Below are 288,358 nucleotides of genomic sequence, written 5' to 3' on the forward strand. Positions count from 1 at the left end.
AAAATTTTGTTTTCATTTGATCTTTGAAAAAAAGTCTTGAATAGTTTTAAAGACTTTCTACAGTGATAATTCACAAAAAAAGGACATTTTTGTTGGCTCTTCTCAAATGCGTTTTTAAGACTGTTCTCAGGGACTACTAGAAATTATTTTCTTAGAAAAGACTTGTGAATGTTACCAAAATAATGGGTCCTGAATCTCACCGTGTATTCAATTTTTAATGGGAGCTCCTTAAAATCATAGGCTCTGGCTCCCCAACTCCAAAACCCTGATGGGCAAGGGCTGATCTCCTGTGTCTTACATGGCCTCCAGGTGACTGTGACCAGCAGGCGGTGACCTCAAGGAGAGATGTCCTACATCCCCAGCTCTCCATCTGGACCCAGCAGCACAAAGCGACCTTTCCCTCTTAAACCCCCAAAGGTTACTTCCCCCCTCAGAGAACAGATCAGAGTGATGCTTCTCCAACAGCTGCCTCCAAGACCCACAGCAAAAGCAGCACCTGGGACTTTGTTCAGCAATGCAAAGTCTCGCGTCCCACCCCAGAACTACTAAATCCAGAAATCTGGGGATGAGGCAAACACAGTCATTGGTTTCAAAAGCCCTCCAGCTGATTCCGACGCACCCTAAAGTCTGAGAACCACTGGATTAGAGACTCTTGCGATTCCAAGACAGGTAACGAAGAAAGACATAACTCCGTGTAAGGAAGAACCAGTTTATTAATGACAGCCTTAATTACAACCACTCTCAAGTGTAAAAAATAAAGGGTGATTAATTAAAATTTAAAACTCACTTGGACTTGCCGATTGGCCTTTCACTGGATGTGCCAAAGGGAGGGCATCTTGCCCGATTCTGAATCAACTGGTCAGATGGAGTTCACTGGAGAATGAGGTAATAAAAAGAGACAGGAGTGCCAACCGCGGGGCTCAAGTCTTCTCCAGGTTGCAATGACACTACAGAATGACAACTGCGTGGAGGCCGAGATGACACAGAATCATCTTCCAGCCAGGATATGGAATGAACATCTCTAACTGTACAGAGACACAAAAACACACATGCAGTCGTACACCCACCCACACTCCGGACACAATTTTCAAAGAACCTTTGTCCTTCCTCTGAGGAGATTTAACATGTTCATCAGCCACCGTGATGCAACATGGGGCTAAAACAGAAAACCTTGCTAAGTTTCCATAAAGCCTACTCGCTGGACGCCCAGTTTTGTGTTGGCAAGTGGGTCATCACTGCAAAAGACACCTGTGGTTTTCCCAGCATTCCACAGGATATGATCTTCTCCCCGGGAGAGGGATCTCTGGCAGAAACCAGCTGGGTTCAAATCGGAGGGCAAAATTCATCCCTCCCCAGGCCGGTGGGGACAGGTGAGTGGCAGCACCTGGAAGTGGCTTCCCACCTTGGGTCACAGAACACTTGCCCCATCAATGCACTGCCTTCCTAAGTATTTGTGCTTTGTTACCATCCTGACAGTCTGCACTATGAGAACAGAAGGAGCGCTGGCCATGCACTGTTTCTTTTAATAAAAGCAAACTGAAACCAGAATAAAAAGAAAAAAATATTAGGATATTTCTGATTGTGTCAATACTGTTTCAGAATTAGATTCAATTCCATCCAAAGGGGGGGGGGCTGCAGACAGGGCCGCGAAGACTGATAGGGTAAAGGGATCGTGGAGTCCACAGAAGCACTTGCAATAGCCCAGCCGGTGGGACCCTCCCTGGCCACGGAGGACACGCCACACCGCTCAGGGTGGTGAACTTATGAAATAAATGCTGACCAAATAACATTTATAAATGTTTGTAGGAAAGATGGCAGGAAGAGGAGCTGGTAGAGTCAGATTCACAGATCATGCAGGGAGAGTACACCAAAAAAATTAATATTCAAGCTGAGTAAGAAAATGCTTTAAGAGAAACTGTATCCTAGCTCTTTCACTTTTGGGAGACAAAAACAAAAACACACACAAAAAAGCAGAACAAAATGTAGAATATTCCAGTTTCCAAAGAATTCAACAACTAATTTGGTGGGCTGGACTGAGGGGTATTAGTTAATGCCTCTCCATTAACCTCATTTTCTCCTTGAAGTTCATAGAAAATACAGCTCAGGCCTACTGAGAACAACAATCTGTCCAGTTAAAATTCAGCATCATTAAGTGTTCCAAAGCCCTTACTCCATATACATGAAACACACAAGTCCCCTTGAAAGAGACACTCCGGGAGGGACCGGGAGGGACCAGGCGTGCCCACCCACATGACTTGTTCAAATGTGATCACAACATCTGAACCAAAGACAAGCTGTTTTCTTCTTGGGGTGATAGTTTTAACAGGTCCCTGAAATGTACGGTGAAGGGATGCAAAAACAAAAACAAAAAAACAAAACAAAAAACCCACCGCCCTCCCAGGTTAGGGGTTGAGTTTTAGAAAAGATGCACTTCTTTAGGCCATGACCAGAAAGTTCCTTCAAGGTCTGACGAAGAGCAAAAACCGCCTGTCCCAGCCCTCCAACCACTGAAGGAGAGAACAAGACTGTGTGTTCCACAAATTCAAGTACAGCTGGGTCCCTCACCCTCCCTTTTTTTCTTTTTTGGTAAGCATCCAACCATCCATAAATTCATGGATACAGCAGAGATGCACGGCGCAACGACTTTCATACTGGTTATCTTTTTAATTCGGTCAGTGAGCAGCATCTCCCAGTTGTACCCGCCCCAAACCAAGTTCTCGGCAGTTCCATCCTGCAGGATTGCAACGTGGATGTGGCTGGGCACGCTGGAGGGTCAGGAAGGCTGGGTCCGTCCAGTGTCATACAGCAGTGAGGCAGGGCTCTACCAGCTGGCCCTGACAGCTTCGATATCGCTAACCAAATTCTGAGCCAGGCAGATCCCAAAAATCTGACAAAGGAAGGAAAAGAGTCAAACAGTGAAACTCCACTTCAGCAGGCTTCTCCCTGGCCAATGACTCTCCTTTTCCTTATCTTTGCTTTTTTAAATTGACAAATAATTCATATACTATAAAATATATCCTTTTAGAGTCTTTACTTCAGTGAAGTCTAGTATGCTTGCAATGGGGTGCAGCTGTCACTGCCGTCTAATTCCACGACATTTCGTGACACTGAAGAGACACTCTACCCAGTAGCAGGCATCCCCACTCCCCCCATCCTTGGAAACCACGCATCTACTTTCAGTCCCTGGATTTGCCTACTTTGGACATTTCATATAAATAGAATCAGAGAGTATATAGTCTTTTGGGTTCACACAGTGGAATGTTTTCAAGGTTTAGTCATACAGTAGCATGTACCAGTAGTTCAATCCTTCTGATGGCTTGAGTAATATTCACAAGATGGATAAACCACATTTTGTATATCCTTCATCAGCTGATGGACATTTACACTATTTCTACTTTTTGGCTGTTGTGAATGGTGCTCATGTGAATGTCCCTGTCCAGCTTTCTGGTAAGCAGGTTTGCAATTCTTTTGGGAGTAGAACTGCTGGGTCTTATGTGAACTCCACTTAAGTCTGAGGAAGTGCCAAATTCTTTTCCACAGTGACTACAATTCTCATTCCCTTTAGCAATGTACAAGGGTTTCCATATCTCCACATTCTTGCCAACATTTGTTATCTTCCTTTTTAATTACATCCATCCTAGTATGTGTGAAGCGCTATGTCACTATGGTTTCAATTTGAAATTCTCTAACATCTAATTATTAGCATCTTTTCATGTGTTTATTGGCTATTTGTACTTTCTCTGGAGATATATCTGATTTGAATCCTTTGGTTGGAGCCCCTGGGTGGCTCAGTTGGTTAAGTGACTCCTTTTGGCTTAGGTCATGATCCTGGAGTCCAGAAATCGAGTCCCGCATGGGGCTCCCAGTTCCACAGGGAGTCTGCTTCTCCCTCTGACCTTCTCCCTTCTCATGCTCTCTCTCTAATAAAAAAAAAAAAAAAAATCTTTAAAAAAGTTCCTTTGGTCATCTTTAAATTGGGCTTGTCTTTTTATTCTTTAGTTGTTTTTTATATATTCTAGACACTAGAACCCAATGAGACATAATGATTTGCAAATATTTTCTCTCATTTTGTGGACTGTCTTTTCTCTTAATAGTATCCTTTTAGCACATAAGTTTAAATTTTGATGAAGTCCAACTTACCTACTCACTTTGGTTGCTTGTGCTTTTGGTATCCTATGTAAGATAATGCTGCCTAATCTAAGGTCACAAAGATTTCCACTTACACTATCTTCTAAGAGGTTGTTTTTTTTTTTTTTTAAATAGCTTTAGCTCTTAAGTTTAGGTCTTTGATCTATTTGGAGTTAGTTTTCATATATGGTGTGAGGTAGGGGTCCAAATTCATTCTTTAGCCTACAGACATCCAGTTGGTCCAACACTGTTTGTTGAAAAGACTATTCTTTCTCCCTTGACTGGTCTTAGTTCCCTTGTCAAAAATCAACTGACCATAGGGGCAGAGCTTATTTCTGACTTTCAATTCTATTCCACTGATCTGTATGTTCAACCTTATGTACCACCTTGATCACTGTAGCTTTGTAGTAAGCCTGTGATTAGAAAGTGAGTTCTCCAACTTTGCTCTTTTTCAAGTTTGTTTTGCTACTCTGGGTCTGTTGCACTTCCACCTGAATTTTAGGATGGACCTTGTCCACTTCTGCAAAAAAGGCAGCTGTAATTTTGATAGGAATTGCACTGAACCTGTAGATCAATTTGAGGAGTACTGCCACCTTAACAATATTGTCTTCCAACATGAATACAGAATGGCTTTCCATTCATTTAGGTCTTCTTTAATTTCTTCCAACCACTGTGCCCCATTTGTGACCCTTTAAGAAAAATATTCTATCTCCACAAGATTAAAAACCCCCGCTCTTGGGGCTGCTTAGGAGGAAAAGTGCATGCTTCTTTCCCTCACTAACACTTTGACAAGATGGTACAGAGAGAGAAAGGGACAAAGGATGTCTGTAAAACTCTTTAAAAAGTCTTAATCTTGTCACTGGGATCTACTTCCAACCATCCCTGCCTGCCTGACCTGTCACAAGGCAGTGGCTACTTTGCCCATGGAAACACTAGAATGCCAGTAGGCAACTGCCGACCCAATCAATTCATCTTGAAAAGGAAAAAAAGATTTCCTAAGGTATTTCAGGATGGTAGCATCTAAAATCAGAGCTTTAAATAAAATACAAACCAGATAGTTCAGGTCTGTTCCCCAGCCCTCCGATGTGTCTTAAAAACTGTGACACGAAGGTGATTCAGCAGAGCTCCAGTCACGGCGAGGGCTCTCCCAGGGCATCATTTCCCTGTGACATCCACCACGGAGATTTGTCTTACCTGTAGCAATGCAATCCCTATGAAAATACCAGCCACGATGGTTAAATTGTCCTGCAACCACTTCTCAAACTGGGGCACACAGCCTTTCGTGTAGATTACAATCTGCTGGTCAACTTCCTTCACAAGGGAAGAGGAGAGCACAGCGTCACCATGCAAGTTCAAAAGCTCCTCCAACACCCTCTGTGCTAAGTGACAAGATGAGATTCCACTTACTGGTTTTTGCCTGGCATCATAGCCACACTGAGTGTTGATGACATCTTCCTGGTAGAGAAAGAAAACAGAAAGGTGAAATTCACTCAACAGATGCAAACCCCCCTACGACTTAGCAGAAGATCCCTGTTAAGTGTAGTTAATTGAATGCATACTTGGGCATGAAGATGTCCTAGGCATCAGGTTAAATAAACATTTTGATACATTATCCCAAGTAATTATTAAAACAATCCTCAGAAGTAGGAGGGGTGCCTGGGTGGCTCAGTTGCTAAACAACTGCCTCGGCTTGGGTCATGATCCCAGGGTCCTGGGATCGAGTCCTGCATCAGGCTCCCTGCTTGCTTGGCAAAGCCTGCTTCTCCTTCTCCCACCCCTGCTTGTGTTCCCTCTCTTGCTCTCCCTGTCAAGTAAATAAATAAAATCTTTACCAAAAAAAAAAAAAAAAAAAAAAAAAAGTAGGTGTTAAAATATGCCCTCTATTCCAGAAGAATAAAACTGAGGCTCAGGAAATACAAGGGTAGCAAGTGCGTTACTGACAACCTTAGGAAGCTTATACAAGGGTTAGAAAATGGATACATAGTTAAAACCATGGGAAAAGAACACAATGACTACCTTCATTTATGTTCTTCTGGGGGAACTTCTACATTTTAATCTATAAACTTCTGCATCACTTAAATGGTTTTTCAATGAGAATGCATTACTTTAATAATTAAAAAACAAAACAATGTCCCAACAACGTATCACACTGACAGATACCTGACTTCTCACAGGTCCAATCGGAAACATGGGTTCTCCTGTTTTAGGTTTGTTTATTTTTCCCCTCTGCAGGGTATGGGTGGATTTTATTAGCTAGGCATTTGTGGAATGAGAAATCTCTACCCAGAGTATCTGTAGTTGAAAGGGGAGGCATAATGCCTTCTGACACTCTTCATAATTCTTCTGATGGAATGTTAACCCAGGAGCCGGAGACAGAACAGTTTGTACCTGCTGGTTGGCACAAGGCCACCTGAGTGGACACCCAGGGCTCTGTCCTGGGCACTCTCCTGTCTGCCAGCCCTCCTCACAGGAAATCAAGACATGAGCCAGTGGGAGAGGTGGGCTTCCCGGTAAGGTCTCAGAGCAGGGGAGCAAGCACAGTCCTTTTGGATTCTCAGTCTCTTTCAGACCAACAGCCCAGAGACTGCTCTGAAGCTCTCCGAGAACCGCTGTTCCACACCAAGACCATGCCGCCTTTTGAGGAGCCCCACACGCTCCACCTCGCGTGGGGAAATGGCCACTGATCCACTAGCACCCACAGGGCTCTGCTTGATTTCAAGAAGGGCGGTCTGGGGGAGACTACCGAAGGCCCGGGAGACCGAAGAATGTGGAACAGACACGTGCAGAAGCAAATTCTCCCCCTTGTTTCAGTGCTCACTCCTGAGCACTGAACTTCCAACAAGGCACTTGGCATTTTAAGTCATCTCACATGCCAGTATGACCCAACACCCAGCCAAACCCACGGTGAAAAGGTTAAGAACAGGTTCAACATTTTTTCTTTTCTTAAGTAAAACACTAACTGTAGGTCTCATCATTAAAAATGAGAGCCCAGGCAGCTGTGGTCTTCCTCCCTGGAAGACTAGCCCTATCTCACCTCAGACTTTTCCCCGATTTCTGACACTGCCCCCCAGAACCAAGTCAGGAAGCAGAGGGTCACTGCCCCCCAGCCAATGCAGAGAGCTCGCACCTAAGCGGGTCCCTCTCCTCAGGAAGGAATGAGAGGCACTCTAGGCAGGCTTCCTGGGCCTAAAGCTCAGCTCCATCACTTGCTAGCAGTGTGAGCTTGGGAAAGCTGCTTAAGCTCCAAGGGCCTTTGTTTCAGATCATCATCATCAGATGATGATGATGACACGGCCAGCAGGAACATTCTAATTTTTATTGAGCCAACTCCCAAGAAGGCTGAGAATAAGAACCCGTGTGTGGGGGTGCCTGGTGGCTCAGTGGGTTAAAGCCTCTGCTTTCAGCTCAGGTCATGGTCTCAGGGTCCTGGGATTGAGCCGCGCATTGGGATCTTTGCTCAGGAGGAAGCCTGTTTCCCCCCCACGCCCTGTCTGCTTCTCTGCCTACTTGTGATCTCTCTCTCTCTCTCTCTGTGTGTGTGTGTCAAATAAATAAATAAAATCTTTAAAAAACAAACAAACAAAAAAGAACCCGCGCATGCTGCTGAATTAATAATGTCGGATACAATTACTCCTATCGGGAAGATGCAAGCGCTACGCCCCCTTTAGGGGCTAAAATGAGGAATGAGCAGGTAAGAACAGGTTTCTAGAAAACAGTCACTCTGCTCATCCCTGCTGCCCCTCCCCCGGCCCCATTTCTTGGTGGGACGCGCAGAGCTGGCCGGCAGTCCGCGGGCCTTCACTCACCGCGGGATCTTTAGTGCAGCAGGAGAATGGCACACCGCATCGTTCTCGACTTGCGTTGGAATCTGTGCAATTGAAGTAAATATTTAGGTTCCAATCATCAGCTCCAAAAGCCCCACAGCACTGCCACTAGAGCAAACAGGAGAGAATTAGAACATCTCGACTTGGAGACGACCAGGTGCCCATGCTCAAGACCGCCAGACGACCACCACCCAGCTTCCGCCAGCGCTAACCTTCTCTTCTGCCTAGAATTTACTTTTCAACCAAACTAAACCGAAAGGGGCCCTATAAAAGCTTCCAAAATGACTCAGTCTCAAGATCTGTAAGGATGTGCTAGCTAGCATGTGATTTAAATGGCCGGTGAGACCCACAGGGTTAGGTGTTGGAAGGGTAGACAAGGCCAGAGTTGCAGAGCAGATTCGGTCCGAACAAGATCTGCCTGGCGAGGGTGCATGGAGGAACATTCTAGGATAAACAACACACCTAACTTTGGCAGTGTCTGAAGGAGGCAAGTGGGCCTGGCGGGGGAAGAGTTAGAGGCTGACCTTTTAAAAACGTGGTCTCTGCAGCCTTAATGGTTTTGTAAAAATCCTTTTTATTGAGGTATAATTGACATACAATAAACCGCACATATTTAAAGGGCACAATCTTGTAAGATCTGACATATGTATCACTGTAAAACCATCACCACAATCGAAACAGAGAACATACTCATTACTGCCCCAAGTTTTCAAGGCTTACTTTTCATTATATACCTGTTACTATTCTGAACTTTTTTTTAAGAACATGAATTTACATTTTAACTTAAAAAATTCCATCATCCAGGACGCCTGGGTGGCTCAGTGGGTTAAAGCCTCTGCCTTTGGCTCAAGTAATGATCCCAGGGTTCTGGGATCCAGTCCCACACTGGGCCCTCTGCTTAGCAGGGAAACTGCTTCCTCCTCTCTCTCTGCCTGCCTCTCTGCCTACTTGTGATCTCTGTCAAATAAATAAATAAAATCTTTAAAAAACAGTATTCCAGGGGCACCTGGGTGGCTTACTGGGTTAAGCCTCTGCCTTCAGCCCAGGTCATGATCTCAGGGTCTTGGATCAAGCGCCACCATTGGGCTCTCTGCTTGGAGAGGAGCCTGCTTTCCCCCCTTCCCTCTGCCTGCCTCTCTGCCTATTTGTGATGTCTCTCTCTCTCTCTGTCAAATAAATAAATAAAATCTTTTAAAAAAATAAAAAATAAAAAACAGTATTCCATCCTCTAATTAAAATATGTATAAAATGAGTTGCTGAAGTCAGTGAGTCTCAAAAGGGCTTGGTACAGGGACTGGTTGCTCCAGAGGGCCCTGTGTCACTCCCCTTCTGGATTAGCTCTACCCTCTCTGAGTTAAGTAAACATCAAGCCTTGACCATTTTCTCGCTTTCAGGCCCAAGAGCTACTTCAACACATTACACTCCACGATAGAAAAATAAAATCACATGAAATAACAGTATTTCCATATAAAGCAGACAGCAGGGCAAGAGAATGTGTATACGCATGTTCTTCCAGCTCATCTGGCCCTCCGAGGGCTGGGCTTGCACATCTCCAGGTCCACCTGCAAAGCTTCATCAGATTTTTCATGCAAACTACTCAGCAACAATACTTGGCAAGGTGTGCGCCTGCATCTATTATGACATAACAAGTCAGGGAGGTCCGCCAAGGACATGAACCAGGGCTTAACTTCACACCCGAGCTGCAGCTCACTCCAGGTCAGCAACACAGCCCCAGTCACTGCTGAGTACCTAACGAAGGAGCACGGCTCCCACAGGGCAAGTGCCAATGCAAGATGCAACCATCTCCTCTCTTTATCAAAGGGAACACCTGCCCAGCTCCCCCTGCAAAGCTGTCCAACAGAAAGACAACCACTCGTCCCCTGGGCTTCTGTTTGCCCCCCAAGTCCTGCCACAAACATTAAGGTCACAGACACCCCTGTCCAATTTCTCAGGGCACACAAATAAAGACCTCAACACCCGTGGACAGTTAACACCTTCAGCCTCTTAGAAAACCACACATATCTTATTAGAGTGTCCTAATACTCGCCTGAGTTAAACAGTAGCTGTTACTATTTCTACTGTACAACCAGGGAAGTAGGTCAAGGTTCCGTTAGCCCGAGGTCACTTAGCTAATTAGAGTTTGGCACTAGATCTGTATTTCTGACCTCCTGTTTATACTGTTTTCCATTCTGAGTCAAAGGAGGCATCTGCAACGTCATTTGCATGCCAGGGGAAGTCACCTAGTAACGTTCTGGAAGGCGGGGTGGGGGGGGCAGATTCTTCACTTGCTAGAGGTCACGGGGGCTTAGAAGTTGCTCAACTTTTGGTTGTGCAGAACTGGGTGTGCTCTAAGGTTTGGATAGGCATGTTTTAGGAGCTCTAGGGACAAATATTCTATTGCTGAGTGTCTTATTAGGAGCTATGAAGTGTAGAGGATGGCCAAAAAGGGGGCAAGGAGCAAGAAAGAATCCCCCTGAGACACCACATAACATGTTACACTAAGAGCAAAACAATACTCCACAGAGGGCGTGGAAACAGCACGTGTGCTTATAATCTCATTCAAGAGGCTCTCTTTGTCGCTCGTACTTGGTAGAAATGGAGATTAAACAAAAATAGGACATTTTCACTAGGGTATAAATCACGGAAGTCAGAAAGGAGGTTAGAAAATAATGAATATACAAGTAAAGCAACAACAATAAAAAAAACCCATGTGGCAAAAATCAGAGGTAGGTTCCAGCCGGCATGGCCAGAAGCCAGGAGCAACGTTCATTCCCCGACAAGGCTTTCAACTTAAAAATAGACCAAATTTAAACTTACATATTCCTGCGTGAAGTCTATGAGGTTCTGCAAATCAATGTCATCTCTGTACGCTCTGATGTTGTTGTTTATAAAGAAATACAGCTGGTCTTTGATCCAGTCTTTGAAAACAAACGCCAGAACCCCAGCAGTGAGCTCCAGGAAGAAAATAATTCCCAGGAACACAGAAAACTAAGACAAAAGACACACAGTTTAAAGGGCTATTTTAGTCATATGTCATTAAATGGTCCCTTCCAAAAAGGTGTGTAATTACACTGGGCTGTTACACGTGTCTAAAGCAGATACTCTTCAGTTTCTTAAGATTGGCAAATAGCCCATTACACTCCAAGAAAGGATTTTTAAGAATTGTTCATAATCACGTTTTAGAGGTTCTGTTGGTCCATTTAGTAATTAAACAACAAAGCCAATAAGCAAACATGGATAAGAGGCATCTCTCATTAGACCCACATTGTGACCTAATGAGCTTCTCCGGCTTCATGAACCGCCCCACTCCTGAAGAATGACCTGCCCTCACCTCCAGTAAGCCTCGTCACCATGAAAGATAAACTATCCCAGTATCTGAAGATCGACTGTCATCTGTCACTATGGCCGTCATGCTGTACGCAATACATTCCTTTCTTTTGGATTTAGACAAATTTAGACACTGCTTTAAATCCTCTTTGCACCTACGTTATGGGGTAAAATAGCAGATGTGTCCGTCTTTGATGACGAGGTCAAAGAGGAAGCTGGGGAGGGGGGCCTGGAGGTGGTGACTAGGACATGAAAATCATTTCCCATTAAGAAAACTGGATTGAAAGTTTTCTAGGGAACACTATCTGTGCTCACCCTTCTTTGTAAATACCAGTCTCAGAAGATTTTAAGTAACATCAACCCGCAGCCAAAGGCAGACTTCTGGCTGATGTGGCCAATAAGAATTTACTCAGGAAGGCTGGGGCCACAGGTAAGGCGGTGACTGCCCATGCACCTGGAGACATTTCCCCTTCATCTCCAAGACTCTGAAGAGCCCCACCTCAGTCATAGCAACATCCTGTTCATGCCCACGGTTCTTTCCACTTCCTATCACTCCCACACTCTTACTCTTTCCCAACTTTTTTGCTGAAACAGATTATGAGAAATGAGGCTGTGAAGGACCAGGCAAGCTTCTGGTGACAAGGACAGAGAGAGGGACACTGGGGCCAGAGCTGCTCAGCAGACCCCACAGAGCCTCCAGGACACGAGTGGCTGAGGGGGCAGAGAGGTGAGGGGGCTAAAGCTGTCTGCTGTTTCTCTGCCATGCACGAAGTTAATTTGATTTTTGTTCTCACCACCACAGAGGTTAGGCAAGTTCATTTTCCAGTTACCCTGGTAAAGTTTCTCTTACTGCTACATGATATAGAGATCAAAAACTGAGTTTGAATTAAATTCTTATCAAGTATTTGGCAGAAACCTCTCCGCCCTGGCCCTGTGACCTCATTTCCCCTAGTTCCAAAGGTGCAGAAACTGACTCGCAGGCTTCGTCTTAGGGCCTCAGTTGACCAGGAAGCTCCATTTCCATTTCCCATGATCTTACCTCCCAGATTTTCCCTCAGCAATTCTCCTAGCCCTGTAGCATCAGATCCCTGGGGCTGTTAAAGGCATGTTTGCATTCGCTTCCTACTTATTTCATAGCTCCTGCTCAAAGAATATTCTGGGCCTGTTCTGACTGTTTGTCCTAAACAGAAAGCCATTTTAAATATTATCTGTGATTTCCAAAAGCCAAGAAATGATACAATTTTCTTCATTTCCAACATGGGGCTTGATAAATTATGTTGATTTTGGAGAAGCCGATCAGTTTCTGCTATTAACCCTCGTACCTTCAAACACAAATACAGTAAGTTATTATCAAAGGGACTCCTCTTATAAACTGAACTATATTCAAATAAATCACATTAAAGGGGATCCCATATTTGGGGGCATGAAGGCTAAAACTGATAAAACAGTGGCAAATGGTTAAATATTATCTGGGGTCTGATGAGGCTCTAGAAAGTGGAGTGAGGTGAGCCCACACATTTAGAAGGATCTCTTGCCAAGACGACTGGCAGGTTGGCAGGTGAGGGTCAGGGGCAAATCTCTCCTGGTCTCCCAGTCTTTGATTAGGTGGGCACTGACGGAATTCTGTGTGTGTGTGTGTTTAAAAGGGGGAACTGGGAGATAAGGCATAAGGCCAGTGGAGTGTTGGGAAACCAGGTGCTCCCACCACAGACAAGTGTATACAGAACAGAGAACCAGCTGCTCGTTCAATCGTAGCGAGCACCAGTGTCCCTCGTTTCCCAGCAGAGTCATGTAAACTTCAGCTTAAACATACGACCTTTCAGGTCTGATTTGCCAAAACCTCATCTGTACCAGGGCTGCCCAAATTCCAAAGCAGGCTACCCTGGCTGGGGTACGGTTGAGGGCATTGCACTCTTTAAGGGCATTCAAGAAAAATGCCAGAGGATGACGTGGCAGAAATCCTGGGGAAGAGCAGCATGTCCCACATGGCTGTGGGGACCGGGGCTAGCATGTGCTCTGGTCTTAAATGAAAATGTCTCTGGACGATGTTGAGCAGGATTCTAGGAACATGTGGTATGATACTAACACTGTTGCCTAGAAATCTCACCATCTTTCCTCATGACAGGAAGGTGGATTTTTTTGTTTTCCATCCTTTCCCTGTTTTTGGAAAGGGGAGTGGACACTGCTGCACAGAGAACATCGACACAGATGCCCTCCACCACGCCACACTCCAGACTGACCGGCATGTTCAGCAAACTGTCAGCTGCACTTAACAAGCCTGTTTTGGATACATACATGGAAGCACAGGTCCTTCCATCCTCCTTTGGAAGGAATCTCCAAAAGAAAGGCTTTCACTAAGGAAGCACGGAGGGTGATCTAGAGAGTTCTGAAAGGAAAGCGTCAACTGGGCCGTATTTTCACTGGGTCTTTGGAAGAGCCACCTTGCCTAGAGATAGGGTGTCCTCCTGCAGGAGGACGGGAGATCGGGCCTCCGCCAGTGCACAGAACGGGATACTCACAAACTTCAGAAGGAACGTGTTTTCCCGTAGCGCTCCAATGCACCCTGCGAATCCCAAAATGAACATCACTCCTCCCACCACGAGGAAGAGCCAGACCGGGTCAAAGCCGCCGAGATCGGTGATGGAAGAGATATTGGACAGAACTCCCTGGGGGCAGAGAAGCAAACAACAATGGGTCACCAGGATGTGGGGGCAGTTTTTCAACATGGAAAGATTATTACAGTTGCCTTGTCCCCCTCGCAAAGAAACACTTGAGAGGTGATCTGATGATGAGGTGTGACTGATACTCAAGAAACACTGCAAATTAATTAAAAACAGTGTGCGAGAAAAACATACTTCCCAACACCCAGGAAGAGGGGTCACTCTTCCGCAGCCAGGACAAGCAGGTGTCAGACAAGTGTCTGCCCGAAGCCAAGGGAACAAGGAATGAGCCAGGTGCCGAAGGCTGAGACAGGGCCAGTCCCAGGCACAAGCCGCTGGAATTTTTCCAGGGAAAAACCGAGCCTCGGGATCTGCCCTTGAGCTTCACAGGAGATCCCATCAGGCTCAGATCCCCAAAGCCCACTTGGGTTTGTGCTGGTGACTGTTTCACACTGACTTACTGGGGGTATTTCCTCACCACGATTTTTTTTAAGAACTGATATTTAAATGATTCGCAAATCCAGAGTTACTCCTTGGCTTTCCACCCTTTTTATTCTCCTGCCAAAGGAACCCAGAGTTCTTTCATTTCTCTATGAACTTTTTTTTTTTTTTAACAAAAATTTCTCCCTCAACCATGATACCATATCCAATACCACCCAGAACCTATGTTAGAAATTACAAGATTTTTTTTTCTCTCTAAAATGCAAGGTACATATTTGCTCTACATTCCTACAGACCACTGTTACTTTGAAACCATGAATGTACAGGAGTCTTAAATAGCCAATATCATCAATATTTTATTTTTTTTCTTATCTTACTAGTTTTGAACTCTCAAAATATTCCAGAGTATCATTGTATAGCTTGCTGTGAAGGCTTAAATCATTTGTTTTAAAACACTCCTAACAACCTGAAAGAATGCAAAGTATTTATCTGATTTTATACTTCAAGAAAAATGGAGCCCAGAGAGGCTTCGTGACTTGCCAGAGGTCACACAGCTGTTTATTGATTTTTTTTTTTTTTCAATTAGCAATAATCGCACCTCGGATAAACCTCATTGGCTACGATACTGCCACTGGCCAAAGCTGATTTTTTTTTTTTTTTTGAACAAGAACAAAAGATCTACTTCATGTTCTTTCCTCAACCAGTGGAAGCCATGTATTTGCTTCCCAGCACTTCCAGTCAGCAGAAGCCTTCTCTCATCCATCGCCAGAGACCTGGGGCTATCAGAAAGCCCAAGTTTAAGGGTTTTAAGTTTTAGTCCATTTTAAGGTTGCAGGATCACTTGGACAAAAACATCTTTTGTTTGTTGGGTTTTTGTTTCTTTTGGGGGGGGTGGAGGCATGGACTTAAAAAACAATAATAGGATATTAATAATAGAACACATATGAGAAATGAAGAACTCTTAAAATGCACAATTTAAACCTTACAGGAAAGGTCAAAGGTTTAAGTCAAGTCACAGATGAAGGGTTGAGAGATGAGGAAAGCAGTTAGGAATGTAGGGTGTATTCACAAAACTTCTGAGGGGACGTCACATGCAACCACACCCTTCATGAGACAGCTTGGTCCAATGGTTTGATCCAGTCTTGTGTTTCTTAGATTTCCAAGCTCTGAATGAGGAGTACTCCAGGGAGGGGTGTGTGTGGGTGGGGAGGGGAAACACAGGAATACTGTTACCAATTCTCCACCTACACAGATGATAGGAAGAAAAAAACTCTGCCAGAGAAGTCACACAAAATCCAGACAACAGTACTGAGGGTCCCGTGTTAGAAGGAAATCAACCTCTCCCCCTCGAATGCCTGGGAACACAGGTGTTCATGCTTAAGGCCTTAATGTTCTGTACATGCTCAGCCAGGGGGAAAGAAAGACAACATTGGAGGGTGCGTGATAACATTCTTAAAAGTTAATTTAATTCTGAGAGAAGGAGACTGCATTTCCTTGGCACCCAAACAAGGCAGCAGAGGGCGAAGTGACAGGAAGAGATGTCAGCTCCATCACAAAGAGGCCTTTCTGATAACAGTAGGTCTCCCTCAAAGGATGAGAGAAGGCTTTGGCTCATGCAAGAGCCAAAGCGGTGAGCCTCTGTCAGTTCTGCAGTAGGAGGGATTCCCAAATTGGATGTGACATTGGGACTTAATGACCTTTAGGTTCCTTCCAACTTTAAGACCATTCGATGATCCCACCCACTTTTAATGGGCTTTTGTGACTCACACTCAAGTCTGAGCAAAGATCAGATTGTTCCCAGTCTTCCATGAGCTACAGCTGGACACAAAGAGGTCATGGATAAAAGAGACAATTATCGGGGCAACTCTGGCAAAGCAAGTCAGCCAACCCATGTGCACACCTGTGTTTCAAACACTGAGCTACACCCTCAAAAGGCCAAAATATATGATCTCTGGGATGCCTGGGTGGCTCAGCTGGTTGAGCATTTGCCTTTGGCTTAGGTCAGGATCCCAGGTCCTGGGATCGAGTTCTGTATCGGGCTCCTTGCTTGGCAGGAAGCCTGCTTCTTCTTCTGCCTGTGCCTTCCCCCTGCTTGTGCTCTCTCACTCTCTCTTTTTCCAACAAATAAATAAAATCATTAAAACAACAACAAAAACAAAACCAAAACAAAACCATGATCTCAACTGTCAGTAGTTTCCTGGAGCATCTGTCCTCTCTGGGTTTAATTTGGAGGATGAGTATTTGGCTTTGCAGACAAACTTATTTTCATACTTTTACTCTGTCCAGCCTACAGGGGCAGCTTTAATTGAGGGGCTTCCTACTGTTACCATGGAAACAACAATCATCTGGGGGTCTAGCTGGCCTGCAGATTCTACTTTTAATCCTAAACTCTGGCAATAGGCAGGACTGGAGACAGATACTGAGTGCTTTGGGGAAATAATATTCTACAAAGCCTGAAAAAGACGACCAAGAACTTAATTTATAATGGATGCAGAATATACCCAGGTTATTATCAATTGGAAACTAACTCAACTGGTCAAACCTCAAGTTTCTGCCTTTTCCTCGGGATTAGGATTACTTACCCAGATGGAGATGAACAACAAAAGACAGCACTCCTTCACCTGCGCCATGTTTCCCAAGAGCCCCTGAAAAGCAGTCTTACTGATTCAGACTACACAGAGAGATTACAGCCATGCTGAACCCAATCCTGGCAGCCGAGATTCCAGATTACAGAAATGATGGGGAGCTGACAGCTCGGCCTTCTGCTGTCTCAGAGATGGGGTCTTCTCAATGGACTTTTTAATTGTGTTAAGCTCAATGAGACAAATCAGTAAGAACTGCTAGAACACGCCTGCTGAAGAATAATTATCATTAAGGCTTGTAGCTGACAAGAAGCAGGAAGAAAAAAAATACAAACTCTAAGATTACAGTTAAGTCTGCCAAGTGATTTAAAATAGATGCTCCCATCCCCGGTAAATCCTCAGGAATGCACTAGAACAACAGCAGCAGACACCTAGTCTTCTGGGAACCTGTGGGCACCACCCTCATCTTTGGGCAAGAGCACTTCCCCATCTTGTAAGGCTTCCTGCCCACCCCCTCAAATGCACTCCCTGTGCCCCTCAGAGCAGCCAAATTCTCTCATGACTCCCCCTTCCCTCATGACAGCTGAGAAGTGTGAATCCCTTTCCTCGAACACCAAGGTTTGGAATAAGCATCTCCCTCTTGTGGCTGAAGTTATAAAAGGCCCAAATCAGCAGCCACATTTTGTTTTTCACCATGTGGATCAAGTCTCCACAGTGAGAACTGGAAAGCCAGGCACAGGAAGAAACAAAGAATAAGGGCTGGGACGGAAAATCCTGTCGGCGTGATAATCCCTGACCTGATGAGGAGTTCTGCAAATCACTCCAAAATCCTTGTAATACATGCCCTTGATGGCACAAGGCAGTTCTGTCTGGGTCTGTCTGCATCTGAGGAGTCCTGCACAACCTGATAACAGCTGTCAATCAACTAGGCTTTCAGTGCTGCACGTGGGCATATACACAGGTGCATAACTATATGCACACACACACTCAGCCAACACTGGAAGTTCACACCTTATGCTGAGAAGAAAGTTCTGGGGGTCCAACAGGGAGCAGGAAAGGGGCAGAGCTAAGTGTTGGACTTAATACTACCCCTTTACTCAGCTGGCTGCTACTTCCAGTCAACCGAGCCCTTAAGCCCAGGTAAAGTCTTCTTTGTTGACTCGCTATCAACTCAGCACCGTTAATGAAATGAGTTCTGGATGGAACTCTTAGGTGTTTTGTCTCCATCACTGACAAAAAATACATGATGTAAGCTCCAATTCTTGATGTAAACGTGATTCTTCAGCCCTTTGGCTTCAATATCAACTTCTTAGAAACTCAAACTTGTCGGAAAAAAAAAAAAGTACAAAAAGGCAATTGGCTACTCTCCTCTGTACCCAGAACTGCTGCTCAAGCGAGAAGCACACAGACACGCAGCCCAGTATCTGCATCCCGGGGGTACGGGCTTGTGCTCCTCCTCTAAGGATCCTGCAGGCAGAGCCCAGGGAGCTGAAAGGGTTAAGGGGTTTGGACGTCGTGCATAAAGTCAGAAAATACCATCCTGCGAAGCAGCGCCTAACTAGAATGAAGATAAACGCAGGAGAAGCAGAGCAATCAGCCACGTGCACTTCTTCCTTTATCCGTTTGTTTGGGCTGACATGAAAATGGTCTTCTGAACAGCAGCAGCAGAGAACAGTCAGCAGAAGAGAGCCAGAGACCGAGATCGCGGGTTACAAAAAAATAGATTCCAGTACTACAGACCTGAGAATATGGTGGGGGGCGGGGAGATTCACTACACAGATGGTCCTTGTTATTGTGTAAGCGTTCTTTGCAGTCACACTCTATATACGCCTGTATCTACAGTCTGAGGCCCCTCAGCCAGCTCCCCGGGGTCTATGGCTAGTGCTGCAGGAGATACACAAACATACACTTACTGCACCATAAAGGGTGGCTTCGAAGACAAGATGAAGACCAGCCAATTAAAAAGTTAAAAAACAACAAATATATTCAGCAAATTAGCCATTCCAGAAATTGGCTTTTGGACAGCTAGCTCTTGGCATATCAATCCAGAGCCTTTAAGAGATGATCCTCCAGTGAAATAGGACATTTCCGTTATCTACTAGGGACTAGACAGTATCTCTCAGAACTTAGCAAGGAGACCCATGTGTGTCTAAAAAGAAATCAGACATGCTCATGGAACGTGTCTGAAGCAACAGCAGACAGAAGCTTAGAGAGCCAACAAACAAAAGGTATCAGTGTGCATCCACTGTAGTAAAAGGGAGACTGATATTCCAGTCACTTGGACAAGGCTGCCCTTGAATGCAGCAGGGAGCATACATCCTGCACTGTACTCAAGCCCACCGGGTTCACCTACAGTTTCCCCTGGAATCCTGAAACACAGAAAGAGGGTCGCCTGGACAGTGCTAGCTGTGGGGCAAAGACACAGGACGTGATCATACAGATAACTCGTCCTGAATCCCAGTTCCGTGACCTACTACCCGTGTGATTCTGGGCAAGTTATCAAACCCGCCTAAGACTCAATTTCCACATCAGCAAAATGGTACCCCACATCATAAGGATGAAGGAAATAATTCAAGTACATCCAAACACTATGCTAAGTGCATGGCGCAAAGTTAAGAATTCAGTGAAAATTTATCCCCATCCTCACTACCGTCACTACCCTATTAGACCAAAAGAAACACAAAGGTACACTGAAGCACACAGGAGGAGCCTCTAACTCAACCGCACTAGAGGGGAATCCATCTTGCTCTGGTACTTGTTCTGCCTGACCCTTTTAAGGAAAGCCATGACTGTATCTGACGATCACACCTAATGAAGGTGGCAGTAACTGACCTGCCAGCCAGATCGTCTTTGTTTGGAAATGCAAGATCACCTAAAGACACTCCAAGTAGAGGCAGAAGAGAGAAGCCGTAAGTAAGCACAAGCCATGAGTAGAAAGACGCCATGAGTGGGTAGAAGCTAAGAGTGCACTGAAGTGGTGCCGTGGAGAAAAGAGCAATGAGAAGTGAGTCAACAGTGGTGAGCACACTGGGCAGTCAGCAGCCATGTTGTCAAGATGGCAGCACCCTGAACAGGGAAAACGGGCCTCTGCTGCCAAGGAGCCAACTGGTGCACTGGTCATCGAAGATGTGCTGCTCTGGAGGGACCTTCCAGATACTTCACAATGTCCTCCTCCCTGTGGAATCTCATCGTTCTGTGGTTTGGTGAACACTATACACCTTGGCAAGAATGTGGAAAACTGGCCCACCTTCCCACCAACCTCCTCCTCCTCAGCATCTCATTCATTCACCTATCCCTGAAACTGAAGCAGCTTCTCACCCATGCTTCTGCAATAAAGGACTATGCTCTGAGCAGAACTGTTTTTTCTTGGAAAAGGCTTTTACGCACGTGTAGAAATGAAAAGGCAAACAGAGCTGCGGAAGGGTTTCAAACCAATAAACCTCAGGAGTGTCTGTGGTTTTTTCCACCACCAGCTCAGAGAGTCCTCTGTGTGCCACCTGGCAAGCTTCAGTTTCTTCTCTCTCAACCCACACAGAAAAGAAATGCAAAAATAGCATTAATACGCCCCTAAGGTCTGGGGCTCTTCTGCTTTGGCATATACAAACACATTCCTTCCAACTGCTGGATGAGAAACAAAGAGACAGGCATATGGAACGTGCACCCAGAGACAGGCCAGATGGACCCCTCTGAGATTTATGGGACTGGGTCCTGATTCACCCATCCCCCATAAACCAGACCCTACTGGGGTGGAACTGGCAGCAGCTTTCCTAGAGTACAAAGAAGGGAAGAGTTCCTGACTTGGGAGAAGATGACAAGACAGAACATTCTAAAGAAAATGAGCTCCAGGAGTGGGGGTGGGGGTGTGGTTCTAGAGAGTCGGAGATGCAGCTTTCAACAGGAAGACCTGTCCACAGGAAGACCACACTACAACAGACCTGCTCCCTCAACACTCATCAGAGATTCCCCAAAGAACATTACAAAGCAAGGCCACTCTGCAAACCCCAAGACATCCAGTTGCCTGAGGAATCGTGGCAGAGTCCAGAAGGAGGACTTGAAAGGTGAAGAACCAGGAGCTCACTGGGACCCATAGTCCAGCGGGTTGTACAGTTGTGGGGACAGCAGGACTCAGGGCCTGGAGAAGTGACGCAAGGTTAAAGGAAGGCCAGCTGCCTTAAAGGCATGTGGTCGTCTAGTTTTTTTCTGTTAAAAAAAAAAAAAAAATCATCGGTGAGATGAAGTAATCCCTTCTTACAGCTTAAAAATAGCCATGACCACGGGGCACCTGGACGGCTCGGTCAGTTGACTGTCCAATTCTTTTTTTTTTTTTTAAGATTTTATTTATTTATTTGACAGAGAAAGATCACAAGTAGACAGAGGGGCAGGCAGAGAGAGAGAGGGAAGCAGGCTCCCCGCCGAGCAGAGAGCCCGATGCGGGACTCGATCCCAGGACCCCGAGATCATGACCTGAGCCGAAGGCAGCAACTTAACCCACTGAGCCACCCAGGCGCCCGACTGTCCAATTCTTGATTTCAGCTCAGGTCATGCTCTCAGCATCATGAGGCTGAGACTGACCGGGCTCTGCGCTCAGCATGGAGTCTGCTGGAGATCCTGTCTCTCTCCCTGTGCCTCTCCCCCACCCAACTCGCTCTCTTGCTCGCTCTCAAAATAAATAAAGAAAATCTTTTTAAAAAATGGCCATGACCTGGTGTGGGGAGAGGAAGAGGAGAGACACCATCCTCTAGGCCTCCATGAAATTCTGCAATCAAGCAGTTGGTGCCGCGGCCAGCTGTGCCAAGTCCTACCCACAGTCCTTCCAGAGGGAAGGACTGCCTCTCTGAATAAGGAAACAAATCCACAGGCAAAAGTGTCACTTTTCAGAAATCCAGCCTGTTCCCAGGCCACTCGCCAGATGCCTTTACATGTGTGTCCTCATGATGGAATACATACCCAGGAATGGTCCTAAGTATAATGTTTAAACCCAAATATGTAATAGAGGCTCTGATCACAGTGTGCTCCCTGCCCAAACTAAAGCGGAAAAACAAAAAAAAAAAAAAAAAAAAAGAAAAGAAAAGAAAAGAAAAACGAAAAGAAAAAGCAAACAGCCTAGTAGTAGGTGATCACTGTGCTTTAGGGCCCGAGACAGAAGTCACTCAGTTACTAAGCAAAGTCAGGATCACCCAAGAGCTGACGGGCAACTAACTGTATGTGTCATGGGTATTCAGAGTGAAGGCACAGTGACACCCTCAGGTGGTCATCTGGCGGGAGACAGGTGAGCAGGGTGCTGGGCAGAAGCAGCAGCAGGGTGAGTGCTGTGGGAACACAGAGAGGAAGGGGAGAAGGTGAGGTCAGCAAGTGCAGAGACAAAGTGACAGGCTCTGGTTCTGAAGGGTCTATGTGTGAGCTTGACGGGCGGTGAGGGCAGGCTAATAGGTAGACGGGCTGGCACTGGGTTTGAATGAGGGCGTTCTGAGCAGTGGAAAGCCCGGTCATTTGTGTACTTAGCTCACAACCTGGGCAGCAGGTGGACGTCATGGAAGCAGCTGGCCGGCTCTGGGGTGATCCAGGTGGGCTAGAAAAGGGCTACGCTACTGAGCACACGATATGGCTGGCACTGGGCTACCTAGCTTAAGTCACCCTCACCACAAGCCTACCAGGCAGGACAGCTGTCCACGGCAGGAAACAGACTCAGAGATGGGCAGCTGCCAGCTCGCCAGGGTGAGAAAGTGACATAGCAGAGTTTCCAGCCCAGGCCAGCAGATCCCAGAGTGGTCTACTGATGACCTACCCCACCTCCATGATGCTCTCCTGTCTGAAAAAAGCAAGCAGCAGTGGGTATGAAGGTTCTCATTTTCAAAAGAACATTGTGTATCTGTGTCTAAAATTTTAAGTATGTAACATGTTAAAATGATATTTTTGGCCCTGGACTTCCCTGATCACCCTCTGAAAACCCAAGTAAGTAGGAGAGACAAAGGCCTCTCCCCACCGCTGCCACCTGCCACCCCCCACAGGCCAAGAGGCACTTCTCTCTCCCCGCACACCTCAGCAAAATCAAGCGGACAGAAAGTGACGTAGGGGAGAAAATAGAGAGAATTTCCTTTCTCTAGAGAAAGTGGCTGCCGTGCTGTGCACCACCACTCCCCGGCAGCTTGCTTTTCACCTTAAACCTGGTGAGGACTTTCAAGGGGCCTACTGGGGGAGCTCTGAGACAACAGTGACTTAGGTCAGCCTGCCCAAGAAGGAAAGAGGAGGGCTCCAGGGCAGGCGAGGGCTATTCTTGGTGGCATGGGCCTCACCCCCACATGAGTGTGCCCAGGAAGAGGCAGCTGGGGTAAGAACAGGAAACCTCAGAAGGCAGAGTGCAGACGAGTGCAGGCTGAGGAAGACGGCCGGGTCTGAGCTGGGGAACAGCCACTTGGAGCAGACACAGCCACCAAACTCAAGGGAACCACCAGACAGAGGGACCCAGCAGGGAAGCTTCAAAAAGACCAAGACATCATCCCCTCCACCCTCTGCCTGGTCCCAGGAGCCCAGCCCCACTCGCACTTCAGCTCCAGCAGGAAGTGGGCAGAGGAACATCTGGTAAGTGGGGAGGGGTGACAGGAGGAAGCAGGGGGCAAAGGCCTCTCACCCTGCTTCCCTCTTCAGGGACCCAAGGCAGATGGAGCTGAGTGAGGGAGAACATTGGAACCCAACATCATCAGGGTTGGAGTTCTGATCACCATCCAACTCATCCGGGCCTGAACTTGTGCCTCAGAATGAAAGTAGGACTATGGTATCTGAGAGGGAACAACAAAGTCATGGAACTTTCGACCCACCTCAATTTCATTCCTGAGAAACCCCTCTGAAAAAGGTTTATGCAGACACACCAAAAGAAAAAGTACTGGTTACAACGGATTAACTTTCGTGCTAACTTTGCAGGTACTGAGCAAGAGCTGCTCTGTTTTCAGATTTTGGACTACAACAGGAAACTCAAGAGAGTGACTTGGGTAAGAGAGAGAGATGTGGACTAACTCACTGTATTTCTGCCAATGGGATGCTATCTTCAAAGAAGGATTTTCGGCATCTCAGAAGCGGCTCCTTAAGAGTAGTTTCCAAGCCAAACATGTAGTGCTCTGTTCCAGATATCGGGGGAACCCCCTACCCCTACAGCCTCTCTCTGGCTATGGAAACTCGACAGCCACCACCATGAATGGCCTGAAGCACTGGATCTCATGGTCTCCGATTTTCCTTCCTGGGAAAATTGGGGCAGTTTTTCCAAGGTGAGTCTTGGAAAACAATCTTGTCAATGACGGTGACAAAAAGCAACTGGAAGGTTCTGAAATGAGACTCACAGCAAGACAGTGGTCAGGGCAAAGCCTCCAGGAGAAAGATCTTCCTTATCCATCCCCAGGAAAGCCCCAGAGAAAAGCAGTACAGACCAGAGCTCTTCTAATTCCCATTCCCCTTTGGGCTCAGAACAGCCAGACTTTCCCTCTAGCCCGCTCCCCACGGGAGCCAGAGCAGGGTGAGCAAAAAGGTGGGCAGGGGAGGGCTGGGGCCCAGCCTATGGGGAGGGGCCAGACTTCCCGTGTAACCCCTCTGGGCCTCAGTTTCCCCACCTCCAACAGAATAGGTTATCATTCTCCTAAAGTTTAACCCTAAAGATCCACAGAGACAGAAGTGAAAACGAAACCCTTCAGGAAGAGCCACCTTTTCCTGTGCCGTCTTTAGGGCATATAGAGCTCCTCTGCATGGTCTCCCTCATTGGCTCCGACATCTTCTCAGCCCCAGCAGTGCAGGCAACACGCAGACAGAACTGAGCGGAAAAGGGCGCAGGACCCCTGCCTGCAAGGTGTTTTCAGGCCCCCTAAAGCCAGCTGGATGCATCCTTGGCACAGACAGCTAGGGGCTGGATTGGGAGGGCAGGAGGGAACATGGGTCCCGGCCAGTGACGGACGCTCTTCCTACTCGGAAAAGTGGAGGCTCCTCCTGGCCCTCGCTGACGCGGCAGGCAGCACCCCAACCTGCGACTGCTGGCAAAGGAGCCCTGTGCCTCTCACCCTCACTCAAATGCTAAGGAACCAGCACACGTGCTGGGCAAAATGGAGAAGGAAAGCCCTCCCCCCTCATTTTCCCACCAAACAGAACAATCGCATATTGATTCCCATTTTTATGCCAGAAATAAAGGAGTATTTTCTTCCCCAACATCCCAAATTAGGGGCCGTGTTACTGTTTTAACACTGTCCCGCTATCGATCAGACATCACAGCCACATGTAACTAACTCTGCTCACTCTCAGGCAGGCAGATCTGTCTCCACTGCCCGCCAACAGGAGATCTGAGGCAACTTCACGCCTCTCGAACTGAACGCCACAGGCCACAAAATCGCCCCAGTTTAAGAGAATGCTTTCATCATTCGTTTGGTCATTCACTGTTTCAGAAGCAGTGTTTTTTGAACAGCGACTCTGTGCTGAGGCTGTAGGTACTGGAGGGGAGCAGTAAACAAAAGTCTTTGCCCTCACAGAGCTGCTTTTTTTAGTGGCGTGCGAGAGCAATGCCCTGGCTGGTGTGGAAGTGCTCGATTCTATGAAAACACGTAGGAGAAAAACACAGGGAAGCAGGGAAAGAGGGAAGGGGCATGGGGTGACAGCAGTGACTTGAAATAGGCCAGGAAGACCTGTGGAAGGAGGTGACATTTGATCAGAGATCAGAAAGTGAAGAAAAATGCCAAAGTGGATCTCTGGGGGACAGCATCCCCGGTAGGGGAGGAGCAAGGACAAAGGGCCCAGGCGGGGGACAGCGGTGGGGGGAGTTGAGATTTTGGACAAACAGCACTGTGGTCCGTGGGGGCTACAGCAACAGGAAAGGGCAAGGTGGAAAGTGAGGTTAGTAACGGGATGACATCTATGGGATGGAGTGAGACAGTAAGGTCACTGAGCTCACTGGAAGGTTTGGAGCAGAGAAGCGATAAGACTTTTTTTTTTTTTAAGGTATAGATTACATTAAATTTGGTATTAGTTTCAGGTATACAACACAGGGATTCATCATTTATACACATTATAAAATGATCACCAAAAAAAGTCTAGTTACCATCTGTTATCACACAAAGTGATTACAATATTATTGACAATATTCCCCAGGCTGTACTTTTCATCCCTGTGACTTATAACTGCAAGTTGGTGTCTCTACTGCCCGTCTCCTATCTCACTCATTCCCCGACTCCTACCCTTCTAACCACTGATTTGTTCTATCTAGGATCTGTTTTATTTTCTTAGATTCCACATATAAATCATACACTATTTGTCTTTCTCTCTCTGGCTTTTCTTTTCTTTTTATTTATTTATTTGACAGAGAGAGAAAGAGAGAGAGAGCACAGACAAGCAAGGGGAGCTGGAGAGGGAAAGGAAGAAGCAAGCTCCCTGCTGAGCAGGGAGCCCGATGCAGGGCTTGAGCCCAAGACCCTGGGATCAAGACCTGAGCCAAAGGCAGATACTTAACCAACTGAACCACCAGGCGTCTCTCTCTCTCACTTACTTGAATTAGCAGAATACTCTCTAGTTCATCCATGTCACAAATGGTTAAGATTTCATCCTTATTTACAGTTGAGTAAAGTTCCATTATATAACACATACACCAAATCCTTACCCTTTCACCTGTCAGTGGGCACTGGGGTTGCTTCCAGAATCTTGATACTGTAAATAATGCTGCAATGAACATGCTGCATGTATCTTTTCTGTTTTCTTAGATCAATACCCAGCAGTGGAATTGCTACGTCATCTAGTATTTCCATTTTTAATTTTTTGTGGACGCTCCACACTGTCTCCACAGTGGCCGCACCAATCTACATTCCCACCAATAAGGCACAAAGGTTCCGTTTTCTCCACATCCTCACCAATATTTGTTACTTCTTGTTTCTTTGATACTAGCCACGCTATCTTATATTTTGAGAGGATCACTCTGGCGGCTTTGTGGAGACGTGCCTGGGTTAGGAGCAGGGGAATAAGCGTCGAGGCAGGGAAACAACTGAAGGCTTCTGCACGCATGTAGGCAAGATGTGGAAGCAGCTACGATCAGGGTGTAACAGTGGAGGTGATGAGAAGAAATGAGATTCCCCACCTTTTCTCAAGGCAGAGTGGACTGAACGTGGTCTGAGAAGGAAAGAAGGGAAAGTGTCAAGAAAACCCGAGCAAGTACGAGAAGGGAGTTGTCATTTACTACCATTTGGGAAGAACAGCTTTGAGGAGGTAATCAGGAGTGCTGTTTTGGATTTTCAGAAGCCACTGGACATTTAAGCGGAGATGCTAGGGAAGGTACCAGCTACCCAAGTCTGGAGATAGTAAGGTCTCAATCGAAGATCTGAATTGGGAAGTCATCCGTGACAGATGGCGTTTGAAGCCCCAAGCTGGGATGAGATTGCCTAGGGCCTGAGTGAAGACAGAGAAGAGGTCTCAGAGCCAAGCCTCAGGCAAAGGAGTATGAGAAGGCACTGCCTGAGAGGCAGGGAAACTGGGAATGTGGGCTATCTCGGAAGCCAAGTGAAGAAAGCATTTCTAGAAGGGGGAGATGATAAACTGTACCTTAGTCCTTGCTTTACTGACAGGGTTTCTGAGTTCTCAGATGAAAAAGTGATGTGCTCCAGGTTCAGTAAGAAAGGACCAGGTTTATCAAGTTCCTAGGCTGGTAATTAGAGGAAAAGTGAAGGATATAGTCTGTCTACAAGAATAAGAAGCAGATAAACAGTCTGATATAATGACAAATAGATGGATTAGAAACTGCTTGACTGATGACACCCAAGGGCACATATAAGTGAATGAGTGTCAGTCTCCAAGGAAATTTCCAGGGACATGTCACTGGGCTCCGTTCTTAGCCTACTCAACATACCAATGGCTTTTATCAGTGATAACTAAAACAGACTGCAATCAGAACAATCCAGAAGGCTTTTGAAAATAAAGCATCCCAGTGTCCACCCCAGACCTACTGAATCAGAAAATCCCCAGACAGCACGGGTGGGGGCGGGGTGGGGGGCAAGGAGCTAAAGGAGGCATGAGTTAGAAGAAAGAATTGAGGGAGAAGCTTGATCCAAATGTACGGCTAAAACCAAGCTCAGCAGAATGGGAAATGTGCTGGGTAACAGCTGGGTACGTGGAACCTTAAGTCTGATTCTGAAAAAGCAGCCAGACGCAAGGTGGAAAGGGTACACTTAGCTGGATCTGAGACCAATTTGTGAGTGTCCATGATCAACAAAGGGATCTTAAGCTACATGGACAATAGGCCAGAGGAGAAGGGACATAACCCAGCCATACCCACCCTGGCCCCAAAGCACCCTCTCAACGGTAGGGGGGACACACTAGATAAAGGTGAGAGGAGCGAGACCAAGATGATAAAGGGACAACTCCCCCACCCCCCAATTCCTAAAGAGAAGCAGATGTTTAGCCAGGAAACTCAAGAAACCAGGCCTCAACCCCGAATACCTTAAGGGCCAACATGCAGAAGGACTTGCTCTGTAGGATCCGATAGGGTTGATCTAAAATCCATAAATAAAAACTAGTAGGACAGGATTCTACTTTGGTAGAAGGAAGGTCTTTTAAACACTAAGAGGAACCCAAAGAGAAAAAATGGTGAGTATTTTGCCACAGAAATTGCTAAACTTACATATACCCCCAAATTAGCATTTATTATGATGTACTAGTTTATGTGTGTATATATATACACACACACATACATATGTACAAGGGTAGTGTTTCCTACACTGTAAATTCCCTGAAGAATTACATCCCCAGAGTCCAGCACAAGCCCTGTCCTGTGCTATGTGCTCAATAAATGCTATTATGGCTGGATGCTGCCAAGCCTGTTATAGAGGTGATTCATGCTAAAATCGTTAATGTTCCTTCTAGAACAGCAGGTCCTATGATCTCTGAAAAACCACACATAAACCAGTCATCCTTTGCATCTGCACAGTCAATTCAGAATTTAGATGAAATGGGTTGTTTAATTGTTATGTCTAAAATTCAATAGTAGATAGAGGCTCCTGGGTCACTCCATGGGTTAAGCGTCTGCCTTCGGCTCACACCATGATCCCAGGGTCCTGGGATGGAGCCCAGCATCGGGCTCCCTGCTCGGTGGGGAGTCTGCATCTCCCTCTCTCTGTACTTGATGGTCCCATTGCTCTCTCTGTCAAATAAATAAAATCCTTAAAAAAAAAAAAATAAGCCAATGATAATATTAGCCCTAGGTTTAAGGCTCAGTCTGCTATTAAGTATGCACATGATGGGGGGGTCATAATTTTTGTCTTGAATGTTTCTGTATTCCACATCAAAACGTGTAAAGCTTTGTCCACTAAGGAAATCTGATCCTTCCAGCTGTGACCCAGTTTGGAGATAATCCACCTCTAGGTGTTCCTTCAAGTAAATGTCACCACACCCCTATAGGGTGGTTACTGATTTACTGATTCACAGGCTGGTGTTAGCAGCCCAGGAGGACCATGGTGCCCACTACCCTTGGCCAAATTCCGGTTCACCTCAGAATTTCACCCCCTCTGAGGCCGGTTCCAGCTGAGAAGTAGTTAACCCATAGGGTTTCGACAGAGTTGCCTTTGCAGTCAGTCACCAAGGGGATCGCTGCAGATCGGGTTCCATGGCCCCACATTATGGGTGCCAGTCCTGCAGGGATGGGAGTAGTGCAGGGGCCTACTCAGTGCCTACTCTCTGCCCAGTGTCCTGAGGTACCCCAGAAATAGGGGTGTGAAGGCCAAGGGGAAGGAGAGAGCCTGCAGACTGCCATGGGGAAGACTGCTGCCTTTCCCTGTCTCTCCATCCTGCTGGCCTGCTGCGCCCACCCCCCGCCCCCGCCGCCCCCCGCCCAGTGCGTTTCTTCACTGTGTGCCATCCAACCTCACTGCCCCTTCTCTGGGACCCTGATTTACTGTTCATCCCTCTTCTTGAATTCACTTCTTGGAAAATACATTTCTCCAGAGTCTGTCTGTGTCAGGCAGGGTTCAAGATGCTGAGGACATGCCATGAAAGGTATGATGATGGGAAACAGGCAGCATGTCACAGGGACCTGTGTGTGAGGAAGCAGATCCAAAGTGGAGAGGAGGGTAGTCATGCAGGTTCCACGGGAAGGTCATTTGAACCAGACTTAGAGGAGAAGGAGCAAAGCCTAGTGACAGCCAGGCAAAGAGCGCTCAGAGCAGAAGGGAGGCAAACGTCCCTTGAGACTCCTGAGGGGACCGTGGTTAGAGCAGGGCCAGTGAGGGCAGAGGCACAGATACCACTGAGGCAGGAGAAAAAAAAAAAAAAAAAAGTGTTGGGGCAAGGGCCCAAAGGGGGCTGTTATCAACTTTATGCTTCACAGGGAGCTGTGAAAATCAGCTGACTGGAGTAGAGGAGTGAAGTCATCGGACAGACATCCTAAAGATGTCCCCCAGTGTGAGTCCATCGCAGTTAGACTAGCAGCCAGTATCTAAGTGGCAGCATCCAAGGTTGCAGAAAGAAGTCCTCAGCTAGTGAACTGCCTACTGTCAGGGCCCCAGAGGCGCAGGAACTCTGCATGATTCACTGCTGTGTCCCATGCGGGGGACGGGGAGGTTAGAGGGTGTGGAGATGTGGCCAATGTGCACCAGATTAGGTTCCTCCATGTCCTTTTACCCTCTGCTACTTCCACTTGGTCCCGGCTCAGAGTTCTGCTCCACAGTAGCTGGGTAACTGGCCAAGTAACTTCAGCTCTCCAGTGAAACTTTCCATTTATTGGCAGTGGCCTTGACAAAGAGGGGTCTGCTGTTTCTGCCCCCAACACAGGGACCACAGTAACCCCTTGCTCTGATATTTGGTGACCCTTCCAGCTTTAGAATTTTGTGATTTTATCACAGAAGAGACCTTTGGGGCAACTGATGAAACAAGAAGGTAATTATATTTCACAAAGAGAAAAAAAAAAAAAAAAAACCTTCAAAATTACCAATGGTCTGTTTATTGCTACAATAGACAATTAGTTCATTTAATGCCTTCCAACATCTTTTCAAATCAGATAGAAATGGACTCTTATTAAAGGAGGATTATAAAAAGCTGCGTTATCCATCATTAACCAATCAGAAGGCTTCTAAAAGTAACATTTCTGAGATTCCACCAATACAAATCTATGAGCCAAAAAGGGGACTGATTCACTTTTCCAAAAGATGAGGAGTCTTCAACATAAAAGTTTCTAGAGATCAAATTATGTCTGTTTGGGAAACTTATTTCCCTTCATCACTGCCCTGCTTCAGAATGTTGCGGACAGGTGGTTGGTTTTTTGTAAAACACTTTACGTTCTGTATGTAGGTATTTTGTAAATAAACAGAGGGTGGTTCACTTTCAAAACTTGGGATTTACTCTGAGTTTTATCTGATGCAATCTGAACATTTTTTTCTTGTAGAAATTCCTACTCGTATCTGAGGGGGTTTTTGTTTGTTAAACATTCTTACTTTTGCTCTCCTGGTACACAGAACATCTCACAGAAACTCTTGGCTTCAGGCCACGGTCAAGGTCAAAGGAAGAAATACCGAAGGGATAATAGACAGGTCTTCTGGAAAACTGAAGCTAAGCTCTGTGTCTGTGAGTTTTCACCCATCCACCTGCTTCCTCATTCCTTCAAGGTGGGAGATAAAATGCTGTCAAGGATTCCACCCCCAAAGAAGGAAGAAAAAAGGAGTTCATGTTAATTTTTGAAGTCCAGAGCCCGGTCTCAGTAGAACTTGTCAAAAAACAATTAAAAGGTACAGAGGGGAAGTAAGGCAGAGAAGTGGACACAGCGGGGTGGGGGGAGGGGGGAGGTCATGAGCGTGTTGTGTGGAGCATCAGCTGTCCAGAACATTGTCTTCACCATAGCCTAGAATATGCTCCTCCGTATATCCAGACTATTTCCTAGGAAATATTGAGGAAATAATTCCTAGGAAATACTGTATTTGCTCATAAAGACATAAATATTACAATCATTAATACTGTATGTTGGATTTGCTCATAAATTCTGAACATTCCTGAATACTTTCAATCAGTAAACAAAAAGTCACATTCTTTAGTATTAACGTGAAGCTTATCTGATTTTCAAACAGGAATTATATCTACCTTCTTTCATACGACATGCTAATAGCTCATTATATAATGCTCGAACAGAAAAGAAAAATAATCTTTATGGCCTGAGTAATCTTTTAAAGGGTTAAAAGAGAGAGAGAAAGAGAGAGAAGGCTGCAGGTGGTTTGGTGATATTTATAAGCATTACTGAAATTCTTGTGCCAGAGTGAGGAAATGTTCCACAATAATAGGTTACTTCCAGCTAACTGACACAATTTCAACACACGATCTCTGTTATGCACATGTATTGTTACTTTTGTAATTATTTTGATATAATGACTGATTTAGTCTTTATTCCTAAGGAGCCTTAGAACTATGACATTATCTTCCAAGAACACTTTCTTTCATGAAAGAACCATGTTTCTTTATAGTCTGCAGATGTCAGAGGAAAAGGAAACAAAGTGTAGTGTAATGTGCAACCTCTAGCAACCAAAATGGATGCATCAACTTACTTTTTCATTCCACGCCCACAGTCCAATTCCAAGAAATGCTATTCCCAAAAACTGAAAGAAAGAAAAAAAAAAAAAAGGTGTTAAGTGTAAGGATAAATGCTATGTTTTTACTAATACAAATACAAATAAAGTTCTCAACCAACTCTTTTGTCACTTTACCAGGCTGAGAAATACTCTTATCTAAAATGTGAGTGACAGCCTTTGACAGAAAAATAAATACCATAATCACCTTGATTAAAATTAAGCATGAAGAAGAACTGAGTAAAGAAAAGGTGGTATAGGAATCAACCTTAGAAAAGAAGGAAATTCTGTCATTTGCAACAACACGGATGAACCCGGAGGGCCTTATGCAAAGTAAAATAAGCCAGACAGAGGAGATACATACCGCATGGTATCATTTACATGCGGAATCCAAATAAATAAATCGAACTCACAGAAACAGAGTAAAAACGTGGTTGCCAGGGGCGGGGGTAAATACTGAAAGGTTAGCAAAAGGGTACAAGTTGTAAGATGAGTAAGGTCGGAGGATGTAATGTAAACACCATGACTACAGTTGGTAACACTGTCTTGTAAAACTAACTTCCTCTAAAGGAACGGAAATGATGTCACACACCGAAAGGTAACCGTAAGGTCATGGATGTGTTACCTCAAGGGTGGGGAACCCCTTCACAACATATATACATATCTAATCACCACGATGTACTCTTTAAATATCTTACAATCTTATCTGTCAATTCTATCTCAATAAAGCTAGAAAAACAAAAAATTTAAGTTATTTAAAAAGAAGGGTTGGAATACGCAGGTGCTTCGAAGTCACTGATATTATGAAGGATAATAATTAGGTAGAACCTTGAGTAAAACCGAAGTTATTAATAATGTCTAAGACTGCCTTTCAGTGTAGGAGAGGACATAGTTCTGCCCCTATAAATCCAAGCCCGGAGTTCACTAGAAATGGAGTATGAGGGACACGAACAGAAAAAAGCCGGTGAGCCTCTCTACACCATCATGCCGCTGGGAACGGGCCAGGAAGAAGGCAGGCAGAGCACCGCACTCTTTACACAACTTCTTCCAAAGGTAACATGAATCTTACAAAGTCCAACGTGACCCAAAGAAAAGTCCTGCATTCTTCCATTTTTCAGAAACTTAAATTTAGACTTCTATCATCCTTGAGAAGGGCTTCTACAGCTCCGCCTGGTCTCACCTCCATGCCGTAATTTCGTGTATACCCGGGAGCACACGAACACTGCAGTGAGATAAAGGGGCACCCAGCACAGAGCTGTCTCCTCTCCCCAACCACAACCCCACAGTGCTGCCCCTGAGCTGTGCTTGGGGGCGGGGGAGCAAGCAAGCAGTACCCAGCAGGGGGGGGGGGGGACTCCCTACTGTACTTAGTTGTCACTGTATTCTATCTGCTCAGGGATACACATTTCCGTACACGTTTTAACACGTCTGAAATCAGGACAGGTCTTACAATCGATGGTATCTCAGTCTTTTCCCCTTGACTTTACCTAAAATAATAGCAGGTCTTGTAATCAGGGTGTCCCATCTTTGATGACACATTGCACAGGGCTGTCCACCCCCTGAGAGCCCAGTGGTCAGGACCGGGTGTAATTGGCCATGAGCAAAGACACATCTTATTCCTCATCCTCATTACCAAGAGCAACTCGGAATTTCCTTCCCAAACACTGAAGTGAAAGGAGAGGCGCAGGTTAACGAGCAGTTTCAATCTGACGGCAGCAGCGCACCCTGTTTATTTTACTAACATCTTGATTAAGTTAAATGTCAGGGAAGCTGTGCACTGAGAGGGCCGCACAGAGAAGACGGGCGTGCGAGTGGTTCTTCTCTGCCGTTCTGGGGAAATCTGAGAGCTGTCCACCTGGCGAGGTCTTCATTCGCAGCAGGGGGAGCTGACACGTGGGCATCAGCTCATCAATCCGAGGGAGGCTGGTGGGGGAAACACCAAGAGCAGAGGGGAAAGGAGGGACTGGGGAAAACAAAACAAAACAAAACAAAACAAAAAGAAGAAGGCTGACTGCCCTGAAAATCTGGTTGTGTTTTTAGAGGCACAATTTCCCAAATCTCCTGCCAATTATCAGACTCTGTAATGAACGACATCCAACACCTTGGGAACCCCTAGATGCAGAAGCTACAGCACACCCTTGATTTGACAAAAACAGAAGACCCCTTTCTTCCTGCTCTTGCTCTGAGAGGTTTGGAAAGGGTTTAGAAAGAGTCGTTGTGAATGTCCCGACAGAAAACTATGGCTGGCCCCTCTACAGCCCCGGTCAAAGTGTCCCTTTATGTTTCTGATGGAAAACAACAAATACACCAGTCCCCCAAATGACTCCAAGATACTTGGGACTCTAGTACAAAAGCAGAGCAATTCAGCGTGTTACTTTCATATGTAGAGGTCCTAGGCTCAATATGGTAACAAGCCAGAAGGGCAGACACAGCAACCCATCAGACCTCGAAATCACAGAGTGCTTGACTTCACACCTACTGATGTGAAACTCATCCCAGTGAAAAGCCTCGCCTTCTCTAAACAGAAGCTCTTCACAGACACCAGTCAACCACCTTCCCTGATGCAGTCCTCCAACACCGTCAACCTCAGTCAGCTCAGTTCCTCCCGGGGGGACAGGTTCCCACAGAAGGCTCCTGTCTAATCGCTAACATTTATTTCTTATTACTGGACAGGCACTGTGCCCATTAGTGCTTTGTCTGCACTCTTTTAAGCTTTACCACAATTTTATTGTGGAACAGACACTGTCATTAACCCCATTTTAAGAAAGGGAAGAATGAAGCATACAGGGTTTCAACCACTACTGAATGATGCAGCAGAGATGGGAACCAAGAGGAGACGGACATCAAACTACGCATTCTTACCAGTCCCAAAAATTTCCCATTTGCCCCCATGGGGTAGAAAGTAGAGGCATTTAGATTAGAATTATACATGATAGGATGAGGACATCATATATTCCTCCCCCCAGAAGGCAAAGTGGACTTGAAGAGGTAAGACAATGAGAACCTTGCCTTCACACAAGGACTGGCTGTAGAACAGAAATCCCCTGTGCAGGTCAGACACAGAGTAACCCAGAAGAACAGAGAAATTCAATGGTGAGCCAACTTTGTCCTCTTTGTATGAAGCTCTCCTCTCTTCTGGGCACTTGGAAAACCCCTTTTCCTTCACAAATCATATAAACAGACTGGAAACCAGTGATTTTCCACCAAGAGGAGAGGGAGAAAGAATCAGAATTTCAAGAATTCTGATTCGAACAATTTCCTCTACAAATTGCTCTAAGACTTCCTGCTTTAACTGTGACTCTCCAAACACGGTTTAAGAATTTGAAGACGAAACACAGTGAAGTGAAGGAAAGCACTCGATACCTAAGCAAGCGGCCCAAGCGGCCCGGGGCTGGGGCCTCAACTGCATACCTTTGCTGCTACATCACTAGCAAATGTCCTCCCAATTACTCTCAGCCCATATGTTTTGTTTTAAAATTGAGTTGTTCCAGCTTCAAGTAATTAAACAGAAAAGAGCCAAAAAACAGAGACAGGCACGCAGCACTGGAGGCTCACTGAGTTTTCCCTTTCCCACCTCTAGAAGAAAAGTTGACCGTAAACCACCAAACTGACCTCATTCTGATACCTTGAGGCCAACTTCCAGGCAACGGGGAAGAACACTTAAAAAGTCAACTCTTCACTCCTTTGAAAAGGGGTGTGTGTGTGTGTGTGTGTGTGTGTGTGTGTATGTAAAAAACCACAGCAGATCTGAGGCTTCTCCCCATGTGGCAGTATATGCAAACATGCAATACTAATATCTGACCACCCAATTTTTGATGTTTTAAATGAGTAACAATAATTTTGCCAACATCTGTTCAGTGCTAAGTAGGAACTAGGCACTGTGTTTTATACAAATTCACTAATTCCTGCCTAATACAGGAGCTGCTAGCTACTGAGCATTCCAAGCATGGCCAGTGCACACTGAAATGTGCTAATAAGTGTAAGACACACACTGGATTTTATTTTATATTTTTAAAAGATTTTATTTATTTATTCATGAGAGACAGAGAGAGAGAGAGAGGCAGAGGGAGAAGCAGGCTCCCCGCTGAGCAGGGAGCCTGATGCGGGACTTGATCCCAGGACCCTGGAATCATGACCTGAGCCGAAGGCTGACACTTAACCATCTGAGCCACGCAGGTGTCCTACATTGGATTTTAAAGACTTAATTTAAACTAAAAGAATGGAAAATCCTCAGTAGTTATTTTATTACTGATCATATGTTGAAACTGCAAACTTTGGCTATTTCAAATAAAATAGAATATATTACTAAAGTTAATTATTATCCCCATTTTATAGGTAAGGAAACTTTATCTCAGAAACTTGAAGTTGTGTTGCTCAGGAGATCGGAGTCCTCAGTCAAGCTCGAAACTGTTTTAGTACTTTCCTAAGACTCTTGTCTTAAGCCTCAAAATCACCCCTTTAGTTTCCAGGCACTCAAGGCAAAGGGCTGTATTCCTAACTGGAATGGAGAATGGACTGGAATGGAGAATAGCCGTAAGCGGACACAGAGGGGCACGCTGCCGGAAGCCTGCTCGGTGCAACAGAACAAAAGCCAGCAGAGCGGACACTCAGGAAAAGCTAGAGAGGAAAATGGCCCCAGGATGTGAGCAGGGCAACTGGGCATCTCTGCCAAGAGGGATACATCTGCCCCATTTTGGGGACTGTGAACAGAAGATCTCTTTCTCTATCTGTTGCTTCAGTCCAAGCAGAGCCTCCAACACCTTGGAAGTAGAACAGTGTCCATTCGAACTAGTACAATTGATGACTTAAGAAGCCACTCATCCATCCACATACCACTGTGCATATTTTGACTTCTTACTTCGTGCTAGGTACTACTTTTCTCTTGTGATAAATACAGGTACAATCCTTGTCTCCAGTGAGCATACAGTCCAGTGAGAGAGAGATTTTAAGCAAATAAAGCATAAAAGACAAAACTGCTCTGGATGGAGCTATTACAGAGAAGAAACTAAGGTCAATACAGACAAAAGAGGAAGACCTGACCCAGAGCGCAGTCCAGGAGGGTTTCCCTATGTCAGGGAGGTAGGAATTGGGGTCTGAAAGATGAGAATGTGACTTGGCATGAATACATGAAGAGTATTTCAGAAAGTCAGAAGAGAATGTGCAAAGGCCCCGTGGTGAGAGGAACATAGCAAGTAAAAAGGTCTAAAAGGTGATTGGTGTGACTGGTGTGTGAAGAATGGGGGGAAAGTGGGAGGTCTGTCATTAGTGACATGAGTACAGCGGACCATGTCACGCAGGGCCCCATAAGGCACATTAAGGAGTTCAGTCATTATGCTAAGAGTAACAGGAAGCCTTCTAAATGCCATCTGTGTGTAGTGGACTGTGATCAGGCAAGGACACAGGCCTTTATCAGATTTGGGCTGCAGAAAAGATGAGAGAGAGTCCAAAATGAACACACAGGGACTGGAGGGAGGCAGCTTTAATCACCCAGACAATACCTGACTGTATCCAGGATGGAAATGTGAAGAAAAAGATGGAATTGAGCCTATTTGGAAGTAAAACTGATATTTTCAGTAATGGCTTGATATGGTGAAGGGGGGGCAAGGGTGAAGGAGAGAGAGGGAGGTGTTAGGGTTAATTCCTATTACTGGTGTCTTCCACACGGAGACAGCAGCCCTTCAATATCCATCTTATGTCCTGACAGAAATAAATCTCAGGTGCCAATTTCTTAACTAGCCTAAGATCTAGTGGCATTTCTGGAGGACAGCTTTCTTTTACAGTATTTTGCCTGCTATCTGAATTCTCTTTTAAAGGAGCATATTTCAGCTTGTATACTTTAAAAAATAAGTTATTTAAAGTCTATACGCACATCTACCTCTCCCCACTTTTATTCGTAAAAGGAAGCAGTTATGTACAGGTGTACATTAAAGGTCACAGGCAACTCTGAAATAGACATTTTCAATCCTCTTTGCTTAAAAAAAACAACAATTACGTCAATGGCATCTGCCCAGCATCCCGTGAACAGACTCAAAATAACAATGCAGCAAGGTAAACATGACAGAGGAAAATCAAGATCAGGTCAATCTGTTCAGCTAAATTAGAGCCTCAGAAATATTATCCAAAATAACAATGGAAGGAACTCTTCTTACTTTGACATTCTGATCAAGTTTTTTTTAAAAAAAACCTCTATGCTCTGCCTGAATAAACAGGAGAGATTCATTGAAAACATTTGGCACAGAAGAAAGGAAAGAGTATCTTTAGAGAAAAAAAAAAAAGTATTTTCCTTAAACTACAACACAGGTATTATTTTTCACTAGATATTTGCTGACACTTTTGTGACCAACACTTCAGTTCTCAGAGGGATGAGGTGGGGGGTCATGCAGGGTGGGGGGTGGGTGGGGGTTACGAATAGTCCACACAAGTGTGCCAAATATTTATGCCCTAGAAAGACATGGTGTCTTTCTAGGGCAAGGGCTGATATTAGGAATAAAAAGCCTCTGGGCATAATTCCTGCTTTGTCAGAGGAGTCAGCCTGTGCTGGCAGAAAATTCAATACCCAGAAAGTCAATCCCCATTTTGCCACTGGGTCCCTGTGTCCCAGCTGGTGCACTCAAACTGTCCGGAATCCTCATGACAAGATGGCATGACCGATAAAGCTCAAACCTGTAAACAGGACATTCCCCATCTGAGGCGGGGTCACCCTCTCCCACGTCACTCGGCTCCCACAGTCTCCATGTAGTCTGAACACCTGAACACACACCGCCCACGGAGCCCCGCTGCCAGGGCTCGGAGCCTGTGTGATCTCGGGAAAGGCTCCTCGTTCATTAACACGTATCTGAGCCTCTCCTATGAGCCAGGCAGCGCTCGGGGGAGTTGGGATAAATCAGGAAATAAAACAGACCAAAGTGCCTGCTCTTATGGGGCTGACCTTCTAGCTGGGCTGGACTGGGAGGGAAAGGCGATTACAAACAGAAATGAGTAGATTATACAGAATTTGAAAAGGTAAGACCCACGGTGGGGAAGGGAGAGCAGCACAAAGGGACTGAATGTGCCTCAAGGTGGATGGAGCGGCTGCAATATTAAAATGCAGCAGCCAAGGCAAACCTCCATGAAGCAAGCTAGGCATAAGGAAAAAACACGAAGATGGACAGTGGCCTGGTAGATACGGGGCGGGGGGTGGGGGATGTTGCAAAGAAGCAGCCCGGCAGGGCCCCATGGCAGACGCAACAGGAGTCAGATGGGGTGGGGCTCTGAAGCCCCAGTGATGACTGGGATCTCTTCTGGGAGGTAAAGCAGCACTGGAAGGGTTCCTGACTTCCTAGAGCCCCCTAGAGACAACAAGGCCACCTAAGGAAACGCACCAAATGACCGCCGGGGTCCATGTGATCGTGTGGGACTGGGTGGCAAGCCAGGAGCCTGTGACGCCCCCGATGAGTCAGGACTCTGTGCGTATTAGCGCCCTCCCCTTTCTCACGCGGTTCTCTGCCTGCCTCCTCTAAGTAGGAGAAAACCTCCTCGTTCACAGTGATCCGAAGCCTCCCTCTTCTGCACTTCTGTACCCCCTGCCACTTGGACCCTTGCTGACATTCACCCACCTGGGGGGATCGTGAAGGGGTGACACAATCTGGGCTCAGACTGCAGAAGTGACTTGGGCTGTGTGACCCAGAGCACCTGGGCCAGTCAAGGGGGCGGAAGCACTGCCCTCCGATTAATCATCTCTTCCCCTGATATCGGTTGGGGCATCCCTCCCAGAACAGTGTATACAGGCATGCCTGTGCGTTTAAAAGAAACTAATAAACTCTAGTCAGAATACTGAGATCATGTTTAATTTAAGATCTTTTCTATTTATCTTAGCAATCTGACTCAGGAATTTGGGGTATGCACAGACCCAGATTTTAAATACCTACTAATTTTGAAATCCCACGTTAAAGTAAGTTTCTTCCCACTGGGGCTTCCTGATGCATCGTCCCTCTCCCTAACTTCAGCCCTCCTTGTTTTTGTGTTATCTCCTTTGTAAATGCGTTTTGGTTTCATTGTGCCCTCTTATAAAAAGAGAATTCTTCTACAAGAACGTGGGATATAAATTATAACCAAATTGAGGTTGGGGTAGCTTCTCAATCTATACCCTTGCTTTTTGAAAACCGCCCCCCCACCCACCCACAAGGATGGGCCCCTGCATCCCTGCTTGTGAAGGAGAGCCACTCCCCACCCCCCTCTCTAGACTGATGAGTTGACAAGGTGGGACATGTGTCTCAGGAAGAGTTGTTCCAGCAAATACTAGGCTGAGACAAGAGTCTCTCTTCCCCATAAATCAGGTACTGGACACAGTGATTTTTGCCAGCCCCGGTCTCCCTGATGCTAGAACAGACCAGTGTGCAGTGGAGAAAGCACCAGATGGAGAAAGTAGGAGGCATGCCAAGAGCAACTTCCAATCCTGACCACTCTCTGCTCCTTATCCCCAGGATCCAAGGCTACACTTCCCGATCCTGGGTTCGAAGCAGTGCCCTGGGTGCTTGGGATACGCCTCCCCCCTCCCATCTTAGCTGAAGCTACTTTCGGGGCTTTCTGTTACTGACAACCAAGAGAGTCCTAAGATAATAAATAAGAGACCGTATTAATTTCCTTCGGGCTTAGTTCCTGTTAACAGTAAAGCGTGTAGAACAGACGCAAGCGCGATGGTGCTCTGGGGACTGACGAAGACGTGGCAGAGGGTGGCAGGTGCTCCTTTCCAAATAATCGACTAGGATCTCTAGTGGTTCTGAACTACTCAGTAAAGCTGTGGTCACCTGGTAGAAGAAGGAACACATCATTCAGCCGCATGACTTCATGAAAGAAAAGAGTGAGCTGCCCTCTGCTTGCTTGTTGAATTCTGGAAGCAGGACAGTCAGAGCCCAAGAAATGGTTCCCAAAGCAAGAGCCTGGAGGAAAGGGAAAAGGGAGCAGGGAGGAGCCTTTTGCATGGTTCCTGTGTTCTCACCTCCCGTTTTCCCAGAAAGGGCACAAGGGCTCTCTGTCTCTGACCTTGTACCACACCAAGAGAAGGCCAAAGCGCCCCCTTGAAGACATGTCTACAGCCCAGGTGCAATCTTGCTTGGAAACTCCTTTGTCCAAGATTGGAACTTCACTTCCTGGCAAGAACTAGTAACGTGAGCTGGAAAGGGGGAGAAAAGGGGAGGGCTCTGCGGGCAATAAAACCTATACTCTTCTTGGAAATTCCGCAGGCAATGCAGGCACAGAGAAAGGAACGTGAGGGATTAAGCGATGCAAGTCTGGATGCAGAGAGGGAGGCTGCAAATTACAGCCCACTAATCTTCGTCTCGGGAAAAGCCAGGCTTACACTGCCTGGGCTCTTCCATCTGTAACCCCCTGATTAGATCAAGCCAAGGCTAAGAACAGACCAGACACAGGTTCTAAGGGTTGAGGAGGATGGAGTGATATCTCAAGTATTTCAAACGACAGGCATGAGAAGTTACATGAGAAGTTACGTTATCTATAGGCAAACATCAGCCTTGGTGGGAATGAGCTTCTGCTGTTGTATGAAAAGAGCCAAGCTGGGCGGCTCCAGCTAATGGGCGCCTCCAACGTCTAAGACGCTCAGATGTGCACCGCGTAGTGCTGAGACATCTTCAGGTTTTAGAAAACATCTCGGGCAAGATTTAAAGGTTAAGGCAAATGAAACTTGAAACAGGATTACTCTTTTTTAAAGCACAAGTAGGATTACATGATTCAGTTCATTTGCTAAGTCTCTCCAATAGGCACTGGGCACTCTGCTAGGGGCGGGCGATAGAAAGGTGAAAAATCTAACTGACGATCTCCTTTCCCAAGGAGGTAACTGGCGGGGGAGGCGGAGTGGGTAGGAAACAAACAAGGGAAACCACAGTAGGCTCAGGGAGTGGAGCCTTCCCAGACACAAGTTGCCACAGAAACACAGGGACAGCCAGGGGATCCCCGGGGGTCAGAGGAAGCTTCCTAGGAAGGGACATCTGAACCGTGTTCTAGAGGAAAGGAGACAGGAAGAGCACCTCCATCCAGCAGACGGTCTGGAGCCTGAAAGAGCATGTCCCTCAGAGTGGGCAAGTGCTTCTGGAGCTGAAGCAGAGATCATCAGCCCAAGCCCTGGCAAGCAGGGCTCCTCCACGTGTGGCATCACCCAGGAACGTGCTAGAAATGCAATTCTCGGGTGGCCTCAGACCTACTGCACCAGGAACTCTGGCGGTACAGCCCAGCAAGCCCATTCTAACAAGACCTCCAGGTAACGGTGATACCTGGTGAAGTCTGAGAACCTCTGGGCTGGAGGTTGCTAAGCAGGGGCCTAGTCCCTGCAGGTATTTGTGTCTTGGGGAAACCAAGGCACCACCAAGCTAGGTGAAGCCAACCAAGTGTTTTAGCGAAAACGGTGACAGGATCAGACTTCTTTTTAGAAAAATCATTCCAGTACAGCATGGAGAATGAACCAAAGGGAGGTAAGACTGCAGGCAGTGAGTGACTCAAGTTGGGAGGTTACTGCAGTAATCTTAGTAATGAGGACACCAGCCCCAAAGGCAGTGGCAGTGGCAAGAAGATGAAGACAGAAGAGATTAAGGGGAAGACCCTATGGGACATTGTGTGACAGCAAGCTAAGGCTAAGACCATGTGGTTCCTTGAATCAGAATGCCTGGGTTTGAAACCTAAACATGTGACCCTGGGCAAGTCACTTACCCTCCCTAGTGTTCAATGTCCAGATCTAGAAAAGGGAGATACTCATTTCCATGAAAACAAGCCCCATGGGAGCAAGGAGTTTAATCTGTTTAGTTCATTCTACAACTCCCCCAAACTTAGCACAATGTGTGCTTCACAGCAAATCTTAAATGTCTGTCAAATGCATTAGGGAACTGTTTGCGGGAGGCAGGGAAGAGAAAAGAATCTAAGAAAACGTCCAGGTTCTTAACTTTAAGCAACTGGGCAGGCTGCAGCATCAAGCCTGGAGTCAGGAATACTGGTAAGGGAGCAAGACCAATGTCAGAGCTCACTTTCAAGCACTCAAGTGAAAATGTCCAGGCACAGACACGTGAGGACCGAGAGGCTGGTCAGCAAGGTCGCTCCCGATGCAAACTTAGGTTAGATTTGGACAACGAACCTCTCGGTTCTCTGTTTCTTCCTCAATAAAATCCAGAGAATCACAGTATCCATCTGTAGGACAGAATGAGATACACACCCAAGGAGCTGTGCACAGTGCCTAGCACACAAAACATGCTCGCTAAATGTTCTTGTGGTTATTGCTGAGGCCACATAAAGACTTTGTGCAGAAGACAGCCAACCATTGTCCTAGAGAACACTGAGATTTGTGGGGCAGTACACAGAAGGGAACTTGAAGGAGAGACTGCAAAGGAGGAGACAGAGGGGTGGTGAGAATTACAAAACAGAGGTGTCACCAAAGCCCAAAGAAGGAAAATCCATCACCTCTACTTATATGTGAAGTCTGGCAGAGAAAGGGGCCGAAACAGCAGAGACTGCTCATGTTCATTCAAATGGAAAATGAAACTTAGAACAACAAGAAAACATTACAGAAAGTAACTTCCCTTCTTTCAAACTAGTTTCCTGATTCTGAACACCACTGGCACCATCACCAGACAATCCCAGTGCCTGCTGTGGCTGGGCAAGACCCCAAGATTGGCTGGGAGGTACGGCACCGACCAAAAAAGGAAATTGGGACTGGTCTGGGGTCACCTCTCTAGTGGCCGGTAACATCCTTCACCTTGCATAGGAGTCCAAAGGGAAACAGTTATGCAATGTGCTTCAAGACCAACAGACTGGGTGTCGGGAGTGCCAACCAGGATGATAACTAGCTGGGTGAATCTGGCCCAGTAACGGAACAACAGTTTCCTGGAGCATAAAGGGAGAAGACTACTCCCGGTCCCAGCTCCCCAGGACTGCGGTGATCCAATACAAAGGAAGACATTTTGAAAAGGCTAGGCTATGTACATAGTTGATGTGATTAAAGTATCACATCTTATCCATCTGGTAAAACAACGGGGTGAGTCGCACACTGTAGCCTCTGGCCATGTCATGTGGCCCACACACAGCCCTTAAGAATCCATGCACACTAATCGTTCATGGAAAATACCAGAGTATTTTGTGTTAGGAGCTCATTTCCTCAAGTTTTTGCTCTTCTTATGGGGGAGGAATTGATTGGAATTACAAGTGAGTCGTTTGTTTCAGACTGCCTTCGAGGAAATGTGTATAGCAGACAGCCTGGGAAGACAGACCATGTTTCCTTACAGAGATCCTGCAAAGGATCAGGCAGGCTTACTGCCAAGTATAAAAGTTTTGGGTTCCCTAAATTCAGGGACCTGTAACACGGCTTGTTTTATACAGAGTGATCAACTGGCCTTCTCCGCATCACCCTCTGGAAACTGGAGCTCAGGAAAAGAGTATGAAAAATACTGCTACTCTGGCTACGAGTAAGGTGTGATTGATAAAGTCCTAGGTCTTGGACTCTGGAGTCTGGTGCCTCTGTCAGCAGCCATGACAGTGGGGCAAGGTAACATGTTAGCTGGCAGGTAGGGCAGGTAGGGCAAAATCTCAGACCTCTCACAGTGTTCTTGTTTTACAGAAGAGCAGCTGGTGTTTCCCTCTCACCCAACAGACTGGTCTCTAGCACCCACGTCTCGCTCTGCTCTACCTTACTGGAAATCAGCTCCGAGAAGGCAGAGGTGGGGATACTATTTTTCTCCTCCTACTTACTTAATGCAAAATACTCTGTGTCCACGTTATCTATAGGTTTTTAAAATTTTGTATTTTCTTCTGTCTTGCCAATATAATCCACATTCTTTTCTAAGAAATATAATGACGTCTATTCATTTTCTGGAGGAAAAGTGACTGTTACTAAACAGATGTCTTTAGTCAATGCAGAATTCTTTTATTTAAGTATTCCGATTTGACTATAATTATTGCACTCCTAAGAAATAACTGCATATTTCAGGTAAATTTTGGTTAATACTGAATCTTAGTTGGAAATACTTGTTAAAGTACACCAGGAGAACGTGACTGCAGTTCTTATGACATTATATAGAATGAGCAGAATAATAATGCCTAACCTGTCTGTCCCCAGGGTGTGCGGAAGCACGAGCTCATGCACACGCGTGCACACACACACACACACACACTCTCTCTCTCTCCCCCCCCCCATTTAGGCAAAGTCACTAGAAGAGACTATATTCAGAGTACTGTACTATATTCAGAGACTCCTCGTTAGAATTCAGAATGTTTCCTTAAAATCTTATTGATAACATTTGTAACATAGGCATCTAAGAAATAATCTTTGAGGACCTCAAGTTCATGTTAAAATGAAAACTGAATTTTCTCCCAGTGGGCCTTTTGAAATGCTAAAATTTGAGAAACATGCTTCATCCTAGAAATGTCATGTGGCCTTCTGAATAGCTATCAGAGAAGTCGCAATTCTGACCAAATCGAGCAAGAACATTTTTACATCTCCACACTCGTGCTTAAAATCCCCTTAATATTTTTACTGGGTTAGTGTCATCTTTTTGATGCTTTATATTCAATCAAAACCTAAAACATCTTGAGAGACGGATGCGAAATACACGGAGCACACACAGGAGATCCAAATCCATTGATTATCATGTGAAAGAAGGCCTAGAGGCAATTAGTCCTTTGTTGTGGATGACAAATAAACCTCCACATATAAATGTTCTATACCCAGAGGCATCTTTGATCAGTCTTACTGGCTCAATGGCTCACAAAGGATGGGGAGGAGGAATGCCTGAAAACAAAAGGGCAGACTGAAGGCACCATTTAGTTATTTATTCTGTATGTTCAGCTCAGTTTTTCCTCTTTCCAACTTTTCATGACACTATAAAAAGAAACGGAATGGGTTCTTTTCAACAGAGAACATCAGCACTGCATACTAAGAAGAAAAGTATTGGCTTAACACAGGACCCATATAAACCCCTAAATATCAACCTGTTCTCCCTAGTTAGGTATTTTTAACAAGGGAAATGGGTTTTGACAAATCACTCTTTTATGTAAGAGTTTATTACACAAACTCTTGGAAATTAATTTACATAGAAGACAGGCGGCAGCCAAACCATTCACAGCTTCAGGATGGAAGGCAGGTTCTCGACAGGCACTGCCTTGGAAGTGACCCATGTATGTGCTCTCTGGAATTTTCCTCTTCTATTACAATTGTCTGGAAGTGTCTCAAGATGAACAACAGCGTGAGTGATTTATGAATAAGCTGCGCCTATCTCCTCCGGTTTGAAGATCCCCACCACTTTCTGTTCTCCTAACAAAGATGCATATTAAAATGATCTGAAGGCATAAAACAACATCCTAAAGATCAACGTGCTTTTAAAATGTTAATTCAGATGTGTGTTAAAAATCCAGTACAGGAACAGGAATGGTATCTTTATTTAAAGACCAGGGCCACTGATATCAAGCTAAAAGGAGAGTATAAAGGCACTGAAATACAGTCAAAGGAACACGGCCTGTGACCACAAACCACAGTTCCACTCTGGGCTGCAGCGATTATCAGATGTGACCCGAGACAGGCTAACAGGCTCTCAATTTTCTTACCTGTAAATGAAGGCAGTAACAGCATCGGCACAGGAGAGACGTGAGAACTAACGCATTAAGTCCTGTGTTTTGTACACAGCATGCGCTCAATAAACACACTATTACTGCAATTACAAATGTCAGGAAAAAGTCTTTATGCATCCTATAGGCTTGCTCTTCAGACAACAAAAGGTAATTACCACATCATCTGTGCATTATTCAATTCATCCCACAGATTTTTATCAGAACCAAAAAGTATGGGAAGAAAGATTATGAAAAGGATTCTAAATCACCCTTCCCCCACCCAACTTTGCAAGGAACTTCTTTTCATTCTCCATATATTTCACCGGAAAGGGTTACCACAGGAAAGTAAACCACTGACAGCATATATATTAACATAGTGGTACCATAATGCTTATGGAAAATCAGCTGGCTGGAAGCCCACGGTTTGCCCTTGAGCCTCAGCCAGCAGGGAAGTTTCATGCCATGTGATTAGTGAATGAGGAGACCCTGGGTGATTAATTAGTGCTCCAAGCCAATCCTATCAGATGGGCGTTCAGCCAGCGACACAAAATCAGCCACCTGATTTTAACTTCCTCCTCTCAGAACGGACTTCCACGCGAACATGACTCTGTCAAGCACTTTAAATATTGAAGGAAGTTTTTCTCCGAATCTCCTTTAAGACAAATCCTGCTTCCTTGGACACACATTTGAGCTCTGCGAAATAGCAGACTGGATGGGAGAGAGCCTAAATAAGGAAGCATGTCTGCAAATTCTCTGAGCACCGAATTAAGCTGAACTCACTTCATAAGTCCCCAGAAGTGTTTGATACTCAAAAGAGAAAAAAATTGCCTATGCATGAACAGATTTTCTATAGAAACCCAAAGGTCCATCAGTCTCTTTAAAAAGAAAGTCATTATAAAGACCGTGCATCAGTAACTTTAAGTGGATTTTATTATGCCGTCATCAGTGTGTTTCCTTAACGTCTAATGAAGCAAGCAGTGATGAGTAATTTGTTTTTAAGTCTGGAATGTATTTTATCCATGTATTGTCCCAAGACTGACGTTGCTGTGTCTAGGTTTGTTCATTTACATTACTGCAAAGATAGTTCTTTGGTATCTTTACTATTTCAGTCAAGCTTCCAAAATAAGATTTAAAAGAGAAAGAAATAACTTTCTTAAATTGAATCTGTTCCTTTAAAGAGATCGACTTTTGGGTAAATAATTTGTGTAAACATAAAATGTTTACATGTTTAGATGTCTCTAAATCCCATCATTAGTCAGGATCTCCAAACTGGGCTCCAGGTGTGAGAGAGTAGGTTTAGTTAAGATACCAACATTCTCTCTTGGCCTATGTAGTATTTTTTTTTCCTTGCAGAAGAAAGGCTCTGCATGAGCAATACTGTATACGATTCCCCTCACACACAGGGTCTACAGAGCAGCAAACACACACGAAAGCCCATCTCCAACTGTCTGGTAGGATAAAATCGAGGTCTCCTGGGCTAAAATCATCCTGGGTTCCACGGCACAAAGGCTCAAGGGTTCCAGATCCAGGCTGCGCTTCGGTAGGAAGGCGGTGGTTGCTCATCTTGGCTCACATACCACTGGAGCTGAAAGAAGGCTCTGAGATCCAGTCATGTCAGGAAAAGGGAAATGGGGACTCTCTATTTAGAAGCTGGAATCACAACCCCAACCTGATAGCACTCTTTCCCACATACACAAGGAATCTGAGACAGCCCAACGGATGAAATGGCCAATCTAGGCAGCAGTCATGGCAAGAAGCTCCCCACCCCCCCACAACAGCCCTCCACACGTGCTGATTTTATGACTTTCAAAGGTCAGTGTAAGGGGTAGTGAAGCAGCCAAGACACTACATGATTTCTTAACAAACCCCTCAGAGGGCTTCAGTAGGGGGAAGGGGGGGAACGACCCCCTCCCCCACCTGCACAGGCTGATAAATGACCACAGGACCAAGCCCAATGGCACTTGCCATCTAGTCACAGAAATAAGTTATAAATCAATAGTTAACATAAAAGCCAATTTGCAGTAAATGCCATCAATGAGACTGAGAAAAATGCTTAGTTCAGAGAAGGTCACAGGATGCCAAGATGAGGGAAGATTTCACAGGAGGGTATGGGTCTCGAGGGAAGGGTAGAATTTCAAGAAATTGAGGGGAAGAGCCTTTCTAGATTCGTGTCTTTCAACCAGATCTGAAAACCTGCTGATAGCAGTTTAATGGATCAAAACCAGAATTTCCTTCTTCAGTGAAACAGAAGAGAATGTATTTGATGAGGTATGATGAAGGACTGCTTCATGAAACTCATCTCGTATGTAAAATATATGTCCCAGTGCCGAGGTGGCTCAGTTGGTTAAGTGTCAGCCTTCCGCTCAGATCACGATATCAAGAGTCCTGGGACCCAGCCCTGCATCAGCCTCCCTGCTCAGCGGAGAGCCTGCTTCTCCCCCAGCCTGCCTCTCCCCCTGCTTATGCTCTCTCTCTGATAAATAATTAAAATCTTTAAAAAATAAAGTAAAACGTATGTCATACTGAGGGTCTTGGTCAAAACACTTGAAAACCACTGATTTTATGGAAAAGACAGAGTTAAGTTGTCTATTTGTCTGGAAAGGAACACCTCAGTTACTAGGTTATTTTAGCCCAGACCATGGAGCGTCTAGAAGGAGGTATCCAAGAATCTGGATATGGGAGTATCTGGCTGGCTCAGTCAGTAAAAGCCTGTAACTCTTGATCTCAGGATCGTGAGTTCAAGCGCCATGCTGGGTGTGGAGTCTACTCACAATTTTACAAAAAATTAAAATTCTGGATTTTATATGGTAGAGACAGAGGTCCTTACAAGTTTTCAGCTTCTGACTTTTTTATTTTTAGTTTTATTGACACCTACTGTGCTTAGCATCCCACACATGATCTCACTTAATTGTAACAACCACCCTTTGAAGTGAGGATTATTATTTCCACTAGAGAGGAGGAAGTAAGAATCAGACAGATTATATAACTGGCCCATAAAATGAAGCCAGGCCTTTTGACTTCAAAGCTCATGTTTAAAAAGAAACAAAACAAAATTCTGAAATGATCAGAGCTGAGCTTTAGGAATATTAATCTTGCACCTTCAGACAGCTAAACTGAAGAGACTCTAGACAACTTCGTTATTCAAGGGGTTTCTTTTGATCACTAAGTTTCAGAAATTAGAGCAATTTAAAGGCACTCCAAGTCCTAGGCAAAAATCACACCAGAACCAACAGTTAAAACTGCTTTCTTAATGATCCCAAAAAGATTTGAGTGAAGGTTCTTATTTCTCAACAGCTACATTAGTATCCCTTTTACTTCATTCTGTGGCAATGAAGTTAATGACTGGTATCACTTGCAAATGCTTTGAAGAAAAAAATGAAAATAGGTGCACTTGCTGAAGTCTGCCTAAAGCAGAAATGCTAACATAAAAGGAATAACCCACTGCTTTCCTCAGACACTCCCCCTCCAGCCCTCCCATTCCCACACCCAGATGCTCTGTCTGATCCTACTTACCTCCAGGAGCCACTGTGAGGACTAATGGTGTGATCTGTGAAGAGCCCAGAGCTCCCAGAGAAAGCAAGCCTGGAGAAAGCTCAGTTAGCTCAGATATTATCCCTGAGGGGCTGAGAACATGCCAACAGTACACTTCGTAATATAAAAATGAAAAAGAAACAACGGGAAGATAGAACAATGGTGTGCCTAATTTAAAGGGGAAAAAAAATAAGAACTTGCGAGTGGCTACATCTGATGAACAGAAGGTGGAAGACAGAAACTAGCGAGCAATGAAAAAGAGAAATTCTCTCCCTTTCTGCTAAAAGCACACGAAAATCAAAAGAAGCTCCTCCGTGTAGCCAGAATGATCCAACCACCAAACACTCATAGGAACCAGGAGGGTAAAAGTGCAACTTTAGATGGAGAAACGTGTGCTGAGCACAGGATTCCTCTCTGTACACACAGAACGACCTAGTCTGGGCTCCTCAACGGATCCATGAAGCCTCTTTAAAATAAAATACTTGCAGACTCTGAATGTTGACATATAGTTATTAAAATAGTCTTTAATCATGCGCAAACAGAAAGCCAGTATGAGATCCCAAAGACATTTACAAATCAACTACCAACACGATCAAACCAACAAAACTCAGACTAACCACAATAATTAAATGTAACAGATGATGTTTTTTGCTGCCACGCAAACACTGATGTGGCATCCAGCCTGGTTCTATATTTAATCTGTTTTGGTATTTTGACTTTCATAAATGTTTACACAGAGAACATTTGTTTACGTAAGTATGTGCTACCAAACAGCAAAGAAACCTAGAGGCCAGATTGGGATGATCAGACTTCATACTTAACCCAAAGTCAGCCCATCATGATGAGCTGTCACATGAGAACTCTACAAAGCTCTCTGAATCGCTTCAGAGGTCATAGTGCAGCAGCCCTGAAATCTGCATTTTTCCCAGCTTCATGGAGGTATCATTAACAGATAAAAACTGTACATACTTAATGTGTACAGCATGACGTTGTCAATATACCATACATTGAAATGACTACCACAATCAAGCTAATTAACATATCCATCACGCTGCAGGCTTAGCGTTGTGGATGCATTGAGAGGATTTCGGGTCCACTCTTAGCAAATTTCAAGTACGCCATAAGGTATTATTAAGTCACCATGCTGTATATTTGATGCCCAGGACTCATTCGTCCTGCATAACTGAACCTTTGTACCCGTTGAACAACATCTCCCCCTTCTCCTCATCGCCTTCATACCCCTAGCCCCTGGCAACCACCATTCTACTCTCTGCTTTTAGGAGTTCAACTTTTCTTAGATTCTGTGTATAAATGAGATCATGCATTAAATCGGTGACTAATCCAATCACTGCTCAATGAGAAACAGACTTTTCCTCATTGTGCATTTTTACCAGCCATGCCTACTCCCAGTGAGCTACCAGGCAAAGTACACAGACAAGCGCCAGACGTCCCACCATCCCGCTGGGAATGGGAGCACGGTAGCGACTGCTCCCAGCTGAGTATGACCACACTGCAAATTGCTTCTCACTGATCTCATTCAGCCTTCAGTGACCCTAGAGGAAAATGCAGTTTACCCACATTTGGCAGATGAGAAAACAGCTGGGTTAAGGGACTCACCCAAGGTCATACAAATTGATAGTGGTGAAGCCCCAGGATGCAAAACCAGGAAACCATCCTCCAGACCTCAAGGTCTAAACCACAGATGCCTCCTGACCACTGTAGCCGCCATGAGGCTCACATCCGTGCCCTGAGAACACACACGGAGGCAGGTGCTGCCCTTACATCCCAGCACTCACTCATAATGCGGCTGATGACATGATCCGGAAGATGCTCATATTTTTAACTGCCCACCTCCACTTAGTTATTCTGCATTCAACTAAGACAGGTGCAATCAGAGATCAAAGACATCAAAGACTTCTCCTGCAAACCTACTTTAGAATTTGGAAAAGATTACAATTACTGGGCGCCTGGGTGGCTCCGTCACTTAAGTGACCGCTCAGGTCGAGATCTCAGGGTCATGAGATTGAGCCCAGCATTGGCCTCCCCACCAACTGCGGGGGCTGCCTGAGACTCTCTCCTTCTGTCCCTGCCCACCGCGCTCGAACGTACTCACACACACTCTCTCTCATAAATAAATCTTTTTTAAAAAAACGATTACGATTACTTCTAAAGAGTAAAGAATTGCCAGATATGAGCAGTGAGTTTAAAAAGTGAATAGATATGCCTGTTTTAAGTAAAAAACAAGGGCTGACATTTATTTGAGTCTTTAAAACAGACACGGTGCAGTCAGGCACTTTACTTGTAGTGAATTTCACAGAGGTCTCGCAACAAGCCTCAGAGGTAAACGCCACTACTCCATCCCTTTGCAAGTATAGAAACTGAGCTTAAAAGCCGTAAGTGACCTGGCCCGGAGCGGGCACCCAGGCATCCAACTCCAGAACCCCAAGCCGCATCTGCCAGCAATATCCTTGCCACTTCACGCCTCCTCAGAACTTAGGACTTCAGCAACCAGTTCAATCCAAAACCTACGTGTCCTGTTTGGTTGGCTGAGAGATCTCACTCTTTCAGAAAAACCTAGATCTGTAATAACTCAGAACACTCTGGCTTTGAGACCAAGAACTACTGTGACCTTCAGAAGAATCACAGTGAACGATTATTGTGATTTTCAGTATGTTCCAGCGAAGAGAGCCACCCTACTACTCTCGGAACACAAAACCCAGCTTTGGTCAGAAGGCCAGACCAATGTCTGTTCAGCCTCTACCCTACATCATGAGTTTCTCAAGGCGAGAGTCATACCTCACGTGCGGAGGCTAACTGGCAGAATTGCTGAAAGGCTACGCGGGCCTCAGGCACGGCCCCCTCCAGGGCTCTTCACCCAGCCAACTCCTCACTCATTAAGGCAACATGATGGATGAGTGCTGCCCGGAGGCGACAAGGCCACTGGGACCAAGGCAGAAGACAGTTCCCAGGCAGACAGGGCTCAAGAGCCGGAGAATGAAAGCTTCCCCCCCCTCACCCCGCCCGCCATGCTGAGAGACAGTGACCAGAGATACTCCATTCTGGTCACCAGCTGGGGCCAGGAACTACAGGTGCCTTCCGTCTAGGAGGAATTCTCATCATCCTGTGCAGCAGACAATGCTATTCCCTTCAAACAAATGTGGAAACAGGCTCAGGGGCAACACAGCTCCTGGAAGCAGGCTGAGGCCAGAGCCTCCTGGACCCGCAGCAGTTTCCACCCTGCCAGAGGGACTCTACTCCATCAGTGCTCAGGCTATAGAAGCGGGGAACAGGGAGACAGGATGGGCCCTGGACTTGGGAAGAAAGGGATGGGCGCTCCTTGGAGGAGGGGGTACTTAGAATCAACAAAGATTTTAGAGACCATTGGGTCTTTTCATTTACAGATTAAACTAGAGAGATTAGATTTACACGGGACTACGCAGCATTCAGATTTTACCTAGAATTACTAAACCCTTACTGTGTACCAGAAATGGTCCTAGTACCTAAAAACATATTATCTAATTTAACCCTCACCACAATCCCATTAGGCAGGTCCCCCATTTCACAGGTGAGGAAGCCAAGGCATAAAGAGATATGCAGCTGACCAAAAGTCTTTTGGCAGCCAAACTCTGTGCTCCCCGCAAACTCCTTGCTGTCCCCCTCCCCTGCCCAGTGAACTCCTCAACAAGTCAATGTTCAGGTCTCCAGTTCTATCTCTCCCTCCTAGGAGGTGGCAAGAACCCCACATGGAGGTCTGCAACAAGCCTAGCTGTGGCTTCTGCAGTCTGCTGTCCTGGTTTCGCTCCATTTTCTCGGAGGCCCCGCTGGCCCTGGAGAGAGGTCTAGGCTTCCCTTCTCCTGTGCACTGAGCTTGTGTCGGCTGGATTCCAGCAGACAGCAAGACTAAGGGGACTGTGTAGCCACTGATAAGGGGTTCAGCTCAATGCCCTGAAATCGTGTCTCTGTTTGGCACAATCTTTTCTAAAACAGCAGCAGCAATGAGGGAAACGTGCTTATGGGAAGGCTCAGTTTCTTCACACTCTTAGAGGGGGCCACATCTGGACCCAGCAGAGGAAACCGACTGTTCCCCAAGATCACAGACCTCAAGGCCATAAAGGAAAGACGTAGAAAGGGCTCTGGAGTCAACTGTTGGTTATGTAGTTGCTCCCTATTCAAAACAAAGACTTGGGACACTTCGCTTCTCTGAGTCCAACCAAGGAGGAGGACTGACTGCTCTCCACACGTAACCACCAAGCCATCTGGCTTGGGATGAAGAAATCCGTGCACCTCATCTGGTTGAGAGGCCACACCAGCTCACTGCATTCATGCTTTCGTCTGCCAGAGCCCTCCCCCACAAGATGGGGAGGGGACCGAGGACCACTCAGCTGACCAGAAGCCAAATGTGGGCTATTCCTGACATCTAAGGTTCACCTCCGTGTGATCGCTGCAACCTAGAGCTCCAAACCAGCATAAAACACCAGCTTTGAGCCACTGTGGGAACACAATCAGTTTTTCTCCCCTGTTGCTCGGCATGCACAAATTACCATTCAATGAAATATTCGCTTTTACTGAACGCATGACATAGGAACTCCTTCAAAAATAGTATTTTATGTTATACTTTGTATCGGTTCATGTTGAAACATTTATCAACATGTCTTATGACTGCCTTTGCAGGAATTTATTCAAATTTATTCCATTTTGTTGTTTGTTTTGTGCCAGTTTTTACTGATAAATTTCTTTTGGCTGTATGTATGATAAAAGAATTCATTCAAATTTGATTATTACACTTTGCTTTTCCATTACCATTATTCACCAAAATACTATACAGGTATGTGCTTTTTCTTTTTTTTCCTTAAGCTTTGCACATGTGATATAGAACTCTTACTTGTTCATAAATGTATTCCCATGTACCCATGAGTTTTTTATATTATCTGTATGACTTAATAGCTGAGAAGCAGCTGTAGAAGATTATTGCTTAATCCGCATGTCAGGATTTCCTGTACTTTCCTGTACCTGTATTTTCAGTGTACTGTTTTTGCATTAACAAAATTCTCTACCCCCCCCAAAAAAACTTTAAATCCCTTTTGATACATTTATGACTGAAGTATTTATATCTTCCTCATCAAATAACTACTTGTAAAAATTGTAATCTCTCTTCTAAACTTCTGCTTTATGCTGCCTTGGAAATAGCAGAGTCAATGGGTCCAGGAACCATGTGCCTTCTCCTAAATTACAGCCTGGACTGAATCCTAAACTCCTCAACCCATCTCGTGTTCCCATCATTGCAAATAACAAGACCAAGGAACATCCAATTTCCATCCACTCTTTTGCCATCACTCCCCTCTTCCCCAAACCATGCACATGTTGATATGACAGACTTGGAATAAGATCACAAAGTTCTTCTGGGATCGGAGAAGGGATAACAGTTTACTAGGCATTCATCCCTGAATATTATGTTCCCTTCAATTTTTTTTTTCCTGGTGATCTTTTGTATCTTATATTTGTATTTGTATCAGTATTTGTATTTATAAACTTCAGTGGGTGGCGGGGAGGAATATTGGGTAAAAACTCATGTAATTCATCCTAACAAAATTCTAACGTACAGTTCAGTGACCCCCACGTCCCAGCATTCACATGCTTGTGCAGTCCCCTCCCACAGTATTATACTGGGGCTGGCTATGTGACCAGAAGGACTCAACAGGAGTGACAGAATGCCACTTCTCAGACTAGCTTAAAAAAGTTTCCAGCTTCTATCCTGACAGCTCTCTAGTGTGAGTGTTCTCAGACCAATATGGCATTTTGTAAGCGGCCCTATGGAGAGGCTCCTATGGCAAGAACTGAAACCTCCTACCTACATCCACATGATCAAGTTTAAAAGCAGACCCTCTGGCCCCGTATTTCCAAATGACTACAGCCTCAACTCACAGTCTGACCTCACGAGTCATGAGAGGACTACCCAAGCTAGGCCACTCTCAGATTCCAGACTCTCAAAGCACATGAGATAATAAAACTTTGTTGCATTAAGCTGCTAAGCTTTGGGGGTTAATTTGTTACACAGCTATAGGTAACTAATACAGACTTTCACATTCTTACATGAGCTTTTTACAGTTATTCAAGTTTCTATTATATACATGAATTAGTTTTCAGAAATGGAAGAAAAATCTTAAAAAGTAATGTTTTAAGAGTCTTCATCTTGTTAAAGATGATATATAAGGGGGTGTCTGGGTGGCTCAGTGGGTTAAAGCCTCTGCCTTCGGCTCAGGTCATGATCTCCAGGGCTCTGGGATCGAGCCCCGCATTGGGCTCTCTGCTCAAGCAGGGAGCCTGCTTCCTCCTCTCTCTCTCTGCCTGCCTCTCTGCCTACTTATGATCTCTGTCTTAAAAATCTTAAAAAAAAAAAAAAGATGATATGTAAGTGTGACCTCCCAGCCAAAGATGAAATGGGCTGACAAACATGGAGAGTCCCCGAGGTCTTGCAGCCCTTATCCCTGGGCTGAGAAGCATCCGGCACAGGCTGAAGATGCCACACGGCTGGTCTGAACATAAATAATGGCAAGTTGAAAGAGATTCCTCCTACCCTGAGACTCTACCGATGCTCGAAACACCCCCAGTCTGACTTGTCTCCCCTCGGGTAGGCTTAAAAATATCCAAGATACAGTTTCATTCACAAAATGTCAAGATTATCCAAAATGCTATGATCAATAGTTTCTGTTGCTGAGGACTGCAGAAGGATATAGACTGAAACTAAAGAGACATTTAGGATTAGCTGTAGGATGGAATTAGCCAAATAAACAACAACAAAAAAAAAAAAAACGGTTGTTAAGCCCCTAGAAAAGGGGGAAAGGGGCACCTGGGTGGCTCAGGGTTAAGCCTCTGCCTTTGGCAGGTCATGATCTCAGGGTCCTGGGATCGAGCCTCACATCGGGCTCTCTGCTCAGCAGGGAGCCTGCTTCCTCCTCTCTGCCTGCCTCTCTGCCTACTTGTGATCTCTCTCTGTCAGATAAATAAATAAAATCTTAAAAACAAAAACAAAAACAAAAAACAACAACAACAAAAAAACACCTCTTATTAACCAGTTGTGCAGAGTGAACAATCAGCCTATCCTGTGGGGTGGTGGCATGAGGTAGCACAAAGACTATGGGCTTCAGCAAGACTAAGTTCACACCCAGGTTTTATTTCTTTCTGAGTATGTGATTTTGGATAAATTACTTGACCTCGCTGAAGCTCAGCTTCCTCCTCTGTAAAATAGTATGGCTATCATCACCTACCTTGTATGTGCTCAGCTGGTCTCATTCCTTCCTTCTCTGGATGGATCAAGCCATATCACTAGACCCTTTCCAGCCCTAAGAATCTCTGGACCAGGTCTTGTACTGGCTTGAGAAAGATGTGGATTCAAGAACACTGAGGTGTTCACATCTACCAACCATCCCTCTCTCTTGGCAATCTCTAAGAGAATCTCATTTCCTGGATACTGTTCAGGAACATTATATCCTGGTGGTGCATTATTTTCTCCTGGAAGGAAATGGTGTAAGCAAGGAAACTAAATCTTACAAAGAATATGCCATTAACTAGTTGGGTGCTTATTGTAAAGCAAATCACCTCAGCCTTCTGGGCCTTGGTTATCCTGTCAGGATAGGTTATGGAGATCATTTCTACCTCTAAAAACCTAGATTCTAATTTCAGGGCCCTATGGAGAAGCTTTCAGAAGTCTTTTATGTGTTAGATGGGGTTTCCATTTAAGGACTAGACAGCTCTACACAGCTGCACTCTCTCCCTGCTTGTGATTTACTTCCATGTAAAATGCTCTCATTCCCTTTGCAAAATACAATGAGTGAAGCCTAAGAAGGCTGAATGCTGGCAGCTGGCAGGCTACTCTTAGGCAAATCTCTCTGAGCATCATTCTCCTTGTCTGGGAAAAAGAAATAAAAGTACCTTACCTGATCGGGTACCGTGGAGATTATGTGAGTCGATGCATGTAAAGAGCTTAGAAGCAAGTCCCACCTAAGTGTCAGCCTGTGGCGGTCACTGTGCCAACACACCTGCTCACATTTGTTTCCACCAACGGAGCTGTGTGCTTGCGCCAGGTGAGCCGTATTTCCTTTCAAACATTTTTGTGCCAATTGCATTTACTTTGCATTTATACTATCTATGCACCATGTAAAAGCAATCAGATATGAATGCCAAAAAAAGGGGCCATTTCTGTAAACACAAAGTTGAAAGCCTTGTAAAGCCTCAGTGAAGGCTAATAGTGAAAAAAGCCTGTTGTTGAATTAGGTGTGGGAGAGATCCTGAACACAGATTACTCCACAAGTAAATTACTCCACATCTAGATCCACCTTAAAGAAAAGTAAATGTCGGTTGCAGCCAATAAATTGTGGCTGATGTTTAAATAAGAGACTTCAGTCAGAGGCTCCTTCCTCAAAGAAAAGGGCCTGGGCCAACATCAAAACATTTTCGGTACGCAAAATTTTACAAGTGACAGAACTCTGGCAGAAGACTGTCAGGGTCGCCAGGCACGGTGGCGCGCGCCTGTAGTCCCAGCTACTCAGGAGGCTGAGGCAGGAGGATCACTTGAGCCCAGGAGTTCTGGGCTGTAGTGCGCTATGCGGATTGGGTGTCCGCACTAAGTTCAGCATCAATATGGTGACCTCCCGGGAGCGGGGGACCACCAGGTTGCCTAAGGAGGGGTGAACCGGCCCAGGTCGGAAACGGAGCAGGTCAAAACTCCCGTGCTGATCAGTAGTGGGATCGCGCCTGTGAATAGCCACTACACTCCAGCCTGGGCACCATAGCGAGACCCCGTCTCTTATAAAATAAAAAAAATAATAATAAAAAAAAAGACTATCAGGGTCTCCATATGTACAGCCAGGAAAAAAAATGCTAATCAGTATGTTACTTAAAAATTAAGTTTTCATTTGAAATTAAATGTCTAAAGCATGTGTGATTTTTCAGGTATCCTCATGTTAGCTGACTCATCAAGTTAACTGGTTATTCGTCCCAACTGAGTGTGACAATAGGGCTTCAGCTCTATGTGCTCAAGTATTCTCACTTTGTAGATGTGCTAGCTGGGGATGCAAAGCTCCCGTTAGATAATGTACGTGAATCACATCTGTTCTTAGCCTGGTATTTTATATACTTATGTAACAAATGTATACATACAGATAAGAATTTGCCGGTAAGAACAGACTTTAAAGAATTTTTACATTGTCTTCAGGGAATTTCCCAATTTGCCCCCAAAATAATACACACTTTGGGAAGAACTAAATCCATACCTTTGTCTAGAACTCCCATTTGCCGTATCAATCCTATACAGCTGTAAAATAGAAGAGCACAATACTGGGCTTCAAAATAAAGGAGTACAAAAAATGGGCAAAGGGCTTAAATACAGGTTTCTCCAAAGAAGATCTATGAATAGTCAATAAAAGATGCTCAGCATCAATAATCCTTAGGGAAATGCAAATCAAACTACAATAAGATAGCACCTCATACCCACGAGGAGGTCTACTATCAAAAAATCAGAAAGAAAGCACTGGCCAGGATGTGGAGAAATTGGAATGCTTCTGTGCTGCTGTTAAGAATGTGAAATGGTGCAGCTGCTGTGAAAACAGTGTGGAGGTTCCTCAAAAAGTTAAAAATAAGATCACCATATGACCCAGCAATTTCACTTCTGGGTATATACTCAAAAGAACTGAAAGTTGAGTCTCAAAGAGATATTTATCCACTCGTATTTAACGAAGCACTATTTATAATAGCTAAAACATGGATGCAAGCTAAGGGTCCAATGATGTTGAATGGATAAGCAAAATACAGTATATTTCACACCGTGGAATATCACGCAGCTTTAAAAGGAAGGAAAGTTCTGTCACATGCTGCAACATGGATGAACCCTGACAACACTGTGCTAAAGGAAGTTAGTCACAAAAAGAAAAACATGGTATGACTCCACTTAGATGAGGTACCTGAAATACTCAGGATCATAAAGACAGAAAGTATAATGGTGGTGGCCAGGGGCTGCGGGGAGGGGAGAAGGGGAAGTTGTTGTCTAATGACGACAGGGTGTCACTTTTACAAGATGAAATGAATCATGGGAGTGGATGGTACTGATGACTACACAAGAATGTAAATATCTTTAATACCCCTGAACTGTGTACTTAAAAATTAGTTAAGATGATAAACCCTATGTGTATTTCAATACAATAAAAAAAAATAAAGGAGTGCTTACCTTGTTACTAATTAGTGGGTTGAAAATATCTTACACACTGCAGACAAAAGGCTCCAGAGTATGCCCTCAACTCTGCTGGCTCCAGACCCACAATTCTCTTAAACACCCTGACAGACACAATTCAACATGTGGTGCCCCTACTGAACCCCGAGTGCCCACTGTCTCTTTTCCCATCTGTGTGTGCGTGCAAAAGCACATGTACAGAGAAAGTCCTAGGCTGTCCTATAAAGATACCCAGGCTCCTGGAGTCTGACCCTCATTTACAGGCAGAGGATAAGAAAACTGCTGCCTAATGCAGTTATGACCTCCAGACTGGCCAGATTGCAAAATGAAAGGGAGTGATCACTGAGGAGATGGGGTGTCCCATCTTTGTATCTTATTGTTTAGAATGAAACCAACAGGTGCTAAAAGCTTGGGAAAGCAGATCAGAGAAGGTGGCATAAAATAAGAAATACTTTTTTTTTTTTTTTAAGTTTTATTGAGAGAAAGACACAGCACATGAGGGGTGGGGAGCAGAGGGACAGGGACAAGCAGGCTCCCCACTGAGTGCGGAGACTGACACAGCACTGGACCTCACAACCCTGAGATCATGACCTGAGCTGAAATCAAGAGCTGGATGCTTAACTGACTGAGCTATTCAGATGTCCCAAGAGAAGGACGTTTCAATGGCAACAAAAAGATGGGGTGACTGAAAATCTTTTTCTTAGCAGTGATCAGAAAAGAATGTATGGTAGATCTTTGAACATGGCCATACCGTAAGAGTGAAAGTGAGATGCAGTTTGGAATTTAAAGTATCTAAGTGTTAACACTCTTACATTGGATTATTCAAAGACCGTATCTTGTGTAGCAAGCCCTACGTTCTGAGAGGGAATGGTGGAGCAGCATGGTGGATACTGGCTACGACCAATGTCCCCAAGGAGGGACTTCCCCTACTCCCCTCGGGGGGTCTGACTGGGGCTGAGCCCACAGGCTAGGGGACTCCTGCCTCCTTTGGCTCAGCAACTGAGGTGGCAGAGGGTCAGGAACCCATCAGAGTCAATGTTCCTCAGATGCAGGACCAAGTTCGAACTACCAAAGAGGCTTTTTCTCTTTCTGCTACTGGGACATGAAACTAGAGCAGCTGGTGGCTGTTTCTGCCACTGCTTGGAGCAAGCTTGCCTGAAAATAAGCCAACAGGGAAAGGCAGAGCAAGAAATGAAGAGACAGACAACTGTTGATATCGTCAGAGCAGCTGGATATGGCCAATGCCTCACGCAACACCCGTAGACTTTTTTCCATTTTGTGAATCAATAATTTCCTGTTTTTGCTTAAGCCAGCCTGATTGGGGTTTCTGTCACTTGTAACTGAAATCAGTCCTGACTAATTCAAAGTGTATGTTGGCAAGGCTGCCAACATAATGTGTCCATTTAACCACATTACTTACAATCCACGTCTGGAACATAGAGTTCATCCCCACACTTAAGCCAATACTCTTAATGGGTTCAATATAAATTATTCCAAGGGCAGAAGGAAAATGCAATCCAACTGGAGATACATGGAAATATTAAGCTACAATAGTAACATTAACAGCCAATGATGTTCCTTAAAACGTTACTATGTGCTTAATGCTAAATACTTTATAGGACTCAACCCTCACAACATTCTAAGTAGTCTTACGATCTCTATTTTAAAATGGGGAGAAACTAACTCAGAGAGGTTAAGAAACTCACCCAGCACCAGAGACAAATCGTGGTAACACAGAGTCAGGAAGGAACCAGACACTCTAACTGGAACATTGGCTCGTAATGGCCATGTCCTTCTGCCTCTGAAAGACCACAGTGCTACTAACCCAACACAGCTTCATTCCATTGTGTCACATAACAAGGCTCAGCCATTCTGGGGCACCCTGAGCCATCCCTCACCACATTGGTACAAAAGACACTATTTCCAGGACACAGTACTTCCGGGAGAGGTGACTTTCCCACTGCAAGCAGCAATCCATTAGCAGGTCATGAAAACTGACTTAATGAGTGCAGACCAGCAGCATTTCCCCCCAAGGAACAGAAAATATAGGATCAAATTCTGCAGTCTAGGTTGTAAAGGTAAATATTGCTTTGTGCAACCTTTCTAGTTACGTCTACAAACGCACTGGGACACATATATACTGGGTCATGATGTCAAAAACACCTCACTTTTTTAAGGCCACTAATAAGAGCCAAGAACTCTGCGCATGCTGGCTATGAAAGCCCCGAAACCAGGAATCACAAGGGCAGGGGTGGAGAGAGGCAGACGTGTTACCACCAAATGGCCTCAAGGGTTGGGGGACATGAAAACTGACCCACCCAACCCATTTCCATGAGGTGATCCTTTAAACCCATCTATTTGACTCCCTAAGAGAACCCTTTTTTTCCTAAATTAAATACCAGGGACTACAAATCCTTTTCACCAAACCCACAATATCTGAGGTTTATGTGGTAATCCAAAACGAAACAGGAAAGCCAGTGACGTGGCCATAGAACGTGGGCATCTGAGGCTCACGCAGCCAGAGCTCCAGGCAGCACCCAAGGCGAAGGCTGACGGGCTGAAGCTGGAACTCACTGGAACAAGCGGGGCGGGGGGACGGAGGGTCAGAACGGACAAGTGTAACAGCAGCCCTGATGGGACTGAAAGAAACCTCAGGCTCACTCTCCATCTCCACTCTTCTCTGGGAGCTCCCGGCGTAAAGTAGCACAGAGATGCCAAGGGGCTTCGCTGCGTACTAAACCTCCCTAAAGGCTTGCTGGCTTCCCCTCCCTCGGCTCAGAAAAGAATACTTTCCAAACTTTTATTAAACTGTTGTCATAAATTGCTTCTGAGAGCCCAGTAACATATTTTATTACTTGCCCTTTATTTCCAAATGGCAAGAGGTGAGCCTGTGCCTGCTTCAAAGCACGGAGCCAAAATCAGCTGGCAGCACATTTCCAGTCATTAACCACCGACGGGCAACGCGGTGGAAACCCATTTTATTATCGACTCATCCATAACAGATTTTGTTTGATGCTTGTCCAGACTGAATTCGTTAGCCTGAGTTACCAATTCATCGTAAAGCCTAAATGCTTTTGTGTCTCTCCAAAGGGGCATCACTCCTCCTTTTGCTTCTCTGGAACACAAGACGTTGCTTCACCTCATAAAGGCAGCAACCGTTTCTTGTCAGTAGAAGGTATTCTCATCAGTGCTTCTGAACTGAAAGGGTTCAGGGTCTCCCTTTGAGCATCTCATGGAAGATGGGCCCCCTCTCACGAAACATGTGTACAGCCTTATAGATGTGTGAGCACATAGGCTCACACACACAATTCTGCTAGAATTCTAGTGGGTTCACAGGCATCGAGAAAGTCCTTCATGGTCTCTTAGTGTATGAAACCCAGGTTAATATTCTCAGCCCTAAACTATCACCTTTTATGGTATTCAACATATTTATAGCAAAAAATTAATTAATTTTTAATTAATTAATTAATTAAAATAAAAGTCTGCTTATGGAGTTAAGTGTTTTCTCATAAGTACATACCAAAAACCAAAATAAAATTATGAGGTCAACATTTCCTACTTAATTCTATGACACTTCACAAATGGCCAATCAGTTAAGTATTTAGAGGTCAGTGATTTAGGATCATACCTAGTGCTAAAAGGGATATTAAAGAAAAAAAGTGTTAGGCTCAGGTCCCTCATGTTAACAAAACTAATATATTGAAGCCATGGTAGGAACTGAAGTCCATACACAGTTACATGCTAAATCCTATGGCCCAGCTAAAGGCATAATGAGAATTAGACTTGAATCTTCATTGATCTTCATAGTGGATATCCATGGGTTTTTCTGCACGTTCAGCGTCTGTTTCCCTTCTTCTAGTTACATCATCTTGATCTTCATTGGGGCGACAGGATGGTGAGGTAGATGGGATGTGACCCAACCCAGTAAGCATGGCTTTCCACCTACCACAATGACTGCCGTAGAAATAACAGATGGTCAAAGCAAATCCGAGACCCAATAACGTGACTGCTACTTGGGTAATTGAAAAGAGAAATTCTCATTTGCTAGTAATTAAAAAGAGGGCAGGAACTGCTGAGGGTCATCGGTTTTTTGTTTTTTTTTTAAAAATATTTTATTTATTTATTTGAGAGAGAGAGAGAGAGAATGAAAGAGAGAGAGCATGAGAGGAGAGAGGTCAGTCGGAGAAGCAGACTTCCCGCCGAGCAGGGGGCCCGATGCGGGACTCGATCCCCAGATTCAAGGATTGTAACTTAAGCCAAAGGCAGTCGCTCAACCAACTGAGCCACCCAGGTGTCCTGCTGGGGGACATCTTAAAACCATATGGGGATCCCCTGAGAATGAAGTCAACCCAAGAAAAAGAAAAGTCAAGAAATGGACAGATCCCTTATGATATGATCTGATCACTGCATATAGCTGTGGTTGAATGAAGCTCTTTTCAAGTATCTGAGTTAATAAACCCCAGCTTCACAGACTGCATTGATTACCACAGTAAGTCTGGGTTCCTTACTTTTCCATCCTTTCCTAGTAATACATTCACCTCCCAAGGAGTACCTGGAATTTACTAGGTTGTCATACAAGGTGAAAGACTGAAAATGATGAATGACCCACTTACTGTTACTTTACTCGATGCCACTATAACAGTGTCACAGTTAGCAAAACACTGGCCATTATTTAAAGGCATAGATTTTCAACATTTTATTTAATGTGTATTTATATTTAAAATTTTCTTGTCAGCTAATATCTTAAAATGGAACAGTAAGCAAAACACTGCTAGATAACATCACTAATGCAAAATTATTTGATTTGTTGTCCAAATGTATTGGAGTAAATTAAAGCTAAACCAGTAGGATAGCCTTTTAGAACCAACCTAAATCTCCAAGAGTGGGGGGGGGGGGATTAAAGTCCAGGCTAAAACACTAAAATGCATCTTACAGGAAGTGAAAACAATACATTAAGTACTAGACAGTTTAAAAATTATTATCCCTAGGTGGCGGTATTACAGAAAATTAGAAGGAAAAGAATCATTAACCATTCCCAAATTGTCCATCCAGATTGTATTATCTTGGTAATGGGGAAAAGAACGAGTTTTTAAAAAGATAACCGGATACAGATTGAAAATAATATGCTTCTCTTTCAAAATGTTGTAAGAAGGGATTCATTTCATTAGGAAGTTATTCATGTGCTGTCAGTGAAAGAAATTTTAAATGGTGAAATCGCCATTTATATAATTTTGAGTATGTTTCCAGAAAGTTTCTTGAGATCAGCAGATCAGAGGGTCAAAACGACTAACCACCAGTTTTGGGAAGACCACACCAAACCAAATTTCAGATTTCAGCTAGTTCTTCTCCAAAAGTCTCCCAAGAAAATGTCAAAAGCATTTCTGGTGAGGTGTTAAATGCTAACAAGTAACAAGGTCTTACAATCAACAAGTTTTTCTCAAAGTGTAAGTTCAGTCCTATTTTATACGTGATCCCTTCAAAAGTAAAGTTTTCTACACATTATAAAAAGAAACATCTCATCCCAACACCCCAAAAGGATATAAAATATCTGGTTATGTAATGGCCTCTCAACTTTTTAGCTGTGTTTTTAGAAAATCTGAAACTCATCTTAATTTGAAACATGAGCCTGATTCCAAAAGCCCTGCTATGATTTAGTGAAGTTCAGTGTCATACTTTGTGTGTTCACAGCATGAACCACTATGGAGAAAGCTTATTAAAAAGTTCTCATTTCACATTACAAATCAATAATCTAATGTACTAATTATATTTGTTCAGTTACTGCACATTCATAAATGCCATTGTACACAATAATCATTAAAATTCACTGTGGAATAATAACTCTAAAATCTCATCTTGAACACAAAGCTATTTGAAATTACTATATTATCTTTAATTTCTAGCTTAAATTTATTTCTAGCTTAAATTTGGTTAAATGGCCCTGCAGGCTTTTTGTAAGAGAAGCTGACTTATAATGAGGCAACAAACCCTAAAATATTCCATTACCACAGAATATACAAACTCTATTAACAGGCATAAATTCTAAATGAAAACAGAAGTTTCAGCTTGGACCTAAAGGACAGATCCATATATATTATGACAAAGAATTCTCCAAAAGGACAACTATTGCTTCCTAAAGAAAAGATTTTTGGAAAACAGATATGTGTCCTATTTACTAAATAATCCCATATATACGTTCATGGTGAGAACTGGAGATGGGGGAAGACACAAATTTTGAAATCTCAGAGAAAAATACCATGTGTGTTGCTGGGTGGTTGTAAAAGACACCGCCTCTAAAAACCACAAGCTTCCCCAAAGCAAGACCCTAAAATGCGATTATGCCATATACACAAGGGACTAACAATGGGGGTTACCTCTAGCTTCCAGCAGCTCCAAAGCACTGCTTCCCAAAGGTACTAGAGAGGTTCAGGTTTTTGTTTTGTCTTTAATCTGGACACTGGTTACCAGGTATGTTCAATTTGCGAAAATACAACCACATGAGCAACTTTCCTGTAGAAACCTCGTGCTCCATGACCCATAGGAGTCTCCACGTTCTCCTTCCTACCACCTCTTCAATTTCACTTCCAATCATTCCCTTCAGTCATCCAAGCCTACTTTCTCCTCTGACCACACCAAGCCATTTCCCACCTCAACTTTCATGCTCACTGAATTTCTTCCTTCTCCTCTGTGAGAGGTGGGCTGTTCTCATCACCCAGGGCTCACTTCAGATGACCCACCCTCACAGAAGTCTTTTCTGCCCTCCTGGCTAGCCTTTACTGCATCACCTGAACATCTCCCTCTTCACCTCACCACATCCTGAAATTCTCTCTTAATTCTACCCGTAGTTGTTTCTCAACTGTTTCCCTTACTAGAATGTAGGCTTCGTGAGAGGGGAGACCATGTACATCTTATCCACCGATGTTCCCCCAGGGCAGCACCTAGCACTTAGTAGGTGTTCAGAAGCAAACCGGCTGAATGAACATATAACACCTCGCCTCAAAAATTTTTTCCCAAGTACTACGCTACATGGGTTTAAAACAAGTAGTTAAAACTTGGGAAGTTGTTTGAACAGAGACAGAATTAAAACGCCATTGTCAGACTGCTTTCATGTACCTTGCTTGACTTGCTGCCACCACCAGCAACATCACAATTTTGATGACAAAACAATAAACCAACAGCTTCTCAGTAATCTCACCTACTCTTCTGAAGGAAAAAGAGCTACCACACTGTTGGATGTTATTAAGGATAAAAGCAATCTTATTAATTTTTTTTTCTTCCTGTGAAAACACTGGAGAATCACTTCAGGCATTTGTGCCCGAGTCCGCACCTGCGCACAAACCCTCCCCTCCCTCCTCCCTCCTCGAGCCCTCTCTTCTGCCCTCCCTCTCGAGCAGCAACAGCTCTCCAGCGCTGGACGGGTATCTCCACCGACAACCCAGCCCACTGGGGACTTCATGACCCTCACACACAGCCTTGGCCTGAGACGCAGAGAAACTTCCTGCCAAATTTGTGGGTGGGAAAGTCAATTCTATCCTTCCTGCAGAAGGATATACAGGCAATTATTACACAACTTTAGGATGACCCATGCCTTCCTGTCTCAGGAAGCTCCTAGCGGCTCCCTAATTGCCTCTTATTCATCAGTGCAGTGGGTTTTGGACTTGCTCAGATGATGAAGCACCTGGAAGCCATGCTGTCCATTGAGGAATAACACGAAATTCGGAAATGCTTCCTAGGAGCCAGGGACAACTTTCCTGGCAGAAAGGGCAGTATATGAATGTCATGTAAAACCACGGGCTAAACGTATGTGTCCAGCACAATCATATCAAGATAGTTTTTGACCTAATCGGTTGTAGGAGTTCTTCTGTTAACAGTCTTGGGCTACTCACTCATTCACTCATGTCTGCTAATCCTCACCAGCAGGCATGTGGGAGCTGGTACCGAGAGCTTCTGAAAAGTTGACAGGAGAAAAACTTGAAACTGAAAAATTATTTCCATTAACCCATTTTTTTCTTCTGTGGCTAGGGACAAGCCATTATTCATGTTTAGCAATAAAACTGCTGGGCTGAAGGAGTGTGAATCACTGCCTTAAGGGACGTCTTCTCCTAAAGTCCAATTATTATCTCTCTCCGCCAAAGATAAGGAAAATATATCTTTTCATCTTTTTATGTATATATAAAATCTTTAAAAATATTTCTAACCCTTTAAAATCTATATGTATAAAAATACACACGCGCACACACACACACACACACATACATGCAAGAAATTTCTAATTCTTACCAAGTTGATATAAACCACAGACTCATAGTCATGGCAAACAAACTGAGGATCGCTTGATGGGAGGAATGTGGGGAGATGAGCTAAGTGGGTGACGGGCATTAAGAAGGCCAGTGATGTGGGCACCTGGGTGGCTCAGCTGGTTAAGCAACTGCCTTCGGCTCAGGCCATGATCCGGGAATCCTAGAATCAAGTCCCACATCAGGCTCCCAGCTCCATGGGGAGTCTCCTTCTCCCTCTGACCTCCCCTCTCATGCTCTCTCTCTCTCTCTCTCTCTCTCTCAAATAAATAAATAAATAAATAAAGTCTAAAAAAAAAAAAAAAAAAGCCCACTGATGTAATGAGCACTTGGTGTTACATAAGACACAAATCACCAACCTATACCTCTGAAGCCAGTAATACATTATGTTACTTAACTGAATTAAAATTATTAAAATGAAAACAAAAAATAACTCAAATGGCTATTTAGATAATAAATTTGTTTAAAATTATACCAGTATTCTGAAAGAACCAAAAAGTAGGACAATCCCTACAACCATACAATGTATTATAATGTGCACAAATATTAATTATTAAGTAACCTGAAAGCTGACTACATGGAAAATCTTTAATTATATACTCTTGTTGGGGGTGACAAAGTCAAAAGCAATCAACAGACATGGAAAGAATGTCTTTGACAGTAATGCCCTTAAAATACACAAAGATGTTAAAAACAGTTTTATCATAATAGCACTTTTCCAAAGAGGGTACACACCCAATAGTAACCTGAACAGTTAGAAACATGTCTGCAGTCTCCAAAAAGGACATGACTGCATCTGTAGCAGGGAAAAAAAAAGGCAGGGGGCACAAACAGGATTAAATCTTGACACAGAAAAAGGAGAGGGCAGCATCTGGAACTCCTGGCATGCTACTAAGAACAAACACTGGCAGGGGTACAAATTCTACAGTCTGATCAAGGCCGGGTGGCTTTAATTTGGGAAGCTTACTTTTCTTTCTCACTTAGAATAAAATGTTCATCAGATCTAGTCTGTAGGTAACTACAATGAATATGACGATAACTGGTCTACCATCCAAGTAGTTTTTAAAGTTACACACTTAGCAATATGTCTGAGCATTCCAAATAATATACTCTCCCCTTGATGGGAGAAGGGGCATAACTCCCCGTTCCTTAACTTTGGGCTGTGCATGGTGACCACCTTCCAAAGACCACAGTGTGGAAAAGCAGGATGGGCAGTGACTTTGCAGTGGAGAAACCAGACAGACCCTCCACCAGCTGGGTGGACAGACACACCCAACATCAACAGTGTAAGTCACATCAATAAGAGTAGGTACCCTTGATATAATGAAAATGGCACTTTACTTCCATGGTCTTCCCCAAAAAAACAGTAACCCTAATATCATGAGAAAAATATCAGGCAAATCCTAACTGAGAAGCTTTGTATTAAATACTTGAATATTACTCCTCCAAACTACCACGGTCATCAAAAATAAAGTCTAAGAAATGTCACAGACAAGAGAAACCTAGAAATCTTTGTGATTAAATATAAGGCAGTATCCTGGATGAGAACATGGAATAGACATTAGGATATTAGGGAAAGAACATTAGGGGAAAATAAAGATATCTGAATAAAGTATGGACTGGAGTTAACAATGTATTGATATCAATTCATTAGTTGGCACAAAAGTACCGTATCAACACAGAAGATGTTAAGAACGGGAAACTGGGTGTGTGATAAAAAGGAACTCTGTACTATCTTTGCAACTTTTTTTGCAAATCTAAAACTCTAAAGAAAAAGATATTTTAATAACTGTGATTGAGGTTGATATGTTTTTATATACCCACAGAGGAGGTAAAAATGTGTTGACAAAAGTTCTGTCCATTGTTAAAATGAGTTTTCATTAAACAAATAATAAAATTTGTTTTCATCGATGCTCAGATGGTTGATGTTCTCAGTTGAATTAATACAAGAGATTCTACTAATATTCAAAAAAGAAGTCTAAGATGAACTCATTCTTGTTTACACCCCTCTTGGGTAGCAAAAGTACCTCTTATGCTAATAAATTTGGCCAGCATCACCTTACTTCTTGTACAGGGTAAATTCAGAACCCCTAGGAGAACTCCCCAAAGTGTTTTCTGTTGACTGCCGGGTTCCATGGAGTTTTTACAAAAAACAGTCAGTCAGGAGCGTGGGGGTGGCTGTTGAGCTAGCTCTGTGCCACAATCTCCTGGTCAATTTAGGAAGGCCAATGTCAAACAGGCTGCTATATGGCTGAAATTCCTATGGTCCTCAAATGTGCATAGTGCAGAAAATATTTTACATCATTTTCCAAATTTCTCTGACCAGAAGTCTCTTACGGGTGGTGGGTGGGTGGGTGGGAGTGTGTGTGTGTGTGTGTGTGTGTGTGTGTGTTTAGGGGGTATATCTCCAGGGATAGGTTTCATGGCACGATTTTGGAAAACCCAGCTCTAAAGGCATTGGTCACGCTTCCGTAAGTCGGGAATGTGCCCATTCCCACAAAAGCCTTCTTCGGCAACCCCTGCCCTCTTCCCTGCAGCAGTCAGGACTCCTAGCTTCTGTGACACTGTGAGTCTATTTCATCCCAGAGTGTTCACCATTACATGTTATGTTAGTTACAGAAGCAGATTTCTATCTTTACGTTTTTCTATCTAAGCTTACAATTAAAAGGGGTGGGGGGGGGTGTTAGAACATGTGCTTTCACCTGGGAGGAAGAGAAGTTTCCACAGTACATTTTCTCATTGCTATGCAGCCCCTGCAGATACCATTACAGACTTTAATTGGAAAGGAAGAGTTATAGTACTTTGGAGATATTTCTTCAGAAATTATGAGTCAGTCGCAGCAGATAAGAACAGAATCTTTCTCAGCAGGCAATCAGGACCCATAGTTCCCGTCTAAGCTGATCCTCTGATGACTTCATAAAAACAGATGAAGAGGTGTGAACAGTGATATATGGAGAAAACTAAAATTTTTCTATTTAAGCTTATTCTTGTCTTTATTTCTTTACTAAAAAAAAATGATTTTATGTTTTTCAAGATTTTATTGGAGAGAGAGAGAGACAAAAAAAGAGAGAGAGCACATAAGCAGGGGGGAGCTGTAGAGGGAAAGAGAGAAGCAGACTCCCCCCACTGAGCAGGGAGCCAGACGACATGGGCTCCATCGGATCACAACCTGAGCGGAAGGCAGACGCTCAACTGGCTGAGCCACCCAGGTGCCCCTAAACAGAATGATTTTGTTTTTTAAAAAATGAAGTATATTCACATGAGGTTTGCATGGCACTCCAAAATATTAGATTTAATTTAATAAATGCTGAAAGGAGTCACTTCCCTTCCCAGGAGACCCACCATAGTCATGTAAGTCGAAGGTTATACTGTAATGTAGAAGTCATCCCACATGGCTGAAGAAGTAAGAATTTTATTTACCAAACTTTTCAGTCAGCTATGGCCCTTGAGCCGGACACAGGAACCCACCTGAAAATCTTCTTTCGGGTTGGGGGCTCTTTTATTGAACACTCAAATACCAGCTTTAAAACACAGCAGTTTGAAAGAAGGCTAACAAAAAATAAAAGGCGTGTTTGTCTCAAAAAACTGAGCATAAGAAATCTTAAAAAAAAAAAAAAAAAAAGGATGGGGGGGCACCTAGGTGGCTCATTCAGTTCAGTGCCCTACTTTGATTTTACCTCAGGTCATGATCGTAGGGTTGTGAGACTGAGCCCCAAGTTGGGCTCTACCCTGGGTGTGGAGCCTGCTTAAGGTTTTCTCTCCCTCCTTCTCTAAAAAATAAAATAAAATAGATTTTTTTCTCTAAACTTTCATGCTGGTAGAATATTATACATGGAAAAAATTGAAAGCATTTCAAACTCGACTGGAACATAAGAATAGAAAACTAAAAAGCTTAAAAAAAAAAAAAGGCTTAAAAGTAATCTTCAATGAAATTAGCAATTAAAACCTATTTTACATTGCCCCTGGATCTCAATCTCCTTGCTGGCAAAGTCAGTCCAGACTGAATGCCGAACTGAGATTAAATGGAAAGCTTTAAAAGCCACGGAGAAGTGAGGGTAAGTGGCCTGTGCACTGGCAGGGCGGGGAGGGTGGGGGAGGGTTCCCAACCATTCCCTCTGCCCAGGCTCCTGATTAACATATGTGGAGTGATTCAAAGTGTCTTTAAAGGTTTGGTGGGGTTTTCTGTTGTTTTTGTTTTCATCATCCAAACACTCCAGAAGGCAGTTTCTGAATTCTGATATTTAGTGTTAGCTTTTCCTAGCTTCACTTTAGCCTTCCCTGTTGCTGATCCCTGTTCACACACATACAGAGCCTCAAGAGTCAACGGAAACCCAATGTGGGCACACGGATTGGGCTGTAAACAGGCCAGCCTCTGAGAAAGAGCTAGGGCTTTCAGGCTGTCATTCAAACACAAATGAAAACTTTCAATCCTTGTCCTCAGCAGCAGGGCATAAGCAGTGACAAGAGTCCCCACCTACCCTGTGCTGGGCCTCCCTATGCTTTCTCCTTTAATCTCCCAGCACCCTGTGGGGCAGGTCCTGTACACGTCCTCACTTGGATACAGATGACACAGAATCCACAATGAGAAACAACTCCTTCCAAGAGCAGCAGAGCAGAATTCTAACCCAAGCCTTTTCGTTCTAAACCTGGTCTCTTTCTGGCTTTCATGTTCCCTTTCCTGAACACAATATACAGCAACACACAGATGGAAGCAAGCCCTTCGAGAATTCCAACAGCATCAGCAGACAGTAAGACAATGTCCCTCCTACACTGGCTACAGCAAAAAGGCCTCACTGTTTTGGTACAATTTCTACCAGGCTAGGATCTCCCTTCTCAATAGGTCAAATCTGGAAATCATAAAGAATAACCTTAAACAGGGCGCCTGGGTGGCTCAGTGGGTTAAGCCGCTGCCTTCGGCTCGGGTCATGATCTCAGGGTCCTGAGATCGAGTCCCGAATTGGGCTTTCTGCTCAGCGGGGAGCCTGCTTCCTCCTCTCTCTCTCTCTCCCTGCCTCTCTGCCTACTTGTAATCTCTCTCTCTGTCATATAAATAAAAATAAAATCTTAAAAAAAAAAAAAAAAAGAATAACCTTAAACAGAATTATACACAAATGGCAAAACAGGACCAGATAGTCAAGATGAATGTTGCTATAATTAACAGCCTAAGCGTGACGTTATAATGTGAGGAGGGGTGTAATATCTGCCCTTATTTATCCCTGTCCTTAACCAGAAAGGAAGAATAATTTATAAATGGGAGTAAAAACAGGATGATAAAGAATAGATGAGTAGCAGTTCGCAAGAGAGTTCAGACATTTATATATGCTAAATTATTACATATACACCACTTTCTTGAACACTTTAAGCTTTTTTTTTTTTTAACCATCATTAGATACTGATTTTACTTGAATTACTTTAATAATCACTGGTGAGAAATACTTTAAACATAAGAAGGACCATGTTTGGTACCAAAAGCTTCCAAATGCTTTTCTGTATTTGCAAAAACTGTACCTACAGACGAGCCTTAGCTACCTTCTTTAACCCCCGAATCTTCAAACAGAACCTGAACATTCAGCTGCTCTTCAAATTAAGGTTAAATTTTCACAATTGGTAGAAAGTAGAAACTTGAGCCAACCAACTGCTAGAGGCTACGAAAATCCAACAAGCAGTCGGGGTTATTCTTTTCTCAATGTAGAATGAGCTGGCGGACTATACTGAGCTGTTTTTGTCCCCCCCCCCACCCCCCCCCACGCCCTGGGATGTCCTCTCCCTGAAGAATTTCCACCAGCACGCAACCAAGCCCTTCAAAGACAAGCAGTCCCTTAAAATTAATTTTAATCTTTTCCTACTCCAAAACATCTTAAGGTAGAAAAAAAAGCAATTTTTCTAAACAGAAACATACTTCATTTGTCTCCAAGTAGAATCTAAATTCTAATCAGATTTAGTCCAAATGGCACTTAATGACTACATATTCCAACCCAGATAAGAAGACATGCTGCTAACTTACCATTTGGTGACAAATGCCTCTTTATTCCAGTGTCCCCCCAACTGGCAGTATTATTAGCCATGAAGAGTGTAACTTAGAGGCAGACTTTGTCAAAGGCTGAAGCAAAGCAGGGTAATTTTTTGTCCGAGTTTCTCTCATCGTCTACAAAATCTTTCACATTAATTATCATGATCTCCTAAAACTGAATAACATATATTCTACAGGAAGATTTTCTAAGTATGTTGTTAATGAACTTTTCCCTCCACAAACATGTATTTAAATGAATAAATGACGTTGAAAGAGGTACTGAGACAATGTCTGCTCCAGGAAGGCAGGAGCCCATGTCTTGTTCAGCAAGGGTCTCCCCGGCCTGTGCAGCAAAAGGCCCTGCTCACCAAATATTCACTGAAACATGAAAGACAGACCCTCGCCTTCAAGGAGTTCATAATCCTTGAAGTGCCAGGCACTATTCTAGGCTCTGCAGACAGAGCAGTAAGCAAAACCAACCTCGTGTCCTCATGGCACTCATGCTGGGAGTGGGGAGAGAGAGATGAAAAGGCGAGATCTGGGGACAAATGGAAGCCACGTGGGAGTCACAGGGGTGCTTAAGGGGGGAAAGCAGTGTAATATGGAGAAGGGGAGCTCTTCTAGATGGGGCGGCCTTAGGACTTGGAAGACTTTCAGAGGAGACTGATTTAAATGAAAAGAGGGAATAAGTCGTGGTATAAGCATTTTAGGTGAAAGGTATTCTTAACAAAGAGAACTAATATGTAGGCGACCAAAAATAAGACAATTTGCAACCATGATCATGAGGAATATCAGCTAGGCTTGCCAGCCATGTCCCAGAAGTACGCTTCTTCCTGGGCACCCAGCAAGACCACATGGGTTGCTGCCCCTGCAATCTGGGGTGGCCTTGTGACTTATCTTTATCAGCGGAAAGTCAAAGGCATGGTATATGTCACTCCTGATGCACGGCTTTCAGAAGCAGGCGTGTCTACCCCAGGCTCTTTTTTTTCTCCCTTCCACATAAAGTAAAGCACCATGAAGTCAGCAGAGCCACACAGGTGGGGCCTGGGTCCCCTGAACCCTGCAGGGGAGCGGGGAGGGCAGCTGTCCACTGACCAAGTATCCAGCAAGGCAGGAACAAAACGCTCCCCATTTTCACATCCCTAAAGCCTGGTACAACTCCTGGCTAACAGGAGGTACTCAGTATTAATCGAATATTAATTGAGTAGATGCTACCAAAATAGTGAAGAAAGCTATTAGATCTGTTAAAAGGTAATCAAGGAAATGAATTAGCAAGCATTTATAAGAACAGAGTGGCTCAAAGGGATGGTGGGGGAGGGGTTGATATTACTGGCAGAGGAAAGAACATGAGGAAAGAGAGGAATATTAGCTAGAGTCAAGAGACATGATCCAAAAAAGTGTCCACACTTGCTTACCTTTCATTCAGTAAATGTTTATTAAGTAACTACTATGTGCTGGGCTCCACTGATGGTATCGAGGCACAAAGCCTAAAAAGTCCAGGCCCTGCTCGAACTGAAGTTCAGGATGCAAAGAGGACATCAAAAGGAGAGTGGTAACTCCACTGGGGATCGTGACCCTGTTCCTGAGTACTGAAATTCCAGCAGACATGGTCCAGGCAGATTAGCCATGGGTGGGAATCCCAGAGGAAGGGAGTGAGCAAAGGCTTAAATAGCTTAATGTTCTGGAGAGGAAGCTCCAGGAGGGCAAGGACTTGGTTTCATTCATTGCTGAATCTCCAGGGTCCGGAACAGGGCAATGCCGAAGATTTGGAGTGGGGGAAGAGGATAAGGTTAGGAAAAAGGCCACAGTGGAGGCAGGAAAGAGAAAGAAGAAGGTATCCGAGAGCCCTGATGGGCACAACATCAGATTTCCACTGTACAAGAGCGCTCTAGTTAAAAAGTGCGTGCAGGAGCGTGCGCGCAGAGAAGGGGCATCTTAAGAGATGCGTGCAAGGGGCCCAGGCCCCAGATGACAGAAGACCAACACCGAAGTAAGAGGGGAGTGGGGGTAAATCACGGGACTCAGGAACTACATGGGGAGGACTCAGAGGCTTGTGACTTTCCGTATCTAGAAAGCAGAGTCTAAGAAGATTCCTAAATACAAAGAAAAGCAGGTTTGGAGAAAACAACAGTAATCCAATTATGCACATGTTACACTGGGATGCGTGAGGGTTTCCCAGGAAGAGATGTCCAAAAGGCAGTTGGACATGCAGGTATGATGCTCCAGAAAAAGTTCTGGTCTAGAGTCAAAAATGGAAGAACGAGCAGCATTCAGGAGACAGCCAATGTCACAGGAATAAAGGAAGTTGCCCCAACAGGGCCACCATGTTGTGCACTGCACACGTCCCAGAGCTCCAGGGCTCAGGATCACAGCAGTTTTAGATACAAACACTACAGCATTTCTCTGGCAAATAACTGCAATGAATCCATAGGGGAGGGAATCTTTTTCTTTTTTCTTAAAGATTTTATATGCTTCTTCTTGACAGAGAGAGAGCACAAGCAGACAGTATAGCCAGCAGAGGGAGAGGGAGAAGCAGTCTCAAAGCTGAATTAGGAGCCCCATGCGGGGCTCGATCCCAGGACCCAGCTAAAGGCAGATGCTCAACCAACTGAGCCACCCAGACACCCAAAGGCATCTTTTTCTGATTCCTCAAAGTCATGGTACAGATGGGCAACAGGTTTGCCCCAAATGCTCCTTCAAAACAAGCAGAGGCGAGAGGAAGGAAAGAGAAGACAAAAGAGGAGACACATGAGGGAGAAAAGGGACAAAACAAAGCTCTTTCTGTTTAGGCATCATTTCAAAGCTCATCTACAGAGATCTCTGTACCGCCTAGAGTAAAGGTCACAACAGTTTTATCAACCCCTCCATCTTTCCAGGTCTCAACAATTCCTCTGCTACAGGGAATACCAGGACCGTCCAGCAAACAGTCCTCCCCCTGATGGAAGGGGCCTGCCCTTCATCAGCCTCACGTTCCAGGGCCCCGTCTTCTCTGTAAAATGCTGCCGGGGAGGACGGAAACACCCCGACACCTGCACATTCCCCTGGACACAGCCAACAGTCCTCCCCAGGCCTCCAAGCCTTAGAAGACTAGGAGAAACATCACTTCAGGACATTTTCAAATGGCTTCTCCAAACCCAGAAACACACTTAAAAACTAGACCCCATAATGGCACAGGATGCTGAGCTTCTGCCTCAAGCTGCAGCACGTCAATCCAGTGGTTCTGAACAGGGCTCACTGCACTTCTCCCCCAGAGGACGTCTGATGGTGTGAGAGGACATTTCTGGTGGTCACAACAGGGGGACGGAGAGTTCCACTGGCATCCAGGGGGTAGATGCCGGGGAAGCTGCCGAACACTTTCCAGGACACAGGACAGCCCCGTTACAGAGAATGAGGTGGCGTTCAGAAGATTCTGCTGGTGTCGAGGCTGAGGAAACTAGTATCAAACTAGCAACTTTTTGAGGCTTAGGACCAATAAGTACTTCTTGCCCCCAAGCAGATGCTCAAAAATGTTTATGACAAAATTAAAAGGAAGACCCTTATCACGCCACACTGAAGCAACAGGCAACAATTTCACTTGTTTTTGTTTCCTTCTGCGATCACTGCCTCCCTTCTAACAGGCTTCTCAAACAGCCAAAAAGTCAAGAAGTGTTAGAAGCTGGAGGTGCCTAGGTGGCTCAGTGGGTTGAGGGACCGACTCTTGATTTCAGCTCAGGTATATGATCTCGTGGTTTGGGGATCGGGTAGCATTGGCCTTCTGCTCAGTGCAGGGTCTGCTCCACACCCCTCCCACACCCCATGTGTTCTCTCAAATAAACAGAATCTTTTTAAAAAGTGTCTTGGGCGCCTGGGTGGAAAGCCTCTGCCTTTGGCTCAGGTCATGATCTCAGGGTCTTGGGATCAAGCCCCGCATCAGGCTTTCAGCTCAGCAGGGAGGAGCCTGCTTCTGCCTCTCTCTCTGCCTGCCTCTCTGCCTACTTGCTATCTCTGTCAAGTAAATGAATAAAATCTTTAAAAAAAAAAAAAGTGGCTTAACTGCTTTTTGAGAAAGCAAATGCTAGCATTTCTATCAAATCCTTCATTTCTGCCCCCCAAAATAAAATCTTTGAAAAGAATTATCCCCTCCTATGTAAAATTTCATTATTATTTTCTAAGAGTCACACATATAAGAATAATAATGGTTTCCCATGAAACACACAAATGCCTCTTGACCACTGTTCTCCATACTGAGAAATGCAATGCTGGCAGTTTAGATTAATGAAAAAATTCAAACAGAATGAAACAAAAGCAGAAGCTAAATATAGGTCATCTCAGTTAATCTCACTCTGAGTCCTTTTATCCATTACTAATTACTACTTCTCACACCTAACCTCAAAAGCCAGCCATTCATTTCTTTTCTCAACTAAAGGAGAGTAAAAAACATTCACATGTTTTGCAAAGGGGCATCTGACTGAACTTCCACCGTTTTGCTGAGATCTGGACACTAAAACTGACTGTGTTCCTAATTTTTGATTTCCACTCTAACCAGATGAGAAAGCACAGAAGTGTTTTCTTTTAAAAACCCTAGACAAACATGTTCCTGCCCTTCCTGGAAAGGGAGACAGGGTATGGCTATCCCCAACCAACACCCTTCAGTAACTGAAGCCTTTGTGTCCCCCAACGGTAAGACAATGGCTCCCTTAAGCGTCAGATGCTCTGGGACTGCCACAACCGCTGAAAGCATTTTCATGGAACATAAATCACTTTCCCACTACCTGCCACTTGCAAACCTGCTTCTCATGAACCTTGGACCCTGCACAATATGGCTCGTCATGTCCTCCGTGACAGCTAGGAATAAGGGACTGTTTGCATAAGTAGATAAAGGGCATTTTTCCCTTGGACTCTTGGGTTTTTCCTCCCCTTGGGCAATGATTTTTTTTTTTTAATTAAAATCACAGGAACAACCAATTCCCACATGCCAATTAAATTTTAAAAATACTTCCATATTTGCATGTTTCTAATAACTGTCGAGCATTTTAATAGGATTTTAGAAACAGTTATCTGATCATTTCCTGATATAATCTCCATGTAGATCAGTTCTCTTGCTCTTATACTTTTGCATGAGAACTTGTCGGCAACTTTTTGTCCCATTTTGGGGGTCTTCGAGGATGGAGGAGGAGAAAGATACACAGTATACACTTCATATACTGGTTGAGGACTTTTCCCCATGTGTGCCTTTCCTAAACTCCCCTGATCCTCTCGGAACAGAGCTATTGAAAAGAACAATAGTTACATACTGTTGTTGAGGGGACAACATTCAAATATACCTCGAACCCCACTGCTCTGTGCTACATTCAGGTGCTTTAAGGTAGGAAAGTTACACACTTCTTACAGGAGTTGAAGAGGCCTGCTTTTTTGCGGCCCTTACGGTAAGCAGCTGAGGAGAGCCCAGGGGCTTTTTGAAAAGTCACACAAGCACCATCTCTGCTGAGTAAATCATAGCAGCAAACGGTCAGCCTGGCTGCTTGTGTTTTCTCCTTTTCTACCCGCCCAGAAGACACGCCTCACCTGTGCGCCCAACTCAGACAGGAACAGATGCTATAGTTTAGTGGTCCCATCACAAAAAAACCAACACTTCTGCGAGCCAGGTCATACCAGAGACTCTCTAGAAGTGAACTCATGAGGTCATGTAACACAAACGTGGACAAAAAGCCAAGTGAGCAATTTAGAAGCCGATGGGAGACACACGGGAAAGTCCTCTGGCTGTAGCGAGAAGAGAAAGAGGCGTAGAGCATCGCGGACGTGTTTGGATGGGAATGAGAGGAGAGGTGGGGCAACAGCTGGCTGCGAGGTCTGTTTTACGGACACAGTGGGAAAAGTCTCCCTTCCTCTGGCTCCCGAGATTATGAGTGCTCCCAATCCAGCCTAATAATTCTAAACTCTTTCAAGAATCAGGAGAAGCAAGTGACACTGGGCAGAACTGAAGCAGAACAAGAGTTATTGTGTGTGCCGATTGTGCAGAAAACAAAGTGAAGCCCAGCATTTTTCTGGAAGGCGCTGGAAATCAGTCTTTGACTTGGCACATAAAACCTTGAGGGGGAAAAGCATCTGCCTAAACAAGTCTCATAGGGAAAAAAAAAATCTATTAATGAAAAGACCTCTGCATCAGAAAAAAGATGGCAGTAGGGATGTATGCTGACAATCTTGAGAATAATGCCAAAGGCCAGAGCCAAAACATGTGATTCCAACGTCAAGGCCAGTGCCCAGCTGGAGCAGCCATGGGAAAGAAAGATACCATACAGTGGAGAAGCTGAGGGCCAGCGCCAAGTGAAGTGGGTGACAGATTGGTGCTATGGCACCACAAGCGGCAGGCTTGTTTCCTCCCGCACCCGGATGTGAGCTGTAAGAGGCTTTTACCCTGTTAGCCTGGATGCCGGGGAGCCAGGCGGGCAGCAGAGACCCAGCCCTGCTGGGACACCGGTCACGGCCAGCACGGCAGGGAAAACACGACCCCAAAAGAGAGGCTGGCCTTTGGAACAGGTGGGTGCGTGGCCCAGGGCAGAGGCAGAGCCCATGGGACAGGAGATTCAAAATCCAACACAGCACATCCCCCAGGCCAACAAACGTGCAAACGTGCAAACGTGCCTTGGCTGGGAGAGAAGGAATCAAACACTGTGGCCGATTGTCGCAGAAAACAGCTGTGTGGCAGCCGAAGCGGCCAAGTGTGGGGAGCCCGGCACGAGGTCCTCAAGAGGGTGCAGGCTCCTGAGCGCGGCAGAGACAAAGCTGGGGGTGGGGGGGTGGTCTCTCGGGCCAATGCTTGCAAAGGAGCACTAGATAAATGAGTGTAGAGCTGGCTTCACTCGTCCCCTCCTGCCCCCACATGAAAATCCATCAACCAGAACTGACTTGAATTTCTTGCAACCTGTTAGGCCAGGCAGGATGTTGAAGGATGAAATACCCTCTCTGCCCTCAAGAGGCTTACTGTTATCCGAGCTGAATGGTTTTTTTCCAAACTGTGTATAGCCTTTCATAGTGGATAGTCAAAATCAACTAAATGGGTCAAAATCAGCACATTTTAAATGTATTTATCATTTGGGAGAGCACAAGAGAAAGCAGAGAGCACAAGTGGGGAGAAGGGGGGAACAGAGGGGCAGAAGGAGAGGAAGAGGCAGGCTCCCCAAGGAGCAGGGAGCCCAATGTGGGACTCGATCTCAGGATCCTGGGATCATGACCTGAGCTGAAGGCAGTCACTTAACTGACTGAGCCATCCAGGCGTTCCAAATCAGCATTGTTGTTTTGTTTTGTTTTTAAAGATTTTTTTATTTGACAGAGAGAGAGAGAGAGATCGCAAGCAGGCAGAGAGAAGGGGGGAAGCAGGCTCCCTGCCGAGCAGAGAGCCCGATGCAGGCCTCGATCCCAGGACCCTGAGACAATGACCTAAGCCAAAGGCAGAGGCTTAACCCACCGAGCCACCCAGGCACCCCAAATCAGCATTGTTTTTAACACAGAGAGAGACAGGAGAATAGGAGAGAAAGTTCTTCTGGAACTTCTGATCAAACATGTACATTCCTTATTGTGGGTCCAAGTAAAAAGAAGTCTGAAAGTTGCTGGTTTATTGAGGAAAACAGGAACATGCTACCATCTACAAAGAACTTTCACACATGCTATTTTATGGAATCATCAAGAAACACCATGAGACAGTAATCATCATGAGGCCCATTTTTTCCAGCAGAGAGGTTAACTGACTTGTTTAAAGCCACACAGCACAGCCTGAACATAACTTCAGATGGGTCTGACTGTGGTACATCCTTGAGTACCATGGTAGTTCAGGGACACTGATGAGCAGAGAGGGCTGCTGGGGAAAAGGAGAGAGGAGAGGAGAAGGGGTACAACCTGAAAGGGGCCTGGAAAGGGAGGCCACTCATGGCTGGGATAAAAGGACAGACATGCAGAAATGAGCTGGGCTACTCTGGCGGCGAGTGGAGAATCCAGTGTGATGTAGCAGAGAACACTGGAAGCTGAGAGCCAATTAGGGGTGGGCAGACTCGGAGGCAGCCTTCAACAGACCTGAGACTTTGGGCACAAACACTCACCTCTTGGAACTTTACTCTCCTCATCTCTAAGATGGGAATAGTAACAGTATCTACTTCAAAGCAGACCAAGTGAAATAATTCAAGTAAAGAAAGTGATTGTGCTCCACATGGGATAGCTTACAAGAAGTCACCTCACTCACGCACAATCCCACACCAATAAATACATGAAAACCCATCTCTTATTGGGGGCCCTGACGACCATCCTTAAGATAGACCACACCATTTCAGGGCTCAGTAAAACCCAGCAGAGACCAAAGAGGACTTAACACTGGGGCTTCGGCTCTGGGCTGTTTACTTGACGACACAGGTAGAAAGTGAGGCTGGACAGCCCAGGCAGGCTGACCTTGAAGACTAGGCAGAAGAAAGAGGACCTTGAAGAGGACCTTGGAGACTAGGCAGAGCAATTTAGACTTCCATCAGTAAGAGTCAGGCAGCATAAAAGGTTTCTGAAGAAAAGAGCTCTGGGGTGGGGAGGCAGTGGGGTGGGGTGAACGAACAGTAGGGCTCTGAAATTGGGAAAATCATACTGTGATCAGCAATAAATTTTTCAAGTCAAGATGTGCAGAGGCATCCCAGAGAAAGTGCTCTAAGACTTACAAAATTGAAAGTGTTGCATCTAGGGGCAAGGATGTCTGTCAGACGGGGCCTAGGGAGACCTGAGAATAGAAAAAAGCTGCAATTTTAAGAAAGCCATGGTGGGCTGGCCATGGAATGCAGCAGGGAGAAGGGAGCTGCAGGCAACAAACATCCCCGGCTCTCCTGGCAAGGTCAGCCCTGCTGCGGGGCAGGAGGGAGGCAGCCTACGTCGGCGCCCTTTGGGTGTTCCTGCTGGCAAGCGTCCTGATGGCAAAAATGGACGCCTTGGACTTAACCTGGTGCCATTTGACACTGAACTTCTCTTTGTTTTTATTCCACACGGGCCCACTAAGCATCTGACAATGATTTGGCTCTCCAGGCCCGCCTGGCTACAGGAAGAGATGCGCGCTGGTTGTTCCCACACCAGAATCCCAGGCCATGAAATTGAAATAGAAACAGTCCCATTCTCAGTGTAAGGCAGGAGCCCGGCAATCCGGCTTTCTATCTGCACTTCCTGAACCCGGCCAACGTGACACAGACATGCACGCGCTGTGCTCCCCGCAATCCGCGGCTGAACCTGTCCCCTGGAATCCAATCAGCTGCTCCCTCAAACCTCCAGGAACACCCGCTCTACCATCTGCAAAGGGGCTGAGAACGCAAGGGGGACTCCTGTCAGCAAAAGCAAAGCTCGCTTAAATGCCACAGAGGTTAGGGAACCAAAAAAGAGAAACCAGCCAAGAGGCAAGACGAATGCGGATGAGGGGGAATTTTAAAAAAGCGGGGGCGGGGGGGTGGTGGAGGGAATGACAAGAGAAACATAAAGGGGACAAAAAGACGCAAAGAGGACTGAGATTTTCGATTTCGGGAACTCCCCATCTCAACAACACAGGGAAGAGGTTTGCAGAACCTGATTTTGGCTTAAGATGTTCATCTGAGAGGACAGAGTAACTACGGGCAGGCCACTGACTGGGACCAGCAAGGTATTCATTATACTGCTGGGCACCTTGTTCTCCTCACAGGAGTTTACTCGAGTATGGACAGTACACCAGGTACTCCACCAATCACGGGGAGCCCTGTCTTCAGAGCGCTCAGTCTAGTGGGGCAGGTTAATTGGCTCTTTTAGTAAACAGAGGTGGTACAATGGGGACGCACACAGAGGACAATGGGGACATCTAAATTAATGAACACCATGGGGCAGAGAACCAAACTTTTTCAGTCAAAAGAGCTAAATCATTTTTAACAAGAAGCAGCAATGCTATTTTTTTTATCTTGTTGATTTTAAATCAAATATCAACTCGTTTTTTTTTTTAAGATTTTATTTATTTGTCAGAGCAAACAAGAGCAGTAGGAGCAGCAGGCAGAGGAAGAAGCAGACTCCCCACTGAGCAGGGAGCCTGATGGGGGCTCCATCCCAGGACCCTGAGGTCATGACCGAAGCCGAAAGCGGATGCTTAACTGACTGAGCCACCCAGGTGTCCCACTTTGTATCATTCTCTAAGTGGTGAAAATAAATAGCAAGAGGACTAGAAAATGTGCTCTTTGCTGAGAGATTGCAGCAACATGTGTAGAAAACTCCCAATAATAAAATAAAGGCAGATGCCAGATCTATGACAGCCCATGAAAAGGCAAACATCTACTTTTCAGGCCAAATACCAAACCCTTACGTAACACAATGCCTGCCTACGTAAAGACCACACACTCATCTAGTTTCATCATCTGGTACAGAATTCCCAAACTGTAACTCATATTAATTTAATTTTCCACTCACTGAAAATTTAAAAGATCACAAAATCTCAGAGCTGATAAGGCAAAATTAGGAAGCAATACAATTCCAGGATACTGTTAACTTGCAACCCAAAAGACTTTCCAGAGGAGTAATAATCTCAAGTGTATAAACCAAAGAAAATATTTTAGGGCCACTCAAAATTAGAAATCTTGGAAAGACAGAGGATCTTCCTCAATTACCACGACAGGGTCAACAGAGGTGCACTGGAAAACACAGAGACAAGAGCATGAATGACTGACCTAAAAGAAATACAGAGATATCAAAAGCAGAGACAGAGACAGCCTTGGTTAGAGCTCACACCTCCTACCTACATTTTTTCTCCCTCATCCCCACCTTCCACCCTTGCCTGAGTATTACTAGCTGTGTCTGCAGAAGAGTAAGACTGAAAAACTGGGAACAAACACTTCCATTACTCCTTGCATAGAATAGGTCTTCAAAACTATGTCTGTCCCTGGTCTTACAGAGAGGCTTTTGGTTGTTCCACTAGCCAGCACTGAGGAACATTATAGAAAGCTGCCCTAAAAATTCTTATTTACTTTAAGGACTTCACTAGGTTCTAGGACTTCTCTAAGCGATAGTATGTATTTGGTAACATAAGGCTGACTGTGTTTCCCTTTTTGCACTGGCTGATAGGAGGCTCAGAAAACATCTGCAGCTAACTTTCAGAAGTTCAACTGCCTACCACTGTTTTAAAAGCATTACCTTTTTTTTTTTTTAAACATATAATGTATTATTTGTTTCAGGGATACAGGTCTGTGATTCATCACTCTTACACTATTCAGAGCACTCCCCATAGCACATACCCTCCCCAATGTCCATCACCCAGCCACCCCATCCCTCCCACCCCCCCCCCAACAACCCTCAGTTTGTTTTCTGAGATTAAGAGTCTCTTATTGTTTGTCTCCCTCTCTGGCTTCATCTTATTTCATTTTTCCCTCATAAAAGCATTACTTTTATCCCTTATTTTCCCTTCACACATTCTCCTCGTTAGAAATAAAAAAGGCAAAAAAGTATACTGTCAATAACAAATATTAAGTGTTTATTAGATATTCCAATGCCACTGCCTATCTATATATCCTCTACCTTGCATTATGACTCCTTAAACCATGTGTTTTTAAATATATATTAAATTGTATATATTTAAATACATTAAATTTTGGTTTGGGAAAAATTAGGGTACCAAGATATGGGCAGATGGATGAGGAAACTGATAGATAGGCGGAGAAAAAAAAAGCAACATCTCATTTCTGTGGAGGCTTTTCAACCTTATCCTGGAGAAGGGGTACAGACAATGGCAAATGGCTGGAGATACACTAGGTGGGACTTGGTTACTCTGGGCTGCCGTCCAGAGACCCCCACATGAAAGCAATTTTAGCTATGGTCTGCGATAAAGCAGCACAACAAAAACTAAAATTCCCCCACTGAAGACAGGCAAGAATCTGCTGGAGCAACTTGTTTGTACCCCTAATCTGCCTGTGGAGCAGCACACAGAAATCCCAAATGCAAAACTCGCCCTTTACAGGGTCAGAAGGAAAAAACACATGGATGAAGAAACACAATACAGTGTCTGAACCAGCTGAGAGCCAGGGTAGCTTAGCAGAGGGAGGGACACAGTGAGAAAAATGCAGCCAGGGAAGGCGGGACACAGCCACGGAGGAAGGAACACGGACAGAGGGAGAGGGTCTTGAGGAAGCATGGACATGATGCGGACTTTCCCTCTGTTCACCCTTCCCCAGGTCAAAGCATTTTCATCTGCCTCTGCATTTCCTCCTCTCTACCCACCCCTCTAAGTCCATAACCATCTTCCCACAGAACCAAGCAAAACTGGCTAGTACATGCAAGTACCTGGGTGACGGCTGTCAGTACCTCAGAAGAACCAAGAATCAGGCCTCCCGGGGCCTACAGCCAACCACAATGGACCGAACCCCAGTAGTAGGAGTTCCTGCAGCTCACTCGGAGCCCACCTGCCCACTTTCCCCAGTCCCGAGAATTCCAGCAGGCTACATCACCTGACTTTCAAACCACAGATGTAGGAGAAAGCAACAAATTAGAAGTGAAGAGAGGGGCTGGCCCCAGGCTACAGGGACAAAGTGAGAGCCAACAGCTGAGGACACATCACATTCCTGAAGAGCATGGGAAAAATGGACCCACCCAGAAGTCTGTGGCTATGACAGAGGGGAGGCAGCGGGTGGGCCAATGTGGTGACAGGTGGGCACAGGGCTGCCGGAGGTGGGGGTGGGGGGAACGACAATATCTCCAAAGGGCCAGCAAGCTCCCGGGAGCACCAAGAACGGCCACACACAAGGCTTCCTATAGAGTGGAGCAACTATTTTTCAAGTTTATAATGTCAGTATAATTAAAACATTAATAAAAGTACTATTACACTTCCAAATATTGTATAATAAAATTCCATTCTATCAGATAAACAAAAATATAGACACTATAATGATGGATAGGTGTCATTCTACATTTGTCCAAACCCACAGAATAGACAAGACCCAGTGAACCCTAAGGTAAACTACAGACTCTGGGCATCATAACGTGTCCGTGTAGGTTCATCCCTGCCATTCTGGGGAGTAATGTTGCTATGGGGGAGGTCACGCGTGTGTGAGAGCAGGGGTACGTGCGAAATCTCCATTCCAGCCTCCCAATTTTACCGTAAACCTAACATGGCTCCAAATAAAGTAAAATAAAATCTTTAAAGATAAGAAATTTTTAAAAATTAAAATACATCGTGTGAGGTTTGGGAAATTTGACAACAGAAAAGAGGTCCTTGTACTTAAAAAGGTTAGGAACTAGGGCACACGGGTGGCTCAGTCATTCAACATCTGCCTTCAGCTCAGGTCATGATCCCAGACCTGGGATGGAGCCCCGCATTGGGCTCCCTGCTTGGTGGGAAGCCTGCTTTTCCCTCTTCCTCTGTCTGCTTGCATTCCCTCTCTGACTATCTCTCTCTCTGTCAAATAAATAAACAAAAAGTCTTTCAAAAGAAAAAAAAGGTTAGGAACTATCAATATATCAGAGCTATGCCTTCAAGTCAGACAAGTCAGACATGTGGATTTAAATCATGGCTGCCTCTCCCAGTTGAGTGTCTAAAATGGGTATGAAACCCTCCACTACACAGCACAGCAGTCTGAAGAAAAGATGAAGAAAAGAGCTCAGGGCAGTGACTCTTTCCCTTGGTTGAATTAGTTTGTTTATACATTTAATAAACAAGTACCATCAAACATCACCAGGCACTATGGGCACAATGGTGAACCACCAAGATTTCTGCCATTACGGATGTCTGCTGGGAAGCAGGGGACACAGAGAAGACATCAATACCACAGTGGGCTAAACACGAGAACTGGGAGCCCAGCAGCAATTTGGACAGCCGACCAGAATACAACCAAGACAGAGCAAAGCCTAGGAGTTTTAACTCATAGGTGATTTCCTTCGGCAAGTATCTAAGTAGTGCCACATGCCCACACTGTTCCAGGGGTTGAGGTCACAGCAGAGGACCGACCAAAGCCCCTGCCCTTGTGAAGTTTACATCTGGGGAAGGAGATGTAATATCATAAAAAAACAGATGAGTAAAAATTATGTCAGTGTGGGGAAGGAAGCTCTAGTCAGGGAGAAAGAGCAGGGAGGCAGTCTTCATGAGCTGGGTGACCAGAATCCCGGGCGTTCCAGGAGGACTGAAAGCCTTGCGGGAAAGCTCTGAGGTGGAAACTGGCTGGCCCATTCATCTCAATAGCTTTATGTTCTCGATGTTACATTTCCAGAGGGCAAGGAGGACTTCAGAAAGAGGTCTACTCAAAGCAATGAAAAGAAAAATAGTGATGTTTAACAGCCCTCCAGAAGGTTGGCCGCCCCAAGTCACGCCACCGTCACAGAAGCTACGGCTTGTGGTACTGCCTCTTTGAGCGCCTTGCCTCCCTTTTTTGCCTGTAGCTCCTAAAATGAATACGGAGAGGAAAAGAAGCTGTACATATACTTCCCTCGTGTAGCACCTTTTCTCCATTCACCTGGAACATGTTACCTCATGTGACAATAAATAGTCCAGATTGTCTAACTCCTGAGACAGAGCCATGTCACAATCACAGTGATTTGTTTAAAGAATCTTGCCCACTGCATAATTATCCCATAGGTCACCATCTGTCTCTAAGTCCTCATAAAACTAACCATATGTTGTTTTCATCAAGGACTGCACTGAAGTAACATACACTCTGCCCCTAGAAAAATGCTACAAACCCATTTTTCCAAAGGTGGAGGGGCTGTGGGCTGTTGGCAACACATACTTCCTTCTCCATCACCACATTTAAAAAAAAAAAAAATTTTCCCCACGACCACGGTTTATTATGAAGGTAAACCCTGATCCTCATGATGGGCTGATAGGTAGCATTTCTGGTAGCAAGCATGGGCACCAAGACCTCCAAACTTTTGGGGATTTGCAGTGATGGGGCTCAGGTACCAGAGCAGGGTCCAGTCATACTGGATGAGGACATCGTTGCTCTCCTTGGAAGCCTCATCCATGTTATTTCTGGTCCTAGGCCACCTGGACTTCAGAGCCTAACTGCATACATCTGGGCCATATGACCACCACCCTCCATGAAGATTCAGATGTCCACCCTGGCAAACCGTTCCTTACCCAAAGCAGAACAGGTTCCAGGAGCTCATCACGCAGCACACAAGGCTCAACATTCTCAGGGGCAGCCTGTTCACCTCCATGAGGCCGCCGTCCTGTGTGTGGCCACATTCTCGCACCCGAAGACCTGACCATGGAACCCATGGCTGCAGGTGTAGACAAGAGTTCCTTACTGCACAGAACCACAACCAGAAAAGCACATTTTTTTCTTAATTTCAACAATTTTTATTTGGTTTTGTTCATGCTTTGTGCGTGTCTACCAAAGCAAGTAAATCATTTCTAGAAATGTCTGAAGAGGTTCTTCAGAAGACATTGGGTAAACAGGCTCAGAGGCCCAGAATTTTAGTTCTTTTCTATCATTTGACCTAGTGATACAAACACACACACACAAGCAAATATATCTTCTAAACGATTCCTCCTCTCTATTGCCTACGGCATTTTGTAACTCGAAGTCATCAAACACCAACTTTTCAGTCAGACTGACTCTGCTTTAAAGTAGATAAATGAATCATGTTTTGAAACCATACAAAAACAGTCATCTGGGGCGCCTGGGTGACGCAGTCGGTTAAGCACCCAACTCTTGGTTTCCGCTCAGGTCATGATCTCAGGGTGGCTGAGATCAAGCGTCCGAGCTGGACTCCACACGGGGCATGGAGTTGGTTTCAGATTCCCTCCCTCTGCCTCTGCTCCTCCCCCAGCTTGCTTGCGCACTCTAATAAATAAAATCTTTTTTTAAAAAGTCATCAAATACTATTCTGACTTGAAAGCAAGAATCCTCAAACTGTTGAGTTCTGTTCCTCTCCTCCTGTCACCCACCAATGACTAAACAATTGGAATAAGCAGCACAAGATGTTCTAGATTTTAGGTCTGATTTCATTTATCTTTTAAGCAAAATAGGAATAAAAATTATCCCAAAAATGTGCCTACATGTAGTTTAAAATTACATGGCAAGGAACACTAAAGCCTTCAGACAACTCAAGAACCTTGGAATCTCCTGGTGGAAGTGGGTCATTAACACTGCTAAAAAGCAGAGAAACCAGCTCTTCATCAACTTGCTTCCCTTAGGGCATTGTAAAATTAATCTGACCCACGGTTTACAGAGTCAAGAATAAACTATATTTACAAAACTGGCCACAATTTCATCATTTAAAGAAAGGCCAAGAATTTCCTACAAAGCGATTAATTCCATGTGGCCTGGGAAAGTATTCGTTGAACAAAAACTGGTACAAAGAGAAATTCTAACTTTCTAGATCACTTGACTCATTAATCCTTAAATTAACCCTTGTCACCAAAATCACCAAGCTCTCAAATATCTAAAGGTTTAGCACCTATGGAACTGGAGTTGTAAACTTACCAACTATTAATGATTGGCAGGGTTCCTCCTTTACGGATCAGAAATTCTGTTAAAAGCTATCTTCTGTTCTCCATCCAGAGCATTTACTTTACATACATCCATGGAACAGAAGATGAATTCTCTTGAGATTTTAAAGTTATTCCTCAGATATCTCGAGAGCATTCTGCCAGAGACTTAATGGATTTTAAGACTAGGTCCTAGAGTGGACTGAGTTTTCCTCAACTTACAATGGGGTTACATCTCAATAAACCCACTGTAAGTTGAAAATATCCTCCGTTGAAAATGTATTTAATACACCTAGCCTACCAAACATCGTAGCTTAGCCTAGCTATATCAAACATACTCTGATTGCTTACATCAGCCTATACATTGTCAAAATCATGTAATAGAAAGCCTGTTCCATTATAAAGTGTGGACGATCTCATGTAATTTATTGAATACTGTACTGAAAGTGAAAAACAAAGTGGCTGGAATTATATGAGTTATTTATCCTTGGGATTGCACGGCTGCCTGGGAGGTACAGCAGCTGCCACTGCCCAGCTTCACGAGACAGTATCTGGTCTAACTTCAAAATCTGAAGTATGGGTTCAACTGAATGTGTACTGCTTTTGTACCATTGTAAAGCCAGAAAATCATAAACAATCCTGAATCCAGGGACCATCTGTATTTGCAGTCTCACAGGGACACGGTAGTCCTTAGCACAAGCTGTGCTGGTTCATCATGTGCCTGATCAAGAGTTCCCCCCCACTTCCATGGCAATGGCCTAGTGAGTCACCATGAAAAGAAACGGTAGTGTGATCGAAGGACGCACAGATAGACGCAGCTTCCCATCCTGGCTCTGCCTCGTACCTTACTCTCACAGCCTTGGTTTCATCTTTCCTAAAATGAGAAAGCCACCTCCAAGCCAGGGTTAAGTATGAGTATTATACAAGAGCATGAAGGGTCCTTCACAAGGGGTCAGACCCACAACAGACACACAATAAATGAGAACCATACTAAACAGGTCAGAGATGGTTCTGCCCAACCAAGCCTACTTCTTGTAATCCAGTATTAACAATCTTTTATTATTATGTTGTTGTTGTTGTTGTGTTAGTCACCATACAGTCCATCATTAGTTTTTGATGGAGTGTTCCATGATTCATTGTTTGCATATAACACCCACTGCTCCACGGAATATATCCCCCCCCCCACTTTCCGCTCTATTTAAATCCATCTAAAAAACAAGAGTACAAAGAAGACTAAGAGTTAGCTGGCTGAAGCCAGTGGGAGCTGGAGGCAGAGAGGAACTGAGAGGGGCAAACAGAGCAGACACTGGGACACTGAGCGCCAAGTGGCAATGGACAAATCCACTCTCCAAAGCCACAGGATGCAGAGCTTACAAGTCCCCTTTTCACGGGGCATCTGGGTAGTTCAGACAGTTCAGCGACTGCCTTCGGCTCAGTACATGATCTTGGAGTCCCAAGATTGAGTCCCGCATCGGGCTCCCCACTCAGCAGGGAGTCCGCTTCTCCCTCTGCACCCCCCACCCCATGCACACACACACTCTCTCTCTCTCTCTCTTTTTCAAATAAAATCTTAAAAAAAAAAAAAAGTCTCCTTTTCAAAGAATATCTAGTGACACAGAGGAAAGCTCACTAAGGAGTGGTAAATTGGAAAAAAAGAAGCACAAATAGAAGTATAATATATATATATATATACACACACACACACACACACACAAGAATTGGGGGAAAACGTAAAATTTCTTTAAGATATATAAATTAGCACAGACAAGCACTACAGACACATACTCCTCTCTCTTGTGCTCACAGTTATATACAGGTTCTCCGAATTTGGGGGGATGATTTGAACAGTTTATCTATGATGGGGGTGGCGGTTAAAAAGAAGGGCAAGCCCATGCTGTCAGTTTCTTTTCCAATGAGACAACAAAAATACTCATCTTTCCCCTCTAAGCTCTTCAACATACCTTATTACCTCAACAGTCTGCAACCTCCCAGCAACCACTGTTCCCCAGCTCCTTGGACTTATTCTCTCCTCTATCTGCCAGGTATCTGTGATTACTGATTGGGTGACCACCAGCCAGAGCCATGGGCTGCTTTTCTTCAGAATGAAAAGGAGGGTCAAGAAATATTACCCAAGCTTTTACATATCTCAATTACTGGGGGGAGGGGGGACCCTACGGTCTAAAATCTTTTCTAAATAATCAGGACCTCACACAATATTTTATGAACGTTTCCCTCTTTCATTAGAAACCACAGTACAATATCCTGAGTAGTGTATCCAAAGTCATGCCCACCCAACTTCTTTAAAAGAAAAAAAAGTGATTTCCTTTCTCTGGAGGCCTAGAGTAGTCTCTCACCTTCTAGATTTCACATGATTTGTAAGAAGCTAAACAGTATTTTTTTAATCTCCCTCAGTTTATGGGCACACACTTACTTTTCTATCTTATTAATTAATAGCTTCCAATTACTTAACTCCAAAATCTCTCTGTAATACCACAAATCTTAAAGTTATACTGCCAAGTCCACAATATCCATATATTTTTGCCTTTAAAAAAAAAGGGGGGGGGGGGACACCTGGGTGGCTCAGTGGGTTAAGCCTCTGCCTTCAGCTCAGGTCATGATCCCAGGGTCCTGGGATCGAGCCCCGTATTGGGCTCCCTGCTCAGCGGGGAGCCTGCTGCTCCCTCCTGCTTGTGTGCTCTCTCTCTCTCTGAGACAAATAAAATCTTAAAAATAAATAAATAATTTTTAAGAATTTGAAAAGGAAAAAACAATTGTACACCCACCAGATTAGAGTATCTGAATATTTTGATTATCTTTGATTACCTAGACATTTTTGATTCAAAAGAGGTCATGACTGATAAAGATTTTCTTCCAGCATAAACTTAGCTATTGCTTTTCATTTAGTCCTCTACCCTGATATTCATGGAGATTAAAAACTGGTTTTATGCTCCACTTTAAGATAAAAACCAAAGTTGAAAACTGAATTATAAAACAATTCCCCTTATTTATCTTTTATTTCTATGACCAGAAAGGCAGCAGCATCAGCCCTGCCCATCAGCCACAATGCTCACACTCGGTACTGAAGGGCTGGCCCTTCTCCTCCAGAATCAATGAAGTACTGAATTTAAAAGGTTTATTGCTCTTAAAATTTTCCAACAGGCATGCCAACAAGAATCCTTCATTTTCCACTCAAACTCCAAGTGTCTCGACATCTGGCCTCTCCTACCCAAGCACGTCTGCTGATGTAAAATACACACCTTTCCCTCACCATATTGCTCCAAAATCGACTTCCAAACGCACCGAGTTGATCAGGACTGATCATCAAGCAAATGATGGGCTTGGCCAGGGTCTTTAACCCAGGTTGGTATGGCATTTGAGTCCATTTCTTTCAGACTGGTCCTGTGGCCACTCACACCAGTTTGCATCTAACAAGAGTCTCCGGAGAACAGAGCACAGAAGTCAGGAGGCGCCAAGGAAAATAGGATGGCCCCAGAGAAAGGGAAGCAGCAAGGCCACCCAGCCCTTGGGAGCACTGGCTCCGGGGCCCAGCTGTTCCGCCTCCCATCCAACTGTGCTATTTACTGGCTGTGTCAATGCTGAGTGACTTCACCTCTCTGTGAACCAGTTCCCACAGCTAGAAATGGAGATACTCACAGAGCTCATTCCTAGGGGGTCTGTTAGGATAAAAAGATAATCAAAGGAATAACCAGATGAAGTCCTCAGTTCAGTGCCTGGCGCATGGTCAACAACAAATATTAGCTATTTTCAGAAACCTGTTTACCAATTCGAGAACTAAGAATGCCAAGAGAGATTCAAGATCATTAATTACACCTTCCAGAGGAGCTGCCCAGATCACAAGGTTGTAAGATTCAACACACATCCTGTTTTCTGGCACTTACTAATTCTGGAGAGCTAAATAGAAAATGAAATTTATATTAAGAAAGAAATGCAAACATCTATGCGGAATTAATCAATTATGCAAGGCTGTGTGGTCAGGAGGCAGTCCCAAGCATCAGTGACCTTCCCCGCTAGGGCATGAACTTGAAACAGGAGCTGAAAACCCCATCATCGCTGAAGAGCCAACCTACTGTGAAAAAGTTCACTCACCATGCCTCTAAACGCTTACCCCTGAAAAGAAAATAATGCTAGAAATAAATTCGATTTACCTACTCAAGAGATGAATTTCCCTCCCAGCCCTTTCCCACACAATAACCCCTCGATTTTTCCTTTCTTTCCACCAGTATTTATTAGCATTTATAATATGCCAAACCCTGTGCTGGGCTTGGGGGACAGGATGCAAACAAAACAGTCACAGTCTCTTCCCTTTCTGAAAGCTGAGAATAGTCTGCCCTTTATTTAGAAAAATCACGCCCTCTGAATTGGAGACTTGGGAAATTCACCACAGAGGAATGTGAAGTTCCGTAGAATAGACAGGACCTCCGAGCTCTAGGAAGAAACGAGCATTGAGAAAGGTCCTCCCAGCACACAGCATCTGAAAGTGGGAACAAACAACGTACCTGCCCACACCTGAACATTCTTCCAGTTCTTGCCTTTGTCCCATTCGACTAGGGAAGAAATAGCAAGTCACTCTGGTCCCACTCTCTCCGGGACAGGGCCACCTCCTTCCTTCCTGGTCCAGCACAGCTTTCTGCTCCTCCTCCAGAGGCCTCCTCTGGCCATCCCAGGAGTCTCTTCCTCTCAGCAGAGCAGGGCTCTGACCCAAGGCACACTTCCCCACGACATGCCAGCTGAATGCTTCTAGAGAGAGGAAGGATGGGTCTGTCTTTCACCTGCATACACCCCATCACACTGATTATAAACATCAAGGACAGAGGGAGATGTGCTGGGTGAAGAAGTGGGGCAGAGGGCAGCTTTCCTTCACACAGAGCTGCTCACGTGGAACCGCCGCCACCACCGCGTCCTCAGAGAGGGCAAGGTCAGCTGCCACAAACCCTGTGTACCGAGGGAGCCCCCACCTGCCCTGCTCCCTCCAAGCCCCCAGTTCCTCCTGGCATTCTCCGGCATCCCCATGCTTGTCGCTCTTCCCGGAGCAGAACCACCACAACCTCAGCTGGTCGGAGGAAGGAAAAAAACTCTCAACCTCCATAAACCTTTGCCCCATTTCACACGTAAGCCAGGAGCCCCCTGAAGTCTCTGGAGCCCTAAACCAGCGAACCACCAGAGAAAGACTTAGCAGCATGACCCATGCAACTCTGCAGAAAGGATTCTGTTTTAAGAGAAAGCAAGGGAGCCCAAGAGCACAAGCAGAGTCAATGAATGCTTAACCAAAGGCCAGAGCTCCATTTTCTGTGAAATTTGATTATTTTTTTTAACGCTTCTTTGAAAGAACATCGTGATTCATTTTCCCAGTAAAACTGTAAGATAACAACAAAGACAGGAAAACTGCATTATGAGAATGCACTCTGACATCAAGGCTGCCTCATGCAGCTATCACTCTCCATCACCCATGTCACTTCTCAAGACTTTCTCTAACCCCAGCCACCTCGTGCAGCATCAAGAGGGCATCTGGGCTTATCTGTGGAAACCAAAAGCTCCCAGATTATGTTTATTCAAGTCAGATCTCCATAAACAATTGAAGGACAGACACGAACATTTTTTTAAAAAAATTATTTCCATGCAATTACGGGAAATTTTATGAAAGAGTATATGTGAAATTTTTCACACACTTGTATTTATATGCCACATTAGATTTTTTTAAAAATCTTTTAGATCCAAAGGGATATTTAAATCATCCTTAAAGAGAATGTATATGCATATATGATGACTGGCTAAGAGATCTGCTCTGTGACATTTTCATTTTACACAACAGCATTTTTTTTTCCCATTAGTGATTCTCTCCTGGTTTCATCTAGGGAAAAACAAAAAACTTTCATACCTATTTGCCTAGATAAAACAGAAATACTAGGTGAAACAGAACCTATTCCTCTAAGAAAAATAAGCGCTTGCCCATCACAACTGTAAACATACATGTTTAGATGAAGGTTTTACACAAGAAGTCTGAGTAACTATTGGAGGTGGTGACCTCACATTATGATCGGCTCGTGCAGACCAGGGGCTGATGAAGCCAGCTGCCGAGACCAGCCCATCTGACCCATGCATCTGTCAGTCTCCTGACCCAAACTGCTCAGTTCTAGTGAGGCTGAGCTGTCTGCCTCACCTCTTTTACCCTGAGGCAAACTGGAAAGATTTTTGAGGGTATAATTACCCCTGCTCAGACTTCCAGGTAGACTGGGAGTCCCACCTTTACATGCTTCTTCAACTTTGCTGGACAGAGCAGCGCAACCTAGAGAAGGCTGCCCAGAGAAAAGTCAAGGAGAGGAGGATCACTGGATCACGGACATGATGACCGTGAAAGCCAGCGTGAACCATGAATAACACTAGGGCGCAAATAATTAAAAGAAAACTAGAAATCCTGTCTAATTCACTTGTGAGCAAATGGAGTTGTTTGATTTTAAAGCCAAACCACAGAATTTTTAATAACACGAAGCCTACTTTTCCACTGAAAATGAGAACCCTGTCACTTAAGATTTACGACGTCAGCCACGTGCAGACAGGTACAGAAAGACCTTCGTCTCTGCTGCCCCAGCAGGGGCCGCGAGGAAGCATGTCACCTCGTCCCTGGAGTTTTCACCAACCGTAATTTCTGCGGAAAACGAGGGACTCCGCCTCCATCTCCACTCTCTCCTTTCTTGTGCCTCTTCTTAAATCCCTCCTGTGGGGGTCAAAGTTAATGACTTCAATCTGGCAACACAGGCTGACCATTAGAAACCCCAGAACCATTAAAAAGGGGAAAGAAAACTTTTACTAGAACAATCTGTTGGCCCTGAAGAGTCCCACCATGCTCTCCTATAAACATGAGCACTCATTTTGAGGAACTCCTCCTGCTTTGGCTCTCATTTTCTGTGATTTGTATAGAACAAATGAGGACGAAAAAGATATTTTAGTAACAAAATAACAAAAACTTGTAATTAAAGAGATGGGAAAACCTTTCTGAAGACACAGCAAAGCCCAACAGGGTGCGGCTAGCTTGGCGGGAACATCATTCCTCATCCCAAACTACGTACAGAGAAGAAGGGGGGTCACCTCAAAACTCCGTCCTTCCTCATGTTTTACCCAGATAACCCAGGTGATCATCACTAGCAGATGGGGACATCAGTAAGCACAGTCGGGAAAGCGCAACATCCCCTTCACGGAGGATGTCCATGCTCAGAGCTTTCTGCACTCAGGCCTTGTAGGCTCCTCCTTTTCTCTCCTCTTGCCTTTATCTCAATCTTTAAGGCTAATCCCTCTGTAGGGTGTTAATTACTCAGTCCCAATCACATTACTCCACAAACAAGGACAACAGGCTACAATGAAATCCGAAATGGATTAACTTTGTATTTATTGCATTAACATCCTAATATACTATTAATTACATCATTAGCACATACTTTACAGCGCATTAAAAAGGAAAAGGTAATTCTTTCCCTTTGCCTTCAGCTCCAACCAACTTTGATTTTTTTTTTTTTTCAGAAGAGCACTAGAAGTATTTCCAAGGAACACGTGCAGCCAACAGTCTTGCCTATGAATGTGATTTCTGTCCAAGGGACCCACAGCATAAAACCAAATGACACTATTTTTCTTTTCTTTTTTTTTTTAAGATTTTATTTATTTGACAGACAAAGATCACAAGTAGGCAGAGAGGCAGGCAGAGAGAGAGAGGGAGAAGCAGGCTCCCTCTGAGCAGAGAGTCCGATGCGGGGCTTGAACCCTGGACCCTGGGATCATGAATTGAGCCAAAGGCAGAGGCTTTAACCCACTGGGTCACCCAGGCACCCCAAATGACACTATTTTTCACAAGACCAAATAGACACTGAGGTCACTTAGGAGAGATTACCACTAGTAATCTGATTCAGACTGGGATGCTGTCTGGGACCGAATTCATGCAAACCTGCAAGGAAAAGTGGACACACACCACACATGCAGTAACAAAATGCAACGGAAAAGCATGCAGAAGAGATCTGCCTTCAGTTCGGATAATAAGTGCACAACGGCATTCACCACACATTGATTTGCCACACACACACATGACCAGAAGCCTCATTGACAAGAAACCCACAGCGATCTCAACACTAAGCTTAAAATCACAAGTCTTGGGGCAGACAATCCTGCAGAATAATTTCTTCAGAAGTTCCTCAAGCTCCTTGTAAAATCAAGCCCAAAATATATTCCCACTAGCTTATTTTCCACATCACTAAAATTCAAAGATGAATTCACACCATATTCTTTATCAATCCCTCCCCGGCACTAATCCCACTACAGCTGAACCTTGAACTGCACAGGTTTGAACTGCATGGGTCCACTTAGTGGCAGATTTCTTTTTCTTCTAATAAATACAGTCACAGTACTGTAAATGCAGTCTCTCTTCCTTATGATTTGAACATTTTTCTCTAGCTAACTTTATTGTAATAACATAGTATATAACACATATATGTGTGTTACAAAATACATGTAAATTGGCTATTTATGTTATCAGGCTTCTTGGCTATTAGTTAAACTTTGGGGGAGTAAACAACTATACATGAATTTTCCACTGCATGGGGGCTAGTGCCCCTAATTCCCATGTTGTTCAAGGGCCAACTGTTTATTGTCATTAATGCACCCCCTTATTGAAGTGCAAGCTCCCAGAAGGCAGGGATTATGTTGGTTTGATCTATATATCAAAGCACCAGTAACTGGAATGAAGGCAAGTGTGCATGGTACCCCCAAGAGATGGAAAATAACCACCATTAGTTGTGAATGCCCTGCGTGAACACAGTTCTTGGTATCCACAAAGAGGAGCAGCAGATCTGCTGATGTCTAGAACATAAAACGCAGTGTTCATCCAGAAGTTGCCCACCCTCTTCCTCCATCATCCCCTCAGCCCTAACCCAAATCCACCTTGTCAACTGAAATAATGTGGGCAAAGTGGCTTGAAATCAAGTGTATGTATGTGACTCCCTTCATTTCTAACTTCATTTGACCCATTTGGGCCCAGGATTTCCACCTTTATTCTTAATACACCAGTATAAAACTTCCTTCATTTTGTCTCCAGAGATGGCATGTATGGTTAAAAAGGAGGAATAAAATTAGCCCCACGGTCCTGACAAATTTTCTGGGAGAGCACGCTGTGTGAAGGCAAGAGCTGGTAGGAAGAGCAGGAAGAGAGCAGGGAGACCCGGGTTTACGTTCCCTCACACAACCATATGACCTTGTCTGTGGTGCGGGTCCTCCTAACAGAAGTGTTCTCATCCGCGATACAGAAATACGTCAGCAGCCCACCCTCCGGCGTTAAGGGGAGTGAGTGGGAGATCATGTATAAGGCGCCCCACAGGGAGCCTGGGTCGTGGCAGGTGTTCTGTAAACTGTACCTGCAGGACCCACGGCTTCACCACTTCCCAATTCCCAACCAACTTCCACTGAATAGTCAATAGGTCTTTGTGGTATTTATACACACATACAGACTCTGGAACCTGCCACAGTCAGCCAGCTCCCTCTCAGCCCCCAGCCCCACCCTCCAATCCCAAAATACACGCCCCCCCCCACACCGAGCCAAAGGCCACGGGACCCACCAGACCCTGTGGCACATGAGCTTTTCTTGAGGAAAACGAGTGGTGAGACCTCACAGGGCACCTCCTGAATTATCCTTACTAATTAGGACACTGGACTACTGCCATCTTATGAAAACGTTCTTCAGTCTTCAACATTAAATATAAGCAGTCAAAACGTGCATCTCTCTTTATTTAAAATTTCCCAGTTACTGAACAAGTATATAGGCCCAAGTATCAATGAAGCCAGAGATCATGTGTAAAACTCAACTTTGCTTCCCAAGCAATGTCGTACTGCAAAAGCACCCAAAACAAGCTCAAGAACCATTGAGATGACTGAATGAACAAATCACCCACAGGTGAGAAAACATATTTACAAGTGAGGAGCGAACACACAGGTACTCGAGAAGACAGACCCTATTTCTACTTTTACCTGTGGGCTTTCCAGATCAAAGGCACCGCCTGAAAGAATCCTGTATCATACTGAAAAAACTGGCTCCTGGTAAAAGTCTCTTTTCAAAAATTCTATGGTTGCCCCATGCTAACTTGGCCCTGTCCCAAGTTTTCAAGTGGAAAAGCCTAACGGACATCTGCCTCCTCGTGGCATAGGAAAATCACCACTGCAAAGCATCATAAACTTGACTTCAGAAAAGATGGAGGTACCAAGAGAGTCATGTCAAGGAGCATCATGGACAATTTCTTCTCAGAGCGCCCAAGGTTCCAGATTCAGTCTGCTTCCTTGGAGTAACAGCAAATAATGACATGAAGACATCTAAAATTTGAGGTCACAGTGCCTCCTCCTCCCACAATTTCCCAAGCAAATGGACTGGTGGCCAGCTTCAAGAGAACAGCATTCTCACAATTCCTTCACCTGACCCTTCCTTGGAGAGAGGTCAGAGCAAAAGTGATTTCTTTAGGTCAGGACAGATGTTGAAAAAGCACTAGATCTAGACTCCAGAAATCTATCTTTAGTCCAGACAGTGCCCCAAACCAGGTGTGTGTCGCGGGTGATTTATTTTACTTCTCTGGACACCAATCTCAAATGTGAGAGGAGACACTGTAGAAGATCGAGAAGGAAGGCTCTGTGCTGCTCCCCGACATGCAGACTACACATGCAGTTTAGAAGACGAGCCAGTTTTGCTCTCTGGCCGCTGACTAAATCCTATTTTTAAATCTTGTTTCTCAGTCTCCTGAAAATGTTGGCCTGACAAAATAAGACACCACGAAACAATCTGGAAGAGCCAGTGCTTAATATTAAAGCAGTGAGCATCAAGGCTCCCTGACGGCACGTGTGGAATCCAGAGTCCAACAGCAGCTGACCCCTCCCATGCCAGTGCAGCCACATGGACCAGGAAAGTTCTTCTTTAAAGGCAGTCTCACGTTAGAAGAGGCTGTACCACTATTTTCTTTTAAAATTGAGGTAAAACCACTTCCGATTCATTTTAAAAGGTATTATTCTGAACTATTACGAGAAGAGTGTATCTCTTTCTTTTTTTTTAATTTTTTATTTTTTATAAACATATATTTTTATCCCCAGGGGTACAGGTCTGTGAATCGCCATGTTTAAGAGTGTATCTCTTTTATTTTTCCTCCTTGCTCCCTCTTTTCCACTAATCACCGAAGACCCTGGAAAAATCCCACATTTCCCCATTAACTGCCTTCTCAGAGCTGCAGCAGGCCTCCTGCAATTTTCTGAGCCAGGGCATCGTTGCCAAGGTAACAAAGTAAGGGGAGGGAGGGGACACACAGATAGGTCTAACACATCTAATATGCAGATGAACTAGGTCACCCAGTAGTATTTCACTAATAGGCAAGGAGATAGATTAAAACCTTCTATTCTTTCTTCTCCATTTTATCTTATGAGGAATTTATTGGGGGCTTTTACAACAGACCTGATGATTCTCCTTTGGCAATGTGGTTTCCAAAACACAAAAGTCCAAAGAGAGTTGGTTGCAGTTAATCAAGCGAAAAGCAGCTTCTGTTGAGAGAGTCTCAATGGAGAATGGAAAGGGGGTCCTGGAGCACTGAGTCGAATTCTAGACACTTGTTTTCAGAGTTCCCTGACAGGGAACCAACAATGGCACAGCACATGCCCGGGTGCCAACTCCTCACACAAGTGGTTAGAATCCCCATTCTGATCTTCCCACCAAGCCAGCGGCACGCACAAGAAATTCACAGTCCCCCAGTTGGAGGAGGGACTTTGGCTTCCAAATGGAAAAGGGGAGCCAAGGAGGTGGTGCTGTCCAGCCCCTGGACAAAAGCAGGGAACTGAATGCCCTGGCAGTTGGGAGGAAGAGGGGGCCAAAAGCCAAGGGTGAGGGGCTGAGCGAGGGCAGCCTTCTCCTTTGGCAGATATCCTCGGATGGCCCCCACATGGGGCCACCACCACACACGCTGCCAAAGGCGGCTTCCCGGCCACCCTTCAGGAAAAGTAAAGAAAGCCTCCGAGGGTGGGGGCATAGGGGTGGTTAAAATCCATTCCAAGGACCGCAGGAACGAAAACAAAGAGATGCTCTAGAAGGTCACAGGCAGAGATGAAGAAACATTTGTGTGTATCGGCAATCCAATTAGAAAGCCTGGCTTGGCAGAGGCCAGGCGAGGCTCCCCAGAGCTACAGAACCCTAGAGCACCAGGACACCATGATTTCTAGTGTTCTCAGTTGCAAACAAAGACCCATTGTGTTTTCCCAGGCAGCCATGCTGCCAATTTGTCTCACACCTTCCAAAGAGGCCTAATTATGAGTCTCTTCCTCGGCTGTCTGCCTTTTGCTCGCTGGATGAAGAATAAACATGTATTTCGCTATTCTAAAGGAGGTTAGGAGGGGCTGCAGAGAGGCAAGCAAGTTGGAAACAATTTCCTCCCGTTCAGACCACAGTAAGGGGCAAGGCATTTTGGCCATCTCCACAGACACCATGACTGGTGGACCCAGGTCCACAAAGCCTGACATTTCCAAGTTTTCTAATAATAATTGGCCTCTTTGTTCATTTCTCTGAAGGCATTCCCTACGCTTCCCACCTGGTCCCGTGGAGTTCTTCAGGGAGACCCAAGGCCACCTGTCCTCCCACCAAGCCCAGGCCCGTGAGGTCCATGTTGCCGACTGGATGCTCTGTGTCCCACTTCTGAGAGTCCTTTCATTTTCCCATTTCGTAAAAGTGGTTGTGTCTCCGAAAGTTAAAAAGGAATTAATTTTATCAAGGTCTGCAGGATGACAAAATAAAAGAGGCATTAGGCCTCCCAGACTTTTAAATGAGCCAACTGTGCCAATGTCACATGAATATGGTGACCAGTAACAGAGGCTACAGAGGATCACAGAAATCTGTTTTTACCATATGTCTCACTAAGCAAAGAAAGGGCAGTACTGGGTGTTAACGTCATGTTTTTTTTTTTAAGTTAACAGCTCTTTTCTGTTCCTAAGTCCATCACACTTCTGAAAAAAAAGGGATTTTAAAACTACTGCTGCCTAGTTGCTAAAGAACCTCTTCTTCCACAGGTTCTTCCACTTACCCTCATGGTTTATAAAAACTTCCCTGTTCCCATTATTCCCAATGCTTGAAAACAAAGGGCCAAGAATATGAAGATGACACAACAGAAAAAGCCAAAGAAAGTTCCATAAGGATATTCAGAGAGAGAAGCTGTCCCTGGGACATATGGATCTATCCTTACACAGCCCCACAAAAGGGAAATTTAAGCTTTCCCATCATTTGTGTGCTCCCAGAAGACTGCAAAGTTGTTTCTCTAACGTGAACACTGAAATAAGGTCACCAAGTTTATATTTAATAACCTCTTGAAGGGGTGCCTGGCTGCCTCAGTCAGTTAACAGTCTGTTTTTGGCTCAGGTCATGACCCAGAGTCCTGGGATGGAGCCCCGCACCAGGCTCCCTGCTCAGTGGGGAGCTCGCTTCTCCCACTGACACTGCCCTCTTTCTCAAATAAATAAATAAAATCTTTAAAAATAAAGCAACATCTTGTATTTGTAGAGTGCTTTGTTTTTTAAGGTGGCTTCACTGACAACGTGTCATTATAAATGTCACATCGGTTTTTTGATAAAACCCATATAAGACTGGCTGGAAAACGAGCTACCAATACATTCTACAGATGAGAACAGGGAGGCCCACAACAGGTACAAGGTTTAGAAAATGATCCAGCTGAAGGGTGGTGGCTCTGGACTAGACTCCATCCCCCACCCTCACCCCTCAGGCTGGGCTCACTCTGCAACACCTCCCCGCTCCAGGCTCTCCATAGGGGAAGAATGTCCACCCTGGACTGGTCCATGCTGGAAATGAACGAGACCTACATCATCTTTAATACCAGACAACTGTAGGCCATTGTGTTGTGAATTCCTGCACAGCAAACCCTGGTCAGCCAATGAAGGCAAGAGTATTTTTGTCTTCTACTATTTCTTATGGGTTAACTAATCGCCCCCTCCCACCAAACGAAAACCAATCCTGGCCTGAAGTACCACTGAAGCCCTGCAATGTGGGTGTTTAACAGCCGGACTTGGAGAAGAAGCCGGAAATATTCCCAGGGCTTTCAGGGAAACCGTCTGATCAGGGCTTGAACAGACAAAGGAGGGCGAGCGAGAGAGGGCAATTACCAGGGAATTTAATTCCCTATAAACACCAATTTGGAGTAATTGACAAGAGGGTGAGGGGCGCCTTTCTTTCCTCCTTAGCAGGATTTCTTTACCTCAGCTGGATAATTGCTTCCGTTCTGCAACTGCCTAAACCCACAACTGGGTACTAGCAATGCCATCCACATACAGACAACCAGAATCAGGCTCAGAACGGAAGCATGGATGATGTCATTAAGTTTTTACCAATAACCAATACTTTACCAGGGCACAAAAACGTTCATTACCTTGTGTTAAGAGTGTTTTCTCTGACCAAGGTGTAAAACTTGGAAACAAAGTATCTATCTCGTGTTACAGTGTCACCAGAAGCCTATCAAGGAAACGTTGCCACAGAAAGCGGTTGCTTTTTCCCCCCACTCCTCCTTTTTTTTTTTTTTTAATTTTATTTATTTATTTGACAGACAGAGATCACAAGCAGGCAGAGAGGCAGGCAGAGATAGAGGGGGAAGCAGGCTCCCCACTGAGCAGAGAGCCCAATGTGGGACTCAATCCTAGGACCCTGGATCATGACCTGAGCTGAAGGCAGAGGCTTTAACCCACTGAGCCACCCAGGCGCCCCTCCTCCTCTTTTTCCTTTAAGAACCTCCTGAGTAATTTCAATAGCACAGGGAGCCCCATTTTCTCGGTCACACCTCTCCCCTGCCTGGCCATCCCAAGTAACGAGTCTCAGCCGGCAGCTGGATTCTCTGCAGCCCAGCCTGCTGCATGCACCTCTAGCCACACCCCATACAGCGGACCAGGAAAGAAAGGTACACCACATCCATTTCAAAAGGAGCTTTGCACATGGTCACAAACTCCTCTGGCCTCATTCTCATCACGGAAGTTTTCCGTAAAATGTACGAGGTGCCGCCAGGCATAGAATCTATGTGGTATGGACCAGCGCCAGGAAACAGCCCAGCAAGGAAACGAACTCCTGTTTACTAAGTGCCGACTACATGCCAGGTACAATGCCAGATGCCGCTACTTCTTTCATCTTATCCAATTATCTGTAGAACACTGTGGATATCCCTATTTTACAGATGAGGAAACAGAGGCCCAAGAGAGGAGTCTGCCTGCCCGAGGTCACAGTGCTGGCCAGCGGCACGACTTGAACAGGAGTCAAACTATAAGTCTAGTTCTATTTCTACTCATGACCTAAGCCACGCCCCTCGAGGGTGAAGTGGTTCCTGTTAGCCAGGCTGCCGGCATTAAGGAAGAGGAGGGACCCTGATGAAGGCTCTGAACAGGAGGGGAACTCTAGAGGTCACAAAGACTCTGACAACATGGGTGAACTTGGTCTTGGACCCCAACACCCCACCTAAGAAAAGGAGACCAGCCCCCTTGGAAAGCGAACGACCCCTTCCATTCAGGTTTGACAGGCCAAATATACAAGATACTGATTTTCTTCAGTTAATTCCCTTTAATTCGGGTTTCATCAAATTTAGGTTTACCTTGACAAGATAATAGCTATGAAATCCTGAGATCTTAAACTAGGAGTTCTTCAAATATCTGACTCTCCAAGTAAACACCCATCAGTGCAGAAACCTGGGAAGCCAGGAAGGAACACACATTTTGGTAACTCGGTAAACCTCAAATATCTGTGTCAGCCCCAGGGGGAAAATCGGCACCCCTGGTTTTTTGCTTCACAGCAGCTCACTAGAAATCAGCAGCTTCACTCTGCTAGGCTTCTCCTGTGTGATAGGTGTTTTTTCTTAATTTCAGTTCTATGGTAATCTGTTTTGCTAAATTCAAAGGTGGGAGCAATGGCCTGAAGAGTTGATACAAAACAAACAAACAAAAAAAGGCAAGACAAGAGGAAAATGTGCCAGAAAGTACCACTGTTCTGTTATTTACACTGTTTAGTCCATAAACAGTTAAGAGTAGTTAACTTTGTCAAAGATCTACAGGAAAATCCTGTTAAAACATATACTTTTAAAAGTCCCCCAAAGCCTTCTGAAATTAGCACACAATTCAAAGTGCCGTTTAAAAAGAATCAAAATGAACCAAAACTAAAGTGCTGATAATCCCTAATTTTGTACAGACTACAGTAGAAAAGTTATTTTTAATTGGTTTTTTAAACTTGGAAAGTAACACTTTCCTATAGAAACAGGGTCATAATTAGTAGTAATATTTCCAAGAAATGCCACAACGTCTTTATTTTTTTAAAAGGAACTTTAAAAAAATGAACTCTGAGATACAATTTACTTAAAATACTCACTTTGATTGTACAGTTAAGTGTGTTTTGACAACCATATACACATGGAATCCTCCCACAATAAAGATACAGAATATCCCCCCTCCCTGCAAAAGTTCCCTTATAGTAGTACTCCCTACGGTATTCCTCTGGACAGATTATACCACAACTGGTTTCACCATTCACTGAGTGATGGGCACCAAGGTTGTTTCCAGTCTTCAATTATTATGAGTAACACTGTGTTTATTATTATAAACACACGCAAGTCTTTATGAGTATGTTTTCATTATCTTTGGTAGCTACTAAATGTTTTTCCAACAGGACTGTACCACTTGACACTGCAATTAATGGTAGAGTTTAGAAACTGACCTACAGATGTCTTTTCAATCTGCTGCTTGCCTGATACTATCACCACTGAGCTGGTAAAAAGAAGGTCTGTGGTCTAAGAAGTGGTTATCTGAGAATTTCCTCCCTGTTTTTCTATTGAGAAAACCAGAAACACCTGGCCCATTTCAAAATTTCTTTCTGACAAAGCTCCATTTACACACCTCTCCCTCAACCCCCATTACCACAGCCGCCTAGGTGCTCACAGCCTTCCTGTCACCGCCTGCTCCAAAGCCCAAGCGAAGCCACACAACCGCCCGTCTCTCTTCCAAAACGTGCCAGTCTCCAGAACCACAGTCCTCTCCTCTCCTTCGTCACCTCCTGCAAATCAAAACTTCCAGCCCTCTGTTTAGTTGCTCCACATTTAGGAATGAGGAAGGCAATCTGATTAAGTGGACCTTTTGCATCAAAGACTCGTCATAACGGTACATGAAGATGTTCAAACAGAGGTTAAAGAGCCCGCAGTCTTGACAATCCTGCAATACTGCTCTTACTCCAAACAAGGCCCTAACATGTACGACACATGGCAAGGCAATGAAGTGGAGAATGAGAGGTGGGTATAGGAGGTAAGGCAGGGAACATTTATTTTTCATTTTAGGACAGGAAGTTCACTGTGTTCATAGGCTAGACCTGGAGTCATATTCTCTGTCCCCCAAAGTTGTTTCTCAGTTCGTTTCCTTCTATACGTCTGAACTCACAAATTCTCAGAAACTCTCATGTTCTTTTTATACTAGAACCCAGAGTCACGGCAACTCGGTGGTGGCAAGGTAGGTCACTGGTAAGCGGCATGCGGCTATCTCCTCTCAAAGAAGACCTTTAGTGGTTTTACGACTGGTTCCTTTAGACTGGGCACCCCACCAGGGACGTAGCTGAAGAATCTCCCAGACTTATCATTAACATCACATGCTTTCAAGAAGCTGACAAAGGACATTTGCCACGAGTCTTCTGTCAAAGACCAGATTTCAGAAACTCACACATAAAGGCAACGCTGCTCTCAAAATTAGTCTGTTAGTAGATTTTGTGCCTAAAACCACTATCAGCCAGCTCACAAGAGGGCATGGCAGACAGACGAAATCAGTGCCTTCGAGACATCAGCACCACTGGGCTTTCTGTTTTCTGTCTCTTCTCTCATGATCAGAGTTCTCCAGAGGGCTCCCGTCTCAGCCAGGCAACGGACAAACACATCTGGCTTATGCAACCATCTCAGAGTTCTACTGGAACACACACTTTCAAGTGGATAAGAAATGTTTCAATTAAACAACATAAAGTTAATGTACCAAAGGAGTCCAACTTGCTTTGGTGGATGGGCCCCGTGCCAAGTGACAGACACGACTCTCCTTTGCCATGGAAAAGGGAACTGGTATCCACCCACATGGGCTCCTCAAGATTTCTTACCTCCCCGTGACTTACTCCGGAGCGTGAGACCCATACCCGCCATGAGCAATTAGAGAAGCCACAAAACTCCTCTAATCACTGCTGTGCCCGCGCAGACTCTAAGGCAGCCCAATCCTAATAGGCACTTGAGAAACAACTCCTTTCTTAAATCTCTGGAATTATCTGGTCATTGTGAACTAGGACACTCATCACCTGCCATTTCCTTTACCCAGTCTGAGGCTAACTTAACTTTTGCAGCTGGATGAAAACGGGGTGAGGCGGGTTGAAAAGAGGAGAGTATTAGTACTTCTAATCATGCAGCCCTGCAGTAAGGTCCTGGTGCTCTGTAGGTCAGGGGTGTCACGGCCGCAGGGAAACTCATCTGCATCATTCCAGGAAAAGAGGTCAAAACGCTGTTCATACAAGGACTCTCTCCATCACCAATCGCTCAAGCTTCATATATGTTCTAGTCTTGATAACTAACAAACAAATAAAGTAATTATTTTAGTCAATTCTTGAATTTTGTGAAGACTCTTTGCCACAAATTGATTGCTTTGTAATGCTAGGCAGATTTTTAACTTATTTGACAGAGGTATAGCAAGAAAGGGAACACAAGCAGGGTGAGTGGGAGAGGGAGAAGCAGACTCCGCACTGAGCAGGGAGCCCGATGCAGGGCTTGATCCCAGGACCATGAGATCATGACCTGAGCCAAAGGCAGACGCTTAATGACTGAGCTAGCCAGGCACCCCAGTGCAAAGCAATTTCTTACACTGAAAGCTGTTTTAACATCTCCTCATCAAAATGACAGAGTTACCGTATCTCTGACACCATGCCATTCTGGAACTGAGGAACTAAGATGAATTAGCAATGAACTGTCATAAAATAGCAAACACGACATGGGATGTATTAATAGGAATAAGGCCTGTAGGAACCATGAAGTCATCTCCCTGCCATCACCTAAGCAGGAATGGGACTCGTTCTACAATGCCATATGCAGTCTGAGGTTCTAATTTTCAAGATATGTGAACAAACTGGAACCAGCCCAGGATACTTATATCTAGAGAAAGTGATGTTCCCAAATGTGTAAAAAAGTTTTGCAACTATCCTTGAAATCCAGAAGAAAGGAAACGAAAAGCAGAGTAATTATTGAGCACATACTCTGTTCTAGGTACAGCGGACCCTTGAACAATATGGTTGAACTGCACAGCTCCACTCACACAAGCATTTTCCCCTTGATAAGTACCTTATGATTTTTCTAAATAACATTTTCTTTAGCTTACTTTATTATAATAATACAATATAAAACACATATAACATACAATATATTTGTTAATTAACCATTTATGTTATCAATAAGGCTTCTGGTCAACAGCAGGCTATTAGCAGTTGAGTTTTTGGGGAGTCAAAATTGTGTGCAGACTTCTGACTGTGGAGGGAGGGAGGTTCGTGTCCCAACCCCTATATCGTTCAAGGATCAACTGTACATTTCACAGGACTCTTCACTTAATCTCTAATACAACCTTAAAACGAGGTTTCATGCCTTTTGTACAAATTTGGAAACCAAGGCTCAAAGATATTAGGCAGCTTATTGCAGAAACATCGAGCTGGCATTTCTCAACTCTTCTGTCCCCCTTAGTTATGACTTGTGCTTCTCTCTGGGTTTTTTAATTTTGTTTTTCTTTTTTTCTTTCTTTTTCTTTTCTTTTCTTTCTTTCTTGTTGTTGTTGTTGTTGTTGTTAAAGCAAAGAACTATTTCAGAAAGTCTGGTGGTCTGCTGACATCATCATAAATCCTAAGGTTTGGAAGAGTCAAATAAACCATTTTAATATAACCTTGAAGCAATAACTGGGTTATCAGCATGTCAGGGAAGAAATATGCCAATTATGAAGGAACCACTTGGCTAAGGTTCAACTGTGAGAATGCTAATTAATTCAACGAAAAGAATGCTGCACCGCCCTTCCACAGTTGGTGCCAGGACTGACCTGTGGACAAGGCCACCAACTTAAACCACAGCAGGTGAGAAAAGCTAAAACGGACTTCTGGTCCCCCACCGCCTTCCATGCACGGCAGCTGCCTCTCACTGTGCCCTCCGGCGGGAGAGCTCTTGAGTCTTTAGCCCAAAGAATGCCCACAGGACAGCAAGCATACAATTTTGAAGCAAAATATTATGCAGATACTGCAGTTCATTTATAATTCTAATTTAAAATGCCTTGTATTTACACAGCCTTTAATTAGTTCAGCCCCAAACTGTCCATCCCTCAGAATACTTCATCCCCAGGAATAACTGTAGGAGGAGTCAGTTTGTAAGGACTTCCAAACAGTCTAACACTGGAGGTATACACGTGGCTATTTAAAGCTCACCCACTTTGAGTTATGTGTGGTTTTTGGTACTAGAGCTTGGCTGTCTATCCAGGATTGCTCAGGAAAGCCACGGGCCACTGTAGAGTATGCTCCCCTCTTCTGCCTGGAATTCATGCAACTGCCCTCATCAGAAGCAACTGCAGCTCTCCCCGGGGAATGCAGTCTGCAGAGTGTGTTCCAGTCACCTGACGCGGGGCTCACTGAACAGCATCTCTTGGTACAGCGATCTCAACTGCTCTTGGCAATCAGGAGCATGGAAAATCATGCACATCACAACAGTCTATATTTTACATCAGGACGTCCTAAATAGGCTCTCTGAATCAAAGGAAAAATCTACTGAACTATATTCATGTGATGTAGTCGCAAATGGGCCAAAAGAAGCTTGATTTGTGCAGATTACCCACACCCTTGAAACAGTTCTCATTATGTAAAGCAACACATCAAGTCCAATTCTAGCTATACCCCATTCTCTAAGGTCAACGCTCAGATTTGTACTTGTAAAGAAAAGAGGATGAACACCAAACACTTAGGCCACAAAACCTGCCAAAGCATTAGACTCTCCTCACAAGCTACTCAGGGAAGATAAGGAAACATCTATCTGTACAGCATACGATTTCTGGATAATGCTGTAAAGGAGATACAGTGTTTAAGAATTCTCTATATACCTATGCCAGCATTTAAACATTTCCCACTGCCCATCTCACTCTCTACCTTTTCCTCCAGATCAAACACTATTATCCAGGAAATCTATTTTGAAGTATTTCTGTATTGGGATCCTTGTTTTTAGTTTTCAAACACAGCATAATGGCTATTATTAGCAATGGCTCAAGGGGGAAAGTTTACACAACCATTGAACACATATGAAAGGAAATGAGAAATTGAATAAAAAGTCTTTTCTATTCCCCAATTTTTATGACTATTTTTTAATGAAGAAGAACAGAAAATGAAAGCTTGGTAAGGAAATGTAATTTGAGTCTAAAGAGGCTTTACTAGGAGTCTCAATCCAAATTAAAAAATAGATTTTCACCTTTAGGAGGCATTTATGAATAGTCCTGAAGTGAATGTGCTTCGCAAGGTTTAAAGAAAAAAAATCTTCATAAAGTGGCGAGGTGCAGACAGACCACAGCAAAGGACCTTCCTTCGGCTCAGCTCCCCAAGGCGAGAGAGCCCTCCATCCCAGCAGAAATTCCGCTCAGAAGCCCAAATTACCATAGCAGAAGATCATCCCTGATGCAGAGAGGTCCTCAAGGAAAGCGCACTATCACCTTCCTCACTACCCACGTTCTGGGTGTGATCCTGCACTGCTGGCTAGTACAATTCCTGGCAACTAAAACACCCAAGTTCTCAGAAAGATGGGGGAGAAAGCTCAGAGAACCACATGCTGGGATTCCATTAGCTAAGTATCCCACACAAAGACTTTCCCTAAAAAACAACTGTTGAAGTAGAAAGCAGTCGCAAGAAAAACATTTCCATATGCTTGGTAAAAAGTGCAGAGGATGGCACATACATGGAGACAGGCCATAAAATCTTAGACATTAACCCCTCACCCACTGAAGTCATGTGCTTTCTTTAAAGAACTCTAAGAAAGGAAAGGAAAGGAGTCTAATACTCGCCATTTTTCTCTTTTCATCTTGGTTTCCAAGAAGCTCAGATTTAATTGTGATGTTCATTTGCAACAACTTCAATAGCCCAGCTGGTTTGGTATCATCCTTTCCCCTTTCTCTTGGTTCTGACCATTTACTTGTATTTTATTAGTCCTGGTGTCTACATATACATTTTGTTACAATTCTCCTTAAATACTTTTTGCCTGTGATCAGATTGCATAGTTTAAGAAACACTGTAATGCCTTCAAGTTTATACACACTGTGTTATAACTGTGGAGCCTTCTTCATTATAGAATAACATACTAGACATAAGCTGGTGGAGAGTGAATGAATGACCAAAAACAACCCTATTTCAACCCAAAGGATTCTCTGCTACATTATGCAGCGCCCCCCCCCCACCTTGGTACACAAACCTACCTGTGATAAGAAGCCTTTGCTGCCTTTTAGAGTCCATTGAACCCCTTTTAAGATTCTGATTTTTAAAAAGCAACAGACACCCTCGCATAAACACATACAATGTCTGACACAGAACTCTAAGGCTGTCACAGACCCATCCGGGATCCTACAGAGATGATGGGGACAAAGGTAGTCTCCACTGCAGGCAGCCACATGGGGTCCCTCCTGTGCCCAACCTGCCCCTCAGGGCAGCTCCACACAGAGCTACAGGCTCCCCCCACCCCCAGTGCCTGTCCCCAGGGAATTGCCACCTAGAGGACCAATCTCCTGTGACAGTGCAGATCCCAACACTGGCGAGTGACAAAAGAAGCCAGGCTCCAGACCCCAACCAGAAGCTGGGATTTTCACCCTCTCCAGTACTGAGTGGCAGCATGCTTCCTCTCTGAGTGGTGGGGGGAGTGGGGGTGGGGATGGGGGAATAAAACCTGTATGTATATAAAATAAGTTCCCACTGTTAGAGGAAATGAATGCAGTGCCTTATTTTTACCCACACACAAAATAAATTCACACGGTGCTTCCCTCATCAGTCTCTCCCCCGGATATTTCTCTGTGATTTGCCTTTGAGGACTTTTCCCCCCTAGCTCCAAAACCTTAGTAGTCACCCTCAAAAATACATATTTGTTTCTTCTTTTCCCACCACTCCCTTTAAATTCTTTTGTTGCTCCCCCAGATAAAGTTGTAGTTATCAGTAAATGGTATTTATTTCTATTTATTTACTGTTCATTTCTATTCTATTTATTTCTATTTACTTCTATTTATTTTTATTTATTTATTTCTATTTACTGAGCAAGGCATCTCTTATCATAGACCAAGCTTACATCTCTCCCTTGTGTTAAGACCTCAATGTAGAGGGTTTTAGATAGCAAATTAGGATTAGACTAGGAAATCACAATGACAACGGCCTGGAGAAAAAGTTAAAAGGGGGGGGGAGCGCAAAAGAACAAAATAATCACCAACACCAACTGAAAATCAGGATCTTCAACCCCAGTTGTAACAACAAATTCAACTAAGAGATAATACAAAAAGAGAGGGAAAGAAATAAAAAGACGATACTGCTGCCCAAGCCTTACCCATGACTAATTAACTCAAATTTCTGGGGTGGGATCTGAACATTGGATATTTCAAAGCTCTGTGTCAGTCCACTGTGGGACCAGAGTAGAGGAACTCCCAACCCAGTGCATTCTAAGCCAAGTGGGCACAACAGGGAGGGTTAGAGCAAAAGCAGAGGTGATGGTTGGGATGGAGGAAAAACCAGATGCGTCCCTCTTGCTGGTCTTCCCAAGGAGATGTATTTGTCCATGGAGGTATTTGCAGGGAACCCGTTCTCTGAGCAAAACTGGTGACAGCCAACGGCCCTTGCAGCTCAGGGACAGGAATGAAGCAGTGAAGGAAGCTCCTCATGAACATGGCCCCCAAACCAGTCTCCATCCTCTCCGGATCTGGGAACAGACCAACTCTATTCAGATTTTCTCTGGACTCATGGGCGCCTTAAAGGACAAGCTTCTAGCAGCTTGTTCATCATCACCCCCTCTCCATTCAGAGGATTCCTAATGCTCCACACTCCCTGGATGGGCAAGGCCCAATTTGTCCCCTACCTTAATGGGGCAGGAAGGTTCCCACCCTGGAAAAGCAAGGGGAGACAGAGCTGGGCCCAAGGGAGAGTGAGCAGAAGAACCATCCCGAGCTGAAGGGTTCAGGGCAGAAGGGTAAGTCAGATGCTAACTGATTTCTGTGGCTTCAAGAGCACCTTGCCCTCAAGTAACAAGCAGGAGGGCCCCACATCCAACACAAATGACCTAACAGAATTTTAAAGCAATAGAAATTTCAAGCCACTGTACAGGAAACTCCCTACAGAGGGCCTACACAGTCCTCTCTTTCTTGAGCTCCACTCAGTCACTTTTAGTAGCAAAAATCTTTCTTCTAAAACCTGATGACAGGTAAATCAACTTCCTGTCATTTGGAGTTCAAAGTTAGCTGGAAAAATGGACCTTCATCACAAGCTGGACTCACCTAGATAGCCTTACAGGGACCAACCATAAATGGACAGCAAAGCACTCCAGCAGAGAGCAAAGGAAGTGGACCCAAGAAGCACATTCAAGCATACGTACATAAACATGGTCTGATTAATTTAGAGCCACAGTAAAAAAAAATCCTAAAATGTTCTGTGGTAGCCCTTCACTATCCATCTTCATTAGCTAACCACTCATCCAGTGTCCCCACAACCCCTAATGTTGCACCAAGAAGGGACAGTGACTAATGTGGTAGACCATACCCTGGCGTCTTCCCATTGCTCCTTTGCCTCCCTACTTGTAACCAGCCAAGTGCCCCCCCCCCCCCACCGCCAAAGTAGAGGCTATAATTCCCAGGCTCCCTCAAAGCTGGGTAAGCTCCATGCACTAGAACTGATAGGACTTGAAGGGATGTGTCAACTTCAGGGCCACCTTGTTTAGGAGACCGCCACCTACACCACTGGCTGAGACATGGGGACAAGGGGAGCCACCTGGCCAGGGGAGGAAGAAGGCCACACCTCCCTTAGCCAGGACTACTCTGGCCTCTGAATTGTGATCTTAGGACCACTGTTCTCGGGTATCCTTGTCACAGGAGACCAATCTAGCCTGATTAATTCCAGCAAGAAACAGAGAACCCATTTTCTAGCCCTGACTCAAATATTTAATTTGTTTGGGTCAAGCAACTTAACCTCCCCCTTCCACAGTTTCCTCTGTTATAAACTGGGGACAAACGTACCTGCTCAATCTTACTAATAACAAGGAGCAAATGTAGTATCAAAGTACAGATGCTGTGGCAAGTTATTTGAGACAGCCTCTGTGAATGAGTAGGATTCACATTTTAACTGCAATGCACACACTTGTGAAAAATACTGCCCCCGAATGAAACTAGGTTCGAGTTCTACCTGAATACTACTGTTTCTGACAAGCTAAAATGCCAGTTCAGCATGGGGATGAAGCAGAAATATTTTAAATATATCAAAGGCTTACAAATGGGATTTATATGCACAGACATTAACATGCCCATTAAAACTGGTAACCACGATAAACCTTAAGCCAACTCACCCAAAAAAGGACTCAAACAAAATCAGAAATGAGAGAGAAGAAATAACAACTGACACCAAAGAAATATAAAGGACAGTAGGGGAATGTTATTTTAAAAAGTATATGCCAAAAGAACGGGACAACCTAGAAGAAATGGATAAATTCTTAGAAACAATTTCCCAAAACTAAATCAGGAGGAAATAGAAAATTGGAATAGACTGATTATTAGCAATAAAATGGAATCAGTAATGAAAAAACTCCAAACAAACAAAGTCCAGGGCCAAACAGCTTCACAGATGAGTTCTACCAAACATTTAAAGAATAGTTAGTACCTATTCTTCTCAAAATACTCCAAAACACAGAAGGAAAACTTGCAAATTCATTCCGTGAGGCCAGATTATCCTGATATCAGACAGCCATGCTACAAAAAAAAGAGAACTACGGGCTAATATTTCTGATGAACCCAGACACAAAAATCCTCAACAAAATATTAGCAAACCTGGGGCACCTGGGTGGCCCAGTCAGTTAAGCGTCTGGCTTCGGCTCAGGTCATGATCCCAGTGTCCTGGGATGGAGCCCCATATGGGCTTCCTCTCAGCAGGGAGCCTGCTTCTCCCTTTCCAGCTCCCCTGTGCTTATGTTCCCTCTCCCGCTATAGCTCTGTCATAAATAAATAAAAATCCTTAAAAAAAAAAATTAGCAAACTTGATCCAACTATACATTTAAAAAAATCTTCCACCACAACCAAGTGGGATTTATTCCTGGGATGCAAGAGCAATTCAACATTCACAAAATCAACATGACATATCACATCAACAAGAGAAAGGATTAAAGCCATATGATCATTTCAACAGATACAGAAAAGGCATTTGACAAAATACAACATCCATTCATGACAAAAACCCTTAAAGTAGGTTTAGAAGGAACACACATCAACATAATAAAGGGCATATATGAAAAACTACAGCTAACATCATACTCAATAGGGAAAAATTGGGAGATTTCCTCTAAAATCGGGAATAAGACAGGGTTGTCCAATCTCACCACTTTTATTCAACATAGTAGTAGAAGTCCTAGCCACAGTAATCAGACAAGAAATAAAAGGCATCCAAACTGGGAAAGAAGTAAAATTTTCACTATTTGCAGAGGGCATTATACTATATACAGAAAACCCTTAAAGACTCCTACAAAACACCACTAGAACTCATAAATTAGTTCAGGAAGGTCACAGGATACAAAATCAGTATACAGAAATCTGCTACATTTCCATATACTAACAATGAAGCAGCAAAAAGAGAAAATAACAATCTCATATGCAATTGTACCAAAAGTAAAATTCCTAGGAATAAGCTTAACCAAGGAGGTAAAAAACCTGCACTCTAAAAACTATCAGACACAGACAAAGGAAAGTGAAGATGACACAAAAAAATGGAAGGACATTCCACGTTCATGGATTGGCAGAACAAATATTGTTAAAATGTTCATATTACCCAAAGCAATCCACAAATTTAATGCAATCCCTATCAAAATACCAACAGCATTTTTCACGGAACAAAAACCAACAATCCTAAAATTTGTGTGGAACCACAAAGGACCTTGAATAGTCAAAGCAATCCTGAAAAAGAACAAAACTGGAGATATCACAATCTGAGATATCAAGATACACTACAAAGTTGTAGTGATCGAAAAGAGTAGGATACTAGCACACAATAGACACACAAACCAACAGAACAGAATACAGAATCCAGAAAAACCCATATGGTCAATCTTCAACAAAGCAAGCAAGAGTAGGCAATGAGAAAAAGTGTCTTCAACAAATGGTGTTGGGAAAACTAGACAGCTATAGTCAAAACGAATGAAACTGGACCACTTTCTTATACCAAACACAAAGATAAATTCAAAATGGATTAGGACCTAAATGTAAGACCTAAAACCATAAAAATCCTAAAAGAAAGCATAGGCAGTAATTTCTCTCACGTTGGCCATAGCAACATTTTTCTAGAAATGTCTCTGAAGGGTAACAAATGCAAAAAAAAAAAAAAAAAAAAGCTTCCATCCAGGAAAGGAAATAATCAACAACAAAGAAAGAAAGAAAACATACTTTCTTCCATCCAGGAAAGAAAATAATCAACAACAAAGAAAGATAACATACTCAATGGGAACAAGGCAATCTTCTCAATGGGAGATGATACTTGCAAGTGACATATCCAATAAGGGGTTAATATCCAAGATATAGATCGACAACTCAACACCAAAAATCCAAAGAATCCAATTAAAAATGGGCAGACTACATGAACAGACATTTCTCCAAAGACAACATACAGAGGGACAACAGACACATGAAATGATGCTCAATATCATTCATCAGAGAAATGCAAAATCAAAACCACAAGGTAACAGGTCATACCTGTCAGAGTGGCTAAAATCAACACACAAGAAACAACAAGTGCTGGAAAAGATGTTGGGGGAAAAAGGAACCCTCATGCACTATTGGTGGGAATGCAAACTGGAATAACCACTGTGGCAAACAGTATGGAGTTTCTTTAAAAAAAAAATTTTTTTAATAGAATTAGCATGTGATCTAGTAATTTCACTAGTGGGTATTTACCCAAAGAATACAAAAACAGTAATTTGAAAAGACACATGCAGCCTTATGTTTACTTGCAGCATTATTTAATTCCAAGATATGGAAGCAAACCAAGTGTCCACTGACAGATGAATAGATTAAAAAAAAAAAAAAAGAGGTGACTTTATATAGATAGATACATACACACACACAGGAATATTAGCCATAAAAAACGAATGAGCTCTTGCCACTGCAACAACAGGGGTGGGTCTAGAAGGTATGCTAAGTGAAGTAAGTCAGAGAAAGAAAATACTGGTATCATTTCACTCGAATGTGGAATTTAAGAAACAAAACAAACGAACAAATCTGGGGAGGGTGGTGGGGGAGACAAACCAAGAAAGAAACTCTTAACTACAGGGAATTGATGGTCACCGGAGGGGAGGTGGGCAGAGGGATGGGGGTAAGAGTACACTTACCATGAAAAGCACTCAGGAATATCATTGTTGAATCGCTACATTGTACACCTGAAACTAATGTAACATTGTATGTTAACTATACTGGAATTAAAAATTTAAAATAAGGGACGCCTGGGTGGCTCAGTTGAATAAGCCGCTGCCTTCGGCTCAGGTCATGATCCCAGGGTCCTGGGATCGAGTCCCGCATCGGGTTCCTTGCTCAGTGGGGAGCCTGCTTCTCTCTCTGCCTGCCGCTCTGCCTGCTTGTGTTCTCCCGCGTGCTCTCTCTCTCTCCGACAAATAAATAAATAAATAAATAAAATCTTTAAAAAAAATTTTTTAAATAAAATAAATAAAATTTTTTAAATAAAAACGTGTGACCAGGAGAGACAAGGGAGGTAGCTCCGTGTGATGTCAAGACAGCCAAACATGCTTCCGATCACATCTCACCAGGTAAGTGCAGTATGTTCCTGAGCAGGGAGGCAGGATCCAGACCTCTCTGAGGCTTCTCTCAGGCATGGCCACTTATGGCACCTTAGGGAGATCCTAGAAATGGCTATGGCTTGTTAAGTTGCTTTATGATAAACAGAAAAAGACTTGTTCTTCTTCCAAGCTGACCCATCTTCATGGTCTTGGAGGTTGGAGAGCGGCTACATTTCAGTGAACTCAGCCTTCTCTTGCCCCTAAATCATCAGCTGTTGTGCTCAAACTACCTTACAACCTCACACAGGGCCCTGTCCCAAACTTAAAGCACCTAAGACACTATTATCAATAATGCAGTTGTATCTGATACTTCCTGGGCTTCCTAATTCTGGAGAGAAACCACTACCTGTCAATAAATCAGCCAGAATTCCTTCTCTGCAAACTGAGATATTTTTCTATTTCAAATAACAAGCTAAGTGAATTCCATATCCCTTCCATGGACTAAATAAATGAGTGAAAGAAAGACAACAACAGTAACAAAAACAAAACAAAACAAAACAAAAAACACCAAGAAAACTGCAAGCAGCAAGCATTACAGAGACAGGCTGGAGGTGAGGGCTTCCAGCCCAGTACTCCAAGCAACTGACAGCACCGAATGAAAGACTAGAACACAACGGCCAAGCATCAAGGGATTTACAAGAACAATGATGCATCCTTCAATTACATTCTTTTGCTAAACTAATCTTCCAGTTTGTGTAATGTTGGAGTGAAATCCATATTACAACTCCCAGAAAACAAAGCCAACAGACACCCTAGAATTTGCTTAGAGGACCTCAACACTGACACTGTTGTTAACTGGCAAGGGCCCCTTTGCCTTTAAAGGGACATTTAAATGTGTGCTGACGGATGTTAACTAGGTTTTCTGAGATGATAATTTCACTACATATCTCAAATCATATAGCACACCTGAGACTAATATATGTCAATATCTCAATTTTTTAAGGGCAGCGAAAGAGATCCTTATGGTTAGGAAACAGCCCTCTACCTTGACTACTATGGTAGATACATGAACCTGCACATGATAAAACTGCAGAGAAATATACCACACACACACACACACACACGCACGCACACAATACTGGTGAAATCTGAATGAGCTTGGTGGACTGCATCAATATGAGTTTCCTGCTTGTGAGATCATGCTATAATTTTGCAAGATGTTGCCATTGGAAGAAGCTGGATGAAGGGTACACAGGAACTCTCCGTATATTTCTTACACCCGCAGTGCATCTATAATTACCTCAAAACAGAAGTTTAATTAAAATAGCGTTCATAGGGTCACCTGGACGGTACAGTCGCTTAAGCATCCAATTCTTAATTTTGACTCGAGTCACCCGCACAGAGTCTGCTTGAGACTCTCCCTCTCCCTCTGTCCTTCTGCCCCCTCATGCTCTAAATAAATAAAATCTTTCTAAAAACTTTTTAATAAAATAGCACTACTAATACACAAAGGGCAATACAGGCAGGTCACCTGGTAAGCACACCACGAAGGGAAAGACACAACACGACCTCCACCCTCTCTCCAGGAGCACACTACTCTCTCGCTCCCACCCCTCTTCAGGGCCTTCCAACAGGCTGCCCCCCCCCAAGACCCCCTCCTACCTCTCCCAAACCCCCGCCAGAAACGGTCCGGCCCCTCTCGCCTCACTCAGCTAGCCTTCTCCATCCCTCCGGCTCGAGTGGCAGCATCACTTCTCCAGAGAGGCTTGCCCTCCTGCCCGCACAGTCCGCAAGTCAGCACTACCGCAGCACTACCGCAAGTCAGACATTTCTTTTTCCTGCAGTATTTATGTACTTATTTCCTGGCCAAACCAAGGAGTCAAGAATCATTGCTGTTTTGTTCCCATTTCATACCCAGCTTGGTGACGATCACCAAGCTCGGCGTGCATTCACTGAAGGAACTCAGGAGGGTGGAAGAGATGTGACCATCAAAATGACAGTGATGGGCGCTGGGCTGGAGACCAAGGCAAACAGCTCCAGGCTAAGCCCAGCATCTGCACTTTCCTAAATTCTACAGCTGAGTGAGATGTCCGATGCCCTACGGAGGGGAGTACTAACCTGCCTTTATCCTGGCAAAATAGCAGACTGAAATACCAAGTCAATCTACATATGAAAGAAGTCTGAAGAAAAACGTGCAGCAGTGCCCCAGTTTCTGATAAGCAATCTGTCCACAAAGCAACAGGCTTACAAAAGGTGCCCACGCTCTACTCTCTTGTTTATTTCCAGATACTCTGACTGTACCATAAATGATCATAATAAAACCTACCCAGGATATTAGTTTCAACAAGCACATCAGAAGGGGATTTTGAGTGAACAGGAATCCAAACCCACTAAGTTAGTTCAGTGGTTGCAACCATCTTACCCATAATCCTGTGCTCTCTAATAATGCAAATGTGGTCTCTGCAAAACACCAAGGTCCAAATTCCCTTCCTTCATAATGCGACAGAGTCCCAGACTGCTTTACCTCAAGTCTGTTAACACACCAGTCTTTTCCAATATAATTTTCTAGTCCCTACTAGAGACATCAAAGCTCTGGCCAGGCAACAAATCCAGAGACAGAAGCAACCCAGCCCTGTGTACGATCTCTCTAGATGGTAGTTACAGCATAAATAGGACAGGTTGATAATGAGAAACGGGGGAGGGGTCAGGTGGGAGAGGCAGGTCTATGAATTCAAAACGCCTTGTCACGGTCAGGACTCAAGGCCAGTTATTCATTACAGAGATTCCCCAACAATGACTCAAGCTGCATCTTCATAGCACTTTCCAATGTTACCCCTCCCTCAGCACAACCGATGATTACGTCCAGCCCTCACCTCACTACTAAATGGCCCCTTGCACCACGTCCTCCTCTCTGTATTTCTGGAACTGTTCCTCTCATAGACCTGTTCGCTCTGAGATGTTACCAAAACAGCTGCCAACTGCCTCAACAATTATTCCTTTTTTTTTTTTTAAGATTTTATTTATTTATGACAGATAGAGATAGTGAGAGAAGGAACACAAGCAGGAGGAGCTGGAAAGGGAGAAGCAGGGTTCCCGTGGAGCAGGGAGACTGATATGGGGCTTGATCCCAGGACACTGGGATCATGATGTGAGCTGAAGGCAGACGCTTAACTGAGCCACCCAGGCACCCCACAATTATTTTTAAGAAAGCATTTTAGCAGTGGCTGCACATCTCAAAGCACAAATGAGTTCTAGGAGTGTTTGGTTTTCAAAAGTCGCCTGCGGTTTACAAGAGTAGAGGCAGAGAAACGAGGCGCTGAGCTGCCTAAGACTTGCGGATCTCGGGACTCAATCAGAGCTCTGCCGTGGGCCGCACTCTTCAGTCTTACAGAACAGACAGACAGTCCCGTCTTCAATTCCATCACAAGCCCATCACAGCCACAGCACTTTCTAAGGACAAGACCTCAGGCTGTTCTCAGTACCCAGGGGACAGAGTTTCCCAGCTCAACTGATGGCCCCACTCACAGAGGATTGGCCTAGAAGTGAGCACATGACCCAGAACAGCCCATGGAAAGACAGTTCAGCAGGGCCTTCCAGAGGTCAAGAGAGGCTCGAGCCCCTCTCAATGTTAACACTCCCAGTTACGTTAATAAAGAACTGACAGGATATTTTAATACCTACATTGAACAAATTAACATTTCTAACACCCAAACACTTATGACTAATTATGCTCTTCATGAGACAGTTACAAGATTTATAAAACATATTAATTCACAGTGCACTACAGGCAGAATATCTGTTAATGAGAAACAAATTTAAATTTGGATGATGAATGCCATCTTCTTTCAATCTTGCCAGTTCGTCTCTGGGACGGAATATATAAGCGCGGGTGCAGATAGTAAGGGACTTAACGTAAGGCCCACGCTCCATGGCCTTGCTGTCAACCCCTCCAGCAGCATCCCCAACACCACGCACACTATGCCCTGCTGACCAACAACAGAGGACAAGAAAATTTAATTAGACGTTCTGCTTAACAAAGATGATGATAATTGGTGAGACCCCTAAGTCATTCCAGCTGCTTTAAAGAGGGAGACAGTGGTCACAAACTCCTGCTGGCAACGCTCCCAATCTAGATCTTGGATCCAGAACAACCTGTCGACACAGGACCTGTGAGGCCCAGCAAATGGGATGCAGTTTGCATCCTTAGATATCCCTCCAAGTCTCAGCTCCCCTGTCACCTGTAAACCAGAACCTATAACCCCTGCTACAATGTTTTCATGCCTCGGGACCAGGAGAGCCTAGTGTCAGGCTTTCCTGAAAATTCTTGAGAGCCTGCACCTGTGCAAAATTTACCCAAGCCTGAAAACCTCCAGGGGGTTAAACCGAATACAGTACTTTTCCACTTTGCTTAGCAAAATGCCCCCACCTTTCTGGTTTTCATGGCCCTTCCATTCTAACAGCTTTGCTTACAACCCCTCAGCTTCTCTCTTCACTAAGAAAATCCGGCATTTAGGGGCACCTGGGTGGCTCAGTGGGTTAAGCCACTGCCTCTGGCACAGGTCATGATCTCAGGGTCCTGGGATGGAGCCCTCCATCAGGCTCTCTGCTCAGCAGGGAGCCTGCTTCTTCCTCTCTCTCTCTGCCTGCCTCTCTACCTACTTGTGATCTCTGTCAAGTAAATAAATAATCATCTTTAAAAAAAAAAAAAAGAAGAAGAAGAAGAAAGTCCAGCATTTAATTCATTATTTCCAGATTCTCAAATGCAGAGATTTTTTAAGATTTTATTTATTTATTTGACAGAGATCACAAGCAGGCAGAGAGGCAGGCAGAGAGAGAGGTGGGGGGGGGGAAGCAGGCTCCCCACTGAGCAGAGAGCCCGATGGAGGGCTCGATCCCAGGACCCTGAGATCATGACCTGAGCCCAAGGCAGAGGCTTAACCCACTGAGCCACCTAGGCACCCCAGATGCAGAGATTTCTTAACAGTGCTTTTAGGAAAAAGAAAAGCACTACATTAAATATACACATTGATCCTTTGATCCACCAGAATTCTAAGCATGTTTTGGAAAGTTAATGTCTTAGAGTGAAGATAATAAGGCAAATGCATCTATTTCAATTAGGAAGAAGTGACGGAATTAAGGCAGAAATGGCCAGACTTGGCTGACAGCAAGAGTCCTAGGAAACATATAGGGCATTTTTGACAATTACAGTGGGGTAAGAAGTAGAATGAGAACCAAAAGGAAGTAAGACACAGATGTGGAACTCACTTCAGACAATACACACACACAATGTCTAGAGAAGGTTACCAATTTCCCAGAGCTCTGCATTAGAACCTTATCCAAACACTAGGTAGATTTGTAAGGCTCTCTGGTTGTACTTTTCCCTCACAATGATTTCTTAGTTCATACTAACCCAACCCACTCAGCTCATGCTTCTCTTGCATTCCATCGAATCTGCATCCCTCCTCAGAACTGTGCCTCCACTTCTCTCTTAAATTAGAGCCCTCAGTGGGGAGGTGATGAGAAGAGGCCTCTCGTGAAGAATACTTCCAGGACCTGAGGCCAGCTCCCGAGAAACAACGCAGGTCTACACAGACTATCCCGAAGAGGAAGCCCAAAGCTCTGGGAGTTTGTTCTACCTTGAAGGAATTCTTCTGAGTATGGGTGACTTGGCATTTTAGAACCTACCAAGGTCAGAGGAGAGGCAATGTGAGGCGATCTTTACCTCAGGTCATTCTGACAAATGCTAATAAAGAAACCAGCTGGACCCCATGCCCAAAAGGCAGGAGGGAGGTCACAATGGATAGCAGCTTCTGCCCTCACGTGGTCTAGCTGCAGTCGAAGGGAAGTGGTGAAACCTTTCTGGGTCTCAGGCTCCTCTCAACCTTAAAGGGTTGACGAGATAGCCCCTACTGCCATTGCAAAAACACGCTTCTATAATTGTATGCCACGTGTCCTACACATCACCTCCCCAACAGCAATTACATCTAGCACCGTCCCAACAATAAATGGGATGAGATCATTTCTAGGCTGTAAAAAAAACAAAATCTGGGTCCCTCTCTCCATAAAATGATTCATACTTTGATTTCCAAATTCTTAAAAACTAGATATGGAAGAGTACCATATCTTTAAAAAGCAGCACAAAAGAAAGGGTTTATGTCTCACTTTAAGAAGTACATTTGTGGGGCCCATTACTCAAAGAAGCAAATACCAAAATATATGAAGATACATATTGTAATAGCGATGTAGCGGGACAGATGGCAGAGGCCCTTGTGGTGAATCTAGCATAATGTATGAACTTGTCAAATCACTAAGTCGTACACCCGTAACTAATGTAACATTGTGCGTCAACAAGACTCAAAAAACTGTGCATACATATGAAGATACATAAAATGATTTAATCAGAGTTGGACTTTAAAGATCTCCTACCTGTAACATCAACCAGTCTGGCCCCTTTACAGATAAGAAAAATTAAGCACAGAGAGAGTAATAATTTGCCCAAGGACACCCAGCTAGTAAGAGGTAGGCCAAATACTCATACCCGCCAAGAATGATTTAATTATTCCAAAAAGGTATCCAAGGAGGTTAGCAAATTCTGGGATAAGCTCCTAGTCTTCGGAAGCTAATGTCAAAGAGGACAGCCAAGCCCTCCCACACAGCACTGCTCACTGCTCTCACACAAGCCGAAATGCCAGGCTGACCAGCGCAGGACACATCGGTCTTTGGCTCTCACATTCACTCATTTCCATCCCTGGCAAAGGTGGCACAAGCCCCACACCCCTTCCAAACCAGGCCGGCAGCTCCAAACGGTTACCACCTCAGATTCCGGGCCAGACTTCCCACCTCATTGCTGTTACTGTGCCACACACACTTGCCTCACCAAACCATGGGAAGCCAGTGCTGCCAGGGCCAGCCCACCAGCCAAGCAGCAGCAGCTGCCCCAAAGATATCACCCTGGGACCTCACTTCCTGTTCTGGCAATCGAGCCCACATCCGTGCCAGCCCAGGGTCTGGCCCATCGTTTTCCAAGCTTAGAGCTGGACAGGTCCCAGATAGCCAAGAAACCATCTGTTACGAAACCCTCCCTCCTCCAACTCCGCTTCGCGACAGACGGCAGGATCTGCCACCATCCCTGGTCACAGGAGCAGGAACTAGCAAGAGCCTCTGAACTGAGGCGTCCTCACAGAAGCCCCGGCCATGCTGACCCTTGTTCAGAAAGGGCGGAAGCCAACAATGTTAAACCAGACATCCTGAAATCAGCACGTCTCTTATTCTGACAGCCTTAACGATGGATGAGGTCAGAAAAAGGCAGAGAAATACATTGAACTTTCTCAAGTCCTAGGATTTTGAACCATTTTTCCTTCTGAATGTCTATTTCCTAATAGACGCTTTTCAAAGCAAAGTCACCACTATTAAAGACAAGGTAAGAACAATTGCACTAATAACCTACAAATATCCTGAACTTGAAACAGCATAAACTTACTTTCCAATTAAGAGCAAAATCAGAGTAAGATCCAGCGCTCTGTGAAAGCCATTCCGATACTACTATATTTAAATTCCAAGTAAACCCCAAGCAGTGACATTTGCATAATAATAGTCCTAATAACTAACACTGATTGAGCATTCACTATGTGCCAGACTGCACTAGGATCTTTACACATCTGATCTCACTAAATTCCTCCAACACCTAAATTATCATCTCCCTTCCCCCACCTTCAGTAAAGGAGGCACATGGAGGGTAACTAACTTGCCTCCCATCACAGCAATAAAAACTGGCAGGGTTGCAGTTCAAAATCTGGGTCCATGGGACTCCAAGGCCAGTGTGTTTAACATGCTCCCACACTGCATCAGGGTCTTGGGTGTGTAGAAGCAAAAACTAAATAAAATGGCATCTGAGGAGTGCCTGGGTGGCTCAGTCGGTTATGCCGCCACCTCCGGCTCAGGTCATCATCCCAGGGTTCTGGGGCTGAGTCCCACATCTAGCTCCTTGCTCAGTGGAGAGCCTGCCTCTCTTTCTGCCTCTGCCTGCCACTCTGCCTGCTTGTGCTCGCTCTCTCTGTCTCTCTCTTTCTCTCTCTCTCTGACAAATAAATAAATTCTTTAAAAAAAAAAAAAGCATTTGAGGATATTGCTTCTCATCCCTCTGCATTTTAAGAGGTTCCATGTAAACGACTGGCCTGCAAATGTACAGGCAAGGAGGGGAAATTGGCACTCGTCTGTCAAGTCTGTAGCACAAATGTCAAGTAGCTACACGGAGCCCAAGGAGCAAGTGAACCGTGTGCCCGGCAAGGTTGTATGCGTGTCTGCCTCCTACTCAAAATTTTTCAAAGAAATGAGGAGCCGAGGAGATGGGAAGGAGACTCTCATTCTAAATTCTGCAAAGCATGATGAATAAATATGATCAGCCCCACACGGCTCAGATAAAGTCAGTCTGATAAAAATAAACAGATCCCGCTCTCGGGGCTCAGACCTAGTTTGAGGCAATATGGCTAAACGCACCAAGGTTGGAATCGTGGGCAAATACGGAACCCGTTATGGTGCCTCCCTCACGAAGATGGTGAAGAAGATTGAGATAAGCCAGCATGCCGAGTACACTTGCTCCTTCTGTGGCAAAACCAAGATGAAAAGATGAGCTGTGAGGATCTGGCATTGTTGCTCCTGCATGAAAACCCTCGGTGGTGGCGCCTGGACCTACAACACCACTTCTGCTTTCGCAGTTAAGTCTGCCATCAGAAGACTGAAGGAGCTGAAAGACCACTAGAAGCGCTGCCATTTGAAACATTGCTAGCCTATAATAAACGGGTTAATTTATGTAACAACAAAAATAAATAAATAAATAAACAAACAAACAAACTAGATCCCTTACTACCTTCCTGTCTTCACCCAACAGGCACCACAAGGCACGAACACACACACACACACATTATTAGTATTAGTCTGTTTAAGACTTAAATTTTTAATTCCGTTTATTCTCTCACAGGGAATTGACTCAGCAAACATTTGGCTTCACTTATACTTATGTTGCTATGTTTTACCGCGGGCGTCAAGAGAGCTTTCTCATGGGTAGCGGCTCTCAGAGGTCTCCTCCGCCATCAACAGTCACAAGGCAGCCAGACTTATGGCCGAACAACGGAGATCACGAGGATGCAATAATACAGCTACGGACCCCTGAGCTTATGTAGTAGTGGCCACGTGCTTGGATCAGCTGCACAAGCTCAGGATGTTTCGGACATAAATGGATACCTTTCTTTGTTGTGCCTTTTCTAACTCTTCCCAGTCAACTTCCTCTCCTCATCTCACCAAGCACCTAGTATGTGCCAGTCACCGTATCAGATGCTGGGAATACCACGGCAAGCAAAGTAAGCTTATCATCTAGATGGAAAGGTGGAAATGAATCCAGTAACAACACAAGGGAGCGATTTCCAGGGAAGCACTCTTAAGAAGCACCCACTGAGAAGTATGTGGTAGTTTCTAAACACAGCCGCAAATTCTGGTATTCCTCCCACTGAGAGGTGAGACCTACGTTCTCCCCACCCCCGTGTGAATCTGGATGGCTGTGGCAGCGTCAACCATTAGACTGTGGGGTTGAAACAATGCTGTGGACTGTCAAAGCTAGGTCGTAAGAGGCCATTCAGTTTCTTGCTTCTTTTTATTCACCAGAATACCTACTCTTGGAGCCCCAAACTGTCCTGTAACAAGTCTGCCTATCCTGAGGCTGCCCTGCTGTGAGGACGTCTCAGCCACATCAAGGAACCACGGATAGGAGCTCTGGTCAACAGAGCCAGCGGAGCCCGGTCTTTGCATCATCCCAGTCCAGGCACCAGACACAGCAGTGGCGACACTCCCAGGGGATTCCAGCCCGATGCAGTGGAGATCTTCCCTGCCAAGGCTCCAGACATCACAGAGGACAGACAGATCGTCTACACTGTATCTGAATTCCTGAGCCACAGAATCCAGGAGCGTGACAGATGGCTGTCGTTTAACACCACGAAGTTTCAAGTTTCGGAGTGCCCTGTCACACAGCAAGAGATGACCAAATGCAGGGTACTGTATAGAAGAGGTGGCTTTACACTGCAAGTCCCGCATGAAAGTAACATCGGAACAGAGGTCAGAAGGGTGAAAAGGCTTCCAAGAAACAGAAGGAAGGGGATGGCAAAAAAGGAAAAATAAAATAAAATAAAATAAAAGCAGCTCACAGGCACAGGCCCTGCGGTCAGAGGGAGCATGGCTGGCACAGAAGAAAGCCAGCAGCTGGCCAGGGCCCAGAGAAAGAGAAGAGGAAAAGGCTGAGGAGAGAGGCAAAGGCCAGATTACTCTCAGGGCTTTAGTCTCTTACTTGACAGCAAAATTTCCCTAAGGGTTTTTTGGTTTGGGGTTTTTTCTAATTGAGGTAAAATTCACATAACATAGAAGTTACTGTTATGGACCAAATTCTGTCCCTGAAAAATTCATATGAAGTCAAAAGCAGTACCTCAAAACGTGACCTCATTTGTAAATAGGGTTGTAACAGATGTCCTTAGTTATGATAATGAAGGTGGGCCCTAATCCAACAGGACCATGTCCTTATAAAAACGGGAACTCTGGAGACACGTGTCCATAGGAAAAACATCACGGTAAAGATGACGGCGGAACTGGAGTGATCGGTCTATGATCACCAGCAATTCACCAGAAGCTAGGAGAAGCCTGGAACAGATTCTCCGTCCAGGTCCTCAGAGGGAAACCACTTTGCCCACACATTGATCTCAGACTTGTGGCCTCCAGAACCATGAGTGAGTTTCCCCATTTTACCTCACAGACTTTGTAGGACCTTGTTACAGCAGCCCTCAGGAAATAATACAGTCATCATGTTAAACTGTACAATTCAGTGATTTTTTTTTTTTTTTAGTATCTTCAAAACAGAGTGTAATGATCACCCTGATCTAATTCTAAAACAAGACTCATAGATCAAATGGAAATCCTGCTCCCTTCTGCCCCCAGCCCTGGCAACCATTAACCTGCTATGAATCAGCCTATGTTGGACATCATATAAATGGAATATACAATATGTGGCCCTCTGTGCCTTGCTTCTTTTACTTTACATAATGTTTTCAAGGTTCATCCCTGTTATAGAATGTATCAGTACTTCACTCCTCTATAGAAGAACAGCCATGTATATACATTGTACTGTATCTATACATCATTTTATTTACCCAGTCATCACTTGGACATTTTATTTCTATCATGAATATCATTGCTATGGAACATTCCTGGACACATTTTATAGGAACATCTGTTTTTGATTCTCTTGGGCATATACCTAGGAGTGGAACTGCTGGGTCGTATGTAACTCTAGGTATCATTTTTTGAGGGGCCTCCAAAGTGTCTTCCACAGCGGCTGTACTATTTCCATTCCCACCAGCAAGGTTTGAGGGATCCCTGCAAAGTTTTAAGAAGGTGGGGTAAATGTAAGAATTGTGCTTTTAAAATAATAGGAACCAGTTTCTGTGAAAGAACAAGAGCTCATATGGGACTGGTGGGTTTGACGTGTGCTTTAAAACATTCGAGTGGAAACATCGGGTGGCAGAGGCTCTGGCTTGACACTCAGCAGCCACAGGCACGACTCGAGAGAGTACCAAGTGCCGAGAAAGAGAAGCTTGGCCTGAACCTTTCAGGAGCTCCCAAAATATGAACAGTAGAGTAGAGGATATGGAGTCTGCAAAAAGGAGCACCATACGTAGAATGTACCAAAATAATCAACTATTTGGGATAGTGATAAGGTAAGAAAGAGGAAGGTGAGAGAGCCAAGACAAGAGACTTAGCAAATTATAATAAGAAACAGAAATCTGGAAAGGGTCTAAATTCTGACACCTTAACAAAGAAGATAAGCGTCCCTTTACTTCTTTCTACGTTTTCTTTTTTTCTTTTCTGGAAGGGAGACACAGTAGGTAGTTCAGAGCAATACTTTTAGGCTCCTGGGTCTTAAGAAGTTAAACTCCTCGACCTTGGTGAATAAATGCTTTTCAGTCTGGACATCAAACCTAACTAACTTAAAATAGACCTCGTGGAGGGAGCTGTGTGGAAAGAATCTGGTTATGTACTTAACAAGTTCCTATTGTTTCATCAAAGCGTCTGAAAGCCAGGGAAGACAGTTGGACACCACTTCAAAGTATCACTAAGAAATTAACAGCGATTAAAGCAAGGGAATAATCATTCCTCTATGCACCCTCCCTGCCGACAAGTAGGTATTTAATTACAGAGACAAATCAAAAGAGGAGAATCCTAAGAATAAACCTATAATAATATCTTCTGCCCCATTTCAAAAGTATAGTTTAGATTATTTTGTTCCTCAAAAGCCATAGTTCCAGAGATTATAAAACTCTCTTTACACATCAATCAAGAGGGTAGCTAATCCTTTCAGGCCTCCACTGCAAGGAATTGAATTTTAACTTTGTAATTATGTGAGCAAAAGACTCGGGGTTAAATCAACACTGCCTTTAGTGGAGCACAGAAGGCCAGGCTCACCCAGGCCCAGCCCCCTCCTGGGGTACAGACCCACGTTCTTGGTCAGCCTACTCCTTTGGGGACCCACAATTTTAATACAAGATCAGGAAATGCAAAATTGAATTACAATGAATTACTTTATTTGAATATCACACACAGTCCCGTATTCGCTCTATATTCACATTCTCTGAATGATTTGATTTTGCCAATTGATGGAAGAAGTGTCCTCCCAGAGTAAGTTTGGAAATTAGATCTTTAAGGTAAGTGTATGTCAGGCAGAAATCCAATTGACTCTAGGACCCTAAAAGATACCTTCTTTTGCTTTATATGAAAACTATGAAATTGGTTCCAGTTACATGACCAAATTCAATGCTATTGGAAAAATAAAATCATTATGAGTACTCACTACAATCAGGCACATATGTTAGCATTTGTGCCTGGTATTTAACAAATGTTATTCCAAAGGCATTGTTATCCCAGTTTTAAGGACAAAGGTCCTGAGGTACAGAAACTCCCAAATCTTACCTCTAGTGAGACAGAACTGAAATACAATTCTTTTTCTTTTTCCCCTCAAACTGCAATGCTAGTAGTGCCTCTATCTACCTCATAGTACCTGAAGGCTACTATGCCTTTACACACCTGTGGGAATTTTTAGAACATTATTGCTAAGTACAGATGTAACCATTGTGTAACGATGAGAAAGTAAGAAATGAAAGACAGTGATCTCCCAGAAAAAAAAAAAGCTTCCCTTAATACTTACTTAATAAGTAACACTTTATTACTAAGTTCTGTAACACATTATCTGATTTACCTTAGTTTTTTGTTGTTGCAGAGGTATTAAATTTTTAGATATAGGGAGTAATAAAACAGCAAATGTTCTCAGATGCTACTTGCCACAGTACATAAGAAAAAGTTCTCTTGAAGCCCCTGGTTCAAAGAATCAGTCTGATCACAGCACTTGGAGAAACTCTAAGAGCAGTAACTAATGCTAATTAGTACTTAATGGGGTAGAGCCACAAACATTAGCTTATTCATTAATTCTCACCACATGTTCCTGAAGCAAGTATGAGCATCCCTCTTTTATGGAGGAGAAGTTGGGGGAACCTAACGTTATATCATTGATGGCAACTGACTTCCAAAAAGCAATGGTCATAAATAAAAAAAGACAAATACCATATACTTAAGACTTTAAACTCTTTGTATAAACAGAGGCACAAATGGGCATATTTCTAGACATGACCAATAATTATACTCATCCCAGAACAACAACCATGGAAGATGTATAGTAATCCAGAAAGCAAATTATGGTTTGAAAGCACTGAAATGTAACAGTAATAATAAAAATAGGAGAGGGAGGGGAGAAAAAGCCAGTAACTGCTGAATCCTTACAATATGCCAGACCCCATTCTAAATACCTTGTGATCATTAATCCTCAACCCCCACAATGGGCTTGTGAAGTGGGTACTAGGGCTTCCCTATGAGTTACACTGATAGTTCAGAGCAGGATTTGAAACTAGTGAGGCTCCAAAGTCCATGCTCTTGTCCACGACATCACACTTAAGGCACAACTCATCGTCACCTTCAACCCAACATTACCCATGCAAGACTGAACTTAATTCACCAAGGACAAGAGCCAAGTCCCTTAATGCTTCACACTTAGCCCTGTTTCCAGGACTCCTTCTGACATATGTCCCATGCGCCTCTGGTACAATATAATGTCAAGCTTGATCTAGTCCATTCCAGCTCTAAAATACCCATCTGTATCTAAAATACTCATTCAGATCTTTAATGGCTTCATCCAACCTACTCCTTGAAGCCAATTTCCTCTTGAATGCACTTAATAGCTTCATTGAGAATGAATCCTATTAGTACCATTTATTCATTCCTTCTGAAACCACGTGTTTAGAGGCAGGAAAATAGCATGTCAGTATTATGTTTATTTTACAAAATACAGTTCTCTTTAAAAAAACTGTTCTTCCCTAGCGAGATCTCTAGGCATTAAATCAGTTAGTTATAAGAGAAAATTTATACTACCACATAATTTTTGGAAGTTGAAATAATATGTTTATAAGAAATAAAGCAAGAAGAGTAGAAAACACTTCATGTCTAAGTATTTCTAAAGGGCTTTCCATAAACCAATTATTCACTCATTCCAAACTCACTTGTTATTGTATCAACCTGTGCTTCAAGGACAAACCTACCCCCCCCAACCTGCCCCTTGACCACCCCCTGCTCCCCAGCAGGTACCTGTGAACAATACAGGTGAGACCCAGTGAATTCGAGTTGCCAAGTAAAAAAGTCTGCATCACTTGGCAACGGCCCACATAAGTCTGATGTATCCTGAAGTTTGAGAACCACTAACTTACTTCCACGTACCACCGTACGGAACAAACGACTATGCAGAGGGCTTATTCCATTCCCTGAACTCGTCTACCTGCTTCTAGCATTCTTCCTATCCCCATCCCTAAATAACAGGGGGTTCCTTTCTCAAGCCTAAGTCAGCAAATGTCAAGTCTCTGCTCAAAGGTCTCTCAAGACTTCTCATGACCCTCGTGGCCCCAAACCCTGATGGAGCCCCTGCTTCACCTTTCCTACCACTCTCCCTTGGCTCCAACCACCATGCTGCCTCCCCCCACACCCAGCCTGTCTGAGGCAGGACCTTTGCACCCTCGAGGCTCCGTCCACTCGGATGGCCCTCCTACAAATAGCAGCATGGCCTTTACCTCCCTTTCTTGGGAGTCTTGTTCCAGAATCCCCCTCATGGGAAGCCTTCCTTGGCCACCCTCCCCAGAACCACCAAACCTGCCCCACTCTCTCCTGCCTGATTCTGTCGTCTTTAGCACCCATCACAACCTGACCTACTTGCTAGGTTGTTTATTTATCTTGTTAGTGGTCTATTACCCTCACTAAAATATAAGCTATATGAAAGCAGGGATTTTTTTAAATATGTTTTGTTCTTAAAGGTATCCCACTTAACATACAGAAACCAGACCATACTTACTAACTGAAGATCATAAATGTTCAAACGAAGGGATGAATGGAATGTTGTAAAAATCCAAAGGAGAGAGCCACCAAGTCCTCTAAGCACACCGTACCTCCCCTCACAGAGAGTAACACAAGCTGGGGTCTGCAGGAGACAGACACAACACCCTCTAAGAAAGGGAAGGATATTCTCTGTAACTGGCCTGTGAAACGCCAACATCGTCAAAGTCAAGGATGAGCGGCTCTTCCAGATTGAAGGAGGCTAGAAAGATGAGAAGGACGGAACTGGGATAACTAGAGAAACTCGCAGGGAGTCCTCAGTGAAGGGATACCGTTCTTTTCCGGTCTTCTTACAACTTTCTGCAAGTTTGAAATGGTTTCAAAAGAAGAAGAAAAAAGAGGGCTCAGGAAACCCAAAAGAAATGGAATTATAGGAGTAAATGGAACGCATTAAATAATCTGTAAACGAAAATGCAATGGATACAGTAAGGAAGATAAGGGCTATTTCCCCCAAATACTTCTATCCCCATTGCTCCCCCACTCCTCCAAGAAAAACTTTGGGCCTAGAGTCAGCCCAAATATGGTCATTTTTCTTTAAGTGTCACACAAATAAACCCCCGGATTACAGTGGAAACACAGCATGTGGCAAGACATTTGTCTGTATCAACTCTGTAGCAAATGACATCTCTTCTCTCCCTACAGAGTAGAAGCTTGAGCCCCATGAACTGCTGTAACTCAAAGCATACTTTCTACATAAAAATAATGATAGCGTTGGAAATAGAAAAAGTAAATCTTTGGACCAGATTGCTGTTGTGAGCCAAAGAGAAGGACTGAATATAAAACAAGGCCAGGAAAAAAAAGAAAAAAGAAAAACCAACCAGCAGCAGTACTAGGTTATAAAGAAACAGATTGACATAGATTTTTTGGAAACTGGAAGATACAGGCAACATGCCTAGAATTCAAATACCAGTATTAGGGACCAAACACTCTTCCAAGCTTCTACAGCTCCCCTGACGGGTCAAATCTCATCACAACAAACATCACAACCATAAGGACCGGAGTCACCCGCAGCGTGCCTAGCTTATGAACCCTTTAACTCCGCCAATATACAGTATCTAACCGCATTCCCCACTTTAAACACAGAAGTACAAACACACAAAACAAATACACTGAGTGATTACTGGCTCTACAAAGGAGCTGCATCCGAACGCCCTTGATATTCCATAGTAAGGTACAAGGCTAGTTTTACCAATACAGTAAAGAAACAAAATGAGCTTATGGACCACTTTTTCAGGGATACGTCTGCGTGCCGTACAACCAGACACGTGAAAGCAGGAATTTATTTAATGCCACAGCAGGGGAGTCCAAGGATGGATACAGAGCTCCTTCCAAGGCCTCTACTGTCCTTTGTACGTGGGGCCGACCATGCTCTCCGATACGGGTTCCACATGAATCTTCTTCTTAAGTACTGAAGTTGGAAAATTTTTCACTGGAAGAATGTGCCGTGCCAACTGAAAAATGGCTAGATCTGGCCACATAGGCCGCATATTCTCTGGTCAGCCATCAGCTGGAAGAAAGCAGCTCCCCATAAACAGGGCAGACACATGGCTGACCCCTACCTCACTCCCTATCACTCCCTACCACATTCCACCTCCAACCCTCCACGGCTTGCTTTCTGCCTGGGCCCTCAAAGCACAAGTATCTGAAGCCCCCGCTTTGAAAAACCAACATCAACAACAGGACAGCCAACTTGCTAGGACACCAAAACAGAGCTCTAGGTTACACGTTCTGCTCTAAGAAGACTTCAGAGAAAAAGCACATTATTATGTATAAACCACATTCACATTTTTCCAAAGGCATTCTCATTGGCATCACTGGCGAAGTGACAAAGTTTATCTCTCTTTTTCTTTTAACTACTTATTTATTTATTTATTTAACAGGGTTGGGGGGAGGGAGAAAGCAGGCTCACGCAAGGGGGATGACAAGCCGCAGTGAAACGGGCTCCCCGCTCAATAAGGAGCCTGATGTGGGGCTCGATCCCAGAACCTGGGATCATGACCTGAGCTGAAGGCAGCCACTTAACCAGCTGAGCCACCCCGGTGCCCCAAAGTTTATCATTTTTAACTGAAACCACTTTCCTTTGGAAACAGGAATGCTTTGGAAGTCTCTTAGTTTATTAAAAACGTGCTATTGGGGATTGGGAGGGAGACAAACCATAAGTGACTCTTAATCTCACAAAACAAACGGAGGGTTGCTGGGGGGAGGGGGTTTGGGAGAAGGGGGGTGGGGTTATGGACATTGGGGAGGGTATGTGATTTGGTGAGTGCTGTGAAGTGTGTAAACCTGGCGATTCACAGACCTGTACCCCTGGGGATAAAAATATATTATATGTTTACAAAAAATTAAAAATTAAAAATTTTTTTTAAAAATTTAAAATCTTTTTAAAAAGATAAAAAAGATAAAAAATAGACAAAACCTTTTTAAAAATCTTTAAAAAAAAAAAAAACCAAAAAAACGTGATTCTGTTTTGGAAGCCCCCGTAAATGAGTTCAAGCCAACTGTAGTTATGTATATTTTTTCCACAATTTCAAAAAACAGAAAAAGTTAGTCATAAACATACACAATCTATAACGGAAACAATAAATGTAATTACCCTAAACCGTCAAAAGAGTGACTACTTTCTGAACTTCCCCATTTTCCAGGTATATACCATATGTAATCAGAGCATCTTCAGTCCCGGAGGAACTATTTGGGGGACACGCCCATGGGCAGTCACGTGCTTCTCTGTGCCTCAGTGTCCTCCTCAAACTGTCCTCCTCAAACGGGTGAAGAAGGGCAGTGCAGACAGCCCGTGTGGGCACTGGGAGGATTAAAGAAATTCATACATGCACACAGCACTTAACACAGTGCCTCCCATGTAAGTGTTTCTTTTTAATTTTTACGTGGCAGGCAGTACTGCTGAGCCGTGCATTACTTGAGACACCGACCTAAACCACAGGTAAGTTATGTTTCCCTGTCAGAAACATCCCCGTCTCTCCCCTGGTTTCAAGTGAAATGCTGTCTATCTTTACAGTTTTCCACTCAAAGCACATTCCATTACTATCGATGTAAGTTGCTGCCCAATCTCAAAAGTCATTCATAAAAGTGGTGATTTCTCTGACGGTTTATGGTCAACCACTCTAAGAAGTACTTAATAGAAAAGAATTAGCTCTAAGCCAGTATCCGAGAGACAGAGATTTATCAAAAACAATTACAGAGTTTAAAAGAATAAATCCCCAGTGCAGTAAAAATGCAGTATTCAAAAATAAACTCTGTACAGGGGAAGAGGACTGTTCCCACTCGTGGAGCCTGAATGAATGAATGAATGAATGAATGACATAAATGAATGAACACCAAGTTGAGGATATGCTGCTGACCAGACCTGCACTTTCTTAAAAAGGAAACCACGAAACAAGTAAAACAAAACACTGTTTACACCTGAGTCATAGCTGAACTGTCTTGTCACACTTACAGAGCAGGTAATAACATAAAAATCCTCCAGCGTGTGGGTGGCTCAGTTGGTCAAGTTTCCACCCTTGGCTCAGGTCATGATCTCTCAGTCCTAGGATCCAGGCCTGCCTCAGGGTTCCCAGCTTGGGGGGGGGGGGGGGCTTCTTTTACCTCTGCTCATGCTCACACACCTGTGCTCTCTCACACGTGCTTGCTCTCTCTCAACAATAAAAATCTTTAAAATAAAATTAAAGGGGTGCCTGGGTGGCTCTATCATTAAGCATCTGCCTTCGCTCAGGTCATGATCCTAGTATCCTAGGACACAGCCCCACGTCAGGCTCCTGCTCAGCAGGAAGCCTGCTTCTCCCTCTCCCTGTGTTCCCTCTCTCACTGTCTCTATCTCTGTCAAATAAATAAATATTTTTCAATTCAATTAAATTAATAAATACAAGTCTTCTACTAGCCCTCCCTAAATGCTTGCTGTATGCACCAATCATCACTGTGCTTATGTGGATGGAGCAGGAGTGGTCCCCACCCTTGCTGAGTTTTAAATCTAGACCAGAACAAAACAGTTCGGCTAAATGGTAATCTGTGAATATCAACCATGGGAGTTCAAAGAGAGCTGCACCCAGGGTAGGCTGTAAGCACCCTCAGAGTGAAGGGGAACAGAAGACAAAGGAGGGGGACCCCGGAGAACTAGCACAGTAGCTATGAATGCACAGGGCTAGAGAGAGGAATGCGTAATACAGGCTCAGTTCTGCATCCTAGCAAGTTGGTTTTCTTCCCCTGTTGTTGGGATTAAAAAAAATACAGCAAGTGTTTTCTGCTCAGCCAATCCCTGAACCTCCTTCAAAACACACAGCAGCATCACCTCCTGGGAACATTCCCTGACCACTCCAGCCTCGGGCTTACACACCACTTCCCTTCAGCATATTTCTCTGTAAGTCTTTCCTCCCCTGGGCTGAGAACTCCTGGAGTCCAAGAATCATCTGACAACGTCCTGTACTACAGTTCCAGGCCCGCGTGCTCACTCAACATCCCTGGACTGAATGAGTAAAGGGACGACCTGGCAGCCAGGGGAAGAACTCTATGAACACAGCCCAGGATGGAAGGCCACGCGCCAGCGGGAAAAGGCACGGCCAGGCTTCCCTTGGCTCGGGTGCTGCCAGGCAGGAGGGACAGCCCCTGTCCTCAAGGAACCTGGAGTCCATTTATGTCACAGAAGGTATCCTGAGAAAGCATTTTAAGTGTTCTACCAAAGCAGTCGTTGATTACTGCGAACTGGAAGACGAAGACGTCCTCCCTTTAAGATAAGGGACGGGTGCTTTCTCTAAAGGCCCTGGAGGGCTAAGGACTTCCGACCGGGTACCACTGACACTAGACACTCGGCACATGAGCTGCACCGGAGTTCACCGGGTCACCCAGAGGAAGAGAATGAACTTACTCCTAAAATCCCAAACGTTCCCTCTTGCTCGCTGGCTGAGAAACCGCCATCTGGACGGCTTAGCAGATGAAAGGCATTATCACGGTTCTGCTGGAATATTTCTGGTAGGCAGAGAACACAAGATGCCAGAACTTGGGGTGGGGTGGGGGGAATCACATAACTGTGATTACCTCATTTCACCTTTCTCATGAGCCAATCTGAACACCGCCTCTCATAGACACGGACTATTAGTGCAACCTCACAAACGCCTTGCTGCATCCCCGGACTGGCAAAAATCCGCAGGAGGCCCGCACAGCTCCCACATTCTACTGCTCTGGCCTAAGCCGACTTGGCAAGCAACGTGAGCACCCCTTTCACATAACCTTCAAACCAAAGCCGGCAGGAAAGCCAGGCAGGCAGCACTGACTCTCCCAGTGCCAGTCACCAGCCTCCTCCGGAACATCCCAGACTCGTGCGGCTTCCCCGGGCATGGGTCCCCCACACTCGGCCCATGTGTCCAGCTATGGGAAACCATAGCGCCCGCACTCAGCAAACGCACACCTGTCACTCACGTCTAGGTGTTTGTTGTTGGCTTTGTTTTAGGGCCATCTCTTGGGTCCACCAGGGACTCCACGGTGTCCCTCCGCTTCCCCACCGCGCGGGGCCAGCGTGAAGGAATCCACTGCTTCAAGGCTCTGTGCAACCACACCGTGGAAGTCAGGCTTAGGAGGGGCTTTCCCGGGTGTGGTTTTGAGACCTCAGGCTATGCCATCTGATAAAAATCATCTTCAGCCTAGTGTTGCAAAAAGCGCTTTCCCCCTGCAGGGGCCACCAGTTTGAAAGTGCCTTGCAAAGCGTTATTTGTGTTCCGTTCTTCACAGGCTTCCCCGAGGCAGGTGCATGTAGGCGCCAAGTCAGAGAAGAGCAAACGGAGTCTCCGGGGGCCTGAGCTCTAACAGGCCTTCCAAAGCAGGGCCTCAGCCTGCCTTTTCGATTTTTTGTAACTCAAAACATCACTTGGTACTGTCCAAGTCACTTCCTGGAGGGACTATAGATGGGCAGGGAAACCGCAGCCCAGATTACCTCTGCGCTCCAACCAGCTCCCTCACAGACACACTGCCATTGGAGACCAGCTCGTGCTAGAATGAGGACAGCAAGGCCTGTGTCTGCTGGCCCAACAGGGTGTAAATACCCTAACACTTTCCAATTAAAAGTCTGTCAACCTCTGACTGGAAGAAGTACCTACCCGTGGCCACCTGCGTTTATTTTTGGTTTCTTTAACAACCTTTAAAGCCTCCCACCAGCATATTCTAAAATCCCAGGGGCCCAAGAGAGTGTTCTTAAACTCTTCAAAATGTTAAAAAAAAAAAAAAAAAAAACCACTGCCGGAGTTTCAAGAGTATCAATTCTCTTCAGCCGGATGAGACTTAATCAATGACCCCTTCCCACCCTACACCAGAAGCCTGAAAACTGAACCACCTACCTGAGTGATTCACCATCCTCTGGTTTTAAAAAAGGATCACGGTGTACACTATTATCCAAAATGAGTAATTTTCCCAGTGAAAGGGGACCCTATTAGTCAGTCAGGACACAGAGACTGCCAGCATAAACCAAAACTATTGTGGAAAACCAAGCCCTGTGGAGCACACTAAAGGCCCTGCCCCCAGGGGCTGGCACTATCATCAAGGTCACAGTCAGTGCAGAGCCCCAGCCCTCTGGGAGCTGCCTGATGAGTGCACAATACAGACAATCCAATAATCACCCAAATAAACAACAATGACCTAACGTAATGATGACAGGTAGTCAGAAGTAGTCCTGGGTGGTAGGACAGAAAATTCCAATGCTTAACCAGATGTGGGGTACGGGTAACCCCATGTGCTCTGGGAGTAACATATGTAAAGGGTCTGAAGCAGGAAGCGTTCCAGGGAGAAAATAAAGGCCAGAGGGATGCAGTGGAAGAAGAGGCGGAAAAGTAGGGGATACGGGTGCAAGGTGGGGGGGCACTGGAGGAAGACGAGACAATGCAGAAGGTATTAGACTAGAGCAAGGACAGCAGGAAGCCAGGGAGGGCACTCACAGCATGGGAGTGTCGTGATCAGACAGACATGAGACAAGACCTCTCTGGCTCAGGGTAGAGCACCAACAGGGAAGAAGGCAGGAGGCAGAGACAGCAGGCAGCCAATGCAGTCAGGAGGATGCAGGCTCCGACCAGGGCAACGGTTGTGCAGACAAATGAGAGCAGATGCAAAAGAGTGAGAGGTTCACATCCAAAGACCCTGCTGATGGGTCAGAAGCTGCCAAAATTCTGGTTATGTTTGCTGAACATAAGACAGCAAAGCCAGGTCCTTATACAACCCTAAGTTGCCCTAAGCTTGCCTAGTAATCCTATTCAGACAGCCTCAAAAATCCCTTGCAACGTGATGTTAAAATGCAATGCAAGTGCTCAAACTGCCTTGCCACAGTTTTCCCTCACCCACAAATCAATGAATCCTTCAACAACCTAAACAAGGCAGACTCACCTAAACAACTCAATATTCTCTCCATGTTTGTCATGACCTCTTCAGGTGTATCACCCAATAATACAACTGAAGATGAAGTCATTAGAGTTCTGAGTGATTAATCAAGTTTGCCTTTCATCCATAGAGATGGTATTCAAATCTCAAATCCTTTCTAGGATTAAAAATCTAGAAAATCACATCAGATCCCACTTCTTCACTTTGATGAACAGAATTTAAAAAGATTATTGGTAGGGGTGCCTGGGTGGATCAGCTAGCTGGGTGTCGGACTCTTGATTTCAGCTCAGGTCATGATTTCAGAGTCCTGAGATGGAGCCCTGCCTCAGGCTCCATGCTGAGCTTGGAGTCTGCTGGAGTCCTCCTGACCCTTGGCCCCTTTCCGGCCCCTCATACTCTCTCTCTCTCTCTCTCTCTCTCTCACACACACACACACACACACACACAAAGAGATTATTAATAGTCACCCTTTGAGATAATCTGATCAATAAATTGAAACGCATCAGTTGGATTACAATGGCTATGCCACCCTATGCCACTATTCCTAAGGACTGCATTTTCATGAAATATATCACACATATGAAATACAACAGTGTCCAGCCTTTTCCATGTCAAGCCAAGAATTCCTGCCCACTTAAGTAAAAATGCTCCATCACAGTAAAAATTACTAACAACTTCTGTTTGTATCCAACCCTCCCATTTACAAGGTTTTGAGTTTTTTCAGTGACCCTGATAGCACACACAGGCAAATACTACTCAAGCATCAAGATTTGTCACAAAAGCTCAAGTGTAGGTGGGGAGTGACAAATCCCCTCCACTGTGCTATCCCTAAAGAGACAGGTACTGGGGCGCCTGGGTGCTCAGCCAGTTAAGCCTCTGCCTTTGGCTCAGGTCATGATCCTGGAGTGGTAAGATGCAGTCCTGAGCAGGGAGCCTGCTTCTCCCCCTCCCTCTGCTGCTTGCTTGCTCTCAAATAAATAAATCTTTAAAATAAACAAACAAATATAAATAAAGAGATAGGTACAAAGGACCTTTTGTCTGTCCTACATAAGGCAAAAAGGAAAACTGGGGCCAAAGACTGGATTATAGTGTTATCAAGTTTCACTACCTAAGAATGCCATGACCCCAGATTTTCTAGAAGTTACCATTTCAAATATTCAAATACTATCAACTGACATGCATATATATGTACTTTTTTCCTTTGAATAACTTAATTCTTTGAGATAAAACCAATTCACTAAATGTGGTATAAAGCATATGCTAAAGTGTCTGACATAAAGAAGTCCACAAGTGGGGGAAAAAAATCCTTTATTAGATGCTGGTCCCAATTTTCAAAAATATATAGTTACCATACCCTGACCTTAGGGGACCATACCCCAACTCACTCAGAAAGTGGTCCCAGAAAATATCCAGGAAACACAAAGGAGGAATGTGTGGCTCTGGGAGGAAAGAGGATCCTGGAGAGCAAAATGGCGTCAAAGATAGCGCTCTTCAAAGGAAGACCCCAAACAGAGGTGGAGAGAATTAAATGATAAAAGAGATTATAAACCCTAGCTGGAGGGGGTGAGAGAAAAGTCAAAAGAAGACAAAAAAAAGGTGCCCATTCTTTGGAAAGCCCTCTAGGTCTGAAGTAAAACAGAGCCCAGAAGTTCGGAGATAAGCGGCTTAGGACTTCCTCCACAGCCTGGCTTGCTAACCCTTCAGAGGAGAGGTGCAAGAGAATAATAGGGCTCAGGCAGGGAGAAAGCCAAGTATAGAAGTAAGCATTTTCCATCACCCCAAACTGCCGCTGCCAGACACCCCCACACACATTTCTTTCCACATCTTTCCACATCAGAGAAGGCACAGGGCGGGGAGGATTGGTTCCCATTTGGCTAGTGGTTTACAGTTAACTAAGTACGCTCACATTTTCTTATTTAGTCATTCATGCATTCAAAACAATTTATGGAATGCCTTCTGGGAGCCAGGCTCTGTCAAGACCTGGGATGAAACCCCATTATTCAGGCCCCGCCTCACAAGGCCCTCCCAAACCAGCGGGAAATGGCCCCCCAATTGAATCAGCACCAGAAGAGCCCACAGGGTCAAGCACCCGACGGAGCTGCGATGCCAACACCATTATCCCTGCGTGAGGGGAGTTCGTGACGACTGCCCATCTTCTCTCTGTTGCTTAAGATGGTTCAACGGTAGACCTAGCTAGACAGAGTACAGTCCATTGGATCTGACAGCTGGTAGAACTCAACAATTTAATAGCCAGCTTGTATTTTAACCATTTAAACCCACCTTTGACTTACCCTTTAGAAAACAATTTGCTGCGAATCAAAGACCATCAGGTGAAAAACAGGGTGGTTTTGTTGTTGTTGTTGTTTTAAAGATTTTATTTATTTATTTATTTGACAGAGAGAAATCACAAGTAGATGGAGAGGCAGGCAGAGAGAGAGAGAGGGAAGCAGGCTCCCTGCTGAGCAGAGAGCCCGATGCGGGACTCGATCCCAGGATCCTGAGATCATGACCTGAGCCGAAGGCAGCGGCCCAACCCACTGAGCCACCCAGGCGTCCCAAAAAACAGGATGTTAAACAGGGGTAAAGAGAGGGAAAAAAAAAAAAAAAGATTGCCCAGAACCACTTAAACTGAAAAAGCCTGAGAGCCAAGCCCATACTCATTAGCTAAGAGCTCTCTACAGCACCCCTCTATAGACACTATCCAACTGGCCTGAAAAAAAGAGATTTAAACGCCTTCTTTTCAGTATTATCATAGATTTTGGTGTATTTCTGATGATTGTTTTAAATATTTCCAAAGATCTATGCAGAATATATGCTAAAGGATTATACAGCTAAATGGAGTACACCCGGATACTAGGGTGGGGGCAGAGGAAGTTTGAGTTTCCAAAACCTGTAATTCTAGCACCAACTTTTTTTTTTTAAGATTTATTATTTGAGCTTGAGCAAGAGGAGCAAAGAGAGAGAGAATCTCAAGGAGACACCCTGCTGAGCTCGGAGCCCTCACGGGACTCAATTCCACCACCCCGAGATCATGACCTGAGTCAAAATCAAGAGTGGGACCTTAACCAACTGAGCCACCCAGGTACCTCTGGTACCAACTCTTATAAAAGGAACAATTACAGCAGCACCAGAAGCAGCTAATCAGGCCCAGAGCTAAGTGCTTTACACTCAGAACCTCTTTCTTCTCTAAAACTCCCTGTGCTAGATGCCACACCTTGGAAGATGGACAGAAATGGCAGAAAGGTCATTTAGAGTAGCGGTAAGTGCAAAGTTACAATCAGGAAAGGAGCCCCGGATCCACTCGTCCCCAAGACCTGATTCTCACAGGGGATGGGAGCAGGGGGACCCCTGTCCACCCAGCATACCACGTCACTAAATAGTTCCTAATGATCGTGAGGCAGATCTACCCCTCTGCTCCACGCAGGTATGGCTGGAGAACAAAATATGAATGTGGGAGGGGAGACCTATGCAAGGTCCCTACGATGGAGCTGGGCTTTGATCCTAATTAAGAGCCAATTAAGTATTTAAACCAGGGCAGTGTGACACAATTAGATCTACCACCTGAGAAATCTCCCCGCAGTAGAATGTGGGTGGGGGACAGTGTTGGGGAAGGAAAGGGGGCTGCAATACTGTGCATGGGAAACAGTAAGGACCTGAACCAAGGCAGGACAGCTGGTGACAAGAAGTGGCAGAGCAAACAGGCATACTCGATTAAGTTAGGACTTGCTGTAAAGGGCAGGGTCCACAATTTTTACCTCCCTAAAAGCTAAGAAATGAGCCTACCACAGTTTCCTGGGTGCTGGCAGGAGACCTGAAACTCCTGGGTCAGAGACAAAGGATGGTTTATTACTCACAGCAGGAGCCACGACCACAGCATCTGCAATTCCCACAGGACAACATAAAGGTGGCTCCCACGCACACAGGACAAGAGAGGGCCCCTGGACTTAGGGAACCCAGGTTTTTTTTTTTTTTTTTTTTTGCCCCCGTGGGCATTTAATTTCCAACACTTTTCACTATACAAACATCCTTAAAAAGATAACCCAGGGACGCCTGGGTGGCTCAGTTGGTTAAGCAGCTGCCTTCGGCTCAGGTCATGATCCCAGCGTCCTGGGATCGAGTCCCACATCGGGCTCCTTGCTCAGCAGGGAGCCTGCTTCTCCCTCTGCCTCTGCCTGCCATTCTGTCTGCCTGTACTCGCTCTCTCCCCCCCACCTCTGATAAATAAATAAAATCTTTAAAAAAATAAGTCTCTTATGAGAGACTCCCTGTTTAAAAAAAAAAAAAAGATAACCCAGAACAAAGGCAGTCAGTGTCTCAGCTCATGAGATGTGCACAAGAAATGTGGGACCTCTACCGAGACCTGTTTCTCAACATACTCACCTTACTGAGGAGGAAACAAGGTCTCAAAAAGCTTTAAAGGAGTCAGGGCAACAAAGCTAGAGAATAATCCACGCGGGATTCAAATCCTTACCTGATGATGTCAGGTCCCACCACCTTCCATGATTTAAAATCCCTTTATAGAAAACATAGTGACCTCTCCTAGGGAAAGGCTTGTGGGAGGGGCAGGTACATCCTCTAGTCTTTCCTGGAGGTTGCCAGCTCACCTGCGTAGGGACTAAGGAGCACATCTGGGGTTGGTACCTCCACCTAGCTATAAGGATGTGAGACATTCTCCTTGTGCCATAGGTCCCCAAGCTCGAGTGGCAGAACAGAACCAGGCTGTTGAAGAAGGCAACAGCCGTGTATCTTTATGCAGTGGAGAGAGTTCCACTCCCAAAACTTTCTTATGAAACTGCATCTAAACAGTGAAAAGTTTGTGTTAATACTTGGTTTTTATTCCCTAAAATTACTTGCAGAAGTGTGCAAGAAAATAATCTTCCATACAAAAAAGGATCTCTATTAATCTGTGTGTTTAAACTAGCAAACACTGTGTGTCTGTGTGTTTATAAACATGTCATTTAAAGAAGGTAAAGTAACTCTATTAACAAACCAAAAAAAGTTGGTTGGTGGCCTCTTCACTGTGATAACAAATACCTCTGAATCTTGAATCCAGTGTAGTGCAGACTATCACTTCACAAACAAGGTTAATTACTTTGAACATGAGTAATCAAGCTTACTCACTTATTAACATAAGCAAACACATGGTTTCCTTGGTTTCAAGGGTCCAGTTACAGAGGTTCAGCAACCGCAGCTCTTTTGGTCTCCCTGGGGCCAGTGAACCTAGCTGAAGAGATGACCCTGGTCTGAGGTTTTTTTAGCCCTGTCAGCAAGATCCCAAGGCACCTGAGCAGTCCTTGTCAGACTGAGGAACCCCTTCCTTGGCAGGGAGCTCCCTATCCCCCCCTCTTACCAACATCATCACCACCAGCTTCTTCAAGGTCTGTAAGGCACAGTTGGTACTTATCACACCGAGTAGAAATGTCTGAAGCCGTTCAACTTAAAAGGATCACCCACTTTATATGTCACAAGTTCAACCTTTAGACAACTACCCAATGCAAACAAAACTCTACATCACACAGCTCCAGGGAACAACACACACATCCCAAGGAGTTGTGCAGTCCACAACCTGTGTAGCTATACACAGCAGTCCTCAGGGAAGGTGGAGGTGGGGGGTGAGGGGGGAACTCCAACAGATACTTCCCCATTAAATCCACTTCCTGATCCATGCACTTTCTACTTAATCCATGAATCCTTGGATTTTGGCAGTCATCATGGATCTCACTTTGATGGCTGCAGACAGTTAATACTTTTCACATATCATTAAATAAGAATGAAAATACTTAGGATCTGGTTGATTAAATGCCAGTAAGATTCACACTGGAAACAACAGGAGTGGGGTTTCAATATCTTATCTCCTCTTTGAGCCTTGAGAGTCCTTTCTCCATGTAGAATCATAATATCAGGCCTAATTACCAAATAGACATACTATTCTTTCCATGCGGTAAACAGCAAATCTATTTTGCAGGTAACAAGTAAATACATTTTTACAGATATTTTACGTAGGGAAGAAAAAACATTGTTCTGAACAAATAGTCATTACTTGCCTTTCATCAGCTGCATGACTGCTAATTATAAACACTCTAAACTGTCTAAACCAGCGTAGAGCTGATCTCGGGGTTACTTTCCAATAGGTTGGTTAACTGCTTGAAAAACAATTCATTTGGCAAATATCACAAGCAAACAGAAATTTTCTTCCCCAGTCCAATTCAGCAGAGGCAGGATGTTTCTGAAATGGGCTCTGCCTGAGCCTTCTTCTGTCTGGCCTGTGGTCTTGACCTGGACTTCCCCACGTGTCTCCCTTCTTGCTGAACCAGATATCCTCCTAATCTCCTAACATTGTGTGCTCCCCCACCCCATACTCCTGGTTTCTGCTGCTCTGTACTCTCATGATCAACCTCTTGCCTATGTCAGTTTTACATCTTACCCGACTCAGGATACAATTCTTGGCCAAGATGCCTCGGTCCCCTTGGTTCCCTGGAGGCACACAGGCCAGTGGCATAGACATGAGGTACACAAGAAGCTCCTCTTCAGGTCTTTGAAGAAGTTCCGAGGAGCTGCACATCACCACCACCTTCCTAACCACACTATTTGTAGGTGAGGCCCCCGTAATTAGATTCTAAACAGGACACAGCTGAATATATTTAACTGGTAACTATTCACCTACTACACAACACACCCGTGTCTGGCCTTACTTGGTTTTACCCTACTTACAAGGTAATCAATTAACCAGCTACTATCTCTTGGAAGCACGACACACCTGGGTCAGAGACAAAGGACTGGTACCGCACAGAAGAGATCATGAGCATGAGGTTTGTGTCTGTTCTCCTCATCCCAAAGTCCACGGTGGGTGGCACCAAGGGGCCCAGATGGAAGCTGCACGTGCTGCTGTCGCTCTGCGTCACAGCTGAGGAACCGGTGCTTTCGGGAACCCGCTGCTTTATCACAAGCAGTAAGTGAGACTGCTCTTTGTCCCAGAGAGAGACATTACCTCATCCTTCAAGACTGCTTGCTGCAAACAGCACTCGAAGAAATGCCCCGGATAAAGAGCATTCTTGGCACACACACACCCCCACCCCCAGCAAGATGTGCAGAAGCACAAGAAACATGTGGATGAGTGTCTCCCAACAACCTCGGCATGTCCCTAAGTGTAGATGATGATCTTCATGGGTTTCATGGCCCCAGTATCTCCACAGGAACCCCCACTACACTCATGGCATGGATTACAAAAGCAGCAGACTCCTCACTGGAGAGAAACTCTGAAACACACACACACACACTCACAATTTAATGGCTTAGCCCAATAGCACAGTCTGGGAACCCCCCCCAAGCACACAGACATGGCCCAACACCACCTTCGCCTCTCTTCCTCCTTTCTTTCACCTCTTCCACCTTTGGAAACCAATCTATGTTTAGAAATGCACAAGAAATAAATAATGGACAGAACAGAAGCTGGTCTTCATCTGGGCAAAAGTTCAATTCTACAGCTGGAAGAAGAAAAGTCACTTATAGATAGTTCAGAAGGTGAAAAAGAGAGAGACTAAACTCCATTTGGCAAATGTTCACACTCTGAAAGGCACTAACTTTGGGAAGAAAGGCAACTTTCTTCTTGCCGGACTTAGACTTTTTACATCCCATACAGTGAAAAACACAATTTAAAAAGCCAGATTCCTTGGGGCTGCCTAGGTGGCTCAGTGGGTTAAGCCTCTGCCTTCAGCTCGGGTCATGATCTCAGGGTCCTGGGACCGAGTCCCGCATCGGGCTCTCTGCTAGGCAGGGAGCCTGCTCCTTCCTCTCTCTCTCTACTTGTGATCTCTCTCTGTCAAATAAATAAAATCATTTGAAATAAATAAATAAAATAAAATAAAAAGCCAGATTCCTTAAAGTCCAACAGTCCATAAACACCATTTGTAACAAAAATTTATAAGTATGTAAATATAAATTCAATTAGAAAACTTGTAATTGCCATCAGAGTAAGTTATACATTAATGAACAGGTTCATAAACACACCTACTTGTACATAACAAATCTTTGCAGACTGCCCTGATGGAGGCTTATTTTGTTCCTAATGAAAATTAACTTAGATTTAATTCATTTCAATTAATAATTATTGGATAGCTACGATACATTAGGCATTTTTCTAGGCATAAAAAATTTTATGCCTTTAACATGCCTATAACATCTACACGCGTTATTTTACTGAACTGTAATGTTCTACACATACTACCATTAAAAAAAAAAAAACAGGTAGGTCTGTGGCCTCAAAATGACTCTGTAGGCAAGACATGAGAAATGCTGGCATTTAAGAAACAGAGGGCTGAGCAGGTCATGCCAGGTGGGCATGCTGGACAGTTGCAGCTGAACAGGAAAGGCAATTAGGGTCCAGAAGAGACGGAATGGAGCAGCTGTCCTGGCTAGAAACCCTCAGAAGGAGCCAGTTGCCAAAGGAAAGCATGGAGGTACAATCTCCCCCAGGGGCTGAAGGACAACAAGAAGCAAAGAAAACCTTGCCATGAGTGAGAAGTCCTATTGCCCAGAGTGCACTTCCCTAACAGGGCCAGTTGAAGTTCCTGCGTACCACCAACCCCGGGTGATAATGAACCAAAGTCCGCACCTGTCCCGAGTTGTCCTCTACTCCCCACTCGATGACAAAGCCAACCTTCACTGAGGGCTTGCCCCTCTCCTGGGTGCGTGCATCATCTCAGTGCACCTTCACATTTATCCTAGAGGTAGACACTCTTTTTGCCCAGAAGGAACAGTACAGAGTGGTGGAGTCCATGTTCAGGATGACCCAGCTCGGCAGTGTCAAGGCCAGGATTTGAACCCACTCGGTCTCACTCACCACTACCCTAGACAGAGCAGTATTCTCTGACTCGCATAGGGAGGGAGAGGACAAAGTTAAATTATAGAAACAAAGCACTAATGTCCCATTTTCTAAAGATCATGTGGGACTATCTGGAGCTACGAGTACAAAACAAAATAAATTCCATGGGTCTCTGCATTCAGTACGAAGAAAACCCAAACAGGACCTTTATGAATTCATAGATAAAGGTTATCACCACAGAATCTTCAAACACCTAAGAGCCGATTTAAATGAAAAATGAAGAATATTAGAGATGACAAAGAATTTCAAATAATACCTATACCAAGCTTGATCTATTCAATATGCCACTTTATGTGCAAATTAATTGAAAGGCTTTGTTTCTGCTAACTTAAAAGCCACATATGGAATCCATATGAAGCCAACTTTTTGAGTCTGTTCATTCCAAAGCATAAGAGTAATACATAATAAATAACCTGAATACTTACTTAACATAAACAAGGTTGATGTTAATCAGAATGACTACACCAAAATGGTTTAGAGGAACCAAATGGAGTCAAAGCACTAGCACTTGGAAACAGGCAACTGTGTGTGCGCATAGCCTATGGACAGCACAAGCCAACACGGACTTCATTCTAGGTGAATTCATAAATTCTAACAGATGCCTTCCCCACCATCCTCAGCAAGACGCACAATCCTCAAGGACTCTCCTTGTCCCCTCTGCACACTCTCCCCTCCTGCAACTTGGCGGAGGCTGGCGAAGCCGACGGAGACGCGAGGCTCTGAGGACTACAGCTGGCTCCCTGTTTTATAACCTGGGGGCTGAAAATCTTGGCTGGAGAAGAAGAATTTTAAAAAAAGGATTCTACTCTTAGGAGGAGGGAAAAGGTGAGGAAGGAAGATAAAAACTAGAGGCCCAATGATTTTTAAGGTCCTTTTCAACACGGATGTGTTAGGATGATATAATTAGATGCAAAAGACCAATAAAAGGATAGTTCCGATACCCGGGCGCGAAAAGACCCACCAAAGAAACCGACTTAATACTTCCGCAGCCATTCCCGCTGAAAAGAACCCAACCTTCTGTGCTGTCATCAGCAGGTTAACCTTTTTAAAGAGTGAGAAAGAGATTCACTCACCTTCACTGAAAGCAAAAAACCCTGTCTCCTCAATTCTGAAATTCAAGTCACAGAGAGAAGGGGGGGCAAGCAAGAGGATATTCAACTGAAAGCTCACTATTAAAAAAAACTGCATTTTGAAAGATTCTGAGCAATAATTCATGATCTGCTGGTGCCTTCACTGAAGATGGAGTCATTTCATAGCTCAGAGAGTTCATTTTCTAGTCTTCATCTAAGCACCAAAAATATAATCACAACCTTTTTTTTCTGTTTACCCCATAGAGAAGACAAAAACTGATCTCTGGTTTTTATTTTTCCCTTAAAATTTTTTTCACTTAGTTTGCATATTTATACTATACCGTTAGTCTTTTATCATAAATAAAATTGGAGGTCATTTGGTCCTGTAGATCAGTTTTCCTTTTCCAAAGAAAGCATATACTTATTTACAAAAAGAAAATTCAAGGCTATAGATCAATATTCATTATTCATGAAAGGTATATATTGATAATATTTATATTCACGAGGATACATACTGATGTATATTGCTATACACTGATATTTTAAAAATCCAAATATATCAACAATTAAATGGAATACATGTATTTTACAAAAATAAAATGCTTCTATCCTCTTTTTGGGGACACCATCCTTTCCTTTTTGAAACACGGATCTGTATCTTAAAAAAAAAGAGGAATAAAACACGATTTTCAAACTTTTACGCAACTGTTTCAAACTCTCACCGGAGAGCAGCTTTAAAACTCTCCAAGCATACAGGAAGAACATTAGGAATTATTAAATTTTGCAGACTCAGGAAAAAAAATGAAAATGCCACACATAATTATATCATCTAGCCATCTCTTCATTCAATTTATTCTTTCCAAAACCAATAGAGAAAGCTAAAAGAACTGGTACCAAATAAACACAATTATCCCTAGGATTCCAGTTACTAGATTTTTTTTTTTTAAGATTTTATTTATCTATTTATTTGACAGAGAGAGACACAGCACAGCAAGAGAGGGAGGGAACACAAGCAGAGGGAGTAGGAGAGGGAGAAGCAGGCTTCCCACCAAGCAGGGAACCCGATGCGGGGCTTGATCCCAGGACCCTGGGATCACGACCTGAGCCGAAGTCAGGCGCTTAACGACTGAGCCACCCAGGTGCCCCCAGTTACTAGATTAAAAAAAAAAAAAAAAATACCAGGTAGCGTTTCTCCCATGACTGCTGTCCGGCAGCTGCTGTACATCTTCGGATAAGCTGGGTGCCAACAATAACACTGCTGCCCAGAAAGTTTGCAGCTATATATTTCTGTCTACATAAAGGTCATTGCAAAAACAGTTAAAGCTAAGAGCTAAGGATTTGGGGGTTTTGTTTTTTCAATTACTTAACACTATAACTCTTTCCTTTAAAAGTAGAGAGTTTTTCTAATGCCTCAAGCAGATCTATTGATTTTTTTTTTCTTTTCAGTTCTGTGGAATTGATGTTTATTCACAAGATATTTGTACTGTATGTTGAAACACTTATTCTAAATGTTATCCTGAGGGGGGAAATGCAGGTAGAGTCAGAAGAAATCCTTAAAAGTTATTGATGGAAAAGCACATTTTTTTTTCCTTTACAAAGTAACTGAGGTTTGCTAAATTCAAATCCTTGTAAGCAACTACAGCTGAAACTCTAAAATGCTTTGTTTGTTTGTTTGTATGTTTTGGGGTGTTTGTTCACTGCTCTCAAAGTATTTGAGTAAGAGTCTCTCCATTTTTAATATAATGGCATCAAAAGAAAGTATTACTGGGACTGTGAATTTCTTTTCCTTCAAAAAATGTATATTAGGGTTTCTGTATTGTTTTTACAGTGGAAAAGTATAAAGAAAGTGCCCTTTTCTTAAAAATGCATCAAGTAAATGAACTCATTCCAAACTGAGCATAATCCATAGTAACTTGAAGGAAGAGGAGACAGAGCTGCCGAAGGTCCCCACTGAGATAGAGCTCCTCAGTTTTTAAGGTTAACTTCCTATTAGCCTGAGATCCAATTTCCCAAAGCATTTTCCTTTTTCTACCTTAGATGTAACTACTCACTGGGCCCAGAGGTAGCAATTTTCCAGAGATGGGGGAAGAGGGGCTTCTGGGTTCATCTCTTTATTCCCTGACAGGAAACAGAACCTGGAGTAGGCGAAACTTTCCACACATCTCCCCAGCTGTTTTCTAGAGATTCATCTAGCTCACTAATCGGTTTTAGCTTATAAATGCATGCCTTCCTTCGAATGACTTAAAAGCAATGCTCCCCAAAGTGAGATTCCCTGGTGACCCGGGGTGCCACAGGAGACAATTTTAGAATACTGCATTAAATCATCTTGAATACGAAAGTCATTTCCTTTTCAACTCTCTTTTAATCCTCTGGTCTAGTCAAGGAGAAAGTCTCCATTTGATGCCAGGATGTCGAACACTTTGCACACTTGTTAACCTCCACAGTAACAAAAGAAAATAAGCTTCTGACTCAGGCCTGCCAGCAGGCACCAATCGCTACCCAGAAGTTAATAAGCCATATTATTGTCATTGTGTGCATTTGAATAGTGATATTTTTCAAGCATTTTTTTAATAAATGTATTTAAGGTTTAAAAATGGAACCAATTTAGAAGAAAAGAATCAGTCTGCAATGGTCTATCTAGATCCTTGCAGCTTAAAATGAGATCAGTGGACAAGCCACAGCCACCTCACCTGTGAGCTTGTTCAAGTGCCAGATCTTTGGCCTCTCTCAAGCCTACTGAATCAGAATCTGCATACATGCACGTATGCATCCCTGCATTCATTCATTCATTCATTCATGAGAGAGAGAAAGCAGGTCTAGGCCTGCCTGCTGCGAGTGGCATGGGAGAGGCAGAGGGGGCGGAGGAGGGAGGCAGACAAGCACACTCAGGGCTGAGCACAGAGCCAGATGCAGAGTGCAGGAGCTCTATCTCAGAACCCTGAGATCATGGCCTGAGCCAAACCAAGAGCCAGAGGCTTAACAGACTGAACCACCTAGGTGCCTCCAGTATCTGCATTTGAAACAAGATTTCCCATGTGACTTGAATACACCTTAAAATTTGAGAAACTGCAGGCGCCTGGGTGGCTCAGTTGGTTGAGTGACTGCCTTCAGCTCAAGTCATGATCCTGGAGTCCCAGACTGAGTCCCTCATTGGGCCTCCTGCTCAGCAGGAGGTCTACTCCTCCCTCTGTCCGTCCCCCTCTCATGCTCCCTCGCTCTCATGTTCTCTCTCCCAAATAAATAAAAATCTTAAGAAAAAAAACACAAAAATTTGAGAAGCTCTAAGGTGACACAAGACTTTGTCCAAAACCATGCGGGCAGCTTGCAAATGGCTGAACTTTGGGGTTCACTGTTTGGATTACCAGGTGGCCATCCTCCAGGCTTCCCAGAAACGAGCTAGCACAGGTCAGAATGACAAAGGAGATAACTTCAGTGACTGCCAATGGGAAGTCACAAACCATCCATGGACTGTGAGGTCAGTGCGAAGAATCTGAATCAGTAGTGTTGAGCGTGTTGTAGGTAGGCTAAAGTTACCTTAAACATGCTCCTGTGCCATCCTGTCATGCTGCACAGATCATTCTTTTTTACCTTTTCTTTTTTTTACTACTAATTTTTACTACAGTAAAAATTCTACTCACCCTCCCTTTCATCCTTCCTCCTCCCCCTTCAAGGGCTTGGGGATTTCTTTTTTTTTTTTTTTTTTTAAAGATTTTATTTATTCATTTTACAGAGAGAGATCACAAGTAGGCAGAGAGGCAGACAGAGAGAGAGAGGGAAGCAGGCTCCCCGCTGAGCAGAGAACCCGATGCGGGACTCGATCCCAGGACCCTGGGATCATGACCTGAGCCGAAGGCAGCGGCCTAACCCGCTGAGCGCAGGCGCCCGGGCTGGGGGATTTCTGTACACCTTCCACATAAGTGAGTGAAAAGCCTCCTTGCACCTACTAAATTAGCATGCCCTGGCCTTTTCTCCCAGAGTTGAGCCCAATCAAAGAGAAGATCATGCTTAGAAATTAAGACAGTCTGGGACGCCTGGGTGGCTCAGTGGGTTAAGCGGCTGCCTTCGGCTCAGGTCATGATCCCGGCGTCCTGGGATCGAGTCCCGCATCGGGCTCCTTGCTCCGCGGGGAGCCTGCTTCTCCCTCTGACTCTGCCTTCCACTGTGTCTGCCTGTGCTCGCTCTCGCTCGCTCTCTCTCTGACAAATAAATAAATAAAATCTTAAAAAAAAAAAGAAAGAAAGAAATTAAGACAGTCTGGGTCTTCTTATCTGGTGATACCATAAGAGGCAAAAGAATACCTCCCATCACCGCTCCAGAGAAGCCACAGGGTCACCCGTTCACCAGGATGGGTGGTCCATTTATTACGTCAATGATCAGGTAGGTCAGGCCAAAATTCTACTTCTGCATTAATTCTAAGGACACCTTCATGACCTACAGAATTTGTCTGAAATACAGAGTAAAATAATAACCAAAATATGCCAGACTTCTGATACCAAAAATGTGAAAAATATGTAGTTACAGCCATCTAGGTATTTCCACAATATCCAGGTTCAACAGACATTAATAAAATGTTTTGATTTCCAGCAGGTGGTAGGCCTAACACCAGAGCTCAACATCAGAAACTCACCTTCCCAGCACAAAACATGAAGACGAGACCGTATGGTTTTGCAAAGAAAATGAAAAGGGAATCTAAATGGATGAAGAAAAGGGGGGAAATTAACAACGAACAATAGATGCAAAATCATGGTCTTGCATCCCTGATAAGAATTACATGCCATTCATTACAATGAAAAGAACACTGCGAATACTGTTCGATCTTTTTTTCCCTTTAGTTATTTTGAGAATGCACTTATGTAGGCAGAACATTACAGAGAACAAAAAATGTATATTACCGTGTAAGATTACTTTAATGGTTCTGAAAGAAGTTAAGAAACAAAACAACCAAAAAAAAATATATATATATATGGGCATTGAGGACAATAGAGGAATAACTGCTAATACCTATGAGTATTCCAAGCAGTCATTCACTCTTCTAATCCTCACGACTCCAAGATAGATGTTATACTCCTATTAATAACATTAGCTGCCCGGGTGGCTCAGTCAGCTAAGCGCCTGCCTCAGACTCAGATCATGATCCCCGTATTGGGCTCCCTGCTCATCAGGCAGCCGGCTTCTCCCTGCTTGTGCTCCCTCGCTTTCTCTCTCTCTCTGACAAATTAAAAAATCTTAAGATAGAAAGAAAGAAAGGAAGGAAAGGAAGGAAGGAAGGAAGGAAGGAAGGAAGGAAGGAAGGAAGGAAGGAAGAAAGAAAGAAAGAAAGAAAAGAATGCCATTTCGCAGATGAGAAAGACCTTGACCTGCAAGGTCTCTAAAATAACCTGAGGTCACAAGCCTGGGAGGACAGCTGGCTAGAAATCAGACACACTTGAAGTCCAAGCTCCTTAACACCAGACTCTTCCGCCCACTTCCCACCCGAGCGCTGGACCGCCCACGTCCGGATGCCTCTTCATCATCACTCTCTGATACGGACACACATAAAGACGTTTCATAAATTTCTTAATTAACTGGTGGAGTCTTCATCAGTTAGAGGGCTGGGCCATTTTTCACAGGACTGACTACACCTCAAAGCAGGAGAATAAACTTGGGGCATTGGATGCTTCCACAGTGATTAGAACTACTTACTTGGCAGAATTGTTTTAGGGCTACTTGGGGGGAAATATTAACAGCTGGGGGAAATTTCTGTTGGAAGCAAAACATTATACTTTGAGAAATGCTTAAGTCAAGTATTCCCCTTTTATTAGGACTACTTAATGAAGTACAAAGCGTTAAAATAGCTGGCCGGAATATTTATTAGAGCACCAGCTGTTCCCTCCAGATTTTTAGAAATTCAAGACTTAGTGCCAAGCATAACTTAGAAAAAAAATTTCAACAAGTAAAAAGAGCCCTATCTCTTATAATTGTTCTCTAAATAGTAAATCGTAGATGAAGAGGTATAGAATATCATTTTGTCTTTTCAGGGAGGGAAGCCGAAGTGTTTTGCCATCCACTGCCAAATACCACCTTGTTATTGAGGTTGCTGATCACATTACTTAAAAAGTATCCCTTGGAGGGCGCCTGGGTGGTGTAGCTCGAAACGAGTCCCACCCTTAGTTTTGGCCCAGGTCCTGATCTCAGAGTCCTGGGATAGAGCCCAACTCAGCGAGGGAGTCTGCTTGAGATTCTCTCTCTCCCCGCCCCACCCCTCCCACTTGTGCTCGCGTGCTGCGCGCTTTCTCTCTCCCCCCCTAAAATAAATAAATAAACAAATCTTTTTAAAAAATTATACCTTGCTAATAATCACAGAGTTTGCATGCCACTCTGGGTTCTTTTCTTTTCCTTTCCTTTCCTCTCCTTCCCCTTCCTGCCTTTGTTTCTTTCTTTCTCTTTCTTTCTTCCTTTCTTTCCTTCCGGAGTGGCATGATAACTATGTCCCAGGAAAACATTTCAGAGAAATAATTTAGACTTTATTTAGACTTTATTTCCAAATTCTATTTCTTCCAAACTTCCACTTGAGGAGCCCAGCCATCATCAAATAATGTTATTTTTAAGATTTTCTTTATTTATCTGAAAGAGAGAGAGAATGAGAGAAAGAGAGAGCATGAGAGGGGAGAGGTCAGCGGAAGAAGCAGACTCCACTGAGCAGGGAGCCCGATGAAGGACTCAATCCTGGGACTCCAGGATCATGACCTGAGCCAAAGGCAGTTGCCTAACCAACTGAGCCACCCAGGCGTCCCATCCAATAATGTCATTTTTTTTTTTTTAAGGTATGGAAACAGAAGAAATCAAGAAAATAATGAAACAATTCATTATTGCACACTGAATATTCTATATTCAACCTTTTCTTTTTCTAGAGTAGGCTGACAAATAATCAAGTTTGGGTATTCCGTGTTGCTTTACTGTCAGCAATCTCAGATAGTGCTGCGCATTTGGATCTGAGAGAAGAAATGTCCCTGCCACGGCGTGACTGCAGAGAAGTGAACGAAACTGCCATAGGGATACAGAAAGCAACTCCCCTATTCCCCACCCCCAAATGAGGGTACTCAGGGTGGGGAAACAGGAGAAAGCCCCAGGAAAGGGAGGCTGGAAGGAAGAGCACCTTGGGCAGGGAGGCTGATTTCTGCAGGTAAGGACAGATCACTGTCTGGCACCTGCAGTTAGACTGAGTCCCCTGCCCTGAAGGGTGCGGGACAGCAAGGGCAAAAGAACAGAATGTCTATTTCTTCATTGTTCCTGTCGAGTAAATAACTAGCTTCTCTCCCTATACGATGCTAATTTTTAGCATACTAATTGCAGCACAAGAGGTTCTATTTAGCAGAGATTTTCTCATTTTGTTTTCAGGACTTTCAGATTTAAAAATAAACTGGCATTTTTGGATTAATAAAAAATTCCATGAAGGATAAAATAGGCCACATTATATTTTTCTCATCGGCAACAAACACGAGCTTCATGTATTGGTGAAATCATTCACTCTTCGGTCACAGCACAACACTACCCACCCCTAGCTCCCCCAAGGGTCCCCTCCAGACAGCAATGAGAAGAGATGCCCCTTCCTGACAAGAACAACAAACCAGAGCTTCTCAAAAGTCTGCGGGGCATCAGAATCACCTGCAGAGATTTAAAAATACAAAACCCAAACAACAAAACACACACACACACACACACACACACATACATACACACAATATCAGGGCCCCATCCAGGACCTACTGACTCAGGTCCCCTGGAGGGTAGACTAAACTTAGTCCTAACAATTTACAAATTATGCTACAACATCTATAGAGAGATGAAATACCAACAAATCTTACAGAAGTCTCTAGGTAGTAGTGAGAGGGACTTCTGGACATGAAGAGATTCCCGCATAGGAGATGGACCTATGCAAGGAATAATTTTGTAAAAACGTGCCTTGACCATCAAGATTCATAAAACACCTGAAGGTCAGGGCGTCTGGGTGGCTCAGTCTGTTGAACGTCTGCCTTCTGCTTCCGGTCATGATCCTGGAGTCCTCAGATTCAGCCCTGCCTCAGACTCCCTGCTCAGTGCGAAGTCTGCTTCTCCCTCTGCCCTTTATCCCACTTGCATGCTCTCTCTCTATTAAAGAAATAAAATCTTTTAAAACACACACACACACACACACACACACACAAATACCTGAAGGCTAGAACGGTGGTTTTCAATAGTCTGTTGGAGCAGCAGACCTCTTCTTAAGCAGCAGACCCCTTTTTTCAAGCCAATTCCTTCCTGATATCCCAAAATATCAATCCTAATGGCTGAGTCCTCAGGAGGGAAGAGAGGTCACGGATCCTTCTCATCAGGCCCCAGTCACACCTCAAGGAAGCCTGGGGCTGCAGGTAGCAACAGTTTAAAAACCACTGGACCAGACTAAGATATGTAAATGGGATAAATAAATAGTGCTAAATCTAAATTCAAATAATTAACTGGAGGGTTGGGGCTTCTGATGAGCACTTAGCCTAGGGAGACATGCTTAAGAAAAGTTCACCTAAAAAGAAGCGAAGGTTTCATTTCACTAGAAATTCACTTTGAGCCAGCCATGTTCTCTGGCTGCCAGGAAAAGCCTGTGCAGTTTTAGCTTAGGTTAATAACTCCTATTTGCACTGAGAGATTTACCTTTCACGAAGCACATGCATGCTCTCAATTAATACTGGATAACAACTCTGTGAGATGTTGGAATTATTTCCCCATATTTTAGATAAGCAGCTGAAGTATCATCTGCGAGAGTAACCTACTCAAACACAAATCCAGGCAGTAGCAGAGTCTTCTACCTCTAGGTTCAGCATGGTCTAGAGACTTAAGAGGAAGTTCAAGGGTGACAGCCCACTGCTCTCGGATGGGTGGAAGGGTGTGTGAAGAATGTGTTCCGTTCTGGTTGCTACAGTAATGGAAGTGTGTCTAAATGGGACCACAGGCAGAGAGAGTATCACGACCAGGGCAAAGAACAGTCTGGAAATCATACAGGAAGAATACATGAAGGAACTAAGAACTTTCAAAGATGAAAAACAGAAGTTTTAGGAATGATATAATATCCTTTTTTATATTTGTTAATTTAAAAAAAATTTTTTTTTTTAATTTGAGAAGAGACAGAGATAGTGAGCAAGAGCACTCGAGTGGGGAGGAGGAGAAGCAGGCTCCTCAGTGAGCCCGGAGCCCAATGAGGGGCTCGATCCCAAGATCCTGGGATCATGACCTGAGCTGAAGGCAGCCTTTAACTGACTGAGCCACCCAGGCACCCCCAAAATACCCTTTTTTTAAATAATGAAGGGCTACCGAGAAGGCAGGTAAGTCTTGTTTTGTCACCTAGGGCCTTCCCCTTTTCCTTCCTGAAAAATTCTATCCTAAAGCCATTACTGGAGACCAAGCAAGACTGGCCTTTGTGCAAGGATGGGTATGGCAAAGGATGTGGAAGCCCAGAGCAGGGTATCAGAGCCTGATCAGAGTGAGGAGTGCTCATACTGGGGGGCAGGGTATGGTATCCATGTTGCAACATCAGCATACAAGGAGGGAAACCGTATGAGGGACAGGGGAAGCTGTGGAAGACTGGCTACATATTAGAAGAATTTGTCAAATAAGTAAATTGTGAAGAAATATGGGAGCCAGGAATTCACTGTTGAAGAAGGTATTTATAAATATAAAAAAAGAAAAACTTAGAATAAACCCTGTGGTATCAAAGAGGAATGTGAGTTATCACTGAACTCATGGTGTCAAAATATAAATAAATATAGAAATGCATATGTAATATATGTACATGCATATATATGTATATACAAATACATATCCCACAGTTCTGTCCACTGAGAATTCCCAGGGCTGGTGATACCCTCACAGCTACAAGCACACTTAGCAACCACATCTTGGCTTCTAAATACCATTTGCCATTCAAAGGAACCAGAGCTCCTTGGAGAAATGGCTGATACAATAGATCACACCAGTACCTTACAAGATGAGGTTGGAACATCTCATTCCTCCAGAAAGTAAAGAAGTACTCAAAAAATGATGGGAGTAAATGGGCATGGGAGGCAGCATAGAAAGACCATCGCTGACTGCCAAACCTGGGACCAACTACAACATCCAAGTAGGGAGAGCAACAACTTAACTTAAACACACTGAGAAAAAACAAGGAAACAGTAAGCTCTTACTGATAAACAGATTGAAAATTTGATGAGGACTGATATTTACATTGTTTCAAAGTAACCTGTCACCTAATATGTACAAATTACAAAAGGAAAAAGACTAACTTTATGGTGAAGCAGCTTGGCAAACAAGACTTTAAACAAGTGACCATTGTCAGTCATAGGCCAAACAGAAATCAGTGCCATCTGATGGGATGCAATGCGACAGACGTAGCTCCATTTCTGTGGTTTTCCTGCCAGAGATGCACAGCCTGAATCTAAGGAGGAGAAAACGGAAGACAAACCCCAAATCAAGGACTGTTTTACAAAACGACTGGTTTATAATCTTCAAATGTATCCAGATCTTGACAGGGAAGGACTGAAGGAGGTACATCATGTGTGTTCTCTACTGGGTTCTTTGCTTTACAAGACATGATTGGAACAACTGGGAAACTTGAAAGAGGTCTAAGGGTTAGACGATGGTAACAGATCAGTGGTAATTTTCTGGCTTTGAAGGCTGTACCCGTGGCCATCTAGGACAATATCCTAGTTTCCAGGAAATATACACTCAAGTATTGGCGTGACAGCCATTATCCTGGCAATTTTGTCTCAAGTGATTCAGGATAAAAACAAATTATACCACATGAAATTTTTCTGTGTTTGAGACTGTTTCAAAATAAAAATTAAAAATCGGCAACATTAGGAGGATGGAAGTTATAGGGAAACAGATTACATCTACTTGAAGGACAAATGAAACGTGGTCCAAAAAACAGATCCCGGCTTAAACGGGTTGGCAGAACGTCACAGAGAAAATGTTTAACTGAACAGGAAGTTAAAGGAGATGACGCCTAGATACTTTCCAATGATTTCGTAATTCCTTCATTCCACCACTATCTATTAAACACCTACTGTGTTTCAGACAGTGTGCTAGACCCTGGGCTTATGAAAATGATGGAGAGACAGTCCCTGCAGTCAAGGCTCTTATAATCAAGTGAAGTATAATGATTCAGAAGTTAGAAATGGAAGACAGTCATCAGTGTTACATATGGAAAGAAGCATGTGTCTTCAATTGTCTTTAATTGTCTTCAATAATCCAATTTTCATTTATGAATTTTCAATAGACTACACATAGTTTATTATACAATCATATTCTTTAACATTTTCATCCTAACTCTTTGTGCTAGTGGGTGGTGTTAATTGAGGCATATGCAAAAACTTTATCACTTTTCAATTATGAACAGATGTAAGTGACTTACTTGATGTTTTATTTTAAAATTAAAAGCATCTTCTAAAATAAGTTTCAAAGGAGAAGCTAGGGCTATCGTTACTAGAGGAGATTAAATATTCCAAAAGTGAACCCTGACATGTTCTCCAACAGCTCAAAAGTCACCCCACATCTCTGTGCTCCAATTTTTTCATCTGTAACGAAGATGTCATAATATGCTTTAAGATGCTATGACATGCTTAGAAGAAAAAAATCATAATTAGAAAGCTTTGTTAAAATACAGGTTGCTTTCACCTTTTGCCAGAGACTAACTATTATTGTGGACATACTGAGACAGAGTGATCCATCTAAATGAGCTCACCTTGGCAATTTGATGGTGAATGGAACATCATTTGGTTTTCCAACTCCCCCCCCCCCCATGGGCTTCATTTCTGTCCTCTAGCATATCATCAAATGTAAATACTTCAGTGTCTGTTCTCACTGACCCAAGTGTGAGCAGCCAGACTAAGCAAGTCCAATATTCAATTATTTTCCCCACTGAGGTCTCTACACCTTTCTTATACTTTTCCCATATGACACTTTCATAACCATATTTAGTTTTCTTCCTACCATCTCCCTGTAATTCAAAAGGCAATTTAGACTCCCATATGGTTGCCATCGAAGCTAACAGATGTCTAGCAAATTAAAACAAAAATTATGACTTATAAACTGCTGATGTATCGTCATTCCAGAACATCTTACAATTTATAGTGAATCATAAGTTAAGACTTCCTACTTGATGCTCCCCCAAGGTTCCCTAAATCTCTCTCCCCTCTGAATTTGAGCCCTGAGGAAACAAATTAGATACAACATTCTGCTATGAAGCCAGGATAAACCTCCACTTAAAGACACAATGTAATATTTGAAAGCACATCAAAGAGAAATTTGGCCTCAAGTATCCAAGGCTGTTCTAATTGTTGTTCTGGGAGGAGAAGAGAAAAACAAGTTGGGTTTTCCCAAATCATTCTTGGTTTTCCCAAGTCATTCAAGGTTTCCAGTGATCCATGGGGCTTTTTTCTAATAAGTAAAAATTAAATTTACTGCATTCACTTGCCTCATCTCCTTGGCAGATCTTAAGGATATTATCACCACCTGGTAGTAATGATGCTAAAGTATTCTAGAAGTTCTATAGTACAGGATGAAAGTATAAAGCCTAGAGGCAGTATCAACAATGATATTCACCATTGGTTAATTACTGAGACACTGTACTGGGTAGTATGTTATCTCACTGAATGCTTGAAACTACAATTCCTTTAGATGTCATCCTTCCTTTATAAACAAGAAATCATGGCTCAGTGCAGCAGAACGTAGAAATGGCCGCCATTCACACGACCTTGACATCCGTCCATCAAAAGGTGGAACTTCTTTCTTCACCACTGCTCAAAACTGAGCAGGATCTACGTGTGCTTTAATAAGTAAAACAGAGGAAAGTGACACGGAGGCAGCTCTGGGGTGTGGCCTTAACTGGCCGGAAGCTTCTACCGGTCTCAGAGACAGGAAGAAGGCACATGGAGGCGGCTCCACCAACAAGCCTGGCTGAGGTCTAAGCAAGCAGCAACTCCCAGTCATGTGAGGACGCCATCTTGGGCATCCTAACCCCTGATAGCTCCAGCTCTAGCCACATCTCACTACAAATGCCCAAGAGACCCCAAGTGCAATTGCCCAGATAAGCCTGGTCAAATCTGGTTTTGTTTTAAACCACTAAGTGTTGGGGTTGACTGTTATACAGTAACAGATCAACACCAGGATGAGATCAACTTACTGGCCTCTGAACACTCAAGAATTAGTACCAAAATCCCAAAGAGCCCAGAGCAAAACATCTACTAATGGTGGGTGATGGGATGTGAGGATTCAGGACCCAAAAGTGACCTGAACACAAAACTCCCCTTCTCCCCCCTTGCCCACCTCAAAGCAGCCTAAGGGTTTTCCAAGAAATGTCCAAATATGGTAACACCCTCAATAAAATCAATTCCCTTCTGGCTTGAGTTCTTCCAATATTAAATAGAGAAAATGAGATTTTCCCCACCACCCTGTGATAACTAATGAGAAAGGAATCTGTACAAGATGTTGACTTTGTTACTCAGAATATCGTTACAACTGTTATATAAAAGGATTCGTATTTTACACACAAAACTGTACTCTAATAATAAAAATATATTTAATGACTCACAGGACCACATTTGAGATTCACAGTGGGGACAGGGAAGAATGCACAGTATACCAGCAAGTGAATAAGCCAAGAAGAAATTAGGGAAAGATGTGTGTGTGTGTGTGTGTGTGCGCGCGCGCGCGCGTGCATGTTCTATGAAAGGATCTTTGAGGGGAAAAAAATATGAAGAAAATTGATCTTCAGACAAATCTCAGTAACAGAAAAAGTCTAATTTAACAAGTGTCCCAATATATGCTATTTTTATTTTATATAGTGCCTATCTCTTGTTATTATTCTTCCCTAGCCTATTGGAACTCGACAGACACTTCCTCTGCCAGCACTAGAAAGAAACTTACAACTCAACCAACTCCTTCATTTTAAATGCTGAGAAACTGAGGCCAAGGGCGGTTAACTGACTAGTAAGGAGTCAAATTACTCAACAGCAAGAGAACCAAACTCGCAGTGCTGGTGCTACCATATGTTCAATTTTATTTTACCAGAAGTGTACCTCCAAGGGTCCTCAATGTACTTCAAATTTCTTCTAAGATCTCACTGATGTGACAATGAAAGATTAGGAAACCATGCTGTTATCAATCTCTTCTTCATACCAGTGTAAGAGTAGCATTAAATCTGCTATTTCTGGCAGGAACTGGCAGGATGTGATTCTGTATTGGGCAAAGCCATGCAACTGTACAGAAACATTTGCCAAGATACTGACCCCAGCTCTTCAGTCATTAACACCTTAGTCTGAATTATTTTCATTGAATGTCAGGGTTACCATCCTGCTGATTCTGACTAAAAACCATGGTACTGATAAACTGGGAGATTCAAATATGGGATAATTTTGAAGCATACAGCAGGATAGGAAAGGCACTGGCTGGGGCAGGGTGGGGGGCGGCGTGGAGGGCATCAGGGAGGAAAGCATTAGGCATAGAAAGGAAGGAGGTGTGAAGAAAGCATAGTAAGAAGAGAGCCTTGGAACGAAGGCGTCTACTTAACAATTCTGCCTGGTGCAGGTTTTGTAGTTCTACAGCTTAGGTCTCCTTCCAGGCTCCCCATAAAACTCCCCCCCCAAGAGATGAAGATCTTCAAACTCAGAAAAGATGCAGCTCTAGGGCGCCTGGGTGGCTCAGTGGGTTAAGCCGCTGCCTTCGGCTCAGGTCATGGTCTCAGGGTCCTGGGATCGAGTCCCACATCGGGCTCTCTGCTCAGCAGGGGGCCTGCTTCCCTCTCTCTCTCTCTGCCGGCCTCTCTGCCTACTTGTGATCTCTGTCTGTCAAATAAATAAATAAAATCTTTAAAAAAAAAAAAAAAAAAAAAAGATGCAGCTCTATTCCAGAACTCTCTCTGCAAGCATTCCACAATTATTTAATGCTCTCCACAATTCTAATGGTTTTGCCACAACCTAATCCACAGAAAATACTAAATTTTCCTCTGTACACCATACAAAATTATACCAAACTGTCAGGGAAACAGGCCCAAATCCCTTTATTTCTTTTCTACCTCCTGCTATGAAACTTCATAGAAAGCCCCTGGGTGCTTTTTGTTGCCTGGTAGCTGAAATGTGCAACTTTTCCAAGTGTTCAAGTAGAATCAAGAGGCCTAGACTCACCACCTCAACAAGGTCCAGTCCCAGTTCAGCAGTCCCTGACTCTTGAAGTCACAAAGTTTCAAGTTCGAATAAAATCAAAATACCTCTCTCAGAAATGTGACTACCAACGACTTTTCAACATTTCCAGCAAAGGGGAAAAAAAGAGAAGCAAAGAAAGAAAATAATTTCTTCTTCCTATCACTGTAGCAGTGTTTGATTGCAGGAAGGGGGTGACGGCTCACAGGAATCAGGTACAATCTCTGACCAAAAAAAAAAAAACCCAGGCAAATGAACAAACAAAAACTCTGCCTGTAAATTACTACATATAATATTTATTAGTGTTCTCTGCCCCCCCATTCTCTTTATGAGTCTTGAGGACAGATGACATTCTGACACAGAAAGTGGTCTCCAAACCTCTCCATTTCCTTTTGCAAAACATGCAAACCAACGCAAGATACTTGTACAGAAAATAGAAAAAAAAATTCTAAATAGCTTGGTAAATGTGCATAGGAAAAAAAAATACATGAAGAGCTGTGTTGATAACTATTCTCATACATGTATATATTTGCAGGAAATGACTAAAATTAAGAAGAATCAAAATAAACACGCCCTGTATTCCGGCTGCTGTGCATTATTTCTGATCGTCGGTTGGATGATTGTTTATCTCATACATGAACCTACACTGAATAGCAACTTGAGAACACCCCCAGACAGCCACCATCTTTACTTTGTACGGGGGTGGGGGGAATGCCCACTAAGGAAAGAGATGGGATGAGAAGGGGTGGGTAAGAATAACACAGTCTTTGACCCACTGTCAACCCCCCTTGCCCTAGTGAACTCTTTGTCTGGTTGCTGAACACGTTTGTGAGATCAAGGGAAAAAATCCAAACAAAACAAAAGAGTAGGCATCCCAGCCTAATTACAATAGGTGCCCAGCACACAGTGGTGCCAGCAAAGCCAGAGCGTGGTTTGAATCTTGCGTTCAAGCATTCGCTCTCTCGTACCCCCAATAAAACATGTCTCACACAATCTCTTGCATTGCTCCAAGGTTTCCCCCAAAACGGCCGGCTCTGTGTCACTCCTTAGAAAAGGAGGATGTGAGGCACGAACACACTGAAACATGTTGATGGTGACTTGTTATTATCCGGACAATAATATATACATGGAAATAAAACCGTCCACCCCACACGCCCACTGACCAGTCCATTATGCAAAAGGAGCGCCTTCCAGCTGAAGGGAAAGAGCTCACAGGAAGCGTTATTTACGTGTACATTACAGAACCATATACCACCGCATCTGCATCCTACACAAAGCCCGAGATGGTGCAAGAAGATACACGCTGAGCATGGCACAGACCAGCCGCGGCAACACGGAGCCAAGCCCTCGTCCAATCAGATGCTTGTTAGAAGGTGGACCTCAGGGTCGGCTCTGCCCGATTAGCCTTCCCTATTATGACACCACGCTCTGCCCAACATCCATATCCCATCGGGAGCAAATCTAATTCGTGCGGTTGCTCATTTCTCAAACTGCCGAGCCCTTTCTTTCATCTGCATCCCTGCAATTCGCCCCTTAAAAAGCCACCCCAAGGCCTGGGTGCCCCCTTTCCGGCTCGGTTTTTCTTTTACCTCTTCCCACTCCTAGAAAGGATTAAATGTTTCTCTCTCCAACGCGCAAGCTGGAAAGGCGGAAGGCAAATGCCTCTCCAAGCTCGGGCAAGCGCCCGAGGGGCTGCGAAAAGTAAAAGCAGCAAGCAACGTGGGGGGAAATCGTCGCGGATCGATCGGCCGCAATAGTGGAAACCCCAGAAGCGCTCCAACTTACCCAAAATATGACATTGAAGCCAAATATGAAGTATTTGATGCAACAACTGACTTCAGGACCCTTGTAGTGCTTCCCGGACATCCTCTGGGTTCATGAAGACACTTGCCCCGGCAGCCCGAGTTTGGAGCCCGGGAGCACCGTTGCTCAGAGTAGCCCGGAGGGAAGCAGGGGATCGGGGACGCAGCTCCGGGCCGCGCCGCGGCGGCCGGGGCTGAGAGCCGCGCGGGGACCGACCGGTGGAGAGCGGCTCCCGCACCTTCAGCCCCCTGCGCGTCGAGGCCGCCGGAGCCGGGGTGGCCGTGAGCTGGCGGAGAAGCCGCGCGCTGCAAGCCCCGAGCCTCGCCGAAGCTGGCCCCGAGCCCGAGGCGAGAGCCCGCGTCCGTCCGCCCGGCGATATGTCCGTCCGTCGGCCTCTGAGCTTCGGGCAAACGCGGCCGCCGCAGATGCTGCTGAAGACGCTACTCCCTCGCCCGCCCGCCCGCCGGCTCGCGCGCCCTCCCACCCCTCGCTCCGCCCGCCGCTCGCTCCGCCCGCAGCTCCGCCCGCCGCCCGAGCCTCGGCGAGACGCGCGCGCGCGCCCGAGCTCGGGCGCTCCCGGGCGGCCGCGGTACCACGTCGCCGCACCGCCTCCTCCTGCCACCGCTCTCCGCTCCTCCCGCTCCCTTTCTCCCCGCCCCTTCTCCGACCCGGAGCGCCGCCGACCCCCGAGCGCTGCAGCAGGGTAGGTGGGGAGGATGACAGTCGCAAGGGAAGAGGAAGGGCGCCCGGGGAGCACGCGGATTGGGAGCCGCCGCCGGAGTGACCGGGATTGAGGAGCGGTGGGTCCCTCTCCACCACCCGCTGCGGCAGACACTATCGGGAGGGACGCGGGGGAGAGGGTCGCTCCGGGGAGAGAGGGCTGGGTGAGTGCGGATCCCGCGAGCCCCCCGCCCCCGGCCGAGCTCCCTTCCTGGTGTAACCGCGCTCGCGCCCCCTCCTCCACGACGGGATAGTTACTGGAGAAGACGCGCGGCCACTGAGCTGGAGCGGAAAGGGGTCGTAGACTTTGCTGGGAGCCAAGGGGGAAGGTGGGGTGTTGGGGAAGAGGGAGGAAAAGAGAGACGGGAAATGGGGGGAGACCATTGGGAGGGTTGCAAAGGAACGTCTCGGGAATCCAAGTGTGGCTCCAGCCCAACCTCCCCACCTGCCGGAAAAATGAGCTGCATCCCAGAAATGCGGACAAGGAAAGAGAGATGGCTCAAAGGAGTCCCGGCCCGGATACGATCCTCACCCTAGGGTCTGTTGCAGTAACATACAGCAAATGCCCCTCGAGACGGAATAGTGCCGAAGACCTTGACTGGTTCCTAACTCTAAGAAGCAATTCGGAAGAACGTGTGCCCATTGGTTGCATATCCGACCTCCTCCTCGAAGCATTTTCAGAGGTGCTGGCGAGCGGGTACCAGTATCTCATGGTAGAAGAATGAACAGCTCAGAACTCTGTGTAAATGTCTATGGGGTGCTTTTTTGTTTGTTTGCTTCCAGGCTTCAGAAAGAGTTGAGATCGGGAAAACTTTCCAGCACCACCCCTGTAACCTGGAACCCAAAACAAATGTGCGTGTTTCCTAAATTCCCCAGATGATACTTCGTATGCTTACGTTTGAGAACCTTTTGCATAGGGTTTCTCTGGTTACCCACCTCTCACTTTTCTCAAAAATAAGCTAGCTAGTTGACAGCCTATAATCCAGTTTTGGAGGGGTGAGAAGTTACTTTTTCTTGCAATAAACTACCACCCATTGAGATACGCTTGGCCTTGAGAGGGATGGAAGCTATATATTTGGTTCCTGGGGACCCACAGAGGCCTAAGCGTCAGGAGATCCTCTCCATTCAGTACCACAGAACTATGATACTGGCTAACAAGGATTTCTGCCCTTCGGATGATAGAAACCACCCCCCCCCCCCACCCCCCCACCCCAACCCCCCCCCCCCCCCCCCCCGCAAAAGTGGCCTCCACCTGCCCAAAGCACACAGCACACTAACCACCAGTCTAGTAGGCTTAAAAGGTCTGCCATTCCCTACTATCAGGAAAGGACATACAAGCTTTACCTAAACCTATTCCTGCCATATTGCAAATCTTGCTATGTATAAAAAGAACAGTCCCTACAGATTCCTGGGTAAGTCAGAGAAAAGGTCTGCCTTAAGCAAAGGTGACACAATCCAGAAAAGGACTGGAAATTAGATCCAGTTAGATCCAAATGATTGAGTTGATCTCTAAGCAGGATTTATCTTTGAAATAAAAATCAACAGGGCGCCTGGGTGGCTCAGTGGGTTAAGCCGCTGCCTTTGGCTCAGGTCATGATCTCAGGGTTCTGGGATCGAGTCCCGCATGGGGCTCTCTGCTCAGCAGGGAGCCTGCTTTTTCTCTCTCTCTCTCTCTCTCTCTCTCTCTCTCTGCCTCTCCATCTACTTGTGATCTCTGTCAAAAAATAAAATAAAATAAAAATCAACAGAGAAGGAAAAGTTCAGATAACTCATCAGTTATGCGAGAGCTGGGGAGGGTCTAGTTGAAGTCCAATTTCCTATGTCAAAAGTAAGTTCTAGGGGTATTGATGAATTACACACGGTAACAGAAGAAAACGGTATTTGTTAAACCTCTAACTAGAAGTATTTCTCAACATCAAAGCAAGAGAAGGAAGTGATGTGGATACGACTGACCTGACCAGTAACCAAAGAAATAGATATTAAAACAAATTAATGATAAAGGTATGAAGATAAGGGGCACTGGCTTCCTCAGTCATTGCAGGTGTCGTTTTGAAAGGATACCATCCATTGGGAAAGCATTTTGGCTCTGTGTCCCAGGTCAGGGTGTGCCTACATTTTGACTCAGCAGTCCCACTTCTGGGAATCTAGCCAAAGAAATACTCCAAAATGTGGAAAAAGTTACATACTGCAATTTGTACATCATACCATTATTTTTATTGAAGATTTGGCTGCAGCTTAAAGATCCTGGAGCAGGAACTATACATGCAGTCACCTGGATGTGGACCACAATACCGCCTCATTTTTCTCTGCCTGTGCACTGAGGCATTGCTTTCACTGCCTGAAGCACTCTCCATGCCCTTTGTCTACGAGCTGAGCTGACTCCTCTTATTTATCCTCAACACGTTTTTAAAACTCCAGTATAGTTAACATACAGTGTTATATTAGCTTCAGGTGTATAATAAGTGATTCAACAGCTCTACGCATGATTCAGTGCTCATCACCGGTAAGTTGCTCTGATTCCCTTCACCTGTTTCACCCATCCAGCATTTTCAAGGTTCCTTCTTTTGTTCCCTCAACACCTCCTACATTCTTGCATTTTGTACTGGGAAACTACCTGTAATTACTTGTTTCCTTGCCTGTCTCCTCCACTCCACTGTGACTCCTTCAAGGGTGTGCCCCATCTCCTTTTAATCTTAGAATCACTAGCGCCTTGCTAATGTAGCAGGCGCTTGATAAATATTTTTTAAACAAATGGATGAATCATTTACTCAAACCTTTTACAACCATTAGGGATGATGATTATAAAGAATTTGTGGCAATGTGAATACATTATGTTAGATTTCAAGGGCACTGTATATGGAATTATCTCAAAGTAATGTTACATGAAGAAAGAAAGGTGCAAAACAGCATGCGCAGTAGGCTACCATTTTGTTAAAAAAAAAAAGTCATGTTGGAAAAGGAGACTGGAAGATTTGTACATACATATATTTCCTTGTTAATGGGTAGGTTATCTATGGAAGAAAATAAAAGAAACTCAGAAACTGCTAATAGATGTTACGAATGGGATTGGAGAGTAGACTGGAAAACCAAAAGATATATTGGGAAAGAGACTTGCTTTATTTTTTTAATAAGCCCTTTTGTTTGTTTTTGAAATGTGTACAATGTACATGGTATAACTGTTTTTGAAAAATAAATGACTTTATGAAATTTTATGTAATTAGATGAAGTAAATTGGGAGTCAGTTCTCACCGAATAACAGATGTGGCTGTGGGATTGTCATGTGTTGTGTGGTTGTGTGATTTTGCTTTCATGTTTCTGGTTTCTAACTTTTCTTAATGTTTTGCTTTTATAATTGCAAAGTTAAGATTATAAATGAAGACTAAACAGGGACGCCTGGGTGGCTCAGTCGCTTAAGCCGCTGCCTTCAGCCCACAGAATCGGCTGATTCTTGGAAGGGTGCAGGGATGGAGTCCACTTCAGGCTCCTTGCTCAGCGGGGAGCCTGCTTCTCTCTCTGCCTCTGCCTGCCATTCTCCCTGCTTGTGCGCTCGCTTACTCTCTCTCTATCTGACAAATAAATAAATAAAACCTTTAAATAAATAACTAAAGACTAAACAACTAAGTAATCATTGTATTTGTTTCATCACAACTTTTTCACATCTCAATAAATTTTGATCTTAAGAAAAGAAAGAGAATAATTTTCTCCCCAGAGATTGCTATGGCCATCTCTTCTATAATTCTGAAGTTGAAGTTGAAAATGGATAATAAGTTTAATTACCAAAATGTTCATCAGCCTTTCAAATGGCAGTGAGAACAAGTAAAACATGTTCTTCTAATACTTGTATAGCTGAACAGCAAGATAGGACAACAACATTTTATCAGATTAGGACACCAGATTTAATGAGCTTGTTGGTTTTACTCTTCTGTCCACCTTTCTGCCTCCTTCCTCTTTCTCTTTTTCCTCTCTGTCTCTCTGCTCCTCTAGTCCTTTCTTTTCCTTCTATGCAGCCAGCACTGCTGCTGGGAGGGCAGGGGTTACCTCCCCTCACCCATTGCCTCCTTCCTCTCAGAACCTGAGTAGTGTTCCAGTGTCCCCCCTCTTTCAACATTCATATGCTCCAGAAAGACCAGGACCCCTCTAGGCTCCAAAGGGTATCTTGACCTTCTAAGCCAAACTTGGCTCTTGCCAGTGTTTGGTTCAGAAATGGGCTGTGACACAATTCTGGCCAATGAGACAGGAGGAGAATCTGCTGAGAGGTCCCTCACCTCTAAGAGATGGTATCTTTTTGGCCCTGGATTTAATTGTGTTTGGATACAACACCAGGATCACATATAGCCTAACAGTAAAGACTGTACAAGGATAGCAGAGTGAGAAAAACTGAAGAGAACCTAGGCCTTCATGACATTGTGGCATGGCTGACTTAAGCCTACCTCAGGACTTCCTGTCATAGGAGAGACTTGCTTGGTTACGGCCCTGTGAGAGGGGTTTTCAGTTTCAGGCAGCTGAGAGTACCCTGACTTTAACACTCTCCTCTGAGCTGCTCTCCTGCTCTTGGATTTTCTCTTCCTAAATCATCTCCAGCCTTTCCATATTTCCCTCATAACACTCATTTTCTATTTTTCCCTCCCCCTCCTCTCTTCCCCAACTGTTCCCGTCTCTCTTAAATAACGCAGGGCACACCTTCCTCTCAGCCTTTCTCAACCACAAAGCACATCCCCACCTCCAGCCATGTTTGGACTTCACAGTGGTTGGGAGCGTGTAGATCCAGCCTGGCTTGCCTGAGAGTCTGTCTCCTTCAAGGGGATTCAATAACAAAAGGATCCCTTCATGTGACTGAAATGGTGGTGAGGTTTTTAGGAGAGTTGGAGAGAGGAAGCCAAACTCTCTTTCTCTTCTCTCTCTCTCTGTGTCTGCAGAAAGAGGAAGGAAGCCTAAATGCTGAGAGAAACAGCCGTCTCGGATAGCGTGGGCCACGTGATTGGTTGTGCATTTTGTCCTCTGAAAGGCTTCCTACCCTGCTAAAGGCTTTTCTACTTCTGGAGTTCTTCAAGTGGACATTGTGTTTGAGGTTTATGAGATTTTTTTTAGATAGAATCCTTCCATCTCATCCCATTTTGGCTTTAGCTTGGTGGAAATGGGCTCCTCACAGTTGCAAATCAAAGAACCTTGATTAGACAATGGGTCATCCCACCTCAAATCCATTGTGAAATGAGGTCAACTTAAAATTATTTTTAATGAGCTGTAATAGAAAATTAAAGCGAATTGTCATTACACTTAATGGATTAACTGTTGTGCTTGCTTTGGTTGAAAATGTTACACTAAATTAAGATGTTATATTTTTCTGTGAACAATTGCACCCCCAGGAACAGTACCAGCCCCACGTCCCTCTCACCCTATACCCACACATACCATTAAAGAAGATTAGCTTTCAGAGCCCCAGGAAGATGGAAAAAGAAAGTACATTTGTCTCAAAAATGTGATTAAATAAGTATATGTAGAACACAATTGTTTCACTTTTTAAAATCAACTAATAACTGCTTGTACAGTTAGATTCTTTTGTAAAACAGGACAGAAGAGGCATCAGTTTGATTCTGCTTTCTTTTGCAAATACCACCTCAATTTCCTCCTGCTTTGGAAAGAGTCGCTTAAGCCTGTGAATCAAGGTGCCACGCCCTTCCTTCACCTTCAGAGGGAGCAAGTATGAGGAAGCTATATTTTGAGACACTAAACCACCTGGAATGCATGGACATGAACCCAGGAAGCCCTTCAGACCTTTGGGATTTTCCTGCTTCTTCCACCCTCCTTCTGCCCCCATAGCTAATTTCTTTCTTCCCAGGAAATTTTCTTTCTGATTAAATTAGTCAGTGCTCATTTCTATGGCTTAGACCCCAAAAAAGTCTTAATAATACTCTGTGACCTCTTAAAACTGAACTTTTCAGAGAAAAACGTCAACTTCTGATTTCAAAAATAACATTCTTATTACACAATATTTAGAAAACATTTTTAAAGACTCACTCATGACAACATTTCCAAGGAAAACTATTGTCAATATTTTGATATATTTTCTTCATTAACAAATATTTTTATATGATTAATCTCATTCTGCAGAGAAAAAATGGAAACCTATTATATCTTCCATTTCCAGTGCCCAAAAATAGTGCCAAGAAATCCTCTCTCAGAACAGAGGCAAGGCCATCTCAATTTCCAGGCTATGGTTTTTCAGTCAAGATTCTGACCTCATCACCCCATATCTCTAGCCCTTGAGTGTTTTCCTTTTCTACCAGGCATCAGTCTGTGTTTCCATTCTTACAAGGCAAACATGTTTTCATGTCCCCTTACATTTCTAAGTCACTCCCAACTCCAAAGGATCTCAAAAGTCCATTCTCATCACACAAAACCAACCTCACCCTTCAATCCATCACCAGATCAAATTACTTTGCAGTTAAGCATAATTCAACTCCTTATGAAATCTGCCCCCATTTAACGCGAGGCATGCATATCCAGTAATTGCCTCTTTCACCATTCAGGTTTTTCTTCACTTCTAAAAACTCTGCTTCTGTGAGATACCCCTATACAGTGAATCTATAATGGGTGGAACATTGAACGTAATGTTCAGAAACAGGAAACAGATACTAGCATATTCATCAGATATCTATTTAGGTTTTATTATGCAGGATCAATTGATTCAACCACAAATATTTATTGAGTGCATCTCCTGTTAAAGCACATGGCGACTAAAGTACACCTGGAAGAAATAGACAAACAGAGGTAAGAACTCAGGTCAAGGGCGCCTGGGTGGCTCAGTCAGGTAAGTGGCTGCCTTCAGCTTGGGTCATGATCCCAGAGTCCTGGGATCAAGCCCCACATCGAGCTTCCTCCTCAGTGGGGAGTCTGCTTCTCCCCCTCTGCCTCTCTTTCTCCCCCTCTCTCCCTCTGTATCAAATAAATAAATAAAATCTTAAAAAAAAAAAAAAAGAACTCAGATCAGAGTGGATTAAATGCCGTAATTCCATATGGTACAGACAATGAATACAAGCCTCTTCCAGATCTACTGTTTCTTTTCTTTTTCTTTCTTTTCTGTAGTAGTAGCACTTAGTAGTAGCACTAAGATAAAATTGCTAGGAACAAAAACTAGTTAAGTTAATCAAGACTGAATGTCCTATATCTGAATAATTTATTTGAATGAGGTAAAGACTCTGAATGAATAACTTTTTAAAGTCATACTTGACCACTTGGAACAGCCACTGTGGAAAACAGTTTGGCACTTCCTCAAGACAGAATTACCATATGATTCAGCAATTCTCCTGCTAGCTATCTATATACCCAAAAGAATTGAAAGCAGGGACCCAAACAGATACATGCATTCCAATGCTCCTAGCAACCCAAGAGGAAAAAGGTAAAAATAAGCCATGTGTCCATCAGCAAATAAGAGTATAAACAATATGGCCTATGTATTCATTGGAATATTATTCAGCCTTTAAAAGGAATAACATTCTGGTCCATGCTACAACATGGATGAACCTCGAAAATATTATGTTACATGAAATAAGCCAGACACAAATGGGCATATATTTCATGATTTCAGTACTGGGCAAACTCATGGAGACAGGAAGTAGAGGTTACCAGGACAAGGAAGCAGGGAGTTGTTGTTTACCAGATAAAGCTTCTGTTTGGGATGATGAAAAAGTTCTGGAAATGGAGAGTGAAGATGGTTGCACAGACGTATGAATACTTGATGTCACCAAACTGTACACTTAAAAATGGTTAAAATGGTAAACTCTATGTTGTGTATATTTTACCACAACAACAAAGTCTACACTTAAATAAATTGAGGACTAGTTCAAAATATTGAAAGGATAAGTTGTTCTCACCAGTCTAAATATGATCAAAATTAAATGTCCAGCATATGCATTCTAAGTCCATGAGTTATATGTGATTTTAGGAAATCTAATAGAAGTGGAAAAATACATTAAGAGACAATTGCATATAAAAGTATCTATTTTACCGAGCGATTTACCCAAGTATTCCTTTAAACAAGGAGCTTCCCTAGTAAACTTGAAAACTTGAGAGCAGCAGCACTCTCCAGAAAGAAGTCGCAGGAAGCTGGGGTTCCTTTCTCCTGCACAATCAAAGCCACCTGTATCTTTTCCTTCCAGGGGATCTCTGGCCTTCTCAAGCCTCCTGTGAGAATCCAACACACGTGAGATGAGTTGGGGATGTGTGGTTGAGAGCACAGCTACCCTCTAAGCTGACAACCTGAATTTTCATTTCAATAGTTCAACTATCTTCTCTCACATTTTTCTTTTCTCTTTCCTTTCTTTTCCTTTTTTTCTCTTAAGGGAGAAAGACAGCCACATGAATGCATACATGGGGTGGGGAGGAAGGGCAGAGGGAGAGGGAGAGAGAGAGAATCTCAAGTAGACTCCCCACTGAGCTCAGAGCTCCATTCGGGGCTCCATCCCCCGAACATGAGATCCTGACCTGAGCCAAAATCCAGAGTCAGAACTGAGCCAACCAGGCTTCCCATCAGCTACCTTTTCTATTAGACTATAGACCTGTTGAAGGCAGGAATAGATAGATTCCTTTGCAGTATGTCGCCTGGCTACACATGCTGGCTGTGTATATAGGAAATATTATTTCCTATATAAGTAAATGAATGACTTAATAACTGTAGTAAAAATGGCCATGGAAGGTCAAACAAAAAATAGCTATAAAGCAGCTCTGAAATTCAAATACGTAGGAGATCTTACTTGAGCCATAAAGTTCACATGACACATTCAATCTTAGAGAAGTACTCATCAAAGCATAAAATAAAAATCTGTGTTCAAGTTTATCCACTCTTCTTCAACAGAAGAGACATATTTTATACTGTGTTTGTAACTCTGCTGTGTACCCAAATGTACCACATTCACTAGGTTCATAATAAATACTGTTGACAGAATGAATGACAAGGCAAAAAATAGCTTGCAGTACTTTTCATTTTTTGCAAGTGTGGAAAGCATATTAAACCATCTGCTGATTAAAAATATGCGTGTTTTGACTTGCATATGAATCAAATTAACATACATAAATCCAGCATCTTCACATCCCTAGATTCACAGCCATAGCCAATGTAATTTTCCGTGTTTCTTCAAACTCATCAATTTCTGAGTGACATAATTAAGTTATTAGGCATAAAATACACAGCAACGATAGATAACTAAAAGCTAACTTTTGTTTTGTTTCAATTCAATGATTGTTTATCCTCTAAAAATCAAAAGGCAAAAGATTCTTGAAAATCTAAAATGTTGTGTTCAAGTTTGCCCTACAAACACCTAATATCGCCATGGAAAACTCAAGTTTGAGGTCCAGAACAGGAACTACAGCCCCTCAGTATGGTTAATTAGGATTAGCCAGAGCACTGTATGTTGAATTCTAGCACCTTGCTGACTTTACAACCCCAGAGACCACTTGCAAACTTCAGTTCCTACCTGCTCCTCCTGGCCCATCTCCACCTTCTTCTCTCCAGGACCTTGTCTGGAACAGGGAAGATGTTTCATGAAGTAGAGTGACAACCGTGTTTACTGTTACACTAATGGACCAGGCAACCACCCTGGGAGAAAGAACACAGCCAAACCGCAAACCGAGGTCAGACCGAACACCCCAAGAGAGGGTCTAAGAGACGCCTGTCCCTTTTTCTTAACTCATCAGTCCCTCAGGACTCACCACCATCTGGATCACCATTCCAGGACCAAGAACGGAGGCCCAGTGGAAACTCCAGCACCTCACTACTGCTCTAACTCTGGCGCCTTAAACCTGCCACCATAGAAACGCCCAGCACCTTGGTCACTGGGTACTTTCGGGACTGCTGGCACGGAGTCATTGAGAACAAAAGAAGTCTTTCTACAGCAGTGTTCTCTAGCTTTGCCTGGTGTTAAGAATCATCTAGGGCTGTTCATCTAGACACAGATGTCCAGACCATTTCCGTAGATGATCTTATTTAGGAGATCTATTTGGAGTCCAGGAATCTGAATTTTTAACAAGTGCCCAGATGATGCCCTTCATTTTGGGAAATATGGAGTTCAGTACCTTCTTCAAAATGTTCCTGGAGTCTCCCAGGTGGGGGCCTGGGGAGAGAAGAGTGGTGGCATGTGTTGCCATGTATGGGTTCAAGCCTCATCATCCTCAAGGACAATGAAGGTAGGTGGCCTTTGTACACAGAGAAGTCTTTGTAAATCCAAGGCATGTTGTCATCTTCATGATTATATACCTTTAGCCACAGCCTCCATGACAAAATGCAAAGCTGAGGGCGTTCCTTCTCAACACAACAAAGCTGAATGACCAGCCACCAACCCAGAGATCTCAGAAGTTGGAGAGGATGAGGAGTGGCCAAAGGCAGAGGGGAGAGGGAGGAGGAGGAGCAAAGGCTGGGATCAGGAAATTAATCATATGTATTTCCATCCACAGCTGCTTTGGCTGCTGATATAAATCAAAGGAAGAAGGAGGGAGATTGAGGGAGAAGAATGTAAACAGCATGAATTTTTCAGATATTAAAAACTGCATGTGTTAGCTGAATTATTCATTTATTGAGCTTCCAATTTATTTTTTTAGCACTACTATGTGAATACATGTGAGGTGGGCTCTGAGCTACAGCTAGATACTAAGATAAGCACCTGTGACCGGGGTCCACACAAAGTAGGGTGCCTGTGAACTGTAGTTATCTATGTGAGGTTCCCACAGCTGGGGACAACATTCCATCCTGTCAGTTTTGCTGCTGACTTACCATAAATTAAAGACGGATATAGTTAGAGCACAGTCTCCCCCACTGACACGAAGCCCAGGCCCTTCCTTACAATATTGATAAAGAAAATTTTGCAATGATGCCAGAAATGAAAGATATGCATATTCTTGCAGGGAACTGGGAGATGATTTAGAGACAACAACCACTCTTTTTCTGAGACTTGAACAAGAAGTGATGAGTTACATCGTAGCCTGTAGAATCACATAGCATTACGAAAAGGAAAATCGTGCTCCAAGTTTCCTTCAAGAGACAAATTCGATCATCTGTGATTGAATATGTTCCTGCATACTAATGGAGAAATGGACTGGCTTTTCCTGATCCCATCTAAAGGCATGAGTATATAACCAAATATTAGCAACTCAACTCAGCAAAGACACTTTGTACAAATAAATAGCCTGAATACAAGTAGGACAGTTAAACCTCCTAGACGCAATTGTCTGGGAAGAAAGCTTCAAGTTTCTGAGGATATTTTTTAAAAGATACAGGAATTCAGAGTTAACTCTCCTCTGGTCAAAAATGTATCTTTGCCCTTTAGAGCACCTGGGTCCTCGGTCGTTGAGCGGCTGCCTTTGGCTCAGGTCATGATCCCAGGGTCCTGGGATCAAGCCCTGCATTGAGCTCCCTGCTCAGCGGGAAGCCTGCTTCTCCCTCTCCCCCTCCTCCTGCTTGTGTTCCCTCTCTCTGTGTGTCTCTCTCTGTCAAATAAATAAATAAAATCTTTTTTAAAAAATTATATCTTAGCTCTTTAGAAGTTGTAGCTCCTTCCCTGGCGACAAACATTTCCCCAGGAGCCTGGTGGCAGCCTGGAGATGGCTTTGGGATAATTAGTAAGTATATGAGAAGCCAAATAATGCCCCCAAGGCAGCCTCTTCTGCCAGTCACAAAAATACACAAAAGACACTTCCGCAATTCTCCTTTTCAATTACAATTACTTAGTTCTCTGTCCTTTTCCTCAGATACGTGTAAGAAAAAAAACGTGTGTCCACGCTTATCCCTGCTGATAAAATTTCAATCACTGAAACTTTCCCTTTAAAACTAACAAGGCTTTTTATCTCCCTGAGTTAGCCAGATAACGATTGCACAGGCCACTCTGAATCGCCAGAGACTGCTGAAACTAGAGCAGCTCGGATAAATGAGATCCCTCCAGATAAACCACATAATTCAGGGCAGCTGGGAGGTGCCGATTCTTCCCTCACTTAACCTTGTACCAAAGCTGCTCCGAGTACTTTAACTCCCTGCATGCTTTTCTCTGTTGCAATGGGAGGGGGAGGTTTAGGGAGGTGTTAGCCGGGGAGGCCCTGGAAAGGAGGGAAAACTGTATAATGACAGAGGAGCTCTACCCTAACTCAACCGCCACCTTTGCTCAATTATGTGGCTACTCCATGTGAAAGAACTCTCCCAAGTCCCTGCTGGGGGCAAGTGGGAGAGTAAGGGGGTTCCAGGCTGCGGCTGTCTCCAAACGCTATTACTTTTATCAGTTTACACGTTGGGATTTCATTCGGAACTTCATTTTGCAGCATATCCCCTACTGAAGACAGTCCGCAGCTCCCTAAACAAAACAAGAGTTTCCCTTCAGTCCTCACACCCTTGGATTCTTTCACGTTTAAGAAGAGGGATAAATGCCTGCTAAAGTGACCTTAGATCTCAAAATGTTAACTAGATATTGATAGACTCTGCAAAATGAAGACACACTTGAGCGATGTGAAAGAGGAAATTTAAAGAGAAATCCTGAGAGTGCATCTCTCTTCCAGATTAGGAAAGAGAGCGACAGCATTTTCCTTCTCCCTTCTCGCGGCCAACTTCTGCCCCTGCCCCAGTGGTTCTCCGCTCTGGCTGCCCAGCAGGATCACCTTGTGCAACCACTGGGCTTCACGCCTGAGGATTCCGGGTCAACAGACGTGAGGATGGAGCTTTTTCAGCTATTCCAGCTTTGTTTTGTGCGTGCGTGCATGTGGGCATGCCTGTGTGTGTTTTTGACAATCCATAGGTGACTTTGACGTGTAAATAGTTTGGGAATCTCTGCTTCACTTCAGCTCTCCAACCTTTCCTAAGGCTGTTCTCATGAAAAACGTGTTATCGTTTTTAGGCATATAACTCCAAATTGAACTCTGTAGAAACAACCGCCTTCCATCTGGGTGTCTCCTCATCTTTTTCCACCAGCCAACCCTGTCTCCAGTTATCACTCCATCTGTGAGGGGCAAAGTCTGTCCAATGGCTCAGGCTCTCAGTGACTGAAAAGCATCTGAGTCGGCCCCTCACTGCCCAGCTAGCAACCCATCTGCACAAACTTAACAAAGCTACCCCTGTATCTGATCTTAAACCCGGTCCCAGCTCCCCAGTCCTACTGCCATGCTTCAAATCAGGATCCCTTTATTTCTTGTCCACGTTGTTTATAGCCACAGGGGTCTCATTCTCCCAACTTGACCCTTTTTGATCTCTACTAATCTGACTTCACTAACCCCTTGTTTAAATAACTAACCCCTCGGCCTACCTTTCAAAAAAACAGCAACAACAACAACAAAAACCCAAACACTTCATCTATCTTTTAGGTTCCACAATAGAAACCCAACTGAAGTTTCCAGCCTGATCTTGGATTACACAGCGACATGAACACAATCCACCCAGCAAAGAGCATTGTTCTGTCTTTTGTAAACACGACCTAGGCTTTGCTACTTTTGTGCCCCGAGGGCTCTCACATTCTACAAGACACCTGTCCCCACTCTATGCCACCTCCTTCTTAGAGGCTCTCCAGAATTCTCCGACTGAATCCGAGGCGTAATGAAAAACCTGCGCCTGACCTTCTTTCATCGTAATCATTAAATCTTGTCTTGTGCTGTGGTTATCTATGGCTGTATCTTATCCCCTTTACTGAGCTGTTGCCTCTTCCCAGCCCTGCCCTGTGGGCCTTGTAGCTGTATAGACAGAGTGGACTTTGGAACGAGAAAGCCCTGTATTTAAATTCCAGCTCGGCTACCCAACAGCTGTTTGAGCTGGTTCAAATTATTTAATCTTTCTCTGCTTTAGTTTCCCAATCTCTAAAATGGGAATATTAATATCCAGTTCCTAGGATTCATGTGACATGTGAGTGAGATGCCCAACACAAGAAAGGCTCTCAACACATGTTGGTTCCCATTAATCAATGTCCAATGGAGGCTCCATGGGCTTTTATCTGTAATGGAAGGTAATGTCCTGCTAACCCAAATATCCTCTTTGGATATTTGCCACCAGGTCCTTTTTACTCATTAAGAAGATGGCAAGATATTTTTGAGACAAGACTCTGAAGCAGAGAAGTAACAGCATTTAATAATAAGGGTTGGCAGCAATAGTGAAATGGCAGGTAAATAGAGAAGGAAAGAAAGGGCAGCAAGAAAACCCTGAGTTAAAATATCCAGCCACACACAGCAAGAGATGTAGATGCCTACCACTTTGCAAAACAAATATTTAGTTACATTTTGCAGTAATAGAAAAAGCCAAAGTCCAGAGGGTAGAAAACATTAAATAATAGGAGAGCTATGAATATAATGAATGAAATCGTTATATCAAATACACAAAAAGTATAATTGCTTCCATGTACAATGCATTTGATAAGATTCAACACCAATCCCTAATGGCATTACTTTAAGATTAGAGATAGAAAAAAACTTTCTTGGGGCATCTGGGTGGCTCAGTGGGTTAAAGCCTCTGCCTTCAGCTCAGGTCCTGGAATCGAGACCCGCATCGGGCTCTCTGCTCAGCGGGGAGCCTGCTTCCTCCTCTCTCTGCCTTCCTCTCTGCCTCCTTGTGATCTCTGTCAAATAAATAAATAAAATCTTAAAAAAAAAAAAGAAAAATACTTTTTTAATATAAAAACAAGTATAAGATTAAAACTAATAGCCAGCATATTTAAGACTAAAACATGAGTGGTATTTCCATTAATATATACAAAAGAAGGAATATTATTTAATATTTTTCTGAAAGTTATAACCAATGCAATAAGACATGATACAAAATTAAACTATATTATTAATAATGAAGACATAAAATGTTGTTTATTTTGAGATGAAGTCATTATACAACTGTAAGCCCAAAGAAATAATCCAAAAATGTATTAAACACAGGGAATGTAAGATAAACAGGAATCAAAAGCACTCCAATATAATTGAAATAACCAGTCAGAAACTTTTAAAATTCATAATTACATGTAGTTCTTTTTGTAAAAGATTGTATTTATTTGAGAGACAGCAAGAGCATAAGCAAGGGGAACACAAGCAGGATGGGAATGGGGGAGTACAAGGGGATTATGGAGCGGAGAACGGGGGCAGAGCACAAGGGGGGAGGGGCAGAGGGAGAAGCAGACTCCCTGCTGAGCAGGTACCCTAAGATGGGGCTTGGATCTGAGGACCCTGAGATCATGACCTGAGCCAAAGGCAGATGCTAAGCCCACTGAGCCACCCAGGCACTCCTAAATGTTTCAAAATAATATAGGTTTAATCAAAACCCTCAACAAGTATTTATCAAGTATTTACTATCTGCCTAACAAAATTGTAGGTCCTGGGAATAACCGTACAGGAAGTAAATAACAAAGACTCTGCCCACATGCTGTCTAGATTTTTCTGGAGCTGACACAGCAGATAAAGCCTTACTAGAACATAATGCCAGATAATAATATATGTGTTGAATAAAAATAAAACAGGGCTAAGAGACAGAATGAAAGGAGGAGAATGTTGTTTAGAATAGAGGGGTCAGGAAAGACCTTTGAGGAAGTAACATATAAGGAGAGAGTTGAATGAAGTGTAGTTGGAGAACCATGTGGTGGCATGAAGGAACAGTGTTTCCTGTAGAGGAAATAGCAAATGTAAGGGCCCAAACATGAAGCCATGCGTGATGTCTACCAGGAACAGTAAGTAAGTCGGTGTTGTTGAAACAGAGCAAGCAAAGTGAAGACTGGTAGGGGATGAGGACAGACGTAATATGGGACAGATCATTTAGGGCCTTGTGGGCCATACAAGCTCTGGATTTTGTCCTAAGTCTCATGGTAGCCACTGGAAAATTTTTATCAGGTGAGGATGTGATTTAATTAGATTTTAAAAAAAGATTTTATTTATTTATTTGACAAAGATCACAGGTAGGCAGAGAGGCAGGTAGAGAGAAAGGGGAGGGGGAGCAAGCTCCCCCCTGAGCAGAGAACAGGACTCCGGGCTTGATCCCAGGACCCTAAGATCATGACTTGAGCCAAAGGCAGAGACTTAACCCACTGAGCCACCCAGGCTCCCTTTAATTACATTTTTAAAAAAGCACTTTCTGGGGGAGCCTGGGTGGTTCAGTGGGTTGAGGCCTCTGCCTTTGGCTTGGGTTGTGATCCTGGGGTCCTGGAATCCTGCTCTGCTCTGCAGGGAGCCTGCTTCCTCCTCGCACTCTGTCTTCCTCTTTGCCTACTTGTGAAAGTGTTGTCTGGTCTCAGTGCTGAGAATACATAGGGTAGAAATGAGGGGGAAATACTAAGAGCAGTTAATGACTATTTCAATAATTCAGGCTGGAAAAAAATGGGCTTCTGCTGGGGTCAGTAGGGGCAGGTGAATCAGAAGTAGATTCCAGATCTATTTGGAGATGACAGAAGGTTTGCTGATGAGTGAGGTAAGGGGGTGAGAGAAAGAGAGGGTTCAAGGTTGGCCCCTAAAACAACTGGTTGGATCACAGTATTAATTATTGAGATGGTGGAGACAGGGCAAGAAGCAGGAGGTGGGACTGAAATCAAGAGCTGTGTTTTGACTATATTAAGTTTGACATGTCTATCAGACTCCATGTGGAGATGTTGAACAGGCAGTAGTTATGAGTCAGAGACTCATGCACACGTCTTGGGCCATCAGCAGACAGGTGGACCGCAAAGCCGGCGGGTAGGATGAGGACATCTGTGGAGACAATGCACACAGAGATACATCTAGGGGTCACCAACATTTAGAGTTTGGGACAAAAAAGAAGATCCAGCAGAGAACACTGAGAGGAGGCAGCTGTAAAATTGGGTAAAAACTTGGAGAGTTTAGATTTTCAGAAGCCAAATAAGTAGTTTAATATAACTCCCATCAAAATATCAGTGATTTGTTTTTATTAAAACAAAATCACCTAAAACATACCAGAAAAGCTTAATGCACACCTAGGATATTGGACCATTCCACCACATACATCTTTTGTAACAACTGATATAGACATAATATTTTTATGACCTTGTTAATGAAAATGAACCCCTCCATCTTCATACTGGCATACTTGTTTCAGCCACCATGCTGGTGCCCTTATAGCAAGGTAACAAAATATAGCCCGTGCTTGAGAATATTTTGTCTAGAAAATTTTCAGGGTTTTTTTGTTTTTGTTTTTGTTTTTGTTTTCACGTAGGCTCAACATGGGGCTTGAACTCACGACCCAGAGATCAAGACCGAAGCTGAGATCAAGAGTTGGGCACTAAACTGACTGAGCCACCAAGGTACCCCAGAAATTTTGGTTTTAATACTCACAGATTGATCCTATTTCATATAAGTACCATTACACCATAAGAAAGAATATTAAACCACTGGGTAGTGATGAATTATTTAATAAATGGTATTGGGACAAGTGTCTAGAAAAATAAAAACTGAATTGATTTCTTACTTCATTCCACATCAAAATAAACTCTAGGTTGATTAAAAAATTAAATATTTAAAATTCCAATAATAGAAACATTTAAAGAAAATACAGACATCTGTTTATAAAATTACTATAAGGGGGAAAATGTCCTAAGCTTAGAAATAGCAGAAGAAATTATAAAGCAAGAGATTAGCAGATTTCATTCTACAAAAATGAAAATTCTATGCATAAAAAGCCATGAGGTAAATATTAAAATGGGAAAATGTTTTCAATAAAATATCAAAGTTAACATATTTTCTGCAACAGAGCTCACACAAACTGATATGAAAAGCTATAGGGCCCCAGTGATAACGGGTCAATAGAATACTCATCAAAGAGATCATTACCCAAAAGAGAAAATCCAGCTGGTAAACTCATATGCAAGCATGTTGATTCTTGATAATAGTCAAAAATTGTTACAATTTTTCAACAATACTATTATTAAAGATTTGTCTTTAAGAATCATAATATACAGGGGTACCTGGGTGGCTCAGTGGGTTCAACATTTGCCTTCAGCTCAGGTCATGAGCCCAGAGTCCTGGCATGAAGTCCCGTGGCGGAATCCCTGCTCCGTGGGGAGTCTGCTTCTCCCTCCCCCGCTGAAGTCCCCCTGCTTGTGCTTGCTCTCAAATAGATAAATAAAAGCTTTTTAAAAAAATAAAAATCATAATATACAGTCAGGAAGAGTAAGGAGGGTGGGTCTTTGTTTATCCTGATGCTATACATTTTTTTGAATTTGTATCGATTCCCCCCCAAAAAGTCCATACTTAGTGAGTGACCCAACACCTCCACTTACATACTATCTTAAAAAATAATCCTGGGACGCCTGGGTGACTCAGTTGGTTAAGTGGCTGCCTTCGGCTCAGGTCATGATCGCAGCGTCCTGGGATCGAGTTCCACATCGGGCTCCTTGCTTGGCAGGGAGCCTGCTTCTCCCTCTGCTTCTGCCTGCCACTCTGTCTGCCTGTGCCTGCTCTCGCTCCTCTCTCTCTCTGACAAATAAATGAATAAAAACTTAAAAAATAATAATAATCCTAATATGGATAAAAAATTGTTGTTTAAATAAATGATACGATTATTTATGATGGTCTTTAAATAGAAATAATATAAATGCTTTGCAGAGATAGTGGACTTGAAATAGTTAAATTAGAAAACAGCCTTCCCTGTGACAGCCAGAAATTTTTTTTTGGAAGATTTTATTTATTTATTTCACACAAAGAGACTGAGAGAGGGAACACGAGCAGGGCGAGTGAGAGAGGGAGAAGCAGGCTCCCTGCTGAGCCTGACTTGTAGCTCAATCCCAGGGCCCTGGGATCATGACCTGAGCCGAAGGCAGACGCTTAACTGAGTAAGTGACCCGGACACCCCCAGAAATGATTCTTAATGTTACAAAGGAAGCTTCACCACATGCATATTTCTGTCCAGTGGGGATCTCTCTGTAGCTCTGACCCCAATCGGTAAGTTACTCTGTCCAACAAAAGGAGAAGAATTTAACTGCCATCCCTACAACGTGGTCAGGACAGAGAGGCTGCTGACTCAGGAACCCAGAGAACCCAGAGTAAAGGACCAGAAAACTCCAGGGTCAGGCAAATAAAAGGGAGGTGCCTCTGATAAGAGATAAGCAGCAGTAGGCCTCTTTGCAGAGCTTACGGGAGGAAAACAAAGTCTCCTTTGTTATGAAATTGATAAAGACTATTATTTTGGGCAAACTCAAAGCAAAAACAGGCTTCTGCTGAGAAATGAGGGTCACAATGAAAGAAAATGACATTCCTACAAATACTGGTATAGAAAAAGTAGCTGAAGGGGGGTCCTGTGTGGCTCAGTCAGTTAAGTGTCTGTCTTCTGCTCAGGTCATGATCCTGGGGTCCTTTGGTCAAGTTCTGCATGGAGCTCCCTGCTCAGCGGAGAGTCCGCTTCTCCCTCTGCCACTCTTGCTCTGTCTCTGTCTCTCTCTGTCAAATAAATAAATAAAATCTTCTTTAAAAAAATTTTTTTAAAGAAGATTTTATTTATTTTTTTTGACAGATCACAAATAGGCAGAGTAGCAGGCAGAGAGAAGGAGAAGCAGGCGCCTTACTGAGCAGAGAGCCCAATGCGGGGCTCGATCCCAGGACCCTGGGACCATGACCCGAGCTGAAGGCAGAGGCTTAACCCTCTGAGCCACCCAGGCGCCCCTTCTTAAAAAATTTTAAAAAAGAAAAAGAAGGGCGCCTGGGTGGCTCAGTGGGTTAAGCTGCTGCCTTCGGCTCGGGTCATGATCTCAGGGTCCTGGAATGGAGTCCCGCGTTGGGCTCTCTGCTCAGCGGGGAGCCTGTTTCCTCCTCTCTCTCTCTGCCTGCCTCTCTGCCTACTTGTGATCTCTCTCTGTCAAATAAATAAATAAAATCTTTAAAAAAAAAAAAAGAAGAAGAAGCTGAAGAGCATCAACAAAATTCACGGGATGCCTAAAGTAAAGGAATCTAAATCTTTTTATTTTTTTATTTGACAGAGATCACAAGGAGGCAGAGAGGGGAGGAAGCAGGCTCCCCACTGAGCAGAGAGTCTGAGGCAAGACTCGATCCCATCCTGGGACCATGACCTGAGCCAAAGGCAGAGGCTTTAACCCATTGAGTCACCCAGGCGCCCCTAAAGGAAAGGAATCCAGACGAGACTAGAGACTGGTCACTTAGTGACATTTCATGAATATTCATTTATTCACTCACTCATTCTTTCACTAATTAATTAGTTGATTCGCTATTTATTTATTGGGCAGCAATACATGCCCGGTAGTGAGCAAGTATCGGAGGTTACCTTAGTAAAAAAGACAAAGCTCTGCTTTCACAGCACATAAAAGCGTAGGGAAGCTAGGACTGAAACAGTAACACAAATCGTTATTTAAGTTCAAATGTGATAAGCACTAACCAAAAAAAGTTTTGAAATCTGTGAGTAAATGACAGGAGGACCAAACCTATCTCAGTGCAACAGAGAATCCTGCTTTGGTTTCTATGAGACTTGAAATTGTAAATGAAATTTGAAAGGTGAAAAAGATTTAGCTAAGAGTAAGGTTTTTCACCAATTCCCTGCTGGAGAAGGGAGTCGCAAACCTTGTTTGGGGCTTACGGAGTATCTAATAAACACACGTTTTCTATGCAGTTAAGTATAATTATAGTTTCTGCTCAGTTGTTTGAATTCCATCATATTCAACAAATTTTAGTATTTTAAGAAAGATCTTAATTTTTCTTTTGGATAGATTTTCAGGCTGGGCAGCCTCTCTCCATCCATTTAGTCAATATTCTGATATTTACAACACTTCTGTCTGGGAATTTGAACCATCACCAAACTATCGCCCTTTAGTGTAGGCATTTCAAGATCAGGCGTTCATTTAAAACAAGGAGACAGGGTACCTTGTTTTAAGGTTCAGTTGGTTAAGCAAATGCCTTCGGCTCAGGTTATGATCCCAGAGGCCCAGGATGGAGTCCTGCATCGGGCTCCCAACCTCCATGGGGAGTCTGCTTTTTCCCTCGACCTTCTCCCCTTTCATGCTCTCTCTCACTATCTCTCTCTCAAATAAATAAATAAAATCTTAAAAAATAATAATAAAACAAGGAGACATGTGTTGAAGTCTCATTATGGGCTAAGCTCTATTTTTGTACCTGAAGTTGCTGTGAAGGCTAAGACAGGTAAGGTCCTGACCTTATAGAGTTTACAATCTGGTATTAACTTAGATTTAGGTGTTTAATGTTCTAATTAACATTCCCAATAGCAACAAATAGGAATGAACACTTTACTGTATTCTCATCAGCACTGAGTGTTACTGTTATATCATGAAGAAAAGTCCAAAAAAATTAAGACACTGTTATGGATCGAATTGTGTCCCCCCCAAAATAACATGTTACAGTCCTTACCCCCGCTACCTCAAAATGTGATCTTATTTGGAAGGAGTGTGTTTTATAGATGTGATTAGTTAAGATGAGGTCATTAGGGCAGCCCTAATCCAGCATAACTGGTGTCCTCATAAAAAGGGAAAATTGGGTTATCAAGACACACACACAGGAAGAATACCATGTGAACACGAGGTAGAGACTGGGGTTAAGCAACTGACCACCAGGAGCTAGGAGAGAGGCAAGGGACAGATATCCCCTCACAGCCCTCAGGAGGAGCTACCTTGCCAACACACCGATGTCAGACATCTAGCTTCCAGAACCGTGCAACCGTATATTTCTGCTGTTTCAGTCATCCACCCTGTGGTACTTTGTTATGACAGCCTACCCGAACTAACACAGTCTTTGAGAAAAAGGCTTGGGTGGTCATTCATGTTTCCTGATGCTTGTGCCCAGAATGTAAACCTCGCTCTCAGAGGTATCACGGTGTTTTGTTAGCTTGCTTTCTCTTATTTTCCCGGTGAGCTTAGGTATAAAAGAAACTCAAACAAACCAAAGGCCTTCAATGAACAAGAAAGGTCACCACAGATTGCCAAATTTGGGTTATCAACAATGAGAACTGGGTACAGGAGTGGATGTAGGGTTTGTGGGACTTGAAGTTTACTTAACCTTCTCTAAGAGTAAAATTATAAGTGCAAAATTAGGAATAAAATTTAGTATTTTAAAAAGAATACAAAGAGAGTAAAACAAATGATAAATATTAGATGATAAAACTGCAAATGCTCCAAATACAGAAATATGTAACATTCTTATTTTTTTAATTATCTCATCACTTTATGATGCTTCATTTTCTTACACATTTTGGCTGTGTATTCTTTGATCACCTCTTCACACCACACCAGTTTTATAACATGGTTTTCTACAGAGAGAAAAGAAAATTAGTTGTTTTCCTCTAGCATGGTTGGTCAAAATTTGTGTTTCATTATTGATAGATGGGATGCATAAAACATGTAACTTCACACATAAATGTATTTGCTGTCACAGGACAGTGAGCCAGAGACATGGGAATTCTACAAAAATCTATTTTAGATGATTTCCATAAAAATGTATTCAGAGTTTATAATTGTATATGATGTATCATCAAGTATATCCCTGACGCGAGAGAATTTCTGCCTTGATGAGGCATTGACGGTAGCTGAATCCTCTGCTTATGATTTTACACATCTGATGCCCAGAGGAATTTTCCACAGAAAATTCACTGTGATCACTACAAACCTTGTTTCTTTCTACTCCCCACATACTTCCAGGGCTAGGTGTTGCAGGACATGGTCTTATCCTGAAGTGAGCTCTGACCCTGGTCTTTGAAGTCAAGAAGGCTGATAAATTGGCTCAAGAGCAGGACGAACACCCAGGAGTCATTTCTGCACTAGATCAGTCAATAATAGCTTAACTACATAAGGAGGAGACTAACGGCGGTCACAAGTAAGTCCCACTCAATCAGAACCTAATGTGGCCCCAACTCAACCTCCTTGAATCAGATCCCCGTAACTGGTTTCCACAGTAACACCCCTGACAGCAGAGGGATAGAAGGAAAGTCAAAGTGGAAAGAGAATGGCTTAATCAACTGCAAGGAAAGTGTTTTGCTTTGGCCAAGGTCACAAACATCTAGAACTGTGTGAAGGTGTCCAAATCCTCTCCTGAGCCCTAGAAGCTGCCAGTCCAGGAGGGGCCCCTCCATGAGAGAGGCCCTGGAGCTTAAGTTTCATTTACTTCATGGTAAACCTGCTGTTCACAGTACAAAATGAATGATCTAAGCTTCAGCACAGGTATGTTCTTTAGATATTTAATTTTTGACCATTTGTACTTTGGCAGCAGTGTATAAAGTTTAGACACTCTTTCTAGGGCAATGGTGGACAGTGATAAAATGGAGAGAGAGTAGGCAAATGAGAGAAGAATCGTTACAAGAGTTCCACGTGGTAGTGTGCACGGAAATAATAAGCTATGAAAGCCTTTTCTCTTTTATATCTACTGTAAAGGATAGATGACGCTCTTCAAAGACAAGATAATGTCAACCTGATTTTTTTGACTGAGGGAGTCAGAGAACTTGATTTTGTTCAGTCCAGAATGGTCTGTCCTATAAGGTCCTATCTATCTACTGAAAGATAATTTGAACTATTACTTTGTATCTTATATTCATGTGGCCCTCAGACCACAGTATTTTAACAAGTTTATAATGGAAAGTATACAAAGTTTGTTTTTAGCAATAGCAGTAATGAATTGGAAAGTGGCTAAGTATTTGTCCTAATGATGATAATAATATTAGTTTGTGGGCCCACTGAATTCTGTTTGATTCGTGTTCTTTGGTCCCAAATGCATCAGTGTTAAGGTAAGAATAGCCCTTGGCTAGTCGGTAGATTTCTGTATAATAAAAGGTAGGTTTCTGTATAATAAAAGGAGTGCTCTTTTAATTAATAATTAAATTGCACTAAAGATCCTCAGGTAAAGGAAAGGGACAAAGAAATAAATTTCAAAGACATTAACATGCAATCTATTTTTTCAATGAGTATACAAACAAAGAAACAATCCAATAAACCAAGAGAGGTAACAAGGACTTTAAGAGGTTTTGACTTTGGTCTAAGAAGCTAGAGATTACATAGATGTTCTTCCTAACCCAGAAGTCCTGCTTCAGGTTTAACCAAGGAGCTACAGGGTGGAAGGATCTGCTGACAAGGGAGTCAGGTTCCCTAACTGCCTTGATTTGTTCTTTCCCATATTCATTTTCTCCCACTGTTGCAACAAATGAGTACTAACTTGTGGCTTTAAACAGCACAGATGTGTTATCTCCACAGTTCTGTGGGTCCGAAGACCCACAGGGGTCCCACTGGGCTAAAATCAAGGTGTCAGCAGAGTTGTTTTCCTTTCTGGAGCTTCTGGGGAAGAATTTGTTTCCTTGCCTTTTCCAGAGTGTAGGGGCTGCTCACATTCCCTGGCTTGTGGCCACATTCCCCCATCGTTAAGGCCAGCATTGCATCAGTTGCCCCATGGGGACATTGCTTTCCAACCATGGCTGGCAAAGATCCTTTCCTTCTCTGGGCTCACATGATTAGACTGCGTCCACCTGGATAACCATCTGTGATCACATGGGTGGATCTGGAGAGTATCATGCTAAGTGAAGTAAGTCAGACTGAGAAAGACAAATGATTTCCCTCCTACATAGGATCTAAAAAAACAAGTCAAACTAGTCAACCAAGGAAAAGCACAATACAGAGAACAAATGGGTAGTTGCCAGAAGGGAGGGGTTAAGGGGCTGGGAAAAATAGGTGAAGGGGAGTGGGAGATACAGGCTTCCTCTCGCGGAATGAATACGTCACTGGAATAAAAGGCACCTCATAGGAAATACAGTCAGTAACACGGTAACAGCGTTGTGTGGTGGCAGAGGGTAGCTACACTTGTGATGAATACAGCATAAAGCACAGAGAAGCTGAATCACTGTGTTGTACACCTGAAACCAATGTATATCGTGTGTCAACTAGACTCAAAAAAAAAAAATGCACTTGGAAGGTTGTATTTTGTAGGAGTTGAGTGGCTATCTAGCTGGCCCCTGAGACCAAAAGATAAAATATTACTTCTTTGGCTACTATTTGTCTTGGCTTGATTTAAAGTGCTGATTACACAATAAAGCCAAAGGGCATCAAAGTCCATTTCCAGATTCCTGCGCAGTCCACTTCCCTTCATTGCTACTTTGTCATCTTGTGCTTTCCTGATTTGGCCCAAATATTTGCCATTTGGGTGGGGACCACAGCTTACGAGTCAACCCCAAATTCTTTTACCTATATGCTATTATTCAACTTGCAAGTAAGTAAACTCCAGTCTCACAAAGTTCCTTTGAACTTTACAAATCAAAGAAGACTGACTCTTTTTAGATGAACATCTAAGGCAGCACTGCGAGCGCAGAGAGCGAGACGGCGTCCGTCACAGCTGCAAGTTTTAGAGGTCTGACCGAGAGCATCTGGCAGGCTGTCACCTATTGACTGGAGATCTCTGATTTGGGAAAATTGTTGTTTTTTATATAGATGGTGGCCTCTGCTATGTAATCCTTCCTTTTAGAGCTTTGCCATTAAGACTACTTACAATCAAGATACACAACTGGGGCACCTGTGTGGCTCAGTGGGTTAAGCCTCTGCTTTTGGCTCAGATCATGATCCCAGGGTCCTGGGATTGAGCCTGGCATCAGGCTCTCAGGGAGCCTGCTTCCCCCTCTGTCTCTGCCTACCCATCTGCCTACTTGTGATCTCTGTCTGTCAAATGAATAAATAAAATCTTTAAAATTAAAAAAAAATCTTTGAAATTCTTCCTTTGAATTATTTGGTGAGTTATCCCCCACTGGTCCAATGCCATAATCCAGGCCATTCTTTATGTGCTAACGTGATGGCAGAATCAATGAATGCATGAAATGAGACGACGTTGTGAGGTAAGTGAGCCCAGGCCTATGGAGTCTTGGCTCTGTTGGCCTCAGTCTCCTCATCTAGAAAATGTGGATAATAATATCTACCCTATAAATTTATTGTAGGAATTTGAGATAATATATGTAAAATCCCCCAAACCCAGAAACCGGCAGTAAATCTCTCTCAGTAGGAATCGTTACCCAGTGTTTTGCTCTTTGGGGATTCCACAGCTAACCCTCAATAATCCACATGTGGGTTATTCTCTTTGCAAATTAGCTCCAGCAAAATTTTGAAAGTCGATTTTCCCACGAACTCCTCATTTACTCTTGGCTGACTGCCCACCACCAATCTCATGTGTGTTTATAGAATGCAAACAATTTAATATTAAGCTACGTATTACATCAGTCGAAAGGTAAATCTGCGGCCACAAATGGGATACATTAAAAAACCAAACATTTATGACATTTGGATTCTCTAACTTGCTGTTACTTTCCAAGACTGTTGAACAAGCCAGATGTAAAAATTTTAATTCTATTGTGTTAAATAGGACGAGAGGATAGCTGTCTAAATAATTCTACGGTTTTGTAAATTACTTTTTCTTTTTTTTTTTACTTAGCGCTCTTAGATCATGTCTGCATATGAACACCAATATTAATTTTCACCAGATAGCTTTTCTGACATCTAAAATGTTTGCTGTCACTGGCTCAGTTGGGATCATCAGATCAGTCATGTCTGACCTCAATCCCTTCTCCGGGCCTCTGGAGAGGAGAGCTAATGTAATCATAGCTTGCTGATGAGTTACCAGCCATTCCATGGAGCTGAATCCTGTAGATTAATAATGGAGAGATAGCAAGGTTAAAGCCATGGGGAAAAGGCTGAAATGTAAATACGAGGCGATGGTTAATAACAGTGGTAAAAAATTGAAAATGAGGTTATTGGGTTATAGTATAGAAGGGTAAGGCATCCAATTCCAAACCAAATTAAAGATACTGTACTTTTCGTACGTTACCTGAGGCTAGTGGAGAAAGAGTTGAAAAGAAGTGGGGGGATGACACTTGAGTCTTCCTGGTGTTTATTGAGGAAGAAGAAGAAAAATGAATAGAAGGAAAAGAAGCAGCGACAGAAGAACCTTCACAGGGGAAGAGCAGTCCTGGGCATCAGCTCCGTGAGCCCCGTGTGTGCCCATGTGGACTGACTCCAAAACCCGAAGGGGAAGGTGCCTGGCGTGTGCTCTTTTGGCTTTTCTTTTATTGTGTAATGAATTTATTGAGATGGAATTCACACACATTAAAAGTCACACATCTGAAGACCATAATTCAGTGGTTTTTAGTGTATTAACTGGTATAGGCCACCATCCCCAGAGTTAGTTTTATTTTTTTTTTTAATTTTTAAAGATTTTATTTATTTATTTGACAGACAGGGATCACAAGCAGGCAGAGAGGCAGGCACAGAGAGAGCAAGGGAAGCAGGCTCCCTGCTGAGCAGAGAGCCTGATGTGGGGCTTGACTGTGGGATCATGACCTGAGCTGAAGCCAGAGGCTTTAACCCACTGAGCCACCCAAGCATCCCTCCACAGTCAATTTTAAAACATGTCCAATGCATCAGAAGGAAGCTTTGCCCCTGGGACCTATGACCCCAGCCCCCTCTCTTCCTATTCCTCCTCCAGCCCTCAGCAACTGTTATCCACTTTCAGTCTCTGTGGATTCACCTATTCTAGACTTTTCATATAAATGAAATAATATACTATGATGTTTTGTGTCTGGCTTACCTCGCTAGTGTAGCGTTTTCCAGGTTCATGCACACTGTAGCCTGTGTCTGTATGTCGTTCTTTTTCATGGCCAAATAATATTCCATTGCATAGATAGACCAGAGGGGCTGGTCCATTCACCCATCAATAGACACTGGGGTTATTTCGAGCTTTCAGTCATTATGAATATTATGAGTAAACGTTCACGTGCAAGTGTTTTGTGTGGCCGTGTTCTCTTGTTTCCCTCGTGTACATACCTAACGGTGGAATTGCTAGGTCAGATGGTGACTGCCCCTTCTAGAGAACTGCCATTCTGCATCCCCCTAGCAGCAATTTGTATGAGGGCCCTCCACAGCCTCGCCAGCCGTCTACTCTCATCATCTGGTTTTAGATAGTTTCTTCTCTGTGACAGAAGAAGTGAAATGAAAACATCAGATTTGCATTTGGGGCTCAATAGCCCACTATTATTAGTATTCTAAGAAATGCTTCTTTTCTACTTCATGTTTCTACTACAAATGGGAGCTGACTTTTCTCACCATGTTTTATAATAATTTGGATGGTGAAGGGAAAATTGAATGCTGCATATGAAATATGTGAAAAATAATTCCTATACTACCACTTAAATAATGAACAGCCCAAGGTATGTCTCACCCCCCACCCCCCAACCACCAACTGGCAAATTGTTACTTGTCTTCGCCATGTCACTGACTCAAGTTAGGTCACCTTGGGATGAGGATCCCACAGCCCTTGAACTTCCTCTGACACAACATGCATCAGAGTCTATTCTCATTATTAGATAAACATCTGTCTTGTCCTCCAGTCTATAAAACACTGGGGCAAAGTGACCTTCACTACCTTCCCCACAGTATCCTCAGCATCTAGCCTATGTGTTCTCCCTAAGTATTTGCCAAATGAAGGAGCAAGGAAAGTTTCACACTAACATTTTCCTGCTTACTAATGCACTTACTAACTTTCCCCTGCTTACTCACTAATCAGTGAGTGTATATAAATGAGGCTTAACCATGGAATTTGCTTTGTTTGAATACAAAACATCTCAGCTGCAACTTAGCTTTTCGCCATGCTCTAAGAGCAGCCTTCGCTTGCCAGTAAATTCCTCCCTGAATCAGCCAACATCTAAGGTAGGTTCAATATTTGTCTAAAAACTATCCTAATCTTCCCCAACAGAGGCCAGAGTGTAGCTGAAACAGCTCTTCTGACATTTGGGAAGCTCTGATTCTGTCAGTCATTTTCTGTTCTTTATCATGTTTTTTTCAAAGGAAAAAGCTGTTTTCCTGTGTGTGAGGACATTCTCTCCTATCTAATAATGCTCAATTGTCTTTCTGTTCCATTAGTGTGCGGGAAACCACCTGTCCAATAGAGATCAGAGTCATGGATGTCAAAGTGTCTCATTTTATATAGACATGCAGCTGTCAGATCAGAGATCAAAGGCTCACTGTTAGTGAAAACAAGTCATTTTTACCAGTATGACTGTAGAATTTATATGAATATAGTTATCTGGATCAAATGATTGGCATTTGTACTTCTCAAGCTTCCACCATTTTATTTCTTAAAATATTTTGTATTTTTTTGAGCACCCACCCTTTTGTCAATGAGTTGGTTTTCCAAATAAAAGGACATGGGAAACATCCTAAACACTCCCTTCCTTTCCAATCCTGCTCCTTCTGTGGTTCCTAATAAAGGAGGTTTCATAATGGTGTCCTATGGGTCATGCTTGGGAGAGACATTTTACTTGACTGATAGCATTCTAGTTTTTTAAAAAGTAAGTAAATGGCTAGTATTTAAAAATTGGAAGATTTCACATCAAGGTTGGGCTTTACAACTTTTCTTGATAAATCAGGCACCAGCAATACTGGGAGGTTATTCGCACAAGGCAAATATAATAGTGCAGTCTCTAAGATGATACCCAATGCCCTTCCCCCACCCCACCACGGTAGGCAAGCCCTTGTAAAATCTCCCCACACCCCCTGCCTGTGTGTGGGCTGGACCTGGTGGCTCATGTGTAATCAGGCAAGAGAGCAACAATGATAGGACGTCACCTCCGAGATTAGGGAACAAAAAGACTGACTTGCATCTTGTTCTCTTTCTTTTTTGTTTGCTGTGGAAGGAAGCTGGCTGCCATGTTGTGAGCTGCCCCAAGGAGAGACCCTTGTGGCAAGGGATCGATGCCTCCAGCCAACAGCCAAAAAGGACCTAAGGCCTTCCAACAGCCATATCGGGATCTTCCCCTGGCTGAGCCTTAAGATGAGATCACAGACACAGCAGACATCTTGACTTTTGTTTTGTGAGGGACCCTGAGCCAGAGGACCTGGCTAAACCATACCTAGATTCCTGGCCTGCAGAATATATAGAGAGAAAGGAAAGAAGTTATGTATATATTTGTTGCTTTGAGATCGCAAGTTTTAGGGTAACGTGTTACATAGCAACAGATAGCCAATACGGCAACTATCAGCAACTATCACACTCTACAGCTGTGCCCGTTCGAAGGTATATGTTCTCTCTCGTCTGTACCTGTCTGGCCCACCCCTGGTCACTGAGAACCAGCTTTACCCTGTGGAGTAATCCACCATTCACTCAGTCACCCCATCAGGATGTAGCGAAATCTCTTAATCTACCCAGTTACAAAGCCCTGTAGCATATAGCTCTGACTTTCATTCCCTTCTTCACCCTGCATTCCTTATCGTGGTTCAGTAACTTCCATTGTCTTGCTTGAGCTTTGGCAACAGCCTTCTGATTCCTTTCTCTGCTTCCTGTCTCACTAGCCTCCAATTCATCTCTCCACATTGCTAAGAGAGTGCTCTTTCTAAACTCTTTCCAGGATAAAATCCAAACCTCTCAGGCTGGCTTCCAAGGCCCTCCATGATCAAGCCAGCCTTTTTTCACTCTGGCCTCATCTCTCCCACACCCCCGTACCTGTCTCACAACTGCCTGGAACCACATGCCCCAGGCACCCACAACTCCTCACTAATGCTCAGGTGTATCTGCTATGTCCTGTCTCTGGGCCTTTGCCCTCCCCGACCCCTTGGGCTGCATGAATCCCCTTCTCTGCCTTCCCTGCGTAGTAACAACCAGTTCCTCCACCAACATCCCCTCGTCTGTGAAACCATTATTAAGTCACACGCTGAGTGATCCTTCCTTTCCTGGTGCCCCTGCAGCCTGCAGCTCATGCTACTGTCATGCAGTTCATGCCTCAAGTACTCAACCGCACTTGCTTTCTTACTGGTCATTGAGCTCCTTGAGGGAGGTATAAACACACAGCCATCTCTGAAGGTGTAATGTCTAGCATGGTGTCTGCACACAGAAAGTACTCAATTCTCAACACAGTTCCTACCCAAGAACACCATGTGGATGCCGAGAAAAATCAAGGCCATCCCACCTCAGGTTTAGCCTTAGCGTAAGTACAGCCATCTTAGCTCCGGCAGCCATCTTAGACCCCTGTGCCCAAGGGCTGAACTTTCCTCTACTTTACTTTAGTTCTAAGAAGTCCCACCCTGCTTTAGTTCCAGAGACCCCCCCACCCTGCTTTAGTAATAGGAATCCCTACCCCGCTTTAGTAACAGAAACCCATAAATACCCCTGCCTTAACTAAGCTCAAGGGTCCAAGTCCCTACTCCGCTCTTTTGGGTATACTTGGGCCCAAGCTTAAGCTTGTTGAATAAACCCTCATGTGATTGCATCAGTGTTGGCTCCTTGGTGGTCTCTCGGATGTGAAAACTGTGGTACAACAACCAACCAAACTGATTCCATTATTGCCCCTTAGTGCCGCCCCTTGGCAGTCCTGCTACCTGGACAGAAACCATTCATTTCTCCTGCTTCTATTCATCCTTCAAATCACAGCTGCAACGACACTCCCTGGACCGCTCCCTGATCCCTTAGACCACACCGTCATTGGCTTTGGTAAGACTCAACACTGTTGCAATCATTTACACAGCATTTGCCACATACCAGGCCCTATTCTAAGTGAGTATATATCAGCTCATTCAATCTTCCCACAATTCAATCAGGTCATTCCAGTTTACAGATCAGAAGATGGAGGCCTTTGAACCCAAGCAGGCTGACTCAAGATCTGTGTGCCTAAACAGCCTCTTTAATGCCTATCTATCAGTAGCCCCTAACTCCATCCTCCCCCCCAGTCTCCCCAACACAAACCATCAGATAATGGGCTTTAAGAGGACAGGGTCACATCTACTTTGTCCTTGCTGTTCCCCAACCCCATGCCCAGCACCTGACACAGAGCAGCTATATTGATGGACGGACTCTGAGTTCCAAAGAACAGATGAACAAAGGAAATTTTGGAACTGATAATTTATACTTGGGCCCCTGGATGGGCTGGACTCTACCTGATCCCCTGGGTCAAAGGATGCAACTCTTGAGTAGCTCACCTTGAGCAGCCGGACGGAGCTTGGCACATTTGGTGCAAGGCCAAGTTCTAAAGCCCAGTGGTGAAAAGGTTTCTAAAGCTTAGTGGTGAACAGCAGATTGCAGCGTCCTTGGGAAGTAGGAGACATCCAAGCTCCATATCCAGTACAAACGCTCTGGTGTTGGCTCTGACACTGGCCATCGGGTGGCAACCAACAATGACCCTGAAGAATGTATCAACTTCTCGCAATAAAAGAGCTGATGTCTCAAGCCCTCTTACGGTCTTCCAAAAACTCCCTGCCATGAGTTCAAGTCCTCACAATTCTTCAGGGAAACTATTCTGTCAAGATTTGAGATGAGGAGGGAACCCTGCAGGAGGGCAGCGTTGTCTGATGAGCTTTGTAGATGAGGACGCAGAGGCTAAGCAAGGTCAGGTGACACATCCATCACCACAGAGCTGGTCAGCGGTATGGTGGAGATTTCAGTGTAAGGCTCCCTGGTGCTAAGACATACTTTTCTCACATTCTACACTTACTTCGTGTAATTCCCATTCCCAAAAAACTGCTGGGTAACTTTAGGGTCTTGGGGATTCAGGGCTGAGGACCATGATGGACAGGGTCCAAAACATAGCTCTTAAAAGTCATACTTAAGTCACTTGGGCCCTCTGTGGATACTGGAGAATCTCAGAAGTTCTTCCATCTGAGCAGATTGGGGTCACAGAAGTGGAGAAACCCTATTCTGAGGAGCTGGTGATTCCCCTCCCCCAACGTTCCTCAGGCCTGTCTTTTCCTTTCATTGTCACTGTTTGCCAAAAAAAAAAAAAAGTCAGAAAGACTCTTTTTGCATTCTCTCTTTTTCCTGAACATTCATGTCAGCAGGTTCTCTTTTTTTCCTGAATGTTCGTGAGCCACTGATGTCCCCTGTTAAATGCACTGCCTTTCAGGGCTGACTTTCAGGCTGGATTAAAAGATATACGGTCCTGTACAAGCGTTAACTCGTGGCTGTGCACTGCATTTTTAAAGTCCCAGAGAGCTGCTGAAGTATGAAATGACATATCTTTTACAAATAACTGACCTCATTTCACTCTAAAAACTCTGGACTCATTATTTATGTGGAGTACCTAGCTCCTCATTATAAATCTTGCAGAGAAATTTCCATCCTCACCCTTCCATGTTACATATTTTTGAGATTCTATTTCTGTGACTTGCAAAAAAAAAAAAATTAGCAACCAGGGAAAGTATTATGGATGCCCTAAAAAAAGATGAACTATTCCAATGATTTATGGAATTGATAGTATTAGATACGAGTTGATTGACCTCCTTGCCTATTATGTCTGTCTGTGAGGTGAGTCTTGGTTGGGTATGGAAACCTGCTAACATTTGATTCGGTTAACCTTGGCTCTCAATTTACAAGCTGAAAATTTTGTAGCAGCTCAGTTCAGAAAACGTGTGCCTATGTAAGAAGTCTCATGTGAGACTTTTACATTAGGGAGTAAGACACCTGGTCACTTTACGGCACAATTTGAGGCTCATAGTAAAAATAAACTACTGTTAGGGTCAGGTTTGCTACTTAGCTCATACGTTGTTAATCTGAGAGTTAAGAAGTAAAGTAAAATCAAACTGAGAGTAGACCAGACAGGAGAGACCGTATCCTGACATGGAACTGCACAGGATTTAGAGTCTTAGCTCTGCCGTTACTCACTGTATATCCTTCGCCGAGTCACTCATCCATTCTGAGCCTCGTTTTCCCCATCTCTATAATAAATTTAAGGGTATTCACTTCATAGGCTGTGGCCAGGATGAAATGAGAGCATATTAGTAAAAGCACTGGTTCCTCCTTCCTACCTCTCTCATACCGGGGCCATTAACTCACCGGATCCCGCCCGAGGCTTCCCTTGGTGACACTGCCATAGTGCCCCACCGTTGGCTCTCCTTGCCTTTCTCTCCTCTTTGGCATTTTACAGTATGTATTTCCTCTTCTCAATATTCTCGAACAATTTTGCATTTGCCAATCAAATCCTGGGCAGCTGAGGGCTGGAGGTGTGGGGAGGACGCGTGATGGGCCCATCTCCACACACGGCGCACTATACACTTGTCAGTATCCTAAGGCAGTCTCCGACCCCTGAACCACCCGGGGAACCTTGATATTTGACCTTGTCAGCATATGATGAGTCATCGGCAAAGAGCCACAGCCCCAGGCCCCCAACACAGAGTTTCAGGGATGCGGGATGGAATGGCACAGAAGTGAAGAGCCTGGGCTCTGGACTGCCCATTCAGGAACCCCGCCCTGTATTTGCCCACCATGGGACTGTGGACTTCGCCTATGCCTCAGCCGTCTCAAATATGAAGTGGGAATAGGAATAATGCTTTCTTATTAGGTAATTAGAGTGAATATTTGTTAGGGAGTAAATGTTTGTGTCCTCTCCCCAAAATCATTTCTGGAAATCCTAACCCTCAATGTGATGTATTAGGAGGTAGGGCCTTTTGGGGGAGGATTGGGTTGTAAAGGTGGAGCCCTCATGAATGGGACTAGCGAGCTTATGGAGACCCCAGACAGCTCTTGCTCCTTCCACCATAGGAACACATTGTAAGAAGAGAGCTGTGAGCCAGGAAGAAGGCCTTCATCAAGCACTAAACGTACTAGCACCTTGAGCTTAGACCTTACAGCCTTGAGAACTTTGGAAACACAAGTTTGTTGTTGAAACCACCCTGTTGGTAGTATTTGTGTTAAAGTGACCCAAACTAAGACAATGTTAATATCTGCATTCGTATTACTTTAGCTTTTTGGTCTTGGGAAATGAACTTGCTCAGATCAGAGTCTACAGGTTACAGAGAACAGAAACCACTCAAACAGGGTCAAATATAAGAGGATTTTGAAGCAATAGGAGAGAATCCTAGGGAAATGTAGTACAGGCAGTATTGCCAAACCTCATGGGAACTGGAAAGTCGTCTTTCTGTCTCTGTCCCAATGTGTGTGTGTGCACGCATGCACGAACAGAAAGACACAGAGAGGTTTTCTTCACTGTTTCTCCTTGCCTCTGACGTGTTCTCCGCACAGCCCAACAGAACCCTCTCCTTCCCACCGCTTCTGCTCTCCCAGACAACTTCAACTTGAATGTGGCCTTGGGCCGACACAGGCCAGCTCTGCTCTTGACACTGCTGGGCCTTTGACCATACTGCTATGGGCACTTCACTTCCTGCTCAGATTCTAGAGAGGAGATGGCTGAATTTTGGCTAGATTATGAATTGGTTTGGGTTGGCCAGATAGCGTGCCCCTGATGAGTGGGGGCCACATGATTCAAGATTCACTGCATCCAAGGTAGGTATGTAGGCTCATCAAGCTAAGGATGGGTTATGCCATAAACACTTCAGAGTATACTTTTACTTCAACTGTGAAAACTGTTATGTTTTAATTTTCATAGAAAAAAAAACTTTAGGGAATGCCTGGGTGGCTCAATTGGTTAAGCATCTGCCTTCATCTCAAGTCATGATTCCAGGGTTCTGGGGTAGAGTCCTGCATTGGGCTCCTTGCTTGGTGGGGAGCCTGCTTCTCCCTCTCCCTGTGCTCGCCACTCCCCGTGCGTGTGTGCTTTCAATCTCTCTCTGACAAATAAATAAATAAAATCTTAAAAAAAAAAAAAAGAAAAAAGTAATAATACATTACTCATTTCCCCATGTTTTATATAAGTTTTTTTTCTGATAACGAAATACATACATATTTTATAACTCCACAGAATACACCAAAAGAATATTAAAAATCAACCTCATTGATTTTTAACCTGGTTAAATTTTTATACATTTCTTCTTTTTCTCCCTAGTGCTCTCTTCATGGTTGTGGTTATGTCATGATTGTTATTTTTTGTAAAATGGGTTTTTTTTTGGTTTGAGTTCCTCAGGAATACATTCTAAAATACAGATTTAAGAGCACAAAGTGACCCTAGGAAATACCAGTAAGGAAGTGAGGAAGAGATAAAGGGAAGGGAAGTGGTCCAGTTACTGTGTAACAAGTTACTCCTTAATGGTATAGAACAACCACCATTTTATTTTGCACACCATTTTGTGCATCAGGGGCGGGGCTCAGTTCTGAGATGCCCTCTGAGCCTGCAGGCATCTGAAGGACATGATGGTCTAGATGTTCCGGATAGCCCATTCCCAGAGCTGGCAGTTGATCCTGAGGGTCTGTGAGGAGCTCAGTCGGGGCTGTTGACTGGAGCATCTCACGTAGACTCTCCAGCATGGCTCCCTCAGTGTAGTCAGACTTCTTACCTGGTGTCTGGCTTCCCCAAGAGTGAGAGTCCAAGAGAACCAGACAGAAGCTGAGGCCTTTTATGGTCTAGCCTTGGTATTCCCATAGTGTCGATTCTGCCATATTCTTTTAGTCAAGGCTGTCACAAGCCCTCAAGGGAAGATGACATAGATCTTATCACTTAATGGGAGGAATGCCAAAGAATCTGGGACCTTTTAAAAGTCAGCACAGGAAGGAAGTCAGTAGATTGTATATAATTAATCCAACTGGCATTGAGTAGCAAGGGAGCTGAGTTTTGCTGGAGAACTCTTGGAAACAGTTGTAGAAACATCTCAAAATTGTCCCCAAGGAAGGCTGAGGAAGCTGAAGTGTTCCCGTCAGTAACTGGGCTGGGAATTTTGGGAGTGAGTAAGAATTTCCCTAGGAATTGACAATCTTTCCCCTACCACTGACTTCTGGCATGTTCCTTGGTCAGAGGAAAGCCTCTGGCAGAAAGTTTCATGTGACCACAGGAAGCAGCCCTTCAGGAACAGAGATCTGTATGGAGATGAATGCACAGGGCTCTGAGGAAGATAGCAACCATATCTCCTACAGCTAGCTTTCACATTTATCACTATCATTAAATATTCTTTGACAACTTCCAGTAGTTATATAGATAGTTTGTTGTTTAATTCACATCATCTTCAGCATAGAGCTGAAGGCTAGGGGGAGAAAAATCACATACTGTGTCAATGAATGCCAGTATGTGTCCCCTAACTTTAGACCACCAATTTCTTTTTTTTTTTTTTTAAGATTTTATTTATTTATCAGAGAGAGAGAGAGGGAGAGTGAGCACAGGCAGACAGAATGGCAGGCAGAGGCAGAAGCAGGCTCCCTGCTGAGCAAGGAGCCCGATGTGGGACTCGATCCCAGGATGCTGGGATCATGACCTGAGCCGAAGGCAGCTGCTTAACCAACTGAGCCACCCAGGCGTCCCTAGACCACCAATTTCTCATTCTTCTGGTCTTACTGGTGGATTCCCTCCCTACACCGAGCTTTCACCTCTCTCCTCAAGAGCCCTCCCAATATGCATCCCTTTACTTCCAGCAGATGATCTAGTTTGTTTCAATAACAAATGGAAGTCATCAGAGATGGCCAACCTCAACTTTGGGCTTGGACCCACGGTTTGTCCCCATCGAATCCCTTCCTCATTCTTTTTCTTCTGAAACCTAGAAGGTTAAGGAGTCCCTCCTTCAGTTCTAGATCAACCTTCATCCTCCCCTTTTCCACTGGGCCCCGGGCCCCACCTGAGGTGCTCCTGCCTCCTCCGCCATCTTATCTGATTATCTCTCAACCTCTCCCTCCCTCTCTGTTCCACCCTGCCTTCCTACAAACACACCCAGTGCTTTCTCCCACGTGGCAGCTGTAAATTTTCTCTCCTCACTTTCCTTTCATTCCACAATCCACTGTGTTTGAGCTCCTGCTCTGCCACTCTCCTGAAATTGTGCTTGCCGTGGTCAGTCACCAACTGCCAGCTCGGGGGGATGAGTTTAGTTCCTGGCCCTTAGACGGCTGTTGCACTTGAGTCCACTGAAAGCTCTCCTCTTTCTTCAAGCCCTCTGTCCTCCTCACTCCCTCACGCTGCCATTTCCTGATTAACCACATTTTAGGAGCGTTTCTTCTCTCTCTTTTGTTGCTCACCCTTCCCTTGGCTAGACCGAAGACGACAGTGGCCCATCTGTTGCTTGCTTTTGGTGTATACTTTTTTCCTAGGTGATCTTACCCTCTTTCATGCTTCTGATTAGAAGTTTGCAGTCCTCAATCTGAAACCCTGAAGGCCAAATGGTTTCAGAATCCAGAATTTTTCAGATTTGGGGCGGGTAATAGGGAACATATACTGAAAATTATATACTGGTCCCAGTAGAGTCTGGGACTGCACCTTGAAGTCAAACACATGAATATCTCGGTGGCAAGACACAGAAATACACAAAATAGGATTTTTAAAGGGGTTATAAACACTTCTCATGTATGTTCAGGGGAGTTTTGGTGTCAGAAGAGCACAGATCAGGTCAGCTTTTGGCACTAAATTAATTTTTGAAAGACTTTTGGGTTTCGGATCTTTTTTTTTTTTTTTTTAATTTGGAAATCGTACACAAGGAGTTGTATCATCTATGTGCTGCCATAACTACACCATGGCTCTGTCTGGATCTTCAGGCTTAGCTGACTGAAAACCTGCTAGATATCTCTATCTGGAGATTTTATAGTCATACCAAGCTCAACTCATCTGAAACAGTATCGTCCTTCTGTCAAAGGTCTGGTCTTTTGAGAAACAGACACTGAAACAGCTGTCTGTGGGCAGGAAATTCCCTAGGGCGTTCTCTAGGGAACCTGGAAGTCAGCGGGGGAACAAGATTAGACACGGAGAGAAGCTCAAGTGTGACACGGATTCAACAGAAGTTCATCTAATCTTGAGGGAGCTCTGGGCCTGCAATGGCCCTTCAGAATTTTCGTGAGTTGAGAAAAGGGAGCTTTTGTGCTCCCCAATCTTTGAATGTGGGTTGCCCCTGGCAAGGGGCTGTGACCTTAACCGAAGTAGTTCCTTTGGCCGGAAGAGGACCTGGCTGTGGGGACTCAGCTGCTGGAGCATTCCTCCTGGAGGCTGCTGGGATGATGGCTTCTGTCTTGAAAACTGTGCGTCATGGTATTCCCAGGAAGCTCTCCTCCAGTTTCTGCGTGTCATCTGTTTAGCACCCAAGTTAACAGCTTCCAGTCATCCTGGACTCATCTCCATCCCTTACCATTTCCACATCCAATAACTCATCATATTCTGCCAGTTTAGGCTCCTAAATATATTATTTTTAAATCTGCCTCATCTTCTCCACTTCATGTTCAATGTCCTAATTCAGACGCGCACGATCTCTTTCTTGCCTGGTTTATTGCAGTTGCCTGGTACCTCTTCTCCTTTCTTTGTTCTTTTTCCAATTACATCCAATTACATCCATCTTCTGTATATGCAACAGAATGAACTATACAAAACTCAAATCTGGACAGACCTTTCTACTCTAGAAATCTTCCATTGGCTCACCATCGCCTATACGATATGCCCCAGGTTCCTCTTCTGTTACACAAGATCCCTCAGCCCCTAACCCAACACTTACCATGCAATATCCCCTGAACTGCCACTTGTTTTCCTCTTGCCCTCCTGCTGCTTCTTGTCTCCATGCTTTTGCTCATGTGGTGTTCTCTGTCTAGATGGCCTTGACCACCATCACCCTCAGCTCATCCTTTAATACTTGACTCAGTTATCATTTGCTTTGGAAACCTTCTCTAACCTCCCATTTCCAGCCCTGGTAGAGTGCACCTCCTTCGTGCCTTTATAATGCATCCTCTACAGTGCTAGCACCATGAAAATTTGAGTTGTTGCTGCTCTCTAAAAACCAGGACAGTGGTCTCATCTTATAGCCAAGGGCATATTGGGCTCTCATTAAAGCTTGTTGAATGAGGGTGTCTGGGTGGCTTAGTCAGTTAAGCATCTGCCTTCCTCTCAGGTCATCATCCTGACCTGGGATGATGTCCCAGAGATGGAGTCCCACATCAGACTCTCTGCTCAGTGGGCAGTCTGCCTCTCCTTCTCCCTCTACCACTTTCCCTGCTCGTGCTCTCTCTCTCTCTCAAATAAATTAATTAACTAAATTTTTTTAAAAAGAGAGAGAGAGAGAGATACTATTAGTCTCTAAGGGATTCAGAAGCAAGGTTTCTAGGACCTTCAGAGGACTAGCTATTTAAAAAAATAATAATAAATAAACAAATAAATAAATATAGCTTGTTGAATGAATAAATATATGATTATAGTAATTATAATAGCTAATGTTTATTAGCATTTCATATGTACTAGGCACTGCGGTAAGGAATCCATATGCATTTTTTCATTCTAACAAACAGTTTTATAAGAAAAGTACCATTATCCCCATTTTCTTGATGAAGAAAACAAAGGCTCTGAGGGCTTAAGCAACCTGCTCAAAGTCACACTGTTTGTAGGTGGTAGAGCTGGGATTTGAATTCAAGTATGCCTGGCCCCAGAACATGAGTTCTTAACCACCATGCATCTTCTTGGGCAGGAGCCCAAGAATATCTTCTTCACAGCCCTGAGGCTACAAAGGCTCTTGGGAAGACATCCAGTAACCAGAGGCTTAGAAGTCAGTGTTTACTCCAAAGTTCAGAGAATGTCATACTTCTGCATTAAACCTCAAGGGTGGGGCATCTGAGTGGCTCAGTCGTTAAGCGTCTGCCTTCAGGCTCAGGTCATGATCCCAGGGTCCTGGGATCCAGCCCTGCATCAGGCTCCCTGCTCAGCAGGAAGCCTGCTTCTCCCTCTCCCACTCCCCCTGCTTGTGTTCCTTCTCTTGCTGTGTCTCTCTGTCAAATAAATAAATAAAATCTTAAAAAATAAAACAAAACAACAACAACAACAAAAACTTCAAGGGTCTCCTACTGAACAGTGAATAAAATCCCAGATCTGAAATATGGCTCCTAAGGACCTGGACAAGGTTCCTGCCTTTCACCATAGTCCTGTCCTCTTGCTATACTGCTCCAATCACACCGTCATGCCCTCTACAACTTGAACACCCCAAGGTCTTTCTAGACTCAAGTTCTTCACACATTCTTTGCCCCCATCCGTTTGCTCTTTTCTATACTCTTCCCTCCCACTAAGCTATCACCTACATATCTCATTTAAATGTTACTTCTTCACAAAAAGTTTTTAAAGTAGGTCCCGTTATTATCTGCCTCATCTCCTTGTTTCCTTCATAGCCTTTATCATGATGTGCAAGTATTTTATTTCATTTGTTTATTTCTGTCTGCTCTTTCCCCTAGAATTAGAAGCTCCATTAGAGGAGGGTCTGTTTGTGATAATCCCGGCACCTAAAACAGTGAATGGTCAAACAGGTGTTAAATAAATATTTGTTCACAGTTATATACCTATAGAATAATTATTTTTATTTATTTAAAGATTTTATTTATTTATTTGCTAGAGAAAGACACCCTAAGAGAGGAAACACATGCAGGGGGGTGGTGGAAGAGGGAGAAGCAGGCTTCCCACAGAGCAGGGAGCTTGATGTGGGACTTGATCCCAGGACCCTGGGATCATGACCTGAGCTGAAGGCAGATACTTAACAACTGAGCTACCCAGGTGCCCCTAGAATAGTTATTTAAACAACAACAACAACAACACCGAGCAAATAACAAATGTTTGTGAGGATGTGGAGAAATTGGAACCCTTGTGCCCTGCTGGGTGGTGGGAAAGTGAAATGGTACAGCTGGTCTGGAAAACAGTATGATGGTATCTTAAAATATTATAAATAGAATTATGATATAATCCAACAATTCCACTTTTGGGTATGTATCCAAAAGAGTTGAAAGCACAGACTTCAAGAGGTATTTGGACATCCATATTCATAGCATCATTATTTGGACTAGCCAAAAGGGGGAAGAAACCTAAGTGTCCATAGACAGATGAGTGGATAAACAATTAAATGTAATATTATTCAACCTTAAGAAGGAAGGAAATTTGGAAACATGCTACAACATAGATGCATTTTGAGAAAATTATGCTGCATGAAATAACACTGTCAGAAAAAGACAAATACTATGTGCTTCCACTTCTGTGAGGTAGGTAGAATAGTTAGACAGTTGTTCTGGGGAGCTGGAGTTGGGGCATTAATAGGGAGTTATTATTTAATGGCCACACGATTTCAGTTTTGCAAGATAAAGAGTTCTGTGAATGGGGGCGCCTGGGTGGCTCAGTGGGTTAAGCCACTGCCTTCCGCTTGGGTCATGATCTCAGGGTCCTGGGATCGAGCCCCACATCAGGCTCTCTGCTCAGCAGGGAGTCTGCTTCCTCCTCTCTCTGCCTGCCTCTCTGCCTGCTTGTCATCTCTCTCTCTGTCAAATAAATAAATAAAATCTTAAAAAAAAAAAAAGAGTTCTGTGGATGGACAGTGGTTACGGCTGCCTAATAGTGTGAAAGTACTTAATGCCCCTGAGCAGTACACTTAAACATAGTTACCACGGTACGCTTTGTGTTATGTGTATTATCATAATTGAAAGAAAAAAGGAAAGAAAGAAAAAATAAAAAAGAAAGAAAGAAAAAGAAAAGAGAGAGAAAGTTGTAGAGCTGTTTAGTAGTACTCCTAACCTCTCACTCGAGGTTTTACTTACATATGCTAGTTCTTGTCAGAGTACATGCTATTAACTATGCATTTCAGAAGAGAAAATCTCTCTCCCCAGATGAGAAAAATCTTTCTAAGACATATCATAAAGGGATAACCCTTACTTTAGAATTACAAGAATCTTCAGAGTTTATTATAATTCATATCTTCTTTGTCGGTCAGGGTGAAGATAGGGTTAACAGAGACAGGCCACCATTACTGCTCTGGGGTGGTTGAGGGTCACGGGAAGGGAGTAGTCACTGGAATCTTCATTACACCACACCTCATTCTAAAAGTGAAAGCACTCAGGCTCAAAGAATTAAATGACTTGCTTAAGGTCTCCCAGTGATAGATGTGGAACTGTCACGAAATTTATGACCTAGTAAAGCTCATACCCACACATCAGTAAGGAAGGAGAAAATTAGTCTAAGTCCAGAAAAATCTGCCACAAACAGAACATCTAAAGAAAGTTTTGTTTTAAAAAGAGGGTGGTATGGCCAGCTTCCACAGAATCAACGTTCATCAGGAGCTTTTGTGCTATGAACTTTGCAAGTCTGATTCATCACATGTTACAAAGAAAACAATTTTAAGATCATGAGTTTTCTTCCTGCTTTTGTCCTAATGATCATCACGGTTTACAGACATTTAGAAGCTGAAGCAGAGTATTAAAGTCTAAAGATTTAGTTAAATAAGATAGTTAAGTGAAAGAAATTTGTTAAAAAGATCCTTAGAATTGCATCCTCAAAGAAACATTTTTCATAATTAAGAGACTTTGAGACAACTTTATAGACTCCTAGACAACCACAAGAGGGTACTTCAAAAAATTAAACACAAAATATTGAAACTTCAGAGGAATAAAATAAGAATGGTGCCCCCCCCAAGATATAATGCAGAATAGCCTAGTAACTAAGAGTATAAGTTCAAGAATCAAAATTCTTGGGTTCAAACCTGGCTTCATCACTTACTAGCTGCACAACTCTGGGCAACTGACCTCACCCGTCTTGCTAAGTTACAGTTTCCCCGTTTGTGACATGGAAATAATAAAAATACCTACTTCATCAGGTTGTTGCAAGAACTATATAAGATAATATATACAGAATACTTACCACATTGCCTCTCTGGCATATAGTAGGTGCTCAAAAATTCTAGCTAGTCATATTATGGCATAATTTATTCTTCTTGCCACCAGAGGTTGTTATAAAGCCATATCAAATGACGGATTTCTCCCAGTTGTTCTGACATTCATCTACTGGTCTGTCGACACCGCCCTGAAGTCTGAGTATTATGACGATGTACAACTATGAAGTCGCTTCTTAGGTGAAAAACAGTGAGTGGTAATGCTAAATTTGATAAAGGAGCAGGACAAGGAGGGGAAGGAGAAGGAAAAAGAAGAGGAAAGGGTGGAAGGGGAGAAAAGAGCCCCGAGGTGGATGTTTTGAGGGGTAAGGAATACGGGATGCGTCCATCTGCCACCATGATGATCCCAGGAGCCTCAGCTAACCACTTATTGGACCAAGGAGAAAAAAGTCAACAGAAACCAGTTTAAATGCTTAATACTATGGAGAATATTATCATAACAAGGGTGCCATCAGTCAGCAAAGGATTTCCTTGACGGATCAGTTACTACCTTCTGTCTGCAATTTGCAGGTGAGGTGTAAGTATGGGGGTGGGAGGGGTCTTCCTCTGACTCTACCTCTTAATTTGGCTGCTTCATCTGGTGGACACAACCGTCTGTGACCATCAGGACCAGGACTGGCCCAGGCCTCTAGGAAACCCCTACCTAATTCTCCTCTGAATGCCAGCTTCCACTGATACCTTGTCCTGTGCCCAAGCCAGAGACTGAAGGAGATGAAAATAGTGCTAGAACTGCCATGATCCTCAAGGAATTTGCAGCCTCTGGGTGCTTGTGGGATTGTTTACGTATTATTATACATTTGGCCAATTTCTCCCTGGTCAAGTGTATCAACACGAACAGAAGATTAAAAAACAAACCACTCCTGTTATTCTTTCCAAAGAAGAAAGTGTACTATTTACATCATTTATGGCAGTAACGGAAAAGCAGGGCGAGGAAAACCAAGCCTTTGATGTGTGTGTCCCGGAATTAAAATTAAATTGTCCTAGTTTGATGTGCCCATCATTAGCTACATTTAGAAAGAGCCTGCATTTTGCTGGCAGTAAAGTTGGCTGTAAGTGTTTCAGTTTCTTATTTGTAAAGCTGGTGAGAGCCTTCCTTAAGCCTCTTCTGCTTCCCTTTGGGGAGGTAGAAGGAAATTTCCCACTGTTCAGGGTTTCCTTTATTTTATCTGAGAAATAAACAAAGGCAAATCTTGCTCGTACCATCAAGTCTCCAGTTTCCTAATTCCTTTGGCCGAGGTTTGGACCAATTCTCTTAAGTTCTGTTTCTTTCTTCGCCTCCCCTTTCTGTCCCACCAGCGTCGCTGGTTCCGAGGGTCTGTTATAATTAGGAAAGTTTTGTTACCTTTTCTCGTAGATTTCTGGTGGTTCGTGCATGGAAACCATTCTGCATGGGAGATTAACTTGTGTATGTAGTATGTTCATCATGCGAAACGATCAAGTAACCTCACTTTGAAGAATATTGTATTCAGAAACAGAAACCTAAAAATCTGAGTTCTGGTACGTTCTGGGATAGGTGATCAAAGCAGGAATCTATAAACTGTCAGGATGGTATGTGTTTACTTGATGGTTTTATTTTGATAATGTAGAAATTTCTTCAAGTTGGAGGACTGGATCATTAATTCTCTTAAAAGAAAACTATATATAATGAGTGTCTAATATGAGGTTCTATGTTGCCTTAAGTTATAGCTTATGTGCCATGCAGCTACTCGTAAAGTAAAAGGCAAGCGGTTTAGATTAAGTTCACCATTATTCTATAAAATAAGTTAAAAATGTATCCTAAAGAATCAGAAGGTCAAGTCTAGTCATATTGTAATTGACTGCAATGGGAAGATAATAGAGATGAACTATCATAACAGAGAGAGGTGACCTGAACCTCATGGGTTACAGGGGGAGGAGAAGAAACCATGTAGTCATTAAGGGCTAGCGACGAGACCACACACTGGGGAGGGCTTTATCTGTGTTGTTTTATGTGATACTCTCCAAATGCTATAAGATGTCCATTCTCATGACCTGTTTATACGAGAAGAAATGAGGAGGTTCAGTAATTTGCCCACAGCTACAATGGCTGGAAAGTGATGAAGCTGGGAGTCTTACCCCTCAGATTCCTAAGTGTATCTTTCAGCCACTAATCCATCAGGGATACAGCTACATCAAGGAAGTTGGTTTCCCTCATATTCAATGTCACCTTGGGAGACAGCTGCAGTTTCTTCCACAACCACACGTGTTCTCACCACGTGATGCAGCAACTGCGCTCCTTAGTAATCACTCAAAGGAACCGAAAACTCGGTCCTGCACCCAGATGCTTAGAGCAGTCGTCTTCCTAATTGCCCAAACTTGAAAGCCACGAAGATGTCCTTCAGTAGACAAATGGATAAATACATTGTGGTACATTCAGACAATGGAATACTATTCAATGCTAATAAGAAAGAAAACTATCAAGCCATGAAAAGACAGGAAGGAAACTTAAGTGCATGCTACTAAGTGAAAGAAGCCAATCTGAAAAGGCTACTTCAGGTTCTGGTACCAATTCCAATGTGGGGGTGTGGGGCGTTCTTCACACCACCAAGCAATTCCCCAATACCAGCTGGGTGTCTTACGATTCAGCTCAGTTCTGACACTATCTCTCTAAAGATGGCGTCTGGTCCCACAGGGTAAGGGCTCAGTCCTGCAAGCTGCTCTCCTTGCCACACACACACATTTCAGATGCCATCTGCAAGTCTCGCTTGTCCCCTGTGCTTTTGGCCAGACTGGCTGGATGAGAGCTTCCAACACTCCCTTCCTGGGATCTGTTCATTGGCAAGAGCAGCTCACAGAACTCAGATAAACATTTTCCTTCCTAGATGACTGGTTTATTATAAAAGGATATAAGTTGGGAACTTCTAGACAGAAAAGATGCATTGGGCAAGATCTGGGAAAGGGGGCTTGAAGTTTTCACGCCCTCAGAGTTTGCCACTCTCCCAGCACCTCCACACGTTCACCAACCTGGAAGCTCAACCAGAAACCCAGCTTTCTGGGCTTTTACGGATGTTTCCTTCCTAGGCATAATTGATTAAATCATTGGCCATTGGGGATTGAACTCGATCTCCCCTCCTGTGGGGAGTGGGACTTAAAGTTCCAACTCTCTAATCACAGAGTTGGCTCCCCTGGCAAACAGTCCCCATCCTTAGGTGATGGCCAAAATCTACCTCATTAACATAACAAAAGACACATTTGTAGCTTTCCTTCACTTAGAAAATTCCAAGGGTTTTAAGATGTCTGTGCCAGAAACTGGAGGAATACCAAATATGTGTTTCTTACTATAAGTCATTGACTTACTTTAAGTCAGCTACGTACTATATCATTCTTACTATATGACTTTCTGGAAGAGATGAACTATGGAAACAGTAACAGATCTTTGGTTGCCAGGAGCTGGGAGTGGAGAGGGACGAATAGGTAGAGCACAGAGGATTTTTAGGGCAGTGAAATTACTCAAAGCGATACCACAATGCTGGGTACACATCACTGTACATTTGTCCAAACCCATAGAACGTACCACACTAAGAGTGAAGCCTAACACAAACCACGGACCTTGGATGATCACGAGATGTATCAATGTAGGTTCATCAGCTGTAACAAATGTACTGCTCTGGTGGGGAATGTTGATAACAGAAGTTATGCATGTGTAGGGACAGGAAGGTATATGGGAGATTTCTGTACCTTCTCCTTAATTCTGCTATGAACCTAAAACTGCTTTAAAAATTGTCTTAATAAGAAAATTGCTCTGTATTGGATCATGGACAGCTCAATGTCAAAATGGATAGGTTTTTATTACCTTGATGGGCCACAGAACTCATTGTAAGATTATATTATTAATGTGCATACAACCTGAAGAGGAAGCATCTACTGTCTATTCTTCATTGAAGAATTCTAGCTCTGTGCTCTGTGTAATGGGTGGTTATGAATGAATGAAATCTAAATAGCAACTCTGTTTAGATTATTATTCCCTGAGCTGAGTGCAAATATATTAAAAGAAATACTAAAATATTTACAGTTGCCATTATTTATGAAGTTTGTTAGTCAACTAGGTTTTGAAAATCTCATTGTAATTCACACTGATGCTTCCTTTTAGAACAGAACTGTATTAGAGATGTGGCTATGAGAGCTGCTTCATGTCCACGGAAGCTGTGTGACCTTGGAAAAGTCATTTAACATCTCTGAACCTTAGTGTCTTCATTAATAAAATGGATGCAATTCCTTATTATCTTAAAGACAAGGAAGCTGGGTAGTTGTTTTTATTTTGTCTTTTCATTGTGAAAAACATTTGTTTTGATAAAGTCTACCATAAATAAGTTAGTAGATTTTCCATTCGGGCACAGATAACGCCAGCAAAGATCCCTTGCCGTCCAAGCCATGAACGTCTGATTGATGAGCTTTCTTATCCTGGTCAGAGCACACACCTTCCATGCTGTTCCTGTTCATTGACTGCTTCCAAATCCAGATGACCAGATAGTCATTTATCTCCAAAGTAGGCTCAAAACGTTGGTTCAGGCATTTCGTGATATGCATTCCTCTTAAATTCCAAGGAAATTACTGCCTTGCAGACAGTATACTGGCTGCCCTTGAAGATGTCCTTGAGGAGCCTCTGCAGTGTCTGCTCCGCCTCCTAGCTCAGCTTCACCCTGGCAGTGACCAGGATGGCACAGTGGGGCAATGGATGGTTTCTGATACCCCTCTGGCAGGATCTGTGCCAAATAAGTCCCAGCTCCCAAACAGGTGATATGGTCCCATCCTTCTGTCCAACCTATTCTCTCATACTCCCCTTTTCTACAGTCCATGGGCTCCAGCCAGCCTATGGCTCTCTTCGCCTACCCCCAGCCATGCCCAGCATTTCTACTCCAGGTGTCTCCCATTAGAATGCTCTTCCTGCAGCTGCTTGTCAGCTAAGAACACTATTTTTTTCTTCGAGGCAGAGGTTGTGCCTTGCCCCACATCTAGCACACTGCCTGGCATGTAATATGAGCTCGACAAAAATTTTTTAAAGACCTTTTTAAAAAAATTTATGTGAGAGACAGAGAGCATGAGTTGGGGGAGGAGCAGAGGGAGAGGGAGAAACAGAATCTTCACTGATCCTGACACAGGGCTCAATCCCAGACCCTGAGATCATGACCTGAACCAAAGGCAGATGCTCAACCAACTGAGCCACCCAGGGGCCCCTCAACAAATATTTTTTGAGTAAAACAAAATTAAGAAAAAGAGAAACCTAGCAAATGGAGGGGAAGATACCAACATCCCCTGCTGGTGCCCAAATGTGCTGCTTATCTACCTGGTGATGCCAGCACCTTCCACACATGTTACATGTTGCCTTAAATGTCACCTTACCAGTTTCTTCCCCTTTTGAGAGCTACCCTTTCATGCTTTCTCCTAAACCAAAAGCTTAGAAGAAGTCAGGACACACATACACAAGTCCCCTACCCCTCTCAACCCCAGGGCTCTTCAGAAAGAGTCTTACTTGAGAAAAAAGATAATTGTGTGTCATATGTGAGGGAAATGACAGAGAAGGATAATTTTTTTAAAAGATTTTATTCATTTATTTGACAAAGAGAGACACAGCAAGAGAGGGAACATAAGCAGGAGGCATGGGAGAGGGAGAAGCCGGCTTCCCACAGAGCAGGAAGCCCAATGTAAAGCTCCATCCCAAGACCCTGGGATCACGCCTGGAGCTGAAGGAAGATGCTTAACCCACTGAGCCACCCAGGGGCCCAGATTAATAATTTATTGAAGTCCACGTTACCATGTTTCTCAAAATGTAGTTTGAAATATGGCTGGAAATTCTGTGATAGACTCTTTCTACGAGGTTACTACCATAGTAGGAAGTTAGTTGGAGCCATGGTGCCCATCATGGCTCTCACTTGGTGACAATGTACCAGAGAATGAAGCCAATATGGGGAAAATCTTGGTGGAAAGGGAGAGAGGGACTGGCCCCTGGGGATGTTGTTTGAGCTTCTGGATACCAGCCATGCCTGAAGCTAGGCCTGCTTTTGCATTTGTCTTGATTTGCTTAATTTGCTATGAACTAGGTTTTTGTCAGCTTCAAATGCAAAAATAACTAATGTAGCTGTCACGTACCTGGGGCCTGCTCTGTACCATGACTTTCAAGTGTATTAGATTACAAACCTCAGGATGTCAGTGACCTACTTCATTTTTTTTTTTAAGATTTTATTTATTTTTTTGAAAGAGAGAAATCACAAGTAGGCAGAGAGGCAAGCAGAGAGAGAGAGAGAGAGGAGGAAGCAGGCTCCCTGCCGAGCAGAGAGCCTGATGCGGGGCTCAATCCCAGGACCCTGAGATCATGACCTGAGCTGAAGGCAGAGGCTTAACCCACTGAGCCACCCAGGTGCCCCGACCTACTTTATTTTTTCCCTGAGCTCTTGTTACCATCCACCATACCACCTATGTTGTGATTTCACTGGCTCGCCTGTATCCCTAGTCCCCACAGAAGGTAAGCCCCTTCTGAATGTCTGTCTCATTCATTGCTCCATGTCTGGCCCTGAGCGCAAAGCCTCACAGGCATTCTTAGATTGCTGAGGAGTTCCAGGCAGAGGAGTGACCTGACAGAACCTGCTGTTTTGACAAGGTTACCCTGTGTTGAGAAGTGAACGAAGAGGAGCATGAAGAGAGGGAGAAGGGAAAGCAATTTGGAGGCTATGCAATATCCAGGCAGGAAAGATGGCAGCCTGGACCAGGGTAGTAGCAATGGTGATAGGGGAAAGTGGTCTGATTCTGGATGTGTGTAGAAGTAGACTTATCATGACTTGGTGAGAAATTAGATATGGAGACAGGACAAAAGGAAAAATCAAAGATAACTTCAGGGATTTCAAGGGCTCTCGCATCTTCCTTGCCAGTCATTGACTTCAGGATAGGCATGCGCCACATTACAGCCAATGGGGAATGACAAGACAGCTCCTGGGAGCTTCTCTAGAAAAGAAAAACAGGAAGAGAGTCACCCTGTGTTGGATGTGGATACAGTTGCTCCTCTATGTGATGTCTGGAACAGCTACGCCATCTTGATACCAGCCTGCAGATGAAGCCTGGAGACAGGCAGAGCTGAGAGATGGAAAAGCCAGCATCCTCCATGACATCAGTGGGCCAGGGAGTCAACCAAGCCTTGCTCTGAACTTCCTAAGATGAGACGCTACATTGCTGTATTATTGAAGACAGCTTGAGGCAGGATTTCTTTTGCTTACAACCTAAAGCATCCTGAGCCAAGACCCTCTTGAGTAGGTTTTGCAGCTTATCCTTTTTAGAATGAAATACCAAAGAATTTAGAAATGGCTCCAATGTGTCCAAAACAACGTATCTTACATTGTAACACTCTTGGCTAATGGAAAAAGACATGGTGGGAGGAAAAAGGCTGGATGGGAAACCAACCCCACTGTTATAGTAGGAAACAAATCATATGTACATTGATTTATGACATGAAAGGAAACAAATCCGTTGAGGAATCGGAGCGCAAAGCTATGTATGGTGCCCTAGAGCGGCATTTTTCCAACTGCAGTTTGGGATCTGCTGGTAGGTCACAAAAACAACTTAGTGAGTCTAGACTAGCATTTTAAAAAAATGGAATAGAACAAGTAGAATCGGGTAGAAGAGTAGAATAGAATAGAATGGACCAGAACAAAAAATATCAGAGTACATACTGAAAATTAATATCTTGTAGAAATTTTGTGTCAGTTATGTATTTATATATGTGTCTACTGAATCATCATGTAAAATGTTTGCCTTATTGTGTGGATCATGGCCAAGAAGATTTGAGAAATTACCATCTAAGAATATGTTGAGACACGGACCTCCCTCTTTACACACAGCACTCTAAACCACTAGTACTGAGTGGTCAATTTGCTCTAATTATACAAATACACCTAACATATTTTCTAATGAAAAATATTCTCATCATGTGACTGGAATAAAATCTTCCTTCTCAAATAAATACGGTGCCCCAGTTGCACAGAAGCAGGAGCGCATCCAGGTCACCTGGTGGAGTCCCTGTGAGTCCCCTGGCTCTCAGACTGACCTGCTCGGTGGAGCTGGCTCCTGTGATCTCTCCCCAGAGTCTGCCTGAATACCATCTTTGGTTTCTGTCTGATTCTTGCTTCTTATGCCAACACTGGGGGAGGAGGCAAAAGAGATTAATTTCCACAGCATTGTTGGTGAAAGTACCCTCAAAGTGGTGTAGATTCATATCAAAACTGAATTTTTTTTCAACTCCAAAGAGATTAAAAGTTACTACCCAAATGTCAGTTTCCAGTGGAGGTTCACGAGGAGCCCCACCAGGGAGCATGTATTCCCATCAAATGACCCACTTATTCCAAGGGCTCTAATAAATCACACCGATTCATGATACGGAAGGCTTGATAAGGTGAGGGGTCTGTGCTCTGTGCTGCTGGACAGATGCACTGGCCTCCTGTCCTTCCAGAGACAATCCCAGGAGGAATTCTGTATGCTCCTTAGAGGTCCTTAAATCTCAGACACTGCCCGCAGGGGGACCTCGATCATCACACTTCTACTGACTCTGCCTCCTTCCTGTCCAGCCTCCCTTTCTGTCCCTCCTGCTCTCTGGGATAACCTCCCGCAAGGACACCACACCCAAATCCTTGGGTGGGACCCTGCTCTTAGGGAAACTAAAAGCGAATCTCAACTAAAAAGAATCGAAGTGGCTTAAGGGAAAACACCGCTCAAGAAATTATTTCAGGAACCCAAACAGAGGCTTCACAATAGGATATTTAGAAATGTTTTTAAACGAATAGGAGGGGATTAAGTAATTGGGAGCCGTCCTTGGGAGTCGTCCTTGGGAGTCGTCCTTGGAAGAACAGAAGAAATTGAGTTAGAAACTTAGAAATCAGTTGCAAGATTTAGTGATCTTACAGACAGAGGCTGGTTGTCTCTGAACCCATTTCTTACCTACGTGGGAGCTGAAAGAGGCCACAAGGGGATGGGCAGCAGTTGGGATCAATGAAAATGTACACTGGGGACTCTCTCACACCCAGCCTTGTCTTCCAAGGGATCCCAGCGCATGCTAGCTACCCTTTTACACTAGATTCATATGTCCAGGTAAAACAGGGCAACTGAGAGTGTGAAAGTCTATTCTGGGACCAATCTTTCATAAATAACAATCAAAAAGAAACAAAGGGGGGGAATCAGAAAAATAAGTAATTAAAAAATTTCATAAACATGACATTGTTTTGTTTATATATTATGTTTGTTTATATATTACATATTTATTTACATATTGTTATAAGAAATTTGGAAGGCAATTGAACTGATACAAGTTCATGGTACAGAAATACATTTGAGTGTCAAAACACAGCATCCTTTGTAGCTACTCACAGAAATACAATGTGCTTTACCAAACCAATGTCTTAAAAAGTTCCTTAGGTAAACTGGCCTGGTAAAGAGTTAAAAAGAGCTTATAATGTGTGATGTTGATTATTTTTCACTTAATGAATGCTTGAAATAATATATTGTTGTGAGCATTTTAATATCTTCCTGTGCTTCCCTCTAAACTACTTGTAAAGCAAAAGATATTTTTTTAAGTGGTAAATCCCTGTTCAACCTTATTCTAGAATATCACAAATGATGCTTTAATGATGTCTGGATTAATGGCGTTCTCCTGCCCCGACAGTACTGACAGGCTAGGACATACAAAGGCTGAGAACCTACAATTGTTTTCTATATTTAACAGTGGTCAGACCCTTATTAGTGTCGAATCAAGTTTTGGTTTCTAAATTTCTGGAGAACTGTAGAGGAGTTGGCAAAGTTCCAAAGAGAAGCAATAGAAACCATTAAAACATTGGAAAAGAAGACCTACAAGAAAAAAAAAAAATTAAAACACTGAACTGGTTTTGCCTTGAAAATTGCAGGCAAAGACTGATTTAACAACTTTCTTCAAGAACAGGATGGTTTATTTGGAGGAGGAGGCTCACTGGCTTTTCTCCATCTCTATAGAGATGAAAACCAGACAAAATTGGATTAGAATGTAGCAAGAGAGTTTCTCTGACCTAAGGCAGAACTCAGCTGCACAGGTGATTAGGCTCTGTCATTACCACTGGAGCACTTCGAAAATACGTTCAACAACCATTAGCTCTGGGTAGTTTAGGCCACTCACTGGAGGAGGAAAAAGCCTTTCAACTCTGTGTTTCCACGTATTTGAACTCCCAAAACCCAGGTTAAAAGGGTTCATCAGAGCAGAGGGGAGACCCGATTTTCCACACTTGGGAACAGGAACACCAGAATATATCATCTTTCATTCTGAAACTAGAAAGACTCAACATTGAATGAATGATATTAGCCATATGCTGAAGTAATGCAACTCCAAGAGATCATGTGCGAATATCACTGAAATAATATATTGTTGTGAAATAATATATTGTTGTGAGCATTTTGTTGTGAGCGTTTCCCAGGTTTCATTAAGGACTCACGGAAACCTTGCTGAATCAGCTCTAAGAGAAACTGCGATTTAATAATGTTCATGTCACGTCTTTGGAGCACCTGCTCTGTTTCCAGCAGCATGCCAGGTCCTGGAGATTGCAAGTCAAAGGCGATGTGGTCACTGCCCCCTGGGAGTTTACAATCCAGTAAGGAGAGAGTTATGTCACTGGCTAATCCTCTATTAGGGAGCAGCACAGCATGCTGAGGGAGCACCTGAGGGACCCTCTCCTCCCTGTGGGAAAGCTTCCTGAGAAGGCGCTCTGAGGATGAGGTTTGGAAATAGATTAGGGATAAGACTGGTACAGGGAGAATTTCTCATAGAGAAGAAAATGGATGTTAAAGGAGGAATAATAATAACAGAGGAAGAATACCAAGAACCAGTATGAGCCAGGCATCGAATCAAGTGCTTGATCAGCGTGATTCTACTTAATCATCATGACCTCCCTCATGCATTCTTTCGCAGACATCTGAGCACCTGCTGTGTTCCAGGAACCGTGCACACAATGGCGAGTGGGAGACACACAGATTCTGCTCTCCCAGAGCCTAGCCCAATGTGGGATGCTATATAATAATCAAACAGAGAGGTGTGATGGATGGAAAATCAAGGGAAAGTTGTTAATTACAATATTTATAGTTTCCTTCACTCTTTCAACCATCAAAGAGAATTCTGCTTTTGTCTTCTAAGCTTCTCCCATCTCACTCCCTCCTCTGCCCCATGCCAACAAGAATTCTTTCTTTGTCAGCTGAGTTCCTGAGCTGTCATGGTGCCAAATCTAATTAATGGAGGAAAGAGCAACTAGACTTTAGAATTAAGGACAAGAGATTTGTGGGGGAAAAAAAGGAAAAGAAAAGAAAAAGAAAAGAGGTAGATAGAAATAATTTATTAAAATATAAATTAAAATGTTTAAACTATTGCTTTTTATAACTTTTATTGACTACCAAATTATATTTTAGGAGCAGTTCGGTGTACCTTGCCAAACACTGGGAGAAGTACTGACTGTACTTCCACTTTACAAATGTGAGAGCTGAGGCCTAAAGAGTTATGTAACCTGCACAAGGTTACAGAGTTCATAGGTGGCACAGCCAGAGTTCAAAACTAGTGGTGTGACCCCATCGCGCATGCCAGCGGTGGAAGAGAAGGTTCTTGGGGCTCTAATACAAAGTGAGACTGAAAGCAAGAGGAAGGGCAAGATGGATGTTCTCAAGCAGAGTGTTAACTGGATCCATTAACTGGATCCCTTTGCTATTTTCTGGCTGATTTTAGTAACACACTGAATTGCTTTCAGTTACTCACCTGGAGTTCATGTCTCTGAGAGTGACCCTGTGCTGGGACTGGGCCGCGTGGGCCAGTTGTGATGTGGGACATAGAGCGTCGGACTGCTAAGTGCACTGTGCTATGAAGAATAAACACAGTGAACTCTGAGAGCAAAGGCAGAGGCCATGATCTGGCCTACCGGGTCAGAGAGGCTTTCCTGAGGAAATTGAGTTGAGCCTGATCAAGCAGCTGAGCAATGGTTACCTGGGTGAACCCCAGGCAGAGGGAAGAAGTGTGTGCAAAGGTACTGAGGCAAGAATGGAGAAGGACTTTGAGGAACAGAAAGAAGATACGGAGCTGGAGCACTGAGAGGGAGAGGGAGACAGGTCTGGTGAGATAAGAAGAGAGGTAGATCACGGTAACACTCCCTGAGGCAGAGAACACTGGAAGAGTGCCAGGTTTGGGATGTTCCTTCAGATTCCTCTGTCCTGAATCTGTCTTCGGAGATAAGGATGTTCCTTTCCTCCAGGTATAAGGTGGGTACATGACGGTCTTATGATCTGCTTGGGGAGAAGGTAATAAAGTCCTCCCTATACTGCCATTTCACAACTTCCCTCAGGTTAAAATACTCAATGTGCCCAGGCGCCATATTTGGGGGCATTCTGCCCTGAATTTCATCAATGGGAACATGAATTCCAGAGCCAGACTGAATCCCAGCTCCATTCCAGGTTTGAATCCCAGCTCCATCTCTCGTTAGTTATGTGCCTTTGGCGAGGTGACTTACTTCAATTTTTTTTTTTTTTTTTTAGGATTTTATTTATTTATTTGACAGAGAGGGACACAGTGAGAGAGGGAACACAAGTAGGGGGAGTGGGAAAGCGAGAAGCAGGCCTCCTGCCAAGCAGGGAGCTCTATGCGGGGCTTGTTCCCAGGACCCTGGGATCATGACCTGAGCAGAAGGCAGAGGCTTAACAACTGAGCCACCCAGGTGCTCCCCAAAGTGACTTACTTCTTCATGCTTCAGTTTTTCTGGTCTAGAAAATAAGCTAATTATACTTGATTATACATATATGTTGTATGAGCATCAAATAAGTTAACATATGAATATCTGCTATTACTATAGCCAGAGGACTCAGAAATGAACATCCAATTATAAGTAAAATTCTTTTTTTTTCTTTTCCCTTTTCTTTCTTTCTTTCTTTCTTTCTTTCTTTCTTTCTTTCTTTCTTCTTCTTCTTTTTTTTTTTTTAAAGTAGTCTCCATGCCAGTGCAGAGCCCCACACGGGGTTCAAACTCATAATTGTGAGATCAAGACCTGAACTGAAATCAGGAATCAGACGCTCAACCAACAGAGCCACCCAGGAGCCTCAGTATAACAAGATTCGATGGTAGGGGAGGATATTGGTGGAGGGAGCGATATTCAAAAAGAATGAACATGGGTAGGTGGAAGGTGCTCAGAAAACTACTGATTTTCTTTCTTTAACATTTTATTTATTTATTTGACAGACAGAGATCACAAGCAGGCAGAGAGGCAGGCAGAGACAGAGACGGGGAAGCAGAGCGCCTGATGTGGGGCTCGATCCCAGGACCCTGAGATTATGACCTAAGCTGAAGGCAGAGGCTTAACCCACTGAGCCACTCAGGTGCCCCTGAAAACTATTGATTTTCCACTTTGGCTGAGACCGAGGGAACATGTTAGGAACAGAAGACATAGCAGTGAGGTTTTTGGGTAGGCATTGTATAAGATGCCCACCTGAGAAATGTCTACTTAATTTTAAGGACCATCGAGAACTTCTGAAGGTTTCCAACAGTATGTAGTAAGGCCAGAGTTGCGTTTTGGGCAAAGTGATCTGGCAGCCACATAGTGGGAACTATCGTGGGAAAGACTGACTTTGCACTCACTGAGAAACCTTGCTAGAAACTCTTCTTAGAGTAGACTTTTATCCTGACCAGCAATATATGGAGCAGCTGACAAAATATACTGGTCTATTTGGCAGTCATGCTTCTCTGGGTAAATTAATATAATCTATGGCTTGTAAATCAGTCCATCCATCTATCCATCAATTGACTTTCTTATTACTTTAAGAGGTATTTCCTTTTAGATGGCTCTAAGAACATTTACAAACACATGCAAATACAGCAGTTACATAAATCAGAAGTAAAACGAAAAAACTATATGGGGAAGTGGAAAGGTAATTATCTAGAATAAGGATCTAGAATAAGATGGTAAATTCAACTGATCATTACATTAGCTCTAGTTTGCTAAAAGCCCAGGCATAAAAGGAGTCTAGGAAGAGAACTGCGTAGTTCTTAATCCCAATAAAAGGAAATCAATTACTTTTTTAAGGTAGGACTGGCTTCCTTTTCTTCCTGGAGTCTAACAGAAAATTAGCAAATAGTTTCTAATGGAGTCTAGTTTTTAGATATGAGAAATCAAGCTTTGCAGTCATTGCTTGTGACGTGTTGGTATGAGTGGTCCCTCAGAGCCTGGTAATTCCCCGAACTGGTAGAGAGGATTTTCTGAAGTTACAAAATCACAGACTTGCAAAGAAGTATGTCATAAACTTGTCATACATATGGATGCCTGGAGTAGAGTAGCAACGGGAAGGCTATGTTTCGTCTGTCACGGAGGATGAAGGACGTCCAGGAGGTGTCATCACCATGGAGATGGGCTGGCTAGCTTTCTATTAGAGAAGTAGGTTATTTCCATTTAATTTTCAAATATAAGCTATTTTAACATATGGAAAAGTACAGAAAATAATAATGAATATCCTTACTTCCACGACCAATATTCAGCAAGTGTTTCTATATTTTCATGTTTGAATCCATTTTTTTTTTTTTTAAAGAAATAAAGCTTTTGAGGGGCGCCTGGCTCAGTCGTTAAGCATCTGCCTTTGACTCAGTGCATGATCTCAGGGTCCTGGGATCGAGCCCCACATCGGGCTCACTGCTCAGCAGGAAGTCTGCTTCTCGCTCTCCCACTTCCCCCGCTTGTGTTCCCTCTCTCATTGTGTCTCTCTCTGTCAAATAAAATCTTTTTAAAAAAAAAAATAATAAAAGAAATAAATCTTTAGAGAACGTTGAAGTCTCTTTTTCATTCTGGCTCCTTATTTCACTGGAGTCAACCAGCATCATGTGTTGCTGTGCATCATTTCCATCTGTGTCTTTCTAGTTTTACTACAGAGATATGTATTCATAAACAATACATGATATCGATTGGAATCAACTGTAGGAATTATTCTGCAACATTATTATCCATTATTGTGTGTTGGAGATGTAGTCATCAATATCTAAGTATAGATACAGTCCACTCAGTACTCTATTCTGGAAAACAAAACAAAACCCTATATGCAAAGTATACCCAATTAATGTTACATATGAGTTGTTTCCAGTGTTTCACTGTTATAAATAATGCTACACTCACCATCCTTACATGTGTCTCCTTGGGCACCCATGCAAATTTCTCTTGGGAATATTCTTTAAATTGGAATTGTTGGATCATGAGGTATGAATATCTTAAAACTTTATGAGATAGTGTCATATTGCTCTCTGAACAGTCTGAACTGATTTATATCACCATCAGCCGACCACCAGAACTCCTATTTTATCCGAACACATGGTTTTAGCATACTTTTTTCTTTTTTAAATAAACAAGATGTGTGAAGTGGTAGCTCATTGTCTTGGTTTACAGGATTAATGGTAAATAGTCTTATCTCAGATGTTTATTGGTGGTTCAGTTATGCTCTTTTGCAAATTGCCTTAACAAATCTTCTACCCATTTTTTAAAAAAGTTTTTGTTTTGTTTTGTTTTTAAAGATTTATTTATTTATTTGTCAGAGAGCGAGAGCATAAGCAGGGGGAGCAGCAGGCAGAGGGAAAAGCAGGCTCCCTACTGAGCAAGGAGCCCAACATGGGACTAGATCCCAGGACCCTGGGAATCACAACCTGAGCCAAAGGCAGTCGATTAACGGACTAAGCCACCCAGGCACCCCATCTTCTACCCATTTTTATAACTGCTCATTTCTTTTCCTACAGTTCTGTATAAGTGACTTCTTATCTATACAGTGGTCTTCTTATAAATTATATTTGGCTTATATAAACTTTAAATATATTCTCATGCCTGTGACTTGTTTTCAGAAATGTTGGCGGTTAACTTTGGTCCACGGAAGTTTTAAATGATACTACCCTGAAATCTAAAGGAAGATAAAACTCAGCAAAGAACATGCGTATTTTGCACTTTTTGTTAGATAAATACTGTCCTCCTTTTGCTAATTTCATGACTCTCTGAAGAATAGCTCAAATTTGGAATGACCCACAGGATAGATAAGGCAAAAGAAATAACCCTGTCTTCAGGAATATTGTACACACAGCAGCTGGGTTGGGGGAGGTTCTACTGGGCTAGTGTATATGGGGATGTAAAGTTCTTTCTTATCATCATGAAAAGGAATTGCTGAAAAATACATCCTCAGACACTGAAGAAGACCTGAAACTTTTTTCAAATTACATTATACTCTAGAGAATACAGAAAAAAATGTTTCTTTGAAAGCTTATAAACCAAGTTGAAAGGATATAAATTTCATTTTCCTGTGAGTTTGCATTTACCTTTGCTTGATGGCAAGATGTGTCAGAGTCGACGTGTGTTTATGTCCCCTTGTGACAGTACCCTGGCTGTTTAACTTCCTTTGACTATTGTCCTTGAATTCATTCCTCTAAGACACTTTCCAACAATAATCAGTTAGACATCTGGATTGAGAAAGATGACCTAAATAATAAAAATTACAACCCCCCCGAAATAAATTTAGCAAGAAATGTCCAGATGCCCTCTATTGTAGAATATAAAATATTTTAATTACTGGAGAGAAATGTTGTGGTCCTAAACAAGGATGGTTATTATTGAAAAGATGTCAAGAGCCCCCAGATTTATCAAAATGTTTAACATAATTAGCAATAAAATACCAATAAAATGAACTGGTAAGAATAGTCCCCAAAACTCTAAAAACAAGAATAATACATTATAACTGCCTTGCCAGATCTTTAAATGTGCAAAACTGGTGCCAAAATGCAAAGTCCAAAAGCATGTAAAAGAAATTATTAAATGGTGCATGGACTTTTGAAATCAGTTTAAAAGGGATAGGCGATTCAGTATATGATGTGAATAACCCTTCAACCAGTATAAAGTCAGATCACTACAGAGGTGCCTGGCTGGCTCAGTTGGTAGAGTCTGAGACTCTTGATCCCAGGGTAGTGAGTTGAAACCCCACATTGAACATTAATGAATGGGTGAATGTAAGATCACTACTTCACATCATATGCTGGAATAAATTCCAGATGAGGGTTAATCATAAAAAAAAAAATGATGCCATAAAATTATCAACAGAACATAGAGATGTTTATCTATCCTTAGGAGTGCAGATGGCCTAAGAAAAGCAGAGAATGTAATGGGAAAGTCGGTAGGAATAATTACAAAGTTTCTTCTTGGTCATAATGTTGATAGGGCTGAAGGGAAAATTGCCATCTTATCTTTATCTTTAATATGCAAATAAGTTTTCTGTCTAAAAGGATGTCTCCTGGAGCACCTGGGAAGCTCAGTCCATTGAGTTTCTGACTCTTGATTTTGGCCTGGGTCATGATCTCAGGGTCGTGGGATCAAGCTCTAAGTCAAGCAGGGCTCGTCACCCGGCATGGAGCCTGCTTAAGATTTTCTCTCTCCTCTCCCTCTGCCCCTCCCCTACGCGTGTGTGTGTGCACGCATACTCTCTTTCTCTCAAAATAAAATAAAATAAAAATGAAATAAAATGATGCCTACTGAAGGTTGGCAGAGCTGGTAGTGTAGAAAGAGGAAGGAAAAACATTCACTTTTTACTTTGTACATTTTAAAAAAGAAGATAATGTGGTGGGATTATGGGCCATTTTTACTTTTCTTTCTCTGTATTTTCTAGATTTTAATTTTTCTCTAATAAGTACACACTACTACTTTGATTATTATGGGGAAAACCACCTTTTTTTTTTTTTTAAGTAACTCTAAAGCTTTAAAGTAGGCTAATGGCTAAAGTAACTCTAAGAAAGAAATACTCTTAAAAAGTCAATTTTAAAAAGCAAGTCCTCTCAAATGAAAAATAAGCAAAGGACATGAGTATAATAAAGCAGCTCATAAAAGAAATAAAAATGGCCAATAGGCATAATAAAATATACTTAATTTTACTAGTAATCAAAAAATACAAATTAAAACAATCCTGAGATATCACAGTGGTCTGTGAAATTGGCAAAGATTAAAGAGAAAGATAATATTCAGAGCTTGTAAGGGTTTAAGGAAATGTGCTCAGGCAGTGCTGGTAGGAATACAAATTTTTAGAATGCTTTCACAATGTAATTTATTGGGTAGATCAAAAGTCTGAGAAGGTGCTACCTTTGATCCCCAAACTACGTCTTCAGCAATTTTTCTGAAGAAATAATCAAACAAGTGCACAAAGAATGTTAAAGCATTGTTTGCCGTAATGGAAACTGGAAGCTGTTCAAATGTCCATCATAGGGGAGAGGCTAAGTAAATGATGGCAAGTGTACAACAATGGAATTCTATACAATCCTTAAATAGTTATGTAAATATATATCTCTTCAAATGGAGAGATGTCCACAAAATAGTGGAGAAGGCAGGTTATAAACAGAATTATAACACAATCACATTTTTTGGAAGAGTGTTGTGTGTACACACATAAAAGCAGAGAAAAAACTCTGGAAAGAAATGTCCACCTCTGCAATTTTTAAGGTAGCTCTGTCAGGATGGTGGGATTGTAGGTGATATTGTAGGGTATTCTTCTTTCTGCAATTTCTTTTATTTGATTTTTATTTTTTTTTGGCAAGCATACATTAGTTTATGCTCAGAAAAAAAGTAATGCTTAAACAAAATAAAACACAAAATTCCCCACCATCTGTGATGCACATCTTTTCCCCTGGGGTGCCCTAGATTCTACTTGTTTGCCGTACATGTGTCTCTCCTTCTGATTCAGACAGACCTGTGATGGAACATAAGCCCCACACTGATAAGCTGAACGCCTTTGGTTAAGTCTTAATCTACTGTTCAGTTTACTTCTCTGTGGTTTAGAGAAAGGAAAACCGTGTGCGAGGGTTATTATAGAAGTCAGTGAGGCGCTGAAAACACACAGGCCACCCTAACTTCCATGATGTCCAGGGGAGAGCATAAACGGAAGTCGGAAGTCGTTCCGTCATGTGTGAAATAGAACATACCCATACCCTCATATAGCAAGGATGCCCTCATAAGGACAAAATTGAAATTTTGGTATAAAGCTATGGTTTTTATGTATCCAAAAGTTGACAAATTACCAACTACTGAATTTAATTATTATTGTTTATAGATAGGTGTTCTGAGGAGTTGGCTATGCTTGTATGAGTAACAGAATCAAAATACGTAAATTGATAAATCATTATATACTTATTCCATAAAATGTATTTCTCCTGCCTTGATTTCCTGCTTATTTCTACAACAGTGACCATCTTACCTGTTCATTACAGAAGATTTTTACTTAACTCATGTGCTATTGACAGTATACTTGATGGGCAATAAAATTAAAGTGCAATTTTATTTAGAGTGCGTATGGTCTGCATACATTCTTGTTTTTAAAGTGGATTAACAAAAATTTTTTAAAATTTAAATTACTTTTATTTATACTTTAAAAAAGCTACTTTTCATCTAAGTTATTTAAAAGTAGATATTAAATTAAAAGGCAAATACAAATTAGAACAAATGATTAACAATCTTAAGAATATATGTAAATGTAGCTGAATTTTGAAATTTTTTTTTTAATATTTTATTTATTTATTTGACAGAGAGAAATCACAAGTAGATGGAGAGGCAGGCAGAGAGAGAGAGAGAGAGAGGGAAGCGGGCTCTCTGCTCAGCAGGGAGCCCGATGCGGGACTCGATCCCAGGACCCCGAGATCATGACCTGAGCCGAAGGCAGCGGCTTAACCCACTGAGCCACCCAGGCGCCCTGAATTTTGAAATTTTTAATAAATTTAATTCAATCATATTACTTTAAAAAAAATTGTAATCCCAGTACTAAATGTCCATCAAATTGTAGATGTAAGAACTGGTATCTTACTGAGATAAGGAAACTGAAGGACCCCATAAAAATCTGCTTTCTGCTCCTTTTCCTGCTGGGATCTATAACCCTCTGGTTACATATGCTTCATAGAATAAATAATGTATGTCCTCTTTGTAAGAGACATGATTTCTTTAGTCTTCCAGCATAATAGATAACATCTAAGGAGGGAGTGGTTGAGAATGACCTGGGAAGCCATCATGTGCCTATTCTAGACCACAAGCTCTAGATACCTCAGTATCTAGACCCTCTGGCTCCGAAGAATAAGTGACTTATGAAACGCCTGAACCTTTGTCCTTGTTCTAACTGAATCCTGGGTGCCTGAGAGGACATGTATACCACACCACAATCCTCAATAAAAATCCACACTTCGAGCAAAGATGAGAATCTCTTTTTCTTTCCCTTGTCTCCCAGACGCTCTGTCTGTACCTACGGCCTCTCTCTGTCTTCCATAAACCTGGCTCCCACACCTGCTGTTAGCTACAGTGTGATTTCCATCCTGGGAATGGCCAAGGACCCTCTTGGCCGTTCCTGGGGGAAACATCTGGGTCCTCTAACCTGGCCTGCCTGCATCATTGTTTTCGTTCTTGCCGTACGTATGTTAGGAGTTAGTTGGACAGTTAGGTAGCGGCGGCCAGGGTTCCCAAGAAAATACGGAGTCAGGACAGCTAAGATAAAACAGCACTAATACCCTGTTTTGCAGCTTAGGACCGTACTAGCATTCTATTTCATAGCCTTGACACAAATGGCTTCTGCAAAATGTCCAAAAATAAGATAATTAACCATAAAGCATCTGTCATGATCACCGGCAAGGGGCACTTAAGACCTAAGCCCCCAGGTGTCAGGAAAAAGACCATCAGCCTATAGACATTAACCTATAGGTAGACAGATGTGGGACCAAAGTCCACCGGCAGACCCAGCACACCCTGATTGCTTAAGATAGTTTGGCAACAGAGCTCATAAAACCCCCTGAACTTAGAAACTCCAGGGGTAACCCTCTCGGCCCCTCTCTCAGGGAGCTTTATGCTCTCTCTCCATAAACCTTGCTTGGCTGCCCACCACGCTTCCTGTGGTCTACCTCTTCATTCTTCCAAGCCCCGAGACCAAGAACCATGGCCACTAAAGGTTGAGAGTTCCTGCAACACCAGACCACAGGCTCTTCAACTTTCTGATGTCAAGACTCCTTTAAGCTACTCAGAATTATTGAGGACTCCAAAAAGACTGTGTTTAGGTGGGTTACTTTTAGCAATATTTACAGGTTACATTTAATACTGGAAGTTTTGTTCTTATCTTATCTTATCAATCCCAAATCATTTCTTTTCTCTGACCTGGAGGTGGGGATCGCTGGGGGCAGATCAGGCCGATTGCACTGTGGCAGGCAGGACTGGACCTGGGCTTGGGGCAGGTGGTGGGGACAGCTAGCCCTCAGGAGGGCGTGCAGCTGTTCCAGGCCACGTTGGCCTTGTTGCCGCGGCAAGTGCTAGGCGGCAGGCCACACGGCAGCTGGCTGTAGGAGCAGTTCTGTGCCGTCACGGACGTGCATTCAGCACAGCACTCAGGGCTCCCTGGAGCACCCGGAGACCAAGAGCTGGCCAAGGACCACGAGCTGGCTTGCGACCACGTGCACCACGATGCACTGGGCCGGCTTGCTGGTGACCTGCGCCATCTGCTGAGTGAGCTCGCAGGGAGCCTGTACTGTAGAGAGGCGCTGGGGACCTTGATGTTCACCGGGAACACTGGCAAGCTGGCAGAGGAAGGGCGGGGACTCAGGAGCCTGCTGACAGACGCTGGGCGGTAGCGCAGGAACCTAAGTTAATACTGGAAAGTTTTATTGTTTTTGTTTTTGTAAAGATTTTATTTATTTATTTGACACAGAGAGATGTAGCAAGAGAGGGAACACAAGCAGGAGGAGTGGGAGAGGGAGAAGCAGGCTTCCTGTGGAGCAGGAGCCCGATACCGGGCTCAATCCCAGGACTCTGGGATCATGACCTGAGCCAAAGGCAGATGGCTAATGACTGAGCCACCCAGGTGTCCCAATACCGGAAAGTTTTTGAAACACAAGAATATATAATCACCGATTCCATCAGCTCTCAGCATTACATGTCTGGCAAACTCTGGAAAATTTCACTGTCTACTTGACAAAGCAGGAGAACGGAAAGGGCAAATAACATCTTAGTAGCTTTAGGAAAGAAGAGTTGGACCGCTCAGATCCTGAAAGAGTCTGTGGGACTTCAGGGGTCCTTTAATATCCTACAAATTGAGGAGTAAAACGTCTCAAGTTGCAACATGACCCTTAGTTCTCATTGCTGCTGTTGCAAAACTGCACTACTCTATAAACACCTTTGCATCCACGAATTGGAATCTGAAGAGAAGCCAGAAAAGGGCGCTTAAGCATTACTGCTAAATGATACTTCATTATGCAGGCATCTATTGGACTGGAGCTATCTAAACAAAAAGGCTTAGGCAAGTTCATTGGTCTTTGCTCTTACTTAAGTACTTTGTCCACTTGCCCTGGGGGCCCTCAGTGCCACATTCTGCGTGCTTCTTGCCCAGGTCTTTTCAGCCCTGGCTGGGGACTTGTCAGTATCTTTTAACTTGAATTTCGTTCTATTCAGGAGTTCCCCTTCCTGGCGGTTTTTCCACCTCCCCTTCTTTCTGATGCCTTTCCTAAACTCCTGAGGGCTAATACGGAATACTGAGTGGGGTCCTCAGTGGAGGAAAGTGGGCTTCTCTGGGCTCCTGCTAGAGCAGCTTCCCCAGCCCCTACCTGAGCTGCCCCCGGGTCAGCCTTGTTTTTGACCCACACAACCCGTGCACCTCGCTCCTGGAAACAGTGAGAGCCCATCTCCACATGGGGGCCCGTGCTGCTCCCACTCATCCCCTTGGAGCGGATGATGCTTCCAAGGCAGCAGCAGTAGCCTTCTCCCATCGATGGCTTGGCCTCCTACCTCACACCTGCTGCTGCTTGGTCCTTTAGTTGCCCTGGAGCAATCCTGGAGCCAACTTGCGGCCCCCTCCCCTCACTCCTCAGTTAACTTCCTTCCTTGTAGAATCTTCTGGATCCCTTTCCAGGCTACTTGGATGTCATCAGAAACATGGTGGTGGTGGGTAGAGGGGCAGGCAGTCCCTGGCCTTCTCCTGCTTACATCTTCCATGCCTCTGTCCTGTTGGCCTTCACCATTCAGCCCTCAAACCTCTGCCCATGGTTCAGTTCAGACCATGGGGCCCCAGAGCTCTGTATCGAGGTTGGTGGCAGGGCCAATGAGGTACCCGTTCTGCCTATTCACATGCGGTTTGCACACTGGAGCCATCAGCATCTGCCCCCTAAAAAACTAAGGTTGCTTTTCTCTTTACCTCTCGATTCAGTTTCTCGCAAGTCCCCAAGGGAGCTAATGCCAGCCTCATGTCTGAGTCTGACGGCAGAGTGGTCCAGGGAACTAACATTCCTATTCCTTATTCTCTAGGTTTTATGCTTTTTTCTATTTCTTCTTCTCCTTCTCCTTCTTCTTATATATGAAGGTAATTTGTTCAACATTCAACTCTGTATTTTTTATTCATGAAGCTAGATCAACAAAGGATCTTTTTTCCAGAGGTTCCTTTGTGGCTTGGGGCACAGTCATTGGGGTCACTGTAACAACGATTCTGCTGCCCCGCCCGCAGACCCACAAGAAAAGGTCCACACTGAGGGAGGGCTCCCCACACACAGGCCTGGGTACAGCCACCTGCTGGGCTGTAGGGCTTGTAGCTTTAAAAGGCCCACCATGGCTAAGATTTTAAGCCACTTGTCTTTCTTCCAACCCGTCTCCCCACCAGCCTTCCTGGCTTCCTCATCCCAGGCACCCCGCAATTTCTCCTAGCCAGGCTTAAGCCGTTTTGTTAAAGCGCTTCTTATGTGAGCACCCTCCTAGCTTTCACACTGAGGATTACTTCAAAGTCTCTGCAGCCCTAGGAAGGGAAGAAGGACAATAAAAGAAATCCCAACTGGAAAAGGTTTGCTTTGGCAGCTGCTCCATTGTTCTGTTGGGGGCGGGGGCAGGGGGCGGCCAGCTCCAACCTCTACAGCCCACTTGCCTTCACAGCCCGTTACAGATGTTTTCTTTTGGTCTGGTTTCATCCTGCCCCTTCTGGGCCTCTGAGCCCCTACTTCCAGCAGGCTTATGTAAATTTCCACAAGGCCTTGGCCCCCTCCTGCCTCCCTGGATCCCTTTATCTGTTGCCAACACAAGATTCTCCTAATCTTACTCTGAGCCACGCCTGGGAGAGGAGAGGCTCAAACACTCAGAAGGTTGGTGCCCTTTGCTGTTGAGTTCTATGATTTATTTTAAGGCCACTGGGTTTTGCAGGAGTGAGGGGCTGAAGTCTGCCCCATCGCAAGCTCAGGAAACACTTGTGAGCCTCAGCCCAGATCCTGAATGTTAGAGGGAGTATGATTACTGCTTTGTGCATGGGTTGCACATTTTTTCAAAAATGAAAGCACCCTGCCAACCAGACCGATCACTGACAACACTCACCCCACTGATGATCAGCTCCGGATCCCTAACTAACTTGAACTGGGGATCCTTGACCCTCCTGAAATAATTTGGACCTTTTCTTGCAATGTTAGTTTAGTTTAAATGCTTTTGAGGGGCGCCTGGGTGGCTCAGTGGGTTAAGCCTCTACCTTCGGCTCAGGTCATGATCCCAGGGGCCTGGGATCGAGTCCCGCATGGGGCTCTCTGCTCAGCAGGGAGCCTGCTTCTCCTCATCTCTCTCTGTCTCTCTGCCTATTTGTGATCTCTCTCTCTATCAAATAAATAAATAAATAAAATCTTAAAAAAAAAAAATGCGTTTGAAAAGGCCTAAACCAGAAAGCCCAAAAAACAGTCTACATAGCCTCCAGGATAAGTCTAGATGTCCATAGGGGTGTCTGTCCTTAGAGTCAGCTTGGAGATCTGGCTAAATATTGAGTTCTTCCCTTGATAAAACAGGCCCCCAAAGCTCCTGGTTTCCCAGCAGACCATGCAGTAATCTGCCGACTAGGGGACTCTGTTGCTGTCACTACTACCAAATGGGTTCTTCGGGTCGTAAAATCTTGGGATATCCATTGTTCTTTTCTGTTTCGGTCCAGAGGCTGCTTATCTCTCCCAGAAGATCCCTAGGCTCGCCTTCAAGGGCTACTGCTTTTCCCTTTCCCCACTGACTCACTCTCACCAGGAGAGGTCAGAGCAGCTGGACAAACACCAAGTACCCAAGTTAAAGTAACAAAGGCTTTTTCTCGGGACCTCAGCTTGTTGATGATGAGACATTGTTTCCTTAATCAAAAACAATCCCACGGAGCCTAAACCACCTGCTAAAAATGCTTCCTGCCTGTCTGATGTAATTTGAGAACAAAAGTTGGAATATAGCTTCCTGTCAGTTGCTCTGAATTGGTAGGGAGTGAGTTGTTCTGGCCTTGTGTTTCGTTTGCACTGAATGAACTAAAAAAGTAATAGGGCAGTAAATGAGCCATGTGAATTTCTAGCCACGCGGGATTACATCGGGACGCGGGCTGCTAGGACGATTTCCAAGAGTCCCATTCTGTTGAGGGCGTGTGTGTGCCTGCGTGCGTGCACACATGCATGTATGGGTTCAAAACAAAACACTAGAAACATCACAAGAGGGTGAAAATTGTACTCACTGAATTCCTCTCAGGGAAAGCGCTGTATGCCGTTCAAAGGCATAAAGATCTTGTGTAGCCACTTGCGCTGTGAAATAGAACCTCTAAGAGGCATCTTTGAATGAAAGTAGTTGGTAAACTAACTGCATTCTAAGGAAGATAAGTGCAATCAATTACGAAGCTTTGGTTTTCCTCTGTGAGGTTTGACCGGAGCAGGATTGGGGGATCCATAGAGGAGGTGCTGAGTCCTGCCACCCGTGTCCTCCTACTCTTCCCACCTGCCAGAGCTCTCGGCATCTGTCTCAAACACTGAGTGGAAAAGTAGAGAGTATTTTTAAATATTAGCTTGAAAGAGTGCCAACATGTTAGCTTGCCAGGAAGCCAATACATCTGTCCAAGCCCTTGGACCTCAGGAGTTTGCCGTCTCGAAGATTGGACTGGTTCATACTGTGGGGATGGTACTGTTCCAGGTGATTTGGGTGTGTTGTTGTTCCAGACCTACCCCTGGAGGAATGGGTGGTAAGTAGGTGGATCTCAAAGCAATTGTGTGCTTTAGGGATAAAAGAAGCAGCAGGACATCTGTGCTGTAGTTCAGACAATTTTCAGTAAGCAACAAGTCCAAAGTCATTATGCTCCCTAGTTCTGTTGCCCCAAGCATCATCTCATTCTGGCCAAGACCCACCAGACACAGGTGGTTCCACGGAGTCTCTGGCCCTGTACTTGAAGCTCCCATCAGTAGGAATTAGGAAGGCACGCAGCTATGGGCAAAGGGGCAGAGTAGAGGAGAAAGGGCTTAGGGAATGAAATCTTTTGTCATGGCAGCTGGGCCAGAGGTAAGGTGGTCTGCAGAGAGCTGAAATGCGACTGACCACCTCTGTGCCCAGTTCTTTGGTTGAGGTCCCTGGAACTAGAGAATAGCCCGAAAAAAAGACATATGTTTTTATAACACACTCAAGTCAGAACTTAAGTCTTCTGCCCCATGTTAATTGCAATTCCTACTGCCCAAACACCTAGCTCTAAAGCTGTGATTCATTACTTATTGCACCTGTCTTATCTATTAACACGGATATGTTACTTGTTTGTCCCCTCTCTCCAGAACAGGATCAACTTCCTTCTGAAAGCTCAGGCTCCAGGCAGAGCTCCATGCGCAGCGACTCCGCTAGATGTTCCCGTTCGTGACAAACACGGTCTTGTGATCCTGGATCTCCCTGCAGCCGACTCCGGGCCCCGCTGCAGTGAAGGGATCCTCTTGGGCTTTGCTCAGATTCTTCACTAAACTGAAAAGTGAATTCAGTGTAATACAGTTGGTCTTGTTTAGACAAAAGCAAAGACATTTTGCCAAAATTAAAATGGAAACTTTGGAGTCAATCTTAAATATTTTTTAAATGAGGGAGTATACATGTGCCAGTGCTTGTGTGTGTGTGTGTGTGTGTGGTTGGTCCTCAGTTAGTGTCACTAATTGCTCAGATGTTCTTGACCACCAAATAAATACAAGAGAAATTACCTTGATTTGGTCTGCATATGGGATTGGAATTATTCAGTCTGGAGAAGTATGAGGGACATTAGCCCAAGGAAAGTTACCATTAAGTAATAACAATAAAGGAAGAAAAGAAAGGAAGAAAGAAAGAAAGAAAGAAAGAAAGAAAGAAAGAAAGAAAGAACAGATGGACGGGCTTAAATTGTTGCATGAGAGATTTTTATATTAATGAAGATCATTAAATATTAGAATAAGGTTATATCAAGAGAGGATATGGAAACTTCTCTAAGGGTCACTAAAGCAAAGCTCGTCTATTACGAGATAGTTTAGCACCAGTCCTAATGGAAGGAAGAAGAGATATCATCCCCCCTATTTTCAGCAGAAGAAAATAATCTCAGTACTGATTTTGCCAGCTTTAATCTAGTACATTTGTAATGAAGTGCAAACTGATTCTACTAGAAGATAATACATTATTTATGAGGAAAGCTAGTGTGGACTAGTACAAAAAAAAAGAATTTTAAAATATATGTTTCATTTATGTGTAATCATTAAACTGGGATTGTATTTTAAAAACCAATCACATCAAAGAAAAATTGGGAGAAAACTACATCTCAGCATCTTTTAGACACTTGAAAATAATTATCGACATTTTTAAGCGATATCTCTTTCATCCCTTCATTTCTAGTCTGTAGCCATGCTCTGTAGAAACAGATGTTGCAGTGATTCCAACCCCTTGCTGTGTCCTAAAGAGCTTATCTTCTCTACTTCACCTCTGCATTAAAAGCAAAGGCCCATAAGAAACAGACCTGAGGATTCATAAGTATTTAGTATACAATAAAGTAGATTGTTCTGTAATGATCTTGGGAAAATGGTTTGGCTATTTGAAAAAAAAAATGACGTTAGATCTGTACTTCAAAGTGTAAACCAAAATAAATTCTAAATGAATTAATTGTCCAAAATAAGAACATAACTGATCTGGCCAGTCAGTCTTTGAACAGGGAAACCTACTGTAAGCAAAACACCAAAGATTGAAGAATATTATAGAAAAGATTAGTAAAGGGGCGCCTGGGTGCTCAGTCAGTTAAGCCTCTGCCTTTGGCTCAGGTTATGATCCTGAGGTCCTGAGATCCAGCCCTGTACTGGGCTCCCTGCGCATCAAGGAGTCTGCTTCTCCCTCTTCCTCTGCCCCTCCCCCTACTTGTGCTTCTCTCTCTCCCTGCCTCAAATAAATAAATAAAATCTAAAAAAAAAAAAAAAAAAAAAGAAAAGCTTTATAGAGATTCATAGTGTAAATGTTAAAAATGTTTGTTGATTAAACATGCACACACAAAATGAAAGATAAATGATGTGCTGGGAATATCTTCGTTACATTTGTAAAACGATGATTGTTATTGTTAAAAGATAACTGGTCTTTCAAATTAATATGAAAAGGAGGACTTCACCAATAGGAAAATAGACAAAGGGCAGAAAAGAACAGTTAGGTTGGAAAAGGCCAAGGATGAAAAAAATATGAAAAAACTGTTCAGTCTCACTATTCATTTAAAAATAAGAAAATTTCATAAATAATTCAGTGAACTAGCATTTTCAAACCCAGCACATTAACTCATATTAAAAAGAAGTAAAAAAGAAGAAGAATATGCTAATGGCAAGATTAGGGCAAGGCTGGCACTCACTTATCCAACTGGTGAGAGGGAAATGGGTTCCTTTCTGGACGACAATTAGGTGATATGTACCAACAGCCTTAAAATATACTAACTTGAGCCCAGAAATTTCAGTTCTATGGTTTTATGGTAAGGAAATAAACAAAGATTATTATCACATCATGTTAAAAATGGTGAAAAGTTGGAAATAATCTAAATGCCTAAGACTAGGGAATTAGTTATATCAATTATTAGATTTCTACAGACTAAAACACTAGTTGTTAAAAATTATATTATGACACTAGTTGTAAAAAAAAATCATTCTGGGGACACCTGGGTGGCTCAGTTGGTTAAGCAGCTGCCTTCAGCTCAGGTCATGATCCCAGCATCCTAGGATCGAGTCCCACATCGGGCTCCTTGCTCAGCAGGGAGCCTGCTTCTGCCTCTGCCTCTGCCTGCCATTCTGTCTGCCTGTGCTTGCTCTCTCCCCCCCTCTCTCTCTCTGATAAATAAATAAAATAAAATCTTTAAAAAAAATCATTCTGTAAAAGAATACTTGTTGGCATGAATAAATGTCCAAACCACCGCTTAGGCTAAATAATAGATGTGAGGTATGACAGTACTCAGTACATTCTTGTGTGTGTAACAAAACATGCACAACAAGAGATTTTCTCTGAGTGAAACCATGGTTTTTCTGTTTCTTGATAACTTTTTTATTGTTGTTTTCTGAAATTCTGTCTGTACTGTGCATATCATACGAGAAAGAAAAGATCTCTTTTAATAACAATAGAAAGGAACAAAGTAACCCTAATCTATTGACCACAAGTATACTAATGACCCCATAATTATTGGGGACTCTACATTTCAAACAGATTTGAAATCAAAGATAAATTCTTGAGGGGATCGCAGTGCCCCGCCCTTTGCTCTAAGCTCTATTACATCTGGCCCCCTTTCACAGGAGGTGTGGACGATGATCATATTTTCCATGGGCCAAGTGCTGAGCCAGAAGGAGACCTGAGGACTTCACCAGTCAGAGAAAGGAGGTGCGGGAAGATAGCCGCACAGCAATGATCGATAACGCTACCTTAGGCTTTTGCATTTTAGAAGCTGTGTGTGTAAAATATGTGCCTGCCTACAGAACCTTCCATACTGTGGCAACTGAGGAATCACAGCGGAGCCGGTTAATTAATAGAATTTGTACAGCCAATCCGCAGAAAAAACAAACAAACGAGAAACTGTAAATCAACAAAGAAACGTTTATTACTTGTAAAGAAACTGTAATTATCCCAACTCAAGATATACATCAACTTTCAGAGGAGATTCCTCAGGCAAGAAAGCAGGGAAATATCTCGTTCTTTTCCTCCCGTTTTGAAGTAGTATTTTTTTTTTTAGGTTTTCCTAGCAGATATTATTTTTATTTATTTTATTTTATTCATTTACCTGAGAGAGAGGGAGGTAGAGAAAGAACGGGAGCAGGGAGAGGTGCAGAGGGAGAAGCAGACTCCCCGTTGAGTAGTGGACCTCTACCCACCCCCCCACATGGGGTTCAATCCCAGGACCCTGGGATCATGACCCAAGCCAAAGGCAGACACTCAATCTTCTGAGCCACCCAGGCAACCCCCCAACCCCTGCCAGCAGATATTATTTTTAATCGGTAACTTCACCATTTTCTTGTTTGTTTGTTGCAGTTTTCTATTGTGCCATCTTGGCAAAAAGAATTACCTAAAGCCACTTGCTATGATACATTGTTATATGACCTTGATTTGTAGGGCACCAGAGTACAATGAACAAAGAATAAACACAGGATGTTTTCTTCACTCTGAATTGTTTAGTGTTAAAATAGCACACTGAGTAACAGCAGCTGGTGCCACAGGGATACACATTCTTGTTGTGCCTCCTTTTCTGGTCTCTGAGAGATCTATGTGCAACCCAAAGAGGTCTAGACCTGGGTAATCTCCTCTCCACTAGGTACCTGGGAAACCTGGGGCAGAGACCTGAGGAGTGTTGTGTGGGACTCTTGAGATTAGGGTTAATATTTTCCTGCATACATTGAAAAAAAAATTACAGTCACAGTAACAACTTGTATTTGTTTTAAGGAGGCAGCATGTGAAAAAATAAAAAAGACTGGAGTTTTTGGAATTAGACTGGGTTCAAACCCTTGCCTTGTTTCTTCGTGGAGGTGTAGCCTTAATCCCAATGAATTTCAGCCTCCCTGGCTATAAAATTGGGATAAAATTATGTATGACAAAATATTCATAAGGGACATAGAGTTTTGCGATGCGTCTTCAAATACATTATCTCATTTGATCTTTGCAATTATTCCATAAGAAAGATATTATTATCCCTCATTTACAATTGAAACGGAGGCTCAGAAATTGAAATGCCTTGTCCTAAATCACATAGGATAAGGACATGTGTTTTCTGATTCATAGTCCTGTGCTCTTTCCATAAAAACACACAGAATATATTCTAACCGACTAGCAATGGAGAAAGTCGGTTAAAAGGAAGATGTGCAAAATGCAGCTGCTGGTCAGTAACCCAAACCAGGCTCCCCCTGCTGACCTCTGTTTGTAGGTCGCGTCTGTCTGGCCCAGCACGTGTCTCCCTGCCCCAGCTGCAATGCCCTATAAATGGAGGCATTTTCCCAGGGAAGAGGAACAGCTAGCTGGCTGTGCATAACGTTTCGAACTGCTTAACCTCAGCAAGTCAACCCCAGGGTGAGCTGAGAAATTGGCAGGTGGGCTGTGGAGGACGCCGTCTTCTTGTGACCATGAAGGTAGCCAGCCCTCTGCGTACAGACATGAACTCAAGCTAAATTGGCCGAATCAATTCCAAGTATGACTCTACATATAGGAAGAGGATTTTACACATCAGCACTCATAAAACTGTAGGAGTAGAAAATGGTCTCAATTAACTCGTGTTGCCAAAACTGGATGTAACATGAGACTAGGGTTTCAATCTGAGCCACAATGAAACTTGGACAAAGTAAGAGATCATTTTATGAAACTCACTTTACCTTTTGCACTCCTGGGTAGTTTCACAATGCCAGTCTGGATCATTAGCTCATTTTATTACCTGTGGGGTCTTTTTGCTCTCTGCTGGGTCCTTTCCCTGCCATACTCTGCCTGGTTATAATTTGGAAGCTCTGAGGAACATGAAATTTATGATGTGGGATTTTTTCTAGTTATATAATGCAATGCTCTCAATTTCATAAAAAAAAAACTGATTTGAAATTACTTTAGGGCATAAATTTTGTGATGTGAGACCACATTAATGTTGAATTCTTCTCAGGGTCAAGTGTCTGTGCTTCAGCCTAAAATTCCCCTTCTAGATATAATTCTGTTGATCGCATCATAATTATCTTAAACTCCAACATAATACAGAACTGGGTTTTAATCTCAGCTCTAACTGTGGGATCTCAGATGAATTATTAATTTCCTTGTGCTCAGTTCCTCATCTGTAGAATAGTGGCAATAATTGCAATTACTTCCTAGAATCTGAGGATTTCGTGAAATAACGCATGCAGCCTGCTTTGCCACTCCTGACAAACAGTCATCGTTCAAGAATGTCACCACTCATGACTCGTCAAAGTATTTATTCCCCGCCACGTGCCAGACACTGTGCTCACCCCTGGGGAAGACAATGGCTCTTCTCAGGAGGCCAAATTAACAAGGGTCTGACACACAGCAACTGCTGAAGAGAAGTTAGCTTCTGATAGTGTTAAAGTAAATCAGTGTGAGGAACTACCAGGGAACCCACCTAGAAGCAGAAGTCCTAGGCACAAAACCAGCTCCCACCTGGAAAAATCAATTGATTTGGGGCAATATCCTTCATTTACAAAAAGTTCCCACTCTTTAATTTTTTTTTAAAGATTTTATTTATTTATTTGTAAGAGAGAGAGAGATCACAAGTAGGCCAACAGGCAGGCAGAGGCAGAGGGAAAAGCAGGTTCCCTGCTGAGCAAGGAGCCCTGCTGAGCAAGGAGCCCGATGTGGGACTCGATCCCAGGACGCTGGGATCATGACCTGAGCCACCTAACCAACTGAGCCACCCAGGCACCCCATCACACTCTTTAAGAAATAAGCCACAAACCAATAGAAAAATGCTCAAAGATTTTAGACAGAAAATTCACAGAAAGAAGGGCACCTGGCTGGCTCAGTAAGTGGAGCACACAACTCTTGCTCTCAGGGTTGTGAGTTCGAGCCCCATGTTGGGTGTAGAGACTCCTTAAATATAAAAGCTTCAAAAATAAATAAATACTTTAAAGAAAAAGAAAATTCATAGACAGAACTACAAATAATGAGGGAAAAAATGAACGCATAAAGATGATGTAAAAACAAGATCCCTGTGCTTTCTGCTTTTACGGATTTTCCAAACTTTCTTTAGTAAATATTTTAAAAGTGTTGTTTTTAATCTTACAAAAGCCTCCGTAGAACTAGGACTTGAAATATCTATGAATGAAGCAGATGCTCATCTCCCCTACAAACCCCAGTTACAAGCATGTGTTGAAATGTCATCATAATCTTGCTACAAGAGAAAAGGCCTATTATGATCATTCCAAAGACTAAGTCTTCGCAGAGCATTTTGTAGGTAAAGAAAGTGTGAAATTGTCATTGTTTAAAAAGGAGGAGAAAGAAAAGAAGGTTTGGTTGTTGGTCACAAGCCTCTTGACTGATGGTCAGCTAGGTGGAGGATAATGACCAGTTCCCAGATTAAGTGTTACTTCCATTAAAGTTTATCAGAAAATTGCTTTTGCTTTTTGTCAGGGAATGCATTCATTTCTTCCCAGAATGAGGTTGTAAATTAAATCAGACCCAGAGGAAGTTTGAAGCCATTTTTTGTTTGCATCTTCTAGTCCTCCTTTTCTTCCAGTAGGTCTTGCTTTTCGGCTGAGCGCCCTTCCGAGGCAGCTACCTGATCCAGAAATGGGGACAGCAATCTCTTCCTTGCACTTTTGGTCCAAGCACCAAGTCCTGGGGGCCAGCTCTTAAATACAGTTCTCAATACCGTCCCCTTCTTTCCAGAGTCTCAACCACTACCTTAGTTGGGGCCCTGATTGGTTGTTTCACCTGTGGAGTCCCCAGATAACTTCCTATTTTTCTCTAAGTGCCTGGTCAAAACTTGGTCAAAACTTACTGTTTTTGTCTTACTCAGAGATACTGACAATTATGCATTCCCTGACTGCCCAATGACAGGGACTTTTGCTTTATATTCTAGTCACATCTGGATTATTTTTTTCATGAGGGCTTTTTGTTTTATTTTGTTTTTGTTTTAAAGACGACTATTATAATCAGGAGAAAAAGGTGTTTTAAATTCTGATGGGGTGTCTGGGTGGCTCAGTTGGTTAAACTCAGGTCTTGATACCAGGGTCCTGGGATCGAGCCCTGTGTCTGGCTCCCCAATGAGTGGGGACTCTGCTTCTCCCTCTGCCTGCTGCTCCTCCTGTTTATGCTGCCACATTCTCTTTCAAATGAATAAATAAAATCTTTTTAAAAATTCTGATAAATCAGGGTTAAGCTATAAAAACATACCAAAGCCCTCAAAATGTGAGTTTGATATTATTAAACATCATGTATATATATTATAAGGGCCCTGAAAGAACTGTTAAAAATGTAGATGAGGGTTTTCTGTGCAATTTGGGGTAAAAAGATAAAGGATCATGTTGTGCCCCAGTAGCCTCTCCCCACAGAGGTAGGGTGACCATATTTCCTAAATGGCCTAAGAGAGTTCCAGTTCATGCCTGTTGTCCTGGAATAACCATTATTTATCCAGCTTGGGCAATAAACTCTATGGTCACTATACCTAGAATGGAGAGCTCATATTATTTCCCCTTTTTTTCTGACTGTTGACTATTTCTGAACCATGACTGTTTGCCAGGAGTTACAAAGCATGCTGCATGCATTATTTCACAAAATCCTCAAATTCTAGGAAATGCAATTATTGCCGCTATTTTACAGATGAGGGAACCGAGCATAAGGAAGTTAATTCATCTGAGATCCCACAGTCAGAGCTGAGATTAAAACCCAGTTCTGTGTTATGTTGGAGTTTAAGATAATTATGATGCTATCAACAGAATGGTATCTCTTTTTTTTTCTGGTAAAAAGAACCCACCTACTTGGGAAATATCCATGGTCTGGGATTCTGGTAGGGCTCACTAGCCCCCCCACCCCTCCGCTGCACTGCTGCTGCCCAAGCCCCACCCTCTATCGATAGACCTGACATATGCCTCCAGCTAGGTCCCTTAGAATACTACATATACTGGGGCACCTGGATGGCTCAGTCAGAGTGTCTGACACTTGGTTTCAGCTCAGGTCATGATCTCAGGGTTGTGAGATCAAGCCTCACATTGGGCTCTGTGCTCAGTGCAGAGTCTACTTAAGATTCTCTCCCTCTTCTTCTGCCCTTACTGGACTTATGCTCTCTAAATAAATAAATAAATAAAATCTTAAAAAAAAAAAAGAATATCAGAATATCACATATCTTGGATCATTGTTTAGGAGCCAATCAGAATTTTTCTGGGACAGTTTTTCAAAGTCTACCTTGATAAAACCCTCTTTCATCTGGGTCTGCTCAGCTGATCAGTTATGAATGTTGGGATGCTAGCCATTATGTAGCCTGACAGGTGGAGAAAGCCTTTCTCTAAATAAGAGAGCCACGGTGATATCACTGAGCCCCTAGATCCAGCTATGCCTGATGTCAGCTGTGTTCTAGACTCTTCAGTTCAATAAGAACATGGCTTTATTTTGCACTACAATTAATATAGTCCTCATAATATATACTCTCTCCAGCTTCCCTTCCAGTGTATAAGATGAATGCCCCCAAAGAAACTGAATATTATATGAAAGCCCTTAAAAACAGAGGTTTCGGGCATCTGGGTGGCTCAGTGGGTTGAGCAACTGCCTTCGGCTCAGGTCATGATCTCAGGGTCCTGGGATCGAGTCCCGCATCAGGCTCTCTGCTCGGCAGGGAGCCTGTTTCCTTCTCTCTCTCTCTGCCTGCCTCTCTGCCTTCTTGTGATCTCTATCAAATAAATAAATAAAATCTTTAAAAAAAAAAACAGAGGTTTCTATCCTTAAGGTTTCTCTAATGGAAAATAGAATATATATTGGTTAAAGCACTTAGTAATGCTTATTAACTTAAAGTAAATCACCGTTACAGTCATAACTGCTGGGGAGTAACCAGCTCTCGCAAAATACAAGGGAACTCTCAGAGAAGGAGCAGTGTGCTTCTTGCATATTAATGGCTCTCCCTGAGCTAGGAGCCTGCCTTATGCCCACGACCACTGGTTACGGGTGCCTTCCCTGCCAGATGTTGTCTAATTCTCGCCCTGCTTCTGACCCCATTCCCTGCCTCCCCAGATTCAGGAGTTGGCATGGGGCGAGGTTCTGCAATGAGGTGAGACAGCTGTTTTGCACATCACTTGGTAATTTTTAAGAGCTGAAAATGTAATTATTTTTAGGCCACCTCAAAATATCCCCCAGCCAAAACACCTGCATCAAAGCAGCAGCTTCAAAGTGCCAGGGATCTGCGGCCTCTTTCTACCAGGCTTTGCCCCCTTAATTCGGTTTCCATCCCGACTCTTGAGGCAGTGTCATAAGATGAACATCTGCTCTAATCATGACCTTATTTAAAATCCCTCTGGCTCCTGTTTTCCTTCCTCCCACCCCTTCTGCACACGCCTTCCTAGCTCCCGTTATGCCGAGCTCTATGCAGGACCCCGAGTACGCACGCGAGTCACACCTCTGTGCCTTTGCAAATCCCTTCCTCTGCCTGGAGACCCCCCCACCCCCATCCTGCCCAGTGAACTCCTCATCCTGGGCCACCTCCTCCGAGAAGTACTCCCCAGACCGGGCTAGTCAGGCCTTCCCTGCACTGGGCTTCCTTGGCACTCCGCTCCCCCACCAGTCCTCTGTATGGCCCTCACTCCTTCTGGGGGCATTCCCTGTGCTTGCAATCGCATTCATCTCTCTTGCTAGGCTGTGAGTCCCTCAAGCGCGGAGAACATGTTGTCTTTATCCCTGTAGCCTTTGAACTTGGCATAGTACATCACAGGGCAATCACTCAATGAATGTTTGTTGAATGAGTGAATTATAATTGGATGTGAATGAATGTATGAGGGAATAAATGAATAATAAATTGTGTGGAAGAAGCCAACCATAATAGGATGATTACACTGGGGTGTCTCTCATAGCTACACAATTTCCAATTTGTTCATGTGAAATTTGAAGTTGCTAGTTTCCTGCCTTCCCCACAGGGAGAAGGGAAGTTTACGCTTTTCTTTGGGGTTTGGGAATAAGGTTCTGTTCATCTTTAGTTATACTTGAGTGGCATGACGGTTAATTTGCCAAAACTTTAAAGACTCCATGTGGACTCAGATGAGATGTTTCCTGGGTATCAAATTAGGTAATACCTGTAAAGCGCAGTGCATGATACAAGTAGGCATTAAAAATACTAACTATGTCATCATCATCATCAGTATTAAAGAACCATGTTGTAGGATCTATAGCATGGAGCACAGAGGCTAGACCGCACAGGGTGTGAAGTTCAGCTCCCTGACTTCATAGCCGGCTTTCACCACTTATCTGTTGGACTTAAGAAGTAACTTGATTTCACAGTCTCAACTATAAAATGAAGCTGTATTTATTTCAAGTATTGATTAATTCATTGCTTTCTCTGGGCCAAGAACTGTGGCCTGGGATCCACAATGAATAACACAAAGATCCCTGCCCACACAGGGTTTATGGTTCCCAAAGTAAAATGTATCAGAATAAACTGAATGTATCAAAACCCTTGAAGGTGACCAGTGCTGTCTGTGACTGTGGGTGAACCCAGGCCTGGCTAGGGTGGGACAGAATTGCAATTCTAAATAGGGCGACCAGGGAGGGCCGTGTCAGGGGACAGCGGAAGGAAGACCTGGAAGAGGAGAGGGAGCAGCCAGTAGCAAATGGACAGAGATGTGGTGAAGCTGGGAGTGCGTGGGCACGGTAAGGAGGCCGGCGTGAAAGAGTCAAGGGCTTGGCGGGAGAGTAAAAGGACAGACAAAACGGTACCAGGGACAGAGCTCATGAAGCTGTTGTAGTAATGACTGACTTTTCTCTCGGTGAAAGCTCACTGGAGGATTTTGAGCAGAGGCGTGATTTGACCCGACTTCCAGGGTCACGCAGACTAGTGTGCTGACCATGGCTGAAGGAGGGCAAGGCTGGAAGCAGGAAGGCACATACACACTATACACACACAGACACACACACACAGACACACACACTAATATATACATTTTTTAATAAAAACCATGTGAACCTGTATGTTTGGGAGGTTTTGTTTGTTTTGCAAGGTCCCCTCTGCTCTTTCTCTGGGGCACATATGGGCTCTTTGTCCTAATAGGGTAATAATATACAATCAAGTGAGAAACCACTTAAGAATAGAATTGATTATCTTTCAGAATGTCTTTCTGGTTTTAATCAGACTGACAGCCAGTAATGCTCAGATCTAGGTGGTGAAAACGAACTTACATGGGATGCCTGGGTGGCTCAATCATTAAGCATCTGCCTTCAGCTCTGGTCATGATCCTGGGGTCCTGGGATCCAGCCCCGCGATGAGCTCCCTGCTCAGTAGGGAGCCTGCTTCTGCCTCTGCCCCTCCCCCTGCTTGTGCTCTCTCCTTCCCTCTCTCTCTCTGCCAAATAAAATTTTTTAAAAAATGAACATACATTTTTGTATGTATTACCTTAAAAACCACTGAAGCAGAATATTTGGACATGACTGTTTAAATATCAGTATGAAACTACATGCTTACTACAATTAAGCGTGGTGAATTTCTCTCCCATTCACCCTCCTGTTCTCTCTGGACCCCAACAAGCTAGACTAGTAAGACAAGGTTCAGGGTACTGTTAAGTATAAGAGACTCTTGGAAAAAACAGAACTCTGTAAGTTGGGCTAAGTGGTGCAATTCTGGAAGGCTTTCGCAAAGGAGAGAGAAAAGGTCAAGATGCTAACTGGTCTAACATGAAGACATTTGAGTGCTGGACTCAGTGTCTGGACTCTGCTGGGCAGAGCTCAGGAGGTTAAACAGAACATGTGCCAGAGCATATTGTCGCTCATCTCTGAGTTTTAACCAGGTTGCCTGTTTTGCACATTAATAATCATTAAAACTATTGAACAGTTACTATTTTTAAGTACATTTACATATGCATATAGAAATATACAGTCTAGGGATACTTTGCATTGTACATAAACATGTCATATATTTTTAACCAGTAACTTAAATTTTTTATAAGGAAGCATTCATTTTAAGAATATATGTTTAATATATGTAAATAGCATCCAGAAATGAATGGCCATGACACCCAACTCAAGAAATAAGACAAAACCAATACTTTTGATGTTCCCAGAGTACCTCTTCATGATCAAACTGCCTTCCTTCCTCCAAAAGGTAATTATTATCCTGCTATCCTGAAATTGGCATTATATGCTCCCGTGCTGATCTTTAGTTTTATCACATAAATATCTAGAAATAAATAGTGTGCTTTCAAGTTTTTGCTTTATACCCAGGTAATTGTGCTATGGTTATTTTTTTTGGTGGTGGGCTTTTTCCATCAACATTATATATATAAAATAAATCCATGTTGAATTTTGTAGTGATCATTCAACTGTCTTCACCACTATATAGTATTCCCTTGTGAGACTACATATTGAAAAGCATTTTTCTTTTCTCTATTCACTGGGCATTTTGATGGTTTTCCTTCTTTTACAAACAGTGCTGCTGTGAATATTCTGGTGTCCTGGTACACATGTCCAAAGTTTCTTGGACTCGTAGCAAGGGTGGATATATATCAAGGAGATATACCAAAGATGGAGTCAGCACATTATATGTTTACATATTCTCGCAGATTGGCACAAATGTCAAGCTCGGACAATGTCAAGGCTTCGCAAGGATGTGAAGCAACTGGAACAGTTTTATAGTACTAGGGGGAGTATGAGATAGTATAACTATCAAAAATGGCAGGGGCTCAGTGAAAATAAACACCCTAATATATAAATATTATGCAAATATCATTTTGCTTCCATAAGCTGAAAGGATACATTGTGGCTTTGTTTTGTTTTAAGCAGGTTCCACACCCAGCAAGGAGCCCAGCAGGGAACTTGAACTCATGGCCCAGAGATCAAGACCTGAGCTGAGATCAAGAGTCAAATGCTTAACCAACTGAGGCTCCCAGACACCTGAAGGATACACTGTTAATAAGAAATTCCAGAACACATCAAGCTGGGGGCCATCAGTGAGCATCCTGTTAGAGTTGTCCTACTACCTTCCAAGAGGCACACTCAGGATGCCGGCAGTGACCTTCAGCTTGTCATTAGAACTTTGCAGTTCAAAAAAGGTTCTTTCACAAGCCTAGTCCTCTGGATGGAATACCTGGGTTACTTCACCCCCCACACCATCCTGCCACACACCACAGGTGTGACTCAGTGACACGGACCAGATGTGGACACAAAAAATCAATTCCAGGCCTAGGAAGGATGGTGCAAAACACACCATCAGATTTTCTGTAAATACCAAATTCCTTTCAAAAGTGGTTACACATTTTAATCCTGCCACAGACTTAGTATACAGAGCCTATGTTGTAAATATCTTTCCTAAGATTGTAGCTTGTCTCCTTTCTTTATGGTATCTTTTGATAAATGCAAGTTTTTAATTAAAGGCAGTTAGATTTATCAAGGTAGTTAATTTTGTCTGTCACTTCCTCTATGATTTGTACTTTGGGCATCTTGTTTAAGATATCCTTTCTTACTTTGAGGTAAAAAGACCCAAACCCAAAACCTTTCCTAGATTTCTTCTAATGTTTTGCCTATCACATTAAAAAAAAAAGACTTTATTTATTTGAGAGAGAGAGCAGAGCAAGAGAGAGCATGAACTGGAGTGGGGGGAGGGTTAGAGGGAGAGGGAGAAGCAGGCTTCCTGCTGAGCAGGGAGCTGGATGCAGGCCTCTATCCTAGGACCCTTGGTTCATGACCTGAGCTGAAGGTAGACACTTAACAGACTGAGTTACCCGGGTGCTTCTTGCCTATCACATTTTTAACACCTTTATTGAGATATATAAGATTCACCCATTTAAAATTTACAAGTCAGCCATTTTTATTATATTGCCAGAGTTGTACAACAGTCACTACAATCTAATTTTAGACCACATGTCTCACCCCGAAAAGAATTCTTGTAGTCATTCACAGTCACTGCCCATTCCTCCTTATGCCCCACTTCCAGCAGAGCCCTATGCAACCGTTAATCTACTTTTTAAATAGCTTTGCCTTTCTGGATGCTTGTTAAATAAAATGATATAATATGTGGTCTTTCGTAACTGGCTTCTTCCACTTAGCATACTGTTCTTGAGGTTTATCCATGTTGTAGCATGTTTTACTACTGCAGGCCTTTTTATGACTGAATATCATTCTATTGTATGGATATACCATATTTTATTTATCCATTCATCAGGAATGGACATTTGGGGTGTTTCCATTTGTGGCCTATTATCAATAATGCTGTAATTGATAAATTGATAAATGCTGCTAGAAACATTCATGTACAAGTTTTTGTGAGGACTTATCTATTTTTACTATTTTTTGGATATTAGGTGAATATCCTTCGAACTGAGCTGAAGACAGAGGCTTTAACCCACTGAGCCAACTAGGCGCCCCTCGTTATTGACTTTTAAGAGTTCTTTGTATATTCCAGGGGTGCCTGCGAGGCTCAGTTAGCTAAGTGTCTGCCTTCAGCTCAGGGGATGATCCCAGGGTCCTGGGATTGAGCCCCACATTGGGCTCCTGGCTCAGCAGGGAGCCTGCTTCTCCCTCTCCCTCTGCTGCTCCCCCTGCTTGTGTTCTCTCTCTCTCAAATAAATAAATACAATCTTTAAAAAAAGGAATTATTTGTATATTCTGGATACACAGTCTCAGTATCTCATAATGTCTCTTTTATGTTATCCATTTTGGGGCATATATGCTACACTCTAGGTAATTTTTCAAATCTATCTTCTAGTTCAGTAATTCTCTCCTCACCCACATCTAATACATTATTTAGGAGACCTAAAAATATGGCCAGGTAGATGTTAATTCAAAAAACTCTTCTTCATACTAGAATTTTATGTGTAATACAAAACTTAAATTATAGAAATGTCCTGCTTCTGGTACAAAAACAATGAATACTGTTATGCTGAAAAGAAGTAAAAAATTAAAAAAAAAATAAAATGCAAATAGAAGACACACAAAAAAAGAAACGTCCTGCTTCTTTGATATCAATTTTTCAATCAAACAATCAAAACAATCAAACCCATATTTAAAATCTGTACGTACACCATATGCAAGTTATACCTCAATTTGGAAAAAACGATTAAAAATTGGGACTCAAAATAGGTGCAAAAACTTAATTAAGGGGTGAATAGGGTGGGGTGGAGAAGGAAAAGGCAGAGACTGTAGTAAGTTTGAGTCAAGAGAAATGTTTTTTTTTTTTTTTTAAGATTTTATTTATTTATTTGACAGAGATCACAAGTAGACAGAGAGGCAGGCAGAGAGAGAGGAGGAGGAAGCAGGCTCCCTGCTGAGCAGAGATTCCCAATTCGGGGCTTGATCTCAGGACCCTGAGATCATGGCCTGAGTCGAAGGCAGAATCTTTAACCCCTTGAGCCACCCAGGGGTCCCAAGAAATGGTCTTTCAATAAATGTGCATAAAAGGATCAACACTTGGATGAAGAAATGGATAGATCATTTAGCAAGGCTGGTTTTCATGTACAGCTTTGCAAAACCAGCTTCACTCTTCTGTAATCAGTTCTCACAGAGTTCAGCACTTCGTCTGTTCCTTAGTTGCCATGGCTGACTAATATCATTGTCTGCTGGGCAGAGTTTTCTCCATTCCCACAACACACAGAGAGAGCTTCTAGTCTGCAAGGTCCATGAAACACCCCTGTTGTAACCAAGGAAACTCGGACAGCTCCCTTCTTGACTTACCCAGTCTCCACACTTGAGAACATGGTTTTCTCTGTGCTAAAGTGATATTTTAGTGTGACACTCAGGAGAATAACTTTTCAGTCCTGTGATTTTTATGCCTTTCTGGCCAGCAGAGGTCAATATATAGGTCACTAGTGGTCCTACCTTTGGAGACACTGTTCTAAAAATGTGCTCTCAGAACGCTGCTAATCCCTGGCTGGTTCAGAGGGGAAAAGCAAAGAAACTTGGGTTCAATGTACATTTCACAAATTTGGAATAAAAGATTGTGATTTTTCACAGAGATGCTGCTATAGCCTTAATAACCAGTTCATTCTTAACACTCAAACTATGCTTTATCAGACAAATGAGTTCATATCTAACGTTACTATTCATTTTATTACTTAATTGATAGAAATGGAACAGAGGTTCAAAGTGGCTTTCTGAAGTGAAAAATAATGATTAAAAATGTACCGTAAGTATAAGAACTCATAAAAATGTTACAGTGCCTTTATTTATATAATATATAAATAATATATTTTGCATATGTAATTTCTATTACATAAGAATGGTGATCAGAAACTCAGTGCTAAATATAGAATGTGAATTTATATGCTCTGCTTCAAGGGGACCTGCAAATGAGATCATTTCCTACATGCAGCCTAAGAAGAAAACGCAAAAAGTATACAGTGATGAAAAAATTAAATTGAATGTTATTTGACTAATAATTCACTGATTTATCCCCATTCTTTGACACACTATTTAGAAATTTTGTCCAACAGTGAGATGAAACCAGCAGAACTTTCCCATAATTTTCAAATAAAGAAGAGTGATCTCTAAAGTAGACTAATGAAGTTTTTCCAACACAAGCCCGAAACAATGCCTCTCGGGAGAGAAATAATCTATTGTGTCGCTCAAAGCAGGGACCAATATTACTAAGACATTATTGATCATTTTACTCCTCTTTGCAAAAATAAACCCAGGCCATGCTTTAGCTAAGAGGTTTATCAAGCTTCTGGAGATACAAAAATCCGGTGCTTGAGAGAAAACAGACTGAGCTATTAGACATAATTCCTTTATCAAAGAGAACCACTGGATGCCACCTAATAACAGTGACATACCATATAGAAGTGCTATCACACATTCATCGTGTGTGTGTGTGTGTGCACGTGCTTTTCAGTTGGATGTAGCTACTGAGTCCCTGAGCATGAATCCACCCTGGGCATCTGTGCTGCCCATCTATGAAGAAGTATTTGATGTGTTTGTAGCACTTCTTACTGAAATTGTGTGTTGCTCTAAGGAAGAGAAGCTCATTCATTGAAAACTCCTTTGGGAAAAGTGATATGATTTGGGAAAAGTGCACTGGGTCCGTGTCGACAGCTGGGGACAATCAGGTAGGGCGTTTTCATGTGAGTGAAACAATTTGTTCCTGAATATCTGTCTCCATGTTACTACATTCTTTAACTTTTATTTTTTAAAGATTTTTATTTATTTATCTGAGAGAGACAGAGAAAGTACGAATTGGGAAAGGGCAGAAGGCGAAGCCAACTCCCCACTGAGTGGGGCTCAACAGGGGGCTTGACCTGAGCTCCACACAGAGCTCCTCTGCAGGACCCTGGGATCATGACCCAAGCCCACGGCAGATGCTTAACCAACTGAGCCACCCAGGAGCCCCTCACATTACGATATTCTTCATTGGCTTTCAGTGCGGTGACTCCTGATCTCAATTTGGGGTTGAAGGAAATAATGGACATTATAAATATGACAAATTACATCCATTAGCTATAAAACTGTTTGGCATGCTGTGTGAGAGAAAAATAAAATGGACAATGACTAAAAACTCCCACTTTTCCACACTGTCCTAGGGAAAAATCCTCACATGAGACCATATGTAGAGACTTAATTTTATTCAAAAGTGTGCACATGAGACCATACATAGTAATATTTCTTTATTATGTAACACCATTAATGTCATGAAGAACTAGTGAACTTGTATGATTTATTGTCTGATCAAGGACATTCTTGAGGGGCGCCTGTGTGGCTGTCAGTTAAGCATCTGCCTTTGGCTCAGGTCATGATCTCGGGGTCCTGGGATCGAGCCCTGCCTTGGGTTCCCCACTCAGGGGCAAGCCTGCTTCACTGTCTCCCTCTGCCTGCCACTCCCCCTGCTTGTGCCCTTTCTCTTTCAAATAAATAAAATTAATTTTAAAGAAAAGGACACTTTTGAGAATAAAAGGAGGCAGCTTTGATAATTTTATTGGGATAACAGACGTAAACTGGGATTATTGCAGACATGTATGGTTACCCTCATGAAGACTATTTCTATTATTTCAAGTGATTTCTTCCAATATTATATATATACAGTATTATTGACATATTGAATAGCTAGCATTTAACTATCACTTCAGGACAGAAATAGAGTGATTTTTTTTTTAAAGATTTTATTTATTTATTTTACAGAGAGAAATCACAAGTAGACGGAGAGGCAGGCAGAGAGAGAGGGGGAAGCAGGCTCCTTGCTGAGCAGAGAGCCCGATGCGGGACTCGATCCCAGGACCCTGAGATCATGACCTGAGCCGAAGGCAGTGGCTTAATCCACTGAGCCACCCAGGCGCCCCTAGAGTGATTTTTAATTCAAGTCTAAGCTATCAATATTTCTTTAAAAGACTGAATTATGACATAAATGATTTGATTGCTGAGTGTTTTAATATTTTCCAATCCTAGATGATTTTCTTCACTCACTGGAGAAATAAACTGATCCTGCATAATGAACATATTTTTAAAATTTAAGAACATGTTAAAAAGAAGAAAAATAAATACTTTTTTTTAAAAGATTCAATTTATTTATTCAGTAGAGAGAGACATAGCGAGAGAGGGAATACAAACAGAGAGTGGGAAGAGGGAGAAGTAGGCTTCCTGCCAAGCAGGGAACCCTACATGGGGCTCGATCCCAGGACTCTGGGATCATGACCTGAGCAGAAGGCAGACACTTGACAACTGATCCACCCAGGTGCCCCGGAGAAGAAATACTTTCTGAAGCTGAACTTATTCAGATTGGATTTAATAATTTATCCATCGCTGTCTCTCGAGGTGGAACATCCAACTTTGGATTTCTAGTTGATCGCTGATGGATTGGAGAAAGCACTTAGTGAGAAGTCTCACCATAATTCTCCCACAAACACTTGAAAGATACCCCAAACACTTGCTGAGTATCTTCCAAACCTTTCATCCTGCAGTTAGAATGTTGTAATTCAATAGAACAAAGGGAAATAGGAACAAGATGTAAAATCTGGTCAATGGCTCAAAGTATCTACAGATCTCTTAGTGAAAGATAGTAAATAATGTATCATCCTTCTTATTGCTATGGAACTATTATTAGTAATAATAATAGTAACTTAAGGGGCACCTGAGTGGCTTAGTGGGTTAAGCCTCTGCCTCCAGCTCAGGTCATGATCTCAGGGTCCTGGGATCGAGCCCCACATCAGGCTCTCTGCTCAGCAGGGAGCCTGCTTCCCTCTCTCTCTCTGCCTGCCTCTCTGCCTGCTTGTGATCTCTGTTGGTCAAATAAATAAATAAAATCTTAAAAAAACATTAGTATCTTACTTTAAGGTTTGGTTTCATTTCTTTGGTTATGGTACATTGTTTGAAAATGTTTACATTTCTGTGATTCATAGACGAAACCAATGGTCCACAAATGCTGAAAGTTTTAAAAACTTCTAAAATAATGCCAAAGTGAAGACTTGCAGCTTTAATCACTGTGCCTAAGACTGAACCAAAATTGTAAAAGGTTGAGAAAATGGATATCTTTAAGGCCTACACTGTTCCAGCTTACCTGCAAGAACCAACTCAGGTGTCACCCTTTACAAACATCTGAATCCTTTTGATTGGCCAGAGTTATAACCGTGAGCAAAGCAGCCCCCTTGTCCTCAAGGAACTTTGGAGAATCTGTGAAACTTGAGAGGTTTAAGTGCCACAGCAGGGAAAACTTAAGAGGTTTTAAAGATGTTTGAGAGTGTACCCGCCAAGACTCGGGGGCATCAAATCTGGCAGCTGAGACCAGAAGCCTGAAGGTGTGAGGAAGCATCCTGGCATAGGCAACAGGATTTGCCCAAATCTGGGAGCTGAAAAAGAGCACACCACACTCATAAACCATATATCGCTTGGTGTGGCAGAGCACCTAATGTGAAGGGAAGAGGTAGACACCCTAATCAACATGGCTTTTATGGGCTGTGTTACAGAGCTTCTTCCTGGGTGCTATGGGTGACCAGTGATGGATATTAGCAAAAGAGTGACATGAATAGATTAATGCCTTAGAACTATTCTGTAGTGTGGAAAATAAAGCAAAGGGAGCAAGAAGAGGCAGGGAAACTTGTCAGGAGGCTATACCAGCAATGGGATGATTTTACAACAATGACAGCAATAACTATGGAAATGAAAGAGAAATGAAAGGAAGGGAGTGAATTTTGACATTTGATTTGGGTCTTGTAGGATATGTAGGAGTTTACCAGGCAGCCAAGTAGAGAATGGTGTTCAAGACACAGCAAAGACAAAAGAACTGAAAAGAAAAAAGATGTTCTTGAGTACTCAAACATAAAAGAAATGAAATCTGAGGAGAAAGAGGGCTTGGAAATAGGTTGGAATGCCACTTGGTTCTTTGAGCTTTGACATGCTTAGGTCTATGTTTTAGAAAAATGGAAAGAGACTGAAGAATTGGAGCACCTCTGGGTCTCCATAAGAATTCCTTTAATTCCAGTGAGTGAGGGAGAGGCAAGACTAGAAATAGAGAGGGGACCCAGGGGTCAGGCTCACAATGTTAAAAAATGCTGGAGATGAAAAGAAATCAGAGATAAAGGAACAAACCAGACCACACTGTCCTAGGTGTCAGAGGTGCGGTCTTATTATAACAGCTGCCTGTGACCAACCAAAAATTACCAGACCCTAAAAAGGAAGTAAACCACTGAAAGTGTTATCACTAGTCCTTACTCAATGGTGCATCAATAGAGATGTTACAAGGATTGAAGGGATTGAAGTTCCCTGGTTAGCTTTCTCTAAAAGACCACCTCTAAAGGCGCTCAGTGGCAATCCTGTTGGGACCCCTCTCACTCTTAAGGGCTTTTGCTGCATCCTCACTTAATAAAACTCTGTCACTTTACTCACTCTCCTTTGTCCCCACAGATTCATTCTTTGACTCCGTGAGACAAGAACTTTGCACTTCATCTTCCCCAGGACATTTGACCAGAAGAACGGCAGGCCAGAATTTCCATAATAAAGTATTTTCAACAGATCCTTTCAGGAACCAGAGCAGTTTCCTAAGTTTCAGGGTGTCATGTTGGCTGCAGATCTTTGTAGGGTTGATAACCAGTAGTTCCCCTTCCTGTGCCCCTGTGTTGTTCAGGTCTCCCCCTCTCCTCAAGTGATCACATAAATCCTGATGGATCTAAGCCCAGCACAGTAGTCTCCATTCCTCCATTTCTGGCCAATGAGATAAGAGAGGATCTTCTAGAATGGTGGGATTCTAGGACACATTTCTCAGCTCTTTGAAAGGGACACAGGAAAAGATGGTTTCCTTTTCTGCTTCCATCATGACGTGGTGCCTGCTGCTCCTACAGCTTTCTTGGGAGAGAGAGAGGGGGGGAGAACTGAAATGCTGAAGATGGGTGAGGAGAAAGATGGGAGCTGTCCACGTGCGTGGTGTCTTCAGTGAATCTCTGAATGAATAAAGTCCAGAACTACCCTACTTTGGAAATTCCTGTCATGCAAGTTGAGTTTCTCCCTCCTCTTGACCATTTTGAATTGTACCTCCTATTACTTGTACCAGATAAAAATCCTCTAACCGTTCAGAACTCCTTTGGAAGCAGAGAAAATAAATGGAGGGTTTGGGAGTAGGGAGGGGAAAGTACTTCAACATTGACTACATCTCCTCACGTTCTCCCTCCTTCTCTTCCCCTTCTCCTAATAGGAATCAATCCCTTGTTCTGGGGGCTGCTCTATGGAGTTACAGAGTGGTAGGAAGAAGCTAAGGAACATTCAGTGACTACGCTTCCCACCCCAGAGTGCTTGACTGACTGATCGCCACAGTGGAAATATGCCCCCTGGCTTTTCAGAAGAGTCCTGTGAGCACCTGTTCTTTGTATGAGATGTGGAAAAGAGTCATCCTAACGCAAGACCAATTTCTTCACAGGACTAGGATGAGAATGACACAAAGGGCCCCTGTGAGCAAGTTAGATGACATTGCTAATCCCTTAATTAGGTGACATCGCTAATTTCCAGCCTCCTCCTGATAAGCAAACTCCACTCCCACACAAACATAAGTTAGGAGAGGCTGTGAGTTTCTGACTCAGGCTGATTTATGATTGGGAACAAGGAGAAAAGATGCCACAGAAAATAGTCCCCGGGTCTCTCTTTCAGCACAGCAGGGACTCCGGCAAAGAAAAATGTTTGTCAACTTTTGATTTCTATGCCTCATCTTTTCTGAAAATGGGATGCATCTCACAACTGCAATCCAACATTTAATGTGGTATTATTTCTTTTCTCCTAAGATGTTCTTAAATAGATGTGTGTCACCTGATGTGCTAGGAAGGCACGGACAGGTCCATTGTCCTGGGGGGATGCAAACATGTCAGTCAGCTAGTGACATCTAGAACAAGAGGCTCATTACATCACAAACACCTCCAGAGCGCTTCTCCTTGGGGAATGGTGCTGCTGAGCTGGGCGCCCGGGAGGTCTTGATGCAGTTTTTTGAATGTTTTTGATGAGGTTTGGTGGAATTTGGAGCCATGGCCAAGAAAGAATCTTGAGACATGTTAGGGGCAAAATGGTGTTTTGTTTTTCCCGAAGATTTTATTTATTTATTTGACAGACAGAGATCACAAGTAGGCAGAGAAGCAGGCGGCGGGGGGTGGGGGGGCAGGCTCCCTGCTGAGCAGAGAGCCCGATGCAGGGCTCGATCCCAAGACCCTGGGATCATGACCCAAGCTGAAGGCAGAGGCTTTAACCCACTGAGCCACCCAGGTGCCCTAAAATGATGGTTTTTTGAAAGCGTAGGCACAGAACCCGTGGGCAGAAGGAGCAACTGATTTTATACTTTGGGGTTAGGGGCAGTAAAGATAAGGAAAGTTCCAAAAGGATTTTCATATGCTAAAGAAGACACGGGATAGCAGAGGCCTGGCTACTGTCAAACCTAGGCTGTTTTTTTCCTTCTAGCAAGGCATTAACATCCATACCATTGGAAGCTTCCTGGAGGCACATGGTAATTTGCCTGCCTCAAGTATTTGTCCAGGGGCTGCAGATTATGACCACATTTAATTTTATCTACATTTCCTTCTGCCTTTGTTTCCCACATCAGTCTGACATCTGGGTGGGCAGGAGTGCCCCCAGTGGCTGCAAGACTGTGAGGTCCCTTCTGTGGGAGCGGTCCTCCCCTGCATCTGCTTCAAACTGAAATTCCTGCATTATTAAGTCATTATACAGTCTACGCTTCTGATAGGACAGTAGGGGCCGTGTGTCGGAGGGGGGCAGTCAGAGGGGCACAGACACAGTGTTGGCTCTGTGCCCTCAGAAGAAGGGCCCACCCTTTGGAGCTTCCACAGCCATCTCCCTGTTCTCCCGCCTGCCTCCCCTCTCCCCTGCACCAGCTGCTGTCTTCAGGAGCATGGCCATCTCCTACAGAAGCAGATAACTTCATCTAAATAGAAAAGCAGTCGCTCATGAAGCGAGGTTGTATGGCCACGTTCTAGAAAAGGCAGAATGTTTCCCTGCTTTTCTTTCTTATGAGTCCTGGGAATGTCTCCCCAGAAACACCTGGTGGGGTCCTGGGATCATCCATTCTTTCTTCCCAAGAACCAGCTCTAACGTCTTGTGGAATCTGAAATCCTGGTTAGAATCCATGCCACTTTCTAACTCTGTGAGGGGAACACATTACTTAGTGTTGCGCCAGTGGCCTTCGTCATAAAACGGGGTGATACCAGGACTGGGCTTACAGCACTGGGGGGTAGGATTCCACACAGGTGTTGTACTTAGTGTGTAGTAAGAAGTCAGCTGTACAAGTACCTCTTACTCTAATACTAGTCACTATCTAGTTTGACCTGTTGAGTAGTTGTTTTGTGTGTCTCTTAATAGCCTTAACCATGTGCCTCTTAATAACCAAAAATATTTAAAAATTGTGTCTTCCACATTAGATGGGAGAATAGGGACCAGTCATGTTGGACTCTACTGCAAACCACTTGTCGTTAACTAAGGAAGATTACCTAAGATCACTCCTTATAGATGTTTTGCTCTAATCCCTGCTGATAGAGTCAGCCCAATTCCTAGACACTGCGATGCTAAAATATCAACTCTCTTCCATAGATACACACTCAGGCAAGGACTTGGTCCGCGCAGTGTCCCTTAAGATAATAGAACTATAATGAAAACATGCTTTCTCTTCATCATTTTAAGGTCTTGGTCTTCTATTATTGTTGTCCCAGATTCTTCCATTCTTTTTGTTTTTCTCCTCTACCCTGTTTAACTTGTTTCCTGTCTTCCAAATGTGATAGGACTTCCTGGCCCCCTACAGAAAAAGACCAAGTTTGCCATATACTTCTCTGCCTCACTCCAGGTGGGCAAGGTTATTCCTGAGAGATCTGCTGCTGAGGAAAAAGCTATTAAATGAGTAAAAATATTTCTACTGCATCTTTTTGTTTGTTTCTTTTTTGTTTTTGTTTTTCTTTTTTTTTAATTTTTAATTTTTAAATAAACATGTAATGTATTTTTATCCCCAGGGGTACAGGTCTGTGAATCACCAGGTTTACACACTTCACAGCACTCACCATAGCACATACCCTCCCCAATGTCCATAAACCCACCCCCCTCTCCTGACCCCCCTCCCCCCAGCAGCTCTCAGTTTGTTTTGTGAGATTAAGAGTCACTTATGGTTTGTCTGCCTCCTGATCCCATCTTGTTTTGTTTCTTCTTCTTCTACCCCCCAACCCCCCACGTTGCATCTCCACTTCCTCATATCAGGGAGATCATGTGATAGTTGTCTTTCTCTGATTGACTTATTTCGCTAAGCATGATGCCCTCTAGTTCCATCCGCATTGTCACAAATGGCAAGATTTTATTTCTTTTGATGGCTGCATAGTATTCCATTGTGTGTATGTGTATATATATATATATATATATATATATATACACACACCACATCTTTATCCATTCATCTGTTGATGGACATCTAGGTTCTTTCCATAGTTTGGCTATTGTAGACATTGCTGCTATATATATTTGGGTGCACATGCCCCTTTGGATCACTACGTTTGTATCTTTAGGGTAAATACCCAGTAGTGTAATCGCTGGGTCAGAGGGTAGTTCTATTTTCAACATTTTGAGGAACCTCCATGCTGTTTTCCATAGAGGTTACACCAGCCTGCATTCCCACCAACAGTGTAGGAGGGTTCCCCTTTCTCCACATCCTCGCCAGCATCTGTCATTTCCTGACTTGTTAATTTGAGCCATTCTGACTGGTGTGAGGTGATTTTCATTGTGGTTTTGATTTGTATTTCCCTGATGCCGAGTGATGTGGAACACTTTTTCATGTGTCTGTTGGCCATCTGGATGTCTTCTTTGCAGAAATGTCTGTTCATGTCCTCTGCCCATTTCTTGATTGGATTATTTGTTCTTTGGGTGTTGAGTTTGCTAAGCTCTTTATAGATTTTGGACACTAGCCCTTTATCTGATATGTCATTTGCAAATATCTTCTCCCACTCTGTCAGTTGTCTTTTGGTTTTGTTAACTGTTTCCTTTGCTGTGCAAAAGCTTTTGATCTTGATGAAATCCCAATAGTTCGTTTTTGCCCCTGTTTCCCTTGCCTTTGGCAATGTTCCTAGTAAGAAGTTGCTGTGGCTGAGGTCGATGAGGTTGCTGCCTGTGTTCTCCTCAAGGATTTTGATAGATTCCTTTCACACATTGAGGTCCTTCAACCATTTGGAGTCTATTTTCATGTGTGGTGTAAGGAAATGGTCCAATTTCATTTTTCTGCACTTGGCCGTCCAATTTTCCCAACACCATTTATTGAAGAGGCTATCTTTTTCCCATTGGACATTCTTTTGTGCTTTGTCGAAGATTAGTTGACCATAGAGTTGAGGTCTATTTCTGGGCTCTCTATTCTGTTCCATTGATCTATGTGTCTGTTTTTGTGCCAGTACCATGCTGTCTTGATGATGACAGCTTTGTAATAGAGCGTGAAGTTCAGAGTTGTGATGCCACTAACTTTGGCTTTCTTTTTCAATATTCCTTTGGCTATTCAAGGTCTTTTCTGGTTCTATATAAATTTTAGGATTATTTGTTCCATTTCTTTGAAAAAAATGGTTGTGATTTTGATAGGGATTGCCTTATATGTGTAGATTGCTTTAGGTAGCATAGACATTTTCACAATATTTGTTCTTCCAATCCATGGGCATGGAAAATTTTTTTCATTTCCTTGTGTCTTCCTCAATTTCTTTCATGAGTACGTTATAGTTTTCTGAGTATAGATTCTTTGCCTCTTTGGTTAGGTTTATTCCTAGGTATCTTATAGTTTTGGGTGCAATTGTAAATGGGATTGATTCCTTAATTTCTCTTTCTTCTGTCTTGGTGGTGGTGTAGAGAAATGCAACTTATTTCTGTGCATTGATTTTATACCCTGACACTTTACTAAATTCCTGTACAAGTTCTAGCAGTTTTGGAGTGGAGTCTTTTGGGTTTTCCACATATAGTATCATATCTTCTGCGAAGAGTGATAGTTTGACTTCTTCTTTGCTGATTTGGATGCCTTTAATTTCTTTTTGTTGTCTGACTGCTGAGGCTAGGACTTCTAGTACTATGTTGAATAGCAGTGGTGATAATAGACATCCCTGCTGTGTTCCTGACCTTAGCGGAAAAGCTCTCAGTTTTTCTCCATTGAGAATGATATTTGTGGTGGATTTTTCATAGATGGCTTTGATAATATTGAGGCATGTGCCCTCTGTCCCTACACTTTGAAGAGTTTTGATAAGGAAGGGATGCTGTACTTTGTCAAATGCTTTTTCAGCATCTATTGAGAGTATCATATGGTTCTTGTTCTTTCTTTTATTAATGTGTTCTATCACATTGATTGATTTGCGGATATTGAACCAACCTTGCAGCTTTGGAATAAATCCCACTTGGTCATGGTGAATAATCCTTTTAATGTACTGTTGAATCCTATTGGCTAGTATTTTTGGTGAGAATTTTAACATCTATGTTCATTAAGGATATTGGTCTGTAATTCTCTTTTTTGATGGGATCCTTGTCTGGTTTTGAGATCAAGGTGATGCTGGCCTCATAAAATGAGTTTGGAAGTTTTCCTTCCATTTCTATTTTTTGGAACAGTTTCAGGAGAATAGGAATTATTTCTTCTTTAAATATTTGGTAGAATTCCCCTGGGAAGCTGTCTGGCCCTGGGCTTTTGTTTGGAGATTTTTGCTGACTGTTTCAATCTCCTTACTGGTGATGAGTCTGTTCAGGTTTTCTATTTATTTCTGCTTCAGTTGTGGTTGTTCATATATCTCTAGGAATGCATCCATTTCTTCCAGATTGTCAAATTCGTTGGCGTAGAGTTGCTCATAGTATATTCTTATAATTGTTTGTATTTTTTGGTGTTGGTTGTGATCTCTCCTCTTTCATTCATGATTTTATTTATTTGGGTCCTTTCTCTTTTCTTTTTGATAAGTCTGGCCAGAGTTTTATCAATCTTATTAATTCTTTCAAAGAACCACCTCCTAGTTTTGTTGATTTGCTCTATTGATTTTTGGTTTCTATTTCATTGATTTCTGCTCTGATGTTTATTATTTCTCTTCTCCTGCTGGCTTTAGGCTTTCTTTTTGTTCTTTCTCCAGCTCCTTTAGGTGTAGGGTTAGGTTGTGTATTTGAGAGCTTTCTTGTTTCTTGAGAAAGGCTTGTACCACTATATATTTTCCTCTCAGGACTGCCTTTGCTGTGTCCCACAGATTTTTTTTTTTTAAAGATTTTATTTATTTATTTGACAGAGAGAGAGATCACAAGTAGGCAGAGAGTTAAGCAGAGAGAAAAGGGGCAGCAGGCTCCCCGCCGAGCAGAGAGCCCAATGCGGGGCTCTATTCCAGGACACCGAGATCATGACCTGAGCCGAAGGCAGCGGCCCAATCCACTGAGCCACTCAGGCGCCCCGTCCCACAGATTTTGAACCACTGTGTTTTCATGTTTGTTTCTATGAATTTTTTCAATTCTTCTTTAATTTCCTGGTTGAGCCATTCATTCTTTAGAAGGATGCTGTTTAGTCTCCATGTATTTGGGTTCTTTCCAAATTTCCTCTTGTGATTGAGTTCGAGCTTCAGAGCATTGTGGTCTGAAAATATGCAGGGAATGATCCCAATCTTTTGATACTGGTTGAGACCTGATTTATGACCCAGGATGTGATCTATTCTGGAGAGTGTTCCATGTGCACCAGAGAAGAATGTGTATTCTGTTGCTTTGGGATGAAATGTTCTGAATATATCTGTGATGTCCATCTGGTCCAGTGTGTCATTTAAGGCCATTATTTCCTTGTTGATCTTTTGTTTGGATGATCTGTCCATTTCCATGAAGGGAGTGTTAAAGTCCTCTACTATTATTGTATTATTGTCAATGTGTTTCTTTGATTTTGTTATTAATTGGTTTATATAGTTGGCTGCTCCCACGTTAGGGGCATAGATATTGAAAATTGTTAAATCTTCTTTTTGGACAGACCCTTTGAGTATGATATAGCGTCCTTCCTCATCTCTTATTATAGTCTTTGGCTTAAAATCTAATTGATCTGATATAAGGATTGCCACCCCAGCTTTCTTCTGATGTCCATTAGCATTGTAAATTGTTTTCCACCCCCTCACTTTAAATCTGGAGGTGTCTCGGGTCTAAAATGAGTTTCTTGTAGGCAACATATAGATGGGTTTTGTTTTTTTATCCATTCTGATACCCTGTGTATTTTGATTGGGGCATTTAGCTCATTTACATTCAGAATAACTATTAAGAGATATGAATTTAGTGCCATTGTATTGCCTGTAAGATGACTGTTACTGTATATTTTCTCTATTCCTTTCTGATCGACTACTTTTAGGCTCTCTTTGCTTAGAGGACCCCTTTCAATATTTCCTGTAGAGCTGGTTTGGTGTTTGCAAATTCTTTCAGTTTTTGTTTGCCCTGGAAGCTTTTTATCTCTCCTTCTATTTTTAATGATAGCCTAGCTGGATATAGTATTCTTGGCTGCATGTTTTTCTCGTTTAGTGCTCTGAATATATCATGCCAGTTCTTTCTGGCCTGCCAGGTCTCTGTGGATAAGTCCGCTGCCAATCTAATATTTTTACTATTGTATGTTACAGACTTCTTTTCCTGGGCTGCTTTCAGGATTTTCTCTTTGTCGCTAAGACTTGTAAATTTTACTATTAGGTGACAGGTTGTGGACCTATTCTTGTTGATTTTTAGGGGTGTTCTCTGCACCTCCTGGATTTTGATGCTTGTTCCCTTTGCCATATTAGGGAAATTCTCTCCGATATACCTTCTGCTCCCCTCTCTCTTTCTTCTTCTTCTGGAATCCCAATTATTCTAATGTTGTTTCATCTTATGGTGTCACTTATCTCTCGAATTCTCCCCTCATGGTCCAGTAGCTCTTTGTCCCTCTTTTGCTCGGCTTCTTTATTCTCTGTCATTTGGTCTTCTATATCACTAATTCTTTCTTCTGCCTCATTTATCCCAGCAGTAAGAGCCTCCATCTTTGATTAAACCTCATTAATAGCTTTTTTTTATTTCAACTTGGTTAGATTTTAGTTCTTTTATTTCTCCAGAAAGGGCTTTTATCTCTCCAGAGAAGGTTTCTCTAATATCTTCCATGCCTTTTTTGAGCCCAGCTAGAACCTTGAGAATTGTCATTCTGAACTCTAAATCTGACATATTACCAATGTCTGTATTGATTAGGTCTCTAGCCTTCAGTACTGCCTCTTGTTCTTTTTTTTGTGGTGAATTTTTCCACCTTGTCATTTTGTCTAGATAAGAGTATATGAAGGAGCAAATAAAATACTGAAAGGGTGGCAAAGACCCCAGGAAAATGCCCTTTAACCAAATCAGAAGAGACTCCAAATCGTGGGAGGGAGAAAGGGGATAAAAAGAAGTTCAGGGAAACAAAAAATTAAAAAATGAAAACAAAGAAAAAAATATAAAAAAGAAAAATATATATATATTTGATAAACTAGTTAAAAACGTTAAAAACAAAAAAGGTAAAAGTTAAAAAAAAATTTAGCAGAAGAAAGAAAATAAAATTTAAAAAAATTTAAATTAACCGCAAGTCTAAAGAATTATGGGGAGAAAGCCATGAGTTCCATGCTTTGCTTTCTCCTCCACTGGAATTCTGCTTCTCTCCTTGGTAGGTGAACTTTGTCTTTGGTGGATTTCTTGTTTATCTTCTGGGGGAGGGGCCTGTTGTAGTGATTTTCAAGTGTCTTTGCCAGAGGCAGAATTGCACCGCCCTTACCAGGGGCCGGCTAAGTAATCTGTTCAGGTTTGCTTTCAGGAGCTTTTGTCCCTTGAATGCTTTCCGTAAAGTTCTGGAGGATGAGAATGAAAATGGCGGCCTCCCAGTCTCCAGTCCATAGGAGCTGAGAACTTGGGGCCCCACACCTCAGTGCACCCTCAGAGAAAAGAGCCCAATCACTCCCGTCTCACTGGCCTCTGGCCACACTCCGAGCTCACCCAGCTTGAGACTCCTTGGCTCTGTCTCTGTAGCCGGCTTCCCCAGTCTAATACCTGCGGGACCCAGGGCCACACTGGCCCTGTGTGGGCTTCACCCTGGTTTAGCCTCTGGAGCGATGTCCCTCAGCGGAGCAGACTTTTAAAAGTCCTGATTTTGGGGGCGCCTGGGTGGCTCAGTGGGTTAAAGCCTCTGCCTTTGGCTCAGGTCATGATCCCAGGGTCCTGGGATTGAACCCTGTATCGGGCTCTCTGCTCAGCATGGAGCCTGCTTCCTCCTTTCTCTCTCTCTGCCTGCCTCTATGCCTACTTGTGATCTCTGTCTGTCAAATTAATTTAAAAAAAAAAAAGTCCTGATTTTGTGCTCCATTGCTCTGCCGCTTGCCGGGAGTCGCCCCCCCCCCCCCGCCCCCGCCACGGTCTATCTTCCCGTCACTTTGTATTCACTTCTTTGCCAGTCCTACCTTTCAAAGAGTGGTCGATTTTCTGTTTCTAGAATTGCTGTTCTTCTTCTTTTCAATCTCCCATTGGATTTGTAGGTGTTTGCAATGGTTTGATAAACTATCTAGCTGATCTCCTGCTACCTGATGTCGTCTCAGCCTGCTACTTCTCCTCCATCTTGACTCCTCCCTCTCTACTACTTCTAATGTGAAAAGGTATAATACATAGGTAACTGAGGTTACCTAAGTAAGCTTGAGAGAAAAATACTTCAACTAGACAATGAAGACAAGTTTATAAACCTAATAAGCAATACTTTGAAACAATTGAGTTTGTCTGTGAAATATTATGTGATGGCAAGAGAAGACTTGATAGTGGGTGATGGAGAAAGGAGTCTTTGGAAGGTGCTAGAAAGTCAGACAGTTGACTTTCTAGCAAGCAGCCTGTAATATTGTGACGTATGATAAGAAATACATATTTGATCTTCCTTACATTCCTGGCACAGAGCTCCTAAAACCTTGGAATTTCCCAAGTGGTAAGAACACTAAAGGTGTTTTTCCTAACAAGCCCATTTCAACCATACTGGAGTTTATGTTAATAAAGTGACTTTTGCATGTCATGAAACCTCCATAAAGATCTCTAAAGTACTAAGAGCTTGAGGCTGGTGAACTTGAGGAGGTGCTGGGAATGTGGCTGGAGAGAGTATGGAAGCTCCTTGCCCCTTCCTATAGCTTGCCCTATGCCTCTCTTCTATCTGGCCATTCCTTGGTTATATTCTTTGTAATAAACCAGAAATCTAGTAAGTAAACCTTTTCTGAGTTCCATGAACTGTCCTACTGATGATTTATAGCCCAGGTGACCACTTGCACTTGGGATTGGTGTCTGAAGTTGGTGTGTAGTCTTTGGGGGCCAAGCCCTTAAACTGTGGGGCCTGCTGCTCTCAAGGTAGATAGTGTCAGAATTGAGTTAAATTTGTAGGACACCCAATTGCTTGGTGTGGGACTATGTCCCCTCTGACACACACAAAGTTTTTCCTTTATGCAGTGTCTTTGAGGCTCATGGCTATACTGCATTCAAACTGCACTTAAAGTTATAGAAAGAAAAAAGCTAAACATGAGAGCACTCAGAAAACGTGGTTTACTGTTACCTCTGTCATATATCTAAGTTTCACATATTCATAAATCTGTTCTTCAACTCCCTATTCTGTTCCACTGGTCTATTTACATAGTCATCAATACCACCCATCTGTATTACTATAGATTTTTAATAAAGTATGTAGTAAAGTGAGTCCCTGAACTTTTATTTTTCCAAAATTTTCTTGGCTCTTCTTGACCCTTTGTGCTTCCATATACATTTTTAAATTAACCTTTCCGTAAAAGGGAATATATTCAATTTTTATTGGAGTCACATAGATTTATTCTAATAGTTTGGGGACACTTGATAGCTATGATATTGAGTATTTCCTTTCAAAAACATGATATATGTCTCTACTTATATTGGCTCTAATATTCACAACAATTATCTCTGAAACTCCTCTTACACATCTTTTTAAAGACTGATTCTTAAGTGCTACAGTATTTTTGCTTCTATTTAAAATAGTATCTGTCAGGGAACCTGGGTGGCTCAGTCGGTTAAGTGTCTGCCTTTGGCTCAGGTCATGATCTCAGAGTCCTGGTATTGAGCTCTGCATCAGGCTCCTTGCTCAGCAGGGAGTCTGCTTCTCCCTCTTCTACCTACTCATACTCTCTCTTACTATCTCTGTCACTCTCTCTCTCTCAAATAAATAAAATTCTTAAAAAATAATAATACAGTAAAATAGTATCTTTCTTGAGGTGCCTGGTCACTCAGTTAAGCACCTGACTCTTGGTTTTGGCTCAGGTCATCATCACAGGGTCATAAGATAAGCCCCGTATCAGGTTCTGCACTCAGAGAAGAGTCTGCTTGAGATTCTCTCTCTTGCCCTCTGCTCCTCCCTGCACTCATATGTGCAATTCTTTCTCTCTCTCAAATAAATAAATAAATAAAATCTTTAAAACATTCTCTGTCTTAATTATGTCTTTTAGGTTTGTTGCAAGTGTGTATAACACAATTGATTTTGTATGCACTCGTAACCAGTAACCTTGCCAAACTCACTGGTTAGTTCTAATATTTAAACTATAGGTCCTCCTGGACTTTCTATACAGACGAGCGTATAATTTGTGAACAATGGCACTTCTGCCTCCTCCTTGGCAACCTATATATTTTTTACTTTTTAAAAAACTTACTGTACTTGTAAGATCTCTAATTTATATATAATCTTTATTTAATATATATGAATTATATATAAACTAATATAAAACTGTATTATAAAATAGGTACAGTAATAGTGGGTATTTTATTTTGTTCCTGATTTGTAATGAAATGCTTTTTATTTTTCATGATTACATATGATGTTATTAGTAAGTTCGAGTAGAGGCTCTTTACCAGGCCAACAGATACATGAAAAAGTGCTCAGCATCACTCGGCATCAGGGAAATACAAATCAAAACCTCAATGAGATACCACTTCATACCAGTCAGAATGGCTAAAATCAACAAGTTAGGAAATGACAGATGCTGGCAAGGATGTGGAGAAAAGGGAACCCTCCTACTCTGTTGGTGGGAATGCAAGCTGATGCAACCACTCTGGAAAACAGCATGGAAGCTCCTCAAAAAGTTGAAAATAGAGCTACCCTACAACCCAGCAATTATACTACCGGGTATTTACCCTAAAGATACAAATGTAGTGATCCAAAGGGGTACATGCACCCAAATGTTTATAGCAGCAATGTCCACAATAGCCAAACTAAGGAAAGAGCCCAGATGTCCATGAAGAGATGAATGGATAAAGAAGATGTGGTGTATATATACAATGGAATACTAAGCAGCCATCAAAAGAAATGAAATCTTGCCTTTTGCAAGGACATGGATGGAACTAGAGGGTATTCTGCTAACCAGAATAAGTCAATCAGAGGAAGGCAATTATCATACGATCTCACTGATATGACGAACCTGAGAAATGAGGCAGAGGATCATAGGGGAAGGGAGGGAAAAAAATGAAACAAGAGGAAACCAGAGAGGGAATACAAACCATAAGAGACTTTTTGGTCTCAGGAAACAAACTGAGGGTTGCTGGAGTGGAGGGGGTGGGAGAGATGGCATGGCTGGGTACAGTATGCGCTATGGTGAGAGCTGTGAATTGTGTTAGACTGATGAATCATAGACCTGTACCCCTGAAACAAATAATACATTATATGTTAATAAAAAATTTTTAAAAAGGAAATTCTTTAATCAGCTTAAGCAAGTTTCTTCTTTCTTCTTTTATTAGTTTTCTTAATTTTTGTTAGGAAGTGTTTATTCAATTGTATCTAATACTTTTTAGATTAGATATTGAAATGATCATGTGGTTTTTCTTTTATAAAATGTTCACCAGCAGAATTAAAGTGATAGAGATTTATCAAAAGTATACATGAGGGGCACCTGTGGGCTCAGTCAGTTAAGCATCTGCTTTCAGTTCAGCTCATGATCCCAGGGTCCTGGGTTCAAGCCCTGCATTGGGCTCCCTGCTTGGCAGGAAGCCTACTTCTCCCTCCCACACTCCCCTGCTTGTGTTTCATCTCTTACAGTGTCTCTCTCTGTCAAATAAATAAATAAATAAAATCTTAAAAAAAAAAAAAAGCATACATGAACATGGTTTCAAGAGTCAAACAGCCCTCTGACAGGCCCTTTGTATGCCCACCAGCAAAGCATGAGAGTTCCAGTTGCTCTACATCCTTATCCACCTTGGTATTATTGTCAGTGTATTTCATTTTCGCCATTCTATTTGGGTGAAGCAGTAGCTCACCATTTATAAAATTATAAGCTCTGTGGTCCGTGCAGAGAGTAAACTTAACAAAAATCAATGAGTAAAAATCAATCAATCAATCAATCAATCCATCCATGAGTGCAGGGTGAGCCACAATGTGCTTGTATGGTAGTTGGTAAATCAACTTGCATTACAATAGCTCACTCCTAAGTCAACATCCTAACATTCCACAACTATTGTGAATGGCCACTCCCAAGGCTTTGTGAGTCCATTGTCTGGAAACCTTACCTGTAACAACTTGTGACTCCATTGTTTGTAAACCAAATTAATAAAATAACTTTAGGTGGTTTCTTTCTTTCTTTTTTATTTTTTTCCTTTTACTTTATAAAGGGTATACTGTGGTGGCCAAGATCTCAAGCCACAGCCTGGGTTTGAACCCTGGCTCTGACAACTATCATGCATGACCTTGGGTAAACCTTAACCTTGGTCTTTGCATTTGTAGAATGAAAACAGTAGTACAATCCACGTAATGGAATTAGATAATCCATAGAAAGAGTTCAGTTCAGTGTCTGGCTTAGAACAAATGCTCATTATCAGATTCATTGCTGGGACACCTGGGTGGCTCATTGGTTAAGAGTCTGCCTTCAGCTCAGGTCATGATCCCCGAGTCCCAGGATCCAGTCCTGGGGCTCCCTGCTGGTGAGGAGTCTGCTTCTCCCTATGCCTGCTGCTCCCTCTGTGTTCTATCTCTCTGACAAATTAGTAAGTAAAATCTAAAAGAAAGAAAGAAAGAAAGAAAGAAAGACTTATTTCTGTTCTTAGAAAGTTTGGGTATCATTGCTTCACTTGTTGAGGAGGAGTAAAGCTATCGTGCAAATCCTTAGCACACACATACAAAAACTGGCCAAAACTGAAAACAAAATTTAAAACATCTGAAAAGCATCCCAGAGTAGACAGAAATCAGAGGAAAGTTTAGGCTCAAGAAACTACAAGGAGAAGGGGCAGAAGCTGCAGAGACCATGTTTCTTGACCTCAGGAAGCTGCCCAACACCCATGACTGTGCCTATGGAAAAATTTTTAAATGAAAGAAAGCTACTACATAACTGATGGCCTTGGAATCTGTGTAATGATGATGTAATGGTGGTCTTTAGTTATATGGAAAAGGGGAGATGGAAAGAAACATTGTTCAGAATTATCCAGGTCTTCACATCCAGGAGACACTATTATAAAGGAATTAGCAAAGAGTATGTCATGGTTGGGTATGACCATTATTCATTCATGGGTTCACTCACCTCCTTGTTTCCTTATTAAAATTTTTATCAAGCATCTACAATTTTATTACTAAGTGTTAGCAATATAAACCAAATTTCTGGATTTCCACTATTTACTTTTTAGAAACAGCTTTGGCCAACTGCAGAAATGATCTTCAAGTTCTGCCTCAAAATCCTGTGCCATCTTGGCTTCCACCTGCCTCAAATCACCAGCTGCAACAGAGAGCATAGAAGCACTTGTCTTTACCTTGAATTTCTACCAACTTCCATACACCCGAGAGGGTCTATAGTCATGATGGTCAACCTTGGCTGCACATGGGGTTTCCCGGGAGCTCTAAAAACACTAATGTCCCAGCTGTTTCCCAGATCCATCCTGTCATAAACTCTGAGGGTGGGAAGCTAGTATCAGAGTTTGTAAGTTGTCCTAGGTGATTCTAGATGCAGCCAGAACAGAGAACTGTGTGTGTCTGCATGAGCATCAGCCTGGCTCCATGGGATCAGAACTTGGGAGAGCTCTGGGAAGATCTTCCAGGGAGCAGCGAGGTAGTGAGTCCTGCTGCTCTTAACGATGAGACTGGGCAGGCTGGAGGCAGGAGGAAGGTTTTATGGTGACTCCCACACCTGCTGCACGCTAGTAGGGATTCAGACCTACCGGTCTCCCCAGATTCATAGGTTGACATCCTAACCCCCAGTCCTCAGAAGGTGACTGTGTTTGGTGATAAGGGAGAGCCCTTATCCAATACGATTGTTATGCTTAGAAGAAGAAATTAGGACACAGACATGTGGAGAGAGAAGAGCATGTGAAGACACAGGGAGGAGAGAGTCATCTTCAAGCCAAGGAGAGGGGCCCCAGGAAACCAAGCCTGCCAACTCCCATCTTAGACTTCCAGCTGCCAGAACTATGGAAGAATACATTTCTGTTATTTATAGCCCCCCAGTATTTGTTATGGCAGCCCTAGCAAACTAATATAGGAAGTATAAGCACCATCTTGATGACATGGTTGTCTGAATGTCTTATTATTATTGTTATTGGTCATTAAAACATATTTATGGTAAAAGAAAAAAAATATATCATCCTAGGGCACCTCAGCGGCTCTGTCAGTTAAGCATAGACTCTTGATTTTGGCTCAGGTCATGATCTCAGGGTTGTGAGATGGAGCTCTGCACTCAGCAGGGAGTCTGTTTCTCTTTCTCTCTTTCCCCATTCTCCCTCAGCTCTCCACCAACTTGCATGCACATGTACTCTCCCCCCCACATCTAAAATAAATATATATATATTTTTAAATCATCCAAGGATGCCTGAGTGTCTCAGTCAGTTGGGCATCTGCCTTCGACTTGGGTCATGATTCCACTGTCCTGGGTTCAAGTCCTGTGTCAGGCTCCCTGCGGAACAGCTGCAGCCTGAATCATGCCTGCGAGCACCATACAGTGACTGTGAGGCTAGGTGGGGTGGGGCACACGTATCCATCTATGCAGTCCGACAAGTGCCCTCACACACTGTGCATTTAAGACTCATGTCCAGTGGGCGTGTGCGTGTGCATGTGGGGAACCCGATGGTGTCCTTTAGGTGGGAAATGGGACCTTCTAGCAAGGATTCTGTGAATGGCCATTTCACTCAGAATTCCCAGCATGTAAGATAGAGCCTCTCTGGGGTTATCTTCGGCCAAGGATCAAACAGCTGCTCCCCACTGTCTCAGCAGAATAAAATACTTCTGAAGTAAAACTAACACAGTCGCACGAAACAGATAAGCCTGAGATCTGGGCTGTGGGAGGCATGGTTATCTGGAATACTTTGCCTTACCCAAGAGAGACGCGTTTATCTTCGGAGTACTATAACCATGTACTTTCAGATAACAAAATTTCCTAGGGAATCCCTCATATCAGCAGCGACTCTCCATCCCCTGGACTTAAAAAGAAAAAAATTCAATAGTATTCCTTTGCCTTATATGGCTAAGAGGAAGTGAATGAGTGTTGGGGGAGAAGAGGATTTGAAGAGTGCTGGTTCGGCATGTGTCCTGGGGAGGGGAAAGAAGCAGAGAGAGTTGCAGAGGAGAGGAGAACAGTCTCACAGTGGTGAGGCAAAGATGTGGTATGACCTGAGGGCCTGAAAAGGCCACTTCCCTGTCCCCTGATCCCAAAAGGGATCCCTTCTCTAGAGATACTGCCTTTAGTTCCCACATCATGGACTCCCCTGGGCTAAACCAGTAGTTTTCAATCTGGGCCACACACAGCTCTCAGGGGACCCCGTGGAAGTGAGACCAGAAGAGGGGTATTCTAGTCTTCCCTCACCCTTTAAATAGGGGTGCTCCTACTTCCTTTGTTACGTATCAAATTTCCCTTTGAAATTTTTCTGAAAAAAGTTTTCCTTTCTTAGTAAGTATGATGGTTAATTTTATGTGTCAACTTGACTAGACCACGGTACCCAGAAATGTGGACAACATCAGTCTAGATGTCACTGTGAAGGTGTTTTTTTACATGAGATTAACACTTAAAATTGGTAGACTTGTGTACCGCAAATGGACTTCCCTCCTGTGGGTGGGCCTCACCCAATCAGCTGACAGCCTTAAGAGAAAAAGCCTCAAGTCCTCCAAAGAGGAAGGAGTGCCGATTCAAGTTGCCATATCGGCTCTTCCCCCAAGTCTCTGGCCTATTCACTTGCCCCACATATCTTGAATGTGCCAGTTTCCACAAGCCCCTCCTTTTCCCTCTCTCATCCCCCCTCTTTCCACATCCTATTTGCTCTGTTTCTCTGGAGAATGCTGGCTAATACCGTAAGTTCAATAAACTGAGTGGTATGGGTGAACCAATTTGAAAAATAGTTTAGATGTAATACAGGATCGAGCAAGAGAATAAATGTGCTGATTTTGTTGTGCTCTGTGCAAGAAGAGTCATACAAAAATAGAATGACAAGGCAAGACAGAACTCAGAGAGAATGGATGGGAATTGGAGGTACTGTGCAAACTCAGGATTTCTAAAATGTGTGTGTATATATACATGTTTATATGCTATGTGTGTATTTTATGTGTATACACGTATATGAATAAGTGTATGTAAATACATAAATGTTTATATTTTCCCGTTCTGCCTGCTCAAAGTACCAAGCAGCAAAGACATCCCAGAAGCATCTGTGAGTCAGTCAGTGCCCGGAGAGTGCATTCTCATATTCCCCACAATGAGGGACCAGGACCACTCAGAAAAATGGCTGGTTCCAAGTCTCAGCCAGGGCAGGTATTAAGATGAGCCTGGAACAGGGCAGTAAGCTGGAAAGTAAAGAAATGCACATGAAACACAGTGGAGTGAGTGACAAGGGTGGGGGAGACGGCTCAAAGTCATCCCACTGGGCCAAGCACAGAAACAGCCGGAGCACTCAACGTTAAGGATGATAGTAAATTACTGAAAAACAGGAATACATCAATCCGCATCAACGATTTTTAAAGATATGTAAGAGGAGGAAATCGAGGAGAAGGTTATTCTGCTTACAGTAGACCAAAGGACCAAATGCCTGTCGCTCAGGGAGTGCGGAGTCCTCATTTTGCAGGCACAGAGTAAAAATGAGGTCGACCAGAAACACCAACGGCTGCTGAGTCCTGGGGGAGACTCTGGTGAGGAGTAGGACAAGCACGTGTCCTACTGCCTCTCCCCACAGACTGCCGATTAGTTCAGGGGAGAAAATAAAAACCTAACAATTGTTCAGCAGAGACCAGAGTCACTCTTCGCTAGTGAACGTCCTGCGTTTCCGACCACGGTGCCGCGCCAAGGACACAACGTCGCCCGCTGGGCTTTAGGGCTGGGGAGGCAGAGCCCCAATCTCGCTGTGAAGACACATCAGACACACACAAAATGAGGACTGTTCTATTTTTAAAAAGAAAGGTGCATGTGTGGGAGGGTGGGACTCTATTTTTCAAAATGTCAGTGTCATACAAAAGGCTGCGGAGGGTTTCTGATGAGAGGAGATTAAAGGAGCACACAACTGAACGCAACACCGGACCCCAGACAGGATCCCATGCGAGCGAGGCGCCGAGGACAGCGTTATTAGATCAACTGGCAAAATTGGAAAAATGGATGCCAGGATAGATAAAAATATTATATCAATGTAAAGTTATGAAGTTGATAACTGTACTGTGGTTATGTAAGAGCATGTTCTATTCTTAGGAAATACGCGCCGAAGTATTTAAAGGTAAAGTGCCATAATGTGATTTACCTTTGGTTCCGAAAAAAGAATTCTGTATTCACACACACATATGTACGTGTCTGTACACACACAGATGATAGATAGATAGATGACAGATAAATAGAGAGAGAGGGAGAGAGACAAAAATAGAGATAGAGGTGGGTAGGGGGTAGAAGACTGACAAAGTTCCTGGGGCGGGGGAAGCACTCTGTGCAGAAGAGATGTTTGTTCCCTCTGCCTGGAGCACGCAGTAGAAGCATACATAGGGCCATGCCCACGTCAAGCTGGACAAATTACTCTCTGACCTGAAGAAATGACAAAAAATATATGAGGTGAAGAATGAAGTCGTTTAGACCAAATGAATGAGGTCATTTTTTTGTTTGTTTGTTTACTTATTTGACAGAGAGACCGAGCAAGAGAGGGAATATAAGCAGGGGGAGTGGGAGAGGGAGAAGGAGAAGCAGGCTTCCTTGGAGCAGGAGCCCGATATGGGGCTCCATCCCAGGACCCTGGGATCACGTCCTGAGCCAAAGGCAGACATCTGTTTAATGACTGAGCCACCCAGGCGCCCCTGAATCAGGTCATTTAGACCAAATGAATAACCCTTATGCCCCAACCCCCTTTCAGGGTCTATGTGTTATGATGCTTTTTACACAATTGTCCCAGTCAGATTTTCAGTAGGAAACAGATGGACACTGAAACCAGATACTGAAGACAGCATAGTAATAACCCGACTAGCTACAAAGGTGGGAGACGGGATTAAAGAAACCAACAAGGGAAGCTACTGCTCCCCATGGAAAGTCACAGTGGGAAGCCAGAACTGTCAGCAAAGATGAAAGGAGAGAGCAGTTACCAGAACCGGAATCCCAGAGAAGAGCTATTCAGATAGCTGGTATGGCCATCTAATAGGATCTCTTGTCTTGCTGAAGGGATACACCCAGCTCTGCAGCCAAGGCCCAGCCACCCAGCAGGGAGGGAGCTGAGCAGACCGATCACCCAGAACACACTTCCCTTGCACCCTCTGATCTCCCACGGCCATCTCCCAATGGCCAAATCCACTGGGCAAGCAGAAGGCAAAGGGACCTGGAGATGCTGTCGATACAGGTCAGGCTCACAAGGCACCGAGCAAGGCAGAGAAGACTAGAGAGGGAATCTGGAAGGGGAAGGTGGGTTTAGCTGCCAGCGATACGGGGCTACAGTGAATGTTTAGTTTTGTGGAAGCACAGAGAGCTGACACTCCGCATCACCAAGCAATAGAGTTCTGATTGGTATGTAGACGATTCTTGGAACTGGTGTGGTTAAAGAGTTTGATAAGAAAATTAGAAAAAAAAAATGGTGCTTTCTTGATTGTTGGAAATGGGGTTTCTGAAAGTCCTTATTTCCTCTAAATAAATTATTTTCTAAATTATCAACCACGCCAGTAGGAAGTAAATCTAGGAGAGTTTAACAACACAGTGGACAGAGAAATTGTCCTGTTAATTTTTCCTAGAATACCTGCCAGATTTCACCAAAAAGGTGGTAAATTTCTGGACAGCCCCACCAAAATGTGATCCAGGATCTGTGTGTTTTCAGTGGAATTCTTTGGGGTGTGGAGCCAAGGCAGGACGTTGACAGGACAATTGGTTCACAAAGTAAATTCAAGGGATGCGGTGAAGATAAAGGACAAAATGAGAGGGTAGGAGGTTTGGAGGAAGAGCAGAGGCATGGTGTGTGGCAGTGCTTGGCCAGTGATTCAGGACCAAGGCTGTGGGAGGCCACCATTGAAGCTGAGTTCGCTGTTTGGAAGGCAGAACTCACCATGGGGAAAGGCAGAACTCATAATGGTGAAAGGCAGAGCAGGGCAGGGCAGGGGATGGGAAGGGAGAGACCTCGCTGCAGACCTGTTAAGACCAAGGCTGACTGTACACAATCCATCATCCCTCTGTTGTGGCAAACCGCATGGGGCCACAATTTCCCAGAACACAGAACGGCACTGATTCTGGTCTTTCCAACCTTTCCAGCCCTACCTCCCGCCACTCCCCAACTCATCTCTTCATGTTCCAGTCACAAGATTTCCCTGATCACATCCTGCCACTTCTTACTGCTGTATCTTTGAGCACTGTACAAGATTTTGGGTGTGGTGGATGTAACAAAGAGAATAAAACAGAGGGCCTTAAATGCGTTTTTCTCCTGACGCAGTCCAGAGGTGAGTGGTACAGAGCCAGCAGGACAGAGCTGTCTCATACCGTCATTCAAGGACCCACTTCCCCAACGCCTTGTTCCTTCTCCATCTCCTGGGGTGTGGCAGTCATTCACAGGCCTGAAGTGGGCTTACCCTCATGTCTGACAAAAACAGAGCCCAGGGTAGTGGCTTTGTCCCAAAGGAGATGGCTCAGTAGTTGCGTACATGACTTCGGTTCTCAACTGATTGGCTGGGACCTAGTCACATGGCCATCCCTAGCTGCAAGGTTGCTGGAGGGTACACTCTCTACCTGGTGGCCCTGTGCTCTATGCAAATACATGGTATTCTTTCACGAAAGGGGGACCTAAATGGAGCATGTTTTAAGAATTTGGGAGACAGCTCAAAAGAGTCCCACTGGCCAAATCAAGTATGATTAGAGCACTAAAATATTAAGTATAATAATAAACTATTAAAATATAATATATTGGGGCACCTGGGTCGCCCAATGGGTTAAGTGTCTGACTCTTGGTTTTGGCTCAGATCATGATCTCAGGGTCATGAGATTGAGCCGTACATGGAGCTCTGAGCTGGGTGTGCAGTCTGCTTAAGATTCTCTCTCCCTCTCCCCCTTCCCCTCTATCCCTTGCTCATGCTCTCTCTCTCTTAAAAAAAAATAAATAAATAAATAAAAAATCAATCCATACTGATGATATTCAAGAACACGTAAGTAAATAGGGAAAGGGGAGTCTCGTTTATGAGAGCTGTCTGCCACCTCTCTGCCACTTTCTCCACCTGAACCAGCCTTTGTTCACCTTAATCACTTCTCTGAACTTACCCTCCTGCCCTTTTGTGACTTAGTCAAAAACAAACTTTCTCTGTTTCCCATTCTCAGATCTTTGCCAACTATTCTGTTATAATGATCTGTATATGACTTAAACTATGAGCTGAAGAAGCCAGGAGTAAGTTATCAGAATCACTCCTGAAATAATTGTTATAGCATGTATAAAACCTTCCAGTTAGGGATGCCTGGGTGGCTCAGTAGGTTAAGTGTCTGCCTTCGGCTCAGATCATGATCCCAGAGCCCTGGGATTGAGTCCTGCCTCCGGCTCCCTGCTCCAAGGGGAGACTGCTTCTTCCTCTCCCTTTGCCACTCCACCTCGCTCATGTTCTCTCTCTCTCAAATAAATAAATAAATCTTGAAAACAAAACAAAACACCAACCTTCCAGTTATTGCAGTCTTCATCTGGTCACCCGTCAGAACAGTACTGCGGTCCAAGACAAATTGTTTACAGCTCTGATCACACTCTTGTGTATACTCCTGGAATCAAAGATCTTCTCTGACCTGCAAACAGCCTCTCCCAGGCACTGACTTCACTACTGCTCGTTGCTGGCCCTTGCCACAAGTTGTGTATCGCTCTACACTACCCTAAAGACCCAGCTCAACTTTGGGGACCAGACATCACCATAATCATAAGATGCTTTCATCTGTATCAGAATAAAATGAACGCATTGGCCAAAATCTGGCAGCTCATTTATGAAGAGTCTGTGATGCCAAGAGCTGAGGTCCTCTGACTAAATAAAGGTCACTAAAGTAGGTGCTCACTGGGTGTTCATTGAATGAATGATTCATTTATTGAACAAATAACTAAATGAAAGAGTAAATTTGGTCAATATTGGATCTAAAGCTGATCGCAAAACACCTGCTTCTTTCAGTTGTCTTAGTCATCAAAAGTGTAGGTTGTGTGTCTCCTCACAAGCTCTCCATTGATCATAGTGGATCATCATGTTGTCTAGATTCTGATCTTGATGAAAGGGTAGAGAGTACAAGAGTTTAATGCTTCTAGATATCGTGGATATTAAAAGGAATAAATCTTTCTGGGCTGTGTGTGTGGAAGGAAACCTAGGTAGAATCTACTTTTTCTAGCATATAGGATTATCCTTCTCTCGCTCTCCCCCAGCCCTTTTGTTGTGGTCTCTGTTTCAACTGGACAGGCGACACAGGCCTCTTGTCACTTGGGATCTCAAGCAGGGCTCCTGCATGTGGTTGGAGCCCTGAGAGCCATCACAGCTATACCTAGCTTCACCCCAGGTATGGCTGCTTGGGCATGAATGTTTAGCAGGAAAAGGCAAGAAAAATCACCTGGTTTCAATGATTTATATATAAAGACAAAACAACTCACTATATCCTGAGATCAATAAACATTCCGCCCTGTCTGCATTAATATCCAAAAGACTCTAGAAAGATCACTAGTTCCAGAAATTATGTCACTCAGGCTCTGTAAAATCCCAGACTGTCCTAGATCCCATCATGTTAAGACTCTTATACTTCCCGAACATTGGAATATGGGCTTATATTTGTATAAACAATGAGTCTAACTGAAAAATTCATTTTTAATTCTATGATGAAAATTGAGTTAATTCTATGATGAAAATTGCATCTTCCTAAATAAAATAGGTTTAAAACCCTGCCAAGCCTCTAAATCCCTATATAGAGAAACTCCAATCTACTTGGCACAGTCTCATTATTAAAATCAGATACTTAGTGGGTTTTTTTCCCCCTGAGAATAACAGGAAACTTCCTAAAAAATAAGTTTAAAAAATTTGAGACCTCCCTAAAAACTGACCACAAAAAGCTAAAAAACTAATCACAACCTTTTGACACTCCAAAAGTTGCAATTAAAATATAATAATTTATGTCACACTTTCAACTGGAGGAGAAAATGTCTTTGCTGAAAGCAACTGAGGAGATTTTCACATAAATAGAAAGACACTAACATTTAGTTAAAATGAGAGAAGAGGTTGTTGAGGGGAAGGCCTGATAGTCTTATAATAAGATTTTCAAACAGGTAAAAATATGATATAGTATTATAGAGTACTATAATTCATGTCTGACTTGGAGCCCAAATAGGATTCAAATATGTCTGAATTTCACGGTGGGGTGGTATGCAGTTTTCAGAGTTAACACAAGAAGGGCTGATCGTGGCTGAAGGAGTAAACAGGGGTTGTGGCACATGAGCCTGGGACTTTGAACCAGGAACCAGGGGCCAGCATGATGTCAGTGCCCTGAACAGCTGGTGAGACATCTGTTATTTAGTGGAATGGACATTCTACAAGGAGAAAGCAAAGTCGATATGAAACATCGCCAACTGGGAGCTGCAAGTCTGAGCTCTAGCCTATCTTTACCTCAACATCCCTTCTCCAGGCTTCTGCTTTCGCATTATGTAATTGGTTTGGGCTAGACGACTTCTGTGGACTTTACAGTCATAACATTCTCTGATTCTAAGGAGAGTCAAAGATGCTAAGGTGACCAAAAAGGAAATTAACATGGTGTGGGATAGAAACAAGATGGGTAAATGAAAGAGGGGCAAGGAAGGCATCAGAAAGAAGTGATGGGTGCGTCCCCTTCAATCGAATGGAAGTAGGACCTGAGGTCCATTTCCTTGGATGCAGACAGAGGGCAGCAGAAACAGAAAAGTCATGGATTTCTGTTGTGTCCGCATTTCCCAAGAAATTTTTGTTTCCATGGGAATAAGGAAACAAGGCTGCTTCCTAACAGGTTCGTGGTTTCTAAATCTCATTTCTTTCAAAACTTTCCTTCCCATCTGTTTCTGTAGTGCTGAACTGCACTTTAGTAACAGAGGATGGAAAGGCAAGTTGCAGCTGAAAGAAAGAACCCCCTCATATTTTGCCAGTACAGTTTAATCAAAAGGTGAGCAATGGGGAAAAAGAAAACATTTGAATCCCATTTTGCTTCATACTCAGTATGAGTTCACAAACCTGTTTGGCTACCAAATGGGCTACCAAATCCTTTTTAGCATTTTTATCTAATCTCTACTTCCTCCGTTTCAGTACACATTTCTTGCAATTCTCTTATCATGCTCTCACTCTTGAAATTCCCTCAGTCTCCTACTGCCTGCAAAAAAACTACATGGTTACAGGAATGTTATGGATACACAACTGAAGGAAAACATCCTCCCAAACATCCCAGACTGAATTGTTATCTGCAGGAGTCTCTTACTAATGAGAGTCAGGTGGATAAGGGTGGTGGAGAGAAGGCAAAACATGCTTCCTTCACTCTTAGCTAAGTTACAATGTGTATCCCTTATTATGAGATTCAATTACAGAGAATAGAGTGGGGGCACCTGGGTGGCTCAGTCCGGTAAGGGTAAGTGTCTGCCCTCGGCTGAGGTCATTATCTCAGGGTTCTGGGATGGAATCTGAGTCAGGCTCCCTGCTCAGCAGGGAGCCCCTCACCCTGCTTGTGCTCTCTCTCACTATTTCACTCTCTCACCCTCTCAAATAAATAAAATCTTAAAAAAAAATGCTCTTAATTAGAGTGAACAGTCTATTTTCTGCCATTCCTAGGTTGTTTTGTTCTAATATGACTGACATGCCCTAAAAGTAAGTGGATGTCGAAGAAGGTTATTAATATAACTTCCTGTTATTAATATAACTTCCTGTTATTTGCAAAATTAAAGTAAAATAATAGTGATAATCAAGGGTAATGTTGTATACTGATTGCACTAATGCCTTCCTATAACCATGCTCCTTTGGTAGAACCTTTCACACTGACTTTCTGCTTCCTTCTGTGACTCGTATTGGTCAATGGGGTTG

At 43.5% G+C, this 288,358-nt stretch overlaps 1 protein-coding gene, 1 non-coding gene and 1 pseudogene across 3 annotated transcripts; 1 reads left to right on the forward strand and 2 right to left on the reverse strand.

Annotated features, from left to right (window-relative positions):
- Positions 1–695: 695 nt before the first annotated feature.
- Positions 696–170,954, reverse strand: TSPAN5 (tetraspanin 5). 2 transcript variants are annotated; one of them, XM_004756022.3, is made up of 8 exons: positions 170,454–170,953; positions 32,493–32,543; positions 13,799–13,945; positions 10,770–10,940; positions 7,935–8,060; positions 5,536–5,583; positions 5,323–5,439; positions 696–2,887 (listed from the first exon to the last, which is right to left on the reverse strand). In XM_004756022.3, exons 1-8 carry the CDS (start codon positions 170,532–170,534, stop codon positions 2,822–2,824), a joined length of 807 nt encoding a protein of 268 aa, XP_004756079.1. In that variant the 5' UTR covers positions 170,535–170,953; the 3' UTR covers positions 696–2,821. The 2 variants fall into 2 exon arrangements, with proteins under 2 accessions (XP_004756079.1, XP_044923030.1); XM_045067095.1 differs by lacking the exon at positions 32,493–32,543 and having other exon boundaries at positions 170,454–170,954.
- On the reverse strand, positions 14,884–15,023 carry LOC123388088. The gene has a single exon (XR_006602631.1). It is a non-coding gene; the product is annotated as a U4 spliceosomal RNA (small nuclear RNA).
- LOC123388083 lies at positions 129,113–129,388 on the forward strand (annotated as a pseudogene).
- Positions 170,955–288,358: the final 117,404 nt, after the last annotated feature.

This window comes from Mustela putorius, unplaced genomic scaffold, assembly GCF_011764305.1.
Source record: "Mustela putorius furo isolate JIRA1106 unplaced genomic scaffold, ASM1176430v1.1 tig00003871_pilon_pilon_pilon, whole genome shotgun sequence".
NCBI classification, from domain to species: domain Eukaryota; kingdom Metazoa; phylum Chordata; class Mammalia; order Carnivora; family Mustelidae; genus Mustela; species Mustela putorius.

Bases quoted from the DNA above. Each gene is read 5' to 3' on its own strand.
- TSPAN5 (XM_004756022.3), bottom strand. From the start codon at position 170,534: ATGTCCGGGAAGCACTACAAGGGTCCTGAAGTCAGTTGTTGCATCAAA. The intron at 8,061-10,769 runs GTAAGTTTAAAT...TGTTTGCTCTAG, and splicing joins TAGACTTCACGCAGGAATAT to TGGCAGTGCTGTGGGGCTTT. The intron at 5,584-7,934 runs GTGAGTGAAGGC...TTTCTCTACCAG, and splicing joins GCTGCACTAAAGATCCCGCG to GAAGATGTCATCAACACTCA.